The 288,358-nt window shown below is 42.4% G+C and overlaps 3 protein-coding genes and 1 non-coding gene across 4 annotated transcripts; 3 read left to right on the top strand and 1 right to left on the bottom strand.

Annotated features, from left to right (window-relative positions):
• The first annotated feature begins 47,656 nt into the window (after nt 1-47,656).
• Nucleotides 47,657-51,013, top strand: SRP14 (signal recognition particle 14). Its single transcript, XM_052646849.1, has 5 exons — nt 47,657-47,748; nt 47,897-47,969; nt 48,490-48,602; nt 49,789-49,821; nt 50,318-51,013. Exons 1-5 carry the CDS (start codon nt 47,725-47,727, stop codon nt 50,405-50,407), a joined length of 333 nt encoding a protein of 110 aa, XP_052502809.1. The 5' UTR covers nt 47,657-47,724; the 3' UTR covers nt 50,408-51,013.
• A 153-nt stretch (nt 51,014-51,166) lies between these two features.
• EIF2AK4 (eukaryotic translation initiation factor 2 alpha kinase 4) lies at nt 51,167-151,920 on the bottom strand. The gene is made up of 39 exons (XM_052646297.1): nt 151,777-151,920; nt 137,102-137,214; nt 133,949-134,051; nt 126,774-126,926; nt 124,698-124,778; nt 123,087-123,235; nt 117,310-117,425; nt 114,055-114,212; nt 112,626-113,161; nt 107,366-107,472; nt 106,623-106,780; nt 102,500-102,927; nt 101,892-101,961; nt 99,703-99,786; nt 97,773-97,895; nt 96,402-96,506; nt 94,289-94,346; nt 93,466-93,545; nt 89,391-89,492; nt 87,956-88,009; nt 84,985-85,221; nt 83,042-83,117; nt 82,373-82,494; nt 78,967-79,016; nt 77,871-78,039; nt 76,465-76,581; nt 74,679-74,744; nt 71,117-71,287; nt 70,559-70,693; nt 67,614-67,721; nt 66,915-67,043; nt 65,211-65,297; nt 59,292-59,404; nt 56,296-56,354; nt 55,310-55,407; nt 54,024-54,092; nt 53,314-53,358; nt 51,873-51,991; nt 51,167-51,390 (listed from the first exon to the last, which is right to left on the bottom strand). Exons 1-39 carry the CDS (start codon nt 151,918-151,920, stop codon nt 51,333-51,335), a joined length of 4,950 nt encoding a protein of 1,649 aa, XP_052502257.1. The 3' UTR covers nt 51,167-51,332.
• Nucleotides 131,333-131,434, top strand: LOC128054870 (U6 spliceosomal RNA). Its single transcript, XR_008200022.1, has one exon. It is a non-coding gene; the product is annotated as a U6 spliceosomal RNA (small nuclear RNA).
• A 14,780-nt stretch (nt 151,921-166,700) lies between the features above and the next one.
• On the top strand, nt 166,701-279,718 carry GPR176 (G protein-coupled receptor 176). Its single transcript, XM_052647237.1, has 3 exons — nt 166,701-166,872; nt 273,658-273,910; nt 278,596-279,718. Exons 1-3 carry the CDS (start codon nt 166,701-166,703, stop codon nt 279,716-279,718), a joined length of 1,548 nt encoding a protein of 515 aa, XP_052503197.1.
• Nucleotides 279,719-288,358: the final 8,640 nt, after the last annotated feature.

Below are 288,358 nucleotides of genomic sequence, written 5' to 3'. Positions count from 1 at the left end.
AACATTGCATCTGGGGCTGGGTAGAGGGTCGTCTGACTGTACTGTCTCCATATTCCATGAAGCCAGAAACTAATTCACTATCCTAAGCAAGCCAGGACCAAATGTGAAACACCCCTCCTTCCCTTCCCGCCAGAACTCAGCAGGTAGAATAGTCCCAGGAGGGAGAGGTTCCTCCTGGCTGGCTGTTTTTAATTGGTGTAGTGATCTATAGACTGGCCTCTTCCCCCTCTGCCTGGTGACTTGGTCTGAACATTCCTCAAGTTCAACCTCAGGAGACCCGTCCCTCCCCTGGGCTCCCTCTCCCCAGCTCCCACCCCCAGGAGCTTGGCTGTCTCCAGTTAGGGGGTGGAGAATCCACTGGAGGGAGAGTCTGACCTGGCTCCTGACCTGTAACCGACAGAAGACTTGTGGAGCTTTTGTGGTTTGCTGAGGGTGGGGTTCGGGAGAGGGACTGGAAACTCTTCCCTGGTAGGAATTGCCCTGGAGGGAAGGGAAGCCTGATGTTCAGGGTCGAAACAACTCTTTTCATTAAGAACCCCAGAGTAGGGGCTTCTGGAAAGTGGCAGGACTAGGGAGGGAACCCCCACAGGCCAGCTGTCTGACTCCCTCAGACAGTTCTAGGACTCAGCTGGGCCTCTCTATCTTTGGCTGCTTCAAAGCCTGGACTTGGTAGAAGGCTACCCCTGGGGCCTTTTCTTGCTCAGTCCAAGGATCACCTCCCTCAAGCCCCCAGAGCAAGGGGCTTATGTGACAGGCATGTCCTGAATGCTCAGAGGGGCCCAGCTGACGTGTCTCTCTGTCCCCAGTGGCCAAGCCTCATCCAAGGATGGGTTGGACATGGCAAGGAGGGACATAGTCCAGCCAGGGCCTCCTCCACTTGGGGGCCGAGGAGCCACTGTGATTGTCCTGGTTAGCATGCAGAGAGTTCTGATGAAGTGGGGTGGGGCAAGTGAGGGATAGCAGAAGCAGGCACATCGGCTCTGTGGGGGCTTCTGCACATTGGTCCTGCAGGGTCCCTCTGTGTGTGGGTGGGGACACCTTGGTGAGAGACTACTCAGGCTGACTCCTTAACTCATTAGCCTGTGAAGCCTCCTGGGGACACTGAACAGTGGGTGTCCAAGGCTGGTGGGCACTTTGAGCCTTGAGGGAACAGCAGAGCAAGCCATAGATGCGTCAGCCGCTCAGGCTAAAGGTGCTTGGAGCTCTGCAGGCTCCTAGTCCGTGCTGCCCTTCTCTCTGCACAGCAGACCAGCACCTCTCCCTGCTCCGTGAGCATCACCCAGCAGGTTGCTCCATCCCTGGGTCCACAAGGGCTGTGGGGGAGACCTAGTGAGAATGTAGCATTTTGTCCCTCCCAAGTTAGCTGTCCTGGGTTCACTGTGCTCTGCCTCTGGGAGAGAGACAAGAGAAGAGAGGGAGGGGATGGGAACTCATTGTTTCTAAACCTGTACAGAATATTTGGCTTTGTGTTCTTCACATGCATATATGTGTATATATCTTTGCCCTCATCAATTGGTACAGTTTTTAATAAAACCATTTAAAGCAAAGCTGGTCTTTTCCAAGGTGTAATAAAAATGCAAGGGGGTCTGTTAAGGGATTCAGTTCAGTTCAGTTCAGTTGCTCAGTTGTGTCCGACTCTTTGCGACCCCGTGAATCACAACACGCCAGGCCTCCCTGTCCATCACCAACTCCCGGAGTTCACTCAGACTCACATCCATCGAGTCAGTGATGCCATCCAGCCATCTTATCCTTTGTCGTCCCCTTCTCCTGCTGCCCCCAATCCCTCCCAGCATCAGAGTCTTTTCCAATGACTCAACTCTTGTCAGGAGGTGGCCAAAGTACTGGAGTTTCAGCTTTAGCATCATTCCTTCCAAAGAAATCCCAGGGCTGATCTCCTTCAGAATGGACTGGTTGGATCTCCTTGCAGTCCAAGGGACTCTCAAGAGTCTTCTCCAACACCACAGTTCAGAAGCATCAATTCTTCAGTGCTCAGCCTTCTTCACAGTCCAACTCTCACATCCATACATGACCACAGGAAAAACCATAGCTTTGACTAGACGGACCTTAGTCAGCAAAGTAATGTCTCTGCTTTTGAATATGCTATCTAGGTTGGTCATAACTTTTCTTCCAAGGAGTAAGCGTCTTTTAATTTCATGGCTGCAATCACCATCTGCAGTGATTTTGTTAAGGGATTAGAGATTCCCAATTTGCTTCTCCCAACTTCCTTCTCGCTGCCTTCATGAGTGACACCCCACCCCCACCACCCCACCCCCGCCCAGGACCCCAGCTTTTGTCAGGACTTCTTTTCCCTCTTGGGGCTAGTGAAGAGACATTCTGATCACACAAGAAGCACAGCAGAGGCCCCATGAAGTGGAAAAACACAAAACTTTGGATCCAGACCTGGATTTGGATTCGGTTCCAGCCTCCACCAGCTGAATGATCATAGGCAAGTCGAATAACCTCTCTGAGCCTTCAGTTTTTCTGTGTGTAAATTACTGGCATGCCTGCCCTGCAGGATTAAAGGGAATGTGGACAAAGGACCTGCCCTGGGGCCAGCCCTTGGCAATGGTAGCCTTAGTGACCAGAAGTGCCCTAGTGGCCCCTCCACGCAACTGCTCACCCCTGTCATCCTAGGCCTGGCTTTCCTTTTATCAAGGTAGCATCTCACAAGGTAGGCTAGTTGTAGGAGTACTTCCTGGCTTGTCTTTGAGTATTAACAATGTGTTTGACTCAAAGGGGTAGTTTAAAGCGCTTGACAGAGCTCTAAAAATCCTTGGGAAAAACCACTCACAGCAGTAAGCTGTGAACCGAAGGGCCAACTCACTTGGCCTGTGCTGGGCCCCCATGACCTGGGAAGCTGTTGGCTCTCTGAGGATCAGCCTTGGACTCGGGTTCCTAGCCTGGTAGAAAGTGAGTGCTTGAAGTGATGTCAGTTGTCTTGTCTAACCTCTTCATTTTAAGGAGGAGAAAACTGAGGCCCAGAAAAGGGATGCAGTTTTCTTTTGGGACTTTTTAAACAGCTGAGTCAGTCAGAGCGGGGCTCACCCCATCCATCTTGGTTTCCATTTGGAAATTGCAGTGCTCTTGCCCAGATCTGCAGGGAAGCCAAAACTCATCTATTTTTAATGCCAAATAACTGCCTCTTCTCCTGTAAAACATGGCACTTCTAACCACTCTATATTTGGACAGCAAGGTTTATTTTTACTGGAGTGTGGTAGAAGTGGGGCCTGGTGCCATATCCGGATGTTATTCTACATTTCACGTGCGGGGTTGCAGTTGAGCCCTTAAAGCAGCTCCTCTGAGATTCGTGGGGTATTAGGTGATTGTGACAGAAGTGACTTTCTTTCAAGTCATCTATGCCTGCTTCAGGCGAGGCTGCACTCGTGCCCAGCTAGAAACCTGATGGCTCACCTGTCCCAGCCAGGCCCTCCATTCTCTCTCCGATCCCTCCAGGAGTCCAGTGAGAAGTTAAAGGCTCAGCTGCCCAAGCTTGAACCCAGGCCCTGCTGTTTGTCAGCAGAGCCACACTGGGCAGGTCATATAGTCTCTCTGTGCCTCGGTTTCCTCATCTGTAAAATGAGATGATAATAATCTCATAAGTTTGTTGTGAGCATTAAATGTGTGACTCTGTGTAAGGGACTTAGAATAGTGCTTGTTACATGTTCATTTAAAAATATATATTAGCTGTTAATATTATTGCTTTTATTATTATGATTTGTAGGCAGATGGCCAATAAGCTCTGACCATTCTTATCTGGAAATAGCCCCTGCACCTGTCTTCTCTCTATCTCTGCTACACTGTTTCAGGGTCAGTTTTTTCCCTGGACAACTGCAAGCCCCTACCTGCTCTCTTTCCCTGCCTTGCCACACCCCCAGTGCCTTCTCTGCTGCCAGGGGACCTTTCTAAAAGACAGACTCCATTCCACCCCTCTCCACCGGAAAACTTCTTCTACTCTATCCAGTCCACATTCATTTCTTAGCCTGCCCCTCCAGTCCTCCTTGTATGAGTATTCTGACCCATAGAAACTAGGATCAGAATAGAATGAGTTGCCATTTCCTTCTCCACTGTATGTATATTCTTATATGTGTATTATACATGATAAATTACCCCTAAATGTAGCTGATTAAAGGGTTTCCCAGGTGGGTCAAATGGTAGAGTCCAGCTGCCAATGCAGGAGACGTGGGTTCAATCCTTAGGTCGGGAAGATCCCCTGGAAGAGGAAAGGGCACCCTACTCCAGTGTTCTTGCCTGGGAAATCCCATGGACAGAGGAGCCTGGTGGGCTACAGTCCATGGGGTCACAGAGAGTCAGATACAACTGAGCGATTGAGCATGCACGCACATAAACCTCTTAAAACCACCAGTCATCTCAGTTATTTATTATCACCTCACAGTTTCTCTGGGTCAGAAGTGGCAGCCCAAGGAGGCAGTATGTTGAGAGGCTAGTATAAAGGTGGAGATTCCTGGAGCACCCATTCAGTTTACACTATACAAGTTCAGTGAGACAGGGGGAACGGGGAGAGAGAGAAATGCATTCACTAAGGTAGTGCAGCAGACGGGTCTCTGGCCCTGCACTCAGGGAACATGTGGTACCTGGAGTGAGTGTAACATAGAACATAGTATGTGACAGGAGCATGCACGACCTCTTATCGCACCAGCATCTTATCCCTCAAAGATGCTTTTTTTCTGGTCCAGTCTGGCCCTACATGTCAGTGGTTTCCTCAGCTGCTCAACTGAGGCAAGAGGACCCTCTTCCAACCTGAAGGAAAGCTGGCTGGCTGGGGTTTCCTGAGCAGTGATCCTGTTGTACTTCATGGGTGTCTGACAGGATTTTCAAGGGCAATTTTCACTTCCTGTGATTTTGGTCTTACAGGAAGCCTTAGAAGCAGTCCCTGTGGAAACTGAGACTCCACTGGACCCTGAAACCAGTCATTCTGCCCTTAATCCCCTGCTTTCCTAGAGAAGTTTTTGCCCTAAGTGGGAAGGGTCTGAATGGAATTAGAATTGGAACTGCCCTGAAGGGAGGGTAGAGAGTACGTGATGTAAGTGGTATTCAGTCTGGCTGTGGCTTTGTTACCATCCAAAGATGCCCTGGCTCCATGCTACCCTGCAGGCAGATCTCTCTCTAGCGTTTGAACTAATGCCGAGCTCTGCCTGTGAGACAACAAGGTTCACTGAACAAGCTGACGGCCCTGGCTGAGCCCTTTGCCAGGAGCCCTTCAGCATGACGCCACTGTAAGTTCATGCATAGATTTCAAAGAAACACGGGATCCCTGTCCACAACATTAGGTCCCAAAGAAAAGCAGTTACTCTGAAGCAGTGGGAAGTTCACTTGGCTGGGATTAGGGAGACGGGTTTTTAAGCTGACTCTGTCGCTAACTAGCTGAATGACTTGGGGCAGGGAAGTGACGTCACCTCTCTGGTCCTTGGTGTCCTCATCTGGACATTAGGGTGGAACCAGACTGCCTATCTGTGACCTGCCCAGCATTTTCTTCTGCAATTTCTTTGTTGGGTTTTAAGCTCTTTTAAAAGAGATTCTGCTGGAACTATATACCAATCCTCTCCTCAAGAGAATGCACAGACTCAAGGATTTTTGTATCAGATCCCAGGCAGGTTATTTGGTCTCTTGGTTTCCAGATTTAAGGACTCTAAGGACAAAAGCAAAAGGAGGAGTAATGCAAAAACTCAGAAACCACAGCAAGCTCTTTCTTCATTCTTCCCCTGCCTTTGCTTATCCCACAGGAAGTGATCCTCTCTCCCAGACACTTCACCCTTGTGTCCACTGTGAGGGAGAGTGGCATCATCTCTGGAGGGCCTGAGTTTACTGCATTCTTGATTTCAGAGACACCCACTTCTCCATCAGTGCACAGGGGACTAAAGCTGTGACAGTGTTGTAGCTCTTTGAACTCATCCAGCTTGAAGCAGGGCAGTGAGATCTGGGCACCTTCCTATAAACTCAGGGAGGAAAGGGGCTTCTGATGAAGGTGTCTTGGAGGATCGTGCTGAAGGAGCTGGCAGGAAGCACCTGGATGCTGACGATGAAGGAGAGCATGGCCCGTGGCCATGGGAGACCCAGGAGCTGCCAAGGTGAAAGGCCTGGGAACTCTGGGCACCCTTGATAAAAGGTTCTTGCTTTACACCTGAGTGAGTTCAGGGTTCTGCCTGGTGATTCTGCCTTTGAAGTGGAGAGGGTTCAGTGCCTGGCAACAACCTCATTTCTAACACATCATTACATTTGCCCAGAGTGCCCTTGAACGACAGGTACAAACTTTACAGGGACTGTACATGTCCATACACACACACACACACACACACAATCAAGTGGGCTGAGTACTGGTTTAAACAGCGACAACAGTCTGATAGATCAGCCCAGGGTCTGGTAGATCAAACCTGCATTCAGTGAGCCTTCTGCTGGAGCACTAAGGCTGGATACTGCTCAATGTGCTGCTGCTGTTGCTGTAGACCTAACCTCAGTGATTCCCTTCTGAAATGTAGAGAAGAGCTGGTGATATTTCATCTACTGAGGAAACTGAAATTCACCTGTAAGAATGACTGTCATACCATCAGGACCGCCTCTCGCCACTGGCAGCCACCATTTACCCAGAATGAGAACCTGCGTTTCCTTGATTAGCATGTGAATGACTGTGTGTCTCTGCAGACAGACTTCTGGTGGCAGGAACTGGTCTGTCTCATTCGCCCCTCTATCCCCACTATCCAGCAAAGAACCTGACACTTGCACGATGCTCAGAAACCTCTGTGGAAGGAAGGAGTGATGAATAAGAATGGGAGGAATGGAATGAGTACCAATGTGATATTTAGCTAGATGGGCCATTCTCCGCCATATGTATTTCTGAACTCCTCTGGAGTCCCATGGGTACAGGCATTAAGTGGCAAAATGAATCTTGTTTCCTTTTCCTCGCCTGCCGAAGTCTAGAAGTCAAATTTTTGCAGACTTTCAGGAAACTTGACTTGCTCACTTTAGTAAGATTGGATGCAGTGATTTCTGGGCAGAGGTGGGGTCAGGGAAAGGGCATGCTGGCACTGGGGCAGACGGGCTATGAGCAGTATAGCATGGTGGGTCAGGCTCAGTACTGGCTGTGAGCAGAACCCAAGCTCACCAAAGCCCACCCAAGCCCATGGTGAATGATGCTGCCATGGGCTGCAAGTGCCTGAGGGTACAGCCAGGGTGGGCTGAATCAGCAACCTGCCAGCCTTCCTCTGGCAGTGCCAACTCTCCTCCCCCGGAGGGGGCCATTGAGGGGGAGATGTGGTCCAGGCTGCCCTGTTGTCTTCTCTGGTTCATCCCAGCCATCCACAACAAGGATGGGGAGGAGTTGGGGGAAGCACTGGCCCAGGAACAGCCTGCAGTGTTTAGATGTTAGGATTCCAAGGAAGTTCTGTTGCCTAATTTATCAAAAACTCTCCCCCTGGACATTGCTCTTGCTTTCAGTTGCTTTAGCTTGCCTCTTCCCCATACTGGCTATAGGAGTACTTGTGTCCCTTTGCAAGCCAAGGAAACTCTATTTATTTATTTTTGAGGTCCTCTGCTCTACCATGAGCCACAAATAGAAGCTCTCCCCACGGAAGCCTTGGAGCCTGACACAAAGAGTTAATCTCCCTCCAGTGGCATCCTGTCAGACCCCTGAAACCCGTGTCAGCTCTCTCTTTCCCGTTCCCCCTGTGTTTAGCCTCAGGACTGCCTATTGCTCGCTCCTTGCACACAAAGGCTTCTCTGTTTCTGGCCAGGCTGGAGTCACATGCTTTCACTCTTAACCCCAGAGCTTTAAAACTAAACACCCACCCTCTTTGGCCCCGGATGACCCTGTTTACGTCTGCTGAGCCAATTCCAAACAGCAACGGTAGTGAAACTTGGTTGGGAGAGACTTCTCGACTACTTGGTGTAAGAGAGCAAATCTTCACTTTGTACATGTGAGGACTTCAAGAAGTTTTGGGAAACAGCTTAGAGGGGGAAGAAACAAAACAAAACAAAACACAAGGAAGCCGGCAGCCTGCCCCAGCTTCTCTATTTTCTGAAGTGTCTCTTACCAGAGACCCCAGGGGCTCAGGATAAAGCTTGCAAGAAACAGAAAATGGTGAGCTGAGTTTTAATGGTTGAGGGGAAAGACATTCTGAATTTTCTTATTGTGATCCTGCTTTTTCTTAAAAAAAAAAAACTCTTAAGGAAAGGAATATTATTTTTATTTTTAAATTTATAATTTTTTTTTAAACAAAAGATGTTCTCTTCACTCCATGCTACTGAAAATAGAAAAGAAAAATTCCCTTTCTTGGTCTAAGGGAGTGACTTGTGGAACTTCAGAGGCTGTTGGAGAGGAGGTCTGGACCTATCCATTTCAAAGTTCTGGGTCAGAAGGACCTGAGTTTCTGTTTTTTCCCTAAAGATTTCTTTTCTTTCTGTCTTTGTGTTAGCCCATGTTAGCTGTGAAGGAAGTCAAATTTCCTTTGATTGTTTTTTACCCTGATCAAAGTGGTAGAAGTTGAAGAGAAAAATACCAGAGCCTGAGATCGCTGGTAACATAGGAGGCCGCATATTAGATATCTGTAAACAGTATAGAAATCAGAAATGAGTGTCTGTCGGTCTCATGTCCATCTCCAAAGAAAGTAGTGGGGGCGGAGCCAAGAAAACCAGTTCTGTGTTCAAGGGTTCAGTGAAATTCCATAGACAGGGAATGGCAAGTAAGTTTCATCTCAAGTGATAATACTGACAAACTTGCAGCCACCTGTCTAGGGAAGGATTCTGATGGTGTATCTAGACATAGCAGAAAAGAGTGCCTTGATTAATCAGTGCTGTCTGCTGGGCATGAGGAGGAAAGGATAGCACGTTTGCTGTCTCTGTCATAGTTCAATCTCAGAAAGTTAGGAGTATTGTACGCACATAAAGATGAGTAGAAAACAGGCAGTCCCAGAGAGGAAACGGCAGACGAGATGGGAGAAGACATAGTAATTATGGCAGAGACACTGGTGCTCACTAACACTGTATTTAGTCCTGCATTGTAGGCAGGCCATGTCACAATGTCTAAGCAGTGAAATAGAAGCAGGAATGCTGCGCGTCACCTCCAGGTTGGAGCAGAAAATATTTGTGAGCCATTTTTTAACTCTCTTCCCTTGTTCCAGTGACTGAGGAGTACTCTTACTCAGGTAGTGCCGCTACCACATGGTATAACCTATGTTATCCTAGGTGCCTGAGGACTATGTGGAGCAAAGCCCCTGGCCACATGGAATGAACACATAACATAGGAAAGAAAGAAGACTTGTTGTGTCCACTGTGTTCAGAGTTACTTTATTGCTGCAGCACACCCTAGCGTATCCTGCCTAACAGAGTTAACAAGGGGGAACAATTTTTTATTTATTTTTTTCATTCTCTGCCCATATTTGAAGTTACTATTTCAAAAACATGACATGATAGAACTTTGGATATCAACTCTGGTGTATATGAGTGTCACCAATCTGGAAGCTATTGTCTACAGTAGGGATTACAATTCTACAAAATAGTGAAAATGCATTTGAAAGTAACTTGAAAGTACTGGGTTGGCCAAGAAGTTCATCGGGGTTTTCCCATAAGATGTGACAGAGAAACCCAAATGATCTTTTTTTGGCCAACCCAATATAAGCAATATACAAATAAAGTATATTTTAGACATAACTTCCAGGACTAGTGCTTACTCTACCCGTACTACCATCACTGCCTGGGGCCAGAGAGGATGGTGAGAAGGATCACTTGTAGGAAGGAGAAGAAAAGATTTCAGATTCCTGAAAACACTAGTGTTGGGGTACTTGAGCTGGGAAATTTCTAGATATAAAAGATAAAAGATATAAAAGGTAATTTAATTATATGCCAAAGGATTTCTTAGGAAAAAATGCTGATTACTGCCCATCACAATTAACAAAGTATTCCCATGCCAAGATCTGTTCACCAACCTCTTCCAAAATGTTTGCACAGATGGTTCAGTTTATGTACTTGTTATTAATAACCACCAGCCTTGTTGATCAGTTTTCTTATTTTCTTATCAGCTGCTATTCTTCCTTCTTCCCACCAGAGCTATTAGGATTTGTACTACAGTGCAATTGCCCAAACTAATTTTTTCTCCTCAGGTGCCCACTTCTCATTCCCATATCTCCAAGTCCAATGCAGTGATCACTGAGATCATAACCATTTAAGGTTCTGCTCATTCTTCTTCGGCTCTCTAAATCTTTGCATCTCTGATGATTTCTATAAGTGTAATATCTAGGTCAGACATATTAGGAATGCTAACTGCTATATTATATAGCAACCCCCTGGCCAAATCTCCAGGGCTTAACACACAAAAGTTTATTTCTCATACACAGCTGTCTAATGTGGGTACTCAATGGGTGATTCAGGGATCCAGACTCCTTCTAGCTTGTCACTCATCGAGCTTTAGCATGTACCTTTAAAATCCCCTACTGATGGGTAAAGAGAGGGTGAAGAAGGCACGTCTGCTTCTTCACCACATCAGCTTGGCAATGATACACACCAGCTCCATTCATTTTCCATTAGTGAGCTCTAGTCACATGGTAGTGTACTTATGCCAGGAAAACTGAGGGATAGAGCTCCCAGCTGGGTGGGCACTTCCCAGCATCACCTGCATGCTATGGAAAGTGAAAGTGAAAGGGTTAGTTGCTCTGTTGTGTCCCACTCTTTGTGACCCTATGGACTGTAGCCTGCCAGGCTCTGCTGTCCCTGGAATTCTCCAGGCAAGAATACTGGAGTGGGTAGCCATTCCCTTCTCCAGAGGATCTTCCCAACCCAGGGATCGAACCCAGGTCTATGGCAATGCAGGCAGATTCTTTATGGTCTCAGCCTGCATGATATGGAAGGGGACATAATTTGTGCACAGCTAACCATTTCTGGCCACAAAGGGTATTCCAAGTCAATCTGCATTAATTCAGTGAGGAAAGTCCCCAGCACTGCTGGGTCACACGATTGACTAAAGTGGCTAAAATTCTCCCCTACCCTCTCCCCAATACTCTATTCCCCTCCTCTCCTCATTAGGCTCAGAGTGAATCACTTTGATTCCATGGTGTGATTTTCCTATCCTCTGGACCTCCTTCCCCTTCCTCTTTTACCCGGCAGCTTGACAGTCTCACTTAGAGGGAAGTTCCCACCTTACTCTTCTTCCCTTTCAGGCAAGTAACTTGCTGAATGCCCTGGTTTGCTCCTCTATCCTTCTCCTACCCTTGGTGCTGCCCTTCTTTCCCCGGAGCTCCAGCAGATATTCCTCTACCGTTTGAGTCTTCTCCATGAGGCTTCTTCTCCCTTGGAACCTCTCTGGAAACCAGTTCCCTCAACTCTTAGGATTTTGATTTTCAGAGAGTGTTCCTGCTGATGTGGGCCTACCGTTCACCTCATCTCCTGGCCTGCTTGCAGTCCTACTCATTTAGTCCTGTTCCTGTCTCCAGAGACAGCACAGTTTGCATCTGGCTGGCTTCAGTGCTGATCTGGAAGGGTAGACTTGAAGCCCTGGGCTCGTCCCTGGGCCTGGCAGGCTCTGCTTCGATGAGTGGTTATGGCTGGCATGGGAACAGCAGGCAAGGCACTTCTACCCCCAGGTCCTGCTGACCATCTTAATAGATAGAGGAGGAGGGAGGGAGAACAGGGAAGGAGGCACAGTGTTAACTGCACTTGTGCAGGTCCTGAGCACTGTGCTACGTCTTCTGAGTTAGATTGGCCAAGTTCGGTGCTGAGAAGCACATATGCCTTGAAAGAACCAGGGAACTCCCAATCTGGGCTGGGAGTGCCTGCCACGCATTCTGAGCCCAGAAGCCCCTTCCAAGACCCCTGGGATCCAAGGTTCTTCCCAGTGAATAACTTCTTTGCAAAGCTTCTCCCGCAGGAAGGAGGCAGGTGGGGCAAACTCCTGTTTGTCACTGGTCCCTACAAAGTGTGAACAGGAGAAGCAAGTTATAAACAATCTATTACCTCCTTTCAGAACTGGCGATGCAGGAGCTCTAGTGAGAGGAGCTAAGGCTCTCCTAGTCCCAGGAGCTCTCTCTTTCCCTCCTTTCTCTCCATGCCTCCAAGTGTCTAACTCTATAGGAGAGTATTGGCAAACAGACCCCTAAGCCAGGGTATTGACTGAACTCTGAGCTGCTTTGTGCTTCAGACCCCCCCGCCAACATACCTGCTTTCAGTATAACCCTTAGGAATGAACCTTTTGCGGGGGAGGGAAGGAGTGGGAAAGACATCAATTTCCTTGAGAGAGGTGGGGCAGGGGAGCTGCAGAGAGAAAGCGGCTCTGTCTGCAAAGGAAGTCAGAAAGGAAGACAGAGTCTCTTTGAACTTCTCCCCTCCAAGCTGACAGGAAAACTGCAAAAACACCATCAGACTGGATCAGGATGCAAAGGCAGCAACCAGGAAGACGTGGCTCCTTTGAAGGTTGCCCGCTCTGCGCGAGGCATGCTTCTGGAGGGGAATCCCAGCTGGTGCGGTAAGCAAGCCTGGCTGCTCAGACTGACCCCAGGCTGGAAACAGGCTCATGGGGCTGTCGGGTTCCTGGCATCACCAGAGCCAGAGGAAAGGGGGGTGTAAGATGTAGATGCCAAAGAGCTGGCCAGGGACAGCGGAGGATCTGGCAAGGAATGCTGGGGCCGGCACAGAAGAAGGAGAGTTAAGCAAGGGCAAGGTCATCCAGGCCCCGGGGGAGATACTGTGCTGATGAGGCCCAGCCGTGAGGGATTGGGACGGTCAGCACTGGCCTCAGGCTGGGGGACTGGCAGGATGTGAGCAGAACTTACTATGTGATTTGTGGGAGCCAGTGCAAAATGAAAATGCAGGCCCATTGTTAAAATGGGATGAAAAGGTTGAAGATGGCGACAGCAGACTATTAAACCAAGGGCAGGCCCTTCTAAGCACGCATGGGGCCCTGTGTGGCTGCTCATGTCACACATCTGTGAAACCGGCCCTGGATGTGGAGGTTATCCATTGTGAAAGGCCTGCAAGCTCCTGGGCCAAAAGGATGAGTCCAGACTGTAGAAGTGAAGGGCAGAGTGGGGGGGAAAAAAAAAAATCAGACTCCCTGAGGAGTCTTTTGGTTTTTAAAAAATACTGGGGAAAAATAAAGACTCTCCATTAACAACACGTTTTTAACTTTTTAACAGGCCTTCTCATCTCTAAAACCATATAACAAAGGTGACAATTTTACGAGCCAAGTTATACACAGCACATTTTATGTTCCTAAATGACCTAAGTGATTTTTGTAGGTCCTCATAGGACACTAAAAAAGTCAGTGCAGTGGTTGAGGGGGGGATGAATTGTATGTATTTCTACTTCTCCATCAAATATCCAAACTTGTTTTAAAGGAAAGTCATCTCTCCCACTACTCCTCCCTTTGTCCAAAATGCATGGACACTTATCCTGAGTGCAGACCAGCGTGTCTCTTACTTGTCACCGCATCTGTTTTTCACAGTCCAGGGGCTGCAAGTCCCCAGTGCTGTGAGAGTCACTGGGTGAATAGCAGATCCCCCTCCCAATCCCCCACCCCCCACCCCACCCCATCCCAACCTATCCACCCTCAGCTAGTCAGTCATTCCACTATCAGATCCCTCTGAGAACAGGTCACAGAAAAGTAGAGGATCCGGTCCCAGAGCTTGAAGAGCAAAGCGGGGGAAACTGAGGGTTAGAAAGAGATCTTAAGATGGCACGAGAGCTCGCTGTTCTTCCTCTGCTCTCGGAGGGCTGTTTCAAATGCCTCTCTCACTCCCTGTTTCAACCTCCCTCTCTGGGTCACAGTGGGGTTAGGGTGCCTATCACTGCCTCCTGGGCTGGGATGCACTCGTGCGCCTGCATCTCTGAGGATGTGGGACCATCACGCTGTTGCAGGACCTGGCCTCCCTGCGTTCCACCCCAGGCCTCAGGGAGCAGGGACTGTCACTCTGGGCACATAGTCAGGTGTTTTCTCTCCCCCAGGTTTATTTTTCTGAACATCTCAGGGGAGAGATGGACTGACCACTCCCTAAAATTTAGATACTCTGCCTGGCAGGATGATCTCCCTGATGTCAGACCCAATCAGCAAGACTGAGACCATAGATCTCCTCTGAACAGACTGAAGAGTCCGCTTGAGATGGAGACGTGTGGTGGTGAAGGGTTATACTATACTTCACTGCCCAGGGGAGAGCCTCCAGGGGAGTCTGGGAGCTAGAAGTAAACTTAAGAAAGCAAAGAATTTCCCTTCCACCCAGCCGAGCCCCCACTCATGAACTGCAATGCGAACAGCTTCACAGCAGCCAGGCTTGAGAGCGAGCCCTCAGGTCGGCTTCCCTGCCACCCCTCCCACTCCCTGTTCAGGGTGGGGGAGCTGAGGTGGAGCTGAGCCAAGTGGCCCTGCAGGGTTTTCGAGGGACAGGAAAAGCAAGCCTCAATCCGGAGAGCAGAAGGGGGGCTGCTTCACCTGCTCTTCCTGCTGACAGACACCAGCCAAGCTTAGAAACCTCCTGTGGTCCTCCTGCTCTCACCGTCCCATCCCCGACTCCCCACCCCACCCCCACCTCCACCCCCATCAGCCGGGCCACAGAGCAGCCTCGGAGGCAGCCAGGGACAGGAAGAGGCTCTATCAGGGCAGTCCCCTGGGGAGGACCAAAGGTCAGAGCCGGGGGTCTGGAGCCTCAACAGGCGGCCCTTCCCCACTGACGGTGACGCCTGCAGCTGGCTGGGGCCCGGCCAGCGGGTGGCAGCAGCCCCCGGGGCAGGCCTCATGCCCTCGTGGCCAGGGTGACTGAATCTGCCAGCTGTGGGGCCCGCCCGTGCCAAGTCTGCCCTGGCTCCGTCTAGTCGTAATCGATGCTGGCGCCAGGCCAGGCCCCCTGCCAGCTCCGGTCACACTCGGCTAACGCCAGAGGCCCAGCCCATTAACTCCTCGCCAAAGCCCATTGTCTGGGTCCCAGGCGGTGGTTTATTTACTCCGGGGCTGGACGGCGGGGGCGGGGAGGAGGTGGCCCGGGCTGGCGGGCCGGGCGGGGCTGAGGGGGAGAGTGGGGCTCGGTGGCTGCTCGCGGGGAGGGGCGGAGGGCTGGCTGAGCCCTGTTGGCCCGGCGTCCAGAGCCCCAGGGCAGGGCACGCGGGGGAGGGTTTGGTTTATTTTTTAGTCTTTTTTTTTTTTTGGCCACATCAAAGATTCCCTGTAAAAGCGGAGCAGTACAGATGCATTTCCAGAGGTTGATCGGTACCGTAGAGTGGGAGCAGGCGCTGTAGACACCGAATTCTTAACTCCAGACAGTGGCCTCCAAATCCTCTAAAAGAATTTTTAACATTACGTACCCTCTTGTATTTTTTAAGTTCACATTTAAAATTTTTCATCTCAAGTTTAAATAATTCCAAAGGATATCCTTTCTCACATCCTATGAACATTGATTTTTTTTCACTTAACATGTGCCTTTATTTGATTATATATTATAGTCATGAAAAGTCAAAGAGAAATGAATGTTGACACCTCAAAATAAAAATTTTAAAATCTATTTTAAATGTTCAATGGAATCTAAATATCATAGCAATTTGATATCCTCCATTATTCATTAAGAAAAATAGACAAATTTTTCAACAGTTGGAAATTTACGTTGTTTTTTGTCTCCATGAGCTTTTATTTCCATTCTACTCCTGTTATACATTTTATCCTAATATATTTTTTATGATTGAAAATCTTCTTTTGAGTAATAATATCAATAAAAGGTTTTAAGTTACAACTTCCTTAGCTAACAATTTTTGTTATGGTTTTAGTTGTCACAGTGATTAATACTAATTGATTGATCATAGCCATGTAAATAATTACACAATTTGATAAACTATTAAACATAAAAAGTAAATTTTTTTTGGAAATATATCTCTTAATGAGGTGGCAGGGGCAAGTTTTCTTCCCAATTAGTGCATCTATATGTAAATAACTATGATTTACTGCTAAACTGAAAGTTCAGCATCTATTTCATTCCATGTTTTATTTTTATGGATTTAAACATTGTTCACCTAAATAAGTAAATAAATGGAAACCAATGAGTTTTGTTACAGGAATGACATTCAATGCTTTGAACTTCTTCCAAGCTATATGCTTAATATCTGACTCTTCTGCTAGGAGCTCCAGACATGATTTAAACACACAGATACTTGTGGCCAAAGCTCTAGTTCATGTTACCGAGTCCAAGCGCCTACTGCTCACCTCACTATAGGCCACTCATTGAGAGATGAGGTGTTGGGGCAAGGAATAGCAGACTGAGAAGAAGGCAGACTTAGGTCCTGAAAAAGCATCTTCGCTGAAGTTAGAATTTAGGCTTCTTTTATACTAAAAGGGGAGGGAATAAAGTCCAGGTTCCCCATATTTGGTAGGGGATGTGTTAATTTCTTCCTTCCTGCAGCCATTCACAGGTGGGTCTGGTTAAGATGTTTCCTGTTAACAATGGTATTTTAGCTTAACACTCATTACCTAGGAGACAGGGTTCCCAGAAATGGGCCAGTCTGTACAATTTAAACTGATGGGTAACATACCCTTAGTAATTGACGCCTAATAGAATACAAAGATTCTTCCCTGTTATATTCACAGTCGTCAGTCTACCCTTAGCAGAGCTCATCTCCCTCTAGTCCAGCCTTCCTCAGGCTTCCACCTGAAACCTGCTATTTATCAGCATTATTTATCAAGGGTTCCCTGAACTGAGGGAATTAAGTGGCTGGAGGCTGAGAGAGACCTGGTTCATCAATTAGAAGCATCAGTCTATCTCAGGGTCCTAGAGAAGCGGTTTCCAGACAATCGGCAAAAGCTAAGAGGCAGCATTCTCAGATATACAAGTTATGTACATATATGGCTGTCAGTCCCTACATTATGTGGATTACATTTTATTTTAGAAATTAAAAACATGAAATTTGTTTTAGTCCCCATGCTTCTTTGTAACCCAGTGCTCTAGAGCTTTCACTCTGGGGTATCCTCAAAGCCCCAGGGAGCGTGTGGGGCTGAGCTAGGAGGTGGCACTGGAATTTCTGCTCTGGCTTCTCAAAAGCATGGTGTTTTTCAGTACTTCAGCCAGTGTTTCCTAAGAGTACATGCCAGGTGCTGTGCTGCTGTCTGAGAACACAAAGTGATACGCCCTTTTGTTGTACAATAGTGTGAGTATAGTAACTACTGCATTGTACACTTAAAAATGATGAAGATGGGACATTTTATGTTATATGGGTTTTTCTGTACACAAAAAAGGTGGTATCTACTCTTATAGAGATTATAGAATAGTGACAGGAAACAGAATTTGCTCATTAGTTTATGTGACAACCCTGCATTAAGGAATGCCAGTCACATTCCAGGCCCTGAGTAGGTGCTGGGGAGAAGCCTGTAAGTAAAACGGGGCACCTCTGTGTCTTATGGAGCTGACGGTCCATGACCAGGCAGCAACATACACTTGCATTGCCCAATACAGTAAATACTAGTCACATATGGCTGTTTAAATTAATTAAAATTAAATACATGTAAAATGCAGCTTCAGTGTTACTAGCTACATTTCAAGTGCTTGATAGCCACAGGTGACTGGTACTACCATATTGTAAGCACAGAGAGAGAACTTTCCCATCATTGCAGATGACTCTGAAGCATAAAGTATGGTCACTGCAATGAATGAGATGAGCCAGATTATCATCTAGGATCCTTATCAGCTGATCCAGTGCCTCAGGGGCAATTTGTAGGATTTTCTGTGTAGGGAGGTGCAGCTCTATGCTGGTTTATGGTTCTGGGCCCAAGAGAAGTCCACATCTCAAGAACAAGAAATGTAAATTACCATGTGGTAACCAGGTTCCCACTCGGGAGCTCTGAGTTATGGCCTTATCTCCTCTCACACGGTCCTCGTCCGTCAGTATACCACGTGACCTTGCTTGCGCTGTTTTGTCAGCGTTGGTCCTCTGCACTTTTCAAGGCCCAGGTGAAACACTACCTCCTTTCTCCCCACAGCCTTTCTTGAGCCCTGTATGAAGCTGATTAATATTTATTGAGCACATATTGTGTGTGTTATAGGTGGGCATGGATGGTGGAATGTGGTCCTGTGGCCACAAGATGAAACAGGAGCCCTCAGATTTTCAGTGTGAGTGGTAATGAAGAAGGAATTCATAGGGCCTGGACTCCCTTAGGCCTGTTCATGCTGATCATGCTCAGCCACCTTTCCAATGGGCTCTGAACTTTGTGTTTAGTGCCTATGAAAACAACAACAGAAGGATAAGACCCCCTCCAGACAGGGGAACCTTGAGGATCCTATCTAGGTTACTCATCGCCTAAGAGAAAACATACACTAGTATCCCTTCCTCCAGACAGGCCATACATTTTTCTGTATCAATCGGAGTGTAACCTCAGGTTTATTCATTATTGGCTAATTGTTTGACTGTTTGAGCACATGAGCACATAGCACGTGAATGATGGGGTTATTGGGATTGTATTTTCCTTGGTTTATGTAAGTCTCAAGGAATTTGGAGTGGTGGGTTCAGACACATACACATGGGGTATAAAAGATTTTCACAAATGCTGGTCAGGGTCCTTGGCTAAGAGGAGACTCTGCCTTGGGCCCGCCGGTGTAATAAACTGCACTCCACTATCTGCATTGTCCTTCTGAGTGAGTTTGTTTCCCGGAATGTGTGGCTACAACAAGTTTAAGGTCTCTGAACCACATGGCTGGCAATGGAGGCTTCGTCATCATCAGCACACGTTCCTCAGCAACAGATGCTGTAGATCCCCCTGGGTGGTTAGGCCACTCAAGATGGCTGTTCTCTTGCTTTCTGTACATCCCCTGCCTGACCAGTACCTGTTTTCCTCATGTGGCTATCCAATCTTCTTAATTATAGAGCTTAATTTGTCCCTGGTAACTGATGAGTTCATCTGATGTCAATTCCCTCTAGAAATGGTAGCTTCTTTCTCTCCCACAAAGAAGTCTCCTTCCATGTCCTGCCCGCTATCTGCGAAGGGGTGTTGCTCCAGGAAGCTTTGTGTAGGATCCCCCTATCCAATAATCCATTAATGCTTCTGTCACTGTCTCCAGACTCTTTCTTTGGTCTCAAAGCTGTGCAACTAGTCACTACAAGGCTTGCAGGCCTGTAGTGTACGGCCCAATAATCCCTCGTCCCACTCCTAACCTGTGGATTCTGAAGAGCAGCAGCAGCCTGACACATCCTGTCTCCACCTCCTGCCTCAGGTTACGTATAAAATACACCAGAAAAGGACTTGGTGAAGGAGTCTGCCCTTTCATGCCTCAATTATCCAACCTGAGAGATGGGGAGGTGAATCTTTACCAGCTGACCATGACTCCAAAGTCTCCAGAGATTCTCAAAGAAGTCTGCGGAGAAGACCGAGATAGGGGCCAGTCTGACTCTTCCTATGCATCAGAAAATCTACCTCCTCCTGGTGAGTTTCAAGAGGAATAAACATTGGACTTCCCTGGTGGTCCAGTAGCTAAGAATCGGCCTTTCAGTGCAGGGGATGTGGGTTCAATCCCTGGTCGGGGAACTGTGATCCCACATGCCTTGGAGCAACTAAGCCCACAGGCTACAACCACTGAGCCTGCACACTTGAGAGCCTGTGCTCCACAACAAGAGAAATCCTCCCAGCAACAAAGGAGACCCAGTGCAGCAAAAAAAAAAAAAAAAAAAAATTTGATCGGTATTGCTGCCTGAGTTCTGAAGTGACGGAGATTTTGTTGTTATTGTTTAGTCACTAAGTTGTGTCCAGCTCTTGGCGGCCCCATGGACTGTAGCCCACCAGGCTCCTTTGTTCATGGGACTTCCCAGGCAAGAGTAGTGGAGTGGGTTGCCATTTCCTTCTCTGAATGATGGAGATGTATCCTAGCAAAACGCTTCCTGCCAGCATCTGGCTAGCCACCTCCTCCACCCTGCAGAACCTGCCTGAGTGAGAGTACAGTTTCTGTGTTTGCACAGATGACGCCTTGGGCAGGGCAGCCTGAAGACCCCTGCCCCACATGCTAATGGTGGGGATGCTGTGTGGACCAGTGAGAAGAGGATGAGCTGTAGAGTCAGGCCTGGGTTCAAGTCCTGGTTCTGCCATCAGCAAGCCCAGTAGCCCTGGGCAAATAACTCAACCCCTCCAAGTCCATTTCCAGATTTGTAAAATGGACAATGATACCTGCTTCCCAGGGAACTAAACTGTGTGTTTCTCACTCTGCCACTTATTGGCTGTTGGAGTTCAGATGAGTAACATAGATATTCTGAGTCCCTGTCACTCCATCCCTAAAGGGGGAATCAGACAGGGCGCTGTGAGGAGTACTTAATGGCTGATGCATGGAGAGTGCTTCGTGCATGTTGGCCTTTCCTACAAGTGAAGTAAGCAAAGTGGATAGAACTCTCTCTGCCCGGTGGGTCAGGGAGGATCACACTTGCTTTGGGGGAAGCCTGGATGAGAATATGGCTCCCTCACATCCGAGCTTCAAATCAAGCCCCCTGGCTGAAGCCTTTTTCTGGCTATTTCCCTGGGCTGGGCCCCAGGTGCCCAGAGTTACTGAACAGTGACCAGCCCATCCTCGAGCCAGGGCTACTGGCTCCGCTCCTTTTCGGAGAGTCTGGGGAGCCTCTCCATGTCAGTCTGTGGCTTTGCCACTTGTCCCTGCTCGTCTTCCCCATGGCCTGTGGGAAGTTCTGGCTCCTCACTCATGCCTGAAGTTCCCTCCAGTGCCCAAGGGAAGGGATGCCTACTTTCTTGATTGCTCAGGATCAGAGTGGCATGGGATAGTGCATGCAAGGGGCATTTTAGAGCCAGGGAGGAGAAAGAGAGCTCTCCTGACAGTGGGAATGTGGTTAATATAAAGTAAGGGCCCCAAGGAAAATAAAGCCTGGGCCAAATGGTGGGGAGTCTGAGAAGGCAGGTGGTCAGGGAAAGGAGAAAGAGAGAGAGACCAAAACTCACAGAGCTGGGACTCACTTTGTCTCTTCTCCATTTTATAGGTAAGGAAAATGCTGTCCATTTTGTACAGTTACACAATTGTTTGTGAGAAAGGTTGGGGTGATATTGATATTCTAGCCTCTTGAGTGCCCACTCAGTTTCCCTTCCGGTACCAAAGCTGCCCTCATTTTCCATTCTGAGCAGTTGGTGTCTGGGAAGACTCCTCCCCCCCCCCCCCCAACCCCAACATTGCTGCCTCAGGGTCACATACCACCCAAGGGACCAGGCTGGGATGAGACCTCTTACACATCTCCCTCTGAAAGACCATCAGGACAATCCCATTCATGCCTTGCTCCCTTGCCTGTCACCTCCTGAAGTCTGAGAATCTTGGTCATCCTCTTCCCCCAGACTTTTACTTTCATAAAGCTCTGTAATCATCCTAATAAGATCAATCCCCCAAATACTTTAACTTTACTCTCTGGAACTCATGGTTTATCATCAGCAAAATCTCCCCATATACTCAACCTTCTCTTTGAGCATTTCTTCACCTTCCTGCTCTTAATGGAAACCTCCCTAATCCCCAAAACACAACTCCCTTGTAGCCACCTCTTGTGGTTGCTCTTTCTTCTACATCCCTCATACCAATGAGTCTGGAGGTGGGAAGTTGTCCTCCTTGCTCCTGTTGGGGATTTCTAGGATTCTTCTCCTTCCCTCTTACCCTAAAACTTCATCTCCTTTGAAGGCATCAGAAATGCTGTCTCCTTCAGGTGAATTTCAGGAGGGCAAGATAGTGCCATCAGACCAAATCAGCCACCTCCCCTTTGAGGAAGTTTACCATACTCTAGGCCATTCCACTCAATCCCGGAATATTTTAGTGCCTGGCTCATGATCTTCCCCTCCACCACCACTCCTTCATTATTTTTTGAGAACTTAACAATCATCCTTTCATTCAACAAATATTTTTGAGCATTTACTATGTGCCCAGGAAGCATTCTTAGAATTGAGGATATAGAAGTAAACTAGAGAGAAAATGTCCCAGCCTTCAAGGTTTTTACATTCCCATGGGAGTAAGGACAATTAACAAGTAAGTACTACATAAAAGAATCTCCCTGGTGGCTCAGTGGCAAAGAAACTACCTGCAATGCAGGAGCCGCAAGAGACGCCACGTTCACTCCCTGGGTTGGGAAGATCTCTTGGAGGAGAAAATGGCAACCCACTCCAATATTCTTGTCAGGAAAGTCCCATTGACAGAGGAGCCTGGTGGGCTGCAGTCCATGGGGTTGCAAAGAGCTGGACGTGACTGAGCAACTGAGCACGCAAAATAATGTTAGGCAGAGGTCCGATGAAAGGGAAAACGGCAGGTAGAAGGTTAATGCAGGTGATGAGGAGTTGTCTTGGACACAATGGACAGGGAAGGACTTCCACATAGATAACCGACCCAACACCTCGGCTTGATGGCCTTTGACGTCCTCTCTGCACCAGACTCCTTCCCACCTCTGCCACACACTCCCATGCCCATAACCTGAACTCTACACTTCTGAAGGCCCCACTTCCTGATCACCACTTCCTGTGTTTTTAGCTCATCTGGTCTATCACCTCTGTTCTATTCTTTGTCCCCTTTGGGACCACCATTCCACTGAACTCACCCTCTTTTGCTGTACGTTAGCCCCTTGATCTCCCATTAACCTCCTTTTCCAGCTTGAGTCTGTGGTCTGACAGTAATCACCTTTTTGCATAAGCCCTCCACTCTCTTGGCCCTTTCCCTTCAGTTGGACTCTCCTGACACTCCTTGACCCTACTTAACCCCAACACCCTACCTACTCTGCACCTGTGCTGAGTAGCTGAACAGCGTGGGGAAGAATTCACAGCCATGCCGACGAGCTCCACTCTACGTCTCTGACCACAAACCTCAAGTGGGCACTCAGCTTGCCCAGTAATCCTATCGTGTTTCTCTTTTAGATTCACTGCCCCACTTTCCAGATGAGTGTTTCACATCTCCCTTCTCCAGTCCTCAACACCTCCTGTTTGTTCCTAACAAACAACAGCCTTGGTAGCTAACAGCCTTGCTCCTTATTTTGCTAAGAAAATAGATGCAATCATATGAAAAGTATTTGTCTTCTCACCATCAGCTCTCCCAAGGTGCCTGCAACTATATTCTAGTCACTGCCTTCTTTTCTTCCAATGAATGGCCTCCTCTCTAATTCCCAGCCAGCCCCTCTTCTTGTTCACCAGATTCCAATCCCTTCGTTCCCTCCAGGACTTAGCCCCCAATCATCCTGCTCTTTCCTGCATATCCAACTGCCTTTCTCCACCAGATCGTTCCCTTCTGCAGATAAATGTGCTGTCATCACTCTCATCCTAAAAGCAAACCCTCCCTTGACCCTGTGATCGCTCCAGCTCTGCCCTGTCTCCTCCCACCCTGCATTCTCACCCCTATGCCCTCTTGGCCCACTCCAGCCAAGATTTGTCTCTACCACTCCACTGAAGCTGCACTTGTTCAAGCCACCAATGATTTCCTTTTTGGCATAGCCAACGATCAGTTTCCTGTCATTTTATCCCACCTCTCAACTGCATTTGCTTAGTAGACAAATTGCTCTGGTTTCCTCCTACCTGCATAGCAGCTCTTTCCCGAGTTCCTTCAATGGCTCTTACTCTTCTTGACCTTTAATTGTTAGCATGGTGTGGGGACTTCTCTCCTACTTATAGTGTCTCCTGCTCAGATCCCATCTTGGCCTGTGACTTTCAATGCCATCTAGAAGTTGGAGTCTTTAAGAAGCAATGATGGGGGAGGACTTCCCTGGGGGTCCGGTGGCTAAGACTCCGTTCTCCCAGTGTGGGGGGCCCTGGTTGGGAAACTCGATCCTACATGCCACAACAAAGATCGAAAATCCCATGTGCCGCAACTAAGACCAGGCGCAGCCAAAGAAATAAATCAATAATACTTAAAAAAAAAAAGAAGCAATGAGGAGCAGGGCAGAGGATGAAAGAGCAGCTCCTCCTGTCTAGATATGAGTCCTGCTCCACCCCGACGAACTGTGTGACCTTAATTTTCTGTGTCTTAATGGATGGTATCTTAAATGGGATCTCCCCAAACAGTCTGAGACAGAGGCTTCAGTGTATTTGGGAACATGACCCAGGGAACAGGAGTGAGGGAGAGGAAGAGAGAATCACAGATAGAGGGTTGCTGGTCTAGACATGAAATTAGTTGGCTGTCTCTATGTGTGACTGCTGCTCCATCCGGCAGGATCTTCTGAGAAGCATGAAATGTACTTCAGAACCTCCCAGAAGAAAGAGGGGTCACTTGTACATCAGCTCCTATGAAGTTACCCCAGGGATATTAACTACCTGCCCTGCTGGGTGGCTCATGGGTCAACACCAAATGGATTCCATAGATGTCCCCCACACCAGGGTGTCAGGAGGCTTTAAGATGAAAGCAGAAGGACGCTCTTGGTGCTTTTGTGCCCTGATGCTGGTCAAGGCCTGTGCAAAGCTGTTTACCACAGTGGGGTCAACTCTTCAGAAGGGAGGCCGAGGGAATCTGGAGTAGTGCACACAATGTGCCTAGCATGTGCTCAGTGTGTGCTTGGTTGCTCAGTCATGTCCAGCTCTTCGCAACCCCCTGGACTGCAGCCCACCAGACTCTTCTGTTCGTGGGATTATCCTAGCAAGAATATTGGAATGGCTTGTCATTTCCTCCTCCAGGGAATCTTCCTGACCCAGGGATCAAACCAACATCTCCAGTGTCTCCTGCATTGACAGGTAGATTCTTTCCCACTGAGCCACCTGGGAAGCCTTGTGTCCAGTACTGATGGGGTAACTGTAGAGCTCTCCTCACTGGACTGCTAACCCGCAGCTTGTGACCGTTGGCATGGTGGTGACTCTGATTCTGACATCTCCCTCACCTAGTGGACATCTCAGAGGCCTGTCATGTTCAAAACTGAGCTCTGAGCCCTGTCCCTCCCCCAACCCAACTCTTCCTCCAGTTTTCCCCATTGTAATTTAAGAGCCTGGATTCATCTCTCTTCCCCTCCCTTTGCATCCAATCCATTATCAAATTCTAGTTTCTAAATACCCCAGTCTGACCTCTTCATTAATTTCTATCACAAAGCGACCAGCCCAGGCCAAGTGACCATTCCCCCATGTACCCCTCACCCCTGAGCCTGGGCCAGGGCAGTAGCTGCTGCTGCTGCTGCTAAGTCGCTTCAGTTGTGTCCGACTCTGAGCGACCCTATAGACAGCAGCCTACCAGGCTCCTCTATCCCCGGGATTCTCCAGGCAAGAATACTGGAGTGGGTTGCCATTTCCTTCTCCAATGCATGAAAGTGAAAAGTGAAAGGGAAGTCGCTCAGTTGTGTCTGACTCTTCGCAACCCCACGGACTGCAGCCGACCAGGCTCCTCCGTCCATGGGATTTTCCAGGCAAGAGTACATTGCCTTCTCCATCAGGGCAGTAGCCTCCCAGCTATCTCCGCTTCTGTTTGTGCTCCCTTATAGTTTATCCTCCCGCAGCTCACTGCATGATAATGTTACTCCCTGATTAATGCAGGCCTCTAAAAACTTCCCATTATCATTTTTTATAACAGCTTTATTGTATAACAGCTTTATTGAGATATAATCCATATACCATGTAATTCACCCATTTAAAGTATACAATTTAGTGGGGTTTTATTTTTGGTATATTCACAGGATCATGTGAATGACCATGGCTGTAATCAGTATTAGAACATTTTCATCAACTGCCCCCTGAGTTGTATCCATTAGTAGTCACTGACCCATTTCCTCCCAACTCTCCCAGCCCTGGGTGAATCTACTTTAGAGACTAACCTACTTTTTCTCTCTATGGATTTGCCTATCTTAGATATTTCCCATAATGAGAACCATGTCTATATGTCTTTGTGACCAGTTTCTGTTTCCTGTTATTCTTAAAATAAGACCCAAACTTCTTGCCATGGTCCAGCACCCACCGGAGGCTCCCCAGCTTGCCGCCTGTCTCGTTGGCTGCCTCCTCCAGCCTTACTTGATGCCTCTGTGCTGTGAGCAGTCTCACTCCTTCACGCTCAGGACCCCGACCTTGCTCTCCCCTTCATCTGTCCTGGACTCTCTTTCTCGGATCTGTGAATGGGCCACTTCTCTGGACTTGTGTCTGTCCTAATGTCACTTCCTCAGAGAGGATTTCCCTCTTTTCCATCTCATCTGCAATCTCTAACAATCTGAAATATTTATTTGTTTACCTCTTTAGCCCCTGTAGACCTCTGTAGCACAGAGCTGTTTTTGGTTTTTAATTTCATCCTTTATTGAATTGTCCAACTCTGAGTGTTTTTTTGGACATACTGTGCAGCATGTGGGATCTTACGGCCCTGATTAGGGTCAAACCCGCACCCCCTGCAGTGGAAGTGTGGGATCTTAACCACTGGACTGCCTAGGTAGTGCCCTAGAGCGGAGGTTTTTGTCCTGTTAACGTTTGTATCTTCAGCACACAGGGCAGTTCTGGGTGCCAAGTTAGGGCTTGACATTTGCTGCACCAATGATTGGATGGTGCTTCCAGGAAGTCCCACTGAGGAATTTCCACAATTCCTTCCACCTCTTTAAACAGGATGCTGCTGCTGCTGCTGCTGCTAAGTCGCTTCAGTTGTGTCCGACTCTGTGTGACCCCATAGACGGCAGCCCACCAGGCTCCCCTGTCCCTGGGAGTCTCCGGGCAGAAACTCTGGAGTGGGTTGCCATTTCCTTCTCCAGTGCATGAAAGTGAAAAGTGAAAGTGAAGTCGCTCAGTCGTGTCCGACTCTTAGTGACCCCATGGACTGCAGCCCACCAGGCTTCTCCGTCCATGGGATTTTCCAGGCAAGAGTACAGGAGTGGGGTGCCATTGCCTTCTCCATAAACAGGATGAGACACCTTCAAAGTTACAAGCTCTTCCCTCAGTTCAGTTCAGTCGCTCGGTCATGTCTGACTCTTTGCGACCCCATGGACTGTAGCACTCCAGGCCTCCCTGTCCATCACCAACTCCCGGAGCTTACTTAAACTCATGTCCCTCGCGTTGGTGATTCCATCCCACCTTCGCATCCTCTGTCATCCCCTTCTCCTCCTGTCTTCAATCTTTCCCAGCATCAGGGCCTTTTCCAATGAATTGGTTCTTCGCATCAGGTGGCCAAAGTATTGGAGTTTCAGGTCAGCATCAGTCCTTCCAGTGAATATTCAGGACTGATTTCCTTTAGGATAGACTAGTTGGATCTTCTCGCAGTTGAAGGGACGCTCAAGAGTCTTCTCCAACACCACAGTTTAAAAGCATCAATTCTTCAGTGCTCAGCTTTCTTTATAGTCCAACTCTCTCACTTCCATACATGACTATTAGAAAATGAAAACCCACAATATTATAGTTGTCATTATTTTCTTTTTCTGCTGGGTCTCATGATCCTTGTTCATGTACCATGCACCCCATATACCAGCTGAGCTCTCTTCCCTTGGGCTTTCTTCACGGATTCTCTTTCTGGAGTCCCTTGCTCTTCTAGGGAATAGCACTCTGATTATCAGTCCTGAGGCTTAAACACAAATGAAACACCGTGGCCTGGACCACACAGCCCTCTGCTATCTGTGCACCTCATCTGCCAAGCTGAGTGCTCTGGGCTCCCGCTCTGAACTTGGCCTTCTTCTTCCCTTGCTTCTTTGGAGCCTAGACATTGCCTCCTTCTTTTCTCTTTCCAAATCTCAGTCTGGTGGGAAAACAGGCCTTTTCACATATTGCTGGTGGGAATGATTGTGGCACAATCTCTCGAAGACAGTTTGCAAGTCTCTCTAAGTTACAAGTGTCCCAACCCTTGGACCCTGTGTACCTGTGCGTATGGGAAAGGACAGATCCTGCTCTGTCTGGCAGCAAGACATTAGAGACTGACTATCTAGTGCTGTCAGTGGAGGACTGGCTTAGAACAAAGGACACTTTGTTAAGTGTAAGAGAAAACGGAGAACCTTCCGTGTGTGGATATGGAACAATCCCTAACACGTAGTGTCAAGAAAAACTATGATTGTAATAAACTACCTCTTGAATAATAATGAGGAAAACCAAGGAAATATATTTACACAAAGAAATACTAGAAGGAGAAGCATTTTTTTATATCAGGGGATGAGAACTGTTAGAAAAAAATTAGAAGGAAGACTTCCCACTGAGATTTTTAATGTTGTTTTTGTATTTGAACCATGTGACTGTAATTACATATTTAAAGATAAAGTAACAAAATATATTGAAAGATCACAGTCTTATTTGGGGGGTTCTTGTCTTCTAAGGACTCTAAGATTTTTCTTTCAAGAAATTGAAAGTGTTCAGCAGTCATGGCTGGGTGCAGAGAGAAACCCCCTGTGATGCTGGCTGTGACGTCTGGGGTGCAGCCTGTCAGCTCATCAAGGAAAGGCCTTGTTTTATTCATCACGTGTTCCCAACACCAGCACAGGGAATCATACAGAGCAGGCTCTCATTAAATATTCGTTGACTGAAATACAGATAAAAGCATGAATAGAAAGATTCCGAACTCAATAATGGAGAATTTCAGTCTTGGTTAACTGTCCATACTGATATAAAATTGTCAAAATGGGTGAATCTGAGCAAGAAGGAAAAGGGCAATGCTGTTTAAGTCAGAAATCAGAAGGTGGCATTCGGACATGGGTTGCAGCTCTCCCAGCCACAGATTTACTGGAATTTTCTTGACATATGGGGTCTGGACAACCACAATGAGTAAATGCCCATGATAGTGTAATAAGAGGAATAAAGCAAAAACACATAAATCAGTAGCCCAGTGAGGCAGGACCACCTCCTCGAGGGCCTCCTCATCAAGGTCCCTCATCTCAGGAGCTCAAAGTGCTTTTCACGGGGCTTTGCCTCCGTACCCGTGAGGGAACACCCAGCTCAGTGGTGACTCCCAGCCAGAGCTCCGTGCTTGTGGCCACGTGGCACTGCTGCAAACCAGCCAAGCACAAGTCTGGAGCTCACAGTGGACTCTTGGCACTGGCCTGGGTGGTTGGCACCAGCCCTACCCAATTAGGGGTGTCAGTTTACACAGGAGCCAAAACTGAAGCTTGCCCAGTACCCGCCCAGCACACACCCTCACCTCCTCCGGCCTGGCCGCCTCCCTGCAGCTGGCCCCGTCCTGAGGCAAGGGAGTGAGGACTGAACTTGCGGGTGGTGCCAGGCCTTCTGTCTTCCTCCTCCCCATTTCTGACTCAGGAGTTTCTGCAGATGGGTAGATCTGCTTTCTCTCAGGCCTTCTTTGCCAACTCGCCTGCCCCGCTGCTTATCCTGGGTGAGGGAGCTGTTTCTGAGGGGCAGCTGGGCTTTTTACTGCAGACTGGAGGCCACCATAGCCCTGAGCCCGAGGCCATAAGGCCTCAGAGGCAAAGTGTTGAGCTGAAGCAATTTGCCTGGAGCTGGATGTGAGATAAGCCAGAGCCCTGGGCCTTGTCACCACCTGTGCCTGTCAGACCCCAGCCTTCCCATCCCTCCATCTCCCAAGCCTCTGGACCCAAGTGAACGTTGCTCCGCTGGGACCTGGGCGGAGCACCAGCCACATGTCCCCCTGGGATGTGGGTGTATGCCCAGCAGCCGAGGGCAGGGCAGCGGGCAGGCTGTTAGCATGGGCTGAGCCTCTGGACCTCATTCACTCATCCCGGGAAGGTGGGGGGCGGGAATGTCTCGGCAGGGAAGCTTCCACATTTTTTGCTTCATTGCCTCAGAGTGAGTAGTGCTCTGAGATCCCTTGAGCACACTGGTCTGCCCCAGAGGGCAACTGGGGTAACCTGCCCTTTTCTAGGCAAGACAGAGAACAGCGCCTGCCAGAGTCTAGCACTGTGGGCTCATGGCTGCCTTGACCAGCAGAGGCCTGGCCCTGCCAAATCTCACTTCCTCCTCTTCCTTCCTGACCATCCCACTCACCTCTCACACTCAACTCACCCTCAGCTTCAGGAGCCCCCATCCCTCCCCTTCCCCTCCCCACCCAGGGGATGCCGAGCCAGCACTAAAGAGGCCACCAGCTTCTTCCAGAAGTCAGTGGTCTGGATCCAGGGAAGAGTTGAGAGGTCCTGTGGAAAGGGTCTGCGGTTGTCTCTGAAACGGGAGTCTCTGCCTTTGGCTTTAGGGAAGCCCGGCAGACCCCTCCCAGGTTTGGTCACTCAGCCAGAGTGCTCCCTGTGGCAGGTCCAGGTCAAAGGGCTACCAGACTGCTCTGCCACCCCCAGCAGCTGGACCAAGGCTGAGGCACCCCTCCCAGGGGCCTCAGGCCTGGGGCCTCTCAGGTTCCCTCAGAGGGAGGGAGGGGGCTGCCGCAGAGCCAGCTGCAGCTGTGGGAAACCACACACCGCAGCCTGCAGGTGCAAGGGGCCTGGGGGAAGGGGAGAGGATTCATTAACTATTTCTTGGAAGCAGGCCTTCTCCATTCCTTCCATTCCCAAACTGTGGCTTCCCTAAAATGCCAGGTACCATGCTCGGTGGTGTAGGGTGGATCCATGGTCAAAGAAAAATCAAAAGACCTCTGATACAGGGATGCAAGAGACAAGCCCCCACCCGAGACATCCAGAACCCTGCAGAGCTAGGCCAGGGGACCGTCACTGACTCTCAGCTAGCTTTGGGGGCCACTGAGAAACCTTGGTGTCAGGTCCCTTTTCCTGTGTGGTTCCTTGGAGCAATTCCATGTCATGGGACACTGCCTGGGGGGCTGGACTGGAGCCTCCTCCTCAGTGATGGCACTCACTGCCCCCCTCCCCACCAGCCTGCCCATTGAGGACCCCTCAGGGGGCTATCTAAGGGGGCAAAGGGCCTAGTCTCAGAGGAAGGATGGATGGCCAAGCAGGTCTGCTCACGCCCAGTCCAGGTCTTGGGGTGGGAACTATTACTACTGAGTAAACTGTGGCTTGGATGCTGGTTGGGGTTTCCAGGGGCTGGAAGCCATTCAAGGGGAAAGCTTTCACACAGTCCCCGGAAGGGCACCTTTCTGCTGGACCTGCCCCCAGGTGCTTAAAGCTGCCCATCTGCCTGCCTGCCTGCCCACGCCAGTCTGACTTCTCATCCTGCCCGTCCAACTGCCTGCCGTGGAGCACCCGTCAAGGGCAGTCTTCCTACAGGGGGCCCAGGAGGTGCAGGACCCTGTGGGAAAAGGAAGTCTTGCTCTTGTTTAAGCTCCACTCCCCCTCTCATTCTCTCCAGTATAAGTCATCACTCATCCCCCTACTCCCTTGATCATTCCTAAATGTGAGAAAGGTGACATTTTCTAGAAGCAACCAAGTTCATTCTGCACACCTGTCTGAGCACCCACTGCTTGGCAGGCTGTGCTAAATCTTGGAGTGTAGAGATACGTCTTTGCTCGGCAAGAGCTCACAGTCTGGCAGGATAAATGTTCACACTCTATTCAGAGAGAGAAGACTCTTCAAGGGAAGGCACCCCATTCTTCCAGGTCAGAGGAGGATCAGAGGAGAGGCTGATGTTGACAACAGATGTCTGCAGAGAGCTCACAACTGTTATACAAAATGTTGTCTCCACTACTTATCCTCTACCGTCACCTCTTTGGGAGGGAGGGGGTGATTGCCTTCAATTTCTGACTTTATCAATTTGCCCCATCCTACCTTTCTAACCTCAGCTTCCTCCTCTTTGCCCTATAGGGAACATCCGTTACAATTGCAATATAATAGAAAAATGTATTTGGTCTTGATCTTACCTGCAACAGAACTTTAAATAAAAGCATGCTATTTCCTCAGTGATGGGAATTATTTTTGGAGTTGACAACCTGTCCTTTTGGTCACAATTGAGTTTTTGCTAATGAGGTGACTGGTGGTGGGTCCTTGGATAGTCTAAAGTTGAGGGGGGGACTGGCCCTGCCAGAAAGAAGGTGGGAAATTTCATCCCCACCCCACTCCCAACCTCTGGAGAGACGAGGGCAACTGGAGATGGAGTTCAATCATGTGGTCAGTGGCTTAACTAACCGTGCCTGTGACATGAAACCCCACCTAAAAACTCTGGAGACTGAAATTCGGAGGAGCTTCCTGCCTGGTGAACACATCGATGTTCACCAGGTGAGGTGGCACCTGACCCGTGAGGACAGGGCGCGGAGACTCTGCCCCCAGACCTTCCCTGTATGTCGCTTCAGTCTGGCTCTTCTAGAATTAATTGTACTTTATAATAAAACTCTAAGTCTAGTACACTTGGTAAGTTCTATGAGTGATTCTAGCAAATTGTTGAAGCTGAAAGGAGGTAGTGGGAACTAGTATAGCCAAATCAGACAGAAGTGTGGGTGGCCTGGGGACCCCATTTGCATCTGTCAACAGAAGTAAGGGCAGTCTTCTTGGGGTCTCTGCCCTTTAGCTTATGGGATCTGAAGCTAAGCCTGAGTAGTTAGTGTCAGAATTGATCCTGAATTCAATTGCAGGTCTCCTGGTTGGTGTCAGAATGTACTACTAAAGAGGCCTGCTTATCGCCTTCCCTCTAAATCACATGCATCCCTAACCCACCCTCCTGTCTGAAATGTCTCTCTTGGCTCCCATGTTCACTAGTCCACTAGCCTCAGTTTTTCCAAATCATTCCCATCCTTCAAAGCCCGCCTCCTGCACAACTTTTTGGCAGTAGAGGTGCTGTCCTGAAGCCTTCCTTGTAGGCAGAAGTCTGGCTCTCCTGCCAGGTGGCATGTCTGGGGAGAGGGATCTGGTGCTGTGGAATACTTCAGGTCAAGGAGTGAGTGAAAGTCGCTCAGTCGTGTCCGACTCTTTGCGACCCCATGGACTATACAGTCCATGGAATTCTCCAGGCTAGAATACTGGAGTGGGTAGCCTTTCCCTTCCCCAGGGGATCTTCCCAACCCAGGAGGGATCATACCCAGGTCTCCTGCATTGCAGGTGGATTCTTTACCAGCTGAGTCACAAGGGAAGCCCAAGGAGCTGCTCTTTAAATGCTCCTGGTCAAATAGGAGGAGAGGGCTGAGTCAGAGTAAGGGGGGCTGCTGGCCTGGCTGAGCTCTCCTTGAAGATGTAGCCTCTATGCAGCCCTGTCCACCTCTCCCCTTCTTCTGATTCTGGGAGGAGCAGTGTCTTGGGGTAGGCAGGGGCTGGGAGTTCTGGCTCTGCAGCCCCCAGCACCACTAAGCCTGATGGTAAATACAGAGTTTTGTCACCTTCTCCATGGTGGCGCTAGTGGTAAAGAAACTGCCTGCTGATGCAGGAGATGTAAGAGACTCAGGTTCAATCCCTGGCTGGGGAAGATCCCCTGGAGAAGGGAATGGCTACACACCCCTGTATTCTTGACTGGAGAATCCCATGGACAGAGGAGCCTGGTGTGCTACAGTTCATAGGATCGCACAGAGTTGGACATGGCTAAAGCGACTTAGCATACACACACTATAGTGATGGGCAGCACTCACCCAGGTCAACAAACACACACCTTCTTGTGCATGTACACTTGGGTGTGTGTGCATACACACACACAAACATAGACACATAGAGGAGCATGCCGAGCCCGTGTCTGCACAGCTCTGGGCTACAGCTGGGAAGCGCCACATGTCAGCTTGGTCTGGCCCTGTTCCTCTCCCCTTTGCTTTTTTTGCCAACATTGGTCTTGGCAGAGCACGGCCCCACAGGCTAAAGGCCAGTGGAGACTAGCATACTCCCCTCCTCCCCACCCTCTAGCCTTCCTCCCATCTTACACACTCCACCCTGGGCTGAAGCTGCCTCCAAGAGCCTAGGGTTGTGGCTCCAAAACAGCGCAGACAGCACCGAAGCCACGTGGGTGATCTGGTGGGAGGCCAGAGAGCAGTGTCATTCGGTCTCCTGGCCCCCACACTGGATAAAGAACAGGGAGTAGATGGACGAGAGCTAAACTGGACTCTTCTCTTAGGGGTTGCTGAGGCCTGGGAAGCAAACGGGGAGGGTTTCAGAAAGTGACCCAGAACCCCAGGCCTTCTGCCTCATCACTGCCCACAGGAAACAGGTCTGAGCTACCAGACCTTGGTCTGGCTTCAGAGAAAGCAGGTCTCCTGTGATATCTGGACTGCCCCCTTCTCTCCCTTTTCTAGCCCCCACTCTGCTGGAAGTCTCTCCAGTGATACCTTGGGGTCCTAGAAAGGCAGAATCTTAGCCTTGACTATTTTTAGCTTGACTGTGGTCTGAAAGGCTCAGTCCCCAGTTGAAGGAATTTTAAGGAGCAGCTTCCATGAAGAAGAGCATTAGAAAGCCTGGGCTTTTTCCTTCTTCGTGTTACTGCACCCCTTGCCCTGCTCTCAGATGTGTTCCTCCTCCCAGCTCATTGTAAAGTGGGGGTGGAACGACCTTAAACTGTCTAGAAAGAGTCTTGCTCTTCACTAAGCGCTGGGGAGCCTTCTGTAAGATGAGCTTCTCTTGAGGTGTTCTCAGGCCAACAGATCCACTTCTCATTATCGTGGGGATCTGGGGGAAACAAAACTCTACCATCTCAGGTCCTAAATTAAATCCCATTCCTTTTCTTTTTAAAATTAATTTCCTTGGGCATGCCGTCTAGCATGTGGGGTCTTAGTTCCCGGACCAGGGATCAAATCCACCTTCTTCACATTGATCTCAACTACTGGACCTCCAGAGAAATCCCGAGTTCCATTCTATTTTATCTAGCCCTCAATCAGAGTCTCATCCTAATTTCTCTCCGTGACTCAAGCCCTAGTTTTCACAGCAGCCCCAAAGCGTCCTCTGAGCATGGGTCTCTCACATTTTAAACTGGAAGTCACCCAGACCTCACCCATCCCAACTCTTCGTGTTGCAAAGAAGGAGACTGAAGTCTGCCGAAGGGAAGTGACTTGTCCAAGGTCACACAGCTTTTCCCTGGCAGGATTAAGATAGAAAAATCCTGCATTTTGATTTTGTGCTTTTTCTGAAAAGCCACACCACTCAGCATCTCCACTCAGTTTGGAGTTTGGGACCTGGAGCTTAGGTCCTATTTTTAGAGACATCCTTAGAAATTCAAGGGTGAGGTCTTTATGAAGAGACAGTGCTTGTTTCCCTCCCCAAAGCTCTTGTTTTGAGTTACATTGCATCATGCGAGAGAGGGGGTGAGGGGGCTGCTGGGCCATGGCACGCCTCTGCTGACTTGTCCAAACCGACCTGGGGAGCAGGTGTGGGCCCTCTGTCCCCAGAGCTTCTCGAAGAACAGTTTGTTCTGCGGGGGCTGCTGCTGGGGGAGAAGGAGAGTGACAGACACTAGCACACAGCCCTGGAGCCTGCTGCAGCTGCTTCCTGTTGTCAGATGCTCCCCGGCTGAGGGGGTGAACTCCCTGGCACCCCTCGCCCCTGCCTAGCTCTCCACGTGGCTACCTACCTCCCTAGGCCACTGACACCCCATGGATTCAGAGGAAGACCAAGTTGAAGGAGTGAGAGCTCAGAGGAAGGAAGCGGCCTGGGGCCAGGCACACTTCCAGTCTCATTCTGTGCAAAGAGAATCTGTCCTGAGAATATGCATGTTCCCTCCTGCTTTGTCTCCCCTTCCCCAGTAGAAGACCTTTTTCGTCATTCCCGCTGAGCCAAATTCTTCCCAGGGGGGGTCCCCTGGGCCGGTCCACAGTGATTCCCCTGTCCCCTTCACCCCCCACTGGCTGTACTGGACCGTCCAGTATGCAGTACGAGTGTGTGGGCCCCAACCTCACACTGCTTTGTTTTGTGGTTTGACTTTTCACCTGGCTTTGTTTTATCTCCCCTTTAAGACTCAAAGACAGGAGAATTTGGGTCCCTGACCACTGCCTCCTACTTCAGACAAGATCCCGCACAGAGCTGAGCTCATGCTGACCCAATTGGAGGGACATAATGAATTCTCATTGAATGTCCCAATGTCTCTGCCCTGGTTCCCATGTGAACTGCAGTCACCCCAGCCTGGGGTGTGTGTGTGTATGTGTGTGTGTGTGTGAGGGGAGAGGACCATGATTGCAGCTTCCCTGCCCGGAATTTTCTGTCTGATCGTCACCATGCCTCATTACAGGAAGCTGCCCACGGCCTTGCCCCTCTCCAAGCTTGCTTCCAGATTCCCCTCTGACTCATAATGAGAGTACTACGGGGCTGATCGAGTGGACAATCTCCAGTCTACACAGGGTTCTCCCAGTGTGAACGCTGGCAGGTGGACAGCCAGGGAAAAGGGAGAATGGTTGCTGCCTGCAGGGCAGCCACTGCTCACCTCAGGGCACCACTCAGAACACTGCCAGGATGAGCTCTCTGCTTTATCTTGCTTCATCGCCTCAGGTAGGGCCTGGCTCGTTGTACCCAGGGGGTCTGAGAGGGGCTGGGGTGGAGGTGGAGGGAGCACTAAGCCCAGACTCTCAGCCTAGCGCTCTTCCCCACATTGTGAAATGGCCTTGGATGAGGGCCAAGCAGGAAGCCGTCTCCAATAGCCTTTAACCCAGTGCCTGGTGCTTGCGGTGTAAGGGTGGGCCTCAGGCTCTTCTGTCCCCAAGGGAGGGCTGAGCTTGGCATTGAGCCCACCTGCTAGGAGACAGCCTGATCTGCCCTTGGCTAAGCAAGAGGGCCCATGCCTCCCTACCACCTATATGGGACATTCAGAGGGGTGTGAAAGGCAATGGAAAGTGCATGGGCCTGGGGCTTCGGGTCTCCAGCCTCTACTCTGCCATGATGAGCTTCATGATCTTGGGCAAGTCACTTTCCCTATCTGGGCCTCACTCAGGTTTCTTATCTTTGAGCAACTAGAAGGGTAAGCGTTGGACTAGAACGATCTTGGAGGCCTCTTAACAGTTTCGTATTGTGACTCACTAAGTCAGTGGTTTAGTGATGTTATTAACCAGGACCTGGCTCTGATCTGGCAAGGGGTCAGTTCACCGTGTCTGTCTAGGTTTTGCCATATAAATCTGCATCTGCTGGTCTCTCAGAGCACTGGAGTCAGCTTCCCTGGACAATCAAGGATAAATGATGGCAGAAGACAAGAGATGAAGAGCATCTGTTACTTTGGGGAGTTGGGACACCTGGGTAATTTGCACAGAAACTCTGGCTACATAATTTCCTGTCCTTCACTTCCCAGCAGGAAATGTAAAAATTTAGCATTCCTAATCGTCATGAATAAAGGGGCTCCTTGTCCCACTCACTAAACTCTTAAAAGTAGGGGGAGGAGGAAGGCAGGAAGAACACAGGGTTCTTCATACCCCAGACCTCCAGCCTGCCTGGGATGACTTGAACTATAACCACACCTGCTTTTCTGGGTCTCAGTTTCCCCTCATACAACCTGGGGTGTGATGGCCTCTCCTTCCTGAGGTTCAGCAAGGAAGGAAAGCATCAACGAGGGGGGTAACCCTGTTAAAGCTCACATGTATTTCATGAGTGTCATTACCCAATTCTGCACACTTCTGACCTTCCAGGAGCGTGTGGCAAGGTGCCCATGGGGTGTCATCTGTGGGGTACTGGGAATTGCTTTGAATCTCCCCAAAGCCACAGCACCTGAAATCCTACCATTAGAGTCTTTTCTTTGTCTAATATTGCCCAAACTGCCTCCAAAAATGGAGTGTGTGTGTGATGTATCTAACCATCTGTCATGAACACGTTAGCATGAATTAGCTGCCAGATGGGTGGCCTGTGCACCACTAGCTGAGGTTAGTCAGAGACTGGGGTTTTGGTGGGTGGAGGGGAAGGTGTTTCGGAGGACTGAGGGCTTGTACTGGGGCACTGCTTGAGCAGGAGGGGAAAATATCTGAAACCTGGCTTTCCTGCCAGGCTTTCTCACGTCCTACTCCACCAAAGCAGTGTAAGCAGAATATTCCCATTTTACAGTCTGAGGAAACAGAGGTTCATATAGATGAAAGAAGTGACTTTTCTTCAGAAACACAGCCAGAAAGTGCTGAGTTGGACCTCGAGTCCAAAAATTGAGGACCCAGGAGGCAGGATTTTGTCTGTGCTGGGGGTGGAGCAGGGTGGGAAAGGTGATGGAGCATGGGAGGGTGGTGGGGAGAGACGACAGATGGAGAGCAGAGTCCTGGGTTTTACTACTGCGCCCAGAGCTGGCTGCTTTTCTGACTTCTCTTCCTTCTCACCATCTCCTACTCCTTTCCCACCACTGTCTCTGGTCTGGGCTGCCCTCAGGCTGCACCATTCACCCGTTCTTCACCCTGTCAGGGGCAGTGCAGCTAGGTGGCTGGCTCTGAAGTCAGTGAGCCCAGGTTCAAACCTCCACTCCACCTCTTACTAAGGGTGTGACCAAGTCACATCTTTCTACTCGCTGGTGCCTCAGTGTCTTCCAGAAGCTGGATGTCAAACAACACTCATTTCACAAGACTACTATGAGAGTTCAAGAGATAATACGTTGGGTTGGACAAAGTGGTAAAGAATCTGCCTGCAATGCAGGAATTGCAGGAGACCCAGGTTCGATCCCTGGGTTGGGAAGATCCCCTGGAGGAGCGCATGGCAACGCACTCCGGTATTCTTGCCTGAAAAATTCCATGGACAGAGGAGCCTGGTGGGCTACAGTTCATGGGGTCATAAAGAGTCGGACACGACTGAGTGACTGAGTACAAATGCAATATTTGAAGCAAGCAGCAATGAGCCTGGCACTAATAATTTCTTTTTTTTTTTGATTATAAATTGTGACTATATTTTTGTCTAAAGTACATAAGTAGAAAGTAAAACCTTATAGTTTCCAGATATTTAGCAGATCCTTCTTCATTCATAGACTAATTCTCATTTTACATTTATTGGGTTACTTTCATTTTTAAAAAAATTTTTTTAATTTTTACTTTATTTTACTTTACAATACTGTATTGGTTTGAGCCTGGCACTAACAACTTCTTAATAAATATAAGCCAGGTATTGTGTGAGAAAAAAGGAGTTCCTCCTCTCACAGAGAATTTGGTCCACATCCCCTGACCCCACCACCTAGAATGGTGCCTGGCATGAGTGGATGCTTGTTCAGTTCACATTCAATGACTGAATGAATGATATCCATTACAGAGAAACTCCTAGCCTCAGCAGAAGGCTGAGTTTTCATTATTTTGAAAAACAATGGGAACACTCTTGGATTTTTTTATGTTCTAAGGTCAAGCGACAATATCTGGGAAGGTTAGGGCTGCCTGTGGCCGCACTTGTCCGGTGAGGTTGGGGCGTCCCCTACCGGCCCAACGGAGCACTGCAGGCAGGGCCCAGGGAGGGCCACCACCACCCCTGAGACTCTTGCCTGGAGGGGGGCCCTGGTGGCAGCGCCTACTTCCCTTATCTTGCCACGTGCAAGGGGGAAGGCCAGTGCTAACCACAGGCACTCATGGACTCTGGAAACTTCCCTAGGGCTCTCAGGTGGGGCTGGGGGAGAGAAGCATAAGCTCATACGTTTGGCAATGGAAGTGACTTCAGCAATTTAGTCTAAGTCCTTAACGTAATGATGACAAAACAAATTATTAATAAATACATCTGTTGGACACTTACTGTGAGCTCTTTACATGGATTATCTTACTGAAACCTGAAACCAACCTTTGGAGGTATGTACTACACAGAAGTAACTATAGATAGGCACCTTGCTCAAGGTCCCACACAAAGAAGGACCAACGACAAACCCAGGTCCCCTGGCTCCCAGTCCAGTGCTCTCGTGCTGTCTTTCCAGGACACTAAATCCAGGACTACAGCCCGGGGGCACAGTCGGGCAGAAGTCTCTGGAGGCTTGAGTCTCCCGAGAAGACACACAGTGAATACTCGTTGGCTGACTGACAGAAGGAATAAAGGAAATGGCAGCTCCAGGTGTTTGGTTGGCTTCAGTCCAGGGCGTGGTGACCAGGAGGGCCTCCTCTCACTCTGGGGACCCAGACTTCTACAACACTTCTGGGGGAGGTTTGGCCATCTCCCTCTGGTCACATCTCTCTCAGATGCCCCCACGCCTTCTGTCAGATGCCCCCACCAGACCTGACCACCTCTCACAGACTCAAGAGAGCTCCCATCACCTCACCTAGGACCTCACTCAGGACCTTAGGACCTCACTCCCATCACCCTGAACCCAAACCTACCCAACTTCACTTCCTGTTGCGTTTTGGTGCTACCCTCCCTCCTTTCTTCTCTTAAGCTGATCTTAAAGTCAGTACATTGGGGTTAGAGTGAGGCAGGTCAAAATCCGAGGTGTGGTCTCCCTCAGAAACTGGAAATAGTCAAACTAGCACAGTATCTGTCAAGATGGACGCTGATTTACGCTTGTTGTCATGATCTGTTTCTGTAGAATGAACCTACCTTGACAAACAGGAAACGGGAACAGCCAACTCCCATCCAGATGAGTAGGATGTGATAGTGACCACCTTAGCTCATTTCCTCCTCCCCATGGCACTTGAACCTTGAACTTCATCTCCATTTTGCCAGTGAGGAAATTGAGGCATAGAGGATTTACATAAATTTGGAATAAGCAAAAAAAATTAGTGGGTGTCCACTGGAAAACTTTGCAGTGTTTAGAGCCCATCCTCTGGGCTGATTAGAGCCTTTCGTTGCTTCTGAGCTTGTTTGCTATTCTAAATTGCAGAGAAATGATGGCAGTGCAATGATTCCTCTCTTTGGTTACTCAGATTCTCTTTGTTTGAGGGACGATACTCTCCTCTTGTGGGAAAGTCAATTGGCTCCCATGTACACTGATTTCAGTATTCCTGTTCTATATGTGTGTTTGTTCCTTGGAGTCTCCTTTGAATGGATTGTGACACCTACCTGCTTTCCTCATTATAATGCTAACGTAAATAGCTCTTACATATGTGTATGAGTCATGATTTTACCTTTTAATTTTTTAAATTATCTCTTAATGGGGATAAAAGGTAATTTTTCTCAGTCATTTAGACAAGGAGAGAAAGACCTGGGGTTCAAAATCAGGCAGCTAGGATGCAGCATCTGTGTTTATAACCGTCACTCTATGTTCCAGGTACCTTGATTGCATTAGAGCGGCTGCAGCTATAAATTAATCAACCCTTGCCTAAATAAGACCCTTGATCCTAATTCAAACCCTAGCTCTAATTAAAAGCTAATAAAATAAATGGTGGACACATGTGACCCCAGCGTTTCTGAGAGATTACCTTAGGTGATATAAGCAGGACACTCTTGCAGGCCCTATGGCTGAGGAGCATGGGTCTTTCCTCCCAGGTTTTCTGGTAGTGGCCTTGCACTTGACCTCAAGTACTTGGTGGAGTTCCAGGGTGATCTGTCTTGCCCTTGGTGCTGTGCAGACCTTTTTTGAAGACCAGGATGTGGGAGGGGATTTGGAAACAAGTTTTCATTCCCCAGATCTCCTTGGGTGAGGGAGAAGGAGCCAGAAGCTGTCTGGGTTGTACAGCTGGGAGACAGTGACCCAGCTTCCTGCCACATATACTCCAAAAGCCAAAAGCCATCAACCTGATTGCAAGGTAGGATTTCAGGTGCTTGACAACATTAGAATTTAACCATGTCTTATTGACAGAGACTTTCAATATTTTTGTTCACTGAGCAATCTTTACTCCTAACTGGATCATAAACGATTCCATTTTTTCTCATTGGAGAATTTATTTTCAGGTGTTTGTTTTCATACATTGATTCATTTCCTTCTTGTTTTTATTCATTATTTTTACTTTTTAAATCTAAAGTTTTAAAATTTAGCCACATTATCTTGTTTCATAGTACTTGTTTTTATCATCTTTTATTTATGGCAAAAATACGGGTTTTCCATTTATGATAATGATTTTGTTTTTGCTTTTCTTTATTTATTTTTAATTGGAGGACCATTGCTTTACAATATTGTGTTGGTTTCTGCCATACATCAACATGGATCAGCCATAGGTATACATATGTCCCCTCCCTCTTGGACCCCCCTCCCACCTTCCATCCCATCCTACCCCTCTCGGTTGTCGCACAGCACCGAGTTGAGCTTCCTGAGTCATACATCAGATTCCCACTGGCTATCTGTTTTATATATGGTAATATATATGTTTCCACGCTGCTCTCAGTTCATCCAATCCTCTCCTTCCCCGACTGTGTCTGCAAGTCTGTTCTCTATGTCTGTGTCTCCATTGCTGCCCTGAAAATAGGTTCATCAGTATCATCTTTCTAGATTCCATATATATTCATTGATGTCCAATTTTGTTTTTCTCATTCTGACTTACTTCACTCTGTATAATAGGCTCTAGGTTCATCCACCCCTTTAGAACTGACTCAAATGCATCCCTTTTAGTGATGAGTAGTATTCCATCATATGTATGTACCACTGATTTTTTAATCCATTCATCTGTTGATGGGCATCTAGCTATTGCAAATAGTGCTGCAGTATACACTGTGGTACTTGTATCTTTTCAATTACGGTTCTCTCAGAGTATTTGCCCAGTAGAGGGATTGTTGGACCGCATGGTAGTTTTATGATAATAATATTAAATAAACTTTATGTATAAAATGAGTCATCTTAAAAGTGTTAACTACCAATGCAGGTGGTAATTGGGTAAGGGCAGAAATCGAGATGGTGGTGTCCAGATAATGGAAGGTGCCTGTGTGCGCACGCTCTTCATGACCCCATGGACTGCAGCCTGCCAGGCTCCCCTGTCCAAGGAATTTTCCAGGCAACAATCCTGGAGTGGGTTGCAATTTCCTCCTCCAGGGGATCTTCCCAACCCAGGGACTGAACCCTAGTCTCCTGTATCTCCTGCATTGGCAGGCATATCCTTTACCACTGCACCACCTAGGAAGCCTGGGTAGGAAGGTGGCTGGGCTATAAATCATAGCACTGCTTAGTACTCTTTGCTGAGCATTCATTGCATGCCAGCCTCGATGTTATCCACAGCAGTGGTGTCTGATAGAATCTGTGCTAATGGAAATGCTAATCTATACCGGCACTATCCAAGCTACATGGGGATATTGAGTCCTTGAAATGTGGCTAGAGAAACTAAAGAACTGAATTTTTTCGTTCTTTTTTTTTTTTTTGGCTGAAGCACATGAGCTTGTGGGATCTTAGATCCTTGACTAGGGATTGAACCTGGGCTCACAGCAGTGAAAGCACTGAGTCCTAACCATTGAACTGCCAATGCCTGATATTAATTTAAATGTAAGCATCCATGTTTACTATGTTAGAGCAAGCTGAAGGGTCAATGGACATGAGTTTGAGTAAACTCTGGGAGTTGGTGATGGACAGGGAGGCCTGGTGTGCTGCGGTCCATAGGGTCACAAAGAGTTGGGAAGTAGTCAGATGTGTCCACCTTGATGGCTAATTCCGACAAGGCCCTGGATGAATCATGGCCTCTTTGTTCTGTGCTCCTTGAGCACAACAGGACTCTTTCCTTCACCCTGGTGTCACCATCACGAAGCCTATACCTCTAAAAAACATTTCTCAATGTTCAATGAATAACAGAGGGTCAGAGCACAAAGCTCATCATTTAGGGCAACCTTTGGATCACACAAGTCTGTAACTAGTTTCACTTAAATTCATGACCATAAATATCAGGTGAGCCCTCACATTTCCTGGCAGTCTACAACACATCTTAAATATGTCCAGTCTCTGATGATTTCACAGTTTCTTCCAAATGTCCAGCACCCTGAAAACCTTGTGTAGCAGATATATGCTGGCTTTCAGTTCTCCAGGATCTGAACCTATTTGTAATCCTCCACTGTGGGTCTTGGTGAAAGGCAAGGAAGATTAAAGAGTCAGAACCTCATCCACCCCAGAACTAGGGCTCAAGCATTGTTGTTTAGTTGCTAGGTCATGTCCAACTCTCCAAGGACTGTAGTGTGCCAAGCTCTTGTGTCCATGGGATTTCCCAGGCAAATATACTTTGAGTAAGTTGCCATTTCCTTCTCTTGGGGATCTTCCAGACACAGGGGTTGAACCCAAGTCCCCTGCATTGGCAGGTGGGTTCTTTACCACTGAGCCAGCAGGGAAGCCTGGGCTCAAGCATATAATCTATAATTGGCCAATCTGGTGCTTACAAACCAGGACTCTGATTTCTGAGCTAGTGACAGCAAGACCCAGGGATCTTTAGAGGCTATTTATAGTGCTGGTCATTGCAGAGTGGTCTTGTGCTGACAGCTTTATAGGAGGGGTTTTCACCAAACTGTTCTAGTACCATGGGCCTATGAAGATGCCTTCCCAGTTTCAGTTATAACTTTTACCTTTTCACTGAACTCCAAACTTGTGTATGTAGCTGCTTACTTAATAGTTCCACTTGGATATGTAATAGGAATCTCAGATATTACAAGACCAAAATAACCCCTTTCTTCTTCTCACAAAACTTTTACCTCTCACATTTTTCCTATCTTAGTAAATGTCATCACCATCACCCATTTGCTCAAATCGAAAGCCTGTTTGTCATCCCTGATTCCTCTTTTCTTCTTAATGTTCACAGCCAATTGTGTACGAGTGCTATTGACTCTACTTTTGAAGTATACACTAATCTGATTGCAAATGTTGCAAGCACCTAGAGTTTTGCAATAACCTCTGGGGTCACCCCCATATCTCCCCCAAGTTATTTATGTCCCAATACCTGAACTTGTGAATATGTTATGTTACATGTTTAAAGGACTTTGTGATTAAATTAAAGATCTCTTGACATGGGGAGATTACCCTGGATTATCTAGGATGGCCTAATATAACCCCAGGGTTTTTATAAAAGGGAGGCAAAAGGATCAAAGTCAGTAGTAGGAGACATGGCAATGGAAACAAGGGGTTATAATGAAGTGAGAAAGGGATGCCATGGGCCAAGGAATGCAAGTGGCTTCTAGAAGGGCAAGGAAACAGATTTTTCCTCTGAAGCTTCCAGATGAAAAGTAGCCCTGCAGACACATTGATTTTAGACTTCTGACCTCCAGACCTGTAAAACACTAAGTTTGTGCAGATTTGTTATGCAGCAATAGGAAGCTAATGCAACTGTCTAATTGGTCTCCCTATTTCCTGCCTTGTCTCCACAGTAGCTTCTCTACACCACAGACCAAAGATCTTTAAAAAATGTAAAATAAATTATCACTGTTCTGTTTAAAACTTCCTTAACAAGAAGCTTTTCTTTGTATTTGGAACAAAATCCAAATTTGTCGTAACCACAGGTCCTATATGAGTCCTATATGAGTTGGTCAGTGGCTACCTCTCCCAGTTTTCCATATTCCTTCACCCCTCCTTCCACATCCACTCCACCCCCACACCCCAAGCCTTATGAACACATGGCAACTTGTTTCCCCTTTGGGGGTCTTTGCTCTAGCCATTCTCTGTGTCTGAAACACTCTATTCCTAGATTTTGAATGGCTGGTCCCTTTAGTTTTAAGCTCAAAGTTCTCCTCAGAGAGATTTCCCTGACACCAACCTGAATCATCGTGTTTAGTTGTCTTCATAGCCGTCATTATCTGAAGCTATACTTCTTCTTTATTATTTATTTCCTTCCTTCTCCTTTAACCCAAGTTTCAGGAAACCAGGAATTTGTCTTTTATCCTGCAGTAGCTCCAACTCCAACCATAGTGCCTGGCACAGGCTAAGAGACCCTCAGTGAAAACCCACTGCATGATTTCATACTTGACTGTATCAAGGCCTTAAGGTTCAAGTTGGCAACAGCAGGGCTGGACCTAGACCCCAGGTCTCCTGACTGAACTGAGGCAAAACTAAGACCTGACTCCAGGCCTTCCTGTTAGAGCTGGGGCCACCGAGCCTGGTCAGAGAAGAGGAATAGTTCAGAGGACCCCCTTGGGAATGTAATACAATGGCAATGATAAAAACGACAAGTTCAGTTCAGTTCAGTCGCTCAGTTGTGTCCAACTCTTTGCGACCTCATGAACTGCAGCATGCCAGGCCTCCCTGTCCATCACCAACTCCCAGAGTTCACTCAGACTCATGTCCATCAAGTCAGTGATGCCATCCAGCCACCTCATCCTCTGTCGTCCCCTTCTCCTCCTGCCCCCAATCCCTCCCAGCATCAGAGTCTTTTCCAATGAGTCAACTCTTCGCATGAGGTGGCCAAAGTACTGGAGTTTCAGCTTTAGCATCATTCCTTCCAAAGAAATCCCAGGGCTGATCTCCTTCAGAATGGACTGGTTGGATCTCCTTGCAGTCCAAGGGACTCTCAATCAAGAGTCTTCTTCAACACCACAGTTCAAAAGCATCATCTTCAGCGCTCAGCCTTCTTCACAGTCCAACTCTCACATCCATACATGACCACAGGAAAAACCATAGCCTTGACTAGATGGACCTTAGTCAGCAAAGTAATGTCTCTGCTTTTGAATATGCTATCTAGGTTGGTCATAACTTTTCTTCCAAGGAGTAAGCATCTTTTAATTTCATGGCTGCAGTCACCATCTGCAGTGATTTTGGAGCCCCCAAAAATAAATTCTGACACTGTTTCCACTGTTTCCCCATCTATTTCCCATGAAGTGATGGGACCTGATGCCATGATCTTCATTTTCTGAATGTTGAGCTTTAAGCCAACTTTTTCACTCTTCTCTTTCACTTTCATCAAGAGGCTTTTTAGTTCCTCTTCACTTTCTGCCATAAGGGTGGTGTCATCTGCATATCTGAGGTTATTGATATTTCTCCCAGCAATCTTGATTCCAGCTTGTGCTTCTTCCAGTCCAGCGTTTCTCATGATGTACTCTGCATAGAAGTTAAATAAGCAGGGTGAAAATATACAGCCTTGACGTACTCCTTTTCCTATTTGGAACCAGTCTGTTGTTCCATGTCCAGTTCTAACTGTTGCTTCCTGACCTGCATCCAGATTTCTCAAGAGGCCGGCCAGGTGGTCTGGTATTCCCATCTCTTTCAGAATTTTCCACAGTTTATTGTGATCCACACAGTCAAAGGCTTTGGCATAGTCAATAAAGCAGAAATAGATGTTTTTCTGGAACTCTCCTGCTTTTTCCATGATCCAGCAGATGTTGGCAATTTGATCTCTGGTTCCTCTGCCTTTTCTAAAACCAGCTTGAACATCAGGAAGTTCACGGTACACGTATTGCTGAAGCCTGGCTTGGAGAATTTTGAGCATTACTTTACTAGCGTGTGAGATGAGTGCAATTGTGCGGAAGTTTGAGCGTTCTTTGGCACTGCCTTTCTTTGGGATTGGAATGAAAACTGACCTTTTCCAGTCCTGTGGCCACTGCTGAGTTTTCCAAATTTGCTGGCATATTGAATGTAGCACTTTCACAGTGTCATCTTTCAGGATTTGAAATAGCTCAACTGGAATTCCATCACCTCCACTAGCTTTGTTCGTAGTGATGCTTCCTAAGGCCCACTTGACTTCACATTCCAGGATGTCTGGCTCTAGGTGAGTGATCACACCATCATGATTATCTGGGTCGTGAAGTGAAGAGCTAATGTTTATTGAGCAGGCTCTATGAGCCACGCACTGTTTTGTTTAATATTAGCTCATTTATTCTTCAAAGCCACACTGTGAAGTGTGGATACTATTAGTATACGTTGAGGAAACTGAAGCACCGAACTGTTAGGTAACTTGCCCAACACACAGCTGAATGTGCACAGCTATAAAGTGAAAGTTGCTCTGTAGTGTCCGACTCTTTGCGACCCCATGGACTTGCCCATGGAATTAACTGAAGTGGGTAGCTTTTTCCTTCGCCATGGGATCTTCCCAACCCAGGGATCGAACCCAGGTCTCACGCATTGTAGGCGGATTCTCTACCAGCTGATCCACAGCTACAGGTTTCCATCAAATCCTTCCGCGCTCTTACTCCCTTCCGCTGCTTGGATGAGGGCATTGCTTGTCCGTGAAATCAGACACACTCCAAAGGCCTTCGGGGTCGTCGCTCTCCCGGAACAGAAGGGGGCGTCACTGAGCGCGGGCGCGAGGTGGGTGGGGCGGAGAAACGGTGGAAGCAGGGATTGGGTGAAAGAGCCAAGAAACCTAATAGCGGAAGTCCCGCCCAGGCCGAGTGAAACTTCCGGCTCCAGAGGCTTGGGGCTTGTGCTGACGGAGCGGAGCCAGCAGCGCCGGGATGGTGCTGCTGGAGAGTGAACAGGTATAGCCAGAGATGGCCGGCTGAGGGACCGATGGTGTTTGGGGCTTAGCTCGGGACCTCTGTCTCTTTCTTCGGGAGGGACAGGGACTTGACGAGGCGGGAAGGGGGTTTGTGGTTGCCTAACGGGGCCGGGCTTGTTGTGTTCCAGTTCCTGACGGAGCTGACTAGGCTCTTCCAGAAGTGCCGGTTGTCGGGCAGCGTGTTCATCACCCTGAAGAAGTGTAAGCAGCTGTGGACGCGGCAAGGCCGGAAGCGGGCTGGGAGGCCGAGCGAGACCCCGGCCCGGGTGCCCAGTGACTGGGAGCCTCAGGCAGAATCTTTCTGCTGCGCATCCTCTGCTTCCCCTGCCTTCCTCCACCTTATCCTGGGCCCCTTCAGAGCTGAGGGGCCAGAGAGTATTAGGGATTGGGGCTGGTGCGGCCCCCAGCACTTAGCCACCTGAGTCAGCTCCGGTTCCAGTGGGCCCCAGTCATGTCAGGGCTGTCCTTGTCAAGGATTCCAGGTCGCACCATGATTAATGAGATTTAATGTGCTTTGATATTACAGTGTTCCCATCTTGGGAGTAGCAGGTAGGTTCCCAAGATGTGGCCAAGCCATCTGTGATAGCAGATAATGTGGTTAACAGAACTAGATCAGTGGAGGTGGATTAGGTATCCTCTTTGTATCCCTTCCCGACTTATTAGCTTTTTGTCTACCTGTTAAGTCTGTGGCTGTGATCAGCAGGATGTATTTTTCATGCAGATGATGGCCGAACTAAACCCATTCCAAGGAAGGGTTCTGTGGAGGGCTTTGAGCCCTCCGACAACAAATGTCTGTTAAGAGCTACTGATGGGAAAAAGAAGATCAGCACTGTGGTAAGTTGGACTCCTAATACTCCTGTTTTGGAATTTTAAAGACTTGAACTTAACTGAGGATGGGTTATATCTGTACCAGGTTTTGTGTTTTTTTTTTGTTTTTTTTTTTGTAAGTTACTAAATAAAGCCTAGTGTGTAGTTCCCCAGCTGTTAATAGAAAGCCCAAGAGCAAAATTAAAATGAAGGCGGTAGAAGTCAAACACTTGTTAGAAAAAAATATTAGCATATCGGTCCTTACTCAGAGTAGTACTGTAAGGAGCAGCTGGCATATTTGATTCCTAATTCCCTTACTGTGCTGGGGCTTCAGTGAACAGTTTCTTGGTACCAGATGCTTTTTACTTTTAAGCTGATTATTCCTTTATCGTTGTGGTTCAGGTACCAAACGTATTATATCAGGCTTTGAATTTGAGCATGTAGCCTGGCATGCTACAGTCCATGGGGTTGCAGAGAGTCAGACACTACTGAGCATATGGCACACTGAGTAAGAGTTCTAGCTTTCCCTTTCAAAGTGGAAGTTGATGGCAAAGCAAGAAGACTCCTTGGATCAAATGAATACTTCTTTATTCTACTGGGGCAGAACCAGGCTGCCCTCTAATCAGTATAGGATGTTCAGGAAAATGTGGGCTATAATTAGTTGTTTAATCTTCCATTACCAATTATCTTGAGAAAATTTTTACAGTAAAGCAAGCATTTATGTGGCTTAAAAAAAATAAAGTTGGGTATCACGAAGTACGGAAAACTAAGGAATCTTCAGACATAAAACTTCTCTTGTGGCAGCTTGCAGTTTGCTTACATGGGCCTGAATTAATGGAAAGTAGGTTTAAAATAAGGTGGGGAGGGTGTAATTTAAATGTATCTTGCACAAAAGGTTAAGTTCTTTGACACTGCTTAGACTCCTTAGAAAAAGTCAGTGCAATGTGTTTAAGAGATTTCAACAGAGGCGAGAAGCATAGCTTCTTAAGCAGCCCATGTTTCCCATCTTGGTACAATTCTCAAACTGCAGAGCTACTTTACTTGTTCCTCAGGCAGAGGAAAGTGGAGTAGAAAAATAGCTTTCCCATTCCTGCAGTGGGGAAGAAATATTTTTAAAGGTTAGGATGTCTTCATGAGGCTTTTGAGTTTTACTGGGTGAGGCAGATGATTTTTTTGTGGTAACAGGGGTGCTCTTTTCCCCCTTATTTTCCAGGTGAGCTCCAAAGAAGTGAATAAGTTTCAGATGGTGAGTTTCTGGTGTTCTCTGTGTCCCATTTCTTGAAGCAAGAGTCAGCCTAATGTTTAACACTGGGTTGGGTTAAGACTGTGATTTAAGTTCACTGCTCTCCTGTGATACTGTGTTTTACCAATAGTTTACAAGTAAAAGCTGCCAAGCTATGAATTTTACTTCAACACTGACATTGTCTTTTTAGCTAAATTTTGTTGTCTTAGGCTTCATATATGCTGTACTTACAGTACTATGTAAGTCGCCTGCAGTCTTCCATTTTTGCTTAAAAAAAAATAAAAAATGTGCAACTCAATAGTGGGTGTTGCAGAAGCTGCTATAACATGAGGGTGTTTGCCTTACACCATATTCCTTAGGATACAGGTGTCCCATAGTATTCTATACTTTATCAGTTAGGCTTCCTGATTTTGGCAACCTTAAATCCATTACGGAAGTAGGGCAGATGCTCCACCAATTTGCAACTCTTTGCACTAAGGTCACGCTCTGTGTCTTTTAGGCTTATTCAAACCTATTGCGAGCTAACATGGATGGGCTGAAGAAGAGGGACAAAAAGAGCAAGAGTAAGAAGAGCAAAGCAGCGCAGTGAAGGGCACCAGCTTTCCCGTTTTCACCAACTAACCACTGAATTGCTGTTTTTCCTTTGGTTTTTATTTTTGGCCACAAAGCTGAGTTTCTGATTCCCTTATAATGACTGTTTTCATGTGAGATTAGGGTCATTTTTGGATGGAAGAAGGGCTGCAGTGTTTACAGGCTAGTTACACGAAGCCAGTTTATCTTAGATCTGGCTAGTGGTTTGTGTTGGACGGTTGTATATTCCTGGATAATAGTTTACAGACGCTGTAGCCATCTGTAAAGAGCAGTGTATTATTTAACCTGTATTTATCAGCACTGACCAACTTTTATTCTTTTTCCTACCCCATGAAAAGTTTCTGGCCATAGCTTCTCGTTCTGGAATGATGTGATTATGTATAGGCTTGAGGCCCTGTCTTTTGGTTTACTGGAACTGAAACCTGACAATTTTATTAAAAGTTGTGTTATTTCATGGGTTTCCAAGCTGGCTGTATAATTTTATCATCTTAGTTCCTTAAGCAAATCTGAATGAGTTTCATAGCCAAATAAGAGTCTGCTTAACCAGACTAAGGATAAGCTTATTAGAGAATCATCAAGAATAAAGATTCCAAGTTAATGATGATATTTGATTTCTTTATGCCCTTTACTTTGGACATTTTCATGTGCTTGGTATATAGGGCTAAGAGAAGAACAAAGCTGTTTTCTTGTGTTCTAGCTCCATAAACCCTGTAGTGTTAATAGATTTGCAATTAAAAAGCAACAGATATATGAAAACATTTATTCAAAAGATAAATTTATAATATTACACATGAAAAACCTACAAAGCTCAGCTCTGTAGGACAGCTTAGAATGTAAAGCTAATTTAAAATTATAATGAATGTACAGTGTTTTGTAGTATAAGCTCCTGCCTGTTTGAACAGTGTAATGATAGTTCTTTAGGATTAAAATAAGATTCTGTAGTAGTCATCTCTGTAGCTGTACAGGAAGAGCACAGACACCCTGCAAGAGGAGGGAGAAGACGGGATCAGTATAATGGGTAAAGAACGGGGCTGATAATTTATTTTTAGAACACTTAACTGTAGGAGTTCTGTGTAATCAAAAACAAGATGGAAGGCTAGTCACTAAAAACATTTTAGTGTTTGAAAACATGAACAACTGGCATTCTGACAAGGGGACATAAAACATAGGAGTTACCTGGGTGATTAAAATGATAACTGGGATAGCTGCTACTGAGATCACCGTGTTGTTATTGATACGATCATGACTGTGATTCACAGTCCTGACATGTATTCACTGGTCACCAACTGCAGTTCTAACATAGCAATTTATTAGTCATCTAACCTCAACAAGACAATAACATATCTGTCACCCTAAAACCCCTTCTTGGGGAGAAACTCCTAAAAACAAACAACGCCCCCCACCCCTCCCCAGCTTGAGTTTTAACCTATATTGAAACCTGCAATGCCTAAGTGATAACTTACTTTTTTTCTACTTTGATGTTATAAATCTCATCACAGACTAATTTGAGGTATCTTTGCTTTGGCAGGCGCGACAGCAGCTGCTTCACAGTTGTGTTAAATGCCTGTTCATCAGCATCCCACTAGGAAAAAGTATAGATAAGACTTAACAGGTACTAAGGTTTATTAACTGACTTTTCCTGGGTCACTAATGAGGTGTCAGTGCCATCCCCCCTCTAAGTACACTGAAGAGATCAGTTACAGGGGGAAAGAACTAGTGGGGAGACTGCAAGGGTTCTTCTTTTGAAGAACTGAATTTCTTTATAAAACCAGCTTACTAGATCCTGCCTAAGAGTGCTGGAGCCCCAGTGTGTTAATGTGACTGCCAACTGTTATTTCTGCCAACTGTTGACTTTAGGTGAGATGGAGATGCCACCTCTGATGTGCACCTGTTTGAGTGGCTCATGAAGCAGTAAATTACCAGTATTGTGCTGTATGATTATTTACCAGACAGGAGAATACCAGTGGGGATAGAGGACAGCGGAGGGGGAAGTTAGCTTATAAGCTACAGGATATATTGTACAGTACAAGGAATATAATCAATATTTTATATAAATGGAGAATAACCTTAAAATATAGCATGAAATGTCAGTTCCGGGGGAAAGTTCATTTTTCATCTAACTTAATCTGACTAAACACTCTGGATAGACAAAAGTATTCTTTGGTTAGATATGCTGCAAAAATCACATGTAGTTATTCTTACAGTTAAATATTCTTATAGCAAAGGTAAATATTAAATTTTTTAAAATGTTCAGTTAGGCTATTTGATAATAAAGGTATGTACCTATTAAAAAAAAAGCATATAAAAAAAGACCTACATTCAGTTTTTACAGAAAGACCTTCCATATAGTTTTAGTTTTGCAAATGAGCTTCCCTAGTTGGAATGAAGGTTTGTTTGAAGCAGCACAGATAGTGGGTGAGAATGTAGATTCCACTAGTCTGCCTAGGTTCAAATCCTGGCTCTGCAACTCCCTAGTTGGGTGACTTTGAGTGAGATGTTTAACCTCTCTGTTTCCATTCTCCATAAAATGTAAAATAAGGATCTGTAAAAAGGTAACGGTATGTATCCCTTGGGGTTGTTATGATTAAATGAGTTAACATTCCTAGAGTGCTTAGAACAAGGCCTGCTAGAGCTCGAGACACAGTAAAAACCCTAGGTGTTTGTTAAAAAACATCTCTGAAATGTAAAAAAAAAAAACAACACTAGGAAAGTGTGATTCCCTCAAAATCTGATTTAGTAATTCATATCACATAAAAGAAACAATGCTCCTAGATTCCTGGGACTGCTAGAAAAATGCCTCATATCATAAAAGAAAATAATGCCACTTTCAACTTTCTTTCGGCAAATCAACAGCAAACTTTGGAATTTTAAAGACTATAGTGCAGAAGAGTTCATCTTGCTTACCTCTAAGGACAGAAACTGTAAGATTGTTTCTTTCGGTAGATCCACCTATTGATACACAAAAATGTATCACGTCAGGGATCCTAAGCAGCACATACTGACTTGTGACTGTGGTGTCACTTTGGATGGAGCAGCATGAATGGGATGCTTCCGTGCTGCTTATTGAATTTGGCAGTGATGTGATCTCAGCACTTAAAACTAACACATCACACCACAAAGCTTTGGCAGCACTACCTGCAAAGGCCTGGAAAGTCAAAGAGTGAGCCGCTCAGTCATGTCCGACTCTTTGCGACCCCATGGACTATACAGTCCATGGAATTCTCCAGACCAGAATACTGGAGTGGGTAGCCATTCCCTTCTCCAGGGGATCTTCCCAGCCCAAGGATCAAACCCAGGTCTCCCACATTGCGGGCGGATTCTTTACCAGCTGAGCCATGAGGGAACCCCAAGAATACTGGAGTGGGTAGCCTATCCCTTCTCCAGTGGATCTTCCCGACCCAGGAATCGAACATTGCAGGCAAAGTCTTTACCAACTGAACTATCAGGGAAGCCTGAAACATTTAGAAAAATGATTTTCGTTTTCAGTCCCCCTACTCCCAGTCTTTCAGAGGAAGAGATTAGGAGAAACAGGCCTGTATCCCAATTCTGTTGACAGCAAAAATTTGACAGTGTGGACAAAACCCATCCTCAGGAAGTTAAAGAAAGTGACTTACGGCCAAAATTTCAATTTCGCTGCTTTTCTGATGTAAGTTAGCAAGGGAGGTCTGAAGTCGGGTTTGTACCTAACAAGAAGGAAAGTGTGTTAGAATTCAGAACCTGTCCAGTCAAGCCATCTTTCTTACCATTTCAGTTCTTATTCTAGGAAACAATCACAGGTGACAAACCAAAGCCTAAAAGGGATCCCAAATACTATATAAGGACGTGCTCTTCATCCACCTCAGTAAGATGAGTGTCTAGTGTATTACGACCTCAGGGAAAATGAGATTTTATAGCCTACCTTGATCCTTTGTTTACTAATCCACTTATTTCTTTATAATTTTGAACTGACATGTAATAAAAGCTCAGTACTGTAAAACAGTGCATGCAGAAGCAGGGAGATTTTAGTATTAAGCTAAATTTAAGAAGGGGACAGTGACAGCATTGAGAACATGGAACTGAAATATGGTAGATATGAAAAGTGAGTTTCCACCCAACACTGAGAAATAGCCAGGAAAGCTAACAAAATGAGGTAATTTGATCTTTTGTGTTTCAGTCTAATTACACTCCTCAGTAATGGCTACCCTCTCACACCCTACTCTCAAATGAGGCCAGTGTCCTAACTCTGCTCATTAGCTTTTCTACGCTGTCCTTCCCTCTGTCCCTTCAGTTTGGAATGCCCTCATCTTCCCTCTCTGCCTGCTGAAATCCTTCAGGGATCACCTCCACGAAGCCTTTCTTGATCGTCTATACCAACACTGATCTTTCTCTCTCCCCCACGTCTGTAGCATACTCTTAACACTCATTCAGTATACTTAATTCAGCATCCTAGTACTGATTTTCTTCTATTCTCCAACTATATATATGCTTCTAAGGTTATAAAGTCTTTGAGGACTGTGGCCATGTCACGTGTTTTCCATTTTACCTGGCACTTAGCACAGAATCAGGCAAATAACAGATACCAAAAACATGTATGCAGTGAGGAACCTGCTACATGTCTTGGGGTAGATCTCTGCTTTGTTATGTACAACAAAACCAAACAGGATCAGAAACTTTTTGTTTGGACACAGTATTTCTGACAACAGCTGCTTCTGGGTGCCTACAGTGTACACTGAGGCCTCTTTGGAGGACAAACAGGGCAGAATCTTGGCACCTGAGATGCTTTGTGTTGGTGAAATTTTCAGAAGTCACCAAGTTCAGGAGTTGGGAAGAAAAACATTTCCAGGAAACTGTCCCTTCGTTCCCTTTCTCGTTTTCTTCCTCTGCGGCTCATGTTAGAAAGCTGAGGACTCTGACCATGTACCTGGGTCTCATACCGCCTTCTGGTGCTGGCTGACAGCTTTTCGGGGGCGACCACACTCACAATGGGAACAACCGTTGCTCCATGGATTTCAAACAAGCCTGAAACAGAGTTTAAGCAGTTATGGCCTTATCTGGTCCCACTTTCTATTACACACTGCAGAGCTGGCAGAGATGATTAGAATCCACTTGGGGGTGATTCTAGGGACTGGACCATGTCTAAGCCTTATTTTCTGTCTCTGCAGCTGTCTGCACTTGACCAGAACCCCAGAACCCCACTATCGCCTAGCAGTTCTGACACTTCTGTCAGGACCGCAGCCTTCCCTCCTTCAGTGGGAGGTGACAAAGGCGCAGGGAGGCACAATGAGTCAAACCTCATGAACCTAAGGAAAGAAAGGCGAGCTTAACATTTCCCAACTGTAATTCTTTAAATTCCTCTAAGTATTTGAAGTCTGATGGTGGCAGAAAGCCTGCTAACAGAAATGAACCCAAAAGACTTAATTCTCTTAAATGTCAAGTAGTGTCTTCTCGTGGACTTCACTGGGACATTTCCTTTTCACTTGGGATGACAAATGTAGTAAAACTAAAGGTGTAACTATCACCACTGTTTCCTCTTGGCTTTCATGAAAACAAATCTACATAGTGTCTCCAGGGCATCTCAGAATACTTTGCTTCAATCTTCTATATGGGGAAAATTTATCCACATTTGATCTACATAATAAACTGAATCAAAGGAAGATTAAACCACTTGTAAAAATAAGACAGACATATCAGGACCAGAAGAGTCACCAAACTCCCAGTGGTTTTTATCATTTTCTAGAATGTAAGTTTCATAGGGATTAATTCTTTTTGGTATAACTAATTGTACATATGTTACTTTAAGAGGATATTACTGATGCAGTGAGTTAGCCACAGTTCTAAGTATTTAGAGCAAACATGTACACACACACACAAGCATTATTATGTTTAAGTTACAATTAGTAATTATACCTGAAGCATTAGAAAATGATCCCTTCAGATTTTGTACTGTAAGATTATCGGAAGCTTCTCTAAAAACAAGCAAACAAAAACAATTAGAATAAACAGTCGCTAAGACAAAAGCAACACATAATTTATAGTGAGCTACACTTAGAGGCTTTCTATTAAATATACTGATTTAATAAATATTGGTCATTAGTGGAGGAAACAAAATTTGCACTTAATTATGTTTTTTATTAAGAGCAAATAAAAATTATAAAGGATGTCACTTCAAATTAACATTCTTAGAGACAACATTCTGATTTATTCAGATGGGTTTGGAATACTGGCTCAACAGAAGCAGCTAATTTCAATGAAATACAATGGGTGTTCTTTCTGCTCTCCTCACAATACAAGGAAACATTAGCAATGCCCCACCTTCATTATGGATGCAACCTTGGTGATCACCCACCAGAGAACATTTAGTAAATGAGATTCTTTCAGAAGCTGTGAATGGATGTTCTTTCAGACTGAATTAATTTATAGCCTTTGAGAGACATAATAGCACTCTATCTTGGGAAAACAGGGAAATAATCATTCACATGGAAGAAAGATTTTAAGCCCTTCCCTGCTAAAACTAAATCCATCTGGCCTGTTAAGTGTCTTAATAATGTTTGCCTGTACTACTACTAATAGTCGCTATTAATTAGCTGACTTTTTTGTTTTCTAAAGCTCTGCCTTTGATTTGGATTCTTAATTCTAATATCTAGAGACTTCAAGAACATGATACACACACACACACACCCCGCCCCCGCCCCCTCCCCCCAGAGCCTGACAGTGAATTTACTCAAGCTAGGTGGAGATGGGCAGGGCCGGGGCCAGGGAAGGCATGCAAGCAAGAACATTGATTTTATATAAGCCAGGATTTCTCAGCCTGACATGTGGGTCAGATAATTCTTTGTTGGGGTGCAGGTGGGGAGTCAGTCCTCTTCACTATAGTATGTTTAATAGCAGCCCTGGTGTTTACTGGGCTTCCCTGGTGGCTCAGTTGGTAAAGAATCCACCTGCAATGCAGGAGACTGGGTTCAGTCCCTGGGTTGGGAAGAGATCGCCTGGAGAAGAAAATGGCAACTCACTCCAATATTCTTGCCTGGCAAATCCCATGGACACAGGAGCCTGGCTACAGTCCATGGGGTCACACAAGTCAGATACGACCTAGTGACTAAACCACCACCACCCTGGTGTTTACTAGATAACAGTAGTAGACAACAACCAAAAATCTCTGCAAATATTGCCAAATGTCCCCTGTAGGGCAAAACTCTGGACTGAGAATTACTGATGTAAGTCAAAAAAAGTATTAAATTTTTTTAAAAATTTATGGCTGTGTTAGATCTTAGTTGCAGCACGCAGGCTCCAGAGCACGTGGGCTCTGCAGTTGTGGCACGTGGACTTGGTTGCCCTGTGGCATGTAGGCTCTTAGTTCCCTGACCAGGGATTGAACCAGTGTCCGTTGCACTGCAAGGAGGATTCTCAACCACTGGACCACCAGCGAAGTCCCCCAGTAGAGTACTCTTTTTCTAAGCATAAATAAAAAACTTACAAAAATATAGAAAAGCAAGGGAAATGATCCTTTGTAACCCCACTAATCAAAAATAACTACAATGAAAAATGTGGTTCATCATTCCAGACATTTTTCTGTGTATGAGCTATATATTTTGGTTGCAACAAAAATGGGATCATATCTTATTTGTGGACATCTTTCCTTATAATAAACTCAGCTTTATTAGAAAAATAATTTTTAAAGGCTACACAGTATTTCATTGTATTTACTGTAATTTGAGCAATCTTCTATCACTGAATTACCGTGATATTGTAAGTGAGGTTCCCAAAGTGTGGTTCAGAGACCCTGGAGGTCCCTGAGATCCTTTCACAGGTATTTGCAAGGTCAAAAGTATTTTCACAGTAATCCTAACAGGTTAATTATCCTTTTATTGGTATCCTTTCATTAATGTGTAATGGAATTTTCCAGAGACTACATGATGTATATCATAAGAGACTGACTGCAGAAACAGACAATATAAAACAATAATAGTAATAATAAGAATAAAACAATGTAGTTTTTTCTACTTAGCATTACAGATTATAAAAATTAAAGCAACAATATCTGTTAAACTGTAAAACAATGCTACCTTTCTTACTAAATTTATTTTGTTTTGGAAAATAGTTATTTCCATTAAAACTGTTATTTAGGTTTGCATGTAATGAGTTTATTATTGTTATTTTAGAATAAGTATTTTTTAAATGTTTACATTTTAGTTTCTAACATAGAAATATTGATCGATATAAACCACATAAATGAAGCTCTTAGGGGGTCCTCGAATAATTTTTAAGGGTATGAAGTGGTTCTGAGACCAAAATTTTTGAGAACTGCTGTTATAAACAATGTGTGTTGATAGACATCTCTGTACTATCCCTATGGAATAATTTTACTGTAAATTCCTGAAGTGGAATTGCTGGGTAATTTTTTTTTTTTTTTAGTTTTAAGGCTTTTAACTTTGTTAAATTCCTATGCAGACAGTTGAACCAATTTGCATTGCTGTGATGAGTGAGAACTTTTCCCAGAACATTATTATTTTCCAGAATATTAGATCTTTCAAAACCAGTGACAAAACACTACTGCAGTTCACTGACCAAATGAGATAAATGGCAGCTAGACTGTGGTTCCTCAGGCTTTTCAAAATGATAAAATAATCTTTGACGTGTTATGAAGGACAAATGCTGAGAGTAAGTTATGACTAGTTTTACACGGAGTTATATAATTAAACTACTGAGTTATTCAGAAGCTGTACTATGGTTCATTAAAAGTTACCTTTACTATGGTTCATTACAAGTTACACTGGGGGGAAAAAAAAGTTATTCTGACCTGTCTTTATCTCCCCAAAGGATCAAACTGACATTTAAAATAAATGTATGAAAATTTTATGTAGGCAGTTGCAGCTGGTTTTTTGGTCTTTTGTTTACTAAGTTACCTGGTAGTCCTCTCATCACTGACTTTAGTCCTCAGTTTCTGTACAACGTGGTCCACGAGATCAGATTCCAGCACACGTTTCTCTGTTTGCCTGTCCTTCTCAAAAGACTTAACCTTAAAAAGAATGAAACAGACCCATCATTTCTAAAGCCAGCAGGCTGAAGAGTACCATAGTAAGACTCTTCAGTCAACAGTTTAGGTTGGTGGCTCTCAACCAGGGGTGATTTTGCTCCCCGCAGGGCATCTGGCAGCAACTAGAGGCCTCTGTGGTTGTGACAGCTGTGGGGGTGCTACTGGCATCTGGTGGGTAGATGCTAGGGATGCAGCTCAACATCCTACAACGGACAGGACAACAGGCCCACAAAGCAGCATCTGGCCAAAAACGTCAAAATGTGGCTGCTGAGAAACCCTGTCCAGATTCAAGCAGCTTATTATAGATGACAGAATTAAAAAAAAAAAAAGGGCCAAGACAAACCAGCTCCTATTTCATCTGATTCTTTCACATGTTTTCCCCCTTAAACATCCTCGGGTCAGTCACCAAGATTTCTACAACTCCTCCCCTTCCTTTCCAAACCCGAGTCCTGTCATCCCACTTTTATGGCGCCCACCTGTTCATCTTCACTCCCATGGCCAGTGCCCTGCCTTGGCTTGGGACAGTCTGATATTCTGCCCTCAGCCGTCCCCAGCTTCAGGTATCCCTCACTCCCTTCCACGTTACATCTCCCTGCAGGTTAATGTTTCTTATATACTCTGATGTTCCCTACTGTCCAAAAACATCCACTGGCTCCCCACTAGCTGCTAAATCAAGTTTGGATTCCCTGGTTGGGCATTTTGGCGCTCTATGATCCAGCTAGAACCATATTCTCCTGCTCAAGTGCCCCTCTGCACAATTCTGCTTCACTCCAAATGGACTATTTGGGGTAATTCTGGAATAGTTCTCTGCTGGCCTGCCTCTATCTTTGGGACCACCTACTGAGAGAACTGCCATTACTGTTGTTATTCCTTTGCTTAAAAAGCCTTTTTAGTATGCTGCCCATCCATGGGGGTCCAGCATTAACTGCACCTCCACTCTGAAGACTTCCCTGCTACCTATGTAGTAATCTCTCAGGTTGAGGAATCCTCAAAGAATTTTCCTGTAGGACTCTCATGGCGTTGAGCATCTTCTAGCTCATAATCATGCATGAATGTCTTCTGTTCCCCACCAGATTATAGGATCCTTGACAGCAGGACCTGTGGCTTATATTACCCTGCATCCCTCATGGCCCTAAATTCAATCCCTTCCACACTGTGAATGCTTAATATGCACTTGCTGAATGGGTGAACATAGTGATGTCTTGCCCTTCAAATATAAAGATGCTGCTATTTTATATTTATAAATATACATGTATTTATATATCTGCTGCCACTACCAGAGGCAGAAGAGTCAAAAGAGCTGGATGAGCTGGAACAATGTACTGAAGTGAACAAGGTCACATTTAACAGAGACAAATATGAGGTCCTGTCATCAAGCCCTCACTGCAGAAGACTGGTCAGATATGGTGACAACTGTGGGAAGGCCAGTGGGTTTCAGCTGATGATGAATTCAGGAGGACCAAAAGAGCTACATGGTAGATAAAGTTAGTTTACTTATTTATAGGCTGTATTAGGAGAAATATGTTATCTGGATTGAGGGAGTTTACAGACCCTTCTTGTTTAGTCAGAATATGCTTAGAGCACTTGTAGAATTCTATGATCACATTTAAGGACAGACACTGACAAAGTTAAATGTGTCTAGAGGAGGTTAACTAGGAGGGTGAAGGATTTGGAAAATCACTTTATGAGGAATGGCTTAAGTAACTGGAATGTTTAAACCAGAAAAGAGGACACTTAACGTGGTCCACTGTATGGCAGTGGTCTCCTAAAATTCATGTGAAGGTAGTTAAGAGAAAGAGGAGGAATTAGACTTGTTATTTTGACCATTCTAGAGGCAGAGATAGGACCAATGAATGTAAATTTGGGGAAGCAGATTTTGATTCAAGATTTTAAAATTTGCTGATCATTATAGCAGTGGGTTATGATGCTATAATTATCTAGCAGAGGCTAGTTGGTCATGTCTTGGTAATATTACAGGAGCAGTTCTGCTCTGGAAGAGGTGTGATCAGTAGGACTAGGGTCATTTATGATTTTGTGACTTATCAAGCAGGCTAGCAGTGGAGACTTACAAACATTCCCATGAAGAACTAACTACTGTAAGAACTTCCTTCCTGCCTTAAATGACTAGAAAACCAGACAAAATATATAAATACTGTTTTTCAGACACTGGACAACAAGTAGTGGAGGACTGTTATTCTGAGAGGAGGGGAATGAGGTGAGCCTTTGAGTGCCCCAGATAACTGTGCTGAGAGTGCCCCCAGATAACTGGGGACTGCAGTGCAGGGAGAAGGAACCTAAGGCCAGGAGTCTTGCTGAGCTGGGAAGACAGACTAGAGGTTAGGTAGGCCAGGATGCCTAGAAACTGTGGGGCAGAGGACTGAAGAGGAGAGTTACACCCAGAGAAAGAAAGATTTCTGAAGCTCTGCAGAGAAGTCCACTCACATCTTTGGCAGAGAACTGATCTGTGCGTGGGAGAGAGGGAACTATCCAAGGCTGCGGAAACAACCAGCAGAAATAAGCAGGCATAATAATTCCTGAAATCCACAGGGATGGGAATAGTTCTTGTTCTTACAGAGTTGAGAGACCTCATAATATATGGAACCTAAGGCAGAATCCTCCAAAGGGCACTGCCTTAGGAGTGGGGCTAAATTAGATCTAGACTAAAGGCTGTCCTAACAAAACTTAAAGGCTGGAAAGGATGAAGCAAAAGTCAAGGATATTAACTACATCCCAGAACAAAGTCCAGCAGTATGTAAAGGAACATAAGGGTAATTACCTGGCTGTCTAGTGGTTAGGACTGGGAGCTTTCACTGCCGTGGCCCGGGGTTCAATCCCCATTCAGGAACTAAGATCCTGAAAGCTGTGCAGTGCAGCCAAAAAAACAAAAAAAAGCAGGGGGTGGGGGAGGGGACATAATAAAACACAGTACAGAAAAATGTAAACTTCATAGTGTCTGATAACTACTCACAAGTTAACAGGCATAAAAAGAAGGAAAATATGATTCATAACCAGGAGAAATTCAGACCAAAAATGTCAAGATGATGGAATTAAAAATGACTATTATAAAGAATGTAAAGGAAATAAGAACTATGATGAGGGAAGAAATGGAAGACATTTTTAAAAAACAACACAAGTGTAACTTACACAGATGAAAAAACTTCAATACCTGAAATAGGAAATGCACTGGACGGGATTAATAGCAGATAAGATATTGCAGAAAAGATCAGTGAATGATCCAGAATAAAGCACATACAGAGAGAAAAAGCAAAGAAAACCCACAAAAGAACAGCCTCAATGAGCTGTGCTGCTGCTGCTGCTGCTGCTGCTAAGTCACTTCAGTTGTGTCTGACTCTGTGCAACCCCATAGATGGCAGCCTACCAGGCTCCCCCGTCCCTGGGATTCTCCAGGCAAGAACACTGGAGTGGGTTGCCATTTCCTTCTCCAGTGCATGAAAGTGAAAAGTGAAAATGAAGTCGCTCAGTTTTGTCTGACTCTTAGCGACCCCATGGACTGCAGCCGACCAGGCTCCTCCGTCCATGGGATTTTCCAGGCAAGAGTACTGGAGTGGGGTGCCATTGCCTTCTCCAGTGAGCTGAGGGACAATATCAAATGATTAACCTTCTGTAATCAGAGCCCCAGAAGGAAAAGGGACAGAAAAGTCTGAATAATTTCCAAATTTTATGGAAACTGTAAGTCTGTAGTTCAAAGAAGCTCTGTGAATACCAACCATTAGAACATAAAGCATGACACCAAGGCACATCATATTCAAATTGCAGAAAACTAGTGACAGAAGAAAATCTTAAAAAGGTGTCAGAAGATAAAAAGATAAATTACAGACAGATGATCAAAGCAGACTTTTAAACAGAAACTATCAGGTCAGAAGACAATAAAACACAATGTTCAAAGTGCTAAAGGAAAAACATGTATCATGAATCATATATCCAGCAAAAATATCTCTCAAAAACGAAGGTGAAGTGAAGACTTTCTCAGACTAGTAACAGTGGAGAGAATTCATCACTTGCAGACCTGCACTAATCAGAAATAATAAGAAATTCTTCAGGCAGAAGGAAAATAAAATCAGAATGCTATCTGGCTGAACACAAAGGAATACACAGTTCCAGGAATGGTAAATATATGGGTAAATATATAGGATGTGTGTGTGTGTGCTCAGTCGTGTCCGATTCTTTGCGACCCATGCACTGTAGCCTGCCAGGCTCCTTGGTCCATGGATTTTCCAGGCAAGAGTACTGAAGTGGGCTGCTATTTCCTCCTCTAGGGAATCTTCTTGACCCAGGGATTGAACCCACATCTCCTGCATTGTAGGTGAATTTTTTTACTGCTTAGCTGTAGAGGAAGCCCTATAAAGGACATTCCCTCTTTATTTCAAAAACCTCTGTAAAAGGTAATTGATTAATAAAAACCAAAATACAATGTATTATGAAGTTAGTAACATATTTAGAAAACAGATTGGCAGCAATAGCACAAAAGATGGTGGGGGAAATGCAAGTATTTGGTTGTAAGGTTCTTATACTACATGTGAAGGCATACAGTAGTTTTTGAAGGCAGAATTTTCAAGTTGTATACTACAAACCCTAGAGAAGTCATTAAAAAATACCACTAAAAATAAGAGTTATGGTCAGTAAACCAGTGATAGAGATAAAATGGAATAAAAACTATTTGATCTAAAAACAAAGCATGAAAAGAGGAAAAAAGAGGGAGAAAAAAGAACAGATGGAACAAAACAAATAGTAAAATGGTAGATTTAAGCCCAACCATTTCAATAACTGCATAACATATAAATTATTTAACCATTTCAATAAAAGGCAAGGAATGTCAAAAAGTGGGTAAGAAAAGCAAACCTCAACTAGTGACTGTCTCTAAATCCAAATTTAGCAGAATGAAGAAAAAAAAGGAAATCAATAAAATAGAACACAAATGAACAAAAAATAGAGAAAAATAAATGACATAAAAAGCTGGTTTTCTGAAGACAAAATTGATAAACCTCTAGCTAGGGTGATCAGGAAAAAAAAAAGGGGGGGAGATATAAATTACCATATCAGGAATGAAAGGGAATATCACTACAGATCCTACAGATAGTAAGAGGAATATTTGAATACTTAGGTGAAATGGAATATAAACTACCAAAACTCAAGGAGAAAGAGGCAATCTGATAGCCCTGTATCTAGGTCCCAGTGTTTTTACTGGTGAATTTTAGCAAATATTTAAGAATGAAATAATACCAATTCTACAACAACATTATCCAGAGGACAGAGGATCCAACTCATTTATGAAGCTGAAATCACTCTGCTATCAAAACCAGACAAAGACATTAAAAGGAAAAAACAAAGGGAAAATATATTGATTTTTCTCCCTTTAAAAACAGAAATAAAGGTTATGAGGTAATCTATTTATGAACTTTTTGGGTTAACTACAACATAGTAAAAATGGTTAGGAAGTTAACTAGAGATATGTCTGCCAGGAGATATTAGCTATAGTTATTATTTTTATCTCCTTAAAGGGAGAAAAAAGTAGAGAAAAAACCTAGTCATAGCTTTTTAATTTTTTTTAAGTTCAAAGAAAAGTGTTCAGATTCAGATTCTCTCTTCCTTATTTCATACACTTTTTCCAAAAAACAGGCCTAGCAATTCAAAAGGAGAATGAAATAATGGGTTTCCACTCATGCCCAAGGCCAGGACAGGACCTCAGTGGGAAGGTTGGGCGTTCCATGGTTAATACAGTTTGGGAAATCTGATTGTTGAATTGTGAAAGATTTCCTCTGGTCTTTACCTTGACATGGCTTCCTTCTTTATCCGAGACAAGGGCCACATAGGTGATTTCATGATGTCTGCAGTACTCTTGTAATTCCTCTTGGGACTGAAACAAACACCAAGCACTTGGAACAGCTTCAAGTAGTTAAGGAGAATGAAAACACTATGCTCAGTGTGTTCTCAACGTGAATAACTAAACATGTTGATCTTATGGTTTATATAAATAAATATTAAGCAAGAAGAGTATAGAATTCAAAGGAGGAATAAGCTTTCTTTTGTTTTCTGTGCTTTCACTATTGTTCTAAGGGGCCATATCACTCAGTGTGGTCAGGACATAGTAAGAGGTTTTCAAAAGCTTCACATCTTGATGGTTGCTAAATATTAACACACACACACACACACACACACACTCAGTGTGGTCAGGACATAGTAAGAGGTTTTCAAAAGCTTCACATCTTGATGGTTGCTAAATATTAACACACACACACACACACACAGAGGGAAAAGGCCTTAGGGGAAAATAAAGGCAACAAAAGAAACAGTAGAAGGTGAAAAGCGGAACTGAAGCGTAAAGCAAAGAAGTATCAGAGCAGAGAAGCCTGTAGGGGACACCCCTGTGCTGGGCTGAAATCACCATCACTGAGCTTATAATTTTAATTTAAGACAGAACACTTCTGTAACAATTTATGAAACAAGTAAGTGGAATAGGATACTGCTCTGTTAAACGATTATAATTTATTGCTCAGCATACTTCTGACATGAATTTTTATATAACACACACAAAAATGGACAGCAGCAGCTGCTGGCAGGTAGTATGGAATAAACAGGTGGAAGGGTAGGGTTCTGTTCCCTAGGCGTCTCTTCATGCTCTGGGGCACCATGAGTGAGGGTGAATGTGTGTACAGCTTGGAGGACCACCTGGTAATGCAGCCCCTTTTGTGATCTGCTTGCAGAGAAGTCAGCCATCTGAAGGTCCCTGACTCTAAAGGGTAGGCCAGGTGCTTGGTGGTGCCATTCTTCTCATCTCCACCCCCAGGGCAGGAGTTAGGCCAGCTGTGAGAGGCCCGAGGAGACAAAGCTAAAAACACTAGACACAGAATGCCTCTAGGAAGTGTGCTGGGCTGGATAATGGCCCTGCAAAGATGTCCACATCCTCAGTCCTGGAAGCCTGTGACTACGGTATCTTATATGGTAAAAGGGATTTTGCAGATTGATTAAAGATCTTGAGATGGGGAGATTATCCTGGGTTATCAGGATGGGCCCAGTATAATCACAATGGTCCTGGTAAAAAGGGACAGGAGGGTCAATTTGAGATAGAAGGACAGAAACGTAGTGCAGAGGAAAGAAGGTGCTACCCTACTGAGTCTGAAGATGGAGGAAAGGGCCACAAGCAGGCCTGTAGGAGGCTTCTAGGTGCTGGAAAAGGCAAGGAAGTGGATTCTCCTACGAAAGTCTTCAGAAGGAACCAGCCTTACCAGACACCATGATTTTAGCCCAGTGAAAGTGATTTCAGGCTTCTGAATTCCAGAAGTGTAAGATAACAAATAAGTGTTGTTTTAAACCATTTAGTTTGGTAATTTGTTACTCCAACAATCAGAAACTCCTACAGGAAGCAATTGAAATCATAGAGATAGTTTGGCAGAAACTAAAGCCATAGACGCTGATTTGCTGTTGAAGCCATGACTAGGCGCCCTCTACTCACAGGCGCCTTTTGTCTCCTTACCTGTGACCAGTCATACATGATTTCTGCTGTGATTCCAGCTGACCAGAGTTTCTGGGTTAGGTTGATGGCCCTGGACATGGACATCTGACCAACACTTACAACCAGGAGGTCACAAGAGCTTACTGTAACCTGGATCAAAAACATTGATTACATTTAGAGGAGGGAGATTCCAGGCATGTATGTGAGACCACGGAGGCAGCACTCATATGGAAACAGGCACCTTAAAATCACATACAGCAACATAAATGCACAAGTCTTTGCTTCAAAATGACATGGTAAAAAAAAATGACACAGAAAATTTTTATATTAGTTTTTTAAGATAAAAGACTTGAAATTATTTCTAAATCATTAGGAAGATATTCTTTTTCTCTGGGAAAACTAATCTTGCCTGAAACATAGATGAAAAAACCATTTCTTTGTAGAATTATGACCAGAGGGCTTTGATATGAATCTGTTAACAAGGGTAATCTCTCACATTTATGTAGCATATTACAGATAAGGAGAGTCAGGCTACTGGACTAAGGTCCCCCAGCTAGAAAGCAGAGGCTAAGTATCGACACCAAGATTTAGGCTTGTCCCTCACAGCAAAGACAGTCTCCCTAAACCTCAGTCTATAGCTACTACATCTGGGGCTCCATGTGAATGACTACAAAAGGAGAGCCATCTCAGAGCATGCTGGAAAGCAGAGCTAGTACTTACAGGCTCTTCCATGTTGAGGACAGCAGTGGTTATCTTGTCTATGGCTATGCTGACCCCGATGGCAGCAGGAACTGGCCCCAGAGCCTGTGGTCCTCTAAACTGGGGAATCTGTGGAGAGACAGACGGCTCTGGTTATGAAATGGAGAAGAAAGTGTGATGATAGGAAAAGCGATGATTTGGGGGCATGCACTCTAACAGCAACTTATCAAAGGGTTCAACAAAATAAAGTGTGTCAGAGTGTGTGTGTGCATGTGTGTGTGTAGCAAAAGAGAGAAGCAAGCAAACCTGCAAATTCAGGAGATGTTAATGAATGCTGCACCGAGCTCCGCACTGTTCAGTTTGGCAGCCACTAGCCACATGGGACTTGAGTATGTGAAATGTCTAATCTGAACTGACGTTTGCTGTACATGTGAAACACACTGGTTGCAAAGACTCAGAATGGAAAAGAATATAAAATAGCTTCTTAATAATTTTTAGATATTTGATTACATGTTGAAATAGTATTTGGGTATACTGGGTTAAACAAATGCTAACTGTAAAGACTTAGAAAAAAATGTAAATAGCGCCTTAATAATTAAAACATTTTTGATTACATGCTTACATATTATTTTAGATATATTGGGTTAAATAAAATACATTATTAAAATTAATGCCACCTTTTTCTTTTTACTTACTTTATGTTACTAGATAATTTAAAGTTGGATACACAGGTTCTGGACCAAGATGGGTAGATACACTTCTCCCTGTTCCTCTAAGTACAGCTAAAACCCCTGGACACTACAGATAAAACAAACATTAGACGACTCTGAGAGTGGAGAGAAGATGGCAGGCTGACCAGGGACCATGGGGTCCGAGGAACCACATGTGGTGAGTTCCCTGGGTTTGGTTTTTGCCTCTTGTACCCAGGACTGAGTGCTGGAGAAACTGTCATCCCAGAAATGCCAAGGAGAACAAGCAAAAAAGCCCCAAGGAAAATCTGATCTCTCTGGTCAAAAAAATCAAGAAAGGGGCAACCCAGCAAGACAGAAAATCTGTAGACAATACTGGCCCTGGTTGGCCAAATGTCACAGAAGAAGCATAGACACTCCCACTCATGGCTGAGGGGGGTCAAGACATTCCCCCTTACCCAGAGAGGCCCCGCCAAGTCCCAGGAGGGTGGTATCTGAGAACACCGAGGGGAGCCGGGACTTTCCTATCTGTGGGAGTAATGCTTCCCCCAGTGGTGTCAGTGGAGACCAGGATCCCCAACTTCCACCCCACCCAAGTGGTAACAAGGTGCCCCTCCCCTCTTGGGTGGTGCCAGAGGACGCTGAATGGAAGCTGGAACTTTCACCACTTTCCAGCAGTAACAAGGCTGCCTGCCAACTCCCCCACCCGGATACAACTGAAAATCAGGCATCGTAACAAGAGCCAGGATCTCAAAGTGAATGAGAAAAGGCAAATCGACAGACACCAACAAAATGAAACAGATGTGAGAATTATCAGACAAGGATTTTAAAGCAACCAGCATAAAAATGCTACAATAGGAATCATAAATGGGCTTGAAACAAATAAAAAAAGCAAGGAAGTGGGAGACAAAAAACTCACTGGATGGGCCCAACAGCATAAATGGAGATAACAGGAAAAACAATCAGAAACTGAAGATAAAATCACTAAACAACAGAGAAAAGAGACTGTAAAGAAAGATGTCCCAGAACCATAGGAGCATAACAAAAGATGTAACATTTGTGTTATCAGAGTTCTAGAAAGAGAGAAAAAGTAAAGCTGAAAAAATTGTGGAAAAAATAATGCCGCATACTATGCTGGATAGTGGTCAAAGTTCCAGCTTCCCATTCAGCCTCCTCTGGCACACCCCAGAGGGGAGGAGGGCCTTGTTACCGCTTGGGTGAGGGTGGAAGTCAGGGATCCTGGCCTCCACTGACTCTGCTGGTGGGAGGCGCACTACCCTGAGGCAGATATGGAAGTCCTGACTCCCCACTGAACCCTCTCTGAGGCCTGCTGGTGCTTGGTAGGAGGCTCATTAGCAAAAGACAAACCTATAGATTCAAGAAGCTGGGAAAAATCAAATAACAGGACAAATCCCAAGAAAGTCCTGCCAAGACACATAATTGAACTTCAAACTAAAAGCAAAAAAACAAAAAAAATCTTAAAAGCATTAAGAGTCATCTTTCCTATAGGGGAAAAATAATTCAAATAACCCAGATTTCTCATCAGAATCCAGAAATTTTGGGTAAATACAGTAAACTTTCTTCTTTTCTTGAGTTTTTCAGAGTTCAACACTGGAAGCAAAAAGCACAACACTGTTTGATGTGGACCTCAATGTACACTGAGGAAATATTTAAGACAATCATATATAGGGGATGAGAAAAGGACATAAAGGAGTTAAGGTTCCATTAATATATTCCACTGTATCTCAACTGTGGTGGTAATTACAGGAATCTACACATGTGATAAAAATGGCCCAGAATTAGACATGTGCCGTATGTGGAGGTCCGTGTCCTGGGCTTGGTATTTTATTATGGTTATACCAGCTTTAACCATTGGAAGAAACGGGATAAAAAGTACACAAGACCTCTCTGTACTATCTCTGCAATATCCTGTAACCCTATTAGCTATTTACACGAAAGTTAAAAATAGTACAAATGCATTTTATAAGACATTTCTATTCCTAGTTGAAATATATATAGGTGTTCAGTAATACCAGTGATTCAATTTTTCTGTAGTTTCAAAACATTTCTTCCCTGGTGGTCCAGTGGCTAAGAGTCAATGCTCCCAAGGCACAGGGTCCGAGTTCGATCCCTGGTTTGGGAACTAGATTCCATATACCACAACTAAGAGTTTGCATGCCACAGCGAAGATCAAAGCTCCCACGTATGGCAACTAAGACCCGGTGCAGCCAAATAGGTAAATATTAAAACAACAAGCTGAGGAAGAAGTGCCCTCACCAGCAGGTCATATCTACCACCAGCTGCAAGGATTTCAGATATAGCCCTTTGCCTCCGTCTGATGAATGCCACAAACTGGAAGATGATTCCGCTATGCTGCTGCACCTTGTAAACCAAGCCCAAATTGATCAGGACCTGTCAAGGGAAAAGCCACACGGACGTGTCAAGGGCTTGAGACTTACAGAGTGTGCAACGCTGAAGCCCCCATTTTCTATCATGAGCATCAGAACAGTACATTTAGCATAGACAAAATATTCAGTACACAGTCTGTTGGACTACAGCCTACCAAGTACGAGGAGCTCTGTTCTTTTCAAGAATAACCACCTCTCTTGAGGCTGACATAGTAAGAATTACCACACAATAGGAATTGTGATGCTCACAAAGAAATTCTGATAGAAGTCAAAATTATCACTAGGTATCAAATGTTCCAAAATGTGGAAAGCAGTGTCCTTCTGGAAAAATAAAACACTTAACTAGCATTAAAATAAAACCCATTTCCTCCTTGTGCTATTATTAATGCTACAAATTCGCGCTGCCAGAATCAAACAACCGCCAAACCTGTAACTTTATGCCAAGTTTCTTCAACAGTCCAACGACCTCCTCCAGATCTTTTAAGCCGTACTTCACCAGCTGGGCAACACCTGTTTTCTGTTTTACTAATGAGTTTATGGTTGGGGTTAGATCTTGCAGCTCTCCCTTCTGCTCAATAAATTTGTAGAGTCGACACAGCTGGAAAGCAAGGAGGCACAGTTAGCTTCCGAAATCCATGGCAAGCAAGACTCACTTTGCTGCATGTTCCCTACACACGGGGGAGTGGCAGAGCTCTTGCATCTCTAAAAGGGTAGATTTTGTGGTCAAGGCTCATTTTAGTCTTTTCCACAGTCCCCACTAAGGATCATTGTTTTCCAACAACTCTAAGGCACCTCACAGAAGTGCTCTAGGTCCCTACTCACAGTTCATTTTCAGTCCCACACACAGAGAATGCTGACCCCAGCAGAGCAGACCCTGACACTAGCAGAGCCTCCATTATATATATTTTCAGGCCAGTATTGTTCCTCTTTGCCTTCTTCATGCTTGTGAAATTCCATGACTACAGGCATGTCAACGAGGGACAGGAAGGCAAAGTCTGACTCGTTCTAACACTACACTGAATTAGGATGGGAATTCCCTGTCCTCCCTTGAATAATTCCTACTTGTAGGTCTGAGATGCAGTTTGGATACCACCTCCTACAGGCAGCCCCCAATGCCTTCTCTTCCGGCTCAGACCTTATCCCAGATCCCAGCTCTCCGCAGCTGTACTCGTCGTCTTCGCCAGGAGGGGGCAGCAGCTAGCAATGATCCATCTGTGGACCGGGCACAGGCCCTGGCCCAGCGCAGTTGAAGAGGAATTAACTATGATCATAAAACCAGAAAAAAAGACTCCAGGGGCTAACGTGGAAACTAACAGGCAAAACTATAGCTACTTTGAGACTATAGGCAGACAGAACCTGGTTCATCTATAAACAGGTACATGGAATTAAAGAGCTGAATGAAGACTTATGAATGAAACTTAAGGTAGTTCCATAATCATAAATCACTTATATTTTTAAAAAATCCCAAAGTGTTAATAATTTCTTTAGTATCTTAAAGATAACATTTAAAAATTTTATGTCTTTGATTTTATTTTTTTCTTAATAAGATTTTTAAAAAAATTATATTATCCCATTAATCAGAGAAGGAAATGGCAACCCTCTCCAGTGTTCTTGCCTGGAGAATCCCATGAACAGATGAGCCTGGCAGGTCCCAGTCCATGGGGTCACAGGAGGCAGACACGACTCAGTGACTAAACCACCACCACCACCCCATTAATAAACTACCAGAAGCATCAGAATTTACACCCCCAGATTCTGGTACTCAACCTATCACCAAGTAACTCCATGTACCGTGGGATAAGTCACACATCTCTTTGGGCTTTAGGTGCCTCGTCTGTAAAATATGAAGACTGGGCCAGATATTTGAAACTTCCCTGCAGTATTTCTACTCCCTCTTCTAATACTCTTAGGGTTCCCTTTTAAAATAATGAGAGTACCAAACGCCTATGCATGCTAAGTCACTTCAGTTGTGTCCGACTTTTTGCGACGCTATAGCCCATCAGGCTCCTCTGTCCCTGAGAATTCTTTAGGCAGGAATACTGGAGTGGGTGACCATGCCGTCCTCCAGGGGATCTTCCTGACTTAGGGACTGAACCCAGGTCTCTTATGTCTCCTGTGTTGGCAAGCTGGTTCTTTACCACTGAGCCACCTGGAAAGCCCACCAATGCCTATATTAGATACTAATTTTTCCATTCTGAACTAATCAAACACACAACTTTGATTAACGCTTAATATCAAATGACTGGGCTTCCCAGGTGGCACTAGCAGTGAAGAGTCCACCTGCTAATGAAGGGACGTAAGAGACACAGGTTCGATCCCTGGGTTGGGAAGATCCCTAGGAGATGGGCACGGCAACCCACTCCAGTACTCTTGCCTGGAAGATCCCATGGACAGAGGAGCCTGGTGGGCTAGGGTCCATGGCCCTGCAGAGTCGGACACGACAAGCGGCTGAGCATACATGCACATCACATGACTAATGGATAGAAATTCAGCAAAAAGCAAAGCAGCTGACATTTTAGCAACCAATGTGGCTAGCTTGTGCAAGCGTGAATTATTTTCAAATGTGATATTAGTTCAGAGAACCTTTTAGGCTTGAACCATTTTAAAGAGTCACTGAACTGGGCAGTTTCTTGGACAGATTCTTGGGACTATTTCTGCACATGGCTATGTGCTGTGTACATATCTAGGGTATTGCATAAATACTGTCCTTTGTACTAGAATATTATGCCATTGAGTCACTTTGTAGTTATTAATACCTCCTATAATAGTTAACATTTAAAATGTAATCTGGTCTAATTTCCAGAGTTCCTAGCGCTTTGTATCTGGTTTACTTTCCCAACCTGCAAACTATTAATATTTGAGTGAGTTCTTTAAACTGTGACACCCCGTGAAAGTCGTGAGCTGAGGGTAGACACATACTGGATGGATCCCCTTATGGCTTTTAAAGGCCAATATGAAAGAAGTTGAAAGCAGTCCATGGATTCTTCCACTGACATCTCTCTACATCCCTAGCCCTGTGCCTGACACATGGTAGGCGCCCTAGAATCTGAATAACTCTGCCTGGCCTGCACACCATCATATTTTATTTTATCCCATAAGTGAAGTTTGCTCATCACCGTAGGGTTCCCAGGTGGCTCAGTGGTAAAGAATCTGCCTGCCAAGCAGGAGACATGGGTTCCATCCCTGGGTGGGGATGATCCCCTGGGGAAGGAAATGGCAACTCACTTCAGTATTCTTGCCTGGGAAATCCCATGGATAGAGGAGCCTGGCGGGACACAGTCCATGGGGTTGCAAGAGACTTAGTGGCTAAATGACAACGGGATTATGTAACTGAGTGTCAGACCAGGTCTAGAGGGGCTCTGGGAAAGTGAAAAAAAAAAAAAAAACAACAACAACTTCTCTTAAATAAATATTAAGGAAAATGTAAGAAATCCCTGTTGTCTTTTGCTTTTCAGGGTCTTAGTTAAGTCAGAGTGACTGGCAAAGATCTGGGCCCAACCTCATGCTCGAAGAGAGAAATGACAAACCTATTTACCCTGTGAGATTTTCCTCATTGCCAGTGAGATTTTAGGAGTAGGTAATGCCCCAGAAAAGCCAGAGCTATAATGCAGCTCTGAGGTGCTGGAAGACTAGGAGGTGGGGAGGCCTGTGAGGTGGAGCTCTGTGTCACAAACGATCCTGAAGAATCTACTTCAGCAGAGGCCGAGCAGCGTGAGGTATGCTCAGCAGGAGGCTCCACCGAACACAGCCTTGGCAAGGAGTGTGAAGAGAAGGATATGGTGTCAGGAAAACAGCATGGAGACGCATTCTTTGATCATGGCCCTGATTTCTCTTCCCCTAATTCCAGACGTTGCCATGGCAGCTACTTGAGGGAAAAACTGTCTGAGGTGGCGGGAAGCGCCGCTGCCTGACTGCAGTGAGAATTTGGCGTTTTCTGGAATCACAGTGTTACAGGGACAGCCGTAATCACACCATTGAAAGATACTTACACTATTTGACGACAAGGATAGATTACAAAATTTAGCTTCCACTTCTCTCCTCGTCAGCTTTTCTGTCTAATGGAGAAGAAGGAGGTAACAATGAGAGTCACATTTGGCCGTGAACAAGACAGTTTCCAGGCTAATTCTGACAGGTGTATCCTTCATTTTGGACAAATTGCTCCTCATCACGAAAGATGGATTAACTGATTAAAAGACTTTTTTTCCCTCCACAATTCACATAAGCTATATAACTAACATTGTTTTAAAATGTGGGAAAGATTGAGGGTGGGAGAAGGGGGCAAAGAGGATGAGATGGTTGGATGGCATCACTGACTCAATGGACATGAGTCTGAGCAAACTCTGGGAGATAGTGAAGGACAGGAAAGCGTGGTGTGTTGTAGTCCACGGGGTCGCAAAGAGTTGGACACGACTGAGTAACTGAACAACAATTCCTGACAAAAAAGAATTAACAAGGGGAAAGCTGTACTTGCTGAATGGTGAGGTGACCCACAGGAAGAGAGGCTTACCCAGGGGTGCTTATGCTAGAGTCAACTGATCCATATCCCCTAATGAAAGCCACGTGTGGACAGGCTCTGAGTGCCACCCCATGCTGCCAGGCAGCCTATAGAATATGAACAAGAGTGATGGGAAGCTCTCTGCACCATCCCTGGGCTTTCTGCCAGCCTCCCACTGACACTCTGTTCTATCTGTCCCTGCCAAACAGCAGCAGCACTTTGGGAGGAGAAAGGAAACATGAAGAAGCAAACACTAAAGTTAGGACCCTTGATGTGTCCCAGGAAGATAAAATAAAAGCTGGTTGAGCTTTTTAGTGTACAAAAAACAGTCAACCATTACGAACTTCCCCAGCTTATCCTGTCTTAATTATAGGCTGTCTGGCACTGCTAGTGACTGTATCTTCTTGATGTTATTATAAAAATAATATTTAACATGAAAAGAAATTAGAAAAGATAAGGAAGGATTCACCTCCACCCCAGCACCATAATATTTAAGATCTTCACTGTCCCTCCTTCAGGCTTTGCACAAATACCGGAGAGTAATAAATACAACGATGTGGCTAAATTCGGAAGGGCAATGGGAGGTGATGCTACCCCAGTCTCACATAAATGAGGTGATAAATGAGGCCCCAAGAAAAGTCTAAACCAGTCTCCCCCAGTCTATAAATGACTTCACTGATAAGCTCAGACAGGCTGGAAGAATTATGGGCAGGACATAAGTCTTTTACTATCAAAACTAATACTCCCTTTCTTGGCCTCTCTAAAGGACAATAACAGTGCTTGTGAGATTAACTTAGGCAAGTTAATCTTCATAAAGGGTTTAGAACAATGCTTGGCACATATATTCGGAGCACAGTGCATGCTTAGTAAGGGCTGACTATTTTTAAACTTATTACAGGCAAGTATCAGGACCAATTACTTAGTGGTTTTTTTTGCCTTAAGAAGCAAGTGAGTGAAGAAGTTTATTACCTTATAAATTAAATAAGATAATTCAATCTTCAGAAGTTACCCTTGCAAACAAACCATGGAGGTGTGCTACTAGGGACTAGTAGCACAAGGCTTAGTACAGGATAAAAGCTCAACCAATACTTGTTAACTATTGATAGAAAAACAAAAACAAAACTGTTGGTAGAATCAAAGCCATTGGTTCTTTTACCTCAGAGCAATGAGGGGAAGGAGATAAAATTCCCAACTCAGTTTTATGATTACATCACTAAGAAAATTCTCATCAGCTATTATTATTATCCTTCAATATCAACTCAAAGGAATTAAATGCTTACCACAGCATCATACAGAATAACATAGACTTGGCTGAGTTTATCTTCTGGGATCCCACAGTGTAAGAGTATTGCTTTCAGTAACATGGTATGGTTCAAATAAATACTGTAATTTCTTTCCTAGGATACAGAAATTATTATTTTCATTATAAAAGCAACACAGGCACCTGACAAAATCTAGAATCTTATCCCCCATTTACCAAACTGACACAATGGAAGGAATGAATTCTAGCATACTGCCTTCTAGTTTACTTTTTCATATATATTCTTACACTGTTGTGGTCAGAGTATAATATGTTAATAATTTAATCTTTATCATACACATCAGAAATACTTTCATCTCCACTACGTTCAAAAGCCTGAGCAAAGTGACACAGATTTCAAAGTGGGAGAAGACCTGGTTCAGTACTGACTGACCTATAAGCCCAGCTGGTGGAGTGTAAGCGCACAGTCAAGGGCATTCACAGGGTGGTGAGCTGTGCGCTGAGCCAGGTGCACTGGGCTGCACAGACAGTGGCCCTGAAAGAGCATCTCTGCCTGGAGGAAACAGCTGACAACTAGCATGTGGGTTCTCTCTCATGTGCTGTGAGAGCTGAGAAGAAAAGGCGGCTGGCCCATCAGGGAGGTTGCAGGCCGGCTCCCGGGCCCCCACTACAGCTGGGTAGAGAGTTCTATCTGGACAGGGGTGCACGGTGACTGATGGGAGGTTGCTGTGGAGAGAGTAAGAGGGGCGAGCAGCGGGGATGGGGAGGGAAGGCCGAGGAGAGCAACCACTGAGTGCGCAGGAGCCTCCGCTGGCTGGGGAGTCCACAGAGACCACACAAAGCGAGGCCAGTTGTTAAGCGCCTGGGCGGGAACGTCCCTGGCAGGCCAGTGGTTAAGACTCTGGGCTTCTAATGGTGGGGGCTTGGGTGTGACCCCTGGTTGGGGAACTAAGGTCCCATATGCCACGCAGTGTGGCTAAAAATTTTAAAAATTAAAACCTGTTGCAAATCAACTAAACTTTGATTAAAAAAAAAAAAGAGAGAAAATGCATTCCATGTAATCTAAAGCAATAAAATAATTAGTACCTATTTTTTTAAAAAGAGCCTGGGCGTAGGAGGGAGCTGAGGGTTCCCTACATACTCAAAGTATCCTAGGACTCTTAGCTGAATTCCTCAAATTTTGGAATGCATGGAGAAACTATAGCTTCCCCACAACCGAAGAAACAAAAACAAAATTCATTCCTTTCTAGGCGGAGCTAAGAGCATGAGACGTCCCAAAAGCGACATGAAGCCTTCCCAGGGGCTTGAGTGGCAGTGTGACTCCCGGCCAGCACCACCTGAGGAGCTGCTCTATGGCCCCACGGAACCTGCTGAAGGACTCTGTCTAGCAGGACAACCTTGGGATGTTAGGGTCTGGGAAGGAACCTGAAGTGCTGGGAACTCCTGGATGATTTCGTAGACGGTGTAGATGACTTCAGCGGTGGGCAGCGAGCTATTGGTAGTAGAGGTGACAATATCAAATGCACACTCCAGAAGTTCTTTGGGATGAAATTGGTCCAATTTTCGAGGTCTGAACACACGTTCTATGCAATATCTGCGGAGAGAAGCCCGCATTTCTAAGGTCATTGCTTGCTGGAATTACATATGTATAAGAGATTGTTGAATAAAAGAAATAATATGGAAAAATAATATGGAAAAATCAATCAGTATGATTAAGAGAACAACATAAAGATAGATTTGCCCAGAATAGTCACGCTTTGTATCTAGGTTCCAATTCCCAGTGTTGCCACTATTAAGCAATGGGGTTTATTTTTTTTAAGTCTGAAATAGACATGAAATAACACAGAAAAACAAGTTTATCGTAAGTGTTTGCTTTCTACACAGTGATGCCCACACTTTATGATTAGTAACTGTTTACTTGGAATTGAGAATAAAGGCATGTAAAAGAGCTTTGACTTTGTTTAGGAAAGGAGCTGCAAAGTCAGATGCCTCGCTGACATTGCTCCAATTTATGCAGATCTTGGTGTTTGCCCCTGTGGTATTTGAATGAAAACCTTTCCCCAGCGGTAAGTGCCTGGAGGTTCAGCACTCCTGCTGGGTTTCCTCCACTTCTCCACAAGCTGTTTTTATTCAGTTACCCGTGCAGGCAGTTTTCATACAGAGACCACCGGCCACTTGTCCTTTCAATTAAATTTTAAAAGGGGCCATCTGTGATCAAGAACAGCCAGATGTCTTTCGAAGCAACCATTTGTGACAGTACTTGGTCAAGTGGCTTGGGGACATTTACAAGGCAGAGAAAAGACTGGGAGTCTCAGGCTGCCACCCAAATGCAACATTCCTACAAACAGGAGGATGCCAGTCTTGATCACAGAAAGGGGTACTGGCGCTGGGCTTTGTGACCATTTTCCAAGCTCAGTACTTTAAACTCCAAACACTTGACTGTGTAATGATCACAGCAGATGAAATACTCTTTTTGGGTTTCTTTCCCACGTGCACCAAATGAACCCCCATTTTTTCTTACCGCTTTAAATTCAATATATTATTTCTCGCCACATATCTTGCAAAAGGAACCTGAAAAATAAAGTTTCAAAGGTCAGTATCAAGAGGTGCCGACCACTACTCCTTTTGTTTTTTTAACCTTTGAGTTGTAAGTCACATACCATAGAGTTCACCCTTTTAAAGTTTACAATTCAGTGGTTTTGAGAATGTTCACAGAGCTGTGCACTGCTCGCCACTCATACTCCTTGGAATGTTTTTGAGTTGGTCAGTCAGCAGCTGATCTCACTGCTGGATATAACACCAACCTTATTTGCTGTGGCATTTCTTAGGTTCTTAAGTTTGAGAAGAAAATCACTTTAGTGAAATATACTCTGCCAAATTTTATTCTGTGCAAGTTATGTGATGACCTGTGAATTTTTTTTAAGTGTCACATAATACTGCAGTCAAAATGGGTATTACCTCTTACAAACTTCCTGACTTTCTCATAGATCTTACAGAAGAAATTCTTAATAACCACCCACTAATAATCACCACAGTTTATAAAACCATTACCAGATTGCTTCAAGAGATCTGACGTGGTATCATTAACTAATAGGTCAAATTCTCAAAGGGCAATTATTTTTTATTTGGGGGGATTTAATATATTTGCTCCCAGAAAGAAAGCTAATGTTTAACAATCTGCATTTTAGTGTCCTAATGTCTAGACAATAAGGAGCCAGTTTTAAGTATAGTTATGTAAATATTTGCCCTTTTGTACTTTCTCTAACGGAGCCCAAATCTGATATGCTACCTACTCACCTCTCACTCAAAATAATCCCAAACCACCTGACTTACTGCAAAAGAAAAACTACATCCAAGGGCATACAAGGAATTTCCTCTTAAACCATAAAAGCAAAACATGTTCTTGCAATGCACTGCAAAACATAGATATGAAAAAAAGACAATGTCCTGATTCCAGACCTCCCTCCAGAAAAATACAGTCAAAAGTTCAAGTTTTTGACACTTCAGTCTGGGGATACAAACAAGCTGATATGTGTCATTATTCACACGCATGTGGGAGCACTATATATATCTCAAACATACCAGGTACATTCAAATACCCATCTTTGTGTACATGCTCAGCTGTTTTTTTTTTTAAGCTTTTTTCATTCTCTGTATAATAAAAATGGAATTCTTCAGCTCAGTAGCTCAGTTGTGTCCGACTCTGTGACCCCATGAACCGCAGTACACCAGGCCTCCCTGTCCATCACCAACTCCCGGAGTCCACCCAAACCCATGTTCATCGAGTCGGTGATACCACCCAACCATCTCCTCCTCTGTTGTCCCCTTCTCCTCCTGCCCTCAATCTTTCCCAGCATCAGGGTCTTTTCAAATGAGTCAGCTCTTTGCATCAGGTGGCCAAAGTATTGGAGTTTCAGCTTCAACATCAGTCCTTCCAATGAACACCCAGGACCGATCTTCTTTAGGATGGACTGGTTGGATCTCCTTGCAGTCCAAGGGACTCTCAAGAGTCTTCTCCAACACCACAGCTCAAAAGCATCAATTCTTCTATGCTCAGCTTTCTTTATAGTACAACTCTCATATCCATACATGACCACTGGAAAAACCATAGCCTTGACTAGACGGACCTTTGTTGGCAAAGTAATGTCTCTGCTTTTTAATATGCTGTCTAGGTTAGTCATAACTTTCCTTTCAAGGAGTAAGTGTCTTTTAATTTCATGGCTGCAATCACCATCTGCAGTGATTCTGGAGCCCAGAAAAATAAACTCAGCCACTGTTTCCCCATCTATTTGCCATGAAGTGATGGGACTGGATGCCATGATCTTAGTTTTCTGAATGGTGAGCTTTAAGCCAACTTTTTCACTCTCCTCTTTCACTTTCATCAGGAGGCCCTTTAGTTCTTCTTCACTTTCTGCCATAAGGAATTGTTAGGTAGTTAGATTAGGAAAAAGGAGTCCAGAATGAAGTGGCTAAAACACAAAGAAGGGAAAAGCCCGTGAAAATAGAACAAAGGAAGGTCTGAGGACTGGAGTGAGAACCTCAGGTGAAACAAACAGCCCTCCTGGCTAGACTAGTTTACACAGGGCAGGCTCAGGGGGAGGAGAAAAAACATATAAAAAAAGGAGCCAAAACTGAGCCTCTGGCTTCTCTTCTCTTTGTGTCTTTTGGGTCAGCCCGCCCTCATGCCTTGAGGGTGTATTTTCCTTTCCTTGCCAAATAAAACTGAGCTGTAACACCAAGCTATAACACTGGTCCGTCCATCACTTCAAATTTTTGCTGCGGCGAGACAGAACTGAGGAAATCACAACCTCTTCAAAAGAATCAGATTACAGTTCCTTTGAAACATACTTTTTTTTTCCAGCTAATAGGATACCATGGATATTCCTACGGATCAAATATAGATATGGATCTACCTAAATATATATGCATTTGACATTTTATCTCTTTAATATTCCATAATAAATTACTCAACCATTTTGCTGCTGATACAGTAGCAGTTTTCAGTTTTTGACCACCATGATAAATCGGAAATGGATGTCTTTTTAATATTTGTACACCAATGTGTTATTTCTTTAAATAAATCCCTCAAGGTGGGATTGCTAGCTCAAAGGGTGTAGTATATGCATTTACTTTATTAAATACATTCAGATTACTTTTCTAAAGGTTCAGCAACTTACATTCTCAGCAGCAATATATTAAAGCACCTATTTTCCTAAACTCTAGTCATCTGTGGGCATTAAAGATTTTTGCCAGTCTGAGAGGTGAAGTTCAGACACCTTTGCTTTGTGTTTCCTTATTAGTGAGGTTGAATATCTGTGAGAAAATTATTAGCCCTATGCATCTTCTCTTCAGAGAACTGCCTGGTTACAGCCTTTACTCATCTCTCTACTTGTAAGTGCTTTCTGTACAAGAGGAATATTAAACCTCTTGTCTGTCACATGCATGTACAGTACAGATGGGCTTGCTAGCAGCCAGCACCATGCGGGTGATCAACCAGTAAGCGTGCTGCTGTCAAAGGGAACCCTGGGGATAAGAAAGCAAGCATGAGCAGACTTCAGCACAGACACTTAGCAGTGACCCTTGCTGTTACAAGAATTCAACTGTTCTAGACATTAACGTATGGGAAATGTCTGGGTTGGCCAAGTTAGCCTGCTATGATCACCTGGAGGAGCTCAACACTGATGTGCAGAAGTGGTACCTGCTTCTACATAAGCACTAAGGTGGAGGCACACACCGTCAAAGGTTTACCATGATGCTCTAATGATGCTGTCACCCTGATAACTCTCTTAAGATTACGTTTCCTAGAGGTGACATTAAGAAAATAAGCCTGGGGGCAAGAATGATTGGTGGGGCTATTCCTTTAATATGATACCAGCCCTGGGACCAGGCATGGCACCCACACTGTCAGCAAAGTCTGCCAGCCTCACCCGCAGGTCGAAAGGCAGCATCACCAGCATCCCACTGTGGTCCATGAATAAGGCAGCTTCGTTGTGCTCATATATTTGTCTGTTTCGGGGAAGCAGCAGTGGGGTACACAACTGGACAGCTCCTATACCAAATGAGAAAAAATAACTGGTCACTGTTTCTCATGCTTTCCAGAGACATAAATTAAAACAAACACAAACGTGACAGTTAAGAATCTGCCACTGGGACTGTTGAAATCACTTTATCTTCAATTCCCTAAGTTTACTAATGGAAAGCTCATCTAAGGTTAAGTTTGTTAATTTAGTCACATTTCCTTTTTTTTTTTGGCTGCACCACACAGCTTGCGGAATCTTAGTTCCCTGACCAGGGATCGAACCCAGGCCCATGGCAGTGAAGGCACTCAGTCCTAATCACTGGACTGCCAGGAAATTCCTTAGTCATATTTCCGACTCCACAAACCAACTATGTTTTAGCAACAAGGTTATAATACTCAAATCTGTCTCCCCTCCACAAGCTGAATTATAAAAATAAGCTTAAACATCACGGGTGTCAAATGAGTGTAACTGAATTTAAAAGTTAAGCATGGCTGCACCCAAGTCCATTAACATGATTTTCTGAAGAGGAAACAAAATGTCTTTTGAGAAGGCCCATGTTTTTAAAAGAGGACATACCGTGTCTTTTGAAGATGCGGATGATGGTTTCACACACGTGCTGCTGTATCTTGGCTGTGCGGATGGAGAAGCTGCCCTAGAACATGACCAACTCAAGTGTCATTGAAGCCTGATCAAAGGGATCGCCCAAAATATCTTTCTGTGGCTTGTCGTATGCATTATACTACTTATTCCCAAGATCACAAAACAGATCTCAACGAGTCACTCCTCTTTTGAACATATTCAGGAAAGGAGAAAACCACATGTTTTGCAACATGGCCTATTTTGGGAAGGCTTCCTCAGTTCAAAGTCCACGCTCTCAGCAACGGTGATGTGTGCCTTTCAGAGACAGCTAGTCCTACACACAACTCTCCAAAAGGACTTTCGGAGATACTGTGGCAGTCAAACATCTAACAGCATCAAACCCCCTCCCACAGACTACAGTATTTCATAGTGGGCCTCTTGAAAGCTACATGGCATTTATATATTTTGTAAATAACTTTCTTTTTCATTTTTTCTTATAATAAAAGTAGCACTATTTCACTACAGAAAATTTATTAAAGACACTACAGAAGCAAAAAACCAACAATTAAAAAGTCAACTGTAATCTTGTAGATATCTAATATACCAGTGAAGAAAAACCACTTAGCCCCTGAAATCTATACTGATCTTCCACAAACCTTACCAGGACTTTCTGCTACTCTTCAAATTCTATTTTAAGCATATGGAAATGTATACAGAATATAACAAATATCTATTATTAACTCACCCAACTTTATAAAATTTTAACATTTTGCTATACTGTTTCAGACTGTTTTTGCTTTTAAGAAAGAAAATGTTGAAGTCTCCCAAACCTGCTTGTGCTTCATTCAGAAGCCACCTGATGAGCTTTTAAACTGAGATTCTTTTTGTTTATGTATTTATTTGGCTGCAGTGGGTGTTAGTTGCAGGTCTCAGGATCTTAGTTCCCTGACCAGGGACTGAACCTGGACCCCCTGCATTGGGACCATGGAGTCTTAAACACTGACCGCCAGGCAAGTCCCTGAACAGAGATTCTTGAAGTGCTTCACACTTAGACTCCAAGTCACTGTACTGGATGTAGGGCCTGAGCCTCTGTGTTGTCAAAGGGCCTCACAGGTGACTTTCATGTGCAGTCAGTACTGGGAGCTGGCTATTTAACCCGGATCTGAACTGGTTTTCTCAGCACTGGCATCTGGGCCAGGGCTTGGTCTCTGAAAGCACCACTTCTTACCCTCTTTGGTTAGGGGGTGGATCAGGAACTCCTACAAGTAAGTGGTTAAAAGTGTGGCTCTTCCTAGAATAATGCCCACGCACACATTTTGCATATACAGACCTCAAACTAAGAGCTTATGCTGGACCAGGACCTATGGTATAGCACAGAGAACTATAGTCAATATCTTATAATTGTCGTCAGTGGTTAAGTTCTGTGTGACTCTTTGTGACCCCATGGACTGTAGCACACCCGGCTCCTTTGTCCGGTGCCATCTCCTGGAGTTTACTCAAATTCATGTTCATTGAGTTGGCGATGCTATTTAACCATCTCATCCTCTGCCATCCCCTTCTTCTTTTCCTTTCAATCCTTCCCAGCATCAGGGTCTTTCCCAATGAGTCGGCTCTGCATATCAGGTGGCCAAGGAACTGGAGCTTCAGCTTCAGCAACAGTCCTTCCAGTGAATATTCAGGGTTGATTTCCTTTAGGAAACAACCTATAATAAAACCTATAATAACCTATAATAGAAAAGAATCTGAAAAAGAATAGATAGATATAGCTGAATCACTTTGTTGTATACCTGAAACTATTACAATACTGTAAATCAACTATGCTTCAATTAAAAAAAAGAGAATTTATGTTGGAGGCATTAAAGGAACCCAGGAAAATTCAGGAATGGACTCGATCCTTTCGTAGAGCAGGTAAAGCTCTTTCAAGCCATGGCTCACCCCACCTTCAGTATGTCACTGTCGTAGGTGTAGTCGATGGCAGGGGAGACGCGCTGGGCGAAGATCTGGCCCATCATGGTGCGGTAGGCCTTCCCGTCCACGTTGGCCAGGGTGTGGTGCAGCACCTCGTGCAGCTCGGATTCCTCCATCTGGGGCGGGGGCAGCAGCTCACTCTTGAGCAGTTCTGTGGCCGTGGGCCGCTTTGCCGGATCGTGGTTCAACAGCCAGGAGATGACAGATTTCTACAATGCAATACTGGGGATGGGATGCGATGGATGGTGCTCGGGAATTCTCCCAGCAAGCTGGTGGTTAGTTCAGGTCCTAAAGGACACACTTCTTCCCCTTAGAGTATCCATTTTAGTTGGTATTTCTGAAATTTCTGAATTTGTCATTTCCCCCCAATAGTTCATTATGGTCATAGGATTGTGCAACAAGGTAATGTTAATATAATATCTTTCCTAAAAGGTAGAGGCCCTTTTCGTACTTCACTGTTATAAAGGACCAAAAAACCTTCAACAAAGACATAGAAGCAAAAGTTAGGCCTTCTACACACACTGTATCTAAAATACAGCTTTTTTGGTACGGTTCTTGAACCAGACAAGATACAAGAACACAAAACAAGTTATTTTTAGGTGCCTAATTTTAGTAGAAAATATAATGCTTAAGAGCTGCTGGAATCCCTAAATCAGTAGAAAACATCTTGTTTTTATGTTATCTGTATTCATACCATTCCCTTGAATTCTCTTCTGTTACTCATTTATTATACTTTCATAGCTACTACCTAATTAAGCAGGGAACTATTTGAAGATACTATAGTTCCCTGCTTAAACCTCTGAAAGGCCCCAGAATGATTCTGTAATTCTCTTGTTCATAAGGAGTTAGAGGAATACTTGAGATCAGAAAACCTCAATATAGATGAATCTCATTAAGCATCTTTAATTACATATCTTTAAAATACCCTCCCCCATAATCCTTAACCCTGGTTGAGGCTAGAATTAAAAACACAGGTAATTATTTTTCATATAAAGAAAGGAACTGATGTGATACAACTTTATGAATATATATGTTAAATTAAACTGGTAAAAATAATATCCTATTCAGCAAAATCAACAGTAATACTTAATTTCTGTATGTGGCAATAACTGTTATACTCAGTCAATAAGCATTTTCTATGCTGCCTTCTTGCAGACAAAAAGCAACAATGTGGCATGGGAGGCAGCAGTGGCAGTGGCTGCCGTGGTTAAGTTTATACGTTTTATGAGGTTAAGTTTATATATGGTTATATATGGATAAGTTTATACATCCCCAGTGCAAATGCTCCAGGGTGCCCAGTAAGTCCTTGTGCTAGGAGGACAATCACTGTCTTGAGAAATGGTATGTATAGCTGTGCTTATGCCTGCAGTTTAACTACACCACCACAGAAGCCACCATGTGGGAATACTGAATAAGACTGACCTCATTACAGGGAAATGCTATGATCTGAGTGTTTACTTATGATACCCTAAAAAACACAGGGAACAACTCAGTTCAGGTCAGTGATAATAGCTAGTAAAAGAAGGAGAAACATGACTCAATGTATTTTTTCATGTATGCTCAGTCACTCAGTCATGTCCGATTCTTTGCAGCCCCATGGACTATAGCCTACCAGGCTCCTCTGTCCATGGGACCTCTCAGGCAAGAAAGCTAGAGTGGGTGGCTGCTTCCTCCTCCAGGGGATCTTCCTGATGCAGGAATCAAAACTTGTGTCTTCTTCATCGGCAGGAAGTTTCTTTACCACTGAGATACCTGGGAAACCACTTTCTAATGGTTCTAATTCAACATTTGAGGCAGAATGGGTCCCTCGAACCATAAACAAATGTCATATGTTAAATGCTACCAAATTATAGGATGTTTGTGTCAATATAAAATAAAGGATATTTAATATCTCTATTTTACAGGGGAGGAAAATCAGTCTAAAAAAGTTAGGTCCATCTAGATACAAAACCAATAATCAAAAAATAGCAAATTAATGCAATATTCTAGCTAGGTTTCTGTTCTCAACATTAAAATTTAAATAAGGGATTCTGCCTTGATTATAATTGTTAAGAAATCAGTTTAAGGAGTAAACTTCTACATGATGAGAGTATTAACCATGGAAGGTTCCTCTAAGACAAACAGCCAGCACTAAGAAGAAAGGCACACCAGAAGCACTATAAAAAATTCACTAACAATTATTCCTTCATATTAGCCAGATGCTAATAATTCACTATGACATACATATACTACAGGGGCTTCCCAGGTTGCGCTAGTGGTAAATAGCCCACCTGCCAATGCAAGAGATGTAAGAGATACGGGTTCGATCCCTGGGTCGGGAATATTCCTTGGAGGAGGGCATGGCAATTCACTCTAGTGTTCTTGTCTGGAAAACCCACAGAGAAGTCTGGCAGGCTACGTTCTATAGGGTAGCAAAGAGTCAGACACAACTGAAGCCAACTTAGCAGGCACGTGCGTGTACACACACACATGTATTTATAGTATGGAGGAAAAATTATTTTGTTTAAATTACTGTATCATCTAACTGTCTAGTCTTCCCCTTTACAATATAAGCTACTTTAACCAATATAAGACAGGACAAAATTATAGTTTTAAAATGTATTTTCTTTTTCTTAAAGTTTCAAGCTTAATCTCAAACAATGAGCTGTAAGAGCGTTCTCTTTTTTCAATAGCTAAGCCAAAGGTCCAAACAGTATTTCAAAAGCATGATGAATCACAAAAAAAGAACCCTGTAGTTTGTTAATTTTCTATGCCAGCCCTTGGCATTTTTACAGTGTTTTTCAAGTCTAAACACATTTTAAGTACTCCATCTTTTGATATTTTCCCCCCACGTTGTTCCCACGACACAAGAGAATGAGTGGCAGAAGATTACTAATTGAAGAAGAAAAATAGTAATTAAAACTCCAGAGTGAGAACACAGTAATTAAAGTATCAGAAAATTACCTGCTTTGTATGCTCTCCATCATCAAAGTCTTCTGGAAACTTAGGAGAAGTGGGCTAAAAAAATATTGTATTCAAATCAGCTAGTGCTTGGCAGACTGCCACATTTTCACAATAAAATGTGAAAGCATTTTATTCACCAGAGGTAAGAAAATCAAATAGAGAAATGAAAGTTTGCTAACAAGGGGAGATGGACAAGAAACTCATCTTGAAACCCAATGTCCATCCTTCCAAAGAGATACGTTTTAACACTAACTTCACCCAAATGACAGCCTAGGTGACAGAAAGCACCTCATTTGAGAACAAAGTATTTTACCATCTAAGGGCTTCAGAGAAAGACAAGAGCAACCTTATTAAACGAACAAGGGTAAAAGTACAGAACGGTCAACACAGAGGAAGAGAAAACCAACATGACAATCTCTACCCACCCCCTTAAATTTCTCACCTTTCTGGAAAATAAGACCTCAGTCATAACATTAACCTGGCAGTTGAGATATTCTTTTTTTTTTTTGAGATATTCTTGAAATGAGGCAACAAACATGAATTTTACACTAAAGAAAGGCACTTCACCAACGACATAATCCTCGAAGAGCACTCCAAGTCAAGGTAAGGACATAGTAATCACTTTGTTTCCCCTGATACATGATGAACATAGCTGCCCACGCTGTCCTGGCAGTTGAACTATCAAACTCCTTCCTGAGATACCTCACAGGGTATTCTTAGTCATGCTGAATGTGATTAATACCAACAGACATGCATACTTGGTTCTGCTCTAGGAAGGAGGAGGAAGATTCTCCATTTCTCTTACAAAGGAATATGTGAACCTAAATCTCCCTCACTCTAACCTTGTTCTCCCCTCATCTTAATGCTGATGCCCATGGGCACCCTTGACCTCACACACACCAACATTAGTCCCTTTTAGTTTGGGAAGAGGCAGGAATCAAACCCAAGAAGACTGAGGGAGATCTCATTGTGAAAAAAATTCAAGTGGCTGATTTTTACTCCAGACCCCACTTACCTTCTGGTCATAGTGGTATTTTTTAGGCATTACTATATCCAGTACCTTCAGCTGGAACCTTCTAATTTCTAGATCTAAATATCTGCTATCCTTATAACTCCTTCCCATTGCTGTAACTATATTGATATTACGCAAAATTTTAAAATCCCTCTGTTTTAAAATCAAGAGGAAATCTCAAAATATTTTTAAAAGGATAACCTAGCAATATCTCCAAAAATAAATCAATTTGGGGTAAGTTTTTTATCATTGTAAGTGCATAAGCTGAGATGAATTTCCATTTACTAGAAAACATAGAAAATTACAGCAGGACCACCCCTTTCTATATTATAAATAACAGATAAACACCCAACACTGAATTCTAATGTCCATGCTAAGATTCAGGTTACTGGAAATGGAGGCGCTAAAACATCTGATACATACATCTCTGAGCTGGTTGAGAACAAAGATTCTTTCTGAGGCTGTGACCATGGGGTGATAGGACATCTCAAAGAAGATAATCCCCAGGCTGAAGAGATCCACTTTCTGAGGAGGAAAAAGAATTACATTTAGAACCTAGATATGAAAGCATAATCCAACAGGGAATTAGAGTATGAGCACTGTTAGATGGGATAACGTTCACCTAAGTGAAAAATAAGCCATACGAGAAAAAATTCACTCTGTCCTAAAAAAAAAAGAAAATCTGTAAGTATAAAATATAGATGAGATTTTTATATTTAGACGATAAAATATTTGGGACGACTTCAACATTTTTCTTAAAAATTAGTTGTAACTGGTTCAGCCCTACCCACAGACATAGATAACCCCTGGCCACACATTGAGAATAATTATTACAGAGCAAGGACAACCGACATCTTTAAAAGAGTCAGCTTTGTATCTTTACAGGGCTTCTGCAGTGGTTCAGTGATAAAGAATCCACCTGCAATGATGCAGATATGGAGACACAGATGCGCTCCCTGGGTCGGGAAGATTCCCTGGAGTAGGAAATGGCAACCCACTGCAGTATTCTTGCCTGTAAAATCCCATGGACAGAGAAGCCTAGTGGGCTGCAATCTATGAGGACCCAAAGAGTTACGACTGAGCAGCTAAACAACACAACAAAACTGCATTTTTATTGATCATCTCAAAAGGGAAACACAGCACAATCTGCATCTGATAGCAAGTATCAGCTATTGATTGCAAAGCCATACTGATGAGGACAGCAGCACAGCACAACAGAAAGATCGCTTGACAAATCCCCACAAAATAGGGAAGTACAAGTAAAGAAGGCAAAAGGCAAGTTAGTGCACAGTCTCAGGTAGGCAGCTGCCAAGGGGAAGAGGATGTTTAGAAGGTCCTGTGCCTGTGGCAGCCGAGCACAAACAGGCCGAGACTGCTCATGGTACACTGCACACAGGCACAGAAGCTGTTTCCAAGGAAAACTTGAATGCAGTTGGACTCAAGAATTAGCAGGAGAGCCTCTCCAACCGGTGACCTCCAAAGTCTTAAAAACAAACATTCACCCTGTCATTTCCTACACATTAGCTGTAGAAAAATGTGGAATATACAGAAAAGCACCAAGAATAAAATAGCAACCATCCGTAACTCCATTGCCTAAAGAAATTTACTACTGATGGCTAAGATATGCCCACTTTATGCCTTTTAAAAAAATATCTACACACACACACACGCATTAAAACTAGAACCACAGTGTCATCTGTAACTTTTACTCTCCTAACACAAACGAATATTTTAATACTATAATGTCATTTTTCTAAAACGTGATTTCAATGACATATTCAATTACACGGAAGCCCCATAATTTAACCAGTTCCCTACTTTTAAACACTTACGATTCCGCCCTGTTATAAACAACACTGTGACAAACGTCTTTCACACTAATCTTTTTGGATGTCCCTGGTTGTTTCCTTAGGATACATTTCAAAAGGTGGAAGAGTGCTAGGCCAAAATCCTTTCAAGGATTCCATTACCCTCTTGCAGGCTAAACTGGAGTGGTGACACTGTAGGTGCCTCCCTCCCTCAGGGTGGGCATGTCCACCTCTACACACCCTCATCCTCGCCTGGTATCTGGAGGTCTCCTTCAACTCACTGCCTGGTGCTCTCGTCAGAATCAAAACCCACACTAGAGTTGCCACCGCAAGCTTGAAAACACGCTTTGATGCAGACTGCCTGCTTCGTGTGTTTTAAAAATTTACCTCTGTGGGTCTTGCCCTAAGTGATTTCAGCCAGGCTCAAGCTTTCAAATCCCATCTGTGTGCTGGTGACTCTCAAATTTATACCCCTGACTTTGACCTTTCTTCTGAACTTGAGTCTTTTTTTTAAAAAAATATTTATTTATTTGACTGTGCAGGGTCTTTAGTTGCAGCATGTGGGCTTTTTTAGTTACAGCATGTGAACTTTCACTTGCAGCAACCAGGATCTACTTCCCCGGCCAGGGATCGAACCTGGGCCCTCTGCATTGGGAGCCCCGAGTCTTCGCCACTGGACTATCAGGGAAGTCCCTGAACTTGAGTCATGAGTCTTCAGCAGCAGACTGGACCTCACCAATAGGATTTCTCATCTGGCATTTCCTTCTTAACGTGCCCCAGGCAGTTTTCTTTGCCATTCTCTCCTCCACCTCCCATGTCGCTCTTCAGGGTTCCTAGGCTCAGTCAACTACCCTTCCCCTAGCCGCTCCAGGCAGAAAGCTGAGTATTGTCCTGTTTCCCTTCCTTTTCCTCACCCAACACCCACTCCATTAAAAAAACCTGTCACTTCCCCTCCAACGTGCATCTCATATCTGCATACTTCAGAGATATCACTTTGGTGACAAAGGTCCATATAGTCAAAGCTATGGTTTTTCCTGTAGTCATGTACAGATGTGAGAGTTGGACCAGAAAGAAGGCTGAGTGCCAAAGAATTGATGCTTTCAAACTGTGGTGCTCGAATAGACTTTTGAGAGTCCCTTGGACAGCAAGGAGATCAAACCAGTCAATCCTAAAGGAAATCAATCCTGAATAATCACTGGAATGCCTGATGGTGAAGCTGAAGTTGTAATACTTTGGCCACCTGATGCGAAGAGCTGATTCATTGGAAAAGATAATGATGCTGAGAAAGACTGAGGGCAGGAGGAAAAGCGGGTGACAGAGGATGAGAGTGTTAGATGGCATCACTGACTTGACTGACTTGAGTTTGAGCAAACTCTGGAGATAGTGAAGGACAGGGAAGCCTGGCGTGCTGCAGTCCATGGGGTTGCAAAAAGTCGGACATGACAGAGCGACTAAAACAGCAAGCCCAGTGTCTACTGCCACCGCTCGTCCTAGCTCAGCCGCCCCATCTGGATTTCTGCAAGGCGTCCGGCAGCAGGTGGAATGAACTCTCTCACTCGAGATCCTTCAGGGGCTGCCTGTGCTCACTCCTTATCATGTCCACGCTGGCCCTGCATCACCTGACCCTGGCGTTCCCCCCAGCTTTGCTTCGTGCCTCTTGCCCCCATGGCTCACCTTGCTGTAGCCAGTCTGACCTTCTTTGTGACTGTCCTAAGTGCACCACGCCATGCCAGCTCTCACCCATGCTAACAGACTTCTCTCTGAGGTGCTATTTTCTCTGCTTATCCCTCTCCCCTCCGAGCCAAGCTCCAGGCCCCAACTCTTGTGACTTCTCCCTCTTTTCCTCTTTTATCAGGACAGCTGTCCTCTCGGAGAGGCTTTCTGTAATCAGTCAACCTAAGGACGATGCTCCTTATTGTCCTCTGGTCATTGGATCCCATTTCTTTTCTTCTTAGCTCTTACATAGTTTGTGATTTAAGAATTTTTACTTGTTTGGTTCATCCATCAGTGGACAAGCCCCCTGAAGGCTGGAAAAAGATGTCTTATTAGTTGATTGCGTTGTTCCCTGTGTTCCCAGGGCCTGGCCCAGGGCCAGTTAGTTTAAATCTTTAGATGGACAGAAGGCCTGTAAGCTTCTTGGCAGCAAGAGTGCCAGCTTCAGTCACTGTCTTTGGGCATCACATGTCCTACCTGGAACAGTCACTCAACAGATACAAGATACAGACTTGGACCGCAAGGAGATCCAGCCAGTCCATCCTAAAGGAAACCAGTCCTGGGTGTTCACTGGAAGGACTGATGCTGAAGCTGAAGCTCCAATACTTTGGCCACCTGATGCGAAGAACTGACTCACTGGAAAAGACCCTGATGCTGGGAAAGATCAAAGGCAGGAGAAGAAGGGGACAACAGAGGATGAGATGGTTGGGTTGCATCACCGACTCGACAGACATGAGTTTGAGCAAGCTCCAGGAGTTGGTGATAGACAGGGAAGCCTGGCATGCTGCAGTCCATGGGATTGCAAAGAGTCGGACACGACTGAGTGACTGAACTGAACTGACAGACTGAATGAACGAATGTTTCCCACTTTCTCAGCTGGTAACTGAACCCCGAGCGCTGTGATCTTCATACTCTTTCTTTTCTCTCTCTCTCTCTCTCTCAATCTTTCCTTTTCCCCACAAAGTTTCTTTTTTTACCTGGTTGTATGCAGATTTGGTGCTTCCTTGGACCTCAGGGCTTACATATAAAGCAGTGCCAACCATCCCAGTCAAATGACCTGCAGGGAAGAAGGCAGGGAAAAGGTGTCTAATAACAGGACTTAGAGATAAGGTAAACTTTTATTTAAAAAAAGTTTCTTAAGAGAGAGACACAGTCTGTTGACACTATTCACAGGAAGAAGCAGCATACATTTCACCAAGCTGCTAACCCTGAATCGTGGCCGGCCAGCCACATACCTTGGCTCTGCTGTGGTAAAGGGGCAGTGTCAGGCAGGAAGATCTCAGACAGGCCAGGTCATGAGGTAATCTCCCATTACCACCTGGGGTCAAAGTATAACTGCTTGCCCACAGAACCAAATTATTGTAATTGAAGCTCTAGTTTCTTAAGAGTCCTCAAGAACAATCAATATAGTGAAGAGGGGAAAAAAATTAAAGAATGTTCATAATTTTGTTAACTTAATGAATAATTATAATTTGCTTTAGAATAAAATCTTTACAAATGAAAAACAGGTTTCAAATTGAGAAATTTTATACTGTATTGCATATTTAAAATTGTCCTGTTAAGTATTCTTATCACAAAATTGGTAATGATAATAATAATAAGTAAGAAGGCAGGAAGAAACTTGGAGGTGATGGATATGATTATGGTGATGTTTTCTAAGTGCGTATGTACCTCGAAAGGCCGCAAGTTGTATACATTACATATGTACAGCTTTTTGTATGTTAAAAAAAAAGGAAAAAAAGGAAATTTTGTGGACTGCTTATTAATACATGCATTAAATACACAGTCTTCTGGATTTACCTGAAGGGTCTGATTTAATCAAGTGATCTCCTGATGTATCATCTTGTTTGCCGTCAGCCTAAAAATATAAGTAAGCCAAATATCAAATTAAAATATTATTCCACAGGAATGGATTATCACTTCTAAATGAAGACTGAATAAAAAATACTACAAAGAATCCAGGACAACTGTAATAATGCTTTTCTGAGCTATGTAGTTTTTTTAGTTCAGTTAGCCTACTAACATAGGGCTCACTAGAAACCCAATGAGGTCAAGGAGAGGGGCAACTCACCCAGACCTCCTTCATGGCAGAACCCCTTAAAGTTTACCAAAACTAATTTATTTTCATATTTCAAAACAGAATCTATTTACTGGAAAGAGTTAAAGAAGACTAATAACAACAAACTCACTTTCTAACTTTCCCACTGCTATTACTTTATCTGGATCAATTTTCACTCTTCTCTCCCAGTGGCTGGTCACCAAATGTATCCCTCCAGAGCTGTGAATACCTCTTAGGGAGCCTCACCTCCTCCACTACATCTGTGACAGTGCTGTCTTGCATTAACCCGAATCACTATTTTTCTCTCATCACTCCATGGATTCCTGTTATAAGCACTACCACGGATAACAACAGCTGTAACATTTTCAGCGCAGGGCACTGCTCCAGGGCTCACCTAAATTCTTATTTTATTGTGGTGACAACTCTGAATTCAGTACTTACCTTAGGCACATGTTTTAGAAAAGATGCTAGGAAGCTAAATAACTTACCCATGGCTTCTGGCCCAGGCAGCGGGCATCCAGAGCCTGAGCTCTCATCTACTTCACGTGCATGTGGTCAGTCGCTCAGCTGTGTGGGCTCTTTGCGACCCCACGGACTGTAGCCTGCCAGGCTCCTTGGTCCATGGAATTGCCCAGGCAAGATACTGGGGTGAATTGCCATTTCCTTCTCCAGGGGATCTTCCCGACCCAGGGATCGAAATTGCGTCTCCCATTTTCTGCATTGGCAGGCACGTGGGAAGGCCCCCTTATAGGGGAGGCCCTTATATACTAAAGGCCGACAGACATAGACTAAATGTCTGTCTATAGACTAAAGCTGACAGACATAGACCGTCTATAGACTAAAGCCAAGACATCAAATTAAATTCGTTCGTTTGGTCTTAGCACTCTTTGAATTTGCCGCCATGCTGGTCAGGACCACGTCCTTACTGTCCCCCTTCCACTTCCTCCCTCTCTGTTCCTTCTAACGTCACCTTCTAATTTAGCCCTTTGGTCCTTCTCACTATTAATTTCTTCCTCTGACCACCCTTAGAATTAACTTTGTTTACCAGACTTTGGTGCCTTAAGCTCTGGCTCGTGATAAGTAAAATTCTTCCCCTAGTATTCAGTCACCTGCAAGAATCCCCAACCTTAAGCCATCTTCTTTCATGGCTCCCCTACACCCTCACAGTTTCAACCAACCAGACAACAGGCTGGCCTTTGACAGTCATGTCTGGTTACCCCAGGGCCTTTGCTTATGCAGTTCTTTTTCTCTGGAACCCCGACTCTGGTGTCATCAGGCCCTGCCCTCGATCCCAGCCTACTGGACTTTCAGGCCCATATGAAATGTTCTTTTCTCTGTGCAGTGTTTCTTTATCCTCATAACCATATGTAAATTTTCACTGTCTTTTAATCTTATATGACTATTTCACTTACATTGTTTTAGCTTTGTTAAACTACAATGTTGTGAATAACATTAATACTTTCTGACTTTTGCTGTCTAGAACTCATTCTCCTGATGTTTCATGGTTTTTAAGTCTTATTTCCTTAAGTTAAAAGTCCCTGGAGTGTAAAACATCTTGCTCAGTGTCTGGCATGGTAGACCAAAACACCAAATCATTTCATAAAGTATTATATGCCTTTGCCCTAAACATCACCCACTAACTAATAATTGTATGTCTCTCAAGAGGAATGCACTCACTAAAACATATTCACAATCTCAAAGTCTGCAAGATAATTTACAGCCACTCCTTCAGACTTGTATACTTCCTGGGGATCACACAGCAGAGTTCAGGGAACTCATGAGAATGTTAGAAGACAGGATAATCGAGGCACATGCATTTGTTTTTAGGCACACTTGAATAAAAAAAATACTCACAGCAAAGGCTAGATGGTCGGTGGCCAAACCAAAATCACCTATTTTGACGTGGTCATCAGAATCCAAAAAAATGTTGACAGGCTTCAAATCTCGGTGAATCATTCCCTGATAGAAGAGAGCAAAGAAACCAACAATACTTTTTCCTAAGAACAGCTTATATTATTCCTGTTTCCTCGTTTAAAAGGACGACCTAGTGATAAAAACCAGGTGAGACCGTCTCCTGCAGACCATGCTAGTCTAGGCTGGCTGGCCTCTGCCACCCTCTCCCGGTCAGCCTGCTGCTGGTCCTGATCAGGTCTGATCCCAACGGTTCCCTTCGGCATCCCTCTATCAGACTTTCAATGATCCTTCTCTCTGCTGCATCTTGTCTCCCTGTTCTGGTCAGGGAGACAAACATCACTTTCATTTCTTCCTCTATTTATGAACTGGACATCTGGAAATTAGAGTCCTGGTCTTTTAGTATAAATATAGTACAGTATAAACATTTTAAGGTTAAAGAAACTTGAGGCACAGGGGGTAAAAAAACATATTTATGCTAATGCATTAGAGAATCTCATGTTTAAAATGTAAGCTGCGTTTCATCCTGAAGCTAGGTCCATTAGCATTTACGTCATGATGACAATTCCTAGTTTTAAAGTGACATTTTATACACCTGGCAAGCTATGTTCTCAGTCTCATCTCTGCTCTTGCTAGATGACTTTCTGGTTTTCCATGTTCCTAGGAAGGGCAGCACTGAGTCAGAATCACACACCTTGGCATGAATCAATCATGCTCTCACTTTCTCTAAACCACTCGGGGAAGCATGCTCCCCTTCCCTACTTGTTCAAGTATTGCTACCTAGCCCAGAGGCTGGCAAACTTTGTCTGTAAAGGGTCAGACAGCAAGTCTTCCAGGTTTCACGGGCCACACAGGCTCTGACACACCTACTGGACTGTGCAGCAGCAGCGCAGGCCCAGCCACAGGCGCCACATAAACCGTCACGGCCACGGTCCAGCAAAACGTGACTAAGGGACACACATCTGAATTTCACGGAATTGTCAGGTGTCATGAGATATTACCCTTCTTTCAATCTTTTTTACAACCGCTTAAAAATGGAAAAGCCATCCTGAGCCCACAGAATGAACAGAAGTGACTAGGGATCCTGTGGGCGCCATAGTTTGCTGACCCCTGTCCTATCCTTCAATGTTTTCTTTGAACTGTGAGGTTTTATGCTATTTTCTTATCTTTTGATATGTTCTACTTCCTTTAAAAATAGATTATTTCAAAATATCCATAATTTCCCCTCTATTTCAGTTTTTCTCAAGTCTCATATTTACTTTTGTTATAAATTTTATGTGAAATATGTCAGATGTGAAATGTTGCCAAGCTTACTTTCTCATGGATGTAAGCCAATCCATCCAGAATCTCTCGGAAAAGCCTCCAGAGCCTGACAGTGTCTCGATACAGCCCCTGGTCAATGGTGTCTCGTAAAGTGCTCTTCTCACAGTACTCCATCTACAGATAAGAACGAACCAGGCAGGATTTGATGACAGATTTCAGTCAAGGAGAACAATGGCAATTACTGTAATCCTGTATTTTAAAACATGGACCACAGATTTTAAGTACTTACAGGAAAGGCTTGTCTTTTTTTAATTAAAAAAAGAAACCAACAGTATTTAAAAAAAACCCAAAAACTGGGGGAAGAAGCATACTCTTAGCACTCCAACAAAATCATTCTTTATTTTTCATATTATTGTTCATTAAAAAATAAGACTTTAAAAGCCTTGTCAAAAGTAATACGAAAACAGAATTAAATAAAATTTTATTTAGTTTTACAAGATTGTTTCCAAACCCACATTTTCAAGAAGGGCCAATTAGTAACTCAATGATGTCACTAGTTTCTCTCATCTGTACATTAAATTAATGACAACGGCCTTCAAGTCTGGAGAGAAACACTGTAAATATCCAAATATTCAAGAAAGGGCTCTATCTCATCCTGCTTGACTGTATTAATCTATCAGAAAACAAGGCAATGTCATTTAAGTCTTAGATCAACATATAGCATTTAATTTATGAAACCAGACTGTATGTTTCAAACGAGCATCAAAGTTGAGATTCCTCATGGATTTTTTTGTTGTTGCTTTTAAAGAGAGGAACATGTCACTTAAAAAGAGAGAAATACCCTCTCAGGCTCAGAATGACATCTACAAATTCTGGCTTGTCTTCCAGAGGGCCTCTGCCTCCCACATGGTGCTGGTACCTGCACTTCACACACCTCCCTTACATACTTTTGCCTCACTGTAACTGTTCAGAGAGTACTAGAATGGAGAAGCTACTCAATAGTTAGCAGTTTGGGGGACAAACACTTTACCATGAGTGTGAGTGATTTTTGTTAGGAAAAACCTAAAACCAGCTGCAGCTTCTGTAAAGTAACCACCTAACTAACCTCTTTTGAAACATTACACTTGTCTGAGGGTTCCTTCTTTGGCATCGTACTGATTCTCACATTTAAAGATCTGCCTCCTTGCAGATGTGATTGAAAATACTAATAATGACCACAGTCCTGTTCTCTTGGGCCAGAGGCACATTTTCCTCTTTGGTTTGTGGCTGTCCCTCTGCTGGCAGGCTCCCACTGTCCAGAACGTGCCCCTTGAGAGAGGGAGCAGGACAAAGCCTATAGGCTTCCCTTTAGCAATGCCTCATTGGAGCTGGTTCTCCTATCCCTCAGGGGTTCCAGGACAAGCTACTTTCCTAAAACCAGGCTGGTGTGTCTTCTGTGCACACGAGGATGTTATATGCCTTGTAACTTACTTGTCCAGATTTAACTTGTTAGACAAAACAGAATTTCTGTATGTGTACAGTCTAGCGCCTGTGGCCTTGGGTATGGTTCTAATTACTTTACACACATATCTGTGTTTATTTCTCACAAGTCATTAAGGTACCTGCTATTGTTTAATTTACAGGTGATTAAATTAAATTACAGGTGATTAAATGTCCCAGCATCCTGGGACACAGGACACTGAAGAACTTTGCCTGAGCTCACACAGCTGTGACTGGTGGATCCAGAATGTGAACTTCCACGAGCCAGGTGAGCTTAGAACTGGAGACCACTGCCTTATGCTATCTGTCAGTCTGGTACCAGAGAGCTCGGGTTCAAGGCTGAGGGAAAGGGCCTCCATTCTGCAATCCTCTCTGGCCAATTCATCCCTGGCAGCGCTGCTGAGCCCTCTTCTGCTCGTTCTGTTACTCTCATCTCCCAAAACCTACTCACCAGCAACTGCTGGGAGTTGCTGAGTCACTGAGCTGTGTGTCAGGGCCTCACCTGGATGTAGAGGTAATGCACAGCCTCGGTGGTTGCTGGTGGCTCACTTTCATGACAACTGTTCTCTCCATTGCAATCTTCATCCTAACACAAGAGGAGCACAAGAGAGCTCAAAACGAGGCTGAAAGGACAAAAAGTCATTACTGTCACCAAGTTGTTTATGCCCGCCCTACCACATACACGGCCATCATGCTGTCTTGGAGGGTAGGTCAGTGAGCAGAACAACCACTGTCCTTTTTGATGCTCACTGCACTTAAAAGCCAACTTTGCCAATACCAGAGTCTAACACATAGTTTAGAGGTCTATTACTGTAAAGAACAATGAAAGGGACAACAGGAAATAGGTATTAAAGGTGCACAATCCACAGAAAGATTCAAAGTCAATTCCTTCTTACCACTGACATCTTCCTATAGGTAAGAAGGGGTAGAATGTATACAGGTTTATGTTTTAAGGCTGCAGTTTTACTGGAATGTCACCTTTGATGGTAGGCTTACTTTGGAAACAGAAGATGAGAAATCCATCTTTAGCTAAAACAATTTAAATATGCTCATGTTACCAAATGGCACACTGCCCTTGGCTATAGCACTATAGAACCACCACCCAGCTGCCACTTAGGGTGACCAATCCCCCACACCACTTTTCCACACGGTTGTCCCCTACAGCTATTTTTCTAACTCATGTCCCTTCAAAAAAAATTCTTTCTTCTTCTAAAAGACATATTACTCTTTCCAACCCCCAAGTATGAAAAAATATTAGGTAGTATTTGACTGTTTCTGATCTGCATTTTTTTGTGTGGAAACATTTTTCAATGTTTTATTTATTAAAGGAAAAATAACCTGTTATGGAATCAATCAAGTTCTACTCTTTTTTTTGTGGGGGGAGTGGATGGAGGTGGATCTTAGTTTCCTGACCAGGGATCGAACACGCCCTCAGCAGTGAAAGCTCAGAGTCCTAACCACTGAGTCACTAGGGAATTCTCCAAATTCTACTCTTGAATTATTTATTTATTCTAGGGATTATCCGTAGAAAATTGTTAATCTCTTAGAGGCTTCTACCCATCAATTAGAGTGCCCCATGGGATATCTCACTTACTTGAGCAAAGCCAGAATTGTAAATTTGGTGCCCCCATAATAATTAAATGCATAACTAATACTAAAACCAAAGCAGTTAGCTTAGACTACTTATGCTATTATTCCTTAAACTTCCTCAAGGGTTTAAGGGGGATTTTAATAGAAAAGAGAAGTACTTACAAAAAATGCTGGCTAATGCATTCAAACCTCATTCAAACCAATTTAACTGCTTATCTAAGAGAGTCTATGTGTAGACTTACCTTTATCTACTGTGAATGCACCCTGCTTGTAACTCTATTTTTATTTTTGGTAATAAAGTCACCGTATCCAGTCCCCAGCTACAGAAGATTTCTCTAGCAACTACAGACAGCCCTAGAGATCACAAAGCCTCACCCTGAACTCCACGTCATCAGCACTGAGGGGCTCTGCTGGCCTGGGTGGAGGAAGACACAGAACTGAGTGGGGTCCAAGGCTTAAAGCAGTGTTTTCAGATCTTTCAGACCATGTTGTATTTTACAATACCATAAGAGACAAGTTCTGTGAACAGTTTACCTTTAGTAGTGTTATGCATTTTGCATTCTATACTCCTCTCTATAGCACTGAAAATAAAATGAAGCTGGTTGTAACCCTTGAAACTGATTTTATAACCTGTTACAGGATCATGACCTACAGTGTTAAAACACTGTTCTAGGGGATGGTTTATGAGAGTAAGTCATCAAGATTAACTGATGTGAGAGAGACCCACATAACTCCACAATTAGGGTATTCATTTCCCCAAATAATTTGCATTCAACCCTCATTCCCAACCACATAATGTTTCCCCAAGTCCTCTAGGAAATGGTTTTCACTAAAAGCGAAGCAAAACAAAAAACCTAGCATGTCAATTTATTCCTTTCTTCTAATAAAGCAGGCCTGTTTTATTTTGTGGATAAATTAAGACATATAAGTAATCATATAGATAGCGTATTTTAAATAATCATGCTTTTTAAATTGACAGTTTCTATATTTGCATGTCAGATTAAGGCTTTATTATTTTACTTGAGGTGTATAACATCAAACATTTGCTATGTCCCCATCCCATGAAGAATAAAATGGTATCACTTCCATTTATATATTTACCTGATTCTGGCTTTTACTGTTCTCATCTTCATTGTCAAAGATGATATCACTGTCAGAATCTGAAGCAGGTCTTAAAAAGAGAATTAGAGAAAGACTAAAGAAACCGAATTCCCTCTTATATATAATTCAATAGCTAGGGGTCATAATAAACTGCATCCAATCAGATACAATGAAATAAAACAACAAATGTAAATAACTAGGATGGATTCTCAGATGAATTAAACTTTATTTTAGGACCATTAATTATTGGTTCTGTAACCCTTTTTAGAGCTGCAGTAGGCCCCATATCAAGACTCCAAATTAGTTCCTTTATTTACAGAGTTAGAAGCCTTTATCTAAAAAGAATACTCTTTTAAAAATCCTATTAAATGTATTAACAAGAAGAATTGGAAGAAGTTTCTACTTTTCCTTCTTCCAGGACTTGAATTTTGGAGACCTCTTGAAGATAGCAGGTGGTAAAAAAAATCTTTGTACTGAATTTGTTTCCTCTCTAAAATAAGTTCCATGTACATGTATTCCCACATGGTCTACAGGACTGGATTTCCAACCTAGTCCCCCTTCCCCTCCCTGGGCCTGGCAGGGAGGCAGGACGCGCCGGAAGCTCTTACAGGAAGGACTGTGAGAAGACGCCCTGCTCCTCGTCGTCGTCCTCGTCGCTGCTGGAGTCTGGGCCGGCGGCGGGGAAGCGGGTGCTGGTCGAGCGCTCGCCGGACGTGCTCCACTCCACCGAGCTGCTGAGGATGGGCGGCGGCGCGGCCGCCTCCACGCTGCCCGGGCCGTCCGGGTCGCTGTCGCCCGCTGGCTGGGCTAAGGCTTGCCCGTCCTGGGCCTGGGGCCCCGAGTTCGGGGGCGGGGTTTCCGGGCCTGCCGGCCGCTCATGTCTCTCGATCCAGGCATTGTAGTAACGCACGATGTTCTCATGATGGAGGCGCGACAGCAATGTCACCTCGCCCTTGATCCTGCGGAAGTGCCTGCTGGCCGGGTTGATGGGGATGCGCTTCACCGCATAGCAGCAGCCGTCCAGCTTGTTCTGCACCTGCCGCGCGGAAGGGAAGGAAGAGGGGTCCAGCAGGTCAGCCACTCGGAACCGCACAAGGATTGGCATTCCTACTGAACCAGCCCGCCCCTCCCAAGGGGAACCCCTTAGCCAGAATCCACAGCTACAGTCGAGGACCACACATCTGAAACTCTTAGGCTGAACAAAGCTGTGACTGCCAAAAACTTAGAAAACATCTCACCCCAAGCTAGATATATTTAGCTTGCTAGGAGACTCTGAGGAAAAACATAATATCCATTTTACCTTATTAGCCTTTTTGGTGGCGGGGGGGTGGGGTGGGGGTGGGGGTAGGGGGGGGGGGCGCTGGCGCACACCATTTCAGGCAGGATTCATGGCACCGAGGATGGAACACATACCCCCTGCAGTAGAAGCATGGAGTCCTAACCACTGGACCACTCGGGAATTCATAATCTCCATTTTAATTTATTCACAATTACATCCCTGCCTTGCCAGTATCACATCTGCTATCTAAATTTCCAAGTAAGCCTTGTTGCTTTTCCAACTTTGTTTTTAAAAAGTTATTTTATAAACTCAGTATAAAGTTTTAGAAGGTGATTTTAGTTTCTTTCCAATTTTTTTTTAACACTTAAAATCACTAACACAAACTAAACTCCAATAGTTTTAATAGACCTGCATGCAAATTCTAAACATCAGCTTATAAAGAATTTGGGCAAATAACAATTGCCTTGAAACTCATTTTTTTAAACTGTAAAATGGAACTTATACCACTGTCCTTACCTCAAAGGTGACTGAAGATTAAATGAAGTGATGTGAGTGAGGCACCTGTATCAAGGCCTCACAGAGAAAAGTGCTCAGTAAATATTAATAAAAGTAACTGGCAATAACACATTTACTGCCCATTGATTTTTATTATGAGATTGAAGATTTACAATTGATGTTATGTAGGGACTAGAACAATACAATTAAGAATAAAAGAAAAATACAAGAAAACATTTCAAAGGCAAATCTCCATATATTACATAGAGGCATCCTTACCCTGGGCAGTTTCACTATGCAATTGAATTGGCTGAAAAATTTTATTCAAAATTTTGTTTTCTGAACATTCCAATCAACCATGCAGGTCAACTGAAGTGATAAAAACTAACAACTTGCCCATAGCAGAGGGAGAAACTAGTTGGTTACAAAAGATAGCATCATTCTCTTGCTTGGCTCATGGGCTTCAATTTCTATACCAAAACTACTTTTAGGAATGAGAAAGGAACACTGTAAAAATGAGTTTCAGATTATCTTTTTTGGGGGTATGAAAACAGTGGTACAAAAGATGTTTTTGAGTCAAACAGGTCAGTCTGAATGCTGGTTGATATGTCTTATTGATGCATGTAACCTCAGGCAAATGAAATAACTTCTCTGAGCCTCAGTTCGCTCATCTGGAAAATGGTGTAATACCTATTCTATAAGAATATCACAAGATTAAAAGACAAGGTTAGTGAGCCACCTACCACAAGCCTCAAATAGGGAATGTACACTCCAAAAATGACAGCCCTTTTACTGCCATGTTAATAGAGGGGAGGATGGTGGGAAGTTTTGGCACTGTCTTTCAACCTTATGTCTCAGTATATATCACACATATCACAAATGTAAGCAAGCAGGGCTCCATAGGGCCTTCCCGGGATAAATCAGCCATGATGTCCCCAGCCTGCCTCTTTAGTCTCCCAGGCCTCTCCTGAGTCAGAAAAGGCTGCTCAATAATGACTGAAAGAATGTGAACACAGAGTGACCAAAAAATAGTAGTTGGGCCAGGAGAACTGGAACGATTTAAAAAGTGAATCAGCCATAGAGCAGTCACAGGATCTTTAGTTCTTTCCTGAAGCACAGAGATAACGGTGTCTGAAGCATATTCTTGAATTGTTTTACAGATACTAAAACCCCCACCAGATGGAAGAAACTCATGATGAGCACGAGCATGTAGCCCCCCAGACCAGGTGGAGTCCAAGGACTTAAGATGTTAAGTCCTGTGACACCACCCTGTTACATACACATCATCAACCAGTCAAGAGAACTGTCATGAGCTGATCACTCACCCTACTGTTCTCTCACCTTGCCATTAGAAAACTGCTTCCCTGGAATCCATTGAGGAGTTTGGGTCTCTTGGGCATTAGCTACCCTTACTCTTTGCTTGGCGCCTGCACTTTCCCTCACTAAATCCTGGTGTCAGTAGATTGGCTCTACTGAGAGTGAGCTGGGTGAGCTGACCCAAGTTTGGTCTGGTAACACTGTGAGTCACTGGCTGTGGTGTGGGGCCTGGTACACGGGAACTCTTAGGAATTCATTTATTAAAATGCAGAGGTGCATGAACAGTAACAGCTCCAACTGCTAATGAAATGCCAGACTTCTGTGCACAAAGCCCTACCTTAACCTGAAAATAGAGATGGGGTGTAAGGGCTGTGAGGTTCTCATAGTGAGAAACCACAGGAAAAACACGGGGCTTAAATTGCTAAAATGTTTTTGTTATATGAGTTTACTAATCACTCCAGAAGGTAGTGAAGGATAGGAAAGCCTGGTGTGCTACAGTCCATGGGGTTGCAAAGAGTCGGACACAATTTACCAACTGAACAACAACAACAATAATCATTTTTAAATACTTATAAGGAAATGAAATTTGATCATGTTTTGCATTCTAAGTATCTAAATATAAAGAAGTTAAAGAAGTAGATCAAAATTATGATGTGAGTTAAAGGGGTAATATATATTTCAATCACCCATTCCTCTTAAAAATAACTGTGATTACCTGATCAGAATATACCTGCCCAAGCAGATTTATTTAGTCATCTAATGTCTATACTTTCAAGAAAAAAGTTGAAAATTTTCCATGATATTATGACTTTGTTTTTTGGAAAACTTGCTGAAGTTTGTCTTTCTGTCCCTGATTACTACAGAAAAACTCATTTGCTTCTTTTTTCAGTGTAAAAGGCCTTCTACAGTGAGACAGGCAAAGCTTCTTAATAATACTCTCAGAATCCTAAACAGAAATCTGCTCTATTGATGGTGAGCTACCTTCTTACGGGTAAGATGATATATTTCTCATATGGATTTGGTAACGGTAAATCTGGGTCTGTTAAATTCTAACAAAGTAGCTAAATTACACAAAAAAGAATTGAAATCTCTCTCTCAGGGGGAAGCTGATAATAAAAGTTGCCCAAATAGCCTGGAATGAGGAAAGCAAGACCTAACAGCAGCATACCTTAATAACGAATCACTAGTTTTCCATCTCAGTAAGAGCTGGAAAATAAAAGCCATCAAGACCATCTGGGCCATTTCCCAGTTTGAATTCCATCTCAGTTCTAACCTTGTAACTCTCTTAGCTACAGTGACTCTAAAAGCAAATGGGAGAAAAAGAGGACAATCTTCTTTCTGAAGCGAAGCACACAAAAACATTCTTCATGCAGAGGCCTTGACGCCACTTGAAGGGCTGTTACAATCATGTAGTTATCATGTTAATGCCCTGCATCAGCAAGGGAAGCGGAATGATGCATTCTTAATGTGTCTGGTGTAACTTTAAAAAAAGCCTTTAACTACATTAAGGGGAAGATGATCTTTGTTTCAAATAGTTGTGTTCACTTTCCTCCCTACCCTCAAAATAGAAATCCTTACCTCTACAGAGATGGAACAGGGAAAGGGCTCTAAAAGGGGTTGGGGACAACTCTATATCACACCTTGATGACGGCTCCAAAAGCTCCTTTGCCAAGAAGCTGTAATTCTTCAAACTCAATGAAATAGCGGGAAAACTGTCTCTGGGTCTCACTGAAGAATGCAGCACTGGGTAGCTGGTTGCTAGGAATGACAGTCTCCACATAATCTTGTCCTCCAGAATCTGAGATAAAACAAGAGAGGCAACTGAGGCATTGAAAACAGAGCTGCAACATCCAACCGCGATGTAGGCATGGGAGGAAGGGGCCCCAGCCGGGGGAGCTTTAAAAAGTACCTCTTACCTGGCTGACCCTTTAATACTTTCCTCACCTCGTATTCCTTAAAGTAGGTAGAAATATTTAATTAGCCCAAGTCTACAGGGAGGGGTAACGGAGGGTAAAGAAATGACCGAGCAACACAGCCAGGAGCCAAACCCAGGTCTCTTGATCATCCCAGTCTCTACTGAGGCTCCTTCATCCGCTACTCGAGTAACAGCAGGGAATCTAGTTCTAAGGCAGTGAGGGTGACTTGATGAGGGCGAATCCACATGAACAGGCTGCACTGCCTGACATTCCATCAGAGGGGATATGAAAAACCAGGATGGCCAAACACCTCCATGTACACAAGACACAACCAACGAATGGATTCATGTATAGCTCAGCATAAAATAGATAAATGACCCATGCAGTCCTTTCCAGTCTTAGGTTTACAGCCTTTCAAAATAATTTATGTTAAATAGGCTATCAGAAAAGAATGGTAACAGACTCACCTTCGGGACTTTGTTCCAGTAACGGTATTTTAGACTGAGGATTTATAAAGCTGTGTTTTAACAACTGCTGAGGACTCCATCTTTCCTTGTCATCTAAGCAGACACACCTCAATAAGAGGGAAAAAAGAATCTCAGCAATGCACAAAATAAATGCTAAATAAAAGTAATCCAAGGCTTTTAATTATGGGTTTATCTTTCAAAGATACACATTAGAGAAATCACGTTACTTGCGGACCAAAATGTGTCCCTAAGTGAATTTAATTTAATAAACATTCTTGCAGGATTTATATGCTAAGCACCAGGTTCCATAAGTGGGAGAAAAAAAAAGTATAGTCTCTAGAGGCCAGAAGACTGACTCATTTTTTAATATTTTTAAAAGTCTAGGATAAGATAGCACAAGTAGGTTATGAACTTTCGCTCCCACTAATAGCTTAATGATCTGCATGCTACACTAAGTTTTTCTGGGGACCAGTCATAAGAGTTTCCAAAGGAAAAGCAAATCAGACAGCTAGCTGATGCAGGGTTGGGGCCCAATACGACAAACTTTAGATGCAGCCTGTTCATCACAGTTTGAAGTATGCTGGTAACAATTAAGAACAACTTTTCAAAAGTCCCACATTTTATCACCTGCGTATGTGCCCAGTCACTTCAGTTGTGTCTGACTCTTTTCGACCCTATTGACTATAGCCCGCCAGGCTCCCGTTTTCCATGGGATTCTCCAGGCAAGAATGCTGGAGTGAGTTGCCCTCCTCCAGTGGATCTTCCCTACACCGTGTCTCCTGTGTCTCCTATGTTGCAGGCAGATTCTTTACCTACTGAGCTGCCTGGGAAGCCCATATTACCACCTGGTTTCTTTTAATTATCATTCCTTGAGCCTTTCTGTTTAATGTTCTAACAAACAATTTGTTTAATAATGAAAACAAGCCATACCTTTAAGCTAGTGTTTTTCAAAGTGAGGCCCCTCGAACAGCAGCATCAGTATCACCTGGGAAATTTGTTAGAAATACATATTTTCTACCCCAGTCCTAGTAAATCAGCAACTATGGGGGGTTGGGCTGTAATCTGTGCGTTAACAAGCTCTCCAGGTGGATTCAATCCAAGAGAAAGTCTGAGAATCACTGTTCTAACTAATCCAATAAGCTGCTTGGCTTTCATAACAATGACCCAAGTAGCACTGCTTGGTAGCTCGTTGCCCTAATTATAAAAAGGTATTTAAAACAATCAATCATCATTGTGAATTATGGACTTAAATCTACACGTATGAAGTGGTGACAGCAACTACCATAAAAGGTAATATTTAATTTTCTCATGGCACAGTACTGAAAAGTAAAGCACCCCTAATTTCACACCTTGAGAGGGAAGAAAAGATTGCAATAAAAGCATGTAAAAGATACTGTATTGTCTCCTAAATTAAAAATAAACTTTTAATTACATCATTAACATGTGAATACTTTCTCCTTGCAAATATTAAAACATTACTGATAAGGATAAAGTCTTGGACAACCATTCAAATAAAAGATACAGTTTTAATTTGTGAACACAGAGTTTAAAAAGATGACACCATCCTGAACATATTTTCATCAACTGCTTTCTTCATTTGACTACATAAAAGGTTTTGCACCCAGTTTTACTGAGGCGAGGGTGTATCCCCACACCAAGAAGCAATTTCCCAATACCAGTTGGGTGTCATACAACTCAACTCAATTCTGACACTGGAGAGAGCATCAGATCCCAGAGGTTAGGGGCTCAGTCTGAGACTTCCCTCCCTACCCTGACTTGAGACACCGATAAAAGTCCATGTTGTCACCTGTGCTTCTGACCAATGGGCTACCGATGGAATGGAGATTCCAATGACCTCCTCCTGGGTTCAATTAACTTGCTAGAGCAGCTCACAGAACTCAGAAACATTTTACTTACTAGTTTATCAGCTTAATGTAAAAGGCCGTATAACTTAGGAACAGTCGGCTGGGAGAGATGCAGAGGGCAAGGTATGTGGGAAGGGGCTTGGAACTTCCTTGCCCTCTCCGGGCCACCACCCACCCATCACCTCCATGTGTTCACCAGCCTGGAAGCTCTCTGAATCCTGTCTTTTTGGTTTTTAATGAAGGCACCACTATGTAGCCATGAACAATTAAATCACTGGCCATTGGTGATCCATTCAACTTCTAGCCCCTCCCCTCTCCACGGAGGTTGGCGGTAGGACTGAAACTTTCAAACCCTAAATCAAGTGGTTGGTTCTCCTGGCAACCAGTCCCCATCCTTAGATGCTTTCCATCCTTAGGTGTCTTGTTATGTTATTTGCTATTATCCCTGTCTTTTGGAGGAAAAGACTCAGAGTAGGGAGTTTAAGTCACTCAACCAGTGAGGGATAAAGGTAGAATATGAACCGAGCTGTCTGGCTTCGACTCTGGGCTCTATTCTATCACAGAGACTGATGTGAAACAAAACCTTTCTTCCAAAGATGTTCACCAATAAGTAAAAATGTAACTACACATGAAATGCTGCTACGCTTGTCTGGGAATGATTTTTTGTTGTTGTTAACTGGGGTTAGACAGCAAACGTAGTAAAACAATACTGTACATCTGCTTCTTAAAAAAGTGGTCTATCAAACCACTCTAGGAAGACAGAGAAATATATGACTCAGTCTAAAGGACAACCATATTATTAACAGAATAAGAAATGGTGCTGATCTCAAGTTCAAAACTGACAGCATAGAACTGTTCTCTAAGAGGAGAACTATGAAAGTTTTGGCAACTGAGTCCTTCATTTTACTATTAAATATGAAAGATATGTTCTACTTAAACTTCCCAGTGTTGTTTGTTTATATTACTAACCTTTACTAAATTATTCTTGACCAAGGAGGAAGGGCAGAAAGCTAAAGGTGACATTCTGAAGGAGGAAATGAATCTTTCCATCAGTGGTTCTATCTCTATTTTCCCTCTGATGTCATTTTAGCCAACTTCATCATCAGGGTGCTTTTATAAATAGTTTTAAAAAGTTCTACTGCATTAAAGAGAAATCATAAAAGATTTCTTTAGAAATTTTAGATGTTTATATACTTTGAGAGGACACAGCATCAAGAATCGTTAGCCCCTTTCTACAATTTTGCGTATTGTATCTCTTCTATTTATTTCTTAATTAAATTATAGGTGATTTACAATGTTGTGCCAATCTCTGCTATACAGCAAAGTAATTCAGTTTCACACACACATACATCTTTTTAAAAAATATTCTTTTCCACTATGGTTTATCCTATGAGATTAGATATTGTTCCCTGTGCTATACTGTACCTTGGTTTTATCCATTCTATACATAATAGTTTGCTTCTACCAACCCCAAACTCCCACTCCATCCCTGACCCTGACTATCACTGTCTGATCTCTATGTCTGTGAGGCACATTTACTTCTATTTAACAGTATACACGGGAGAAGGCAATGGCACCCCACTCCAGCACTCTTGCCTGGAGAATCCCATGGATGGAGGCGCCTGGTAGGCTGCAGTCCATGGGGTCGCGAAGAGTCGGACACGACTGAGCGACTTCCCTTTCACTTTTCACTTTCATGCATTGGAGAAGGAAATGGCAACCCACTCCAGTGTTCTTGCCTGGAGAATCCCAAGGACGGGGGAGCCTGGTGGGCTGCCGTTTATGGGGTCACAGAGTTGGACACGAATTAAATGACTTAGCAACAGTATACACAAACTATCTATTTAAATATGAGTGCAGCTACTTTCGCTTCTGTAATGGGTAAGAACAACTGAGTGACAGGAAATAGTAATATTGTAGATCAGGCCAAATGGCAGCTGGAATAGATGGGAACAGAAGAAACGTAAAGGGTAAAAGAAATGTAGAGAGTGATGAAGTGAGTAAAAGTGAATGGTTGGGGGAAAAAAAAAGGTGGGAAATATGACAGTGTCAGAAAGGGAAGAAGCCAGGTTCACTTCTGCAGAACCAGGGGAATGTCTAAAAAACGCAGACTAAGGGATCTTATTTTGTAGAGAAACTGAGAGAACCAAGGTGTAGCTTAGACAGAGGCAGGGCAAAATAAGGAAACACTGAATTGAAGGACCTGGGCAAAGACTTTTGGCCAGAGGAAAACCTCAGTAAGGACTATCTCAAAGTAGATAAAACAGACAAATTAGAGGTATGGTTTTAAAAGATACAAACTACTATATACAAAACAGATAAGCAACAGATTTGCAACAGATAACAAAACAGATAAGCAACAAGGACTAACTGTACTGTGTATCACAGGGAATTATAGCTGTTATCTTAGAATAACCTACCATGGAGTATAATCTGCAAACATCCTGAATTACTCTGCTGTAGACCTGAAACTGGGCTTCCCTTGTTGCTCAGTTGGTCAAGATTCCACCTGCAATGTTGAAGATCTGGGTTCGATCCCTGGGTCGGGAAGATCTGCTGGAGAAGGGATAGGCTACCCACTCCAGTATTCTTGAGCTTCCCTGGTGGCTCAGCTGGTAAAGAATCTGCCTGCAATGTAGGAGACCTGGGCTCGATCCCTGGGTTTGGAATATCCCCTGGAAAAGGGAAAGGCTACCCACTCCAGTATTCTGGCCTGGAGAATTCCATGGACTGTATAGTCCATGGGGTCACAAACAGTCAGACACAACTGAGTGACTTTCACTCACCATACCTGAAATTAACACAACATTGTAAATCAACTATATCTTAATTAAAAAAAACAACACTTGGCTCTGTAATTAAATCTGTAACTGTAATTTACAGATGTTGAGACTCCTCTGACTAGGGCAAGGAAGTCATTTGCTTTCTATAACTTGGCTGAATGAGACATTGTTAATGAAGAAGAATGGTTAAGAAAAACCAGGGGCAGAATCGTACTCCTAAAGCTGTTTTCTAAATGGGAGGTGTCATCTTTGACCCCTTAGGAACCAGCAGTAAAAGTGGCCTTTACCATTTGGAATACCTGGGGCATTTCTCCCCCTAGCAGCAGTCCCTACTGATTTCTTAGCGTATACCAGGCAGTCCCCAAAAAGTAGTTTGAAAGTCTATTATTAAGCCCAAGTGAATTTAGAAGAATGTAGGAGTTATGAGAACAATAAACCTAAGTGAAAAAATAGAACATATGTGGCTGGGAAAGGACTGGGAGAACAAAGAAGTAAGTCGAAACCTGTTCTTCACTTTTCAGATTATACACGACTTAGATGTTAAGCACATTCAAGCACAATCAAAAGTAAAGGAGTAAAATGCAGTTAGAGAAAAATCTCAATGACACTCACTTCTTTAGAAAATCTTGAAAATCAGCTGGTAAGTCACTAGGGATGGTCACGGGATACTCTTCACACTCCTGTCCTTGGCTGAGGGAGAGCAGCAGAAGGCCGAGACGCCAAATATCCCCTTTCTTCCCAGTTTTATAAGGGAGGGCACTGTCACTGAAACGAACCCGGGTCTGCTCAAACACGTCCTCCTTGCAAATGTCTGCCAGGCGCTTAGAAATGCTGTAGTCCGTAATCTTGACGGTGCCCTCTGCATCCACGAGGATATTTGATGCACTCAGAACCTTGTGCACTACGGAATTGCTGTGCAAGTAATCGAGGCCTGACAAGAGCTGAGCTGTGTACTTGCGAAGCTGATGTACCGGGACGGGGCCCGAGTGGCCCAGGTGGGCTGCGAGGGAGATCCCATTAGTGTGCTCCACCAAAATATCCACCACGATGGAATCGTCGTGCTCTTTGAGGTTCATCGCAAAGTAGCGTACTATGTTTGGATGGCTCAGTTTCACCAGTGAGCTGAATTCCGTTTCTGCCCCTTGAATCTGGAATGGAAAAAAAAAAAACAACAACAATAAGATGATGACAGCTGGGTTGGTCAGCATTTACTAGTGTTTCACTGTAAAAGTGAAATATTTGAATAGAAAATGTACTTTCAACAGCAAGGAGAAGGAACATGCCCTGAACTGAGTCCTCCCCTAAACCACATGGTCATCTTACTAGTTCTTAAAGATGGACAAGTTTTAAAAGCAGCTTCTTTTGCAATATGGCCACCAGAAAACAGAAACATTAATTTAAAAATAAGTTTTTCTGATTATAAAGATTCACTCTCAAAATTTTAATAGGTACTAATACAAAAGAAAAATCCCACAATTTATCTTTATGGTCACTACTCAAAGACAACTGTTATGACTTTAGTGTATTTACTTTCAGTTTTTCTTTCTGTAATAAATACACATACATTTCCAAACACGATGCTTCACCTACTGTTTTATAACCTCTTTATTTATTATGTACCACTGCAATATTAAATGTTCTCCTTAAGCTAAGTATTATGAATCAATTATACAATTCTCCAGTCCCCTAAAATGTAGTTGTGAATATTTCAAGAGACTGAGAAAATGCTAATGATTGCAAATAGCACCGTTATGAAGTACTCTTTAGTCCTTGTTGGAGAGAGAGCTATTAATGGAATAATAAGAGCTAAGAAAGGAGGTTGAGAAGCAGCTGCAAGAGTATGGACCACGCTCTGGAAGTTCTGAAAGAGGCAGCAGGTCTGGAAACACTTATGATCCTCCACCATCCCCTCTGGTTGAACAGATCTCATCGCATTCTGGGTCTTTTTTGCTGGCCAGTCAAATGCTGAGTTACTTTGTTTTGTCATTGCCTTAAACTCCAGGTTAGTCCTTTCGCTCAGTGAGCCATCGTGGATGCCTACCTGCTTTTTGCACTTATCAATCTTCTCTTTTTCTTGACTGGTAAGGAATGGGCCCATTTTTTTGTGCCATTGAAGGACCCACTCATGCAACAAGACAAAGCTGCCAGTAGCTGTTTCCAAAGCATTGTAAACTAATTTTCCAAGCTGCTCGTCACTGCCTGCACATTGAAAGGAAATATAATTAAGTATCACTGGTATATTTTCTGTGGGCATAAAAAAAAACACAGGGAATAGTCATTTGCTCAACAATGGATACCATGTACTATGAAAAATGTGATTTCATGTAATACATGCTCTTTTGTAACCAATTTTTGGTGTTTTAACAATATACTCAACTTTAAAATATTTAATTTTACAAAGGGACAATATTCAACAGTGAGATCTTAGTATCAGATCAATGTTTTCTTCCATTTACTGGTATTCATAATGTTATTTTCATAACCACCTCTGACAACTGTGCCTGCTGGTGTGGTAGTATAACCTTCATATGCTAAATATCAACTAACATTGATAGGAGTTTGGAACCAGGAACGCTCCATCAATGAAGATTAGTATGCATAGTGAAAACAGGTTTTAGTAACTCAGAAATTTGAACACATCAATGATCTTCTAAACACAAAATCTGAATATGCTCAGTAAATACAAAGTGGCCAATGGCTTTGAGGGAAGGAACAGGTCATGACAGTTTAAATTTGAAGTGCTTGAGAGAGACACATTTATTTAGTGATAGGCATATGGTGTCCACCTATGCCTGGGGGCACTAAATTTTTGTAATGCCCCCAAATTTTTTACAAACATCTAAAATTTTATTAAAGACTGTAATAGAAAATCACCAAAAAATTGGAAGTAGAGAAAAATATCACCCACAATATCACCAATTTGTCTTTCTCTTCTAGAACCGTCTACCCTTTTTTCCCCTAATTTACCAAATTGTAGCATATGTAACAGGGTTTCTCACCCTCGACACTACTGACATTTGGGACCAGAAAATCTTTTGTTGAAGGGGGTTTTGTCTTGTGTACTGTTAAGATGTTCAGCAGCAGCCCTCCCCTCTATCCATCAGATGCCAGTAGCACCTCCACCCTAGTGTTAATCATCAAAATATCCAAACGTCAACTAATGTCCCCTAGGGAACAAAATCACCCCAAATGAAAACTATTGATCTATTCTTTTTCTCTTACTATATAAACAATAGTTTTCAATGATGCTACATTATCTTCATAATGAAAAGTAAAGTATTTAACCTGTATACATAAGACAAAGTAGTTTTTGCAAAAATAGTCTAGAGAAATGTGGCTGAACTAACTCACTGAGAGAGGCAGTGTTCCTTCACAGATATGCTGACAATTTTAAGAGATTTTTAATTTTAATTGAAATGATCTGTTATACTAGTTATAAATAATTCTGGACATTCTTAGCTAAGGGAAAATAAAAATAAAAACCTCTAGTGTTTGAAAATCTGTCAACCAAAGTAAGCAACCTGTGGAATGTAGGATCTATGCAGCACATGTTGGAGATACAGGATAGTAAATATTAATGGGATGGAATGTGATGTAATATACATAAAGCCTAATTAAATTTGTGAATTATATGGCACAATGTCTTGCAATATATATATCCCCAGCAGGGATTAAGTGGTTATTTCGTAATTGCTGGCTGCATTTTTTTTTTTTGTATTATAATTCTATTATTGCCACCCACCTTTTGTCACTTCTGTGTTGTGGGGATAATAAAAAGAAAAAAAGAACACACTGAAACAAGGCTGAAGGAAAATGTTACCATAAGAACTCAGACTGATACTCCACTGTGTGTCATTTATATAGAAGCCTCTTCAGTGCTTTAATATTAATATATAGGGAATAGTATCTGGGGAAACTCTTGATTCCCTCTAGTTTCAACAGCTTTAAATTGAAAAGCAAATGTTAATTAGTTGATCTTTCACAAAAACATTTCTTAAAAAATTAGGACCCATTTAAAAAATTAAACCCATTGTGAGAAAAGAAAATAAATAATTTACTTGGTGGTTTTACATTAAAAAAAAGTTTAGATTGCAAATGTGTCTCCTAATGAGAGTATTAACAAAGGTGAATTTGTCTAATGAGTACCAAGGAGACTAGGAGGCTGGGGTAAGGTAATACACAGTTGGATTGATTTGCCTTCCTGATTTCCCCAGATCATTAAAAGTAGTGAGTTTTATGTTGCCAATTCATGAGTCAGAAATGCCTTAGAGTCAAGGACAGCCTCAAGACCAAAGCAAATCATCTCTACCAAGGTCTTAAACCTTCCCAAATGGTGGCTGTGTCTGAAGAGGGCAGGCTCTGTGTACACGCAGAATCCTGCATGGTCCACGCCGCCTCCATCAGCCAAGGTTACGTGTTCAGATCATGGACTCTCCAGATGCTTGGTTTCTTTTCCCTCTACCTGTTGCCCTCTCCCTGGCAACTTCCCTTTCTGTGTACATCTCCTCAAAGAGGAAGGGAAAAAAGATCCCTTTACAAGAAAGCAAACTTGATTTAGGTAATTTAGCTGTCTACTAGCTCTGCTAAGAATACTCATGGGATTGGAAATGAAACTCAATTGTCAAATTCACCATATGCAAGTGATCCCTACACCAATTAGTGGCTGTATCTGTATGACTGATAAAAGATGACGTACATTTAGAGCAAAGGAAGTAGACACGGAAAACTTGATTTTAATACAAACAATTCAAATAAAAATTTGAACAAGATTTACTACAAATAGCCATCTGCTAAATAAGATGGCTAAACTGCTAAATAAAACACATAGAAGATAAAGTGAATTTCCTGGTCTGGTACAGGATGTGAAGCAAGAAAATGCTAAGCAGGTGGACAGCAAATTAAGAAAATGAGACTTAACCCTCAAAGATCACAGGCATTAGAACTCATTTTGCTATACATATTTCTTCAGTAACAGATATACATGAGGTAAAATTCCAGATTCATAATATTTCAACCAATTTGGTTTTGAAAATTTTGGCAAATTCTAATGACAAATTTTGTCTTTCTGCTAACAATATTTCCTACAGCCTGGGGCTTTATTTCCATCTTACAGAAGTGGAAAGCTGAGTGACTTCTCCTTTTGATCATCAGGAACGGGAGCTAGAATGACTGTCAGCTTACAGAGTTTCCCTGCAACCACGCTTGTCTAGACGACGTAGTGTCTATTCTCCCCTGTTCCTTCATGATTAACTTGCGTAATTAGAATAATTTAAACGAGTTTAGCTAGTTTACTCACCAATACATTTCCCTTTGTGCACCATGAGCTGATCCGGACTACCCACAGAGAAATACAGGATTTCACAAGAGCCAGGAGAATCTTCGCTACTACACATAGAATACTGACGTTCTCGCCTTAAAAATAAATTTGGATAATGATTTTTTTTCTTTAAGATTAACACAGGAAATTTGTGCCCCTCCATTTTTTCCTGCTTACTAGTCAATTCACTGTCCAACAGCAGTCTCTGCTGGGAACTGAGCTGAAGGTGCTAATGGGAAAGCTGTCCAATCCCCAACTCGCCATGAAGTCTTCCCCATGTGAACTCTACAAACCCTGTTTCAGATGGGCGCTGCCCTGTATGGTAGCCACATGTGGCTACTTAAATTCAACTACAACTAAACTAAATTAAAAATTCAGTTCTTCAACTTGAGTAGGCACAAGTACAGGGATTCCTCATTGTATTGTGCTCCACTTTACTGAACTTCACAGATACCACGGCTGCTTTTTTTTTTTTAAACAAATTGAAGGTTTGTGTCAACCTTGTGTTAATAAGCAAGTCTATCAGCGCCATTTTTCCAATAGCATTTGCTCACTTCATGTGTCTGTGTCACACTTTTGTTGTAATTCTTGCAACAGTTAAAACTTTTTCATTATTATTATGTATTTGTTGTGGTGATCTGTGCTCAGTTACTACTATAACTCACTGAAGACTCAGATGTTTAGCGTTTTTTTAGTAATATTTTTAAATTAAGGTATGTAAACTGTTGTTGTTGTTGTTTTTTAAGATACAATGCTATCACATAGTTACCAGACTCCAGCATAGTGTAAGCATGACTTTTACATGCACTGGGAATCCAAGCGTGCAAGTGACTCACTATACAGTGATACTCATTTCACTGTGGTGGTCTGCTCCCGCAACATCTCTGAGGTATGTCAGTACTCAACAGCCCCAAGTGACTAATGGCTACCATAGTGGGCAGCACTGATCGAGAACATTTCCATCAGCACAGAAGTTCTATGGAAGTGATTTAGCTCAAGTCCATGTTGACCTCACATCCTGTGTACACGCACATCTGGAGAAAGCTGCAAAATCGGGGCTTAAGAGCACTACAAATTCCTAGTCACTAACTGGGCCCCACACTACAGAATGCCCAACCCCCACACTCAAAGCCTAACCCTTCTTTCTCTCTTTCCCTTTTTTTCTGAGTGGAAAGCCAGATTACAATGCAAAAATTACAACTAACTTGCGAGAGCTCTGCACGGACGAGGCCAGGAAGAGTGCCCTTGATGGTCAGGACTGGACACTTGTTAGAAATACTAAGATCAGGCACAGATCTCTAGGAAGCAGTCCTCTCACTGTGAGTGTGATCCTGACCTCCACTTTCACCAAGAACATGAAGCAATGAGCAGTGAAGCCCACACTTTCTGCGGGTCCACCTAGAAAGTTACTTGGCACCTGAGCCATTTTTTCTTTTTCTCAGACTCAGAGCAAGGACAGCTACCCTGGCCTCAGTTCCACCCCCAAAGTCTCCTCTGGGACCCTGGTCCATCAGTTAGTCCCCCTCTTCTTTATGTTCAATCTGTCCCTCTCCATTGGCTTCTTATCTTCAGCCCATAAATCTCTCCCATGTCCATTCTCCTCTCCCTCAATCTCTTGCACCATCTTGTTTTTCATTTTCAAACTTCTAAACTTGCTGTCTGCATGACTGTCCCTTCCATTCACTCTTCATGCTACTGCAAAGTCAGTGAAACTGCCACCTACCCCTACTCATTCTCAATTGGATTTTCTCCTGGGCTCTTTTTTTGGTTGGTGGCATAGTCATCCATTCTGTCTCACTAGTCAAAATGTTCACGTCTCCCTGAGGTCCTAGATCTCCTGCAACTAACTGATTCCTAAGTATGAGCCTCTCTTCCCCAATTTCCCTGCCTTGTTCAGGTCATCACCAAATTTCTCCTGAACACAAAAGATAACCCATTATTAACTGGTCTTGCCACTTTCAATTCCTTCCCCTAACACCCTGCCACACTGCTGAGAAAACCTATTATGATTTGAGTCTCTTGTACTACATGTGTGTTCATAAATTCTTAAGGCCAGGGAATGATTAAGGACATAGAAAGTGAAGTTGCTCAACAAAGGCAAAAGTGCATCCATGAAAAGCTGGGCCAAGAGGCCAGGTACTTGAGAATCAAGGCTTTAAGCTCTTTCCACTAGAACGGTCAGGGGTTTTCTGTTCTCTTTCTCTTGTTTTACACAGTGGAAACCTTTCATGACATAAAGCCTTACTGGTTTTTGATGTATCCCACACAAAAAAGAAAAGCTGAGTTGCCCTGGTTAAAGAGACTGCAGACCTTACCAGGGACAAAAAGACAGTCCGTCCCTTTCTATCGTCCTTCCTGCCTCCCTCCCTCCCTTCATCAGATGTTTACTGAGCACCTATCCTGTCCCTGCCAGACGCTGTGCCAGGCCCTGAAGAAAACACAGAGGCAAGAACCCCATACTTTCACAAAAGGAGAAGACAATTAAAAAGCAAACAAATGAATATGAAGTTTAGCTAGCAGTAACTGCTATGGAGAAATTTAATAAAGCAGGAAATTGGAGAACAAATAGCTAAGGTGTGGGGTGCTGAGGGAAGGCACTGGAGATCACGTGTGAGGGGGGAACTGAGTGATGAGGAGTCGGCCATGCAGTGGAGCATCGCAGGTAGAGTAACTGACAGAGGCCATGAGATGGGAAGGAGCTCGGTGTGCGTGGAGGATGGGATGGTGAGTGTGGCCCCGTGCAGAGGGTGAGGGCGAGGGAGAGTGGTATGACACGAGGTGCATGAGCTGTTCCTCCGCTGTTCGCCCCCACTCTCCGTTCTCCACTAGCAGCCAGGAAGGACTTCACTCAGCATGGGTCAGATGATACCGTATTCCTTTTTAAAACCTCAAACGGCTTCTCAGTACACCTGAACTCCTGATTCAACCAACAAAGACCTCACTTGTGATCTGCCCCTGCTGCCCCCTTGAGCTACTGTCTCCACAACTGGTCATTCTAGCCATGCTGCCCTGGTTGATGAGCTCTGGGCAGGACCAGCCTAGGCCAGCCTGGGGTCTTCTATACCAGCTGTTCTTTCTAGCTGAGCAGCTGGCTCATTCCCTTCATCCAGATCCAGTATATGTGCCCCTCAGTTCAAAGCCACTGTCCCTTAGTCACTCAGGATCCAATCCTTGGACTCTTTCCTCCGAACACCCAATCTAAAGTAACAATTCAGTCTTTCTTCAAGGCAGCCAATTAAATTCTCTGCAGAGCACTAGTCATTATCTGACAACTTCTGGTTTGCTTGTGGACAGTGTCTTCCAACTAGAATACAAGCTCCGTGAAACCAGAGTCCATCTTGATCTTATTTACTGAATCCCTAGGACTCAGAATAGTGTCTGGCCTTTAGCAAGTAAGTCCTCATCAAGTATCTCGTTCTAGATTGTATTCCTTTTAGTCACAGCCAATTCGAATACTGACTGCTGACAATGTTCATGACAAGGTCATGTCCACTAACTCTACTGAATGTATCTTCTAGTTGAAAGAATAAAATGGAACACTCTGCTCATTTCCTTTGGCTTTCCAACTTAAAGACTAGTGAATAGCAAGGAAGAAAAAGAATAAAGAGTATGTATGAGATACTTCAGTATATCAAGGACTTTTTATTTCTTAACCAAAGAAGCATGTAAACTATAACAAAGATCCATTCTTTTCTAGTCTGTAGGTGACATAGTGCCAGAGTTCCATACAGGTTTGTACAACAATCTTGGCAAACAATACATGAAAATGACTTCTTGGATGCTCGTGGAAATGTCATTCTATCCAAGACATACTAATGTCCCTTTATAAGCGCTACATAAAAATCTGTTCTACCTGTGTCAAGGAAACAGAGAATTTCCCACCCTTCCTTGAATAAACTTTCTAATAATTACCGATCTCAAAAGCAAGTCTAATCTTGGACCCACTGTTTACAGTTAGCCACAAAAATGGAAAAAATTAAACTAAAAAAATTGCTTTTTATACAGCCTTATTCACAGCATTGATTTATTTCCACCATTTCTAACACAGTAGGAATTTGTTAGATATTTCCTAGTGGAATACTCTGACAGCTTCAAACTATGTTGCCTAATGGAAGCCCAGTTGCAAAAATAATCCAAATTGGTATAAGGAGTTATAATCTTAAAAAGAAATCATTACCAGAAACTACATTCAAGAAAACATTTAGTTCACCTTAATGGTAGGTGGTTAAATGTTAATATCAAAATGTTTTCTGAGCTGATTTTTTTTTCAAAGTAGATAATTAGGGAAAGAAGTGAAATGACTCCTTCTTATAAACAAACTGTAACCCCAAAGATTATATAAGCTTTTAGTTTGGTACCTAAAATGCTGGTTTTAAGTGGTGCTTAGATTATCACAAAAGATAGCTTAAATACATACAGAAGCTGAATGATAATACCTGTGCTATTTAATCACCCACCTAATCACAGAAAGGAATTCTGTACTAAAATTCCTTTCTGGTCTACAGTGGCAGTCACAGCAAACACAGAAAGTCCCCTTCATACAAACAAGTTCCATTCTGACAGAGTGTTCATAAGTCCAATTTGTTCATAAGTCCTACAAAATGAGCCTGGGTATCCAACTAACAAAACTGGCTATATAGTGCTGTACTATAATAGGTTTGTAATACCTTTCACACAAGTAATATATAAAAAACAAATACCAAAAAACCCACATTTTTAATCTTATAGTACAGTACCTTGGAAAGCAAGAAGTACAGTACAACAGCTGGCATACAGGGGCTGGCACTGAATGAACAGTCAAGAAGCGTTACTGACTGGAGGAAGGGGTAGAGATGGGAGGTGGGAGAGCTGAAGGATCGTCAGCACTAGGCGAGGGAGGGCAAGCTGCAATTTCGCTCATGCCTGACACTGATGGAATGCACGTCTGCATCTTTTAAAGTTCGAAACTTGTAGGTCTGTATGTAGGGGACTTACTTTGCAGGGAAGTTTCAGTTCTTTAGTGGAAAAGGATACGGAGAAGAGAGTATCTTTCATGTGACCTTGGGTGACATGTAACCCAGGAGCCCACCTGCCGTGACAGGGAAGCCCAGTGTTCTCAGTAGCAAGGGGAGGGGAGCCCTGGCGTCAAACTGGGGCTCCCATCCTCACGTAAAGATCCCCTGCACCTGTGCCCACTGCGGCGCTCTCCCCACATCTGTGGTGAGACCTACGGCGTTACAGACTGAAAACAGTGTGGATCTGACTGGATGATGATTCTGATGGAAGAAAAGTTTTTAAATCACTTACTGAATAATTGGGCTTCCCTGATGGCTCAGATGGTAAAAAATCTGCCTGCAATGCTGGAGACCCAGGTTCAATCCCTGGGTTGGGAAGATCCCCTGGAGAAGGAAATGGCAACCCACTCTAGTATTCTTGCCTGCAGGATTCCATGGACTAAGAAGCCTGGTGGGCTACAGTTCATGGGGTCACAAAGGGTTGGACACGACTGACCAACTAACGTTGCATAGTTAGATCATCAAAAGTCAGATCAAACTGCACTGGAGGCAACACTGTTTAGGTTAATAACTGTTATATAAAGGGAAATAAAACTAGCTTTGTGAAAGATACTTGGAAAGTATTAAAACAAATGAAAAATTTTATATTACTAATATATTAAGATACACAGGCTTTGAAAAAGTTATTAAAACTGTCATGTGACAACTCAACCAAATTTCACTACAAGTTGTTTTAAGGGACTGGAAATCTCAGGGACTTACTTAGACCTTCCAGAGGAGCTGGTCCGATGTTTACCATTTCCTACAAAGTCAGGAGAGCCTCCATGTAGAATGGCAGCTGTTCTGTGTCCTCCTGGGTCTTTTCTAGAGGTATGATCTTGATTTGACAAACTAGCTATTTCTAAACGTTCCTTAAAAAAAGAAAAATAAAACCTACTTTAGACCTAAAGTCATAATGGAAGACAATCATGGTAAGTAATCATAAATATGTAAAGCATGCAAATTTCATTTAAGCTGAAGATTTTCAAGCGTAATAAAGTTGAACTCAACTTTTTAAAATTTAGTGTCCAAATATGTACTGTTTCAAGAACTGAAGGTCAAGGTTACTGTTTTAAGAGAATGTGAATTTTATAAATACTTAGAAATGTGGACTATGCGTGAAAAGTCAGGGAGAAGAGCAAGAGATAAACAGGAGGAGGCATTCAAACATAGCATACTCGATATCCTATAATAAACCATAATGAGAAAGAAAAAAAATATTCTAGTACCATTTGCAAAAAGGGCTATACTTTCTCCAGAATTATCTTTGTACCTTGCTCAAAAAATCAGTTATATATAAATATATGGGGTGGGGGTCTATATTTAGATTATCTCTTCTATTGACAGAACTAGTATTGTTTTATTATCTATCTTGACTCCAATATTAAACTATTTTGAACACGTTTAAAAAAGAAAAAAACAGAGAGCAGAGTGGCTGTCAGGAAGGCAGATTAGAAGTAAGACAGGCGAACAGTCGTATCACCTTAAATTTGTATACAGCTTTGTACATTCACAAAGGGCGGTACATTTTTCTGTAGGAATGGTTACATAAGACAGCCAGGAAAGCATTATCTGTGCCACATTAAGGGGTGAAGAAAATAAGTGCAGAGTGTCACCTGTCAAGGTCACCAAGCCAAGGCAGTAAAAAAGCTGAAGCTTCCAGCCAGGTTCTGTTTACTTGTATGTTAGTACTTCCTCCCACTGCACCTCACTGTTTCCCTTAGGTGAAATGCCATTTCTTTAAAGGAGAATGAGCAAAATTTGCTCTGGATTTCTCCATGTGTAACTGGTTTTCTGATTGAGTTGGACTCAGGAAAAATACAGGACAAAGGAGTATATCCTTTTTCCACCACTGCTTTTTAAATCTATTTTCCATCACTGAATGAAATCTCAGGCAGATCCATCTGGTTTCTGTTCACTCTTCAGTATGAACAAATAGTTTTGTTTTCCAAGCATTAGGAATTCAAGTCTGAGTTGATTATCAAAGCTTCAATCTCCCCTCTCCTTCAACTCTGTTGATAAACTATTCTAGTTACATAAGCCTAAGTCTTCTACAGATAATATACAACTCAAAAGTTTGGTAACTATCTGGAGAATATAAAATACACAATGAATGATATTTGGGAGACTTTTAAGTGGCTCATTTTAAACTTTACTACTGATAGCAACAAAGGAGGGAAAAAGGAATAATGAAGAATGAAGGACAGAGGTCCTGACTTCTGAGATATTCAAACATTATGAAGATACAGTAATTAAATTACCATCAATGGAAAGAAAAAGATTGTATATTTAGCAAAATGTAAACTATTTGACTATGACAGAATTCTAGAGTACCTGTTTAGCCATTTCTTTCCTTTTTTTCTCCTCTTTTATCTCTTCTTTCCTTTTCTGAATCTCATGAAGGATTTCACGTTGCTGAAATAAATCATACCGCCATCAGATGCTGATCTCTGAAACCCATACAACACACAAATTCTGAAATCACAAAAAATCTTTTGAATTTCAGGCCTAAGAGTATGCAGAACCTTAGTGAATACTATAGTTTCATCAGTTTATCAGAGTTCTCATGCAGCAGACCTCCCACTTAAACGCAGTAGACTGTGGGGGAGGGACACTTCCTCCCCACCTTTACGTGGAGGGACTTGTTGTGGAAGCTCAGAGTCCTAACTATTGGACCACCAGGAGATTCCCAAAGTGGAGGGACTTTCACTGTGGCAACACCACTGGCCTCCTACTTCTCCCCACTCTTGACTGAGCCCCTCTTTCTTCTTGGTATCTGCCTGTCTGCAGAAAACATGCACTTGCACCTACTCTTTGCCCAGGAGGAGGTGGACTGAGCCGGCACCACACCCGTAACACAGACCTTCAGCTGCACTCCCCAGCCAGCTTTCTCACTGTTAAAAGGGGCATTTGGATCTATTCATTTGAACCATGTACCTATTACTCAAATGATTCTGAGTTTACGGAAAGTAGCATTTTTATGAGCCTCCTAAAATTCCAGGTTGTAAGTATCAAAACCATTGAGAGACTAACCAAAAACAATTAAGCAATAATAGAAAATGTAAAAACAAACCCCAAACTTACAGCAGTACATTGAAACAAGACTGTTAATTAAATATCTTTATCTTCTAATTAAAATGTGTCTGCCTAAGAGCTAAGGAACTTTAAACTTTAAATGATAACTAGGCTATGCAATTAAATAGGAGATAAACAGTAACAAAATGAATGGAACTCACAAAGACAATGCTAACACAGGCAAAGGATGAACAAAAAGAAGTAGGAAAAAAAGAGCAAGGAATAAGAACCTAAGAAAAGTAGGAATAACAAAATCCTAGAAGTAACTGTAACATCTAAGGGGAGAAAACTAAAACGCCTCACTAAGAGATAAAAATATATGGAAAAACTATTCCTGGATAGGAAGTCTGAACTTTGTCATGATGTAAATTCTGCCCAAATGGATATATAAGTACAATTTTACTCAAAATTCCAGAGGCTTTGTTTTGATTTGGAGAAAGCAATCCTATAATTTCTCTGTAAGAATAAATGTGTAAGGATAGCTGAGAGAAAAAAAAGAACAATGAAAGAGGAAGGGACAGGGGTCCTGACTCCTCAGATAGTCAAATGTTACAAAGACACAATAATTCAAAGATTGTGGTATAGACCTGAGAAAAAAACAGATGAATTGAACCAAAGAGATAATTTACAAATAGAACTTAGTACAAATAAGTAGGTAAAATACCCTTTAAATGAAGTATTACAAATCACCTAAGAATGAATATTTAATAAATGTGTTAGGAAAATGGCGGGGGGAGGACTCAGACCCTCATTTTAACAACCTATACCAAAGTAAGTTCTAGGTAAGTAAGTTTATTAAAAGACTAAAGAGAAGAAAAAGAACAAAAATCAAGAAGGAAATTTAGATATATGTATTATGTTTGATTAAAGGATTTTTAAAGTAACACAGGAGTGTACATTCTTATGCAGACTAAGACTAAAGAAAAAATACAAATGGTGAATGAACAAAAAAATACGTTCAGCCTCTGGCTTTGGCTACTCGTTTGGGCATGAGATACTTGTCCCACAGAGGGAAGATGGTAATAGCCTCTGAACTCCTGCACAGCTTTGCAAGCACACAAAAAAGTTTGCTTAAACTGACTTTTTCTTTCATTTAAAGACCAGGACTAAGGAAGGGTTCTAGGGGCAGCACTGATACTTGTTGGGAGGGAATCATTCATAGTATTTATTTCTTGGTTACTCCTAGGGTCTCCTTTCACATGAATTCATGGTTCTTGGATCAAATCCAGAGCAAAACTTAATAACTATGGATAAGTGTGTAGGCAGAGACAGAGATTAAAAACCTATAGGGGCTCTCAGTCCTCTGGCTGGCCACCGTGGTGACATGAGTCTCACCTCCTCTTCCTCTTTCCGCTTGGCCTCTAACTGCCTCCGCTGCTCCTCCTGAGCTCGCCTTTCCAGCATTTCTTCATGAAAAGACTTGGGAGGGGGCTTGTTGTGCTCGCAGAGAAATGACTGCACATAGTAAGCCAGTTCAAATATCATCACCTAAACACATGGATGGAAATCAACCACAAATGGTCAAGTGATGGGAAGACAGGGTCCAACGGCAAGACTACAGAGAAACATGCAGACCATCCGAGACCATTCACAACGATGATATTCATTTTGATGCGACACATTCTAAAGCAGTTATGGGAGGTGACCACAGCAGGAGAAAGCTTTTCAGCACTCATCTCACTGTGTTGCTATCAAGACAGAACACTATCTAAATAAATAAAAAGCATCACTTTTATAGTCCTATTCAATTTATTGGGATTTTCTATATAATAAATCTTCTAAAATATTTTCCCATATAAATAAATCTGATAATATAGTTAAGATTTTTAAGACTGCATAAAAGTAAAAACTACATTCCTGACTGGAAAACCTGCCTATATAATGACAGTTGAGCAGAGAATAATCATTGCTAACACGAGTGCTTTCACCTATTCATGAACCCTACTGAAAACATCCTAGTTGGGTACACATGCAAATATTTAAAGGCCTCACTCTCTTCCTGCTAGCAATGGGCCAGCAGAAGGTGGATCAATAGTTGGAAAGCATTTCATTTCCACTTAGGGAAGCATTCACAGTATCAGAAGGAGAAAGCCTCCCCTCTCAGACATCAGATGTGAATGTAGGAAGCCACTTTTCCCCAGCCCCTTGGAGTCATAAATTGTAGCTTGGTTGGTAAATCAACAGAACACATGTTTCTGGGACCCACACTGACCAACTACCCCAACTTCAAAGAGGTTAAAACAGCCAAGTGCCTTCTGCAGACGAAGACCACCACTCTGAAATTTCTTTTTCCTCAATGACAAAGCAGCAGATGGAAAGTTCTTGTTTCTAAAAGGACTTAACAGGGTGGTAGAAAGTAATAGATGTCACTGTACACAAAAATATACAGTTCTCCTGCTGTTCACCTTTCTCTTTTTGAGAGAAATCACAGAGATCGTTGGCAGCACATATATACAGCAATGATTGGAGGAAGCTGTATTTTTTTTATTGTACTAGAAGCTGTGGCTTTCATTGGATATATTTCTGTTTACAGTTGAGAAACACTAGTCTAGAATCTAAGAGGCAAGCTACTGTATGAAAAGCTCTCTTACAGGAAGCTGATGAAAGAAGGCAGTCTCTATTACAAAACCATTTCTACACCAGAAAGAAGCCAGGAGTCAGGTAGTGGAGGACTTTTCTTTTGCTAATCTATATAATTCACTAGCATTTTCTATACAAATCTGATAAATCATATAAGACTGGATGTAAATAAGAGCTACTCTCCACATTGACTCTTGTCCTCCTCATCCCCACATCTACACTGTTCACTGGCTTGCATCTCTCAGGCCTCTGCTCAAATGTCACCTTATCAGGAACCCCTCCCCCCGCCCCCCGACCTCCTTATTTATAGCAGCAACACTGCTTCACGGCATAGTACACATCTCTATTAGTCAGGGTTCTCCAGAGAAACAGAACCAAATAGAAGGGGGCCGTGTGCGTGTTTGTGTGTGTGTGTGTGTATGTGTATATGCACACACAAAGTCATCCCTTGGTATCCACAGATGCTCAAGTCCCTTATATAAAATGATGTAGTATCTGCATATCCCCTATGCCCATCCTCCCATATACTTCAAATCATCTCTACATTACTTACAATACCTTCTAGGATGAAAACACTATGTAAATGCTATGTAAATAGTTGTTGGCATGCAGTAAACTCAAGTTTTGCTTTTAGAACTTCCTGGATTTTTTTTTCATGAATATTTTCCATCTGCGGTTGCCTGACTCCAACTGCTGATGGGTGCTGATGGAGTACCCACAGATACAGGGAGCTGACTGTATGTTGTAGAGAGAAGAAGAGAAGACAGAGGGAGAAGGGAAAGGGAAGAATGGATTGAGATTTAGGAATTGGTTCATATGATTATAGAAGCTGCTAAGTCCAAATTCTGCAGGATAGGCCAGCAGGCTGGTGAGGCAGGGCTGAGCTGATGTTGCAATTCAACTCCAAAGGCCATCTCCTGGCAATGCCCTCTTCTTCCAAGGAGGCCAGTATTTTTCTTTTAAAGCCCTCAGTTGATTGGGTGAGGCCCACCCACATTATGTAAACTGCTTAACTAAAAGTCTACTGATTTAAACGTTAATTTCATCTAAAAAATACCTTCACAGAAACATATGGAGTGTTTGGTCAAATATCTGGGTACCATGGCCTAGCCAACTGACACATAAAATTAACCATCACAACTTCTATTAGAAGAGCTAAAATAAAAAAGTCACATTAAATGCTGGCAAGAATGTGGAGAAACTGAATCACTCACATATTGCTGGTAGAAATGGAAAATGGTCAATCTGGAAAATCTTGGCAGTTTCTTAAAAAAATGAACACATAGTACCATACACCCACAAGTGCACACCTGAGCATTTATTCCAGAGAAATGAAAACATGTTCACACAAAACTCTAACATAAATGTTTGGAGCAGCTTTATTTTTAACACACCCAAACTGGAAACAATTCAGATGTCTTTCAATGGTGTATAGCAAAACAAACATCTTATATAGACATAAGATGGAATACTACTCAGCAATAAAAAGTCACAACTATAGACACATGTGACAATCTGGATGAGCTTCCAGAGAATGAAGATGAGAGGGAGGTAGCCAATCCCAAAGGTTACATACTAAGACGCTACTTATATAATATCCTTGAAATGAGAAAGTTATAGAAATGGAGAACAGATTAATGGTTGCTGGGTATCAGGGAGGGCGTGGGGATATAAGGAAAGAAAGTGAAAGTTGCTCAGTTGTGTCTGACTCTTTGCACCCATGGACTATATATATAGTCCATGGAATTCTCCAGGCCAGAACACTGGAGTGGGTAGCCTTTCCCTTCTCCAGAGGATCTTCCCAACCCAGGGATAGAAATGAGGTTTTCCACATTACAGGTGGATTGTTTACCAGCTGAGGCACAAGGGAAGCTCAAGAATACTGGAGCAAATAGCCTATCCCTTCTTCAGTAGATCTTCCCAACCCAGGAGTCGAACTGGAGTCTCCTGCATTGCAGGCAGATTCTTTACCAACTTACCTATCAGGGAAGTGGGGATATAAGGAGGTGGCAACAAAAGGGATCTTGTGGTGATGAAACTATCCTGTATCTTGACTATATCAATGTCAATATCCTGTTTATGATATTATAATACAGTTTTGCAAAAATGTTACCATTGGGGCAACCTGAGTAAAGAATACATGGCTTCTCTTAGTATTATTTCTTACAAGTGCATGTGAATCTACAATTATCTCAATATAAAAAGTATATTTTAGGAGAAGGAGGCGAAGGGAGGAGAAGGGGACAATAGGGGATGAGATGGTTGGATGGCATCACCGACTCAAAGGACATGAGTTTGAGTAAACTCTGGGAGTTGGTGATGGACAGGGAGGCCTGGTGTGCTGTAGTCCATGGCGTTGCAAAGAGTTGGACATGACTGAACTGACTGAAAAAGTATAATTTATTTATTTTTATTGGAGTATAGTTCCTTTACAATGTTGTGTTAAATTTCTGCTGTACAGTAAAGTGAATTAGCTATCTGTATCCATTATCCCCTCTTTTTGGGACTTCCTTCCCGTTTAGGTCACCAGAGAACACTGAATAGAGTTCCCCATGCTATACAGTAGGTTCTCATTCGTTATCCATTTATCCACAGTAGTGTATATGCCAGCTCCAATCTCACAATTCATCCCACCACTCCCCTTCCCCTCCTGGTATCCATGTTTATTCTCTGCATCTGTGTCTCTATTTTTGCTTTGCAACTGAGTTCATCTGTAACATTTTTCTAGATTTCATATATATGCATTCATCTACTATATCTGTTTTTCTCTTTCTGACTTACTTAACTCTATGACATTCCCTAGGTCCATCCACATCTCTGCAAATGGCACAATTTACTCCTTTGACGGCTGAGTAATAGTCCATTGTATACACGTACCATATCTTCTTTATCCATTCCTCAGTTGATGGACATTTAGGTTGCTTCCATGTGAAGGCTATTGTAAATAGCTCTACAATGAACACTGGGATGCATGTACCTTTTGAAATTTTGGTTTTCTCCGTATATGCCCAGGAGTGGGACTGTTGTGTCATATGGTAGCTCTATTTTTAGTTTTTTAAGGAACTTCCATACTGGTCTCCATAGTGGCTGTACCAATTTACAGTCCCACCAATAGTATAGGAGGGTTCCCTTTTCTCCACACCCTCTCCCAGCATTTATTGTTCATAGATTTTTTGATGATGGCCCTTCTGACCTGTATGAGATGATACCCCACTGTAGTTTTGATTTGCACTTCACTAATAATTAGTGATGTTGAGCATCTTTTCGTGTGTTTGTTGGCCATTAAAAAGTATAATCTAAAATAAAGACAATGTGCTCTCTCCAGCAGAACATATGCTAAAACTGGAGAGATACAGAGATTAGTATGGCCCCTGTGCAAGGATGACGTGTAAATCCGTGAAGCATTCCATGTTTTTTTGGTTACCAAGGGAGAGAGAAGGGGGAAGGAGGGATAAATTGAGAGATTGAGATTGACATGCACACACTATTACATATAACATAGATAACCAGTAAGGACTAACTGTATAGCACAGGGAACTCTTCTCAAAAGTCAGTAATGACCTACAGGGAAAATGAATCCAAAAAACAGTGGATACTGTATATGTAGCCATACAATGGAAGTCAGTACAACATTGTAAATCAAATCAACTATACTGTAATAAAAATTTGAATAAATAAATAAAATAAAGTCAAAAAAAGGTGGAGCTGGGGTGAGTGGGACAACAAAAGCAGAAATAAACAAGTGGGACTAAATCAAACATTTCTGCACAGCAAAAAAAAAAAAAAAGATTCTGCACAGCAAAGGAAACCATCAAGAAAATGAAAAGGCAAACTACAGAATGGGAGAAGATATCTACAAATCATATATCTGATAAGAGGTCAATATTTAAATATATAAAGAATACAATTCAGCAGCAAAAATAAAAAGAAAACCCCAACGATCCAATTAAAAAATGGACAGAGGAACACAACAGACATTTTTCCAAAGAAGACATACAAATGGCCAACAGGCACATTAAAAGATATATAACATCACTGATCATCAGGGAAGCACAAATCAAAACCACAATGAGCTATCACCTCACACATCAAAAAGACAGCGAACAACAAGTATTGGTGAGGGTGTGGAGAAAAGGGAACCCTGGTACACTTTTGGTGAGAATGTAAATTGTTGCAGCCAGTCTGCAAAACAGTATGGAGGTTCCTCAAAAAATTAAAAACAGAACTACATATGATCTAGCAATCCAACTTCTGAGTACATATTCAAAGGGAATGAAAACAAAGGATCTTGAAGAGATATCTATACTCCCACGTTATTGCAGCATTATTCACAATAGCTAAGCTAAGTGTTGATGAAAAAGTGAATAAAGATGTGATATAAATATACATACACAATGAAATATTCAACCATGAAAAAGAACATCCTCCTGCTTGCAGGAACACAAATGGAACTTGAGGCATTATATTAAGTGAAATAAATCAAAAACAAATACTGCATGATATCATTTACATGTAGAATCTAAGAAAACTGAAACAGGGACTAGAATGGTGGTTACCTAGGGACTGGTGGGTGAGAGTAAAGGGGAGATATGTAGGTCTGAGTATACATACTTTCAGTTATAAAATAAGTAAGTTCTGGGGATCTAACGTATAGCATGATGATTATATCGCTGTTGTCCAGTCGCTAAGTCATGTCCAACTCTTTACAACCCCATGGACTGTAGCACGCCAGGCTTCCCTGTCCTTCACTATCTCCTGGAGTTTGCATGACGATTATGTAACAGTTATATTATATAATACTGCACTATAAAAGTCAAATCAAGCACAGCAAAGAACTTTACAAAAAAATGACAAATCATGAATCCAAAAAACCAGAGGATTCTGTAGCTGAATTTTCAATATAACTCCATATTATTTTTCAGTTAGACATTAGACTACATTAGAAAGAACTTAAACTAGAAAGAACTCTGTAGTAATTCCCAAGGCCTATTTTTTTGTCCAAGCTGTTCTATAATCACTTTATGTACCACAACAATCGCTGAGGTTCTTGGAAACACAACTTAGGTGGGCAAAGATTTCAGGGTCAAAAAACACCCCAGAGGGCACACTGTAACTCACTGTGTTACGGAATGCAAGTGAAATTTTGTCCAGTCACTTTCCTAGTGACATAGAGCCCCAGGGCTAGTTCTTACTTAACTCTTCTCAGTTTTTATAGGATAGGATAAGGTAAAAGTGATGTGCACAGGCAAAAACACTGCATAATCTTACACAAAAGTGAGGAGAAGATGGATTATACCTAGGATACTCAGTAGGCTTAAGGAACAGACCGTAATACTCGCCCTAAGAGGTCACCCAGCCTGGCCCTCCAGAGAGAGTTCTCACCCAAAGAGGAGCTCATGCAGACCCTGATGTCAGAGGATTAAAAAAGGATCAGTACTGATGTAGGTGTAAATGCACAGGTATAAAAGGGACATTGATGGAGGACAGTGAGTCCCTAATTATTGAGAAGTAAACAATTAGTTCTTCTGATATGAAAAGGGGAGATGTGGCAAAGTTTGGTCAGTAATCACTTGTTTGCAAACATGTTCCAACGTAAATGTTCAAGTCAAGATGAGGTCATGATGCCAGGCTCAAAGTGTGCAAAAAGTCTGGTCAGTTTCATACGGAGTGTTTCCAAAAGAATTAAATATCAACAGTACTATTTATACACACTCTAAAATTTGTAATTCATAAGTACTGTTAATTAAAGCAATCCAAACAGCAATATTCCCCTTTGTAGATACCAATAAAAACCAGAACATTTTAGTGAAAGTTAGATCTGAGGTGCAATGGGAAAGCCTTTAAGCCAAAGAAAAGGCTGGAAGGCAAACACTAGTGAACATGATGAGATTTTTATCATTCTGTCATAATTTCAGTTTTACAAATCATACCTCACCACAGTGTTTTTTGGCCACTTCTTCTAGGCGGGACTTTAACAAATTAACACTTTCATTTGACAGACCTTTGGCATTCTTTAATTCTATTTCAGGGACTCTGGAAAAGAAAGAAAAAAGAGTTACTCTAAAAAGTACAGACTGTTTGCATTAATATTTGCTAATTTTCAAGCTTGGAGCCTGGGGTTTCCATAAGGGCCTCACTTGTGAACTTCTCGGTACCCCTAGAACATTTCCTTTCATCTCAAAAGGATTTCAACTTTACTCCAGCAACTCTGTTGACACAGCACTCAACATGGAGTTGCCTGCAGCCTGTAGGGCAGAAATGGGCTGGCCAGGTGTCAGCGTGGGCTTTCGAGTGCCCTGCACCCCAAGAGGACCAGACTTACTGGGGCTCAATCAGGTGTCTCTCCAACTTCTGTCTCTGATTTCAGCTTTACAATCTGATTCAAATTTCTAACATCAACTACTATTTACTGCCTTTTAAAAAGTCACTCCAGCTCTGTGTGTGATTCTAGCCTAGTAACTTCACCATGCACTCCCTTTTATGGTAATGCTCGATCCTGGCTTGCCCCCTAACATCAGCAAACTCTGACAGCTCAGCCACAAAGGTCTAAGCACTCTGTGATCTTCTGTCTGCTCCCAGCATAAAGCAGGATAAGGATAACTATGTGTGAGATGGAGGCACAGTGTTCTATCTAGTACTCCTACAACAGGCTGTGGCCCAGGAACTCATTCTGCTAGAAATGAGCTCACTCACTCATGTCATGCACACTCTGCAAACTCTGCTATTCCAAAGATGCCTACCTTACTCTTCTTCATCTCTACAGGGCACAACTAACAGTCAACACCTTCAACCCAAGGAAAATACAATCAGCCCTCCCTGGGGTTCCTCTTATTTCCAACCACAACACATCCAATAACAACTCTTGAGATAAAGCAGGCTTTATTTAATTTTACAGATGAGAAAATGATTCCTCACTTCCCACCAAGCATTTCTGAGTAATTCATGGCATTTCACCTTGGTGAAGCCTTTACTATTCACTTATCTATGCATTCTCTCAGTGCTTCATTATGATAGATTACTACAGTCATCATCTACCTGGATAGATGGAAATCTTAGTGAAAGTCTACGTAAGGTCCATTTAATCCAGGATTCTCTTTCTCACAGTGGTATAAAGGACTATTTTGCAGAAAAGGAAAGTTTTCCTGCATGATATTATCTCAAAAGATAGGAATGTTTCCCCAAGTCAAGACTTACATAATTAAAAAAAAAAAAAATCAAGCAGTCATTATAGAGCAATATTAACAGATTAGCGAAAAATTCATCTGCAACACTAATTAAGCACTGTAAAATTTCCAATGTTTTCTTCATGTCCTTGGTATATAATTCATAAGTTTATGTAGGTGATATTACAATGTTTACTTTTTAACTTTTTTAAACACTTGCATGCTGTTTCTTAAATGATATGGACACATTGAGATTTACCTGATGAGTTCTCTAACATAGTGGTTCTCAACCAGGGGTAATTATGTTCCCCCTCCAAGGTGACATCAATGTCAAGAAGGCAAAGAAGCTCTGTGCCCCTCTACATATTTCTTGCCTAAGCATCTCTTCCATCTGGCCAGTCCTGAGTTGTATCTTTGATAACAAACCAGTAAGAGCCTTCCTGAGTTCTGTAAACTGTTCTAGCAAATTATCAAACCTGGGGTGGGGGGAGGGGGTCACAGGAACATGCAAATTTATAGCCAGTTGATCAGAAGTACTGGGACTTGCAACTGGCATCCACGTCTCGTCATGGGACTAAGCCCCCAACTCCACTATCAACAACTATGGACAGTTAGTGTCATAACTGAACTGAATTGTTCAGACACCCAGTTGGTATCAGAAAAGATACCACCTATTTGCTGTCAGGAAAGATAAGACCTAGAGAGGCACTGTCTTGTTTTTCTTTCATAAAATTAATTACCCTTCAATTAATGCATAAATTAACTTTCTGAATGTCTACTATATTCTACTCTGGGCACAGAGGTTGGGCTAAAATTGGGTTACTAACTTCAGGGAGCTCATCTTGACCTACCTGTATTTTCATAAACTCCATCACCTCTTAAGGTAACAAATTCCATACATTTACCACCCACCAGGTAAGGCAGTACATCTTTTACTTGTCATTTTCCTTCACTGGCTTCCTGCACAACAAGCTCAATTAAAAAAACATCATCCAGGCCAAATCTGCTTTTATACATGGAATGTCTGGGAAAATTTACATGGAATATGCATGGTACTTGAAATGAAGATTACTTGAGCCTTGACAGCTAATGCTTTTGTTTTACTGCTGGATCTGAACCCAAGGGGTTATTACCTTCAGGGGGAGTTTAGAAATACATGAGGCTTTTGGCTGTCTCACTGACTGGAAAACTCTTAGGCATTTAATGGGTAGAGGCCAGTGATGTTACACACCCTGCCATCTTCCCGACCCTGAAAGAGGGCGACTAAATCCTTTTCTACTTGGAAGTCAAGGTCTCACTAGGCTCGGAAGGCTACTCTAAGTCCTAATGTAAACTGTACTTTAAAACTAAGTACACAAGGCTTTTATAGTCACTGCACCTTTATCTTTTTTTCCCCTAAATTGTTCCTCTTCCTAGTTTGTGAAAAATTAAACAAACAAAAGTTAACAGAAGAAGCAAACATTAGTCATGGAGCAAACACTACCACCCATAGAGACGATTAACTAGAAGCCAACCTAACAGGAGACGGGCTTCATGAAAACATCTATTGCTGACGTAGTTCTGATGAATTGCAGGTGATAGGAAACGAAATTTTAAATGGAATGGGGGCCAGAAGGGAAAAATACCATTAACTTTAACCTGTTCCTCTGTTTTCAAAACAGAGAACTGAAATCACATCAAAGCTATTTATAAACAGACTTCCCTGGTGATTCAGACGGTAAAGAATCTGCCGGCAATGCAGGAGACCTGGGTTTGATCCCTGGGTCGGGAAGATCCCCTAGAGAAGGGAATGGCAACCCACTCCAGTATTCTTGCCTCGGGAATTCCATGGACAGAAGAGCCTGGTGGGCTACAGTCCATGGGGCTGCAAGAGTCGGATATGACTGAGAGGCTAACACACACACTTATAAATGAACTCACACATCAGGATAGGTGGGTGGGCATTTCACTCTCAAATCCACTTTTACGTACACTTCTTCACCAGTCAGGCCTTGAGGGTACAGAACTAAATTGATTTCAGGAGGCCCTTTGACCTAAAAGAGAAAAAGAAAATATTTTTTTTTTCTCTAGACAGCCAGTCATTAACGATTAAGATAATAATTATTTCAGCTCAAAAGTTCTACTTTTAAAATATTATACACAGTTTTACTTTATAAAGGTGCTTTGGTCACATTTTCCTAAAGCATGGTTTAAAAACAAAACTTGTGCCAGAGAGAGTACATTTTCCTTTTCAGGTTTCTAAGGAGTGACCTGAAATGTCCCATGCACCCTCCATTTATTCAAGTAAGCGGGTGCTGCCCTAGAGACTGAGAGTGCAGGGGCAAAATCTTGACAGACAGGAAGCCAACTAGCTGATACAAAATAGAGGACATACAGATATTTTCAAATAGTGACCAGTGTTGTAAAGAAAGCAAAGCTGAGTCATGGAACAGAGTGGTGGAGGAGGAGAAGGTATTCAGACAGGCGGGTCAGAGAAGGCCTACTGACGCTTCAAATACTGAGACAACACGTGAAACTCTTGACAAGGAGAAATCTGATAGCTCTTCTAAAACTGTGTATGCTTTCAACCAACTGTTCTTCCCCAACTAACTAAACATTCCATTATCCTTTATTTATATATGCTCTTCCCAAAAAGGATTTGAGGCAGTTTCTATAATTTATAAATATAAACCTACCAACTCTGTGAGGTAGGTGTCATCTCCACTTTACAGACAAGGCGGTTCAGGCTCAAAGTTTCTTCCTCACAAACACACAGTGGCAAGGCTGGACTTCAAGTCCAACTAAGACACCCAAACCTGTGTCTTTCCCATCAGCCCTCCCTTGTTAATGCCAATCCTGAGTTGTTGCATTGCTAGAGTAAGGAGTTCAAAGGAGTTGAAGCTTGCCTTTGCATGGGAATGTCAAGGCAGCCAGGGCAAAAAGAGAAGTGTGGCATTATCAGAAAAGAGAAAGCATAAAAATTCTTCCAAGGGCGACGAAGTATTGAGGAACATTAAATTCTGACAAAACACGAACCTTACATGTGGCACTCTGAAGTATACAATCAGCTGTGTATATAAAATACATAAGCTCAGTTTTCATTTATAATAATCCTTGATTTTTTTAAAAAAGCTCCTGTAAAAATTCAGTCTGTGTTGGTGGCAAAGGACAGAGAAGAAGGTGGATTTGAGATAAAGCTGACAGAGAGACTGGGCTCTGAGAGAGGAAACCAGAAGGCTAGTGTCTTGTAGATCTCTAGCTCCCTGATGTAGAGTAGGATGAGGAAAAAGGACGTCCGCTGAGAGGAAACACGAGGACTGCAGGTGGCCTTGCCAAGAGCAGACCCTGGTGTGAGAGGAGTGGGTGCTGGGTGAGGATGAGGCCACAGCAAGTCTACGGCAACTCTTTCAAGGAGGTGTGGGTTCGGGTTAAATTAAAGGAGACAGAGAGTGGGGCCACAGACTGGGGCTGGGGGGTGAAATCAAGGGATAATTTTATTTTGTTCTGTTTTAAAGACGGGAGATACTACAGAGTGTGAGGATGTTGATGGAAATATTATGGAAGAGCGGGAAGGAGACCAAATTAGGATCTGAAGTTGATGGATCCTGGGCAGAACAGAAACAGGCTAGACTGACTGGAGGAGGGGTTTTCCTTCTAGACAGGCAGATGTGAGGGGGAAAAAAAAAAGCAAGTAGAGGAGGCTTTCCTCTGAGGATCCTCACAGGAGTGAGAATGAAACAACCTGTTAGATTCCCAGTTTCCTGTTTCCTCTTCAATTAAGACACGCTGGCTGTTATCTGGTGTAAAGCAGATACAGATCATATCAGACAGAATTTAACAGGGCAACCATTTATTTACTAAAAGCAGCAAAAATACCAGTTCTCACTTGCTAAGAAGGAAAGGACAAACTATTACCTTGACCAGTCTCCTAAACAGCCTCACTTCTGGAAAAGCTTTTCAGTATGGAAATCTTCAAACAAAGCTGATAATGATATAATGAACTCCATGTACTGAGCAGCCAGTTTCAATAATGACCCATTTAGGGCCAATCTTGGGTATCTATATGTGCCCTATCCCCAAGTGCCACGCTGGATCATTTTGAAGTAGATCCTATCAACCAGTCTTTGCCTGTGTTACTATTACTCACTTCCCAACATCAATCCAGTGAAGTAGAAAAAGGTATATATCTCCATTTTAGAGATGTAAAAACTAAAGAGAAAGGCTAATTAGACAGACTCAAAATTTTACCAATGCTTTCTCCACCAGGTCGAATCTTTAGAAATTTCTCATCTCATAGGCCACAAATTTTAGAGAGACACTACAGTCGCCAACTTACACTTTTGTCAAGAAAATACTTTTTTGCTCCCTCTCTACCGTAGATATCACTTTAGAAAATAGAGAATATTTTAGTACCAAAAGTAGGAGAAAAGTACAAAAACAGAATAAAGTGTGGTCAATTTAGCTTATATTACTATATCTTCACATATACATTATTCTGCCTTTCATTTTCTAATTTGGCTGAAGACCAACAAAAACTATATTTTAGAATGCAGATGGGGATACTGCTGTAAATCCATACTGACCCACTTACCTTAAAGAGTCAAAATAAATATGAAAGTAAGAATATATATATATATACACACACACACATATATACATATCTGTAACTGAGTCACTTTGCTGTAAGGCAGAAGTTAACACAACATTGCTAATCAACTATACTTTAATAAATTAAAAAAAAAATGGAAAATGCCATACAGATAATCTTCTTAAAGTAAAATATCCAAGACGCTGCAGGCCCAAGGAAAAGAAGTGGAAGCCAAGGTGTTAAAACACAAGCACAGTATCTAGGAGCAATAGCAGATTTTCTGTTTTGAAGCAACAACATTGCAGTAGTCTTCTATAAAAGAAAGGAGCAAGAGTCACCTGACTACTAATAGATAAGCAAGTTGTGTAAGTAGAAACTACCAATGCAAAGCACGGGATGAACTTTCCTGGGCTCAGTATAGAGATAAACTTGCAACAGACAGACAACATATGCCACATGAAGGGGGTTATCTCCACACACATATGATAACAAATTTGGTTTAGCATTCCCTTTTCTCTTTATGCAGGAAGTGTGTATCTGAACGTAACTGACCTTCTCAGGAAGTGGTCCAGGGAAGCCCACATTTCATGTCTGGAGTCACTAGAACAGAAGCCAGCTTCAGAAAAGAGAGGCCATTGGGAGACTACACATTTTGAAGATATTCTTTAAGAAGTGAAAGTAAAAGTCGCTCAGTCGTGTCTGACTCTTTGTGATCCCATGGACTATACAGTCTGCGGAATTCTCCAGGCCAGAATACTAGAGTGGGTAGCCTTTCCCTTTTCCAGGGGATCTTCCCAACTCAGGTCTCCCACATTGTGGGTGGATTCTTTACAAGCTGAGCCACAAGGGAAGCCCAAGAATACTGGAGAGGGTAGCCTATCCCTTTCCATTGGATCTTCCCGATCCAGGAATCGAACCAGGGTCTCTTGCGTTGCAGGTGGATTCTTTACCAACTGAGCTATCAGGGAAGCCCATACCATTCTTTACTAAAGGGGATGCTTAAGAAGGAACAATGAATCAAGGTAAAGACTCCTGGCAACAATCAGGAAACGAGGTCTCTCTCAGTCACAAGGGGACCACCAGGCAGAACATCAGTATATAAAACAATGGCCCAAAAAAGTGGTTAGGATACTGCAAACATTCCTGGGCTGACCCAGCCTTAGGACAAATGCAGGTCTAGTGTTCTAGTTACTTCCATTGCACAGCAACACTAGCAGGATAATGGTGATAATAGTGGTGAGCCCAGATAATGCCAAGGCAAACTTAATGCCAAAGCAAACTCTGAGGAAAGAGTTCGGATACAAAGTGAAGACACTCCTGGATGCATAAAGGTTTCAGTTTTAGGAAATGCATGAGTCCAGTTATGGTGGTTTGGATGAAGGAACAGACCCATGGATGCTGATGAACGACATATGTTGGACAAAAATCTAACAACTTGTCCGGTTCTGAGTACCAAGTGAGACTAACCCAAAGAGCAGGACATTGAAGCTACCAGGTGACTAGATACTTATAAAGCTTTCGTCTTTGGCTGACAGCCTGACTGGGCCAGAATGATATTCTCTTTATGAAGCACAGACTGTGGAGTACTGTTTCCCCAATATCCACTCTCCTTTTATTTCTTTGTAATAGAATCCTCAATTTTTTTTTAGCTGAATACATTTCCCCAACTCGTCTGCAGCTCAGTGTAGCTACTGGATTAATTTAAAGCCAGTAATATGAAAGACTCATTTGAAAAGACCCTGATGCTGGGAAAGATTGAAGGCGGGAGGAGAAGGGGACGACAGAGGATGAGATGGTTGGATGGCATCACGGACTCAATGGACATGAGTTTGGGTAAACTCCTGGAGTTGGTGATAGACAGGGAGGCCTAGCTGCTGCAGTCCATGGGGTCACAAAGAGTCGAATGCGACTGAGTGACTGAACTAAACTGAATATGAAAGAACTGTAAGATGCAATTTCCAGGAAGTGACCTTTATTAAAAGAAAGGGATGAAGCTTTTTCATCCCTTTCTCCTTCCAGCTGGCTGGAATGCAGACATGATGACTGGAGGCCAGGCAGTCATTTCAGACCACATAGGGGGCAGTAAGGTTGGTAGAAGAGTAATTCAGAAAAAGCCCTCAGCTCCAGACTTTTACATATAAAAACACAGACTTTGTTATTTAAAGTTTTCTGTCATATGTAGCTAAACTTAATTTTAACCAGCATAGGCTCACTGGGGGTAAAAAAAATAACAGTCAGGGAACAGTGCTTTCAGAGGTAAGAACAGAAAATTCACCAGGCTTTTCTCAAGCAAACTGAGAGGCTCGCCTACACGTAAAGAGGCTCTTATGCAAAACATGTTTAGGATACCAAGCATTAGCTCATATTAGGATATTCAAGGATTCCTGGAACTGAACAGGATTTCATTAAAAAGTTCAACAACCAAGATATATTAAAGATTAAGACTGGGTAGGGCATCTTCCATGCCTTTAGAAGATAAACTGTCATTAGAATTTAATGTTGATAAAATCTTTGATTTAACCTCCACAAGGAAATAATGAATTCCTGGAAAAAATATTTGTAGACAGAAAAATACATAGTAAGGGGTAAAAAAAATTCTTTGAGAGCATGTAATGAGAGGAAAGCAATGCAGAACATATTGCTACAAAATATACAAAATTCTACATGAGGAAAAAGATTTGTTTTGAAGACTGAAAATATAAGTGACAGGAAGCAGTCATGGAAAGAAGGCCACACTATAATAAAATATGAGTAAATGCTTTCAATGAGATCATGAAGTTGGATACTCGTCTGAAGTATAATACTATACATGTACTCAGATGCTCAGCTGTCTGACTCTCTGCAACTCCCGGTGCTATATAGTCCACCAGGCTCTTCTGTTGATGGAATTCTCCACGCAAGAATACTTGAGTGGGTTGCCATTTCCTTCTCCAGGGGTTCTTCTTGACCTAGGGATTGAACACACATCTCCTGCACTGGCCGGCAGATTCTTTACCACTGGGCCACATGGGAAGCCCTTTAATACTACAAAACAGTCAAAAAAATCCTCAAGGTATAAAATGTGAATGAGTAATACAAACTCAGTCCTAAAATATGAAAGGTAATACTCTAGACTAATTACCACCAGAGTTAAAAAAAAAAGGACATTAGCTCCTCAAGAAATAAACCCCAAGTATATCACTTCATCCACAGGACTAGCAACACTGACCTGGGGGGCCCTCTTTTCAGCACTGTGCACACCACCTGGAGAAGTGCCCAGCCAATGCCAGCAGAAACCCCAGTTTCTCAGTCTCACTATGCTTTTCGTGGGTACCTCCTCTCACACTCACCCCAAAATAAACTGGTATAAGAATGTGTCTATTTCTGCTAAAAGTACCAAAAGGAAGGATGTGTGTGTGCTCAGTCATGTCCGACTCCTGGTGACCCCATGGACTATAGCCCACCAGGCTCCTCTGTCCATGGGACTTTTTGAGCAAGAATACTGGAGTGGGTTGCCATTTCTTCCTCTAGGGGATCTTCTCGACCCGGGGATCAAACCCTCGTCTTCTGGGTCTCCTACATTGCTGGTAGATTCTTTACCTGCTGAGCCACAAGACTATTAAAAAGAATTTTTTCGACCATTCCACATAGGAGCACAACTTTTGGTTCCAAGGCATGAGGGTTAATGACAGCCTATGATTAAAATTCACTGGTTTACAAGATGAGCAGCAGAGTGAGGACAAGGTTTGAGAAATTAATTAAAAATACTAACACAAGAGGGAGAAGGATGGACTGGGAATTTGGGGTTAGTAGATACAAACTATTACATAAACAACAAGGTCCTACTGTCTAGCACAATGAACTATATCTAATTTCCTAGGATAAACCATAATGGAAAAGAATATTGAAAAAGACTGTATCTACGTGTAAAACTGAGTCACTCTGGTGCACAGCAGAGACTGGCACAACATTATAAATCAACTATACTTAAAAAAAGAAAAACTAACACAATTTTCAATTAACCACATAAATACACTGAACCATACACTTAAAAATTAAGTTAGTATACTTTATGTTATATATTTTTATCCACAAGCATTTAAAACAAGCTATACAATTCAAACCACTTTCAGGTGTTCGGTCTAGAATTGTTATCTAGACTCTGGTAGTCACATCCCCCTTAAATTCTGATGACAAGACTTGGTTCAGCATGGCCCCATGTTTATTACTTGCTTCTGTTCTCATTTCCTGTAATGTGGGAAAGAAATTAGTTTGCATAAAAAAACAACAAATCTAGAAATAAAGTAACACGTGAAAGCTAGATAATCTGGGCAAGTCTTTAGTTTTAAGTCTATAAAGATGCCAAAAACAAAATAATAATGAGAGTAAAAGCTCTCAGTCATTTTCTGTAACCGACCTTATAAAAATCACCAAGCTCATTCATTCACCTTCTGTTCTCAAGCATTTGCCTATCTGTCAAATGACCAAGAACAAAAAAACAACAAACTGCTAGATTCCTTAAAATTTAATAACTATGACTCCATTTTAAACAAACATTTAAATATTCAAATCTGAGTTCCCCCCAAATTAAATACAGGTAATATAAGTGGAGGTGACGAATAGATTCAAGGGACTAGATCTGGTAGACAGAATGCCTGAAGAACTATGGACAGAGGTTTGTAAAGTTGTACAGGAGATGATGACCAAAACCATCTCCAAGATAAAGAAATGCAAGAAGGCAAAGTGGTTGTCTGAGAAGGCCTTACAAGTTGCTGAGAAAATAAGAGAAGTGAAAGGCAAAGAAGAAAGGGAAAGATATGCCCAACTGAAGCAGAGTTCCAGAGAACAGCAAGGAGAGAGAGATAAGAAAGCCTTCTTAACTGACTAATGCAAACAAATAGAGGAAAACAATAGAATGGGAAAGACTAGAGATCTATGAGAAAATTGGAGATACCAAGGGAACATTTCACACAAAGACAGGCACAGTTTCAGTTTAGTCGCTCAGTCGTGTCGGACTCTTTGCGACCCCATGAATCACAGCACGCCAGGCCTCCCTGTCCATCACCAACTCCCAGAGTTCACTCAGACTCATGTCCATCGAGTCAGTGATGCCATCCAGCCATCTCATCCTCTGTCGTCCCCTTCTCCTCCTGCCCACAATCCCTCCCAGCATCAGAGTCTTTCCCAATGGGTCAACTCTTCGCAGGAGGTGGCCAAGGTACTGGAGTTTCAGCTTTAGCATCATTCCTTCCAAAGAACACCCAGGGCTGATCTCCTTCAGAATGGACTGGTTGGATCTCCTTGCAGTCCAAAGGACTCTCAAGAGTGTTCTCCAACACCACAGTTCAAAACCATCAATTCTTTGGCGCTCAGCTTTCTTCACAGTCCAACTCTCACATCCATACATGACTACTGGAAAAACCATAGCCTTGACTAGATGGACCTTTGTTGGCAAAGTAATGTCTCTGCTTTTGAATATGCTATCTAGGTTGGTCATAACTTTTCTTCCAAGGAGTAACCATCTTTTAATTTCATGGCTGCAATCACCATCTGCAGTGATTTTTGAGCACAAAAAAATAAAGTCTTACACTGTTTCCACTGTTTCCCCATCTATTTCTCATGAAGTGATGGGACCAGATGCCATGATCTTCGTTTTCTGAATGTTGAGTTTTAAGCCAACTTTTCCACTCTCCCCTTTCACTTTCATCAAGAGGCTTTTTAGTTCCTCTTCACTTTCTGCCATAAGGGTGGTGTCATCTGCATATCTGACGTTATTGATATTTCTCCTGGAAATCTTGATTTCGGCTTGTGCGTCCTCCAGCCAAGCGTTTCTCATGATGTACTCTGCATAGAAGTTAAACAAGCAGGGTGACAATATACAGCCTTGACGTACTCCTTTTCCTATTTGGAACCAGTCTGTTGTTCCATGTCCAGTTCTAACTGTTGCTTCCTGACCTGCATACAGGTTTCTCAAGAGGCAGGTCAGGTGGTCTGTTATTCCTATCTCTTTCAGAATTTTCCACAGTTTATTGTGATCCACACAGTCAAAGGCTTTGGCATAGTCAATAAAGCAGAAATAGATGTTTTTCTGGAACTCTCTTGCTTTTTCAATGATCTAGCGGATGTTGGCAATTTGATTTCTGGTTCCTCTGCCTTTTCTAAAACCAGCTTGAACATCAGGAAGTTCACGGTTCACGTATTGCTGAAGCCTGGCTTGGAGAATTTTGAGCATTACTTTACTAGCATGTGAGATGAGTGCAAATGTGCAGTAGTCTGAGCATTCTTTGGCATTGCCTTTCTTTGGGGTTGGAATGAAAACTGACCTTTCCCAGTTCTGTGGCCACTGCTGAGTTTTCCAAATTTGCTGGTATATTGAGTGCAGCACTTTCACAGCATCATCTTTCAGGATTTGAAATAGGCACAAGAAAGGACAAAAATGGCAAGAACATAACAGAAGCAGAAGAGATTAAGAAAAGGTGGCAAGAATACACAGAACTATACAAAAAAGGTCTTAATGACCCAGATAACCATGATGGTGTGTTCACTCACCTAGAGCCAGACATCCTGGAGTGTGAAGGCAAGTGGGCCTTACGAAGCATTACTAAACAAAGCTAGTGGAAGTAACAGAATTCCAGCTGAGCTATTTCAAATCCTAAAAGATGATGTTGTTAAAGTGCTGCACTCATTATGCCAGCAAACTTGGGAAATTCAGCAGTGGCCACAGGACTGGCAAAGGTCAGTTTTCATCCCAATTCCAAAGAAAGGTGCCGGAGTCCAGCTCCATCAGCCAGGGAATCAGCCTGAAGGGATAAGCAGCGTCGGCAGGAAATGATGTAGCCTCTGACTCCAGGTAAGTAAGGGACTACATGTTTATTTCAAGCATCAGGTTCTCTCTTATATTTTTTCAAAAGCATTATGTGAAAGGTTTGAGACTGTCAGTTTCCCCTCACTCAGATTATTGTCTCATTGTTGCCCTTCAAACAGCCTTCCTGCTTCAGCGATTCATTTACTTGTGATTACATTGTAACTCATGCTGATGTCTGGGCTGCATTCCACATTCCTCAGTTTATTTCTTAAATTTCTAAATCCTGCTTGCCCCTGGTATCCTAAGCTCACTATCTCCTTAGAAAGGCTTCTAACTATTTTTAATTATTCCCCAACCCTAAGCTCAGCAAACTTCCTTTGCCATAAACATTTCCCTCACAAATAGGTCTCAGATAACAATCCTTCCCATGGCCTCAAGCTGCAGCCTACCTGCTCATCCTGGGACATTCTTGTAAAAATCTTTGAACAAATGTCAATGGTTACTTTATAGATTATTTTCTGGGCACAACTGCAGAAGGCTTTGTGCTTTCTCACGCTTCTCTCAAGAACAATAAGCACCTTAACATTCTTTCCAGCCAACTCAGCCGAAGAAAGGAAAGAACAAGTCAGAATCACAAAACTTAACTCTTTCATCCCGGGTCCGTGACTGTGGAATGAGGAGAGGGGGCTAGGGCTATGCCTCCATTTTGTCAGTAATGCCTAAAACGGCTCCCGACAGAAAGGGACTGCTGAAGAATGTTCAAATTACCATACAACTGCACTCATTTCACATCCCAGCAAGATCATGCTCAAAATCCTTCAAGCTAGGCTTCAGCAGTACATGAACCGGGAACTTCCAGATGTACAAGTGAATTTGGAAAAGGCAGAAGAACCAGAGATCAAATTGCCAACATATGCTGGACATAGAAGAAGCAAGAGAATTTCAAATAAACATCTACTTCTGCTTCATTGACTATGTTAAAGCCTTTGACTGTGTGGATCACAACAAACTGTAGAATATTCTTAATGAGATGGGAACATCCCTGAGAAACCTGTCTGTTAGGACAAAAAGCAATAGTTAGAACTGGACATGGAACAATGGACTGGTTCAAAATTGGGAAAGAAAAACATCAAGGCTTCTATATTGTTACCCTGCTTATTTAACTTACATGTAGAGTACATCATGCAAAATGCCAGGCTGGATGAAGCACAAGCTGGAATCAAGACTGCCGGCAGAGACAGAAATACCAACAACCTCAGATAAGCAGATGATGTCACTTTAATGGCAGAAAGTGAAGAGGAACTACAGAGCCTCTTAGATGAAGGTGAAAAAGGAGACTGAAAAATCTGGCTTAAAACTCAACATCCACAAAACTAAGATCATGCCATTTGGTCAGATCTCTTCACGGCAAATAGATGAGGAAAATGTGGAAACAGTGTCAGATTTCATTTTCTTGGGCTCCAAAATCACTGCAGATGGTGATTGCAGCCATGAAATTAAAAGACGCTTGCTCCCTGGAAGAATAGCTATGACAAACCTAGACAGTGTATTAAAAAGCAGAGACCTCACTTTGCCAACAAAGTTCCATCTAGTCAAAACTATGGTTTTTCCAGCAGTCACGTATGGATGTGAGTGCTAGACAATAAAAAAGGCTGATCACCTAAGAATTGTTGCTTTCTAACTGTGGTGCTGGAGAAGACTCTTGAGAGTCCCTTGAACCACAAGATTAAACCAGTCAATCCTTAAGGAAATCAATCCTGAATATTCATTGAAAGGACTGATGCTGAAGCTGAAGCTCCAATACTTTGGCCACCTGATGCAAAGAACTGACTCACTGGAAAAGACCCTGATGCTGGGAAAGAATGAAGGCGGGAGGAGAAGGGGGCAACAGAGGATGGGATAGTTGGATGACATCACTGACTCAATGGACATGAGTTTGAGCAAACTCAGGGAAAAAATGAAGGGCAGCGAAGCCTGGCATGCTGCAGTTCATGGAGTCACAAAGAGTTGGACAGGACTTAGTGACTGCACAACAATAACAACATTATTATAGTAAAAATGCCAGTGTAATTTTTTAACCAGCCAAGTTGACTCTAAAGTTCATAATGAAAAACCAAAGTAAAATTAGTCAGGAATATTCTGTAAATGATGACTACATTAAATACTAAACCTGGTTATAAATCTACAGTAATGAAAGCAATATGGTCATAGAACCTAAATAGATTTCTGGGATAGAGTGTCAAGAAATATACCCATATACAGTTGGGAATGGAAGCAGGGTTCCCTGCATTGCAGGCAGATTTTTTACCAGCTGAGCAAGTATATTAAGTGTATATTAAGCAAACAACCAAATAAAAATTGAGAGCTGTTTACCAGGCAGTAGGCATGTAGGTGTGAACAACAGTGAGAGACTTTATTTTTGGGGGCTCTAAAATTACTGCAGATGGTGACTGTAGCCATGAAATTAAAAGATGCTTGCTCCTTGGAAGAAAAACTATGACCAAACTAGACAGCATGTTAAAAAGCAGAGACATTACTTTGCCAACACAGGTCTATCTAGTCAAAGCTATGGTATTTCCAGTGGTCATGTATGGATGTGAGAGCTGGACTATAAAGAAAGCTAAGTGTTGAAGAATTGATGCTTTTGAACTGTGGTGTTGGAGAAGACTCTTGAGAATCCCTTGGACTGAAAGAATATCCAACCAGTCAATCCTAAAGGAAATCAGTCCTGAATATTCACTGGAAGGACTAACGCTGAAGCTGAAACTCCAAATCTGTGGCCAACTGATGCAAAGAACCAACTCATTGGAAAAGACCCTGATGGTGGGAAAGACTGAAAGCAGGAGGAGAAGGGGATGGACAGAGGATGAGATGGTTGGATGGCATCACCGACGTGATGGACATGAGTTTGAGTAGGCTCCAGGAGTTGGTGATGGACAGGGAAGCCTGGCATGCTGCAGTCCACGGGGTCACAAAGAGTCGGACACAACTGAGTGACTGAACCGAACTGATCCTTATGAAGCCAGTCTACCCTTATGCAATGCAAAGGTGGCATTTCACATTAGTGGAAAGGATTCATATTCAGAGGTAAGAACTTAACAAAAAAAGTTGAAGGAAGCCTTTAAAAAAGTCATGAAAGATTTAAAAGAAAGCCTTAAAGAATTCATTTTTGGTAACACTGGAGCAGGGAAAAAACAAACCACAGGGACCGTGTAACAATAAAGAAAAAAAGATCATTTTGACTATATTGACTATAAGTTTTTAAAAACTGTATAAATTACCTAAATATCAAAATGCATAATCATCAGGGAAAAACACTTTCAATATAATAATCTAAAATGCTAATTTTCTTAACACATAAATTAACATATAAATGGTATGCCTCAAGATATAAATAGCTCTGACAAATGAATGAGAAAATAGACAACAGAGTATAAAAATAAACTAAACAACATCAAAAAGTTCACAGAAAAAAAAAACATGGCTTACAGACAAAGGTGGTCCTAATAACTTATAACTAAAGAAGTAAACATGTTTCATCTATTTATTGGCAAAGATGAAAAAGTCGGAGGTCTACAATGTTGGTGAAGATGTAGGTAAAGAAGTACTTATACACTATTGGTGGGCCCAGAAACAGAAGCAAGGTTTTAGGAGGGAGGTAATAGCTATCAAATTATAAATGAGCAGGCCTTTGGCTGACAAAAAAGTAGCCAAGATAATTAAGTTAACAATACATTTATAACTTCAGAGGAAATTCTATTTTAAACTAGCAATGAGTGTCCAAAATTTAGTATGTAAGACAATTTTTAGCATGTATTCCCAAAATGTTTCTTTATTAATGATATATATATGCTACTAAACGAAACTATACCTTATAATACATCTCCCAAAAAGAGTTTAAAAAACTTCAGATGTTTAAGAAATTAAAGTTTACTCAGGTCAGTAATCTTGAGCTGAATTTACTGGCAGCAAATTTGGCCTGAACTGACATGAGGCTATTAATAGTCTTTATACATCCCATTGAGGGTGAACACAAATATTCACGTTTCACTGTGCTTGATTCTGGATGCTGCTCCAGACATTGAGGGAAAGAAAGTGAAGCTGCTCAGTCGTGTCCCACTCTTTGCAAGCCCATGGACTGTAGCCTACCCTGCTCCTCCGTCCATGGAATTTTCCAGGCAAGAGTACTGGAGTGGGTTGCCATTTCCTTCTCCTAAGTATGTATCAGGGGAATATTAACATTTCTACTATTTCAGTCTTAATTCTTGAAATTAAGTACTAGGAAAGTAAGCTCCCTGAAGGATGAGGGTTTGGTTTGGTTTGTGCTGGACTATATTCTGAATACCTAGAACAATAAATAGTTAAGGAAGGAACACATTGGGTGAGAGGGAGAATGTTTTGCTCTGACAGCTCCAGAAGATCCTAGATATTGAGCAAATCCTGCATGTGCTGATAAAGTGCATGTTGTAAAAAGCCAAGACTTAAAGGCAGATGAAGAAAGGTACTACTTTAAAAAAAATACTATAGATAACAATAGTTTGGTAGATAATGCTTCAAGGATGAGGGAAAAAAACTGGATCAGCAGCTTAAAATGTGCCTTATTTCCAGACAAAAAGGAAACTATTTTAGCCAAATGCCATTTAAAAGGTTTGGACTCAGCACACTCCCTCTTCATTACAGCTAAGAAGAATACATTCCATACTCTTGAAGGACAGGCACAGAGGAAAGTTCCTCCACGCCGCACAACACAGTGAGGACGCCCGAGGGGTACAGAGTAATTACAAGGCTAACAGTCCTGAACACATACCGGAGGGTGAGACTTCTGATTAAGGACATCAATAAGATCTGTGCAAGGGCCCTCAAAGCGTTCCCAAAGTTGCAATGGGTCCCCATGAATGCGCTGTCGTATCAAACCCAAGGAGACAAGACAGTAAGGAGGCAGGTATGTTATGGAACGTCAGGGGGAATAAGAAGCAAGGCCAGGTAAGACGGGAGCCGATTTAGGAGAAACGCTGTAAGAGAACTTGTCCCAGGCAGGGGTTCTGAAGACCCGCCGTGCGGCTGCGGGTGCAAGGACAAGAAGTGAGCGCGGGTGGATCGTAAGGGATGAAAGGGCTCCAGAATCCGAAGTGGGTGTCGGGTGTTCGCTTCCGGCAAGGCCGGGCGGGCCTAGCCGGGGTAGATCGCGCCAAGGGAGGCTGGGCCGCAGCACGCCAGCCCCGACCAGACATGCCAAGTTCCTACCCGTCCGCGCGCGTCCGGCCGCAGGTCCTGGAAGTCGGCGCCATAGATGGCCTCCAGGGCCTGCAGCTCGTGGTCCTGTCGTTGCGGGTAGCTCTCCGGCGGTTCGTCCCGGCCACGCCCGGGGGCCCCGCGGCCCCCGGCCATAGCAGTCCTGTGAGCCTGGAAGAACTGCCTGGCGCTAGCTGGTGGGCCTCAGGCTCCACTCCGGGGGCGGGATCGTGGGCGGGGCTTCCAGCCGGGGCGGGCCTTCTAGCCGGGGCGGGCCTGGGGCGAGTCTCCGAACCGGAGGCGGGGTCAGGGATGAGGTTAGGGGCTCTACGCTAGCGAGAAAGATCCGAGCTGGAGCTCCACGCCCGCAGTGGGCGTGTGGGCAGGGCGCTGAGTCCTGGGCCGGTCAGAGTTGGGGTGGGTCCCTCCGGCACGAAGACTAGTATTGCTGTGTGCTCAGTCGTGTCCGACTCTTTGCGACCCCATGGACTGTAGCCCACCAGGCTCCTCTGTCCGTGGGATTCTCCAGACAAGAATACTGGAGTGGGTTGCCATTTCCCTCTCCAGGCTAGTCCTGTTAGCGCGCTAACAGCAGTGGTGTGTGAGCGAACCTGCGGGAGTTTGGCCTACATTTTTCCGGGGGAACCTGAGCGGAGGAACTTGCAGGAACAAGAGAGATCAGATTAATCAGAATGGAATGATAATGCCAAAGGGTATGGTTTTCACGAAATAAGTCTCTAACAGAAGTGGCTGTTGGAACTCCTTTACTCTTGCAAGGGTAAGAGACGAAACAAGAGTCAGACTTTGATGGATTTCCCAGCCGCTTTGACTCACCTTAAACTTTCCCAGAAGACGACCAGGAGTAAAAATTGTGACCAATACTCCTTCGCCCCTGCTTTATACCCTCACACTCGTCCCCTTAATCATAGATTCAACATCGTGGTGCATGTTCTTTGTCCCTATCTGCCCACCCTGTACCACCATGCAGTTTCAACTGAAATATGTTGTTCTACTCAGACATGAGCAACGTTCCCAGGAAGAGAATTATATTGCTTGTCCAGTTTGCTTGATGCAAATTTAAGAGGTCTCTCTGTTGTGTGCTGTCGCCAATCATATTTTTTCAAGTTTATAAAACAACCTATCTACCTGGACCTTGTCATTGCGTTTCATCTTCAGTTGGCTACTAACGCTGCATATTGATTTAGAATAATCATATCATATTACCTCAAGTTAGATGTAAGTGACATTTCCTTCTGTCTACCTTGCTTACCCATATGTGTGTTGTGTTAAGTCGCTTCGGTCGTGTCCGACTCTGTGACCCTACGGACTGTAGCGCACCAGGCTCCTCTGTCCATGGGAATCTCCAGGCAAGAATATTGAAGTGGGTTGCCATTTACTCCTCCAGGGAATCTTCCCTACCCAGGGATTGCATCCACGTCCATCTCTTATGTCTCTTGGATTGGCAGGCAGGTTTTTTAACGGGAGCTATACCTGGGCTTACCCCTATGTTGCTGTTGTTGTTGTTAAGTCATTCAGTCCTGCCCGACCCTTTGTGACCCCATGGACTGAAGCCCACTAGGCTCCTCTGTCGACGGGATTTTCCAAGCAAGGATACTGGAGTGGGTTGCCATTTCCTTCTCCATATACTGTTTGCTAAATAATGATGATTTAATTTTCTTGCTGTCATCTATATACTCAATTTTGGCCAGATAATACAAGGCACTAGTCTGACCGAAGGCCCCTTCAAATCTTCCCTCCCTGGGGGATCTGTTTGTTTTTCTTCCAGTGATGCTTGTCTAGGTAAATAGCACCATCGCCTTCCCAACCCAACCCAAGTAAGAGTAATCCTGGACATCGAGAGAGTTACCATTTCTTTCATTCATCCACTTCACTCTATCCTAATGACACTAACTTGGTTCAGTCACCATAATCTCTTCCCTGGATGACTTCAGCAGTTGGGAAACTAGTCAGTGCTTTCATTCTTGCCCCACTTTAAGCCATTCTTCCTATTGCAGCCAAAGTAATGTTTCTAAGTAAAAAATATGGTCATATCACTCCAATCCCTAAAATCCTTCCATTTCTCCATTTTAAAAAATTACAATACTCTAATTATGGAAATTTTCACACATACATTAAAAGCAGAGGAAATATTACCACCTGCCCATATTCATCACCCAGTTTCAACAAATTTAGATATCTTGCCAATCTTACTTAATTTCTCCCCTCTCCTCAGCCCCCAACACACACACACACACACACACACACACACACACACACCTCCCTAGGAATGAATCTCAAAGAAAATTTCAGATATCATATCATTCTTTCTATAAACACTTAGGTACATATGTCTAACAGATAAGGATATTTTACAAAGATAACATAATACTATCCTTATACCCTAAAAAATAAAAATTGCTTAGCATAATTTAATATCCAATTTATGTTCAAAATTCTCCATCTATCTAAAATTAGAATCTGTACTGGATGCTGGATCTATAAAGATATTATCAGAACAATCATCAAAATTTGAAGAGGGTCTTGTGGATTAGACAGCAGTATTATATCAGTGTTAATTTCCTGACATTAATGGTTGTCCTGTGGTCAAATATAAAATGTCCTTGTTATTAGGAAATTTCCACTCAAACCTTAAGGGGTAATAGGTTATTACATTTCCAATTATCTCCCAAGTGATAGAAAATAGAGGTATGATAAAGCAAGCGTAGATATTGACCACTGGAGGATTTAGGTGGAGGATATGTGAGAATTCTTTGAATAATTTTTATCTTTTATGTAAGTTTGGAATTATTTCAAAGTCAAAATTTCACAAGAACAGCAATAACAAAAAACTTGGCAAGCTGTTTTCCAAAGTGGGCATTCCCACCAGTTTATGAGAATTCTTGTTAGTCTACATCTTTGCCAATAATTGTTAAATTTAAAAAATTGTAATTGGTGTGCAGTAGTATCTCATTGGAGAAGGCAATGGCACCCCACTCCAGTACTCTTGCCTGGAAAATCCCATGGATGGAAGAGCCTGGTAGGCTGCAGTCCATGCTAAGCGTCGGACACGACTGAGTGACTTCCCTTTCACTTTTCACTTTCATGCATTGGAGAAGGAAATGGCAACCCACTCCAGTGTTCTTGCCTGGAGAATCCCAGGGACGGGGGAGCCTGGTGGGCTGCCGTCTCTGGGGTCGCACAGAGTCGGACACGACTGAAGTGACTTAGTAGTAGCAGTAGCAGTATCTCATTGTGCCTTAATTTACATTTTCCTGATGATATATAATGTTCGTCAGCTTTTCATGTGCTTATTTGTCATTCATATATCTTGTCTGTTCATACCTTTTGCTCATTTTACAAATTAGGTTGTTTGTTTTCTCATTATTCAGTTTTGAGAATCCTTATATTCTGAAGTAAGTCCATTATCAGATATGTAATTTACAAAGATTTTCTCCTAGTCTGTGGCTTGCCTTTTTATTATTTTAACAATGTTTTACAAAGAGAATAGTTCTTACTTTTGAGGGAGTTCAGTTTATCAGTTTTTATCTTTCATGAATCATGTTTTATCATCCTATCCAAGACATTTTTGCCTAACTCAAAGTCACAAAGATTTTCCTCCATGTATTCATCTAGAACTTTTGTCGTTTTTGGTTTTACATTTAGGCCTATCATGAGTTTTAGTTAAAGTGTTAAACATATACTGATCATATGACTAGGTATTTATTTATCAAAGAGAAATGAGAGCATATGTCGATATAAAGACTTGTAATTGAATGTTCATAGCCCTTAATTACCAAACTGAAAACAAAAAGTAATGGACAAATTGAGGTAAAAACAAACTGAGATGTATTAGTAAAATCAACAGAACACTATTCAGCAATGAAAAGAAATTTGCTATGTATAGTAATAACATGGATGAATCTCAAAATAATTTTGCTGAGAGAATCCAGACAAAAGAGTACATACTGTATGATTCCTCTTATACAAAATTCTAAGAACAAACAAACTTAGTGATAGGAAGAAGGTAAGCGATTGCCCGGGGTTAGATGACAAATGTGAGCCACAGGAAGGGATTCTAGAAGAATGGAGTGATTGATATATTCATTATCTTAATTATGATGATAGTTTCACAGATATTTGCATATATCAAAACTGACCAAACTGTACAATATATGCAATTTATTATTATGTCAGTTATACCCTTCCCAGGAGTGTTAGTGGTAAAGAACCCACCTGCCAGTTCAGATGATGCAAGAGACTTGGGTTTGATCCCTGGGTTGGGAAGATCCCCTGGAGACGGGCATGGCAACGCACTCCAGTATTCATGCCTGGAGACTCCCATGGACAGAGGAACCTGGTGGGGTACAGTCCACGGAGTCACAAAGAGTCAGACACAACTGAGCAACTAACACTATTGTATGTCAGTTATACCCTAATAGTCTGTTAAAAGAGAGATATTTGTTTTGTTTTGTTTTACAGTGCTTTGTATTAGGATCCAAACAAGGCCCACGCATTGTATTTGGTAGCCTTGCTGATCATTCGAAAGTAAAGACTGCCTCTTTGCCTGGCTTCCAGTAAATAACCTCTAAACTCTCGGAGCATTCAGACTGCTAAAAGTGTTTATAAATGGGCTTCACATACAATTTTCAGGACACCCAAGATTTCCTTATTCTCTAACCCTTCCTTAAATCCTTAGATCAGTTCTCCAAGGAAGAGTCTCTATTTACCTGTGCCCTTCTTGTTTCTCCAGAGTATCAATACATCTCCTGGACTTGCTGTTTATCCTCAATTTTCCAAGGGAAAACTCCCAGATTGTTGGTCATTGTCCCCAAATTTTAAAATTATAATCTCATTCATTCCTAAAGGATATTTTCACTGGATATATATATAGAATTTGGGGTCAGTGGTTCTTTTGTTTCAGCACTTGAAAATGTTATGCTATTTCTTTCTGGCCTATGTAGTTTGAATTCAGTTCAGTTCAGTCACTCAGTACCAACTCCTGGAATCCACCCAAACCCATGTCCATTGAGTCAGTGATGCCATCCAATCATCTCTTCCTCTGTCGTCCCCTTCTCCTCCTGCCCTCAATCTTTCCCAGCATCAGGGTCTCTTCCAATGAGTCAGCTCTTCTCATCAGGTGGCCAAAGTATTGGAGTTTCAGTTTCAACATCGGTCCTTTCAATGAATATTCAGGACTGATTTCCTTTAGGCTGGACTGGTTGGATCTCCTTGCAGTCCAAGGGACTCTCAAGAGTCTCCTCCAACACTACAGTTCAAAAGCATCAATTCTTCAGCACTCAGCCTTCTTCACAGTCCAACTCTCACATCCATACATGACCACTGGAAAAACCATAGCCTTGACCAGATGGACCTTTGTTGACAAAGTAATGTCTCTGCTTTCTAATATGCTGTCTAGGTTGGTCATCACCTTTCTTCCAAGGGTTAAGTGTCTTTTAATTTCATGGCTGCAATCACCATCTGCAGTGATTTTGGAGCCCAGAAAAATAAAGTCAGCCTCTCTACTATCATTCACATTGCTTTTCCCTATAGATAAAGTGGCATTTCACTATGGCTACTTTTAAAGACTTTTTTCTTTGTTTTAGTGTCCAGAAGTGTGATTATAATGTGCCTTGGTATAGATTTCTTTGAGTTTATCCTGCTTAGAACTCACTTAGCTTCTTGAATCTGTAGCCATATGATTTTTGCCAAATATGGGAAATCTTCATATTCAAATCACCTCTTTGAATACTTTTTCTGCCCTGCTCTGTTTAAGTTCTCCTTATAGGAAGTAAAAACATTTACCTGTTCTTATAGCTCTTTAACAAGCGGTCCAAGGAGCGGTGGCTGCGTGGGCGCAGGAGGGCCTCGAGGAGCTATCCCACATTGAAGGTCAGAAAGGGCGGCAGTGAGGAGATACCCCTCGTCCAAGGTAAGGAGCAGTGGCTGTGCTTTGCTGGAGCAGCTGTGAAGAGATACCCCACGCCCAAGGTAAGAGAAACCCAAGTAAGATGGTAGGTGTTGCAAGAGGGCATCAGAGGGCAGACACACTGAAACCATACTCAGAGAAAACTAGTCAATCTAATCACACTAGGACCACGGCCTTCTCTAACTCAATGAAACTAAGCCATGCCTGCGGGGCAACCCAAGACGGGCGGGCCATGGTGGAGAGGTCTGACAGACTGTGGTCCACTGGAGAAGGGAATGGCAAACCACTTCAGTATTCTTGCCTTGAGAACCCCATGAACAGTATGAAAAGGCAAAATGATGGGATACTGAAAGAGGAACTCCCCAGGTCAGTAGGTGCCCAATATGCTACCGGAGATCAGTGGAGAAATAACTCCAGAAAGAATGAAGAGATGAAGCCAAAGCAAAAACAATACCCAGCCGTGGATGTGACTGGTGATAGAAGCAAAGTCCGATGCTGTAAAGAGCAATATTGCATAGGAACCTGGAATATCAGGTCCATGAATCAAGGCAAATTGGAAGTGGTCAAACAAGAGATGGCAAGAGTGAACGTCAACATTCTAGGAATCAGCGAACTAAAATGGACTGGAATGGGTGAATTTAACTCAGATGATAATTATATCTACTACTGCAGGCAGGAATCCCTCAGAAGAAATGCAGTAGCCACCATGGTCAGCAAAAGAGTCCTAAATGCAGTACTTGGATGCAGTCTCAAAAATGACAGAATGATCTCTGCTTGTTTCCAAGGCAAACCATTCAGTATGACAGTAATCCAAGTCTATGCCCCAACCAGTAACACTGAAGAAGCTGAAGTTGAACGGTTCTATGAAGACCTACAAGACCTTTTAGAACTAATACCCAAAAAGGATGTCCTTTTCATTATAGGGGACTGGAATGCAAAAGTAGGAAGTCAAGAAACACCTGGAGTAACAGGCAAATTTGGCCTTGGAATACGGAATGAAGCAGGGCAAAGACAAATAAGAGTTTTGCCAAGAAAATGCACTGGTCATAACAAACACTCTCTTCCAACAACACAAGAGAAGACTCTACACATGGACATCACCAGATGGTCAACACTGAAATCAGATTGATTATATTCTTTGCAGCCAAAGATGGAGAAGCTCTATACAGTCAACAAAAACAAGACCAGAAGCTGACTGTGGCTCAGATCATGAACTCCTTATTACCAAATTCAGACTTAAATTGAAGAAAGTAGGGAAAACCGCTAGACCATCCAGGTATGACCTAAATCAAATCCCTTATGATTATACAGTGGAAGTGAGAAATAGATTGGAGGGCCTAGATCTGAGAGATAGAGTGCCTGATGAACTATGGAATGAGGTTTGAGACATTGTACAGGAGACAGGGATCAAGACCATCCCCATGGAAAAGAAAAGCAAAAAAGGAAAATGGCTGTCTGGGGAGGCCTTACAAATAGCTGTGAAAAGAAGAGAAGGGAAAAGCAAAGGAGAAAAGAAAAGATATAAGCATCTGAATGCAGAGTTCCAAAGAATAGCAAGAAGAGATAAGAAAGCCTTCTTCAGCGATCAATGCAAAGAAATAGAGGAAAAGAACAGAATGGGAAAGACTAGAGATCTCTTCAAGAAAATTAGAGATACCAAAGGAACATGCAAAGATGGGCTCGATAAAGGACAGAAATGGTATGGACCTAACAGAAGCAGAAGATATTAAGAAGAGGTGGCAAGAATACACAGAAGAACTGTACAAAAAAGATCTTCACAACCCAGATAATCACGATGGTGTGATCACTCATCTAGAGCCAGACATCCTGGAATGTGAAGTCAGGTGGGCCTTAGAAAGCATCACTACGAACAAAGCTAGTGGAGGTGATGGGATTCCTGTTGAGCTATTTCAAATCCTGAAAGATGATGCTTTGAAAGTGCTGCACTCAATATGCCAGCAAATTTGGAAAACTCAGCAGTGGCCACAGAACTGGGAAAGGTCAGTTTTCATTCCAATCCCAAAGAATGGTGATGCCAAAGAATGCTCAAACTACCGCACAATTGCACTCATCTCACATGCTAGTAAAGTAATGCTCAAAATTCTCCAAGCCAGGCTTCAGCAATACATGAACCATGAACTTCCTGATGTTCAAGCTGGTTTTAGAAAAGGCAGAGGAACCAGAGATCAAATTGCCAACATCTGCTGGATCATGGAAAAAGCAAGAGAGTTCCAGAAAAACATCTATTTCTGCTTTATTGACTATGCCAAAGCCTTTGACTGTGTGGATCACAATAAACTGTGGAAAATTCTGAAAGAGATGGGAATACCAGACCACCTGACCGGCCTCTTGAGAAACCTCTATGCAGGTCAGGGAGCAACAGTTAGAACTGGACATGGAACAACAGACTGGTTCCAAATCGGAAAAGCAGTATGTCAAGGCTGTATATTGTCACCCTGCTTATTTAACTTCCTTGCAGAGTACATCATGAGAAACGCTGGACTGGAAGAAACAGAAGCTGGAATCAAGATTGCCGGGGGAAATATCAATAACCTCAGATATGCAGATGACACCACCCTTATGGCAGAAAGTGAAGAGGAACTAAAAAGCCTCTTGATGAAAGTGAAAGAAGAGAGTGGAAAAGTTGGCTTAAAGCTCAACATTCAGAAAACGAAGATCATGGCATCCGGTCCCATCACTTCATGGGAAATAGATGGGGAAACAGTGGAAAACAGTGTCAGACTTTATTTTTGGGGGCTCCAAAATCACTGCAGATGGTGATTGCAGCCATGAAATTAAAAGATGCTTACTCCTTGGAAGAAAAGTTATGACCAACCTAGATAGCATAGTCAAAAGCAGAGACATTACTTTGCTGACTAAAGTCCGTCCAGTCAAGGCTATGGTTTTTCCTGTGGTCATGTATGGATGTGAGAGTTGGACTGTGAAGAAGGCTGAGCGCTGAAGAATTGATGCTTTTGAACTGTGGTGTTGGAGAAGACTCTTGAGAGTCTCTTGGACTGCAAGGAGATCCAACCAGTCCATTCTGAAGGAGATCGGCCCTGGGACTTCTTTAGAAGGAATGATGCTAAAGCTTAAACTCCAGTACTTAGGCCACCTCATGCGAAGGGTTGACTCATTGGAAAAGACTCTGATGCTGGGAGGGATTGGGGGCAGGAGGAGAAGGGGATGACAGAGGATGAGATGGCTAGATGGCATCACTGACTCGATGGACATGAGTCTGAGTGAACTTCGGGAGTTGGTGATGGACAGGGAGGCCTGGTGTGCTGCGATTCATGGGGTCGCAAAGAGTCAGACACGATTGAGTGACTGAACTGAACTGAACTGAAAGCTCTCTCTGGCCTGGAAGGAGCAGGAGAGGCAATGTGGCTCCTGCTGCTCAAGAAAGTGTGAAATAAAAACTGCCCTTTTTGGGCATCACTTTGTGGGTATTTGTATGTAGCTACATATTTATATACCCAAATGAATCTTGTCCTCTATGGAATAAGTTAAGTAAATATTTTTAATCCAAAACTGTGCCACTACTTCCCAGTCATACTATTTTATAATCATATGTCCTCTTTTAGCAAAGAAGATACTGTCTTGACCTTTTATTCACCCAAATCGATCTTTGATAATTTTTGGCTCTTTCAAGAAATTCCAAATTTATTCTTAGAGAACATATTTATCACCGTCAGTGAAACAATGTTTCCTTTTATGATACAGGAAAGAATAGTCCAGCTTCTGAAGTTAATTATAAAAGTTCAGTCAGTTCAGTTCAGTTGCTCAGTCATGTCCAACTCTTTGTGAACCTATGAACTGCAGCATGCCAGGCCTCCCTGTCCATCACCAATTCCTGGAGTCCACCCAACCCCATGTCCATTGAGTCGGTGATGCCATCCAACTATCTCATCCTCTGTTGTCCCCTTCTCCTCCTGCCCTCAATCTTTCCCTGCATCAGGGGCTTTTCCAATGAGTCAATTCTTTCCATCAGGTGGCCAAAGTATTGGAGTTTCAGCTTCAACATCAGTCCTTCCAATGAACACCCAGGACTGATCGCCTTTAGGATGGACTGGTTGGATCTTCTTGCAGTCCAAGGGACTCTCAAGAGTCTTCTCCAATACGACAGCTCAAAAGCATCAATTCGTCTGCATTCAGCTTTCTGTATAGTCCAACTCTCACATCCATACATGACCACTGGAAAAACCATAGCCTTGACTAGACAGACCTTTGTGGACAAAGTAATGTCTCTGCTTCCTAATATGCTGTCTAGGTTGGTCATAACTTTCCTTCCAAGGAGTAAGCATCTTTTAATTTCATGGCTGCAGTCACCATATGCAGTGATTTTGGAGCCCAGAAAAATAAAGTCAGTCACTGTTTCCACTGTTTCTCCATTTACTTGCCATGAAGTGATGGCAATTATAAAAATAAAGTATAAAAGAGAGTCCCCCAAAGTATTGAGAAATCATACTGCTCTTCAACAGTTAAACATTTTCCCAAGGTGACTTTTTTAAAGGTGATAGATAATATTTATGGATATTTTATTTTTGGCATAGTTGCTATTAAAAAATTAGTCAGGTTGCTTTATAATCACTAAGTATATATGTGTGTGTGAAATTACTGAGGCTTTCTGGGGGAAGAGGTATTCAGTCTTTCACCTTAGGTATTCTGGATGAATTTAATAGCAATCTATAGGTACAATGACTATTACAGATTGAGAAACTGCATTAGGAATTATAGATGCGTATCAGTAGAAAACTATTTCTTAGTCCACATATTGAGATAATTTGGAATATGAAAAGGACTGTCTTAGGGTCTTTTAAATAAATAATTGCTTTGATGATAATTTAACTTACACCAGACTAAAACCTATAAAGTAAATGTATTTAACCCAATAGTGTAAAAGCTAAATCCCGGACTTCTAAATCTTCAAACAAAATTTCTCTGAAAGCCAATTGTGTCCTTTGTTAGTGGCAAAATAAGTGGTTCTTCCATTTTTTTAAAATATAGGACTTGTTCAGCAGTTTTTTATTCATATTTACAAAGAGATAATTGTTTAAAATGTTGACAGATAATGCCTTTTTTTGATATTTGTCATCTTTAAACATCAATAAACAGGATTCACTCTTACGTAGTTATGCTTTATTGATTTCCTGTGATGTGCCAGGTACTGTTAGAGATTTTCATTAATTTAGTATTTTATTGTCCTCTAAACAGCCTTGCAAAATAGGCATTTTTTATACCTATTTGATGGAGGAGGAAACTGAGCTTAGAGAGGTCATGTAACTGCCCAGTGTCACAAGTAGAAATGGGGCAATAGGCATTAGAACCCAGGTCCAACTGACACCATCATGTCCTTCCTCCCTACCCCATATTATACTCTTTCCCTTGAGGGAGCTGGTTTGTCTGTGTAAAGAGAAAATCTGAGTATGCTAAGCTTAAATACTCCCCAAAGAAGCTATAAATGACAAATTTATCAGAGACCAATAGGTTTTTGGACATGAAAAATCCAATAGTTTAATTCAGAGATGCCCAGGGGCTTTATTATGAGCTACCACTTTCATTTTATAAGTACCTAGGATATCCTTATTGCTACCAATATACACAGATTTTTTTTTTTTTAAGTCCTGACTCACCTTCTATTCTCCAGAAATAAAGTCTATGCTCTCTTAAATATGCAGGCCCCAGTTTTCAGGATTCTATCTGCCAGGATAGCCTGGTTTATGCCCTGATAATGAGCAGCTCCAAAAATCTTGGTTGTTTAGTATAACAAATATTTATTTCTTGCTTATATAAAATTTTATGTTATATCGGGGTGGATCTTGAGGGCATCTGCAATACCCGCCCTCCAATATGGTGACTCAGCAGTACAGTTTCAGTATTTCAGCTCTTCCAGTTCAACACAAGTCCCCTTCCACAATCACAATGGAAGGCAGCAGAGAGACTTGAGAATCACAACTGGCTTTTCACTACCACTGCCCAGAAATGATTTGTCACTTCTGCTTACATATCATTAGTTATTGTAGTCACATGACCTTGCCCATTTGCAGGGGCAGATAAGAAAAATAGTTTTCTGTATGCCGATAAGGCTTAGACAGTCTGGAATCTTCCTGCAATGCAGGAGACCTGGGTTCTATCCTTGAGTCAGGAAGATCCCCTGGAGCAGGAAATGGCAACCTGCTCCAGTATTCTTGCCTGGGAAATTCCATGGACAGAGGAACCTGGTGGGCTGCAGTCCACGGGGTCACAAAAGAGTTGGACGTGACTTAGTGTAAACAACTACAAATGCCGAAAAGAAGAGGAGAATGAGATATCACTGAACACTAATGATGCTTGCATAATAACCTGCAATTGTCTATGTTGTATAGGTATAGAAATAGCCATTTGGAAATAGAACTACTTAGTCCAGATGAGTAGCCAGCAGCCATAAGGATACCTCTTTTCTTAGCAAACTGTTGCTTGGGTTTACTGATGCAAAACACTCCCGGCTTTTTCCTTCTTTCCACCTTTAGTGAGAGGCCATGCAGGGACATATGACAGTGTAGTGTTGGGGACACGAGGGAGGAGGAAGAGACAGTCAATGATGAAAGGGAAGAAGGGGGCAATAAAACTCATAGACCCCTCCTCACTTCCCCCAACCTTCCCCTTGGTCTTTGCAGTTATCTCCAGTCCTATTCCATCTCTTGTTTCCCCTACCCAAGTCCCTTCCTGCTCTTTGATACATAGCCAAGAAAGTTGGAATCCAGGAATTCCTTTGAAGATAAATGGATCCTATATCTTTCCATAGGCATGGAAATACTTATCAGCACCCATATGCTAACACTGGGAAGACTGAAGAAGGTAGGTCTTCGGAGAGCCCTTTCAAGAAAAGTAATTAGATGCAGAGGGAGGTGGGAAGGGGATTCAAGAGGGAGCGGACACATGTATGCCTGAGGCTGATTCATGCTGATGTATGGCAAAACCCATCACAATATTGTAAAGTAATTATCCTCTGATTTAAATAAGAAAAAAAAGAAAAGTAATTAGGGTTACCAGGGAAAGAAAAGTAGCCTTATAGTGGCATGATTAGTCTTGAGACAACCAAGAAATAACTGTAATTTTAATCAATTCGTAAGTTATTGTCCTGGGACCTAGTCCTACCCAGCACTATGTCAAAGCCCTCTACTGTGTCCTTCACTTATTAAAACAATACAAAACAAAAAAAGGTCAAACAGGCAAATATTTAGTTGTCTTCTCATCTGTCATTTTCTCCTTTCCCCCAATCCTCTGTTTGGATGCCATACCTGTTCCTTTTCCCCTTAGGCTTCTCTGTGCCATTTTTTTCGTTTACTTGGTCATCCCAGCTTCCCAGTTGTTTGCATCAGCGGGCAGAAAGTTGCTCACTCAATCCCAGAATCCACCCTGTTGGGGTTGGGGTGTATGGGGTGTGTGTGTGTATGTCCCTACGGACTGCATCCTATCTGTGAGTGTGTGTGTATGTCCCTATGGGTTGTACCCTATGCGTGTGTGACCCATGGACTGTAGACCTCCAGGCTCCTCTGCCCATGGAATTTTCCAGGCAAGAATACTGGAGCGGGTTGCCATTTCCAACTACACAGGATCTCCCCCACCCAGAGGTGAAACTGTAGTCTCTTTTGCCTCTTGCATTGGCAAACGGATTCTTTACCACTGCACCACGAAATGGGACTAAGTGAAAAGGCCCAGGAAACTAGTGCACTGGATTTCTAAATCCCATCTTTCTTAAATAACTTCAGCTACACCCAAAGCCTGATGAACGAGACTGGGCTCCCTGCCCAGGTGGCAACGACGACGTGGAATTATCAGCCTCAGGCAGCCCCAGCTGAAGAGATAAGGAGTACTTAACGACAGCATTAAAAGATGCGAAGCACCGGAGGAGCACAGGGCTTGTCCACTGGAGCCAGACCCGGCTCCTCAGTGCCTGCCATTCCCCGCCTAGGCTGTCAGGCTCGTTGGTGGGGAGGGGGGGGCAAGATGGCGGCGTCCTTCCCCTCTTCTAGGCTGAGCGTGAGGGCGGGGCCGCGCGTGTCACGTGGCCGCGCTCGCGGGCCGCGCGCTCGCGGGCCGCGCGCTCCCCATTGCCCCAGGCGCACGGCAGGAGTCCGGTGCCCTCGCAGACGGTGGCTCTGCACTCCTAGGGGTTGTCTTCTCGTGTCCCCGCAAAGTCTGGAGGCTCTCTCGCTGCAACTGAGAGCCGGAGCAGGTCCAGGAAACGGGGCACTGGGCCGTGCAGAAGCAAAGGGGCTGCAGAACAAGATCCCTGCAGCCCACGCTGAGGCAGGAGGTCTGAGCACTCAGCAAGGGGCTGGGCAGGAGACCTCGCGGGCATTCTGAGGGACAGCCGGGCCGGGCGTTGAGGGCGAGGCTACTGGAGAGGTTCAGAGCTTTCCACCCTGACCATGAGCGCTGTGAGGGGCTCCAGGGTCCCCTTGGGACTCCAAGCATTTGACTTGGCCATTTTCCGGGTTTCCCATGGCCATCTATCCTCGAAGCCAGCAGAACTGAGAAAGGGCTTCAGCTAAATGTTTTCTTCCCTCTGAGGAGAGGGCCTGAGTCTGCCAGTCTGAGGAGACTCGAGAGGACCTTCGGTGGTAGGAGCTGAGGTTGAAGAGGGCGGCGGGAGCAAAGAGCGCCCTCCTTGACTATCAGAAACCTCCTGTGTTTCCCTCTCTGCTAAGTGGTCTTGGCGGAGCTGACCACCCAAGAGGGACGGACGACGCTTGGCGGGCTCTGACCGTGCCGCCTTCATGTGGCTGCTGACGGGGGCCCGGGAGGGAGCGGGCATGGGGCGAAGCCTCGCCCTCTCAGCTCCCCGCCTCCCAGGAGCCGGGGCTGGCGATGTGGAGACCTGAGGGGACCCGCGGCTGCCCGGGGTTCTCCAGGACTCCACCAGGCACCCGCGCGTTCCTCCGCGCCCGGGGCTGGAGAAGGTGGCGCCGGGGTCCAAGACGAGCGCACGGGCGGGCGACGACTGAGCGGGAGCCCCAGCCTTGCCATGGGGCATAACGGTAGCTGGATTTCCCGAAATGCCAGCGAGCCGCGCAACGCGTCCAGCGCCGAGGCGGCGGGCGCCAACCGCAGCGCGCTCGGGGAGTTTGGCGAGGCGCAGCTGTACCGCCAGTTCACCACCACCGTGCAGGTCGTCATCTTCATAGGCTCGCTGCTCGGTAAGCCGCCCGCTGGGGCGCCTCCCGGGTGGGCTTCCCCGAGAGCTCAGGCACGGAGAGCCGGGATCGGGCGTCGCTGGAGCCTCCTTGGGTTTCTGGGTGCCTGGAAAAAGTGCAGTTAGTTGAAGGAGGTTTAAGAATGCCAGGGTAACTGAAGGGAAGTTAAGCAGGGATGGTCGACTGCAGCGCCCAAGCTGGAAACGGGAGTTCCGGTAGGGTTTGGTCCCGAGTGGAGGAGCAATTGCCTGGCCCCGGCGGAGGTCAACCTCTCCAGGCGGCTCTTTCAGGACCGCTTTGGGATGGTCACTGGGTTGTGCCCATCGTACTTACCATCCTGAGTACCATGGCGGGGCGCTGGCCCCGACCTCTTGTTGACAAATACAGAACCACAAAGCTTCAGTTTTGTTGCTGATGACTGATGTGTTTTGCGCTCCTATCTATTCTTTGTATACATTTTTGTATTTCCCCCCAAGAACCCTATTTTGCGCGCTTTTGAAAAAATGGGTTGCTTCTTCGGAACACCAACCTCTGGTAAACAACCTTGTGGAGTTAAGCTCTGTGTTGCCTTCAGATATTTTTAAACCCCGAAACGAAATAAATCCCAATATGCTTTTCTCCCTAGGTTTTTTTGTTGTTTGTTTGTTTTTAAAGTACAGGATAAAGACAGGAGAAAAAACACAAAACACTACACACAACAAATTTAGGAATACTTGTTGGGGGAGGAAAAGACCAACGAAATAAAATGAGTGGTTAGTAAAAATATTAGTGCACTAATGTGAGAATTACCTGAACTTCTGGTAGCTACTCTGAATGATAAATGATACAATGAATATTCATTTTTGTTGAGATTTGTTGTTCATGTTGCGTATTACTTGTAAATATGTGGCTTCCTTTCAAATATAAATTCTCTGATAATGGCATTTAAAGGTTGTGAAAAGATTGTTTGTAATTATGTGTGATATTATGGCCAAGAGCAGTCTTAAAGTTTCAAAGTAGGAATAGATTACTTTTTTGTAGACACTTGTGAATTTCCATGGAAACCAAGATAATTGACATCAAAAAGACCATGAAACATCAACTATATCCCAATTTAAAAGAAAAAGAAAGAATAACACACTATAGTAAATAAAAAAACAGACTATGGCAGAATTGTTTATAATCTCCTTATGTAACTTCTGTAATTGTCATCATCCTGTCCCATTCTAGCATATTTATCTTTCACTTTTTGTCATGAGGACATTTTCAGGAGGTGACACTAATGGGCTATATGTAGATTTATGTGTGTATGTTATGTGTTTTTATGAGTGGAATATATATGCACAATAACAAAGCAAAAGCTTGTGTCCCAAATATTTTTAGTATTCACTTAGCAAACAGTAAACACTGAACACCAACTGGGTATCAAGCACAATGCACTACAGATTTTTGAGAGTTAAATTCTAATATTGCCACTCTTACTTAAAGAGTAGATTATTATTGGGGAGGCAGTAGAAGTGGCTGCATTTTTATTTCTGCATTTATTCTGCATATATCTGCATATATATATATAAAAGAGAGAGAGAGGAGGGAATGTTTTGCTTTTTTCATTGGTAGCTTTAACCCTGAAGAAAGATGGTGCCTAGAGAAATTTTCTCATAGGTTGAATCTGAAAACTTCAATATTATTGAAATAGGAAACAGCATGTCTATAAAGGACAAAACAAACAATGCACATTTAACTAATGCTTTGCTTCCCATGTACTTTCAGTTCTGGTAACTTGCATTGGATTCAGGAGTTCCTAGGTAAATATGCCCTTAATTGAACTTTTTCCACACAGCGCTTTAATTGACATGCAAAAACTGCTTTTATGGATATCTTCAAAGAGAAGACTGATTTTGCTCCTGATCTTTGGTTATACTTGACTTGACCTAGTCAGGATTCCCCCTTACACATGACTTAAGCCCTTCTAGGAGAGAATTCCATTTTCTCCTTTTTATTTTTTATAAGAAGTATAAATATGGTTAAATTTCTAGAAATCAAAAGTCAGAGAACTTATGCAAACATGAAAGGCATTTCTGGTTTTCATAAAAGATTAGCTACATAGCATTGCCTTGTGCACTTGTTACTGGTATTATTGGTTCATTGTTCTCTGAGGATTTGACCCATACAAACATGTCTATGTCATTAAATCCTGGTAAATGCCAGTTGAGGCTCTCAGAGCTTAAGTTCCAGAGCCATGTGTAGTCAGTTGCATGGCAAGTAAACTTGGGAAGCTTAGTTTCATGAAGCCCCAAAAGAGAGAAAAATTATCCCAGAAGAATCTAGGATAAAAAGTAAAGCAGAAGGGTGAATAGTATCTGGAATAGCATATGACACTGATTTAATCTGCTTGTTTCCCCTGTCTCTAAACATGGGAGAATGAATTTTTCCCTTTGAGTAAATTCCCATATTGTCAACATAGATTTTTTGTTGGGATTTCCAGATACCTGCTATATGTGAAAATTTCTTTGTACTGTTGACATCTTACAGCTTCTTTTGAAAACTGTTTTAGTGCCTTGTATGAGGGAAAAATAACATCAAGGAATAGCTATAATATTTCAACTCTGCTGCTGCTGCTGCTGCTAAGTTGCTTCAGTCGTGTCCAACTCTGTGCGACCCCATAGACGGCAGCCCACCAGGCTCCCCCGTCCCTGGGATTCTCCAGGCAAGAACACTGGAGTGGGTTGCCATTTCCTTCTCCAGTGCATGAAAGTGAAAAGTAAAAGTGAAGTCGCTCAGAGAACATTATTTGCTGTGTTGAAAATGAACTTGAGAATTGTATATAATATTATTCAAATAATGCCTTTTGAAGGTTTATGTGAGTTAGTGTCTGTCAGCCTTTTTGTGCAACATCTTGGGATATCTTCAGATATACTGTAGATGTTGAAAGACAGTCAAATAGTTTAGATTGCCCTTTGATAAATATATAGCATTAGTAGTGAACAATGTGAAATCAAAGACTAAAAAAGAACTGAAACCATCATTTCCAATAAATGTCTTGGATCTAACTCCTCAGAGTTGATCTTTTTCTTTTCCCTTATTCTCTTTGGATTCACAGTCCAAGGACCTGGAGAGCTGGACCCATTCTTGTGCTTTGACTTGAAAAAGGTCAGTGGCTGTGACCTAGTGTATTACCTCTCAGCTGCTTCTGGACAGATTGCCTCTTACCTGTTATTATCATCATTGGAGGCATTTAGATTTTTATAAATGAATTTGCTCTTATTTAAAGAAAATTAGCACTGTAGACAATAGCCAAAAAGTGTGTATCCTACCCTGAAATTTATTTTAAAATAGAGAAATCAGCCTGCTGTCCTCTTGCCAGAACACCATATGTACTCTTCTTAATTTTAACCTATCTCCCTTTTCCTTAGCAATAGTCTACTGTAAACAGACTATACCTATGTGAAGTTGATGACCTCAAATAAAGGTTCAAGTTGTCTGTTGCGTGATTTCTTGAGATGGTCATTGAAGTAATAATTTCAAAGGAAAGGGGGAGGGAAATTATATGTTGAATTGATTTGACAGATGATATGGAGGAACACTATTTTTGTTCATGATTGTCTGTAATCATTCAACAAAATTATATTGAGTACCAGCAGTGTTCATGGCACTCGTTTGACAGAGAAATATATTTGTGCTTTTGATACTAGTGGAAATTAACCAGTTAATAGCTGGATAGTTCTTGGAGCTCCTTAGTTAAATTTTTGAGGGAAACAATGTTACTGCTAGTTTGTGTTCATAAGGCATACATACAAGGATGGTTTTTCGTAATTATATACAATATAGTATATTGGCCATGATTCTAGCCAATAACAATGTAATATTAACAGTCTGTATATATATGTACATACATACATATATATATATACATATATGGCTTCCCTGGTGACTCAGTGGTAAAGAGTTTGCTTGCCAGTGCTGGAGATGCAAGAGACATGGGTTCAATCCCTAGGTCAGGAAGGTCTCTTGGAGTAGGAAATGGCAACCTACTCTAGTATTCTTGCTTGGAAAATTCCCTGGATGGAGGAACCTGGCGATCCACAGTCCATGAGGCCACCGAGTCAGACACAACTGAGCATGCACACACACACACACGCTATATATGATAGTAAATATGGTAATATATATGATACTATGATATAATAAATATATTATTGTTGTTCAGTTGCTCAGTTGTGTCCAGCTCTTGGCAACTCCATGAACTGCACCATGCCAGGCTTCCCTGTCCTTCACCAGCTCCAGAGCTTGCTCAAACTCATTTCCATTTAGTCGATGGTGCCATCCAATCATCTTGTTTTCTGTCATCCCCTTCTCTTCCTGCCTTCAATCTTTCTCAGCATCAGGGTGTTTTCTAATGAGTCAGTTTTTTGCATCAGGTGGCCAAAGTATTGGAGCTTCAGCTTCAGCATCAGTCCTTCCAATTTATATTCAGGACTGATTTCCTTTAGGATTGACTGGTTTGATTTCCTTGTAGTCCAAGGGACTTTCAAGAGTCTTCTCCAACCCCACAGTTCAAAAGCATCAATCCTTCAGCACTTAGCCTTCTTTATGGTCCAATTCTCACATCCATACATGACTGCTGGAAAAGCTATAGCTTTGACTAGATGGACCTTTGTTGGCAAAGTAATGTCTCTGCTTTTTAATATGCTGTCTAGGTTGGTCATAGCTTTTTTTTCGAAGGAGCCATCTTTTAATTTCATGGCTGCAGTCACTGTCTGAAGTGGTTTTGGAGGCCCCGCAAAATAAAGTTTGTCACTGTTTTCATTGTTTCCCCATCTATTTGCCATGGAGTGATGGGACTGGGTGCCATGATTAAGTTATTTGAATGTTGAGTTTTAAGCCAACTTTTTCACTCTCTTCTTTCACTTTCATCAAGAGGCTCTTTAGTTACTCTTCATTTTCTGCTATTAAGGTGGTGTCATCTGCATATCTGAGGTTATTGATATTTCTCCCAGCAGTCTTGATTCCAGTCTGAGCTTCATCCAGACTGGCATTTCTCATGATGTACTCAGCATGTAAGTTAAATAAGCACAGTGACAGTATATATCCTTGATGTACTCCTTTTGCGGTTTGGAACCAGTCCATTATTCTATGTCTGGTTCTAACTGTTGCTTCTTGATCTGCATACAGATTTCTCAGGAGGCAGGTAAAGTGGTCTGGAATTCCCATCTCTTGAAGAATTTTCCACAGTTTGTTGTGATCCACACTGTCAAAGTCTTTGGCATAGTCAATAAGGCAGAAGTAGATGTTTTTCTGAAACTCTCTTGCTTTTTCTATGATCCAGTGGATGTTGGCAATTTGATCTCTGGTTCTTCTCCTTTTTCTGAATCCATCTTGAACATCTGGAAGTTCTTGATTCATATACTGTTGAAGCCTTGGCTGGAGAATTTTGAGCATTACTTTGCTAGTGCATGAAATAAGTGCAATTGCGTGGTAGTTTGAACATTCCTTCCCATTACCTTTCTTTGGGATTGGAATGAAAACTGACCTTTTCCAGTCCTGTGGGCACTGCTGAGATTTCCAGATTTGCTAGCATATTGAGTGCGGCACTTTCACAGCATCATCTTTTAGGATTTGAAATAGCTCAGCTGGAATTCCATCACTTCCACTAGCTTTGTTTGTAGTGATGCTCCCTAAGGCCCACTTGACTTCGCACTCCAAGATGTCTTATTCTAGGTGAGTGACCACATCATCGTGGTTATCTGAGTCATTAAGATCTTTTCTGTATAGTTCTGCCTATTCTTGCCACCTCTTCTTAATATCTTCTGCTTCTGTTAGGTCCATACCGTTTCTGTCCTTTATTCTGCCCATCTTTGCATAAAATGTTCTTTCCATGATATAAATATATATATCATGATAAATATCTTTACCATAATTATAGCCAGTAATAATATGATATCATCAGCCTTATTATACCTGCTTTTTTTCTGTTTTTGGTATATCTAGAAACCTAGTAGACTACTTCAAGAATAAGGTGTCCTGAATTGACCTAAGGAGTTTGAAGTGGTGAGGTCAATAGTTATCAGCCTGGGTAGATGAACTCATAATATACTGACTCAAGCTGCATCATGTTGCCTTTGATTTCCATATGCTATATGCGTTTCACCACCCCATTCTTTTATAATGTTATCTATAATATACAGGAAAGCAGTCTGGCTTCCATCTGAATGAAATGCTTTTGATAATCCTTTTTTCCCCCTTTCTAGGCCTTGAATTTACCAATTCTTCTGGAAATTCTACTGTGAAAATGTAAAAAAACTTTATTAAAATTAAAATTCATGTACTACACATTTCACCCAATTATAGTATACAGTTCAGTGGTTTTTAGTATATTCATGGAATTATGCAGCCATCACCACTGTTGAATTTCAGGAAACCTTTTAATACCCCCCGCAAAGAAATCACATATCCATAGTAGTTGCTTCTCATTTCCTCTAAATACCCTGAGCCCTAGCTATCTACTGTACTGCATAACCATTCCTGTTTCCTTCTTCTTTCATCTTTGTATTCTCTGAGACACAATAGTATTGAAATTAAGCCAGTTAATAATCCTGCACTGGCCTCTAAGTGTTCAAGTGAAAGAAAGAATTGCATGTATCTCACTTTACATCGGAGAAGGCAGTGGCACCCCACTCCAGTACTCTTGCCTGGAAAATCCTATGGGTGGAGGAGCCTGGTAGGCTGCAGTCCATGGGGCGCTAAGAGTCGGACACGACTGAGCGACTTCACTTTCACTTTTCCTTTCAGGCATTGGAGAAGGAAATGGCAACCCACTCCAGGGTTCTTGACTGGAGAATCCCAGGGACAGGGGAGCCTGGTGGGCTGCCGTCCGTGGGGTCACACACAGTCGGACAAGACTAAAGCAACTTAGCAGCAGCAGCAGCACTTTACATCAAAAGCTAGAATGATTAAGGTTAGTGAGGAAGGCATGCTGATAGCTAAAATAGGGTGAAAGTAAGGCTTCTTGTGCTAAACAGTTAGCCAAGTTGTAAATGCAAAGAAAAATTTTTGAAGGAAATTAAAAATGTTACTCCAGTGAATACATAAATAGTAAGAAAGTAAAACAGCCTTATTGCTGATATGGATAAAGTTTAGTGGTTTGGGTAGGAGATCAAACCAGCCACAACATTCTCTTAAGCCAAAGCCTAATCCAGGGCAAAGCCCTAACTTTATTCAATTTTGTAAAGGCTGAGAGAGGTAAGGTAGTTTCAGAAGAAAAGTTTGAAGCTAGCAGGGGTTGATTCATGAGGTTTAAGGAAAGAAGCTGTCTCCATAACATAAAAGTGCAAGGTGCACCAACAAGTGCTAATATAGAAACTGCAGTAAGTTATCCAGAAGATCTAGCTAAGATAATGAATAAAAGTGGCTACACTAAACTATAGATTTTCAGTGTAGACAAAACAACTTTGTATTGGAAGAAGATGCCATCTAGGACTTTCATAACTAGAAAGGAGAAGTCAGTGCCGGGCTTCAAGCTTCAAATAGGCGGACTCTTATTAGGGTTTAATGTAGCTGGTGACTTGAAGTTGAAGCTGATACCATTGTGAAAATCCTAGAGAATTATTCCAGATCTACTCTGCCTGTGCTCTGTAAATGGAACCCAAAGCCTAAATCACTGCACATCTATTTACATGGTTTACTGAATATTTTAAGCTTACTGTTGAGAGCTACTGCTCAGAGGAAAAGATTCCTTTTAAAATATTATTGCTCATTAACAATGAGCTCTTGGGCACCTAGTCACCCAAGAGCTCTGATGAAGATGTGCAATGAGATTCATGTTGTTTTCATGCTTGCTAACACAATACCCCTTCTGCAGCCCGTATATCAAGATGTACTTTAGACTTTCAGGTCGTAGTCTTTAAGAAATATATTTTGTAAGGTTATAGCTGTCAGGATAATGATTCCTTTGATAGATCTGGGTGAAGTAAATTGAAGACCTTCTGGAAAGGATACACCATTCTAGACACCATTAAGAACACTTGTGATTCATGAGACAAGGTCAAATATCAACATCAACAGAGGTTTAGAAGGAGTTGATTCCAAGCCTCATGGATGACTTTGAAGCGGTCAAGACTTCAGTGGAGGAAGTAATTGCAGATGTGGTAGAAACAGCTAGAGAGCTAAGAATTAGAAATGGAGCCTGAAGATGTGACTGAATTGCTGCAATCTTATGATAAAACTTGAACAGATGAGAACTTACATCTTACGAATGAGCAGGGAAAGTAGTTTTCTTGAGATGAAATCTACTCCTGGTAAAGATGCTGTGAAGACTGCGAAATGATAGTAAAGGAGTTAGAACATGACATAAATATAGTTGATAAAGCAGTGGCACGGTTTGAGAGGATTGACTGCAACTTCTAAAGAAGTTCTCCTATGGGTAAAATCCTATCAAACAGTATTGCATGCTACAGAGAAGTCATTCGTGAAAGGAAAAGTCAATCAATGAGGCAAACTTCATTGTCTTATTTTTAGAAATTGCCAAAGCCACCTCAACCTTCAGCAGCCACCACCCTGATCAGTCAGCAGCCATCAACATGGAGGCAAGAGCCCTCCAGCAAAAATATGGCTTGTTGAAGATTCAGATGATGGTTAGCATTTTTTAACAATAAAGTTTTTTTTTTTTTGGTATATCTGAACATCTATTAAATAGATTTTCTCTTGTAGACACTTTATTTTATAAATAACAGTAGGTATAAGTAGTAGTATTAAAGTAGTGTGACCTATAAAGTTTGTAGACATTTTTAAAAAAGTTCAGAGTAAATTATATAGATTAAAAAATTTGAAATATGGCAATAAAGTATTTTTTAATTGAAGTATGTACATTGTGCTTTTATACATGCTATTGCACATTTAATAGACTTACAGTATAGTATAAAGATAACTTCCACATCCACTAGGAAACTAAAAATTCATGTGATTCGCTTTACTGCAGTATTGCCTTGTTTGCATTGGTCTAGAACTGAACCCACGGTGTTTTGGGGGTATGCCTGTGTATGTTGAGAGTTAAGCTATAGTAGGGCTTCCTAGGTGGTGGTAGTTGTAAAAGAACCTGCCTGCCAATGCAGGAGACATAAGAGACGTGGGTTTGATCGCTGGGTTTGGAAGATCCCCTGGAGAAGGGCATGACAACCCACACGAGTATTCTGGCCTGGAAAAATCCCATGGACAGAGGAGACTGGCGGGCCACAGTTCATAGGGTTGCACAGAGTCAGACATGACTTAAGTGACTTAGCACAGCACAGCACAGAATGTTTTAATGCTGGTAGACAAAGCAACTAACTAATTTATTGTCTGAAAATTTCACCTTTAATTATTATTATTTTTGATCCTAGTGTCTCAACTCCAAATATTCATGGTTCTGCAAGAAATATCCTTTTACTTTATTGCAATTTTGTAGAAAGGGAGAAAATTTGTCTCAAAATAAGAACAAACAGATATGGCTTTGTTTTTCTCTGGGGTGTCCCAAGTCTCTGGAATTATCTCTTCCATCGAGTTTGCTCAAGAGTTTCTCTACATGTCATTATTCTGAATAAGTCATTTAGATTGGTTGTGACTGGAAGCTGTTGTGAAAACTGTTTTATTGTCAAGGAACTTCCAGATTGGCTGGGTGGAAAATCTTTGTTAACAATAAAGTATAAAATCTGAGAGGAGTTTCTGACTAGGCTGAAAGGCATGAGTAACTCTAGGTGAAACCTAAAAAGTAAGGATTTACCCTAGGCAAAAGTGAAAAGAAAACTGTCTTTGAAAAATCAACACCTGTTTTCAGAGTTTTTATGTTCTCATATTCACTCCATCTCTTTCAGACACCTCTTGTTTTCTTCTTTTCCTTTTGGATGCCCAGTGACCTTGTTCTGAATTGCTTACTTGTCTTCCTTCTTTCAAACTTAAAGGGAACTGAATTCCATTCCCTCATGGTGGCGTGCTAAATAAACCACTTAAGACGTCGATGTTTACAGATATTATTACATTACTATATTGACCTTAAGAGTACTTTTAAAAAAATCACTATCTTAAGCAAAAAGGATGACTACATTGAGTATTTCATGTAGTGACATATGTTGAGAAGAAATGGATGGAGTGGATCTTTTTGGAACTTCTAGTGACATCATCATATAGGCAAGACTGTGATTGCATGTAGGGCATTTAGAAAAGTTGAGGGTATAAGCACATACCTGGCGTGTAAAGGAGCAGGAAGGTATCAGTTTATACTAGTGTCTTGCTCTCTTTTTCTTGGTTTTATTTCCCTCTTGTATGATTTCAGATGTATTGTTTCAGATTGTTATCTTGGGATGTTTATTGTGTCTGCTGATTCTTTCTTGTGGTGGATCACTTCCTTGAATGCTTGTAAGTTTTTAATTGTGAGTCCATCTCCTTTTTCTGAAGGATTCTGTGAGGTCTTGGCTGTACAAGTGACCTTCATTTTCACATTTGTTTCTGCCAGGTATCATAGGGCCATCACTAGCCCAAGACCTCAACTGCAGGAAAAGGTTCATTTCTTTGTCATCTCTTTGAGGTAGAGGACACAGTTTTTCACTCTCTCTCTCACTGAGGTGGCCACTCTTGGAGGATTCTGGCTTCATGTACGGATTTCATTCCAACTACCTGCTTCAAGGAGTATCCAGCCTCATTCAGTTTGTGTGTAGCTGTAGAAACCCAAACTTAACTGTTAGAGCCTATTTCCTGATCTGAAAACTGCCCCTCAGTGCAAGCCCTTTTGTCTCTGTTTTAGGCAACTGGGGATTTCCCTTTTATTTCTTCTAAGGTTTGCAATGAATTTAAAGATCTCTTCTGTTTTATCCAACACTTCTAGGTGTTTGTAGCAGTGTTCTAAGTTCTGCCATGGAGCCAGAATTGGAAGTTGGAGAATTGTTGTATTGTTCAGTCACTCAAGTCATGTCTGACTCTTTGTGAATCCATGGGCTGCAGCACGCCAGGCTTCCCTGTCCTTCACCATCTCCAGAGCTTGCTTAAACTCATATCCATTGAGTCAGTGATGCCATCCAACCATCTCATCCTCTGTTGTCCCCTTTTCTTCCTGCCTCCAGTCTTTCTCAGCATCAGGGTGTTTTCCAATGAGTCAGCTCTTCGGATCAGGTGGCCAAAATATTGGAGCTTCAGCCTCAGCGTCAGTCCCTCCAATGAATGTTCAGGATTGATTTCCTTTAGGATTGACTGATTTGATCTTGCAGTCCAAGGGACTCTCAAGGGTCTTCTCCAACACCATAGTTCAAAAGCATCAATTCTTCAGTGCTCAGTGTTCTTTATGGTCTACCTCTCACATCCATACATGACTGCTGAAAAAACCATAGAGTTCTTTGTTGGCAAAGTAATGTCTCTGCTTTTTAATATGCTGTCTACATTTGTCATAGCTTTTCTTCCAAGGAGCAAGTGTCTTAGTTGGAGAATAGGCAAAACATATTAAAATAGAAGGTGGAATGATTGCTAGATTTGATTTTAGGAGATATGCTACCATAAAATGGGGTGATGGCATTAGCTCAGAATAGGGAAAATAAAAAAGTGGATGAGGAAATAGAGCTTAAGAAGGTTTAGGAATCTAGTCTAAAGAACATTAAGAGTATATATGTTGTGTGTTTAGTTGCTAAGTCATGTCTGACTCCTCTGTGACCCCATGGACTGTAGTCACCAGGCTCCTCTGTCCATGGGATTTCCCAGGCAAGAGTACTGGAGTGGGTTACCATTTCCTTCTACAGGGGATCTTCTTGACCTGGGGATGGAATTCGTGTCTCTTGCATTGCAAGCAGATTATTTGCCACTGAGCCATTGGGACTTCAATAAGTTTTTATTGAATGGATGAATGAGTAAAAGTTGTGTTCTAGTTACTTTACACTCATAAAACATTAAAATTTCTCTTTCCTTCTAATCCCATAGTTCCTGGGTATCTGAGAATGTAGCTCCTAGGTCAGATGCAGAACCTACAACTTTGAGGGTTGATAGGATGGAGGTTGGGGGCACACTTGGGATTTTTAGCCAAAATAGTTTTAAACCCAACTTTAGCCATTATACTGTAACTAGCACTATACCTAGTATAGCTTCTCTTGTTGCTCAGTTGGTAAAGAAACTGCCTGCAGTGCAGGAGACTGGGGTCCAATCCCTGGGTCAGGAAGATCCTCTGGAGAAGGAAATGGCAACCCACTCCAGTATTCTTGCCCGGGGAACCCCTTGGACAGAGGAGCCTGATGGGTTACAGTCCATGGGGTCACAAAAGTTGGACACGGCTTAGTGACTAAACTACCACCACCAGTGCTATACCTATTGTATAACTGACTATCTCCTAGCCAACTCCTTTTCCCAGACTTAGGTCAATTAATGTATTACAGGACTTAATTATGCGGTCTTGATTTGTGTTAGCTTAATTCTCCTAAAATTCTACCAGGAAGCTAGGGTATTATAAAGCATTACTGACAAAAGGAAAATAAGTGTAAATAAAGCTTCCTTTAACACACTGTAAGGCATGGCCAAGATTCAGTAAGCCAAAAGTGTAGCCCTGAACCCTGTCAATTAACATCTCCTTCCCCACAGTATGTACACACATTCACACTCACACGCACACAAGGGATTTCTTTCAGGAGGCCTTTAGAAACAAAAACACTCAGGAATTTTGTTGTTTTCTTTTGCTTTTGCATTTACAAGCAATTTCCAGGGAAATGCCTTCAAATGGCCTTAAGCAATATTTCAGTTGGTGGCCACACTTGATTCTGAAGAATGTTGGGAAACATTTTTTTTTTTGGCCTGCACTGCATATTTGCTTCACCAAATCTGAGACACTCTGAAAAACTTCCAGTTTAATCTTAACCACTGATTTCTAGGCACCTTCCCACTTAAAATAAATTTCTAACAATGGTTTAACATCAATTGCAGAATTCAGTATTTTTTTTTAAATTAATATTTTTTCTGATGAAAGTTTCTCCTGAGGAGCAAAATTACAGAGATAGAGGCAAAGAATGAAACGTATATACCCTTTCTCTTTCTGACTGCCTCACTTTTTTCTCCTTTGAGAAGTTTTAAAAATACAGAAAAGTATTAACAAATTATAAGCCCACTATTCAGAAATAACAAATGGTAACATTTTGTCATACTTGTTTTCTGTTGATTAAAATGTTACAGATAACATGAATCTCCGCTTGTGCCTCTTCCTAGCCCACTACCCTGGCTTACCCATAGCGCTAATGGACACATTGAATCAGGTGTCCAGAGTAACCTTCCTCCCTGTCTGTGTCCTGCTGGTGCTGCTTGATGCTGGCCTGTGATCATGTTTTTGTCAGTTGACGCTTAGTCGATATCTATTAATGGATAGATGACTCCGTGTGCAATGTTAATTGCCATGGGATGGTCACATTATACATGGGCAGTTTAGGAACTTCTTAAAGGGTCTTCAAAAGACAAGCAGGGTTTAGCTAATGGGAGATGGATGCTACCCATACAATGTAGGTGCCCCTGACTTACCTGCCAAATGGTAACTGGCAATCAAGAATACTGCTTTAGCCTTATGTGTACACTGGATTTTGTAGTTTACAACAATACCACATTATTCCAATCATAATATGAATTATGAAACAATGTAGGGACAATTTTCTGTTTTCATTGTCTCAACTCATCCTCTCCCTCTAACAGTACTGCTCTCCCTTAACAACGCATGAGCACCCACTGGTGAACTTCCCTTCCAGTATTTATGAGGGCTCTTAACTGCAAATAACAGAGGTTATTGTCAAAAGAAGACACAGCCATAAAGGCATTCTAGAAGGAAAAACATTTTATTTACAAAGGTGGATTGCAAGGGAGTTCAGGTTTTTGAAGGACTGGGTTCCCAAATGAAATACACAGCAAACCGTTATTTTTAAAAAAACAACCACAAGATTGGGCTTCCCTGGTGGCTCAGTGGTAAAGAATCTACCCACCAATGCAGGAGATGCAGGTTCGATCCCTGGGTCAGGAAGATCCCTGGAGAAGGAAATGGCAACCCACTCCAGTATTCTTGCCTGGGAAATCCCGTGGAGAGGAGCTTGGCGAGGTACGGTCCATGGGGTCGCAGGAACATCAGACACGACTTAGCGACTAAACCACCACCACAAGATTACCGTGTTTACAGTTACTCTGCTCACAGTTAACCCACATGAGTGTTGTAACCTCAAAGATTATGTCATATCTTCAGATATGTCATATGTGTGTCATGTCTTCCTGGGATCCGATTTCCCTGTCTTCAGTGATTAGTCCAGGAATGGGCCATGGGATCTAAGCTTGGTCAATGCCACTGGTGTAGAGAACCCCTCTTTTCCAAAGGGACTGCTGAACAGAGATAAAGCAAGCTGATCCATAGAGAATGAGGGTAGAGGTGAGGGTGAAAGGAAAAGAGGCCACTGTAAAAGTCAATAAAGTTGCAAAACAATAAAGTTGTTGTTTAGTTGGTAATTTACAGGAAAGATTCACAATTTCAGTTATTTTGGGGACCAGAGCTAGACAGTGTGATCCTGGATCTTTTTATTGTCTTTATTTTGGAGGAGTGGTGGGACTCAGAGAGCAGACATTTATTTATTTACTCCTGACCAAGTAATATAATATGCACATTTTTGCATAAAGCAACAGCACAAGGTGTTAGTTTTTCTTCTACATGAAACTAGCCTGTTGATGATGAGGAAAGGAATTTCCTTCAGGATATTAAGTTGCTTACAAAATTTATGGGATTCAGGGAACCAAGCCTGAATGGTACAGGGCTGGGACCTCATCAGGAAATATGCATAGCATACCACTAGTTCTAGCAGAAATGAAGCTGTCGTTGTATACCATCAGTGATGTAGAGATTAGACTCTAGAACCCTACGACATAGCTGGCCGTGAAGGACCAAAGGCATCTGTCATTCTCCTGTACTTACGAGAAAATCTGATGACTGCACCAGTCACCACCTCACGTTAATCATGTCTGCTTTTCTTGGGAACATCTGCTGGCCAGAACTTGGATATAAGCCTGTGCTCTAACTGCAAGGCTGTCTGAAAAAGTAGTATTTTTAGCTTTCCAGCCTTTGTTGCAGAGGGTAGCAGATGGTTGGAAGATTATGAAATGAATATTTAGTGAACCAAACTGTAGTATCTACCACTTTCTACTTTGTGCGGTTCCTTATATGATAGCCCCTCACAGTACTCCGCTTGACTCCATGCAATCTGGGGGACAGTAGAGGGCACGTGACCCAGGCCTTACTGGTCCTGGGATCCTATTTCCCTGTCTTCAGTGATTAGTCCAGGAATGGGTCATGGGATCTAAGCTTGGTCAATGCCATAGGTGTAGAGAACTCCTCTTTTCCAAAGGGAATGCTGAGCAGAGATAAAGCAAGCTGATCCGTAGAGAATGAGGGTAGAGGTAAGGGTGAAAGGAAGGAGAAGGGTGACATAAAAGCTATCCTGGTGATACTGTATGAGTCCCTAGAGAAATTGTGTTCTCCAACTACATGAACCCCAAACACCCAGCATCTCCCTTTTTTGCATCAGCGTCTCAGTTGGCTTCTTGTCATGCATGACAGAAACATCCTGCTTGATTTATATAGTATTGCCATCACCATTAATATCCTGCATTTGTGTAAACAAATTCAGAGGGGGAGTGACATGCATGTGAGCATATTCGCACAGCCAGGTAGGGCCTGATGCCATGAACATCTGATGCCCAGGAAAGAAGAGCAGCTGAGACCCAGAGCCCTGAGTTGCATAAGAGCCAGAGACGGGCTGGCAGCTGGAGAGATGCTCACATACACTGAGGGTGACTCTAAGTCTAGCAGTGTCAGAGGTCAGGAGTGGAAAATAAGCCCAGGAATGTAAAAGAGGCTGAAAGCTGCCTGTGCGTGTACAGGCGCAGAAGCCCAGAGGAGATTCTACTGGACCAGGAAATACAGTGATGTTGGTTCTGAATCAGCACAGAGCTTCTGTTGCTTTTTCTCTCTCAGTTAAACATTGTTTTAAAAAATCAAGTTACTTACACATAAACAGCTGTTAATAGTTAATTAACATAAAAATTTAATTCCTAATATAAAAATTTAGAAGCTAGGAAAAAAAATCTGTGTTAGAAGAGGGAAAAATTGCCATTGTTAGATGGAACCTCCCAGGAGATGATGAGCTCACCAGGTTCTGGGTCATAAACTGGCTTCTGCTTCCTGAGTGTTTACAGAGCTTCTGGGGAGGTCAGAGGGCAAGGCCATGGCTGAGTCCTGGGAAACACCACTCTCACCACAGTTAGCTGTGGCGTGTAGTTGGGGTCCTGGACACTTGACAGGTATATGGTTGGGGAAATGAGCTGCTCCAGGTTTTCTGCTTTAAATTTCACCGTGGCCAGTGTCCAGCTCTCACGACTGTTGAAGCAGATCACGTCTGTAAGGGGTGAAATGAATGCCCTCCATTGATCCAAGCCCAGGGCATGGGTGGGACAGTGGGAGGTTTGTCAGCACAAAGTCCAGGCATTTAAGTGCAGGGAAGAACCTGGGCCAGATCCATGTGGGCATTGTCAAGCTAAACAGATAATACATAAGTTCATTTTCTAAGTCTGTGAGTCTGTTTCTGTTTTGTAAATAAACTCATTTGTACCATTTTTTAAGACTCTCTATATAAACTATATTATATATTTGTCTTTCTCTGTCTTACTTCATTTAGTATGATAATTTCCAGGTCCACCCATGTTGCCACAAATGGCATTATCTCATTCTTTTTAATGGCTGAGTAAAAGAAATGCAAAAAAGCGAAATGGCTGTCTGAGGAGGCCTTACAAATAGCTCTGAAAAGAAGAAAAGCGAAAAGCAAAAGAGAAAAGGAAAGATATACCCATTTGAATGCAGAGTTCCAAAGAATAGCAAGGAGAGAGAAGAAAGCCTCCCTCAGCAATCAGTGCAAAGAAATAGAGGAAAACAATAGAATGGGGAAGACTTAGAGATCTCTTCAAGAAAATTAGAGATACCAAGTGAATATTTCATGCAAAGATGGGCTCAATAAAGGACAGAAATGGTATGGACCTAACAGAAGCAGAAGATATTAAGAAAAGTGGCAAGAATACACAGAAGAACTGTACAAAAAAGATCTTCACGACCCAGATAATCGTGATGGTGTGATCACTCACACTCACCTAGAGCCAGACATCCTGGAATGTGAAGTCAAGTGGGCCTTAGGAAGCTTCACTATGAACAAAGCTAGTGGAGGTGATGGAATTCCACTTGAGCTATTTCAAATCCTGAAGATGATGCTTTGAAAGTGCTGCACTCACTGTGTCAGCAAATTTGGAAAACTCAGCAGTGGCCACAGGACTGGAAAAGGTCAGTTTTCATTCCAATCCCAAAGAAAGGCAATGCCAAAGAATGCTCAAACTACCGCACAATTGCACTCATCTCACACGCTGGTTAAAGTAATGCTCAAAAGTCTCCAAGCCAGGCTTCAGCTATACATGAACCGTGAACTTCCTGATGTTCAAGCTGGTTTTAGAAAAGGCAGAGGAACCAGAGATCAAATTGCCAACATCCACTGGATCATGGAAAAAGCAAGAGAGTTCCAGAAAAATATCAATTTCTGCTTTATTGACTATGCCAAAGCCTTTGACTGTGTGGATCACAATAAACTGTGGAAAATTCTGAAAGAGATGGGAATACCAGACCACCTGACCTGCCTCTTGAGAAACCTGTATGCAAGTCAGGAAGCAACAGTTAGAACTGGACATGGAACAACAGACTGGTTCCAAATAGGAAAAGGAGTACGTCAAGGCTGTATATTGTCACCCTGCTTATTTAACTTGTATGCAGAATACACCATGAGAAATGCTGGGCTGGCTGAAGCAAAGCTGGAATCAAGTTGCCAGGAGAAATATCAATAACCTCAGATATGCAGATGACACCACCCCTATGGCAGAAAGTGAAGAAGAACTAAAGAGCCTCTTGATGAAAGTGAAAGAGGAGAGTGAAAAAATTGGCTTAAAGCTCAACATTCAGAAAACTAAGATCATGGCATCCAGTCCCATCACTTCATGGGAAATAGATAGGGAAACAGTGGAAACAGTGCCAGACTTTATTTTTCTAGGCTCAAAATCACTGCAGATGGTGATTGCAGCCATGAAATTAAAAGATGCTTGCTCCTTGGAAGGAAAGTTATGACCAACCTAGATAGCATATTTAAAAGCAGAGACTTTACTTTGCCAACGTCTAGTCAAGGCTGTGGTTTTTCCAGTGGTCATGTATGGATATGAGAGTTGGACTGTGAAGAAAGCTGAGCACTGAAGAATTGATGCTTTTGAACTGTGGTGTTGGAGAAGACTCTTGAGAGTCTCTTGGACTGCAAGGAGATCCAGCTAGTCCATCCTAAAGGAGATCAGTCCTGGGTGTTCATTGGAAGGACTGATGTTAAAGCTGAAACTCCACTAGTTTGGCCATCTGATGGGAAGAGCTGACTCACTGGAAAAGACCCTGATGGTGGGAAGGATTGAGGGCAGGAGGAGAAGGGGAAGACAGAAGATGAGATAGTTGGATGGCATCACCGACTCAGTGGACTTGGGTTTGGGTGAACTCCGGGAATTGGTGATGGACAGGGAGGCCTGGTGTGCTGCGGTTCATGGGGCTGCAGAGTCGGACATGACTGAGCGACTGAACTGAACTGAATACTCCTTTGCTTATATGTACCACATCTTCTTTATCGATTCATCTGTCGATGGACATTTAAGTTGCTTCTATGTCTTGGCTACTGTAAATAGAACTGCAGTGAACGTTGGGGTGCATGCATCCTTTCAAACTATGTTTTTCTCCAACTATGTGCCCAGGACTGGGATTGCAGGATCACATGGTAGCTCTATTTTTAGTTTTTTAAGGAACTCCATCCTGTTCTCTGTAGTAGCTGTACCAATTTACATTCCTGCCAACAGTGTAGGAGGGTTTCCTTTTGTCCATGCTCTTTCCAGCATTTATTGTTTGCAGATTTTTTGATGATGGCCATTCTGACAGATGTGAAGCGATATCACTTTGTAGTTTTGGTTTGCATTTTTCTAATAATTAGGGATGTTGAGTATCTTTTCATAGTTGAGGGGGAAGGATGTGGGAGATATACACTGGGTATTTGGGATTGACATATACACACTACTATATTTAAAATACATAACTAACAAGGACCTACTGTATATCACAAGGAACTCCACTCAATATTCTGTAAAAAGCTAAATGGGAAAATAATTTGAAAAAGAATATATACGTGTATATGTATAACCGAATCACTTTGCTGAAACTAACACAGCATTGTTAATCAACTATGCTTCAATACAGAATAAAAATTTTTAAAAAGGCCATACAGAGGCAGAAGGTATGCAGCAAGTGGCAGAAAGGAGCAAAGCATAGATGTCCCACATAAGTTTCTGAACCACCTGTCAATTTAACATGTCAAGTTCAATACTTGTAAAGGCCATTGTCCTTGCTGTTCTCTTTGCTTTGGAATGTTCTTCCCTAGACACATCCTGTGGCTGACTTGTGTTCATCCTTTAAATTGCAGCTCAAATGTCCCCTCTCCACTTCTATTACATCATCCTGTTTACTTCCTCTATAGCAGTTACAATCCCTGAAATTGTCTTGTTTGTGTAGCATTCTGTCTCTCTCCACTGGGATGCAGAATCGCATGGACAGAGAGTTTGTTTAATGTACCACTGTGTCCCCAGCATCTGGAACAGTGTCTGGCATATAGTTGATGCTCAGTAAGTATTTATTGAATGAGATGCTTGGGGGCAACTAAACAGAACAATTAATTAAATAGCCACTATCCTGATTTGCATGAGGCTTAGGAGCATTCTGACCGTGAATTTTGCCCACAGCCAGGACTCAGATACAGTCATATCCAGTAGCCTGGAGTGGTGCTCATAAAAACCAGATATCATGAGGCACAGCAGGTCCCTTGATAGGAGATCCACAAGGACAGAAATTATAGCCTGATTTAATTTAGAGGGAGCCTGAGAAGTAAGACAGGCAGCATTTTGAACCTGGCAGCATAATGTGTAAGAGGATGTCACTATAGCTTTTACAGGCTTTTAGATCCTAGACAAAATAAAAGGGATTGCTGAAACAGCCTAGGGACAGGATGCTCCCTGTGGGAGAGTGGCTAAGAGGCGGTGTTGTCATCATGGAGCTACAGGTGGTCTATACTGAGACAGGTGGCTCCTAGCTATGTGAGATCAGAGTGGTGCCCTGGAGTTTCTGTCAATTTTTAGGGAACCACTATCTGTTCATCCTTCTCCCTGTCTTATCTGGGAAGCTCTGTGGTGGGAATGGGGATGTGAATAAGATATGAAAAAACCCCCAATATTTTTACCTTAGCCAAGTATTACAGGTTGTGTATCCCTACTCCCCGCCCCGCCCCCCCCCCCCCCCCCCCAGATATGTAGAAGTCCTGACCCCTAGTACCTCAGGATGTGGCCTTATGTGGCAGTGAGGTTATTGTAGATGTAATTACTTTCAGTGAGGTCATACTGGAGTCGGGTGGGCCTTTGATCCAACATTAAAGGACATGTCCTCATAAGGACATGTCTTTATAAGAAGTCTAAGTGAAGACAGAACCCAGGGGAACAGAGAAAGAAGTAAAGACAGAGATTGAGCTATGCAACTGTAAGCCAAGGAACACCAAAGATTTCTGGCAAGCCACCAGAAGCTAGGAATAGACAAGGAAGGATCCCCCTACAGGTTTCAGAGGGAACATGGCCCTGCCAACACCTTGATATCAGACCTCTAGCTTCCATAACTGGGAGACAATAAATTTCTGTTGTTTTAAGCCTCTTGTTGCCCCTTTGTAACCACATCCACTTTCCTCTTGCTCCTACCCTTTCCTACTCTGCAACCACTAATATGACCTCAGTTTCTATAATTTTGTCATTTCAAGATGATTATATAAATAGGATAACATTGTGTGGAACCTTTTGGGAATGGTTTCTTCACTTAATATAATTCCCCAAAGATTCATCCTAATTGTGTATTTCAGTGTTTTGTTCCTTTTAATTTCAATTCCATTTCTATGACTTCTTAAATGAAAGCATGAGTGACTCTGCAACTTTTCTGGTTATTCTTAAGTCTTAAAACACTCCCAGTTTAGTACATAGTGTGTGCAAGTCTGATGAAAGAGGCAAAACACCAAACTTGATTGGAAATGAAAACTTCTCCCTTCCCCACAACCCCCAGTCCAGGTCTGTTGCCTGGGAGAAGCTTGAAGTTGGGTAAAGGTGTGTGGTTGGCTTCCTTCCCTATCTTGAGCTCTGGCCAACGTTTCTTGACTTTTTGGATTGAAGCTGAAGTTGTGCCTGATAGTATAGGGGTGGAGGGAGGAAATGTGGGAGGGACAGAAAAGACCAGAAAGACTCATCCTGTTGTAATTCACGTCATGCTTTCTGGACTATCACCTATCCCTTGATGGTGGTGATGTCTTCTCATATTCTTGTTTGGTAGCCCACTCTGTCCTCAGCTTCTGTGAATTCTGCTGGGGCTCCAGCTTCTTATTGCTGAGGACTGTTTGTCCCTCCAGGTGACCCTCTTGGAGAAGTCATGACCTGACCCCATGCAATTGCTTTTAAACCATAGCCCAGATCTCATCCAAGGGAACACACATGAATTCTTGGCCCCCAAAATTCTGGGAGTGCAGCCTGCCCACTTTATCCTCTTCTTTAAGCAGCCCGTCAACCCATGTCTTGCCCTGTAGGTTTCTCAGATGGGAACCAGTCACTATTCATTGTGAACTTCAGTTGTAAGGGTTCACACACCAAGCTGTCTGCATGGGCTTGTTGAAGCTTCTTTCTAGGCTTGAGGGGAGAGATGGGCAGCCCCTCCCTTCTCATCTGGGTGGGTGGGACTCAGTGGTGGGCACAGCTCTCCATCTATTCTTCCAGGTGGGTGAGGAATCAAGTGTTAAGACCATTTGGACATGACTTTGAAAAATGTGTTTCTTGATCTGAGTTCCTTACTTTGATATACTGTAATGTGTCTTGATGCCTTGGTAAGTTAGTCAGTTCAGTTGTGTCTGACTCCTTGTGACCCCATGGACTGCAGCATGCTAGGCTTCCCTGCCCATCATCAACTGAGCTTGCTCAAACTCATGTGCATCGAGTCAGTGATGCCATCCAACCATCTCATCTTCTGTAGTTCCCTTCTCCTCCTGCCTTCAATCTTTCCCAGCATCAGGGTCCTTTCAAATGAGTCAGTTTTTTGCATCAGGTGGCCAAAGTATTGGAGCTTCAGCTTCAGCATCAGTCCTTCCAACGAATATCCAGGATTGATTTCCTTTAGGATTGACTGGTTCCAAATAGGGACAGGAGTACATCAAGGCTGTATATGGTCATCCTGCTTATTTAACTTATATGCAGCGTACATCATGTGAAATACTGGGCTGGATGAAGCACAAGCTGGAATCAAGATTGCTGGGAGAAACATCAATAACCTCAGATATGCAGATGACACCACCCTTATGGCAGAAAGTGAAGAAGAACTAAAGAGCCTCTTGTTGAAAGTGAAAGAGGAGAGTGAAAAAAATTGGCTTAAAGTTCAACATTCAGAAAACTAAGAGATCATGGCATCTGGTCTCATCACTTCATGGGAATAGATGGGGAAACATTGGAAACAGTGACAGACTGTTTTTGGGGGGGCTTCAAAATCACTGCTGATGGTGCCTGTGGCCATGAAATTAAAAAACTCTTACTCCTCGGAAGAAAAGTTATGACCAACCTAGATAGCATATTAAAAAGCAGATACATTACTTTGCCAACAAAATCCGTCTAGTCAAAGCTATGGTTTTTCCAGTAGTCATGTATGGATGTGAGAGCTGGCCTATAATGAAAGATGAGTGCTGAAGAATTAATGCTTTTGAGCTGTGGTATTGGAGAAGACCAGTCCATCCTAAAGGAAATCAGTCTTGAATACTCATTGGAAGGACTGATGCTGAAGCTGAAGCTCCAATACTTTGGCCACTTGATGTGAAGTACTGACTCATTTGAAAAGACCCTGATGCTGGGAACTATTGAGGGTGGGAGCAGAAGGGGACGGCAGAGGATGAGATGGTTGTATGGCATCACTGACTCAATGGACATGAGTTTGAGTAAACTCCGGGAGTTGGTGACGGACAGGGAGGCCTGGCATCCTGCAGTCCGTGGGGTCGCAAAGTGTCGGACATGACTGAGTGACTGAACTGAACTGAACTGATGGGACCAGATGCCATGATCTTCATTTTTTGAATGCCGAGTTTTAAGCTAGCTTTTTCACTCTCCCCTTTCACTTTCATCAAGAGGCTCGTTAGTTCCTCCCTGCTTTCTGCCATTTGGGTGGTATCATCTGCATATCTGAGGTTATTGATATTTCTCCCAGAAATCTTGATTCCTGCTTGTGCTTCATCCAGCCTTTTTTTCCTATTTAAAATTGATGAAGCGATTTTGTTTAAATTTTATACATATCTCTTTCATATCAGCAACTGCTTTTGAAGAAAGCATTTTGGGGCCACTTATAGAGTTTTTCTTTGGTTTCCCTGGTGGCTCAGACAGTAAAGAATCTGCCTGCAATGTGGGAGACCTGGGTTCAATCCCTGGGTTGGGAAGATCCTCTGGAGAAGGGAATGGAAATCCACTCCAGTATTCTTGCCTGGAGAAGTCTGTGGATAGAGGAGCCTGGCAGGCTACAGTTCATGGGGTTTCAAAGAGTTGGACAAGACCGCGCGACTACACTTTCATGTTTTATACAGTTTTTAGGGCCCATCATCACTTCCAAGCTGGGTAAGAGAGACACTGCTTTTATTTTATTTTTTTAAAACTTACACTGAAATTTCAACCTAAGCCACAAGTAAGCATTCTGATTCCTTTAGGACATTTTTTGGTCTCCATATTTGTCTGGTTGCCATTCACAAACTCTATGACATTATCATGTGTGGCTTTTTAATGAGAGCTGATAAAACTTGCAGTCGTGAGTTCACATGTCCATGAAACATGAATGATACTGTTACCTCCTATTAAAATAACTAACTGATATTTCATCAGATGACCTTTATAAGAAGGCTAAAATAATATTGAATGTGATAATTTAAGGTCATTATGCCTTCTGCAGACAAAATTTCAAATTAAGTAATTTATTACTTGTTCTGAATAAAGTAGTTGAGAGTGTCTTATATTAAGAATGACTTTGTATTTTCTGAGTAAGAATGTATGAGGATACCTCTGCCTCATGGTAGAGGGTTTGTGATGTTTATTCCCTGGCTCCCTGAGCATCCCTGTGTGTGCTCATTTACACGTTTAATTATAGCTTCTTTTTGTGGGGGCTTCCTGTGCAGTGTCTTAGGACAAAAAGCACTTCCAAATGCTGCTAAATGGAAAAGAAAGAATAACTCTCTGAAGTCAACCTGGGTGTGAATGTAATTTCCAGGAACATAAAGTTCAAGTGAGACTCAAGCTGAGACAAAATAATCAAATTTCGGTTTCCAGACCCTCTCACTGATTGATGAAAATAGCACCTTTTGTGTTTGTCCTGTTGTTTCCATGGCCTTCTCCCAAGGCTGTGAATCTTTAGCCGTGGCAATTCTACAAATTATCAGAAGCCCTAAAATGAAGCTTTCTGCCTCTGCCACGTGAAAGGCAGGATTAAGGACTAGATGGCTGTTTCTCTGTGGGATGCCATTATTGTTAAGATTGGATGGGACTTTTCTCTGTAGAGCGCCAAATCATTTTTTCTATTTGGTACCAAGCCCTTGGGCTCTAGCTGGTGAAGTTCACACCAGGTGCTGAGGAATGGTGGATTCTAGCCTGGCCCTACTGTTGAATGATGGGTTGACATGGTAAATCAATTCGTCTCTCCTTGTGACTGTCATTGAGAGGCAGAGATTCTTAAACGTAGTGTGCATAAAAATAGCTCGTTAAAAAGTGCAGGTTCCTGAGTTCCACTATCAGAAATTCTATTTTGTGGGTTTGGCCTGGGGTCTTTTTTTAATATAACTTTATTTATTTATTTATTTTTGACTGTGGTGGGTCTTTGTTGCTTCACATGAGCTTTCTCTAGTTGTGGCAAGCAGGGGCTACTCTTCATGGGGTAGGTGGGCTTCTCATTGGCTCTAGAGCATGTGGGCTTTGGTAGTTGTGGCATAGGCTCAGTAGTTGTGGTGCATGGGCTTAGTTGCCACATGGCATGTGGGATCTTCCTGGACCTGGGATCAAACCCGTGTCTCCTGCATTGGCAGGCAGATCATTGGCAGGCAGGTTCTTTACTACTGAGCCACCATAGGCTCCAAGACCCCTGGCCTGGGATCTTGCAGCCCATATTTTTAATGAATGCTCTATGTGATTTTGATGCAGGTGCTTCACACTTTAACATTCATCTGAGGGATGCCCAGCCAACTTCTTAGTGTCTTCCTAGGTGGGCATCATGCAGGCTAACTCCCAAGTTATAGCCCCAGGAGCCAAGCAGTGAGGGTAGATGTTAGGGGAGTGAAAGGAAAGACTGGTTACTTAAGTGTCTGGGTCATTGGAAGATGTGTTTTTTTCCTCCTATAAGAGTAGTAGCATTAAGTTAAAGAAAGTGAAGTCGCTTAGTCATGTCCAACTCTTTGCGACCCCATGGACTCTCCCACCAGGCTCCTCCATCCATGGGATTTTCCAGGCAAGCATACTGGAGTGGGTTGCCATTTCCTTCTCCCAGAGATCTTCTTGACCCAGGGATTGAACCCAGATCTCCCACATTGTAGGCAGATGCTTTACTGTCTGAGCCACCTGGGAAATCGCTTTTAGTCAACTCATTCTTGCAAAGAGTGATTGGGATGGGGAGGAAGTAGGAATTTAAGTTTGGGGTTATTGGCACCAGTTCTACCCCTCTTTTAATAGCTAGTGTTACTTAATATCTGAAGGTAATATGGAAAAGATAGATACTCACGGTTTCAATAAGCAGGACCCCTTCTCAAATCTGACTTAGATAATGAAACTTACCTCAAAATTTTATGAGTGAGATTAATTTCCTAATTCTGCGTCTGCTAACCATCTCCATCTCAGCCCATATCCTATAAATTATAACTAAATTATTTGTTCAAAAGATAGGAGGTTGGTTGCCTTTTGAGGTATATCCTTTATAAAAGTAGTGGTAGGGTAATGTGAGTACTTCATCTTATTTTCAGGTGTTCCTTCTCTGTCTTGCAACCTCATATCTCCATATGGAATTTCAGCTGGAATAGTTAGCAGTTAGAAACATGATAGAACTGTCTGAAGTTACCTAAATTGGAAAACACGAAATCATCCTTCCATTTGTACTATGCAGAATTTATTTTTTACTCACAAAACTGAGATTGAAATAAAATTTTAGACAATACGCATCATCTTATGAGTACATGTCACATGCCATCCCTAGTATTTTTGGCTTCTTTTGCCTTCATTCCTTTCATTCATGCTGGGCTCCACCTTCTTCTGGGGCTTCTTAATACTTCAGTAATTAAAGCCTTGAAGTTCCACCCATCTGTCACTAGTCTGGATTTCCCAGGCCAACAGTATCCCTAAGATGCTTTAAGCCTAAATGTGCCCTCTAAATATCCAATATGTATGCGGCAACGATCCCAGACTGGGAAATTAAGTCTTTATAAAAAAGCCACAAGCAGTGTAGTTAGGGGAACACACATAATATAGTCAAGGGTCATGTTAAGTTTGGCACAAAGGAGAACAGAGAGGGCAAGTAGGTGATCAGAAGGACCAATTAAGGGCTATTTGAGTTTGGGGAGAATTATGACTGAATTAGCATGCCAATCTCTTGTTAGAATATGAACAACAAGGGAGTGTGTGGGCATCTCTAAAGCACGCTTCAATTGGGTCTCCTTATTAAGACTTCTTATTGTTAATATCAGGCATCTTTAATTTTTATTATGGGATCCTTGTGTACTCTCTCAAGTTACAGAATGCAAAAGCTAATTTAAATCTCTGCTGCTTTCTTTTATTTTTATTTATTTATTTATTTTTTTGCTGCCCTCTTTTAATCTTACATGAGTCTTGTATAGGGAGTTTGGCAGGTGGGTTGAACTGAACTCACATCCTGTTGACTTCATGTTAATGTCTCATATTGAATTTAGCATCCCTCAAACTCCCAAGCCTTTATTCCGCTGCTGTTATGCTTCTTTTTCATTATCCTGTCTTTATTGTTTAGGAGCCCAGGTTAGTTTCATCATTGTTTAAATTCATCTAAATATAACTAAGATGTTTTAATTCTTTGTATCAACCTGTTAATTTTGTGGGGAAGGGGAGTGGATCTTGATGATGCCAAGTAACATTTTTGCTTTAAGTGATAACCAGCTAGCTGTGTATCTTTGGTTGTTGTTGTTGAGTTGCTGAGTTGTGTTCGACTCTTCATGAGCCCATGGACTGTAGCCTGCCAGGCCCCTCTGTCCTTGGGATTTCCCAGGAAAGAATGCTGGAATGGGTTGCCATTTCCTTCTCCAGGGGATCTTCCTGACCTAGGGATCAATCCTGCATCTCCTGCATTGCAGGTGGATTCTTTACCACTGAGCTACCAGGGAAGTGTATCTTTGGTGTCTCCTAAATTATCAAAATTTTAAAAAGCGTTGAATGGTTAGGGAGAGAAGGTTGGAAGTCTTGTCATTAGAGATCTGGTAAAATCTAGTCTACTTTTAATTTACTAGTTAAAACCCTTTTGAAATAATTATTAAACCAATTATGAATGGATTGAATAGAACTATTACCCAATCCATATGTATAAGTCCAAAACAAACGAGGCTATGACCAGATAAAATTTTTTAATAAAATTTTAAAATGTTTTCCATAACTATGGTCATGGTCTCGCAGGCAACAAATGCAATGTATTTTGAGACATTTTATCAGATGCTTTGTTGAAAACCAGATATGTCTGTTTTATCTCCTGGGCTTGCTGATAGAAAATAAAGAGAAACTGGCATGATTTATTCTTTTTTCAAATTGAAGTAATAGTTGATTCACAATTCTGTGTTAATTTCTGCTTTATAGCAGTGACTCAGTTTTATATATTCTTGTTTTTTTTTTCCATCATGGTAGTTTATCACAGGATATTGAGTAGAGTTCCCTGTGATACACAGTAGGACCTTGTTGTTTGTCCATTCCATATATAATAGCTTACATCTGCTAACCCCAACCTCCCACTCCATCACTCCCCCCAACCCACCCACTTTTGGCTACCATAGATCTGTTCTCTGGGGCAGGATTTACACTTAGTGTATCCATGCTGGCCCTTAGTGATTACTTCTGGTCATCCTGTCACTAATTCATATTAGTGTCAGGTTGACCAGTATGAATTTTGCTGTATTTTTTTCTCCTCTTTTTCCTGTCTCTAGTCTTCTGGTTCCTTTCCTATTCTTCATAATTCCTTAAAGGTCTCCAGAGTTAGTCTATAGTTGTGCTTCTCAAACTTCAGTGTGTAAGTGAATCTACCAGTGATCTTGTTACAATAGAGGTTTTGATTCTGGAGGTCTGGGGTGGAGCCTGAGATTCTGCATTTCTAACAAGCTTCTAGATGCTGTTGATGCTCTTGGTCCTCAGACTACACTCTGTGTAGCTCAAAACCAGAAGACTTGGCATTCTGGATGAGAAATCTAGATTTGAATGTTCCATTAGAACAGGAAGGAGGTCTCTGCTGAGTAAAGCTTTCAAGTTCATATTTCAGTACTTACAAGCTCATTAGTATCTATATCCTCCAACAGTCATCTGTCTCATTCCTTTACCTTTAATGTCTCTTACTCCACCTGGCTCTTTTGCCAACCCCTTTGCGTTTCTCCCCCTTCAGTGTCTTTCCTCTTCTGCTCACGGTTAGGCTTCTTGGGAGAACATGTCTTACACTTCCATTTTCACCTGTCGTGAGTATCCTTCAGTTACCGACTCTGATCCTGTCACTCTCCTATCTGGAAACTTTCTCTGGCCTCCTATTCCCTCTGTTTCCTTGTAGTGACATTCGGCAACCTGGCCCCTGTTTCCCCCTCCAGCTCACCTCTTCCACTCCAGGAATTCCAAACCACACATGGTTCCCAGGGCACATTATCTTCTTCCCAGTCTCCTCACCTAATCTGCTGCTGCTGCTGCTGCTAAGTCGCTTCAGTCGTGTCCGACTCTGTGCGACCCCAGAGATGGCAGCCCACTGGCTCCCCCATCCCTGGGATTCTCCAGGCAAGAATACTGGAGTGGGTTGCCATTTCTTTCTCCAATATTGTTCCTTTATCCATAAAAGCTCTTCCTTGGCTAACTGCTCTCATTCCTCAGATATTCCTTTCACTCTCTGTCTCCTCTTAGAAACATAACCTCACATCTCTGTTTATAGTTATTGTTTACATAATTCAAGAATGATTGAAAAGAGAGGTACTTGTATGTTTCCATTCTGACCTGCAACTGTGGAACTGGTGTAAGGAGGTGTTATCTTGCCATGATGGTTATCATTCTTACTGAAAGATTTTAAGGATAGCAAGTCACTTGGTAAAATCACAATAATCTTTTTTAAAAAGGAAGACTTAACTATAAATGAAGAGGAAAAAGAATATTTTAAATTAGTTTTCATTGTGTGAATTAGTCTACCTGACCTATGTAATATTTATTGACGTTATAACGTCAAATAGTTCACATATTTTATATTTGCTCCACACACATTTACAGAATACCTATTGTGTACAAAGGATTAAGATTTATCTCTGAAACACACACATTAAGACCATTAAGACCATATTGACATTATAACTTTATAGGAATGAAGCAATAGAATAGAAATATTTTATCAGATTAAAATATTGTCACTAATGTGGTCCACAGAGACAGTGATGAATGGTAAGGTTTTCAGATGATAATTCAGAACTTTGACAACATCTTACAATGGCCACCCTTGGGAGCAGAGTGACAGAGTCTCTTGCTGGCTTAGAGTAGCCTCATGCAAATCATGGAATGAATTGGGGTTTCTTGACAATAACAGGGAATAGAGATGGAAAGCTGCCTGAAAAGATGCAGACACTGAGAATGGATTATTAGCTGATTATTCAAGCTCTAGATGCTCTGAACTTGAAATAAATTAAATTAAGTCCAAAACAAACGAGGCTATGACCAGATACAATTTTTTAATAAAATTTTAAAATGTTTTCCATAACTATGGTCATGGTCTCGCAGGCAACAAATGCAATTTGCTATCAGATGCATTATTGCCATGGCACTTGCAGATATGAGAAGGGATGGGGAAAGGTGGAAGTTGAAGGGCGAATAGACTTAAAACCTTATTTGCAAAATGGTCTTAATGTGTGTGTTTCAGAGATAAATATTAATCCTTTGTACACAATGTGTATTCTATAAATGTGTGTGGAGCGAATATAAAATATGTGAACTATTTGAAATTAAATGAAGGGTTTTTATTAAGGAACTGTTTGTGGTAGTGTATTCGGCTTCTCTGGTGGTTCAGATGGTAAAGAATCTGCCTGCAATGCAGGAGACCAAGGTTCGATTCCTGGGTTGGGAAGATCCCCTGGAGAAGGAAATGGCAACCGACTCCAGTACTCTTGCCTGGAGGATTCTATGGGCAGAGGAGCCTGACAGGTTGCAGTTGATGGGGTCGCAGAGTCAGACACAGCTGAGCGACTAACACACTAACACACTTGGTGGTGTAGTTTTCTGCCTGCTGGATCATGTTCTGTCCTAGAGTCCTAAAGAATCCTAGAGGAAGACGTGCAAGAGAGAATAGGGATGGTCAGCTTCATTAAGGACAGAGCATCTGCTGGTATAATTTCCTTTTCACCAGGGATATGGAACTGTTGATGAATTACTTTCCAGCCAAAATGCCTGGAGTGGGAACTCTGGTCTACATTCTTTGCACTGGTTTCCTAGCCAGTCTATCTCTGGGCAAATGACTCACTTGGTTTATGTTGCCTTTTGGTATAATAACATTTATTCACACTGAACTCTGCCTCTGGTATGTTGTATCAGAAAACTAAGGAAAAAAACAACCAGAACTAGAAGCAATATTTTGAATTATGAAAGCTCAGTCATAATCGTCTATTTTGTGAAAAAGTAGGTCATGCCAAACTTACTCCTTTTTTGAGGATAATGTTCTTGGGATAAAAATAGGACTTGTGGCTAAGGTGGTAAAGAATCTGCCTGCAATGCAGGAGACCTGGGTTCGATTCCTGGGTCAGGAAGATGCCCTGGAGAAGGAAATGGCTACCCACTCCAGTATTCTTGCCTGGAGAATTCCATGGACAAAGGAACTCAGCAGGGTACAGTCCATGAGTCTGCAAAGAGTCAGATGTGACTGAGTGACTAACACTTTAGATAGGATCAGTGTTGGGTAATGGGCCAAAGGGCTCTAGAATTAGATAGTTCTGGGTGTTCTGGTTCTGGCATTTGTTAGCATTTTGTCCTTGTGCTAACTGTTATTATTTTTAAGGTAATGTTCGTCTCATTGTAAAATAGTAGAGAATTTAGAAAACACAAAAATTTGTGAAGAAGAGAAGAGTAAATATTCATGAGCATTTTCTTATATCATTAAACATTTGTTAAAAGCAGCATTTCATACATTTGTGTGGTATTCAGGTATTTAATCATTTAACCATGCTTATATTTTTGGACATGGAAGATGTTTCTTTTTTTAAACCATGAAGAGTAGTGCTGTGATGAGTATCTTTTAATTAAAAAAAGGTATTTGTCCAAGTTTTTTTCTCAGTGGGGTGATTTCCTAGAAAGGGTGTTACGGAGTTTTATTTGTACATTTTTAATATTTGCTTTTGAAGTTCTTGATAACTGAAAGCAGAGTAAAGGATAAACAATTATGCGGAGCACCAGTTTTCTTATTTATCTGTATCATAATGCTGGGAGGCTATATGCTAATATCTGCAGAGCACTAGCGAGATGACAAGCAAATACGCAAATATTGTCAGTGTTTCTAGTCCTTGCTTTCAGATCAGCTCAGTTCAGTCGCTCAGTCGTGTCCGACTCTTTGCGACCCCATGAATTGCAGCACGCCAGGCCTCCTTGTCCATCACCAGCTCCCACAGTTCACTCAGACTCATGTCCATCGAGTTGGTGATGCCATCCAGCCATCTCATCCTTGGTCGTCCCCTTTTCCTCCTGCCCCCAATCCCTCCCAGCATCAGAGTCTTTTCCAATGAGTCAACTCTTCGCATGAGGTGGCCAAAGTACTGGAGTTTCAGCTTTAGCATCATTCCCTCCAAAGAACACCCAGGGCTGATCTCCTTCAGAATGGACTGGTTGGATCTCCTTGCAGTCCAAGGGACTCTCAAGAGTCTTCTCCAACACCACAGTTCAAAAGCATCAATTCTTCAGCGCTCAGCCTTCTTCACAGTCCCACTCTCACATCCATACATGACCACAGGAAAAACCATAGCCTTGACTAGATGGACCTTAGTCAGCAAAGTAATGTCTCTGCTTTTGAATATACTATCTAGGTTGGTTTAATATCACTATTGTCCATACTGTCAGTTTCTGTAATATAACAGCCAGATATTCTACCAGTAAAAGCAAGCTTATTTAAGAACAGCCAGAGGAATTGCAACTTAGGGTATGTGAACTATGGAATACTATAGGCAAATCCAGAGACAAGGCAGGGGAACTTGCTATTATAGGGAAGAGGAGGGAACAGGGCAGGGGCTGTAATAGCCAAAGAGTCCACTGGAGGAAGCTGTGAGTCCAAAGTATGGAGAGTCTCCCCATAGAAGAATCAACCAGTTCGTTGGTTGGATTGCCACCATCTCCAATCAGAGTGTATGTGTGTGTGGGAGGTGGGAGGTAGGATTTTCTTCGTCCTCAGTTCAGTTCAGTTCAGTCGCTTAGTTGTGTCCGACTCTGTGACCCCATGAACCGCAGCACGCCAGGCCTCCCTGTCCATCACCAACTCCCGGAGTTCACGCAGACTCACATCCATCGAGTCAGTGATGCCATCCAGCCATCTCATCCTCAGTCGTCCCCTTCTCCTCCTGCCCCCAATCCCTCCCAGCATCAGAGTCTTTTCCAATGAGTCAACTCTTCGCATGAGGTGGCCAAAGTACTGGAGTTTCAGCTTTAGCATCATTCCCTCCAAAGAAATCCCAGGGCTGATCTCCTTCAGAATGGACTGGTTGGATCTCCTTGCAGTCCAAGGGACTCTCAAGAGTGTTCTCCAACACCACAGTTCAAAAGCATCAATTCTTCTGTGCTCGGCTTTCTTCACAGTCCCACTCTCACATCCATACATGTCCACTGGGAAAACCATAGCCTTGACTAGACAGACCTTTGTTGGCAAAGTAATGTCTCTGCTTTTGAATATGGTATCTAGGTTGGTCATAACTTTCCTTCTAAGGAGTAAGCGTCTTTTAATTTCATGGCTGCAGTCACCATCTGCAGTGATTTTGGAGCCCAAAAAAATAAAGTCTGACACTGTTTCCCCATCTATTTCTCATGAAGTGATGGGACCAGATGCCATGATCTTCGTTTTCTGAATGTTGAGCTTTAAACCAACTTTTTCACTCTCCACTTTCACTTTCATCAAGAGGCTTTTTAGTTCCTCTTTCTGCCATAAGGGTGGTGTCATCTACTTATCTGAGGTTATTGATATTTCTCCCAGCAATCTTGATTCCAGCTTGTGTTTCTTCCTGCTGGATAGTAAAGTTATTGTTGTTTAGACTCTAAGTTGAGTTGGATTCTTTTCAACCCCGTATACTGAAGCCCACTTGGCTTCTCTGCCAGTGGGATTTCCCAGGCAGGAATACTGGAGTGGGTTGCCAGTTTCTTTCTCCAGATCTTCCTGACCCAGGAATTGAACCGGTGTCTCCTGCATTGGCACGCAGGTGTTTTTTTTTTATTTTTTATTTTTTACCGCTGAGCCACCTGGGAAGGGAAGTAGGGTAGTAGGGAAGCCTGGATAGTAAAGTAGGCATCACCTTTCTGTTACAGATGTAGGTGTACATCTCCTTTTCTGAGCAGTTGACTATCTCCGTGAGGCGTGAGAGCTCCCCCTACAGGCCTATCCTCACTCCAGTTTTAGTTGAGATTTCTTTAATTCCACCATACCAAATCAGTAAGTGCTTAACCACCACAATTATCTGTTGTTTAAAAAAGAAAATAAACTCTAACTGAATTGTATGTCTTTGTTGTGATAGAGAATTTGTTGTGTGAAAGTCTATCCCAGTGCTCTTTTTTGGAAACTGCCTTTGAAAATGTGTGTGAAGGTGGAAGGTTGAGGGGAAAGACAGTACTGGGTATATTTGAAATATTTCTTTTGAGTTAAAAAACAAACAGAAAATTGTTGCAGTCCATTGAAAGATTGGCACAACTGGCTTCTATATCTATCTTGGTTTTAATATAATGTCAAAGCTTGTAGTTCACAACTATGTGAATTTAATATGCATTTCAGTTATGTGTGTTGGCTAGTGGGAAAAGCAAGAGAGGGGAATCAATGTTCTTGAAACCCCAAGTTGTCAGTGTAAGTTAATATAATTTGAGAGCCGTGAGTCACTTTAAAAGATGTCAAAAAATGGTAATTATAATAAATGATTGTCGACACCGAAATCAGATTGATTATATTCTTTGCAGCCAAAGATGGAGAAACTCTATACAGTCAGCAAAAACAAGACCAGGACCTGACTGTGGCTTGGATCATGAATTCCTTATTGCCAAATTCAGACTGAAATTGAAGAAAGTGGAGAAAACCACTAGACCATTCAGGTATGACCTAAATCAAATCCCTTATGATTATACAGTGGAAGTGAGAAATAGATTTAAGGGACTAGATCTGATAGACAGAGTGCCTGATGAACTATGGATGGAGGTTCATGACATTGTACAGGAGACAGGAATCAAGACCATCCCCAAGAAAAAGAAATGCAAAAAAGCAAAATGGCTGTCTGAGGAGGCCTTACAAATAGCTGTGAAAAGAAGGGAAGCAAAAAGCAAAGGAGAAAAGGAAAGATATACCCATCTGAATGCAGAGTTCCAAAGAATAGCAAGGAGAGAGAAGAAAGTCTTCCTCAATGATCAATACAAAGAAATAGAGGAAAACAATAGAATGGGAAAGACTAGAGATCTCTTCAAGAAAATTAGAGATACCAAGGGAACATTTCATGCAAAGATGGGCTTGATAAAGGACAGAAATGATATGAACCTAACAGAAGCAGAAGATATTAAGAAGAGGTGGCAAAAATACACAGAAGAACTACAAAAAAGATCCTCATGACCCAGATAATCATGATGGTGTGATCACTCACCTAGAGCCAGACATCCTGGAATGTGAAGTCAAGTGGGCCTTAAGAAGCATCACTACGAACAAAGCTAGTGGAGGTGATGGAATTCCACTTGAGCTATTTGAAATCCTGCAAGATGATGCTGTGAAAGTGCTGCACTCAATATGCCAGCAAATTTGGAAAACTCAGCAGTGGCCACAGGACTGGGAAAGGTCAATTTTCGTTCCAATCCCAAAGAAAGGCAATGCCAAAGAATGCTCAAACAACCACACAATTGCACTCATCTCACACGCTAAAGTAATGCTTAAAATTCTCCAAGCCAGGCTTTAGCAGTACGTGAACCATGAACTTCCAGATGTTCAAGCTGGTTTTAGAATAGGCAGAGGAACCAGAGATCAAATTTGCCAACATCTGCTGGATCATGGAAAAAGCAAGAGTTCCAGAAAAACATCAATTTCTGCTTTATTGACTATGCCAAAGCCTTTGACTGTGTGGATCACAATAAACTGTGGAAAATTCTGAAAGAGATGGGAATACCAGACCACCTGACCTGCCTCTTGAGAAACCTGTATGCAGGTCAGGAAGCAACAGTTAGAACTGGACATGGAACAACACACTGATTCCAAATAGGAAAAGGAGTACATCAAGGCTGTATATTGTCACCCTGCTTATTTAACTTCTATGCAGAGTACATCATGAGAAACACTGAGCTAGAGGAAGCACAAGCTGGAATCAAGATTGCCAGGAGAAATATCAATAGCCTCAGTTATGCAGATGACACCACCCTTATGGCAGAAAGTGAAGAGGAACTAAAAAGCCTCTTGATGAAAGTGAAAGAGGAGAGTGAAAAAGTTGGCTTGAAGCTCAACATTCAGAAAACGAAGATCATGGCATCCGGTCCCATCACTTCATGGCAAATAGATGGGGAAACAGCGGAAATGGTGGCTGACTTTATTTTTGGGGGCTCCAAAATCACTGCAGATGTTGATTGCAGCCATGAAATTAAAAGATGCTTACTCCTTGGAAGGAAAGTTATGACCAACCTAGACAGCATATTAAAAAGCAGAGACATTACTTTGCCAACAAAGGTCCATAAGGCTATGGTTTTTCCAGTGGTCATGTATGGATGTGAGAGTTGGACTGTGAAGAAGGCTGAGCGCCGAAGAATTGATGCTTTTGAACTGTGGTGTTGGAGAAGACTCTTGAGAGTCCCTTGGACTGCAAGGAGATCCAACCAGTCCATCCTAAAGGAGATCAGTCCTGGGTGTTCATTGGAAGGACTGATGTTGAAGCTGAAACTCCAATACTCTGGCCACCTTATGCAAAGAGCTGACTCATTGGAAAAGACCCTGATGGTGGGAAAGATTGAGGGCAGGAGGAGAAGGGGACGACAGAGGATGAGATAGTTGGATGGCATCACCGACTCAATGGACATGGGTTTGGGTGGATTCCAGAAATCGTTTATGGACAGGGAGGCCTGACGTGCTGCAGTTCGTGGGGTCGCAAAGAGTCGGGCATGACTGAGCGGCTGAACTGAACTGAAAATAAATGAATCAGGAAATAATGAATCCTCATATCTGATTTCCAAAATTCTAGTTGTTTGAGAATGGGTCCATCTTGATAGCTTAAATTATTCAGGTAGACTGTTGTTTTCTCTTTGATTTAAAATTTCTATTTAGAGTATCAGTATTATATTTTAGTCTCATTCTGGGGTTCTAGTCCATTTAGGCTCAAAAATAGCATAAGCAGATTCTCCTGGCATATCATTTACTCTTTAAGGAGATTTTGTTATTGTCAATACTATTCTGGGTCTGAGAGATGATTTCATATTGCGGTGTAATATCTGAACAGGCAAATAGGACCAGCTTTATAGTTTGTCTTTATTATCATCATTGTTACACAGCTGGAAAAGATTTAAAAGGCTTCCTAATCTAGTCTTCTACCTTTTCAAAAAGGAGAAGGCCTCTGGCAACACTGACTGGTTCCTTCTCCTTGGCTTCTGTCTTTTTCCACTAAACTCCACAGAAGACATATACCATGGTGCTACGTTTAGTCTGTGTCCCCTAAGCAGATCTAGTCAAGTCCAGCTCATCCATAGTCAGGTGGACCTCAGCTTCAGTTTTCTCACCAAGTCCAGAGTCATTAAGTGGGTGATGAGCAGATTTGTGTTTCTGCTTTTTTGTGAGCCAAAGGGTAAAAGGTTTCTTTAGTTTGGACACTTGTATGGTACTTGCAGCTAAAATAATGAGTAAACATCTGCTAAGCAAATTGACTATTGCTTGTCACATAGTAAATGCTATAAACATGTTTGAAAATACAATAGAAAGTGTAATTTATAGTTAAAATCATTGTCTATGATTCCATACTGCCCAGCTCAGAAGAGCTTTACATTTGGCGGCTCCCTAGGCTCTTAGTGGCCCGGGTCTGAGGCTCATCTCCCCAGGCTCTCCTTCATCCTTGTTATCAGGTTTTTGTCTTTGCTCAGTTACCTCTTATTAACTATAACCTGCAGATGGGAAACATCCTCACAGTGGAGCCCATTCAGATTTCATTTCAGTTTCTTGTATAGAGTTGTGCAGGGAACCCGAATCATGGACTGGGGTGAATTGATTCTTTTAAAAAGTAAATAAGAGATTCTTTTACATAATACTGCTTTGTTTTCTAGATTGGAGCTGCCAAAAACTGAACTTCATTTTTTCCAGCCTTTGTATTCACCGAAAAGAGATGTGTAGGTCTTAAGGACAGTGGTATGTTGGTAAATGGTATGTTGGTAAATGTTAAACAATTAGCTTTCTCTTGGAAAAAAGCCTTGATTTGATGTGTTTGCCAGTTTTGATGGTGTAGATATTCCCACCGTGAATTTCAAGCTACCGATGTGACCTCGCTAAAGTGGAGCTGGGAAGAGATATGTATGTTTAGCTCTCTTGAGCTGGGAGCAGGTTCCTGCTTGCCACTGTAAATACAGGACTAAGGGGATGTGCCTTAGGTCCAGCCATGGAAGGTCTGTGGCGATGCTGAGTGTGGCCCTTCCTAGTGTTATTTGTCCACCTGCTGTATGTCGTGCACTGCTCTAGGTACTAGGGGTGTAAGAATGAACAAACTGAAGTCACTGCCTTTGTGGCATTTATATCCCAGCAAGAGGTTTCAGAAATTTCCAATTTCAAGTTTTTGAGACGCTAGCATTCTCATATTTGGGGACAATTTGAGTCAAGGTCCCATAACACTTTATTCAGTGAGGAAAATAGAATGGGCTCATTTAATTGTTCCTGGGCTTAAAGCAGGGATTGTGAGGGAGAAGGTAGCATTGCTTTCTGAATTGTCCCTACCTTGAAGTGGCAGAGATCCCAAACCTTGCAACATGTGAAGCATTAGCAGTTGCCACAAGGGGTGGGAATGGCAGAGAAGATAAGGGTCTTGCTTGGAGTTTTAGTTCCCTAACTAATCCAGAGGAGGTGACTTAATTGCAAGCCATTAGTCTTCCTCATTAAAAGTTAATGAGCTGGAAGCTTATAAAGTGGACAAGATTCTGGCAACTGAAATCTTATCAAAGAATTGCAAAGGTCTACATCTTCAAGAAGGGTAAGAAAGGCATTGGAGAAGCTACTGGCAGAGCTCAGGGAGAAGGATAACAATACATGCTTCTTTGGAAGAGAAGTTAGGATTCTTGGTGAAGAACCTCAAATCAAGTGAAATTTTTGTCTAGGAAGGTAGGTCGTTAGGAAACTCAAAAGCTATAGATAAGCAAAAGCAGAAACAGTTAATTTCCAGCAACAAACTTTGCTGGAAATTAACTGTCTGATGCTTTGTAAGTCCTGCTTGGGTTGCAGGGCTCTCCAGGACCTCTGCCCATGCTGCTTTTCACCTGTCAAATGAATGATTCATTCATACATAGTGTCTAATGATACTGCTGCCTTACTCAGTGTCATCATTCCAGCGAATGTAGATTGTAGACGGTTCATTTCTGTTCATCTGGAATATGCATTGCTCACTCATGCCTAGGCCATCTCCATCTTCTTTAGAAGCAAGGTTCTTCATGCTGGCTTGGAATGTAATGCTTGACTATGAGATTTTTAGCCAAACAAAGGAAACTCAGGCCCTTTTCTAGTACAAGGGCCCCTTTCAACTATTTTGGAAGGACCGATGTGTCTTCCTGGATGACTCAGCAGTAAAAGAATCTGCCTGGAAAGCAAGAGACTCAGGAGATGAGGGTTCGATCCCTGGGTCAGGAATATCCCCTGGAGGAGGAAATGGCAACCCACTCCAGTATTCTTACCTGGGAAATCCCATGGACAGAGGAGCCTGGTGGGATACAGTGCATGAGGTCACAAAGTTGGACTTGACTGAGTACCCATGTAGAGTGTGTGTCTTCAGCTATGGGTTTTGGATTACCTATATCACAGTTGCCTTCTGGTACATCTCTAAAATACCCATTCCTGTGGTGATGTGCCCCAAACCTACTGAACCAGCGTCTCTAGAGTGGGGTTTAGAAATCTGCATTTTTATCTCAGGTGATTCATGGGTACACTAAAATTTGACAACCACTGGTTTAGACTCAGAGACTGTTAGGAAATAGCCTCAGAGTTTCCCTGGGGGTCCAACCTGAATCCCATTGGAACAAAAGCTGCCTACCTGTCCCTGCAGGTAAGCCTGGGAAAGGGTTGGAGCCTTATTTTTCTGTTTAAACTAGAATACCCACACCATTTGTTAGGCCAGTAGGGACAAGTCCCCTTCCCAAAGATCACTATTATGTGACACACTGATGCTAACAGGCCCAGGTCAATTAACCATTACAGCTGAAGGTGAACATAATCAATTATTTTGTTTTTAGCTGCTAAAATTTAATTCTGCTATTATCATATTATGCACATTTGCATGATGGTTGACAAAAAGGAAATCAGTGTGAGTAAATACATTTTGTGCCCTTTACCTGTTCTCTGACATTCTAGTATTCATGTACCAAGTGTTGCTTCTTTCAAATCAGTAATATTTTAAAAATCATTCAGTCCCACACTTTGATGCCTCTGACCCTTTGGCCTGCTGCTGAGGCGAAACAGCACAGATATCTTTAGTTGTGTCTGACGCCATCATTTTATAGATGTGAAAATCAAGGTTGGGGGAGAGGAGGTGACTTATCTGGGTGTGCAGGGGTGCAGTAGGCCCAGGTCTCGCCTCTTCTAGGTGAGTGTTCTTCCCTTCCTTGGGCTGCTTCCCAGCAAGAGGGAAGTGTTCCTGACAAGTTCTCTGCTGAGTCTGACAGTTCTTGGCAGACACATCCAAGATTCCCATTTCTAAAGACACATTATTTAGCATTCCCCTGTGAAAGCAGGGACATTGTGTTGAATTATAGATTTATTCTAAGATTTGGACAAATTGTGTCTTTCTCTCCGTGTCTTGTTCTGCATCACTGAGCACTGGCTTTCTGGAAGGGAGGAACAGTGCTTGGCTGATTATATGGGCCAGGGGACTGTCTTCAGTGCCTAGGAGGGCAAGTATGTTGTGATTACCAAGTCTGCTGATAGTTGTGCCATAGTTAATGAATTGGAAGCCTTGTCTCTAATTTACTTTGGAGACTGATGGGTGATTCGGAAAATGGGCAGGAGAGGCTACTTGGAGCACGAAAGTGGGGGAAGCTTCCTTTTGTTTTGTATTTCACATTCCTCCTTCTTTACCTGACTTACTTTGGAGACCATTCTGGCTTTACAGAGGGGCACAGACACATCTGAAGGTGGAATCAGCAAGAATAAACATTCAACAAGCAAAGCAAAGCTAGAGAGTTTGGCTTAGTTCCCTCAGGTAGTGCTGATGAGCCAGTGAATCTTGGTTACTAACATGATGTTTTCTAGAGTCTGGTCAATCTTTTTCGGAGAGCAGGGTAACATAAATCAGTCATGCACGGTAAGTTTGATAGAAAATGATCAAGAACTATTTCTTAGGGGGAAAATCCTCTGTAGTTAGTAAAGGTCTGAGTCAATGACTTTTGACCTGTTAAACTTGCAAAACCCAGTGTTCTTTATCATGTGGCTGTCACAGCTTTTTCCCCATTCAGTGTCTATCCTCTTATTTATTCCTTTCTTAAAAGATTCTGATTTTGTTTAGGGTAACAGAGTGCCTAGATAGAAGCACCTTCCAGATTCCTTTGCAGATAGGGGTGCGTCTGGCCAGTTAGTAAGTGGAAGTTTACTGGATGGAGCTCTGGAAATATCTTTTTTTTTTTTTTTTTTTTATGGTGATAAGGGACAAGTCAAGCTGGGACATGCCTTTGTCTTTAGCCTAGGCCTTTTCTGCTTTCTACCTAGCATATAAGTCCCCTTGACCATTAAAAAATGATCAGAAGACCTGAAGAGACATTTTCTAAAGAGGACATTCAGATGACCAACAGGTACATAACAAAAGAGAAACAGGCTCACAGATTTAAAGAACAAACTAGAGGTTGGCAGTGGGGAGAGCAAAGGGAGGAGGGGCAAGGCAGAGTAGGGGATTAAAAAGTACAAACTGTCCTGTAGAAAACAGATATGCTATGGGGGTATATTGTACAACACAGGGAATATAAACAATATTTTATAATAACTATAACAGTATAATCTTTAAAAATTGTGAATCACTATTTTATACACCTGTAACATATAATATTGTACATCAACTGTATTTCAATTAAAAAAAAAAGAAATCCCTTTCAAATAAAAAAAAGAAAAAAGAGCAACAATTAAAAAATCCCATGTTTATCAGCTGATTGGTAATAAATGTCTATTAAGTTGGCAGAAAAGCTTGAAAAATTAATAGTAAATGCTTCCCTTATACAAGTGAAAGCTATTATTTGCAATTTAATACCTAATGTTTAGCAAGATGATTGATTTCATACCCAGTGATTTTTTTCTTTCTCCTTATTTTACTAAAATAGAAAATACTTCATAATTTTTGTCAGGAGTGGCAGCAAGCATATGATAACTCTGTCAGTTTAAGAAATTGGATGATTCAAATTGAACTTGTGTCCAGAAATGATAGTGTTATTTTTCACATGAAGAGTAGTCAGTGTTTCATCAGATGATAAATCTGTAAGTCTGCAAGAACATCTTCCTCAAACTTGCCCTTCAGTCTTCTCAAAGAACCTTTATAGTTTGTTCTCAATATTCAAAATAAACATGTTGTATTCCTGAATGAGAGGATCGGGAAAATCAAAAGACCAACTGTACTGCTGACATTTGCCACCTGAAACCACGGAGCTGCTTCTTCCTGATGCTATCTGTGTAGAACAGGAATGCTTTAGCCTCATCCCTTGGTTCAAAAGGTGGCATCAGTGCTCTGGACAGAGCACTTCTGGCAGGAACAACCAATCTAGGACTCTCTGTCCATTTTCTTGCAGAGCATGCTGAGAAGACAAATGCACAGTGGCTGTCATTTGATTATACTCATGTTTTAAACTATTTCCTACACCCCCAGGTTAAGATCAGGAGGCATATTGTTGTGTGTTATCCATTGTAGTGAATAAAGTGGTGGGTATTTTGCATAAAGATAAAGCTTATTTTATTTGTGTAGCACTTTCCTCTCTCCCTGGAAACATAGCTGGGTTATTCCATCACTGTTGATCCTAAGGTACCTTTTCCAATGAAAAATGTCTTTTATTGATGAGTTTTTTTGGTGAGAGACAGAAGCAAGAGTTTTAAAGTGCTTCTTCCTCAAATATGTACTGTTGTTGTTCAGTTGCCCAGTTGTGCCAGACTCTTTGTGACGCCATGGACTGCAGCACACCAGGCCTCCCTGTCCCTCACCATCTCCCGAAGTTTGCCCAAGTTCATTTCCATTGCATTGGTGATGCCATCCAGCCATCTCATCTTCTGATGCCCTCTTCTCCTTCTTCCCTCAGTCTTTCCTAGCATCTGTGTGGTACTGGCACAAAGACAGAAATATAGATCAATAGAACAAAATAGAAAGCCCAGAGATAAATCCACGCACCTATGAACACCTTTTCTTTGACAAAGAAGGCAAAAATATACAATGGAGAAAAGACTATATTTTTAACAAGTGGTGCTGGGAAAACTGGTCAACCATCTGCCAAAGAATAAAACTAGAACACTTTCTAACACCATACACAAAAATAAACTCAAAATAGATTAAAGATCTAAATATAAGACCAGAAACTATTAAACTCTTAGAGGGAAACATAGGCAGGACACTCTGACTTAAATCACAGCAAGATCCTCTATGACCCACTCCCAGAGTAATGGAGATACAAACAAAAATAAACAAATGGGACCTAACTAAGCTTAAGAGCTTTTGCGTAACAAAGGACGCTGTAAGCAAGGTGAAAAGGCAGCCTTCAGAATGGGAGAAAATAATAGCAAATGAAACAACAGACAAAGAATTAATCTCCAAAGTAAACAAGCAGCTCATGCAGTTCAATGCCAGAAAAATAACCAACACGATCAAAAAGTGGGCCAAAGAACTAAACAGACATTTTTCCAAAGAAGACATACAGATGGCTAATAAACACATGCAAAGATGCTCAACATCACTCATTATCAGAGAAATGCAATCCCATCTCACACCGGTCAGAATGGCTGCCATCAAAAAGTCTACAAAAAACAAATGCTGGAGAGGATGTGGAGAAAAGGGAACTCTGTTACACTGTTGGTGGAAATGAAAACTAGTACAGCCACTATGGAGAACAGTGTGGAGATTCCTTAAAAAACTGGAAATAGAACTGCCGTATGACCCAGCAATCCCATGTGTCTCTTTCAATTCCTCAGTGTGTATGCCCAGCAGTGGGATTGCTGGATCATATAGCAGTTCTATTTCCAGTTTTTTAAGGAATCTCCACACTGTTCTCCATATCAAGATTGCTGGGAGAAATATCAATAACCTCAGATATGCAGATGACACCACCCTTATGGCAAAAGTGAAGAACTAAAGAGCCTCTTGATGAAAGGAAAAGAGGAGAGTGAAAAAATTGGCTTAAAACTCTACATTCAGAAAACTAAGATCATAGCAAATAGATGGGGAAACAGTGTAAACAGTGACAAACTTTATTTTTGGGGATTCCAAAATCACTGCATATGGTGACTGCAGCCATGAAATTAAAAGATGCTTGCTCCTTGGAAGAAGAGTTATGACCAACCTAGACAGCATATTAAAAAGCAGAGACATAACTTTGTCAACAAAAGTCCGTCTAGTCAAAGCTATGGGTTTTCCAGTAGTCATGTATGGATGTGAGAGTTGGACTATAAAGAAAGCTGAGCACCAAAGAATTGATGCTTTTGAACTGTGGTGTTGGAGAAGACTGTTGAGAGTTCCTTGGACTGCAAGGAGATCCAACCAGTCCATCCTAAAGGAATTCAGTCCTGAATATTCATTGGAAGGACTGATACTGAAACTCTAATACTTTGGCCACCTGATGTAAAGAACTGACTCATTTGAAAAGACCCTGATGCTGGAAAAATTGAAGGCAGGAGGAAAAGGGGACGACAGAGGATGAGATGGTTGGATGGTATCACCGACTCAATGGACGTGAGTTTGAGTAAACTCAGGGAGTTGGTGATGGACAGGGAGGCCTGGCGTGCTGCAGTCCATGGGGTCTCAAAGAGTCAGACATGACTGAGTGACTGAATTGACCTGAACTGAATGGGGCTTGATGCCATGATCTTAGTTTTTTTTAATATTCAGTTTTAAGTTGGCTCCTTCACTCTCCTCTTTCACCCTCATCAAGAGGTTCTTTAGTTCTTCCCTTTCTGCCATTAGAGTGGTACCATCTGCATATCTGAAGTTGTTGATGTTTCTCTTGCCTATGTTGATTCCAGCTTGTGACTCATCCAGCCTGGCATTTCTCATTATGTGCTCATTATAAGTTAAACAAACAGGATGACAGTAGACAGCCTTGTTATACTCCTTTCTCAGTCTTGAACCAATCAGTTGTTCCATTCTGAGTTCTAACTGTTGCTTCTTGACCCACATACAGATTTCCCAGGAGACAGGTAAGATGGGTTGGTATTCCCATCTCTTTAAGAGCTTTCCACAGTTTGTTATGATTCACAGAGTCAAAGGCTTTAGCATAGTTGATGAAATGGAGGTAGATGTTTTTCTGGAATTACCTTGATTTCTCTATGATCCAGTGAATGTTGGCAATTTTATCTTTGGTTCCTCTTCCTTTTTCTAAACCCAGCTTGGACATCTGGAAGTTCTTGGTTTGCATAATGTTGAAGCCTAGCATGCAAGATTTTAAGTATGACCTTACTAACATTGGAGATGAGTGCAATTGTCTGATGTTTAAAACATTTTTAGTACTACCTTTCTTCGAAATTGGGATGAGGATTGACCTTTTCAGTCCTGTGTCCACTGCTGGATCTTCTAGATATGCTGATATATTGAATGGAACACCTTGATGGCATCATCCTTTAGGGTTTTGAATAGCTCTACTGGAATTCCATCAGCTTAGAAATTATTCTTTGAGCCTCAGGAAGCCTGAGTTCAGTTGCTTAGTCATGTCCAACTCTTTGCGACCCCATGGACTGCAGCATGCCAGACTTCCCTGTCCATCACCAACTCCCAGAGCTTGCTCAAACTCATGTCCATCGAGTCAGTGATGCCATCCAACCATCTCATATTCTGTCATCCCCTTCTCCTCCTGCCTTCAATCTTTCCCAGCATCATGGTGTTTTCCAGGGAGCCGCAGTGTGGTTTTCAATAGGGCAGGACAAGGCCAGGTTTATATTTTAGTCAGATTACTCTGTTAGTTGTATTAAGGATAGATTTGATGGAGACAGGTTTAGAAGCAGTAAAACCAGTTAGAGGATGTTGTTGAATTCTGGGTAAGATATGATGAGGACTTAGACCAAGGCATGGCAATAGGGATGAAGAACTGGTGATATATTAAGAAACATAGGATACCCTTGTCTTGTTCCTGATCTTAGGGGAAATGCTTTCAGTTTTTCACCAGTGAGAATAATGTTTATTGTAGGCTTATCATATATGGATTTTACTATGTTGAGGTAGGTTCCTGATATGCCCATTTTTGGAAGAGTTTTAATCATAAATGGGTGCTGAATTTTGTCAGGCATTTTCTGCATCTATTGAGATTATAATATGGTTTTTATCTTTCAGTTTGTTAATATGGTATATCACATTGATTGATTTGCATATATTGAAGAATCCTTGCATCCCTGGAATAAATCCAACTTGATCATGGTGTCTGAGCTCTTTGATGGGTTGCTGAATTCTGTTTGCTAAAATTTTGTTGTGGATTTTTGGGTCTATGCTCATCAGTGATATTGGTGTGTAGTTTTCTTTTTTGTGTGTTGTCTTTGTCTGGTTTTGGTATCAGGGTGATGGTGGCCTCATAGAATGAGTTTGGAAGTATTCCTTCCTCTGCAATTTTTTGAAAGAGTTTTACAAGGAAAGGCATTAGCTCTTCTCTAAATGTTTGATAGAATTCTCCTGTGAAGCCATCTGGTCTTGGGTTTTTGTTTTTTGGGAGATTTTTGATGACAGCTTCAATTTCAGTTCTTGTAATTGGGTTATTCATAATTTCTATTTCTTCCTGGTTCAGTCTTGGAAGATTGAACTTTTTAAAGAATCTGTCCATTTCTTCCAGGTTATCCATTTTATTGCCATGTAGTTGTTCAAAATAGTCTTTCTATTTCTTCATTGTCTGTTGTAACCTCTTTTTCATTTCTAATTTTGTTGATTTGATTCTTCTCTCTTTTTCTCTTGATGAATCTGGCCAAAGTCCCCACTATTATTCAACATAATTCTGGAAGTCTTAGTTACAACAATCAGAGAAGAAAAAGAAAGAAAAGGAATCCAGATCAGAAAAAAAGAAGTAAAGTTCTCACTGTTTGCAGATGACATGATACTGTACATAGAAAACTCAAAAGATAGTATCAGAAAATTGCTAGAGCTAATCAGTGAATCTTTGTATGAAATGTTCCCTTGGTATCTCTAATTTTCTTGAAGAGATCTCTAGTCTTTCCCATTCTATTGTTTTCCTCTGTATCTTTGCATTGATCTTTGAGGAAGACTTTCTTCTCTCTCCTTGCTATTCTTTGGAACTCTGCATTCAGATGGGTATAACTTTCCTTTTCTCCTTTGCTTTTTGCTTCCCTTCTTTTCACAGCTATTTGTAAGGCCTCCTCAGACAGCCATTTTGCTTTTTTGCATTTATTTTTCTTGGGGATGGTCTTGACTCCTGTCTCCTGTACAATGTCCTGAACCTCGATCCATAGTTCATCAGGCGCTCTGTCTATCAGATCTATCTAGTCCCTTAAATCTATTTCTCACTTCCACTGTATAATCATAAGGGATTTTATTTAGGTCACACCTGAATGGTCTAGTGGTTTTCTCCATTTTCTTCAATTTCAGTCTGAATTTGGCAATAAGGAGTTCATGATCCAAGCCACAGTCAGGTCCCAGTCTTGTTTTTGCTGACTGTATAGAGCTTCTCCATCTTTGGCTGCAAAGAATATAATCAATCTGGTTTCGGTGTCAACCATCTGGTGATCTCCACATGCAGAGTCTTCTCTTGGTAAGTAAAGAACTAAAGAGCTTCTTGATGAATGTGAAAGAGGAGAGTGAAAAAATTGGCTTAAAGCTCAACATTCAGAAAATGAAGATCATGGCATCCAGTCCTATCACTTCATGACAAATAGATGGAGAAACAGTGGAAACAGTGGCTGACTTTATTTTTGTGGGTTCCAAAATCACTGCAGATGGTGACTGCAGCCATGAAATTAAAAGATGCTTACTCCTTGGAAAGAAAGTTATGACCAACTTAAGACAGTATGTTAAAAAGCAGAGTCATTACTTTGCCAACAAAGGTCCGTTTAGTCAAAGCTATGGTTTTTCCAGTGGTCATGTATGGATGTGAGAGTTGGACTAAAAAGAAAGCTGAGCACTGAAGAACTGATGCTTTTGAACTGTGGTGTTGGAGGAGACTCTTGAGAGTCCCGTGGACTGCAGGGAGATCCAACCAGTCAATCCTAAAGGAGATCAGTCCTAGGTGTTCATTGGAGGGACTGATGTTGAAGCTAAAATTCCAATACTTTTGTCACCTGATGCGAAGAGCTGAATCATTGGAAAAGACTCTGATGCTGGGAAAGATTGAGGGCAGGAGGAGAAGGGAATGACAGAGGATGAGATGGTTGGATGGCATCACCAACTCGATGGACATGGGTTTGGGTGGACTCTGGGAGTTGGTGATGGACCGGGAGGCCTGGCATGCTGTGGTTCATGGGATTGCAAAGAGTCAGACATGACTGAGTGACTGAACTGAACTGAACTGAACTGAATCAGTGAATTTAGCAAAGCTGCAGGATACAAAATCAATACACAGAAATCACTTGCATTTCTATGTAGTAACAATGAAAAATCAGAAAGAGAAATTAAGGAATCAATCCCATTCACCATTGCAGCAAAACAATATCTAGGAATAAACTTACCTAAGGAGACAAAAGACCTGTACAGAGAAAATTATAAGACACTAATGAAAGAAATCAAAGATGACATAAACAGATGGGAAGACATTCCATATTCCTGGGTAGGAAGAATCAATACTGTGAAAATAACTATACTACCAAATGTAATCTACAGATTCAGTGCAATCCCTATCCAATTACCAATGACATTTTTCACAGAACTAGAACAAAAAATTTCATAATTTATATGGAAATGCAAAAGACCCCAAATAGCCAAAGCTGTCTTGAGAAAGAAGAATGGAGCTGGAGGAATCAACCTTCCTGACTTCAGATTATACTACAAAGCTACAGTCATCAAGACACTATGGTACTGGCACAAAAACATAAACATAAACCAATGGAAAAAGAAAGCCCAGAAATAAACCCATGCACCTATGGGTACCTTATATTTGACAAAGGAGGTAAGAATATACAATGGGGCAAACACAGCCTCTTCAATAGATGGTGCTGAAAAAACTGGACAGCTACATGTAAAAGAATGAAATTAGAACACTTCCTAACACCATACACAAAGATAAACTCAAAATGGATTAAAGACCTAACTGTAAGACCAGAAACTATAAAACTCCTAGAGGAAAACATAGGCAGAACACTCAATGACATAAATCAAAGCAAGATCCTCTATGACCCACCTCCTAGAGTAATGGAAATAAAAACAAAAGTAAACAAGTGGGACCTGATTAAACTTAAAAGCTTCTGCACAGCAAAGAAAAATATAAACAAGGTGAAAAGGCAGCCTTCAGAATGGGAGAAAATAATAGCAAGTGAAACAACTGACAAAGGATTAATTTCCAAAATAAACAAGCAGTTCATACAACTCAATACCAGAAAAACAAGCAACCCAATCAAAAAGTGGGAAAAAGACCTAAACAGACATTTCTCCAAAGAAGACCTACAGATGGCTAACAAACAACATGAAAAGCTGCTCAATATCGCTCATTATTTGAGAAATGCAAATCAAAATGGCAGTTAGATACCACCTCACGCTGGTCAGAATGGTCATCATCAAAAAGTCTACAAACAATAAATGCTGGAGAGGGTGTGGAGAAAAGGGAACGCTCTTGCACTGTTGGTGGGAATGTAAATTGTTACAGCCACTATGGAAGATGGTATGGAGATTCCTTAAAAAACTAGGAATAAAACCAGCATATGACCCAGAAATCCCACTCATAGGCATATACCCTGAGGAAAATTGAAAAAGACACATGTATCCCATTATTCATTGCAGCACTATTTACAATAGCTAGAACATGGAAGCACCCTAGATGTCCATTGACAGATGAAAGGATAAAGAAGTTGTGGTACATATACACAATGGAATATTACTCAGCAATAAAAAGGAACACCTTTGAGTCAGTTCTAATGAGGTGGATGAACCTAGAATCTATTATACAGAGTGAAGTGAGTCAGAAAGAGAAAGATAAATATCGTATTCTAACACATGTATACAGAATCTAGAAAAATGGTACTGAAGAATTTACTTCCAGGGCAGCAGTGGAGAAACAGGCATAGAGAATAGACTTGTGGCCATGGGGAGAGGGGAGGAGAGGGTGAGATGTATGGAGAGAGTAACTTAGAAACTTACATTACCTTATCTTTTACATTATCTATGTAAAATAGATAGCCAATGGGAATTTGCTGTGTGGCTAAGAAAGTCAAACAGGGGTTCTGTATCAACCTAAAGGGGTGGGATGGGGAGGGAACTGGGAGGGAAGTTCAAAAGAGAGGGAATATATGTATACCTATGACTGATTCAGGGTGAGGTTTGACAGAAAACAACAAAATTCTGTAAAGCAATTATCCTTCAATAAAAAAAAATTATAGGAGATAAGATTGTCAAGTCTTGATGATTGAGTAGATGTGGGGGTGAAGGTTGGGTTAAGGCAGAGTTGAAGGTGTTGATTAGTTTTCTAGATAGGATATTTGTGGTGGTGTCATTAATAAAGAGAGAGATTGAGTTCAAGGGGAGAAGCAGGTGGGATAAAGTAGGGTGTGAAGGAAAAGGTTTCAAATTTGGTACAAGCTGAGTTTGAGGTCCCTGTGGAATACCTAGTGAGTTATAAGAATCTAAAGCTTGAGGGTAAAAATGTAGAAGTCATCATAGTAGATGACCAAACCATGAGAGTGTGGATGAGTTCACCTAATGAGAGGATGTCGGGGAGGCATTTTAAAAAGCAAGTTAAAAGGAATCCTTTGAAGGAGACAGTGAAGGGATGGTCACAGAGGTGGGAGGAGGACCATGGTTGTGAAGTGTCCCAGAAATGAAGGGAGCAGAGAGTTTCCAGAGAAGAATGACAAATGGCATCAAACCCAGTTGAGAAAGACTAGGCGATGTCTATTTGATTGACAAGGAGGAACGCATGATGACCTTGAGACAGAATAGTTTCTAAAGAGTGGTGGGCATAGATTACTGTGGTTCAAGGAATAAGTGAAAGTGGGAAAAGTGGAGGGAGAGTAAGCTTCTCCCTTAAGCCACCTGGGCTCAGGTGGTAAAATGTCTGCCTGCAATGAGGGGACCTGGGTTTGATCCCTGGGTCAGGAAGATCCACTAGAGAAGGAAATGGTAACCCACTCCAGGAATCTTGACTGGAAAATTCCATGGACAGAGGAGCCTGGTAGGCTACAGTCCATGAGGTCGCAAAGAGTCGGACATGACTGAGCAACTTCACTTTCATTTTAATCCATTGTGGTCAATGTTAGTTTTCCTAGCCAGAGAAGTTCAGCAATAACAAGGTTTTGAGGATATTCACTATGTGAGTGAGTGAAGGAAAGAGAAGTTCACTGGAGTTGACAGGTACAGAAATTGTGGGTCTGGTCACTTACATGGGACTTTGAAATTATTCTAGATAATGGTAAGGCCTGGAGAGGACAGAGGCTATGAGTTAGGCACTAAAATCTTCAGCAAGTAATGAACAACCTAGAACTTTGAAGATTACAGAAATGAAGAGGAAGCAGAGGGAAATATAGTCAGAGGACATGAGCCATAAAGGACCCATGGTTTACAAGAATATGGAAGGACAGTGTTCTAGATGTGGAATGGGGAGTGAGGAATCTGATGATCCAATGCCCAGCCCTGAGGTGGAGTGCATAGTGGAGTCAATAGTAGTACCCAGTGGGGAAGCAGGGCGCTTGGATTTCAGTTAAGGCCCAAGGCTACAGGGAATAGTCTGTGAAGCAGGCACTTGATCATGTCAAGTGTTGGTCTTAATCTTGGAATAGAAGATCCAGAGGATACAGTGAGAGGTAAGAGAAGGAGCGGAGGAGAGCCAGGGTAGAGAGGCACCCCTGAGCAATGTGGTGATGCGAGTACAAAACGGAGTACAATTTTGGATATATGACAAGGATGTCCAGTGTGGAAGAATTCACTGGCCTTAACATTTCAGTAGATCTTTGGGATAAAGTTGCTTTTAAAAGTCAACTGATGACAATTGACTAGTTCTAGTCAGGAATGTTTAGCTCCTGTTACCACATTCTTCCAACATCACAGAATGAGGTTAGCTGGGCTTTTCCATGGAGCAACCCCATACTTGGTCGACATTGAGCACTGGACAGATAAAAACTGGGTTTTAGTCCGAGCTCTTCCTCTGACCTTGTTTATGGTCTTGGGCAAATTACTTACCCTTTTAGTGTCTTCATATTTAAAGTGAAGGGGTAAACCAGATAATCTATGGAATGGTATGTTGATCCCATTTGTCCTTTGATGTTCTTCTACTAGATGTGGTGTTTTTGATACCATTATAGCACTCATTGACCTTTCACTGTAATCTCCACCAGGATGGACCACCTTCCAGGCATAGACATACACATGCAAGTCAGGTACTGCTTACTCTCATTTTACTTTGCCTGTGACATTCAGGAAGGACTGTGTCCTCAGAGCCTAAACACGTAGGGGTTTCTTGAGTGTTCCATTCACCTGATTGCAAAGGATAGACCTTCAGCCAGCCAGCCCTCCCTCACCTTCATTCTGTTCTTTTTTCTTTTTTTTTGTCTCTTTTTCTTCTTTGGTATAACGATGAGCTTTATTTTCCAAAGAGCTTTAAATTGGTTTCATAACGAATGGCAAGAAATATTTGTGGTGAAGGAAAATGCACAGTCCTTCCTGAATGTCACAGGCATATGCCTCAGTTTTTAGAACACTCCTATCAGGAAATACTGCATGTATAGTAAAAAAAGCAGGGGGTCAGGAACCAGGAGACCTGGGTTTAATATACCTGTTACTAGTTCAGAAGTGGATGCTGTTTTATTTTTGGCTGCACAGCATGTGCAGTCTTAGTTCCCCAACCAGGGATCAATCCTGTGACCCCTGCAGTGGAAGCTTGAAGTCTTAACCACTGAGCTGCCAGGGAAGTCCCAGAAGTGGATACTAGCTGGATAAAGGACAATGATGTCTAGAACAGCATTTGCTCGGATTTGATGGGGCATCTGTTGTGTTTACAGCCTACATTTGGATGTGGATGGGTCTGAGTGAATGTGATTGTAGAGGGTTATGTGTTCAGGGGTGTTTACTTGAACATATCCGTGTGGATTCTGAGGGGAGATGAACGTATTCTGCTCTTACTTAGCTTTTGTTCTCCATCTTGTTCTTATGTTTCCTGGCAACAGTAACTTTGTTAAAAAAGATCTCCCCAAGGCTAATGAGACAACAACCCAAAGACTGAAAGAAGAGAGAATATAAAAAACACTGGGGACCAACATGGATTTCTGTTAGATGTTTTCAGAGCTGCTAGACTCAGTAATTGGTTGGGTTTGTGTGTGTGTGTGTGTGTGTGAGAGAGAGAGAGAGAGACTTTTAATTGAATTATTAAGAAAAATAGGATAAAATAGATAAAGCAGCCAAGCTCTGGAAATGGAGAGGTGACACTATTTGTAAGTTGAATAAGCAACCATTTTTTCCCCTTTGATTCCAAGACCACTTTGAAGGAACAAAAGATATTGTAGACCATGTATTCTTGGATCACCTACTTGGCCTTCATGAAAATTTCCCACCAGAATATAAGCTAAGAAAAATGTTAGTTTCCATGAGGTATTGAATAGGGCATCCCCTAATAACAGCAATAGTAATTAAAGTATAAAAATCTTTAATATAAACATAAAATTGTTAATGAGCTTCCCTGGTGGCTCAGTGATAAAGAATCTTCCTCCCAATTCAGGAGACATGGCTTCAATCCCTGGGTTGAGAAGCTCCCATGGAGAAGGAAATGGCAATGCACTCCAGTATTCTTGCCTGGGAAATCCCATGGACACAGGAGCCTGACTGGCTACAGTGCATGGGGCTGCAAAAGAGTCCAACACAACTTAGCAACTAAACAACAACAACAAAAACCGTTAATATTGTATGTCCTGTATTGGAATATGCAAATTGGTAGGAGACCAGTTTGAGAATTGCAGCCTATACAGATCTAGGATTCTAGAGGATGAGAGAGAAGGTATGGGAAATCCAGTCTTATTGGGCCTGAATTCCCTGTGTACACTTGGATGCTAGCAATGAGATTTCCCAAGTGCAAAGGAAAAGAGATTCCTGAAATTTCCCCTTAATGGGTATTACATCTGTTACTTATTTCATTTGTTTAACATCAAATTTAAGTGCATGTTACTAGGACCTTGAACAGAGAAGGCAATGGCACCCCACTCCAGTACTCTTGCCTGGAAAATCCCATGGACGGAGGAGCCTGGAATGCTGCAGTCCATGGGGTCAGGAAGAGTTGGACACGACTGAGCGACTTCACTTTCACTTCTCACTTTCATGCATTGGAGAAGGAAATGGCAACCCACTCCAGTATTCTTGCCTGGAGGATCCCAGGGACGGGGGAGCCTGGTAGGCTGCCGTCTATGGGGTCGCACAGAGTTGGACACGACTGAAGCGACTTAGCAGCAGCAGCAGTACCTTGAAAGGGGTTACAGGTGTATGAATGCTGAAGCAGTTTTAAAAATAATACTGCCCAATATTATTATTCTTTTAAAAACAGTAAATTTAGGGAGGAATTTAGAATAGATTCATATATCTGCAAAAAGTACACACCAGATAAATCAGTTGATGACAGCTGATGAGCATATGTGTGCATATGAGAAACTTCTTTGAGTTAAGCAAAATGATAATGAGGCTATTTTAAATGTTTATCATACTTTGCAGTTTTCAAAACATTTTCACATATTTTATTTTATTTTTTGACAGACCCATTAGGTAAAGAGGATTGGCATTATAATCCCCATTTTATATGTGAAGAAAAAAAGGATTTGAGCAACCTCCTAAAACCAATCTCAAAGATTTGACCAAGCTCCTAGACTGGCAGATTGGATGGGTGTCTGGTTCTTAACTGTCAGTCTAGTGATCTTTCTAATACTCTTGTACTATCTTGGGGCTTCCCTGGTAGTACTGTTGGTAATGAATCCACCTGCAATACAGGAGACAGCATGCAATGCAGGGGACCTGTGTTGGGAAGATTCCCTGGAGTAGGAAATGGCAATCCACTCTAGTATTCTTGCCTGGGAAATCCCGTGGACAGAGGAGCCTGGCAGGCTACAGTCCATGGAGTCAAAAAGTTGGACACAACTTAGCAACTAAACCATTATCACCATCTACAAACATAGCATTGAAAATCTCAGTATTTATGAATGAGTCAACTCTTCTTGTATACAAACATATGCATTTATCCAGGGGTGCCTTTTAAGTGTCACTGTTTGTGCAACTAGTGTGAATTCTGCAAAGACAAATATTCCTCTGAAACCAAATCTTACCAAATTATGATACCTTTGTAGTTAAATAAACAAATAGACATTGACATGCTTATTGTCATAATAATCTAAGATGTTTTCAGAAATGGTTGCTTTTACTTTTACTGTGCTCAAAAAATAAGATAGCACCTCTCATATTTAGTAATTTAAAAAAAACCCAACAACTTGGACAGTTAGAAAGAAAGCAACCTTCCCTAACAAAAGGGAATCAACTATGCCTGCCACCAACAGATGTGGTGTTGGGTTTGGAATAACAAAACAACAGCAACTTTAGCATGTACTGGGTTCAGTTTAGTTGAGTTGGTCAGTCGTGTCTGACTCTTTGCGACCCCATGAACCGCAGCACGCCAGGCCTCCCTGTCCATCACCAACTCCTGGAGTCCACCCAGACCCATGTCCATTGAGTCACTGATGCCACCCAACTATCTCATCCTCTGTTGTCCCCTTCTCCTCCTGACCTCAATCATTCCCAGCATCAGGGGCTTTTCCAATGAGTCAGCTCTTTGCATCAGGGGGCCAAAGTATTGGAGTTTCAGCTTCAACATCAGTCCTTCCAATGAACACCCAGGACTGATCTCTTTTAGGCTGGACTGGTTGGATCTCCCTGCAGTCCAAGGGACTTTCAAGAGTCTTCTCCAACACCACAGTTCAAAAGCATCAATTCTTCGGCGCTCAGCTTTCTTCACAGTCCAACTCTCACATCCATACATGACCACTGGAAAAACCATAGCCTTGACTAGATGGATCTTTGTGGACAAAGTAATGTCTCTGCTTTTTAATATGCTGTCTAGGTTGGTCATAACTTTCCTTCCAAGGAGTAAACATCTTTTAATTTCATGGCTGCAGTCACCATCTGCAGTGATTTTGGAGCCCAGAAAAATACAGTCAGCCACTGTTTCCACTGTTTCCCCATCTATTTGCCGGTCCCATCACTTCATGGGAAGTGAGTCTGAGTGAACTCCAGGAGTTGGTGATGGACAGGGAGGCCTGGCGTGCTGCGATTTGTGGGGTTGCAGAGAGTCAGACACGACTGAGCGACTGAACTGAACTGAACTGAACTGATGGAACCAGATGCCATGATTTTAGTTTTCTGAATGTTGAGTTTTAAGGCAACTTTTTCACTCTACTGGGTACTGCTAGGTACTTTAAAGCCCATGAGACCTGCCTTGAGGGAGGGAGATTATACATGTCTTTCTACAGAAATACTTTGTAATGAAATATACTCCTGCGTCTCCACTCTCCACTTTCATTTTGTGTGGTAAGAGATGGAAGGATATTAACAAAGAATGGTTTATTAGTCTCCACTTTTTCTTTATAGAATCTCTCTACTCTCTGATACATGCCGGATGGAGATCTCAAAAGAAATATCTCAAAAAAGTATTTTTTGACTGCTCCACTTGATCCGTAATTTACTGTTCTGCATTTGTATGGGTCACTGGTTTGTTGAGAATCTAATGGAAGTTGTGGATCCATTCCTTAAATACACATGTGTATGAACCCTCTAAAATTTTAATGTGATTTCAGATAGCTCGTTGACCCACCCAAAGTCTATCCATGTAACTCCCTGTTCAAATTTCATATTTGCCAACTGTATTAATTTTCCATTACTACGTAACAGATAGCCACAAACTTAGCGGCTTGTGTGTATGTTCAATCACTCAGTCATGTCCAACTCTTTGTGACCCCATGGACTGTAACCCTCCAGGCACCTCTGTCCATGGGATTTTTCAGGCAAGAATACTGGAGTGAGTTGCTGTTTCCTCCTCCAGAGGATCTTCTTGACCCAAGGATTGAACCTGCATCTCCTGTATTGCCAGGCAAATAGTGGCTTAAAACAGCACAATTATTTTATCTCAGTTTTTCTCTGAGTCAGGAGTCTGGGCACAGGTTATTAGGGTCCTCCGCTCAGAGTCTCACAGGCTGAAATCAAGATGTTCAACTGCAGCTGTGATCTCCTCTGAAGTGGCAGTCCTCATCCAAACCCATTCAGGTTATTGGAAAATTTTATCTTCTTGCAGTTCTAGGACAGTGCTCAGAGCCATTTTCTTGTTGGTATTACTGGGGGTCACTCTCAGGTCATAGTGACTTGGCCCTTTCAAAACAGCAAGTTGCTTCTTCAAGGTTGTCTGGAGAATCTCAATCTAGTTAGCTGTGATGAAGTCTCATGTATCATATAATGCAATCAAGGGACTGACATTTCATCATTCACAGGTGCCACCCATACTCAAGGGCAGAAGATAATATAGGGTGCATATACCAAGGTGGGGAGTGGGGGTCATTTTAGAATTCTTCCTACCACACCAATTCTCCATTTTATTAGTTTTCTAATGATGGTGTTAGGACACATGATAAGTTGTAAGATGTTACAGATTATACGCTATTGATAAAGTACTAGAATTTACCATTTTCTCCCAAAGAGAGCAGATTCATGGTTATCCCCGAATGAGGTCACTCCCTTTCACTGGCTCGCTTGTAAGGAACAAAAATGGATGGAGTTTCTTAAGTCCTCTGTGCTACGCTGAATAATGACCTCTCAAAATATCCACCTCCTAATCCCTGGAGCCTATGACTACTGCCTAATATAATAGAAGGGATTTTCCAGATGTGAAATTTTTTTCTTTTTGAATTATTTTTTGGGGGGAGTATAGTTGAAGATCCCCTGGAGGAGGAAATGGCAAGCCACTCTGATACTCCTGCCTGAAAAAATCCTGTGGAAAGAGCAGCCTGATGGGCTATAGTTATAGTCCACGGGGTTGAAAAGTGTTGGGCATGAGTGAGCAACTGAGCAGACATAGTTGCTTTATAGTGTTGTGTTAGGCAGATTAAGTTTAGGATTTTAAGATGAGATTATCTGAGATCACCTGAGTGGGATTTAAGTGTGTAATCACAATGTAGGAAGGCAGAGGGAGGTTTAACGACAGAGGAGATGTGACAAGCAGGAGGTTGGAGGGATCAGAGGTACGGGTCATGAGCCATGGAACAAAGGCAGCCTCCAGAAGCTGGAAAGGCAGGGCCCCAGATCCTCACCTCAAGTTTCTGCAGGACCCATCCCCTTAACTCTAGCCCAGGGAAACTGATTTTGGACCTCTGACCTCCAAACTGTGAGAAAATAATTCATATTGTTGTAAGCCACTCAATTTGTGGTGATTTGTTATAGCAGTCCTAAGATACCAACACACCCGCTATTAATTCCATAAAATTCTAGATACGTCAACACCCCACATATTTGTTAATGAGACAGCTATGATGTCTACATTTCTTTTTCATTGAATGTAGTGAGATTAATTGGAGACAAAGCTGGAAGAGTTGATGGGGCATATCTCTAAGAATAAAATGTGATTGGGGTGAAGGATTAATATTGTGCTATTGCTGGGAGGCAGTTAGCCTTTGAACAAGAACTCGTCGAGAGAGTAACATGGAAACATGCATTACCATAGCCAGTGGGAATTTGCTCTATGACTCAGGGAACTCAAACCTGGGTTCTGTAACAACCTAGAGGGGTAGGATGGGGTAGGAGGTGAGAGGGAGGTTCAGGAGGGAGGGGACATGTGTATACCTATGGCTGATTCATGTTGATGTTTGGCAGAAATCAACACAGTACTGTAAAGCAATTATCCTTCAATTAAAAATAAATAAATTAGAAATTTCAATTTTTTCCCTAGGTCAGGTAACTAGGTCCTACATCTGCAACTAAGAGATCCTGCATGCTGCAACTAAGACCTGGCACAGCCAAATAAACAAACAAATAAATATTTTTTAAAAAGAAAATGAAAGCAAGGAGGGCTTATAGGGGAAGAGAGAAGAGAGGAAAGAAGCCACTGAGAAGTACAGTTTGGCTGTGCAGACTTGCTCTGTAAATAGCTTGTGATAAGTAGCCTCCATCTGGAGGGTTGGTGGCTCAAGGTTGGACCTCTGGGAGCCAAGAGACCTGCCAGAGGTGAGCACAACAGAGCCCTTGCTTCTCCACAGCTCAGAGGGGATGTCACAAGAGCAGCTTGCTACAGCCTCCCATGGCTTCTCCTGCTGAGTGTCTGGGGCTCCAGATCTAAGAATCTCTACTTTCCCTTTAAACAGATATATGGAGGAAAAGGTATTGAGTACTTTTATTTAATTTCATCAAGCCTAAGAATTTTTGAAATACCTGTAACAGAATCCTAAGTAAATTAAAATTATAGGCCCTAAAAATGCATAACAGAAAGCTCACCAAAGAGTTCTCTACCCTTTAACTTGCAAAAACAAACAGATGTATGACGTGAAGGGGAGTGCCGCTACTTGAATGAAATGAAGAGTGGAGTGTATGAACAGTGTTTTTGGAATCTTAAATGTCTCAGAGAACATTCTATAGGGCTAAGGTGCTGACTTGAGAAACACTTATTTCAGTAGCAAGCCCATTCCTTCTTCTCTGTAGTCAGACCCTGTTATGAAACTGAACCTGCTACCTTGCTGAAGACAGGTCACTCAGGTGAAGGTCAAGTGTCCAAAGAGGGAGAGACTCTGGGCTGGCCCCTTTGCTCCTTCCTGTAGGCACAAACATTGTTCAGGAAGTGAATGATCAAACTCGTTACTGAAGTTTTGGTCTAGTCCCACCTGTAATTGTAATCACATGATTAATGGACTCATATCAGCACTTAATTAAAGATATGTGTCCTAATAAAGCCTCTGTCTTGAGAGCCCATAAAGGCACAGCAAGCATTTTGGAAAAGTAGTTTTTAAAATTGACTGTAAGCATAAAGCATTACTCTGTCTCGGGGTGACCTCTTTGACTGCTCTACATAAGATGCTTACTTTGTCACCTTTTGTTTGTAATAACAAAATGCCACATACTGGGTGTCTTAAACAACAAATACTTTCCAGTTATGGAGACTGAGAATTCCAAGATCAAGGTGCCTGCCAGCAGTTCTCTGTGAAGACCTTCTTCCTGGCTTGCAGACGGCCACTTTCCTGCTGTGTGCTCACATGGCCTTTCCTCAGTGTGTGCACATGCAAACAGACCTCTTTCTCTGCTTCTTATAAGAGCACTAATCCCATCATGAGGGTCCTACCCGTGTGTGTGTGTGTGTGTGTGTGTGTGTGTGTGTGTGTGCTGAGTAGTGTTCAACTTTTTGAGATCCAATGGACTGTAGCCCTCCAGGCTCCTCTGTTCATGGTATTTTCCATGAACAATACTGCAGTGGGCTGCCATTTCTTTCTTCAGGGGATCTTCCCAACCCAAGGATTGAACCCATGTTCTCCTGTGTCTCCTGTATTGGCAGGTGGATTCTTAAGCACTACACCACCTGGGAAGCCACCCTCATGATCATAATTCCTCCCAAAGGCCCCACCTCTTAATAGCACCACATAGCCATTAGAAGTTCAACACATGAATTTGGGGGGGACACAAACATTCAGTCCATGGCACTTTCAGTTGAGTTCAGTTCAGTCATTCAGTCACGTCCAGCTCTCTGTGACCACATGGACTGCAGGACGCCAGGCTTCCCTGTCCATCACCAACTCCCGAAGCTTACTCAAACCCGTGTACATTGAGTCGGTGATGCCATCCAACCATCTCATCCTCTGTCGTCTCCTTCTCCTTCCACCTTCAAAATTTCCCAGCATCAGGGGCTTTTCCAATGAGTCAATTCTTTGCCTCAGGTGGCCAAAGTATTGAAGTTTCAGCTTCAGCAGTAGTCCTTCCAATGAATATTCAGGACTGATTTCCTTTAGGATGGACTGGTTGGATCTCCTTGCAGTCCAAGGGACTCTCAAGAGACTTCTCCAACACCACAGTTCAAAAGCATCAATTCTTCTGTGCTCAGCTTTCTTTATAGTCCAACTCTCACATCCGTACATGACTACTGGAAAAACCATAGCTTTGACTAGACAGACCTTTGTTGGCAAAGTAATGTTTCTGCTTTTTAATATGCTGTTGCATTAGTCATAACTTTTCTTCCAATGAGCAAGCTTCTTTTAATTTCATGGCTGCAATCACCATCTGCAGTGATTTTGGAGTGCCCCAAAATAAAGTCTGTCACTGTTTCCATTGTTTCTCCATCAATTTGCCACGAAGAGATAGGACCAGATGCCATTATCTTAGTTTTCTGAATGTTGAGTTTTAAGCCATCTTTGTCACTCTCCTCTTTCACTTTCATCATGAGGTTCTTTAGTTCTTTTTCACTTTCTGCCATAAGTGTGGTATCATCTGCATATCTAAGGTTATTGATATTTCTCCTGGCAATCTTGATTCCAGCTTGTGCTTCATCCAGACCAGCATTTCTCATGGTGTACTCTGCATATAAGGTGAATAAGCAAGGTGACAATATACAGCCTTGATGTACTCCTTTCCTGATTTGGAACCAGTCTGTTGTTCCATGTCCAATTCTAACTATTGCTTCTTGACCTGCATACAGATTTCTCAGGAGGGAGGTAAGGTGGTCTGGTATTCCCATCTCTTTCAGAATTTTTCACAGTTTATTGTGATCCACATGGTCAAAGGCTTTGGTATAGTCAATAAAGCAGAAGTAGATGTTTTTCTGGAACTCTCTTGCTTTTTTGATGATCCATGGGATGTTGGCAATTTGATCTCTGGTTCCTCTGCCTTTTTTAAAACCAGCTTGAACATCTGGAAGTTCATGGTTCATGTACTGCTGAAGCCTGGCTTGAAGAATTTTGAGCATTACTTTGCTAGCGTGTGAGATGAGTGCAATTGCACAGTTGTTTAAGCATTCTTTGGCATTGCCTTTCTTCGGGATTGGAATGAAAACTGACCTTTTCAAGTCCTGTGGCCACTGCTGAGTTTTCCAAATTCGCTGGCATATTGAGTGCAGCACTTTCACAGCATCATCTTTCAGGATTTCAAATAGGTCAACTGAAATTCTATCACCTCCTCTAGCTTTGTTCGTAGTGATGCTTCCTAAGGCCCACTTGACTTCACATTCCAGGATGTCTGGCTCTAGGTGAGTGATCACACCATTGTGATTATCTGGGTCATGAAGATCTTTTTTGTACAGTTCTTCAATATATTCTTGCCATCTCTTTTTAATATCTTTTTTTTCTTTTAGGTCCCTACCATTTCTGTCCTTTATTGTGCCTATCTTTGCATGAAATGTTCCCTTGGTTTCTCTAATTTTCTTGAAGAGATTTCTAGCCTTTCCCATTCTATTGTTTTCCTCTATTTCTTTGCACTGATCACTGAGGAAAGCTTTCTTATCTCGCCTTGCTTTTCTTTGGAACTCTGCATTCAGATGGGTATATCTTTCCTTTTCTCCTTTGCCTTTCACTTCTCTTCTTTTCACAGTTATTTGTAAGGCCTCTTCAGAGAACCATTTTGCCTTTTTGCGTTTTTTTTTTTCTTGGGGATGGTCTTGATCCCTGCCTCCTGTACAACGTCACAAACATCTGTCCATAGTTCTTCAGGCACTCTGTCTATCAGATCTATCCCTTGAATCTATTTGTCACTTCCACTGTATAATCGAAAGGGATTTGATTTAGGTGATACTTAAATGTGCATGTCCTGGTGAAGGAGTGCTCAAGTTGTTAGTTCCTATTTTGTGTCTCACTGTATGTTTTGTTAAAATCCTCTGACTCTGCCTGCTGCATTGCTTTCATTTAGAAGCTCCTCTAAACCCACAGTTGGCACTGGGGCCTATTCTTAGCCAGATTTACAGGTTGGTTTTGCTGAGTAAATCCTGTGTTTTCCTGCAGACTGTGCTCTGATCACCTTACCGATTACTTACTCTGAACCAACTGCCAGGTTTGTCAAAAAAGTAATAAAGACTCCAAGAGTCTGAAGAAATCAGTTGGTGGATGGCTGCTCATGCTCCTAGACTTATTTTCTGTTTGTATCTTCCGACTTCTGCTTTCTTCTTGGGCCAGCATAAACCTTAATTAATTCATGTTTGCTTCCCTTCTCCCCTAGCAGTTTCTAGGTGATGGTGAAAGGTCCTTACAGCCCCAACCCACTTTTCTAGTGAGATGTCATTTATTGATGCTGAGGGTGGCATCGTGACCTCCATCTTGGTTGGATCAGCCTGAGCAAATAGCTAGAATCCAGTTAAGACTGGAAGAGACTTCAAAGCTTATATAAAGTCTTGTTTCCCAGGTACCCAGGTTGTCTCTTGTTCCAGAACTACTTGAGCAAAGATGCTACAGTTCTCATCACTCATTGTAAAGGGTGGTCAGGACACTTCAGGCTTCTCCCTCCGCCTCAGCCCTGCTTCCACTCTCTATCCTGACCCTCTGTCTGTCTGACTCATGCTTACTCCTCTATAATCTTATCTTCCTCTGCTGGCAACTATGTTTCTGTGCCTCCTGTCTGTCTCACTCTCCTCTGCTGCTGCTGCTGCTAAGTCGCTTCAGTCATGTCCGACTCTGTGTGACCCCAGAGACGGCAGCCCACCAGGCTCCCCTGTCCCTGGGGTTCTCCAGGCAAGAACACTGGAGTGGGTTGCCATTTCCTTCTCCAATGCATGAAAGTGGAAAGTGAAGTCGCTCAGTCGCTCAGTCGTGTCCGACTCTTAGCAACCCCATGGACTGCAGCCGACCAGGCTCCTCCATCCATGGGGTTTTCCAGGCAAGAGTACTGGAGTGGGGTGCCATCGTCTTCTCCTCTGATTGTTCTAAAATCTATATCTGCTTATTTCACTAAGCTGTATGAAATCCTTCCATGGCCTTCCATAGCCTCAGAGTGAAGTTCAAACTCCTCAGCTCCTTTCACATATGGCCCACCCCCTTGCCACGCTCATTATCAGCAGTTTCCTGAAGTTCATGCATTTCCATACCTCCATGTCTGGGCACGTGCTGTCTTTGAGGTATCTTTCTCTGCCTCATTCTCATCCTCAAAATCTGGAGCCTGAACCCCAGCTTGAGCCTGCTGCCCTGTTTCCTACTTCTAGATTATAAAAGAACTCACTATCTTTTCTTCTAGTACTTGCATGCTTTCACTTTTTACATTTAAATCTGATCCATTTAGAATTATTCTAGTGTATGTTATGAAGTGTGGAACTAAAATGTTTTTTTTTTCTAAATGTTATCTAATTGACACAGCCCTATTATTATAAACTCTCTTCTTTTTTTGCTCAGTGAGTTGTGTTGCCATCTTTATCATAATCCAAATTTCCAAATGTAATTTGTGTATTTTTTCTATTCTGTTCTGTTTTTTTCCCCATCTGTTCTACTTTAATCAAAGAAGCTTCTTGGGTTGTTTTTAATAGCAATAGAACTATTTCCTCCCAATTTATCTTCTTTTTCAGTTTTCCTAATTTTTTTGGATTGATCATTTTTTTCATATGAAATTTAAAATCGATTTATCAAATTCCAGAGTAAAATAAACTTACTGGTTTTCATTACTGGATTCATGTTAAAATTATATGTTAATGTGAGGTAGTTGATATCTTTATAATGTTGAACAGTGTTAGGTAAGATCAAGTAGTATCTCTTCATTTGATCAAGTTTTGGCTTAAATTTTTCAGGGATTGTTGGAAATTTAAACATAGTGGCAACATTTTCAATGGTTAAAAATACATTTTGGCAGTTGAGACTTTATTCATATTATTTCAAGAGCAGACATAGATATCAGAAATCTTATTAAAATATGGCAAGACATCATTTCTCATTTGATGACCACTAAATGATTTCAGATCCTTCATTTGAATTGAATAAACATAAACAAGTGTGAATGATTTTCTAACATGAGCTGCTACATCTAGTTGAGCATCAGATATGTTATTTATAGAATATTGTTGCAGATATGTGACTTGCAACTAATTGTAGTGAGCCACTGACTTTTGGAAAGAATTTTAAAATGTGTATGAATTTCAGCTCTGTTTTTTTAAAAATTTATTTATATGAACCAGATCACATGCCAGCAAACTCATCAGTGAGGCTGCTTTTCTTATTTCATCAGGTAGAATATCATGTTTAAAAGTTCTTACCTTTTGTTTCTATAGGAAAGCTTTTTACATTTTAGTGAAATGACTCATAAAACATGACATTTTGACCATTTCTGAATTTTTATTTTTATTATTTTGAGCTCTAGTTTTAGATTGTGCTGATGAAAATTTATGTTCAAACAATTTGGAACAAAACTTCCTAACCAAACAGAAAAAACAGTATGGAAATTTGGAAATCGGTTTAGTTTCAAATTGTATGTGTGTGTTTGGAGTAGGTTAGCTACTCTGCTTCTAAGAATGAGGATGTATTAGCCAAAGAACTAGGGACAACATATGCTGGAGCCTGGGGACAAGGACAGTGCAGACACTGAAGGTCAAACCAGGAGAAATAAATTCTCACTCCAAGGGCAGACTAACCAAAAGGATCAGAAGTCAAGCAAATAGCCTCTTTTAGTCTGTTTAGGTGGGCTGCAGTGCATGGGGTTTCAAAGAGTCGGACACGACTGAGCGACTTCACTTTCACGCATTGGAAAAGGAAATGGCAACCCACTCCAGTGTTCTTGCCTGGATAATCCCAGGGATGGGGGAGCCTGGTGGGCTGCTGTCTATGGGGTCACACAGAGTTGGACACTACTGAAGCGACTTAGCAGCAGCAGCAGCAGGCCACTATAACAGAATACCATAGATGTGAAAAAAGTGAAAGTGTTAGTTGCTCAATCGTGTTTGACTCTTTGTGATTCCATGGACTATAGCCTGCTAGGCTCCTCTATCCATGGAATTCTCCAGGCAAGAATACTGGAGTGGGCTGCCATTCCTTTCTCCAGGGTATCTTCCTGACCCAGGGATCAAAGCCAGGTCTCCTGCACTGCAGGCAGATGCTTTACCACTGAATTTCTAAACAACAGAAATGTATTTCTTACAGTTCTGGAGGCTAGGAAGGACTGGCAGATGTGGTGTCTGCTCAGAGCCCACTTCCTGGTTCACAGAAGGGCATCTTCTTCCTGTGTTCGCACAGGGTTGAAAGGCCCAGGTAGCTCTCCTAGTCTCTTCTATAAGGGCCCTAATCCCGTTCACGTGGGCCTCCCTGGTGACTCAGATGGTAAAAATCTGCCTGCAATTCGGGAGACCTGGGTTGGGAAGATCCCCTGGAGAAGGGATCAGAGGAGCTTGGCGGGCTACAGTCCAAGGTTGCAAAGATTCGGACATGATGGAGCGACTTTCACTTCACTTCATCCTATTAACCTAATCATCCTCCAAACTGCCCTACCTTCAGTTACCATCATAATAGGGATTAGGTTTCAACATGTCAGTTTTGGTGGGGTCACAAACATTCATTCCATAGAACTGCCACTGGAATGGAAGTTCCTAAAGGGCCCCAAGGGAGAAGAGTCCTAAACAATTGCTTGGAACAGAGGGAGCATGCCCAAGGGCCCCATCTCAAACCCCCAAGGGTACTTGAGTAAACATGGTAAAATGCACAGGGTTTGGGTTGATAGTTCAACACTGAGTATGAAGGTCTGGAACAGTCATCTTGTTAAGATTTGACATCAAGTCACTGCTTCTTTCGTGAAACACGACTCAACATTTTATATGAAAAAAATTTGAATTGAAATACTAAAAGCTCTCCAGCTGACTGATAACTGATGTTTCTGTGATGGGAACTGATGTCGGGTTTCCTGCTGTGGCACGGTTTATCCCACTCATAAAGGGTGTAGAATGTTAAATGGGGATTGTCACATCTTTAAAACATGATTTCTTTTTCAAAGCCTTGATAAAGGTACAGTTTCTTAGTCATGTTGATACTAAAATACAGTTTTATAATTATTCAAACACTTTTCATACTATAGGTAAAATAACTTATACTATATATTAATAATTCCTGAAAATATTTGCTGCCATGACTAATATATCAATCCTAAAGGAAATGAACCCTGAATATTCATTGGAAGGACTGCTACTAAAGCTGAAACTCCAATAGTTTGACCACCTGATGAGAAGAGCCGACTCATTGGAAAAGACCCTGATGCTGGGAAAGATTGAAGGCAGGAGGAGAAGGGGACGACAGAGGATGAGATGGTTGGATGCCATCACCGACTCGATGGACATGAGTTTCAGCAAGCTCCAGGAGACGGTGAAGGACAGGGAAGCCTGCGGTCCATGGGGTCTCAATGAGTCAGACATGACTGAGCAACTGAAGTGAACTACATTACATCATAGTTGATAAGCTTTGCAAGCTCTTACAATTGTGTGAATTTTTTTTTTTCTTACATAAGGAGAATATTTGGAGGCTTTCCATCTAGAGGTTATTGACTTCAGTCTGTCATAGTTCACTGAAACATTGAAATTCTGGGACATTTCAGAGATTTATTGAGGCCATGATGAACAGAATGTTCACAATCAGGACTATCTCAGAGGTTCTCTTCTTCAGTTAATTCACTGATGCTAATTCCTTAGTTGGTCCACCTGGTTCCTGCTTTCTAAATGGAGCCAGTTTCTGGACATTCCAAAGCATTGTAATAATTAAGAACAGAATTTATGTTTCATTTTCAGGTGGGCCTTTAGCATTGGGTAATGTAAATACATGAGGAGGGCATGGCAACGCCCTCCAGTATTCTTCCCTGGAGAATCCCATGGACAGAGGAAGCTGGCAGGCTACAGTCCATAGGGTCGCAGAGTTGGCCACGACTGAAGCAACTTAGCATGCATGCATGCAATGTAAATATATACAAAAGAGCAGAGTCAGTGGGGGTTCTCCTGATACGGTGGACCATCATCCTAAAATCCCTGTGAGCATGCAGGTTGAAATTGGCTTTGCTCATCCATGCTAGGGCCAGCCTGCATTCTGAGCCCTCAGATCTTTATGATCTTTCTTCTTTATTGCCCAGCTTTAACCAACTACAGGAGGTGTAGCCAATGACTAGAAAATGATGGCAAATTAAGTCATTTCCTAACAGACATTCCACAATTACAGATCACAAAGAGGATGAAATCTGTAGGAAAACACACCACATTGGGAGTACTTGACCCTGTGTGTGTGTTTCAAAGAGGTGATCTAACTCTCCTGTTATGTACTTACTTGTAGCATAGCTACTTAGAGTTAAGGACACAATCTCTGGGCAACAGGAAAAGCTAACAGGCTCTGTGGGATTCCCCTATGACCTTGTTTGCATTAGCTAACACATTTCTAAATAACCCATAGGGCAAAGATGGGAGTCTCAAGATAAATCAAAGAATATGTTTGATAGTTGACAACTGACTGACTTTGCAAGTGAGTGACCCAGCAAGTAACAGACTAGTTTTAAGCTTGTTTTAAAAAATTTTAGGATTATTTTTTGACTGCTATAGTCAAACAGTGTGCTGTACTTGATTTTTGAAACATTGGGTAAGATTCTAGTCCCAGATAGCAAATAGGTTTCAGCATTCCTACATCTCCAGTTGATTGGTAGCAGCTGCATGTAGTGCAGTGTTGAGAAAGATTCTGAGGTCTTGTACTGGGCTCTGAGGCAAAGAGAACTGTGGCAGTTTTTCAGTGTTGCTATGTTGAAAGTTGGGGTTGTTTAGTTGCTAAGTCTTGTGTGACTCTTTGCAACCCTGTGGACTGTAGCCCCCAGGCTCCTCTATTCATGGGATTCCCCAGGCAAGAAAACTGGAGTAGGTTGCCGTTTCCTTCTCTAGTTGGGAGTGGTAGTATTAATACGTGTGCTTTTTATGTGCTCTGGGGCCACTGGGAAACTGTTCTTGAACAAGAAACCATTGCCTTCAGAATTCTTTTCCCTATTTCCCATAATATTAAAGTTGAGCCAGTGCATCATTCTTTTTTCTTTTTCGGGCTAGCAGGAAATAATAGACCAAAAGAGTACAGACAGCATGATATAAAGGAATAAGTAGGTCCTTTCTTTCAGAATGTATCAGTAGATTATGGTGGCCTGGTGGGCTGAATCTGATTATGTGGCCTTATGTTACCTTGGAACCACAATACCAAAAGGAGATTGTTCAAGGGTAGATAGCAACCAAGGGAGCAATTACAGTCAAAAGTCTAATTAAGAGAGAAATCTGGCAATCCTTTTTTGGTCTTAGTCTTCAGTCACTGTCGCATTTTAGAAAAGAATATATTTGAGATGGAAGAAATGACTGAAAATGGCACAAAATCCTTCATGTGCTAAAATAAAATACATGCTCAAAAAAAAAAAAGTGCTACGCTAAGTCTATGTTCTGAGCAAAACATTTCATGTGTGAAATTTCAGTTGCTATGACAACCAGAGGCTGCAGCCCACTGACTTGTGTTCCTAAGGAGAATAAGAGTTGATGTTTATGGTTGAGAATCCAGCACCGCCTTAGAGGAGGAGTGAACCTGGGCCTTCAACTTGTACCTCAGAGGAGATAAGTTCTGTGATGCTGTATGGTCATCTGTTTTTTGGGTTAGGCGCCCCCAATTATCTTTATTTGCATCAGGAAGAAAACCCCTCAACTAGAACATCAGTTTGAATGGGAAAATTTTTTCAGTAGCAAACTCACCTGAAATAGTTGATTTACAAATTCAGAGTAAGCAACAAAGTCCTGCTTTCTCTTACTCTTGATATTCCAATTCTTGAAGAAATGGTGGAAACGGGTTTCTGACTCAGCAGTACTTCCTTGCTTCTGGTCGTTTCAGGCTTATGTTTTCTTTATTGCTTTTCTTGAAAGCAACGTCACCTGTGTAGAACTTTGGCATCTCTAAATGTGCAGGGCAACAACTGACATCCAAATTGTGACTGTTGTTCAAGAAGAGGATAAGCTAACTGAACAATAACCTTAAATCCCAAATATTTGTGGAGAACAGACTGTTCCTCACTTCAGTTAATGGCATCATTATCTAGTTAGTTGTTCAGGTAAGAAACCTCGGAGTCACTTTTCACTTTTCTCTTTCTTTCACTCTCTGCAGATAACCTGTCAGCAAATGCTGTTGCTTATACCTGCACAGTGCATCCCCAATCTACCCACTTCTCTGCTTCACTTCCCACTGTGGTAGTTGTAGGACAGTCATCTCTTACCTGGATGATTTCATGTTCTCCTAACTGGTCTCTCCCTCACTACCCCTGTTTTTTACCGTTCATCCTCCCCACAGTTGACAGGATGATTTTATATACATATATATCATCAGTTCAGTCCAGTCACTTGGTTGTGTACGACTCTTTGTGACCCCATGGACTGCAGCATGCCAGGCCTCCCTGTCCATCAAAAGCTCCCAGAGCTTGCTCAAACTCATATCCTTGGAGTCGGTGATGCCATCCAACCACCTCATCCTCTGCCATCCCCTACTCCTCCTGCCTTTGCTTTAAAATGCTTGTTAAATAATTGTAACATATGTCATTTTGGTATTAGCATCTGTTGATTATCTTTTTTCATTTAGTTTGAGATTTTCATGGTTCTTGATATGATGATTGATTTTTCAGTTGAAACCTGGGCATTTTTGGAATTATGTCATGAGGTTGAGGATCTTATTTATCCTCCTATTTTAGTTGGTGCTCTCTGATTCCACTATGACGGGGGAAGTAAGAGTACTGCTTTGTTAGTGTAAAATGAGGATAGAGGCCCAGGTTCCCCTTTCTGTCCCACTGATGCACAACAAGGAAGCTGAGTAGGTTTTTAGCTCTGGCTCCCTACTGGGCACCTGCCGATTCCTCCCTGGGTGTGAGGGCAGAAGCATCACATCACTGTCCTCTTTAATGGCCTTCACAGACCTTATTGGCCTCATCACCACTGCTCAGTGGTGAAAGCTCCTACTCTCTCCTCTGCTTTCTCTGACACCATTCTAGTGGGGGTGATGGGGTCCCCTTACAACCTGGCAAGACTGGAAGTCTGGGCTCCTCACTTGGCCTCTCTTGGCACATATGGCTGGAGTGACAGTGTTTTCTGTGCTATTTGGCTGGAAAGTGAAAGTGTTAGTCACTCAGTTGTGTCTGACTCTCTGCAACCCCATGGACTGGAGCCCACCGGGCTCCTCGGTCCATAGAATTCACCAAACAGGAATACTGGAGTGGGTTGCCATGCCCTTCTCCAGAGGATCCTCCCAACCCAGGGATGGAACCTGGATCTTCCACATTGTAGGCAGATTATTTACCTTTTGAGCCACCAGGATAGTAATTGTCTAAAAGTTTTCCATCTTGTTAGGCTGCCCCTTTTCTAGTCTTTTGCTAGAATGGAGCAGGCTTTTTGATTGTTTTGTTTTTATCTTGGTGCATTGGTGTTTCCAGTTTACTGACACGTTCAGCTCTGAGAAACAGAAGGCACAATGAAAACCCAGAGAATTCATCACCTTATTGGTTCCTGGGTCCCAAGCTTCTGACTTCTCTCCCATAGTCGTCTTCTCTTTTTTTCCATATCATGTCCAAGGTTTTAAATTGTACTCGGTGGGAAGAATAAGGAAAAGTACATCTGTTTCATCTTCCTAGAAGTAGAAGTCCAGAATGATCTTTAAAAAAAAAAGTAATCCACATCACTTTCCTGTTTAAATCCTCCATTGTCTTCCACTGTACACACAATAGCAGCTCCCCTATGACCCTCAGAAGGACACAATCCTGCTGTGCCTGCTTTTCCTTCCTCTGCCATATGCCTCCCTCCACTTTGGTCACTTCACTTCAGGCATTTTGGCCTTTTTAAAATTAATTTTCTCAACAAATATACGTGAAGCCTTTTTTTTTTTATATTCCAGGCACTGGGTGGGCATAGTGTCTAGGCACAAAGCTCCTGCCTCCTAGGACTTGCATTGTTTCTATCATTCCTGCTCAAAAGCCTTGCACTTTCTCAAGTGTTCTTTCCTCAGCTCCCTCCTGTTCATTAAGGTCTCCATGCGCAGGTCTCTTTCTCAGATAGACCCTCCATTTCAACTTTAAGCAGGGGTTTTCTGTTTTGGCTGCATGTTGGAAACAGCAGGGTAATGTTAAAGAACATCTCTAAGCCCAGGTGAATTCATCACAGACTGATTAAATCCAGACCTCTGAGGGTGGCCCAGGTGTCAGTTTCCAGAGCATTCAGGGGGTTCCTGGTTGTAGCCAAGGTTGAAGTCACTGAAGATTATCTAGTAAGTACCTCCCTTCTTTACTTTATCACTACTAGGTACTGTCTGAAATTTATCTTTTGTTAACTTGTTAGTTTTTCTCTAACTTAGGTCTTATCTAGTAGGAAAAGTAAATTTAAAGTCTGGTGAATGGGAAACTTTCTTACTTGTAATTACTGGGTTTCTGCTGAAGATTCTGGATGCTGAGACTCCATGCAGATTCTGGATATGAGAGCAAGGACTAAATATGACTTAATCTCTCTGAGTGCTCTGGTAAGACTTCAGAGTTATGAGGTTTCTACTTTTGAACCAGAACTTTTGGGTGTTGTTGTTTAGTTCCTCAGTTGTATCCAACTCTTTGTGACCCCATGAACTGCAGCATGCCAGACTTCCCTTTGCTATACTATTTCCTGGAGCTTGCTGAAACTCATATCCATTGAGTCAGTGATGCCATCCAACCATCTCATCTTCTGATGCCCTCTTCTCCTTCTGCCACAATTTTTCCCAGCATCAGGGTCTTTTCCAATGAGTTGGCTCTTTGCATCAGGTGGCCAAATTATTGGCACTTCATCTTCAGCCTCAGTCCTTCCAGTGAATATTCAGGGTTGGTTTTCTTTAGGATTGACTGATTTGATCGCCTTGTTATCCAAGGGACTCTCAACAGTCTTCACCAGCACCACAATTTGGAAGTATCAGTTCTTTGGTGCTCAGCCTTCTTTATGGTCCAACTCTCACATCTGTACATGACTACTGGAAAAATCATAGGCCTAGTCTAGAAATGGCCTCTCAAGTAGAATTCTACCGGACCCTGCCTCCTTCTGTCTGAGATCCTGGTGGAGTTGCTCCCTGGTGCTGGTGACTCACATGGTTTGAGGACTAGACCTTGGGGAATGTTTAAAGTAGTTCCAAACCAGGTGAGGATGGAGAGGTTATCTGTGTCTAGTAGGAGCCAGTCAGCATGACTGGTGACAAGTTGTGACCCCTGTTTATTACTGAAGTCAGATAGTTCATCTCAGTTTGCCCTGAATTCTCTTAGTTTCATCAGTGGAAGTCCTGCATCTCACAAAATCCCTTTGTTCTGAGAAAACTAGGATGGGCCGTCACCCTAAGAGAGTGAGAGTTATCTCAGCACGTTTTATGGTTGGATCTGCGGAGGGAACAGGTTGAGAGGGCATTGGAGTGGTTTGAGATCATTGCTGGGCTGTCCAGTTCAATTTTTCAAAGCCTTGTACAGTTTAGGGCTAGAGATACCAAGGGAACATTTCATGCAAAGATGGGCTTGATAAAGGACAGAAATGGTCTGGACCTAACAGAAGCAGAAGATATTAAGAAGAGGTGGCAAGAATACACAGAAGAACTGTACAAAAAAGATCTTCATGACCCAGATAATCACGATGGTGTGATCACTCATCTAGAGCCAGACATCTTGGAATGTGAAGTCAAGTGGGCCTTAGAAAGCATCACTACGAACAAAGCTAGTGGAGGTGATGGAATTCCAGTGGAGCTATTTCAAATCCTGAAAGATGACACTGTGAAAGTGCTGCTGCACTCAATATGCCAGCAAATTTGGAAAACTCAGCGGTGGCCACAGGACTGGGAAAGGTCAGTTTTCATTCCAACCCCAAAGAAAGGCAATGCCAAAGAATGCTCAAACTACTGCACAATTGCACTCATCTCACATGCTAGTAAAGTAATGCTCAAAATTCTCCAAGCCAGGCTTCGACAGTATGTGAACCGTGAACTTCCTGATGTTCAAGCTGGTTTTAAAAAAGGCAGAGGAACCAGAGATCAAATTGCCAGCATCTGCTGGATCATGGAAAAAGCAAGAGAGTTCCAGAAAAACATCAATTTCTGCTTTATTGACTATGCCAAAGCCTTTGACTGTGTGGATCACAATAAACTGTGGAAAATTCTGAAAGAGATGGGCATACCAGACCACCTGACCTGCCTCTTGAGAAACCTGTATGCAGGTCAGGAAGCAACAGTTAGAACTGGACATGGAACAACAGACTGATTTCAAATAGGAAAAGGAGGACGTCAAGGCTGTATATTGTCACCCTGCTTATTTAACTTCTATGCAGAGTACATCATGAGAAACGCTGGACTGGAAGAAACACAAGCTGGAATCAAGATTGCTGGGGGAGATATCAATAACGTCAGATATGCAGATGACACCACCCTTACGGCAGAAAGTTAAGAAGGACTAAAAAGCCTCTTGATGAAAGTGAAAGAGGAGAGTGGAAAAGTTGGCTTAAAGCTCAACATTCAGGAAACGAAGATCATGGCATCAGGTCCCATCACTTCATGGGAAATAGATAGGGAAACAGTGGAAACAGTGTCAGACTTTGTTTTTTTGGGCTCCAAAATCACTGCAGATGGTGATTGCAGCCATGAAATTAAAAGATGGTTACTCCTTGGAAGAAAAGTTATGACCAACCTAGATAGCATATTCAAAAGCAGAGACATTACTTTGCTGACTAAGGTCCGTCTAGTCAAGGCTATGGTTTTTCCTGTGGTCATGTATGGATGTGAGAGTTGGACTGTGAAGAAGGCTGAGCGCTGAAGAATTGATGCTTTTGAACTGTGGTGTTGGAGAAGACTCTTGAGAGTCCCTTGGACTGCAAGGAGATCCAACCAGTCCATTCTGAAGGAGATCAGCCCTGGGATTTCTTTGGAAGGAATGATGCTAAAGCTGAAACTCCAGTACTTTGGCCACCTCATGCGAAAAGTTGATTCATTGGAAAAGACTCTGATGCTGGGAGGGATTGGGGGCAGGAGGAGAAGGGGACGACAGAGGATGAGATGGCTAGATGGCATCACTGACTCGATGGACGTGAGTCTGAGTGAACTCCGGGAGTTGGTGATGGACAGGGAGGCCTGGTGTGCTGCGAAGAGTCGGACATGACTCAGCGACTGAACTGAAGTGACCTGAATGTATGTTCTCCTTAAGGCAGCAAACCAAGGGAAAAGATGGGTACTTCCTGGGCCAAGATCTATGTGTCCTATTGGTTCTTGCTCCAAATTCTCACCTAATCTTTTATTTTCCATCAGTCAGAGGTTGGTGATGTGGAGGGGCTCCTATTGGGCGACTAAGACCAGTTTCAAAGAAGATTTCTTGATCTCTGTTCATTACTCACCATTCTCCCTCCCCCCACTTCCATCTGACCTGTGTCTCTGGTAGAACCATTAACACTGTCTAGTTGTGATTTGGATACTGGGATAGGTGAAAAGCTAAATTGCCAGGCATGTAATGTGGGTTGAGGTGGAATATACTTTCTATAGCAGTGTTTTCCAAAGTGTGATATGAAATTACCTTTTCAAGATCACGTAGGGGCTTATTAAATACAGATTCCTTGACCCAATGCCATAGACTGTGAATCAGCAGGTTTGGGGAAAGCAGCAGAAAACTACATTTTTATAAGCACCCCATGTCATATTCACGAGTCCTGACATTAGAGGACCACTCTTCTGTTGTTCTGTACTATTTAGATTATGTCCAGAGGATATTGGGGAAATCTGCCCTTGATTTTACTCCTTGTTGGAAGGGCCATGAAAAAAATACTGGGGATTTTGCAGGGCTTTATTATATATTATCATTCTGTTAATTGTGTGGCATTAAGGTTCGGGTAAAACTTGATGAGCAATGGTAGTAATCCCTCTGACACTTTATTAACTATTCTTTCTACTTTCAGCAGTGGAAAGAGAACTTGAGTGGAAAGTGACCGAGTAATATCTTCATAGCAGTTTAATAGCTTTTGCTCTCAGCTTTACAGGCCTTCCCTAGAGCTGAAGGGAAAATTAAATGAGGGAAGTGAGTCAAAATCACATAGAAAAGAGTACTTGCTACCCTGTGTTCTGAAACTGGGCTAAATTCCCAGATCTTTAAACTATCTTTTTGTTGTTGTTGAAGTCAGCATTTTCTTCCTTGTTAACTGCATCTGCTGCCATCGGATGTCTGGTATTTTAAAAATCATACCTACTCTAGAAAGAGATTTATTGCATTTTGAATCCTGATGACATCTTAGCTGGGAATTTGGCTTTTTTCCCCTCCTCCAGCAGAGCTATGCTTATATAATAATCTTTTGCACAAGCAGAGTGTGTTATTGCTTTGTCAATCAACTGGTAAGTTCAAACACCATATGTAGGCTAACTTGCAAAATATATTTCTGAGAGTGGCTGTTTGATTCACTGTCACTGGGGCTGACCTGGAGTTCTGCTTCAGTTGATGGCAACTATCATGGTGGCGGTGGTATGTGGGGTGGGAGTGGCTAGATAGTAAATCTCTTAAAAAAATTTTTTTTTATTGTGGTAAAAGTCACATAATATAGAACATACTATTTTAACCATATTTAACTATACAGTTCAGTGACACTAAATACATTCACATTGTTGTACGACTCTCACCATCATCCATCTCCTCAATTTTTTACCTTCCTAAACTGAAACTCTGTCCCCATTAAACACTAACTCTTTATTCCCCTCCACCACCACTCCTTGGCCCCTGACATCTACCAATGTACTTTCTGACTATACGAATTTGACTATTCTAGGTACCTCGTATAAGTGGAATCAAGCAGTATTTGTCTGTACCTAATATATATTGGAATCTGTTTTTAAGGTTAACTTATATATGTCTTACAAACAGACTGTATCTTCTTTTTTCTCCTCCTGTGCTATATAGTAGGTTCTTGTTAGTTATCCACCTTATATATAAGTAGTATATATATGTCAGGGCTTACCTGGTGGCTCAGCAGTAAAGAATCTGCCTGCCGTGCAGGAGCCATAGGAGATGTGAGTTCAATCCTTGGGTTGGGAAGATCCCCTGGAGGAGGGCATAACAAACCACTCCAGTATTCTTGCTTGGAGAATTCCATGAACAGAGGAGTCTGGCGGGCTATAGTCCAGAGGGTTTAAAGAGTCAGATACGCTGAAGCGAACTAGGCCTACATGCATGCACATACGTATGTCAATCCCAATCTCCCAATTTATCCCAACCCTCTTCCCCTCTTAGTGTCCATACATGTGTTCTCTGTGTCTGTGTCTCCTATTTGCTTTGCAAACAGGTTCGTCTGTACCATATTCTAGATTCTACATATATGTGTTAATATACGAAATTTATTTTTCTCTTTCTGACTTACTTCACTCTGTATGAAAGTCTCCAGGTCCAGGCGTATCTCTGCAGATGGCACAATTTTGTCCAGTTTTATGGTTGAGTAATAGTCCACCTGGGAAGCACTAGTGGTAAAGAATCTTCCTCCCAATGCAGGAGACACAAGAGACATGGGTTCAGTTCCTGAGTTGGGAATATCCCCTGGAGTAGGAAATGGCAATACACCCTAGTGTTCTTGTCTGGTAAATATCATGAGCAGAGGAGCCTGGTGGGCTATAGTCCATAGGGTAGCAAAGAGTCAGACACAACTGAGCAACTGAATACACACAATATTCCGTTGCATATACATACCATATCTTCTTTATCCATTCCTCTGTTGATGGACGTTTAGGTTGTTTCCATGTCCTGGATATTGTAAATAATGCTGAAAGGAACATTGGAGTGCATGTATCTTTTGGAATTACATTTTTCTATGGGCAAATAGATGGGAAAACAGTGGAAACAGTGGCAGACTTTATTTTTGGGGGCTCCAAAATCACTGCAGATGGTGATTGCAGCCATGAAATTAAAAGATGCTTACTCCTTGGAAGGAAAGTTATGACCAACTTAGCATATTAAAAACCAGAGACATTACTTTGCCAACAAAGGTCTGTCTAGACAAGGCTATGGTTTGACTGGACCATAGTCAAATCCATACAGTAGTCATGTATGGATTTGAGAGCTGGACTAGAAAGAAAGCTGGGTGCCCAATAATTGATGCTTTTGAACTGTGGTGTTGGAGAAGACTCTTGAGAGTCCCTTGGACTGCAAGGAGATCCAACCAGTCCAGCCTAAAGGAGATCAGTTCTGGGTGTTCATTGGAAGGACTGATGTTGAAGCTGAAACTCCGATAGTTTGGCCACCTGATGCGAAAAGCTGACTCATTGGAAAAGCCCCTGATGCTGGGAAAGATTGAGGGCAGGAGGAGAAGGGGACGACAGAGGATGAGATAGTTGGGTGGTATCATCTGAAGGAGAAAACAGAACAGGCTCTACCTTGAAAGCAGGACTCCATCTTGGGCCAGACTGTGGACTTTGAGCTATATGCCCAGTATCGATGGAAACTACATACCAACTGGAAAACGAGCCCCTGGAAGGAAGATCCCCTCCATTGCCTAAAAGAATACCCTGCTGGGAGCCAGCGTGGGGAACTCCGCCGTGGCAAAGGTCATGAGGAAGGAGGCTCGGCATTACGCAAAGGCGAGATCAAGTCTCAGGAGACCCCCTGTTCCCGAGCATCTACCCCCAAACCAGAGTGCCTACTTTACTGTTTTATGCTCTCACCTATACCTCTGACTTTACGGGGGGCTGACTCCCCACCACCTCTTTTGGAGAAGGAGTTAACTTACAGCTCCAAGTTAATAAAAATTCCTGGGTGTGACAAGAGTGTTTCAACTTACAAACTCCTCTGAGGTTCTCTAGCCTGCCTGAGCAGGTTCGTCCAGCCGCATGTGATTGTTTACAGCCTCCCAACCGTGAGAGGCACGAGATGCTTTAAACTTTCTATATACAGATTCTTTTGAGAAGTTACAAAATTATTAGTATAGTATTAGTGGGTTGATTAAAAATTATATTGGTGAAGGGTTTTTCATTTGTTGAGCCAATATTTGCTGCTAAATCTCCATATTCCCTGCCCTTATAATGAATATAACTAGCATATAGGAAAAATAAGTATTAACCTTTAAGATTAATCATGTTAAACCTTAGGCTAAGTAAATTCCTTTCTTGATTGTAACCCACTACACCCTCACCCTATAGGAATGCAACTTTATTTGGAGGGTGGCACCTACTTTAAGAAAAAATCACCTCTGGAAAAAATAAGTTTTCTGGTTGACTGACCGTTATCAGAAAGGGCCATAAAACATCAGGAGGCCCCATGGCCAGAAGATGATGTAAAACCCCTAAGACCTTGGTATAATTTTATATGAAGCACCTGATTTTGACAAGGGTCAGGTCTGCTTACCCCACGTGACTCTGAATTCATCCCTATGTATAACAAAAAATATATAAGCAAACCTAAAAATAAAGAAAACGGATCAGTTTCTAGAAAGACTGATTCCCCCGTGTCGTTTCATTTTTGTTTTCCGTTTCTCTGGCTGAATTCCCATCTGGAGCATGGGTGCTTGCCAAGCCTGCTAATTTTGCCCTGGCTTTTAAGATCCACGTGAGAGGGAGCCCAAGGAGGGACACCCTCTGCTATTCAAGTGGGCGTTGATGGCCTACGTAGGTGGTGCAAGCTTCTTGTCTCGAAGCTTTATTGGTATCCCACGTAAACCAAGTTATTCAGCCTCTTTTTCTCCACTAATTTTCTTACTACACTATTCCTTTCTAATCTCTCTTTGTATTTCTAATTAAATAGATTTTTCCCAGGACGCCGATTCCGTCTCCCCTTCAAATTACCCTGGATCCACCAGGGCTGGACCCTGGCAATACCCTAATTATCTGTGTAACCAAATAGAATCATACATTCTATTATGCTTATTGGGGTATGACCACAGGCCTATTGATAATTGTCCACTGTTAACTACCTAGGCTTAAGGCATATGAATCACGGGTTAACTTTGATTGTATCTTTCTTTTCCTTTGTTCAGACTAGTTTCGGGGAATTTGGGGAGGTGGTTTGGGCACGTCCACTTAAGATATATAAAGTTTCCACAAAAACTGGTTGGGGTCCTAGGCTAAGAGGAGACTCTGCCTTGGGCCCGCCAGTGTAATAAACTGCACTCCACTATCTGCATTGTCCGTCTGAGTGAGTTTGTTTCCCGGAACGTGTGCCTGCAACACACCGACTAAATGGACACGAGTTTGAGTAAACTCCGGGAGTTGGTGAAGGACAGGGAAGCCTGGTGTGCTGCAGTGCATGGGGTCGCAAAGTCAGACATGGCTGAGGGACTGAACTGAACTGAACTGGATAAATCTCCAGGAGTGGGATTGTTGGGTCACATGATAGTTCTATTTTTAGTTTTTTTGAAGCAACCTTCTATTGTTCTCCATTGTGACTGTATCAATTTACATTCCCACCAACAGTGTAAGAGGGTTCCCTTTTCTCTACACCCTCTCTAGCATTTATTGTTTGTAGATTTTTTGAAGATGGACATTCTGGCTGGTGTGAAGTAGTACCTCACTGTAGTTTTCATTTGTATTTAATGCCTAGGTTATTCTAATGATGGACTAAACTAAGGATAATAAGAATAATGATTTAGAAGTATAATTTTTTTTGTTTATAATTTCCCTTATACATATATACAAGTGAGGCCATTTTGTACTGGTTTGTGCTACTTCCAGGGCACCAACCCTCTTCAGATTCAAATGGCACATTTCACACATGTTCTTCAAAGTCTGAATGCCCTGTGACATCAGGGTATCAGTCACACTTATTTCCTTTTCCATTTCAACCATCAGGTTCTGATTCTACATTGTCTTCTTCGTTTAAATTGCATCTTCTCTATTCTTTCTGCTAAGCTGAGATTATCTCCTTCTCCCAAACTCCCAGAAATTTGTCTCTTTTTATATCCCTGTGTTCAAAGCACTGGCTAAAGTTTCTTATAAAGTCTCTGAACTTTTCTTTCTTGTACAAAGGGGGTTGGGAAAGGGCTATGGGACTAGAGTCTCCTGATACAGAGTGGTTCAAGATCCTATATTACATGGTGAGTCAGGAATACCACATTTCATTCAGATGATGACAGTGCAGATTTACACATAGCAAAGAAAGAGATAACATGGAGAGCTTAAAATGTTGTGGAGGCATTGTAATCTGTGGGGAACTGATGGCTGTGATTATCACCTTTTCAGCACAGAATGACAGACATGTATACATTGTCATGGGCTTCCCAGGTGGTTCAGTGGGTAAAGGGTCCACCTGTAGTTCAGGAGACCGAGGAGACACAGGCAGATGCCTGCCTGATTGATCTGGCAATCAGGAAGATCCCCTGGAGGAGGGCATGGCAACCCACTCCAGTATTCTTGAGAATCCCATGGACAGAGGAGCCTGGCAGGCCCAGTCCATAGGGTGGCAAAGAGTCAGACACAACTAAAGTGGCTGAGTATGCACACATGCATACATTGTCATAATTAGCCTAGGCAATTAGGATAACTCCACAGATATTTGTTTTAATTGACTTTAGTAGGAAACGAAATGACAGTCTTCTTATATAAAAATAATTCCACAATGACTGTCTAGGTATCATGTTCAGTTCAGTTCAGTTCAGTCGCTCAGTCGTGTCTGACTCTTTGCCACCTCATGAACCGCAGCACGCCAGCCCTCCTTGTCGATCACCAACTCCCAGAGTCCACCCAAACCCATGTCCATTGAGCCAGTGATGCCATCCAACCATCTCATCCTCTGTCGTCCCCTCTGCTCCTGCCCTCAATCTTTCCCAGCATCAGGGGCTTTTCCAATGAGTCAATTCTTTCCATCAGGGGGCCAAAGTATTGGAGTTTCAGCTTCAACATCAGTCCTTCCAATGAACACCCAGGACTGATCTCCTTTAGGCTGGACTGGTTGGATCTCCTTGCAGTCCAAGGGACTCTCAAGAGTCTTCTCCAACACCACAGTTTAAAAGCATCAATTCTTCAGCGCTCAGCCCTCTTCACAGTCCAACTCACATCGATACATCACCACTGGAAAAACCATAGCCTTGACTAGACGGTATATCATTGTTTAAAGTAATTTTTAAATTACTTTTGTCAACTTAATTGTATACTTCTGTTATTGTATACTTTTTTTTGTATACGATTTTTTGTATACATAAATCGTTATGTATATACTTTTTTTGTGTGTGTGTATACAAAAAATTATACACACACACAGAAAAAATTGTGTACTTTTGTCAACTTAAAATGTGTTGTTGTTATTCAGTTGCTCAGTTATGTCTGACTCTGCAACCCCATGAACTGGAGCACATCAGGTTTCCCTGTCCTTCACCTGTCTTTCACTTAAAAAATAGTCACAACTTGAAAGTTCAGAATCATATTTTATTCAGTGGTAATTTTTAGGACTTCAAGCCCTGGAGACAGCATGTCAAGTAACCCCGAGAGAACTGCTGTAAGGAGGTGAGGGGAGGAGCCAGGTAATAAAGAAGTTTTGCAATAAGGGCAGGTAGTCTGAACATCAAAAGATTATTGTTAATTAAAGAGAACCAGATATCTCAAGCTAATGAATTTAGTGCTTTTTTATGTATAGGAGGATGCAATAGTCTGGGCTCACTGAAATCATTCCTTGCATATGCGTCTCAGCTATCCTAAATCAGCTTTCTGTGTTTTTTCACATCTTGAGCTCCCCTGGGGCTTCCAATAGGGAGTAGCTGCAGTCCTGATGGCTGTTAGATAGCAGTTTTTGACCCCTTCCTAAGTGCCCTTGAGTGTATGCTCAGCCACTTCAGTAGTGTCTGACTCTTTGTAACCCTCTGGACTGTAGCCCTCCAGGCTTCTCTGTCCCTGGGATTCTTCAGACAAGAATATTGGAGTGGGTTGCCGTGCCCTGCTCCAGGGGATCTTCCTGACTGGGATCGAAGCAGCCTCTGCCTGTATTTCCTGCACTGTAGGCACATTCTTTACCCACTGAGCCACCTGGGAAGCCCATTGAGTGCCCTTTGGCTCAGGAACTCACATTGGAGGGCTGGAATCCTTGATGACTGTCATTCTTGTTTATTGATACGGCAAGAAATATTCCAATTCTCACTTTTCAAAAAGAAAATCTGTATTTGTCTCTAGGATCAAGTATTTATTACATCCTTATTATTGTTATTAGTAATTTTATTAATAAAATCTGAAAATAATTATATATCTGTATTTATGATTATTTATTATATATAAAAAGCACTTTATACATTATTTAAAGCAGCATAATTTAAACCAGAGTTTATTCATCTGAAATCTATGGTCATGAACTGTCCACTGTTCTCCACTGTACTGGAGTCTGATAGTTTGGACTATATGAGTTACTGCAGGTAAAAATATCCTCTCCAAGAGCTGGTTCTGCTGTAGGAGTTTAGGCGGAATCTACCAGATTCAGCAGTGTAGCCCATTTAAGTGATTGTTTGATGTCACATGTGGACTGCCTCAGGTGATGCGTTAAGTGCAAGAGCTTGACAATAAGGATATTTTTTTTTTTTGGCTTATTCATCTTTTTGCTTATTTATTTAATTTTATAGTTTTATTTATTGATTATCCTGTACTTGATAATACTCTGGCTATTTGGGGTTAGGATAATTGCATCCTTTCTCAAACCTAAAGCAGAACAAAGGTAAAAATTTGTCCCAAATTGTGGATAATAGGGAGGTACTCAAATATCTCTGAGTACCCAAAGTGTGAAAAATTCCTTTCTCTTTGTCTTTCAGCTTCTGTGCACTTTTTGTAAAAAGAAACGCCTTTGAAGTGTCTGTCCAAGTAAAAGAAATGAGTATTGAAGACAGTGGCAGAGACTGTGGGATGGTCTCCAGTAGCTTTTCCTGCTCTTTCCATCATAATAGAAACCCTGATTTTTAGGTGGGCACATGGCTGCTTAGGGGCTTCCCAGGTTGCTCAGTGGGTAAAGAATTCGCCTGTAATACAGGAGAGGTAGGTTCAATCCTAGGGTCTGGAAGATCTCTTGGAGCAGGGACTGGCAACCCACTCCAGTATTCTTGCCTCGAGAATCCCATGGACAGAGGAGTCTGGCGGGTTATAGCCCATCGGGTCACAAAGAGTCAGACATGACTGAAGCCAGTGAGCGTGGACACATGGCTGCTTAGATAAAGACAGGTTCCATGGCAACCAGTGTGGTCCTGTAACCAATGCAAAACATCACATGATAGATTCCTGGAATTTTTCTTAAGGACAGTTGACACATGCTGCCCTTCTCCCAGCTCATCCCTTCTCTCACCCTGCTGCCTGAAGTACTGCTGTGTTTCATGAGCTTTAGTTGTCCCCTTGTACTATGAGGATGGGGGTTCCATATTTGGGATGATGGAATGGTGAGCTGGAAAGATGTTGAGAATTTTGTTGAGCAGAGCCACTGTAAGCAGCCCTGAACAGTCGCCAGATTCTTAGATGAGACAAACACTTTTTTTTTTTTTGCCTTGCTTAAGCTACTATTTCATGTTTAGCCAAATGTGATCTCAAGTGATAACAATGATACGACCCTTAAGGGAAGGAGATTTCATAGCCTTTCCAGGAAGTTTACTAAAGGGCTTAATCATCCTTAAGGACAAAATATTCCTTTTTTATTTTTATAAAAGTTTCTCTGATGCAATCAATTCCTGTTTTCTCTTGTTCAAATCTCTAAAAAAGCAGAATGATTGATTGACTTCTTTCTTGTAATAAATCTTTGTGGAATGTAAGATTTTTGTTTTTACCTTAATTGTATAGCTTTTTGCCCATCAGTGGATTTAGAACTCTTAAGCAGTTATTCTTTAATTTTATGAAAAATATTCATAACCAGACTTTTTTACTAAGAGAATTAGCTATGCTAGGCTTGTGGTTCTAATTATGCCTGTGATTTATTATTAGTGGGTTGCAACAAACTTGCTCTTATGAAATGAGTAAGCTGTTTGCTGAACTATGAAAGGAGAAAACAGAGAGACAGAGGAGGTACTGTAACACTGGGGAGAAGTATTAGAAAATGGGTTTTTGGTGTGTGCATGTGAGTGGGTGAGTCAGAGAAAAAGAGAGAGAATGTCTTCAAAGCAAAACATTGTATGTCTATTTGCTGCCCTATTCTGTGGCTTCCTGGGGAGCAGGAGGCTCACCCCACTGGGGGAGCAAGGCCAAATTCCTCTGGTGCATGAAATGGGGGACCCTATGTGAGATGCTAGACATGCTTCTGTACCAGCTGTCTTTATATTCTGTCTGATTCAGGAGACCACATTCCCTGTAATAGTCACTAAAAGCAATGTCTAAGGGAAATGTAATTAAATGCCTATTAAGGCTTCTCTCTTTTCTGTGCCCCAAACCCTCAGGCACTCACTGAAACTTTTTAAAATCTTTTTCAATAGCAGCCTTATTGAGATAAACTTCACTTAACTGGATAATTCACCTTTTTAGAGTGTACAAGTCAATGGTTTTTTAGCATATTCACAGAGTTGTACGACCAGCACCACGATCAGTTTTTGAACATTTTCTTCACTCCAAAAGTGAACCCATTAGCAGTCAGTCCCCATTTCCTCCCTACCCCCCAGCCCTGAGCGTGCCTGTGTGCTAAGTTGCTTCAGTCGTGTCTGACTCTGTGACTCTATGGACTGTAGCCCGCCAGGCTCCTCTGTCCATGGGATTCTCCAGGCAAGAATACAGGAGTGGGTTCCCATGCCCTCCTCCAGGCCCCCCAGCCCTAGGCAACTGCTAATCTACTCTCTGTCCCTAAGAACTTGCCTATTCTGGTGTATCATACAAATGAACTCATATAATATGTCATATTTTGTGAGTGGCTTTTTCACTTAGTATATGTTTTTGAGTTCATGCATGTTATAGCATGTATCAGAACCTCATTCCTATTTATGACTGAATAATACTCCTATGTGCATATAATATATTATCTTTATCAGTTGATTAATATCTGGGTTGTTTTAACTTTTTGGCTATTATGAATGGTAATGCTATGAATACTTGTTTACAAGTTCTTCTGTGGACCTGTGTTTTCATTTCTCTTGGCTTAGAATTAGAGTTGTTTGATATAGTGGGCAGCAGAGTGGTTCCTGTTCAAAGAGAAGAGAGGGGGACTTCTCTCTGGGCCAACTTTGTTCGAGGGAGATGTTTAAACTCTCTGTAAAGCCAGGTGGCCAAGTTTTCAGGTGAGGTAGGAACAGTGATGATAAATTCAAAGCAATAAGTGAATACATACAACAGGGAAAGTAGTCTAACAAATTCCACTATATAGGTTTGGCTTAAGTAGCTTTTCTTATTTTAATTTTTGACCAGAGGCTGTCAAGCGGTTATATTCTCAAGTCCTCTGAGTGTGTCCTAAGCTCACCCTGCCGCCCCAGAGTGAGTTACCTTTCCCTGCGGGCACCTGCAACCTCACTCTACAGGGCTTTGATAGATTCTGCTCCAGAGTATTGGTTATGCTGTAAACTTCTTGTTTCCTATATCTACACCTCACCTGGAACTTTGGCATTGTTTCTCATCTCATGGCTTCCATATTCAAGCCAAGGTTTTTCAAAGATCCATCCCACCAGAGTTAAGATCATTTCCAGAACACATTTTTGGTCCTCGTTCTCAGTATCCAGGGTTGCATTCAGGTGTTGTTTCATCCTACAAAGGCAATGTGATGTGGTGGTTTTCTCCTAGACTTTGCAATCTGACTGCTTGGGATTGAATTCCAGCTCCCCTACTTCCTATTTCTATAAACTTGAACCATGACTTAACTGCTAGTGCCTTAGTTTCTTCATCTGTGAAAATGAAAGTGAAGGTCGCTCAGATGTGTCCGAATCTTTGTGACCCCATGGACTGTAGCCTGCCAGGCTCCTCTGTCCATGGGATTCTCCAGGCCAGAATACTGGAGTGGGTAGCCGTTCCCTTCTCCAGGGGATCTTCCAAACCCAGGGATCGAACCCAGGTCTCCTGCATTGCAGGCGGATTCTTTACCCTCTGAGCCACCAAGCAAGCCCAAGAATACAGGAGTGGGTTAAATAGAACCAATCTCAAAGGGTACTTATAAAGTGCACATGACCTTTGTAAAGCCTTAGGCAGTAAGTGCTTGCTGAAGTTGGTGAGCAGTCATTCTTTCCAACATTTGCACTTCTGCCTCCATTCTGGTTACTCCAGCCTGAAGCAACAGGCCCACAGGCAATGTGGGAGGAGGGCATTTTTGTCTGTACTTGTCCAGGCTGAAGAGCCTCAGCCCTCAGGTTCACATCAGCGTGAAAGCAGTGGTTTATATGCCCATAGGACATGTTGATGTCTCCTCAAACTCCTTATTGATTCTTCTGATTCTCTATAACAAGGACAGGCATTTTCATTTTATTGGAGCTGAGGAAAATCACACTTTTGTGATTACTTGTCCTGTTTCCCAGGACAAGAAACCATGATTACAAGAAACCATGTCTGGCACCTTTGATCACTGCTGTTGTCTCAGCCAGTGCTAAGTCTGTGGCTCCCTTGAGGTCCCTGTGGACTGCCCTTTTAGCTGGCAGGGGCCAACTCCGTACTGATGCTCACCCCCAGTGAACCAGGAAGGGAGCCTGAGCAGCATCATACTGGCCTCAAGCAAAAGTGGGAAACACCAGGCTTATCAACCTCTCCATTCAACGTCTCTCCCTCAGGGTCAGCAAGATGTGGGCCCATCAGCCAGGAGCTGTGGGGCACCTTCGCCCCTTTCTTCCCCACGCAGGCTCCTACCTGTCCTAGGTAAGGAAGTTCCCCCAGCCTGCTGTCACTGCTGGAAAGTGAGCAAAACATCATCTTTCCAGGTGGTAAGGGCCAACAAACAACTTGAGAAATATCTGTATTTCAACAATGGACTTTTGGAAATAAAAAGATTAATCTCTAAAGCTGACATTTTCAGCATCATACTAAAGCTGGCTAGAAATAAAAGTTGTGTGTGTGTATTTAAACATATTTCACTTTTTTTTTTTAGTTTAGAAACAAATTGTTACACCCATGTATTATGTGTGTATGCTTGCTAAGTCACTTCAGTTGTGTCCAACTCTTTGTAATCCTATGGACTGCAACCTGCCAGGCTCCTTTTTTCATGCAATTCTCCAGGCAAAAATATTGGAGTGGGTTGCCATCCCCTTCTCCAGGGGGTCTTCCCAACCCAGGGATCAAACTTGTGTCTCTTGCATCTCCTGCATTGGCAGGCAGTTTCTTTACCAGTTTTTTTTTTTATTATGTCATCCCCGCATACCACTTTGCTTGAAGTAATCACTGTTGACAGCCTGAGATGTATCTTTCTATATATTTCTGTATCTTCCTATAGGGACATGCCACAGTTTATCCTAATGATGGGCATTCAGATTGTTTTCAAATTTGGGGATCATGGTTAACAATCCTTCAGCAAATATATCTGAATAAAATATAGCTGAAAGAATCAATAAATATTGATTGTTTTGTTTGTACAATAGTTTCACAAAAGTAGGACTGCTGAAGATACATGCACTTAGTAGATACTGTTAGGTTACTTTCCATCACTATAGCAATCTACTTGTCTGCCAAAAACATATAAAGATGTTCATATCCCCATACTTTTTTATACTTGCTCTCATAAATTTTTATTTTTGCTAATTAATGGTGAGAAATGTTTTCTCCTTTTTATTTGAATTCTCATGTTTGCTATTCCCTGGGGGTACACTGTTTCAGTAAATCAAGGTTCTTTCTTGGAGATGACCTTTCTGGCACATTTGCAGCTGCTTTTAGACCTCCATTGGCTTCAGTTTCTCCAAAAAGAGCTTTGAAGAAGCAGCTTTTACGAGAATGATGGATTTTGATCATAGATGCTGATGTGTTCTGTATGATTTAAAAACCATTGACAAGATGAATTTTGTGTAAATGCCATTTGGAAAGGTTATAGGAACAAAAAGGAAACAGGTCATGTGTGTGCACTGATGTTATGGGTGTTCTGGCTTTGCCCCAGCTCTGCAGTGGTCATGCCTTGCTCTACCCTGCTCTCTGCAGAACCTGGAGGAGCCCCTTGCACTATGGGAGGACCTTCCAGTGGCTAGCATGTTGGGCTTAGAGAGAGGAGAACATGAAGAGGTAAGGACTCCCAGAGCCCATCAGCTTCTGAGCCTTTCTCCCACATTCCCTGCTAAAACTAGGTCCATCTTCCTGTGTGGTCCCCCTTTCTGGAAATTTTTTTTAGCTCTCAAGCATCCCTGGGTCCTGTCTTTATTTCTGCTGTAGATACTTTTCAGAAGTGTATGCCCTCTCAATGTCCTTTGCTGAATAGTAAATTTTTCAAGGTTTTTGATCATCTTTACTATCACTATTCTGAATTCTTTTTCAATTAGTTTGCCTATTTCCTCTTCATTCATTTGGACTTCTGTGTTTCCAATTTGTTCCTTCATTTGTGTAGTATTTCTCTGCCTTTTCATTATTTTTTTTTTTAGCTGATTGTGTTTGAGGTCTCCTTTTCCCAGGCTTCAAGGTTGAATTCTTTCTTCCTTTTGGTTTCTGCCCTCCTAAGGTTGGTCCAGTGGTTTGTGTAAACTTCATATAGGGTGAGATTTGTGCTGAGTTTTTGTTTGTGTGTTTCTCCTCTGATGGGCAAGGCTGAGTGAGGTGGTAATCCTGTCTGCTAATGACTGGGTTTGTATTTTTGTTTTGTTTGTTGTTTAGATGAGGCGTCCTGCACTCATCTAAGGGTGCTTACTGGTGGTTTGGTGATGCTGGGTCTTGTAGTCAAGTGATTTCCTTTGTGTGAGTTCTCAATATTTGATACTCCCTAGGGTTAGTTCGAGGTGTCAGGACTTCCTGAAAACACTGATTGGCTGGAAGGAAAGCCTTTATGATGGCAACTGAGCTAGCTTCCTGGTCTGCCCACCAGGTCCATCTGGAATGATGCTCCCGGTGGCTCAGTCATGGGCTCTTCTGCCTCTAGATCAGTCTTCAAGCTCAGAGGATGCTTACTGGAGTCCGAGATCCTCAGCTGATCATAAAATGATATAACTCAGGCACAGCCAGATGAAAGGGAAGCTGAGGGCAAGGCCTGGGTAATGGAAGCAGAATTTCCATGACTTCTTCAGGCACACCCGTCCCCCCCGCCCCACCTCCCAGTAAAATTTTGTAGAAGTGATTTTCCATTTCTGCTTCTAGCTGGCACCCCCAATTCCCTAATTTCTCATCCTACTCTGACTTTCTCAGAATGAATGTTTTTTGGATTGGAGTTATACTACAATTCTGGGGACTGGCTTGTTGCGGATTGTAGCTTTCCTCTGGTGCACACGATTTCTTTCTGTTTTCCTCTCCTGACACTCTGTCTTCCTCATCTGGCATGCAGTGGAGTAGGCAGCCAAGTGTAATGCATGCTAACATTCTTGTGGGTGCTAACCCCCACAGAAGCAGTGTATATGATCTGGGAGACAGAGCATGATGTAGGAGGGCTTGCTTGACTCAAGTAGATCTGTTACTGAGCTTACGGTGGATTAGAGCAGTGTTCAATCCCAAACTGGCTGGATGGGTTTCCAGAAATGTTACAGTGATCCATTCTGAAAAGTATATGCCCTACAAAGATGTCTTATCCACAAAGCCTAGGGCACTGCTCTTAGGGACTACCCCTTCTGAGTCTTTATATAACTTCTCAGCCATTGATTAGTAAAGATCAATGAGAATTGATAGTACCTGCCACAGGCAAAAATTTTGGAGGAAAAGTTTCTATACACATTGCTGGTGGAAATGAGAAATCAAAGTCACAGAAAAAAAAACACCAGAAAATAGCATATATGTTCAATATTTATTGTGATATTATTTATAATGGCCAAGACCTATAAACCAAGTGAATGCCCATTTGGAGCACAAAGGGTAAATAATAAATTGTGATATAGTCATATATGTCTGTAAATACAGTGTATATATTTATTTATGATTATATAGTGAGAAAATCATGCTGGTATCCATAAAGAAGGACAGCACGTACAAGTGATATACCATTTACTTAAAACTACGTTTATATAGTTTACATAAAGAGAGATATTAAGAGATGATGACCAGAATATTAATCATGTTTATAAGGTGGTGGGATTCCAGGTAATTTTTCTTTCTTCTTATACTTTTCTGAACCATTTGAATTTATTTTTTTTTATTTATTTATTTATTTATTTATTTATTTTTTTTTATTTTTTTTTAATTTTAAAATCTTTAATTCTTACATGTGTTCCCAAACATGAACCCCCCTCCCACCTCCCTCCCCATAACATCTCTGTGGGTCATCCCCATGCACCAGCCCCAAGCATGCTGTATCCTGCGTCAGACATAGACTAGCGATTCAATTTTACATGATAGTATACATGATAGAATGCCATTCTCCCATATCATCCCACCCTCTCCCTCTCCCTCTGAGTCCAAAAGTCCGTTATAGACAGCTGCGTCTTTTTTCCTGTCTTGCATACAGGGTCGTCATTGCCATCTTTCTAAATTCCATATATATGTGTTAGTATACTGTATTGGTGTTTTTCTTTCTGGCTTACTTCACTCTGTATAATCGGCTCCAGTTTCGTCCATCTCATCAGAACTGATTCAAATGAATTCTTTTTAACGGCTGAGTAATACTCCATTGTGTATATGTACCACAGCTTTCTTATCCATTCATCTGCTGAGGGACATCTAGGTTGTTTCCATGTCCTGGCTATTATAATCAGTGCTGCGATGAACATTGGGGTACATGTGTCTCTTTCAATTCTGGTTTCCTCGGTGTATATGCCCAGCAGTGGGATTGCTGGGTCATAAGGGAGTTCTATTTGCAATTTTTTAAGGAATCTCCACACTCATTTGAATTTATAATAGTGACCATGTACTAGTTTTAAAAAAAAAACACTCAGAAATAAACTGAAGCTGTTTTCATTGTGAAAAAGCTGAGGGGTAGAGGAAGGAATGAAGAAGGCAATGGCAACCCACTCCAGTACTTTTGCCTGCTAAATCCCATGGACAGAGGAGCCTGGTAGGCTGCAGTCCCTGGGGTTGCTAAGAGTCTGGCACGACTGAGTGACTTCACTTTCACATCTCACTTTCATTCATTGGAGAAGGAAATGGTAACCCACTCCAGTATTCTTGCCTGGAGAATCTCAGGGACAGAGAAGCCTAGTGGGCTGCTGTCAATGGGGTCGCACAGAGTCGGACACGACTGAAGCGACTTAGCAGCAGCAGCAGAGGAAGGAAATGCCAAACCTGTGATGCGTGGCCAGACTCTTCTGGTTTTTCCCAAGGCACATGATTCAAGAGATTAAGACAAGAGTGATGATGTCTTTTATGACCTAACCTTGGGAGTCTCACTGTTATTTTGCTGTATCCCATTATTTACCTATTCAGTTGTAGGAGAAGCCTACAGAGGGCTGTGAAAACCAGGAGGTGGGGATCACTGGCCATCTTGGAAGCTGATTACCACAGGGAGTCTGAAGGTGTTGCTTTTTCCAGAAGTCTTAACAGTTGGCAAAAATAGCTTTTCTCTGCATAAGACTTACACAGTCTTGTGTGGAAGCAAAGAAGTGTAGATGACTTTTCCAGGTTCCTTCCATTCATGTGAGTATATAAAGTCAGTTTAGTGTTGTGGATTACCTTCTTATTCCTGCTGAAGAATTATAGAGTTTCTAATTGGAAAACTGACAATTAAAAAATGTAGAAATTTCCCTGGCAGTCCAGTGGTTAAGACTCTGTGCTCCCAGTGCAGGCAGCACGGGTTTGATCCCTGGTAGAGGAACTAAGATCTTGCATGCTACGTGGTGAGGTAAAAAAAATTAAATAAACAAATGTAGCGAGCTTTCGAATCCAGCGAGCGGCGTCCCGGTTGCGGCAGAGCTAGACCGCAGGTCTTCGCGTCGGACTGTGCAGTCTACAGTTCTGATGACTAAGAAGGGACCCAAACAGACTTCTCTCCTTTGCCTGAACTTGATGAGGACCTGGAGCTTGGTGCCAGCAGAGGCCTCTTGGGCCCATCCACCTCTTCAGAGACTCCAGAGGCATCTGGCATTGGCCCATTTCCATGGTGTAAGTATTTAAGCCACGACTGATCTCAGCCTACCAGCATGGTGTCCCGCTGCATTGGGGTTTGGCGAGAGATGTACTGTGCCACACGGCAGTATTTCCTTAGGTAATATCTCCACCATAAAGGCAGTCAAGAGAACATCCTGGACTATCAATAAAGGGTTTGCAAAGGATGCTTGACTTACCCTCCCACAGCTGAAGACTCTGTGGAGCAACAGAGGGCCAGATGACAAGGTTGTTGGCTTCAAAGAGAGGGTTGGTGAACTTACTCAGTTCACTGGGCCGGTTGACCCAGCACCACAGAGACATCGTTTTCTGCTGCAGCTTCAACTTACATCTGATCAAGAAAGAAAACTGCTGTTAAACCAATTAATTTATGATAACCACTATTAAATGCTGCTTCTATTAGGACCATTTCTTTTCTCTGTACATTGGAAGGCAGAACACAAGACTTTGTAGCAGAGGAACAAAATGCTGTCAAATTGAAATATTTCTCAGCATTTTTAACTGTCAACAATTAGCTAAACTGAAGAAACAGAAAATCTCAACAGACCTATAACGAGTAAATAAATCTGGCTCCGTATTGGAAAAAAAAAAAAAAGTAGCATGTCACTGTTTCCCTGGACATTGTATATATGCTCACTTTTATTTCCTTACTTGGGGTAATATTAAATTTTGTTGGCTAATACTTACTAGCCAGTGTTTTGCCTTCATCCATGGTGTTTGCATGCTTAAACCTTTATAAGAAAAATGTTAGGAGCAAGACTAATGGAAACTGGGGATTATTGAAAGTGAACAGATTTTATATTTTATCTTATTTACTTCAATCACATTGAATCGGTGACACTGACTGCACTCTGAAAGCCAGTAATTTACTAACCCAGAAAGTGGAAAATCAGTGTCTCACAAGATGAAAAATTCTTCCCCCTGCCTTTTGTTTTAGAGTGGGAAAATAAGAGGTCACATCTCTTCATTGATTTTAGTGCTTTAAACAAGGTAATAGTATTTCATGCTGATTTTATTTTGAACCAGCAGGAAAATTACATGGTAAATAACTCAGTATTATTCAAATCAACTAATATGAGAGGAGAAAACAGGAACTGGAAGCTAGCTGATTATTCATGAAATGCTAAAATATTAGAATTCTCCTTCTCTGTTTATCTGTACCACTGTGATTACCATAATCATGAATCCTGGAGTCTTAGAACATGATACAGAGAAAAGAATCCTTTTGCCAGTTTTCAGCAATGAGACTAATGAACATTCAGGAAGAGAAGGCCTGCTGCTAAGTCGCTTCAGTCGTGTCCGACTCTGTGCGACCTCAGAGACTGCAGCCCACCAGGCTCCCCCGTCCCGGGGATTCTCCAGGCAAGAACACTGGAGTGGGTTACCATTTCCTTCTCCAATGAATGAAAGTGAAATGTGAAAGTGAAGTCGCTCAGTCGTGTCCGACTCTTCGCGACCCCATGGACTGCAGCCCACCAGGCTCCTCCATCCATGGGATTTTTCAGGCAAGATACTGGAGTGGGGTGCCATCGCCTTCTCTGAAGAGAAGGTCTAGGTTGCTTTAAATAGTTACTGGGAAATGCACATATAAAAACAGGACTTGGCATGGAGATATATAGAATTGAAATCATTCTCCTTATTATTTTGCTGTCAGATTTTGTCCTCTTCTCCTCTTTCTCCATCTTCTGATACTACTTGAAGGAGACAAAAGAGGAAAAGAGACAAAGAAAAGTCTTAAGAATATGCTTTCGGAAAGGTTTTATTCCTGCATATTCATTAGAAGTATTTCCAAAATCATATTACACCTGCACTGCACCTAAATACATCTTGTTGGTTCAGTTCTTGTCTCACAAGGAGTCGTATCCAAGTTCAGAGTCCAGGTTGAGGCTGTCTCAACTATTAAGTTCCTCCTTTGTTACCCACATGCCACTTCCCCGCTTCCTACAGAGCTCTTGATTCCTAGTATTTTATCTGACCATTTATCCCATTTTCTCATGTTGGTTGGCCTTGATGGGCTGGGTGCTGTAACTCATCTTTTCATTGTCTCTTGTGTGTGTTCTATTCTCCACCTTGCTCTGACTTTCAGATCCACCACTTCCTTCCAGAACCTTCCCTACCTTGACCATGTTTCTCTGGCCCTGGACTGGATCTGGCTGCCTGCACCTTTTGTAGCATCTGCTGCTCTGGCTCTCCCAGTCCCAGCTCCTCATTCTACAAACACCCCTCTGCTGCTGGCCTCCTCCTTTCCTGAAGGAACTGGAGAAAGTGGTGAAGGAGAGTCTACTCTAGAGCAAAAGGAACCTCCTCAGCAGTGAGGAAGTGGTCTGAAATCTGTTATGCGAATTTTAGAATGTCATTTCTTGCTCCTCATCTTCCAGGCTTTCCCCTTCTCCTGCCTCTCCTTCCAAACTTAGCTAAAGAAAAAAGGATGGAATTTTCAACTCTGCATTAGTGCCATAGATTGTGCCAGTTCATGAGGAGTAAGAGACTCGTTTCCAGAATCTCACTCCTGTACTTCTTATCCGTCATGCTGGGTCCCCGTGGACTAAAGCAGGATTTGGCTCACTTTCCTTTCTTAGCACTCTAATTATCTTACTCTTGTGTTCTTTGGAAATATTTCCAACATAATTTTCCCTTTCAGACCGCACAATTGTAGTTCCTGGAGGAGAGGGAGTAGGAGAATAGAATGCATGAGTATTCTGTGTACGTTTGCTAGACTAATTACCGTATCGCGTGATGTATCCTTGAATGCGTCTCCCTCAAACTGCTCTGACACTGTGTGCTTGGGGAGATAGTAAGCATTCAGCTTGTTGATTAAAGGCAGTTGCCATCAATAGATGTACCTACAAAACTGAGTACACAGAAAAAAATTCTGATAGAGACATATAGAACTTCAAGCTTTTATTCATTCATTTATCTGGGTATTTATCTAGGTATAAAACCATTGTTGGTGCTCATGAGGGTTAATAAAATTTCCAGATAAAGTTCCTCTCAGGCTTCATAATCTTGCATTGTTTTATTGGAGAAATAATCCCTCTAGGCTAATGTTTCCTAAGACCCACTTGACTTCTCATTCCAGGACATCTGAGTCTAGGTGAGTGATCACAACATCATGGTTATCCGAGTCATGAAGATCCTTTTTGTATAGTTCTTCTGTGTATTCTTACCACCTCTTCTTACTATCTTCTGCTTCTTTTAGGTCCATACCATTTTTGTCCTTTCTTGTGCCCATCTTTGCATGAAATGTTCCCTTGGTATCTCTAATTTCCTTGAAGAGATCTCTGGTCTCTCTCATTCTATTGTTTTCCTCTATTTCTTTGCATTGATCACTGAGGAAGAATTTCTTATCTCTCCTTGCTATTCTTTGGAACTCTGCATTCAAATGGGTATATCTTTCCTTTTTTTCTTTGCCTTTTGCTTCTCTTCTTTTCTCAACTATTTCTAAGGCCTCATCAGGACCATTTTGCCTTTTTGCATTTCCTTTTCTTGGGGATGGTCTTGATCCCTGCCTCCTATACAATGTCACGAACCTCTGTCCATAGTTCTTCAGGCACTCTGTCTATCAGTCTAATCCCTTGAATCTATTTCTTACTTCCACTGTATAATCATGAGGGATTTGATTTAGGTCATACCTCAATGGTCTAGTGGTTTTCCCTACTTTCTTCAATTTAAGTCTGAATTTGGCAATAAGGATCTGAGCCACAGTCAGGTCCCGGTCTTGTTTTTGCTGACTGTATAGAGTTTCTAGGAAGCATCACTACAAACAAAGCTAGTGGAGGTGATGAAATTCCAATTGAGCTGTTTCAAATCCTGAAAGATGATGTTGTGAAAGTGCTGCACTCAATATGCCAGCAAATCTGGAACACTCAGCAGTGACCACAGGACTGGAAAAGGTCAGTTTTCATTCCAATCCCAAAGAAAGGCAATGCCAAAGAATATTCAAACTATTGCACAATTGCACTCATCTCACATGCTAGCAAAGTAATGCTCAAAATTTTCCAAGCCAGGCTTCAACCATACATGAACCATGAACCTCCAGATATTCAAGCTGGATTTAGAAAAGGCAGAGGAACCAGAGATCAAATTGCCAACATCCCCTGGGTCATAGAAAAAGCAAGAGAGTTCCAGAAAAACATCTAATTCTAATGGACATCTAATGGACATGAGTTTGTGTAAACTCTGGGAGTTGGTGATGTACAGGGAAGCCTGGCATGCTGCAGTCCGTGGGGTTGCAAAGAGTCAGACATGACTGAGGGACTGAACAGAACTGAACTGAAGAGCCTTTTCATTCAAAGCAATTATTTAAAATTCACCATGAATTCTAATAAACTAATTTCATAGCTTCTTCCTGCTAATCCAATTTCTGCTTAATTTGAACCTTCTGTATCATTTTAGAGCAACTTCTGAAATCAAATTAATGATAATTAAAGTAACAGTTTTCTCATGCTAATAATAATCAGTTTAAAGAGTTGGGCAGATACCAGAGAGTTTAATCACAAGTTATAGCAAATTGACACTTCATTAGTGAGGGAGAGGCTCAAACTTTTAGACTCAGAAGAAGAGCAAATTGTATTGAAAACCACCAGTTACAGAGCTCTGGCTACAAGCTTGTTTCTTCCACGTTCTTGCTGCAGCCATAATTCTTAAAAATACCAGTAGCTACTTATCACCTTGCCAGTGCTGGAAAATTTACCCATGTAGGTTAAATGGAGAAATATTTTAAAAATCAGAATAAATTAGAATCCTTTTCGTGAACTATTTAAGCTTTCCTTTGGAAGTGTGAACATTGTAACTCAATTTTAATGTTTGTGTTTCCAGGTTCACAGAGCTTAACAGTGTCTTTCTTTTTTTTTTTAACTTTCCAGGTACCATTTGCCTTCTTTATTCTGAGGAATTGTTTATTCCTATCTTGTCTTACCGTCACTCTCTCTCACTCTTTCTAATGAAAAGGAGGTCCCTTTGAGGGTTTTGGTTGGACAGCAGGTTAAAGGGTTGAGAGAAAAACATGGATTTGCCCTTTAGATATCTAGGCTAATTTCATTCTATCATGATGCTGCAACTTTGAATAGTAATTCTGGGAGCAGCCAGGGGTCTTAAAGGGTTATATGATGTTGAGAAGTTTGCATCCCTCCCCTCACCAGATGGTACATTCTTTTAAAACTAACTCATTGCAAAAATCAGTTTCATAATGAAACTACATCTGAATCATACCTAAATAAAATGTAGCAATGCCCTTAGATATTCAGAGACACCTTTACTTTCTAATAAAGTGGTAAGAAACTGAATACAGTTGACCCTTGAACAACATGGGTTTCAACTGCATGGGTCCACTTAAATGTGGATATTTTTCAGTGGTAATTACTAGAGGGCTACATAATCTGCAGTTGGTTGAATCCACGGATGTGGAGGAACTGTGGGTATGGAGGGCTGACTATAAGTTACGTGCAGATCAACCTCTGCCTTATTCAACAGCCAACTGTATTTTTTTTTTTTCCCAAATAATTTTGAATAAAATTTTTCCAAAATTTAAATTCTGATAAAATTCTTAATTGCTCAACCTGTGTGTCTAAATGCACATGAGTAGTGTCCACTTAATTGGGAAGATGGTAGGTAATTATTGTTTTTAAAAGTTTTTAAACAAATAATGAAGTATAGTTATAATCATTGTTTTATTACTTGTACCATCATTATTGGCCAGATAGCATTTAAAAAACTTTCCCCATAATGATACAAATACTCTCTTGATGGTTTTCCACTGTTTACATAGTTGAATTGAAAGCATGATGAGGAAGTCATCATTACGTTGAGATTTTTCATTTTTCTTTATGAAACCATGTCAAGATCATTGATTCTGTTTTCAGTTTCGTTGACCCTTTATGATTTTTAATTTACTGTGGGGCTTTCTTAAGATATATCACGTCTGTGTGCTCCTGCAAGATTTCTGTAGGCTGTTTGAAATGTCTTATAATAGACTTGATGGATTCTAGGAGCAAGACTGCATCTGGAGAAGAGATGTCCTTGATCTGAGACCTGTCATTTGTGATTCAAATGGAGGCTGGACAGCCTAGGAGGGAGCAGGTCTTGCAGTGGCCCCTGCCCGCCCTGCCAGGGAGACAGGGGCTTAGTGAAGTCACTGAATCCAGAAGACAGTAAAGAGGAGAGACAGGCAGTGTGTGTCCCACACACCTGAGAACAAAGCTCTAAAGTTGACACAAATACCCAAACACATAGTCCCAGGAAGTATTGTGAACCCACGAGATGTCTGCTGTGATTTTGCCAGCACCATCCAAGGATTTTTTTTCTTTGGTGGACCCTAGTGTTCCATTTGAAATCTGCAGGCCAGTCAGTCCTATCTTGTCTCCCATATCTGATTGCTTATTAGTCCCTCCAGGGTGCTGTGCTCTTCTATTGTCTCTCTATACCGCTCCAGGTTTCTTTCCTCTGGCCCAGCCTCTCTTTCTCTCTCTGTCAGACCTTTCTTGGGAACCGCTGTGCAACTAAGTAACAGTGACGCATCTCCTTACATAGCACGTTATTAGGCATAAGAAGCTGTTCTAAGTGCTGTACATATGTTACTTGTATGGGCTCATTTAATCCTTGTAATGGCTCTGAGACATAGGCATTGTTATCATGTCCACTTTACAGACAGTGAAATTGAGGCACAGGGAAGTTGATTCACCCATGATCACATAGTAAAAGGTAGAACTGGGATGTGAATACGAGAGGAAGTCTTCAGGGTTTGTGTTCTTAGTCATTAAAGTATCCTGCATCTTCCTAGGGTTAAAAATTCCCCCCGACACTAAACTTTTCTCAGAATGGTCCTTCAACTGCCTTTTCTTTGATTTGCACATGAAAGTGCAGCAACATACTAATGTGTGCTTGGCTAGCCACTTGAAATGTTTCCATGACCAGGTCTATAGCCTGCCCCAGAAAAGCAACCCCCATATACTATGAGCTCATAACTGAATATTAAAAACCATGTGAGGAAAGCCATAAAAAGAGAGCCAATATAGCAAACAAATGGCAAAATGAACATGTTGGGAACTAAAAACAATATAATAATCTAAAAGAAAATTATAAGCACTTTAAAAGCATGGTTATAGACTAAAGGAACAGAGCCATAGTAAGATGACTAGACACTAGAAATAAAGAGTAGGCCGTTTGCAGTAGACCCAAATATAAATTTCAAAAAGTTTAATGCCCAATAAGCTACAAGAAAGATAGTTTTACTACTTCTAGATGAAATGAGAATTGATAAAATGGAAATACCTGAGAAATAGCTTTCAGTTTGTAGATGACAATAAATTGATGGAAAGTGGAGAACATGAAAGAGAGGTTAAGAGACTAGAATGAAGTTTAATGTAAGTCTGTTAATTTCAGAAGAAGATAATAGGGAGGAAACGGGTAGGGCAAAAATTCAAAGAGGCCATGGATGAAAATTTTCTAGAAGTAAGGAAAACATGAATCTTAGGATTGAGGAAGCATGCAAAATTCCAAATATTTCAGTGAGACCACAGAATTTTTATGAGCATGTGGTAGAAACAATGCTCTCATATGCCTTTTGTGGAGGGTCATTTTGCTATATATATATATATATATATAAAATGTGCAAATTCTTTGACCCGGAAATTGTTTCTAGAAATTTATCTTCAGTAAATAATCAGTCAAATTCCTCCAAATTTAAATATATAAGGATGTTGAACTCAACATTGTATACTAGAGATGTATTGAAAGCAGCTTTAAAAAGCTCATCAGTATGCAATAGACAAAATACATTAGTGTTAGTGTATAATGACAGAAGCATTGTTGCTTTTATGGAGTTGTTAAAATGATGATATCAATCTATTTTTATTTATTGTCATAGAAAGATGGTTGATATGGAAAAAGATCTAAAAAGCCATGTGAATAGTTGGTCCAACTGGCATAATAAAAATATCTGTATATCTAAACAGGAGTTTGGAAAGATAAATACTTTAAAGTTTACAGATAGTTATCACTGCGTCGATAATTTTTACTTTCTTTTTTGTCATTTTACGCATTGTCTGATATCAAGTTACGCTTTGTAAAGGGAAATCTTGATTTGTAATTTAGATGAGGAGGAATGATAGAGTAATAGCAGTCCCAGGGAGAGTAGATTTGAACCAATGCCATCATGTTCTACCTCTCATTTCCCTTTTGGTTATGTGTGTTATGAGTGTGTACTAACTGGTGCTGTGCCCACAACCCTGGCACTGAATGTTGTCATGGACTCCAGCATTAGAAAATATAATGTGAATGTGTAGGGAGAAAGAATGGATACAGAAACTTGAGTCATCTCTAAAAGGGATTGGGTGATTTAAAACACAAGATGTCTAAAATAAAAAAATATCTCAAGGTTGAATATTCTGTTTAAAATATATACTGAATTATCCCTTGGTGTACCTTGTAATGGAGAAGGCAATGGCACCCCACTCCAGTACTCTTGCCTGGAAAATCCCATGGATGGAGGAGCCTGGTAGGCTGCAGTCCATGGGGTTGCTGAGGGTCAGACATGACTGAGCGACTTCACTTTCACTTTTCACTTTCATGCATTGGAGAAGGAAATGGCAACCCACTCCAGTGTTCTTGCCTGGAGAATCCCAGAGACGGGGGAGCCTGGTGTGCTGCCGTCTATGGGGTTTTACAGAGTTGGACACGACTGAAGCGACATAGCAGCAGCAGCAGTACCTTGTAAAGCTAAGAGGAATCTAAAGTGCCTAGGAGATTAAATGATGAAATATGTAATTTTCTTGCTTTGTTGTTGTGTATGTATTTGTGTGCATGTATGTGTGTACTCATGTGCACACACACACTTTTTTATAAAATGTGTGCCCGATCAAACTTGAGTATGGGTGTCCCTCACCTGATCCTTTCTTCTAATTCAGGTTCTTAGAGCCAAATGCATCAGTTTTTAAGTGAGGAGAGAGAGAAGTAGTTTAGAGAAGGAACAAAACATAGAGGTTTAGCTGTAGTTCTTAATAGGAAAAGGGGTTAGATTTCAGATGCCACTTGCTGCTGCTGCTGCTAAGTCGCTTCAGTCGTGTCCGACTCTGTGCGACCCCAGAGACGGCAGCCCACCAGGCTCCCCCGTCCCTGGGATTCTCCAGGCAAGAACACTGGAATGGCCCTAAAGTTTTGTAAAAAAGTGAAGATAAAATGTGACTACAGCCATCTCAGGTTTTTCAATAGTAACTTAATGAAAACAAGTTTTCTCATTCATAAGTGTAGACATACTAATAAGATGTGTGATTAAAAAAAAACAATAAAAAGTGTGCCCTTCATAATTGGGAGAGAGAAAGATAAGAGAGTTAGAAAATGAAGGAAATGATATCTGAGATTAGTTTCAGTTAAGTTGCAAAACAGTTTACTGTGTACATGAGAGACGTTGGCACACACCCTCTTCTCTCCTTTACAATGAATTTTCTTGTTTGTTACATAAAATATTTTATTCAGCGTAGCCTCAGTTCAGTTCAGTTCAGTCACTCAGTCATGTCCGACTCTTTGCGACCCCATAGACTGCAGTATGCTAGGCTTCCCTGTCCATCACCAATTCCCAGAGCTTGCTCAGACTCATGTCCATTAAGTCAGTGATGCCATCCAACCATCTCATCATCTGTCGTCCCCTTCTCCTCCTGCCTCAATCCTTCCCAGCATCAGGGGCTTTTTCAAAGAGTCAATTCTTTGCATCAGGTGGCCAAAGTATTGGAGTTTCAGCTTTAGCATCAGTCCTTCCAATGAATACCCAGGACTAATCTCCTTTAGGATGGACTGGTTGGATCTCCTTGCAGTCCAAGGGACTCTCAAGAGTCTTCTCTAACACCACAGTTCAAAAGCATCAATTCTTCAGCTTTCAGCTTTCTTTATGGTCCAACTCTCACATGCATACATGAACACTGGAAAAACCATACCTTTGACTAGACAGACGTTTGTTAGCAAAGTAATGTTTCTGCTTTTTAATATGTTGTCTAGGTTGGTCATAGCTTTTCTTCCCAGGAGCAAGTGTCTTATAATTTCATGGCTGCAGTCACCATCTGCAGTGATTTTGGAGCCCAAGAAAATGAAGTCTCTCACTGTTTCCATTGTTTCCCCATCTATTGGCCATGAAGTGATGGGACCAGATGCCATGATCTTAGTTTTCTAAATGTTGAGTTTTAAGCCAACTTTTTCACTCACCTCTTTCACTTTCATCAAGAGGCTCTTTAGTTCTTCTTCACTTTCTGCCATAAGGGTGGCTTCATCTGCATATCTGAGGTTATTGATATTTCTCCCAGCAATCTTGATTTTAGTGCTTCAGCCAGCCCAGCATTTTGCATGATGTATTCTGCACATAAGTTAAATAAGCAGGGTGACAATATACAGCCTTGATGTACTTCTTTCCCAATTTGGAACCAGTCCATAGTTCCATGTCCCATTCTCACAGTTGCTTCTTGATCTGCATACAGATTTCTCAGGAGGCAGGTAAGGTGGTCTGGTATTCCCATCTCTTTAAGAATTTTCCATAGTTTGTTGTGATCCACACAGTCAAAGGCTTTGGTGTAGTTAATAAAGCAAAAGTAGATGTTTTTCTGGAACTTTCTGGCTTTTTCGATGATCCAGTGGATGTTGGCAATTTGACCTCTGGTTCCTTTGCCTTTCCTAAGTCCAGCTTGAACATCTGGAAGTTCTTGGTTCACATATGGTTGAAGCCTCACTTGGAGAATTTTGAGCGCTACTTTGCTCGCATGTGAAATGAGTGCAATTGTGCAGTAGTTTGAATATTTTTTGGCATTGCCTTTCTTTGGGGTTGGAATGAAAACTGACCTTTTCCTATGAAAAGGCTTTCCAGTGTAACCTACGAAGTGACAAAGATTAATAGTGATAGAAAAAAAGAGAATGCTAAGGGTCTTCATTTATGTCTTTATAGAAAGTCCCCCGGTGGACTGGAGACAGCCTCAGTATTGACAACTGATGATATTATGACACTCTCTTCATGTCAGATTTCTTTAAGTGGGCAGTTTTGTTATTAGATTGTTAGCAGATTTTAAGTCCTGTCTGTAAAACTTAAGTGAGGAAAGATGTTTCAGCAAGATCCTATTCTGTGTTTCAGTGGGAAAAGGCCAGGAAAAAAACCTCCATGTAGATGGAGCTTCAAATAAATCATTATTGCTCAGCTTATAATCTTGGTGACAGAGCTTGATGGGCCTGAGGTAGTGGTATTAGTATAAACAGCTCTTGTATTGAACACGTGTGTATATATTCCCACTGCAAATTTCATCTCACTGAGGCAGCATACTTATGTAACCAAAGTTTGTTAGAGAATTTCCTGGAAGCATCTGGCCTACTTACCTAAACACAGTGCCTTTTTTTTTTTTTTTTTTTTCTTGCAAATAAGAAGTAGCTGTAGAATATTGTATTTGAAGAGAGACTCTTGACAGAAAGTTATGTCAACATCTGAGGCACTGAGGCATCTCCTGGGGTGACTTTAGCTGCAGCCCTGAACTCTGCTATCCCCTCCCCTGGCACCATGGCTCTCCTGTGTGAGGCTGAGCTGCCAGCTCAGGTCATTAGAGGGCATTCTCTGTGGCTGTACTCAAGAGGCAGCAGTATTCTTGGGTCATGACTGATTGGCCATGTGGACCGGGCTCTCTCACCAGGTGAAAGCCTCCCTAGTAGAATAGGCTGCCTGGTATACCTGAGCACGTGGGCCCTTTGAGGCCCTGGGGATAAGGGCTAGACATGGCAGTTAGTTCTGAAGCTTCAGTCTGGGGCCAGCTTGTTACAAATGCAAGTTTCCAATTCTATACCTGTAACTGTGAGACAGGATGTCTGATATAGTAATCCTTATGCATAGTAAGGTTTGGGAACTACTGACTTAGAACAGCCTCTTGTGATATTCCAAATACGGAAGGGTTATTTTATTGCAGGGACTTTTAGTTGTTATTTGTCCTTTTACAAATTCATTCATCTAAATATTTGTTGAACGCCTATTCTGTGCTAGGTATTGAACTAGGCAGTGGAATTATAATAGTGAACAAGATTGACATTTTTTTCTGTCCTCATGAAATCAAGGGAAAATGAATAAACAAATTAATAATTACGAAAGCTAAGAAGGCCACAGTGTTATAACAGAGTATAGTGGAGGGAGGAACAGTGAATGTTTAAAATAAAAATATGGTTAGAGAAGGCTTCTCTGAGGAGGCAGCAATTGTACTAAGACCTGGATTAAAAGGAATCAATCAGACATACAAGAACCTTGCTGGGCAGTATAAAAACTTGTACCCAGGTACTGAGACTGAATCAGCCTCGATGTGCTTCAAGAACAGAAAAAAAGAGCCGTGTGACTGTGCCCAGCAAGCCAGAGGCAGCATGGTGTGAGATTAGGCAGGTTGGTCCCAGATTGTGTAGGCTCTGGAGGACAGTGGCTAGGCAGAACAGACTGAGAGGAGAGGTCTAGTCTGGGGCGTGAATGTGAGGGTCATTAGTGTTTCAAAAGCAAGACATCTCAATGGATAATTTAACCTAGTAAGAGGCTGCAGAGAGAAGATGGGAAAGGGCCTGGTGAAGAAGACTAGGAGCCTCTAGGAACTGGGAGAGGTGGGAGGGTGGGAGAAACACAGGAGACTGTGGGCCTGTGGAAGCCACAGGAGGAGAATGCTTAGAGAGAGGCAAGTATGTTATAGATGCTAAAGACCTAGAGCAGTGCAGGCCTCTTCAGTGGCCACCAGCTGCATGTGGCTATGGAGCATTTGAAATGTGACTAATGTGAACTGAAAATATGTTTAAGTGTAAAATAAAATGTACAGCATGCACACCTAAAATGAATATAATGTTATGTATTAATTATATTTCAATTTAAAAATGCATGCCAAATTTCAAAGATGTGATACAAAAATAAGAATGGAAATATTTCATTAGTACTTTTTAAAGTAGCAATGACATGTTGAAATGATATTGTTTAGCATAGATTGGGGTCAATACAATACTCTACTAGAATTTTGCCTGCTTCTTTTTAGTTTTAAAAAACATGGCTAATAGAAAATTGTAAGCCACGTGTGTGTGTCTTTTGACCTGTTTCTGTGGCAGAGTTTGGTAACTGGAGGTCATTTGCAAGCTTTAACAGAGTAGACTGGCTGAGATTTAGCAATACCTAGCCAATTGTTTTGGAGAAGGCAATGGCGACCCACTCGAGTACTCTTGCCTGGAAAATCCCATGGGTGGAGAAGCCTGGTAGGCTGCAGTCCATGGGGTTGCTAAGAGTTGGACACAACTGAGCGACTTCATTTTCACTCTTCACTTTCATGCATTGGAGAAGGACATGGCAACCCACTCTGGTGTTCTTGCCTGGAGAATCCCAGGGATGGGGGAGCCTGGTGGGCTGCCGTCCATGGGGTCACACAGAGTCAGACACGACTGAAGCGACTTAGCAGCAGCAGCAGCAGCAGCAACCAATTGTTTATACTCAGGTGAGACAGGATCATCATGATGATACTTATTATGCCTGAAATTAAATCACAAAACTCACCACTAAAAATTCTTCTAGACTTTTTGATATGTCTGAAAGTGATTTAATAATTTCACATAAATTGATAATATAATTTGGCCTTTAAGTTCTTTGAAATGAACTCCCAAATGTGGTTTTTCAATCTTTTTTTTTTTTTAACCTGCATTCTCCTTCTTTCCTTTCTGTCTTCTTTCTTTTTATCTAAAAATTCTTTTGTTTTTATTTTTGCCTATCTGGCCAGGAAACTTCATGGTGTTATGGTCGACTTGCCGCACAACCGTGTTCAAATCTGTCACCAACAGGTTCATTAAAAACCTGGCCTGCTCAGGGATTTGTGCCAGCCTGGTCTGCGTGCCCTTCGACATCATCCTCAGCACCAGTCCTCACTGTTGCTGGTGGATCTACACCATGCTCTTCTGCAGGGTCGTCAAGTTTTTGCACAAAGTCTTCTGCTCTGTGACTATCCTCAGCTTCCCTGCCATTGCCTTGGACAGGTAAGATTAAAGAGCCGGGGGCGTAGCTTTTTTGTAAGTGTACTGAAAAATTAGCATTGTGAAGCAAATGGTGAATAGCTGATGTTCCAAATATTGCTTGTGGTCAAGAGAAAGAGAATCAATTGCTGAAACAGATGCCTCACAAAAGCCAGCAGCCCCGAAAAATGGGGCTGTTGAGAAAAGATGTGGTGTTGAGGAGGCTACATCATGAGGGTGCTGGGGCAGAGCTGGGGCATGATATAGTTTCAGTCTGGTTGGAATTGGCCATATTTGCTTTGCAATTTGCAGTAGATTGCTCATCAGATTGCTAACTCTGCAATTAGGGCCTTTTGATGATGGATGAAAACATTTCTGGAAGAACAAGAGAACAAACAATTCAGTAGTTATTTAACAAGTGATTAGACAGTCCAGTTGGACCTGTCCAGATAGCACCAGAAATTCCTTTGGAGGATTTATTTCCAAGGTTTTGTACTGTGATGGTGATTGCTTTCTCTTCCCATCACTTTTTAATGGATGTCCATTTGAAATAAATCTTACATCTTACATCCTAGCTATTGCTATTATACATAATTTGATCAAATTTATCACAGTGAAGTGTAAAGATCTCAGTAATCAACAACTTCCTGCCTTTGTTGTTGTTGTTGTTGCTGCTAGCACTTCATGAATACAGTTGAGATGATAATACATTTTAGAGAACAGAATTAAATAAGCACACAAGAATTGAAAAATATTTTGTGTCCACAAGAATGTTTGATTTCAGGATTTACAAAAAGGAGAAGTTGCTATGTGAAATGTGCTGATTCTTCTGACTTTATATCCTGTGATAAATTTAACTATGTTTTAGGTGAATTTAGAATTTTAATACTCTTTGTCTATTTTAAACATGCTTAAACCTTAATGACCTATTGAGGGTATAGACTGCAAAATCCATCTCTGGAGTCACTTCACTCTATCTGACTTGGAAACCAGATTTCATTAGCTGCCCAATGTCAGCTGCATGACAGGACACAAAGTCATACAAAGCCTGCTGCATACTAGCAGAAATCATTGACTTTGTACTTAAAAGAGGCATGTTGGAGCCAGAAGTCTGATTTTAAGTCCTACCTGTGCTGTTTCCTTGCTGGTGGCTTTGGGCAAACCTCTCTGAGCCTCAGTTTCCTCAGGGGTAAAAAGAACTAAATGAACTATTTGAGGCCTGTGTTTAGATAGGCTGCACCGATATATATATATATATTTTTTTTTTTTCCTAGTCTTCTCTTCTGTTTGGCACATTCTTTCTCAGATAAATTGTCTGCAATCCTTTTACCACTAGAGAGCCACTGCAGCTCTTCGACAGTTTCTCCTTAGAAACTCACCATCCACAGGAGCAGACGAGGCAGGTGACAAAACCAAGTGACATGGACCGGTTTGGAGTTGTGTGTCTGCCTTCTTTTACATGGGGGTCATCACTCAACAGGCTCTTTACTACAGCACTGTATAAATTTAGGGTATATGGCATAATGGATTTTCTTACACATATAGTGAAATGGCTTACTAAAAATTTAGCTGGAGACTTCTCTGACAGGTCAAGGGTTAAGACTTCACCTTCCAATGTAGGGGGTGTGGGTCCTGATCCCTAATCAGGGGGCTAAGATCCCACATGCCTCATGGCTGAAAAGTCAAAACATAAAACAGAGGTGGTACTGTAACAAACTCAATAAAGACTTTAAAAATGGTCCACATAAAAAAAATTCTAAAAGAATGAGATAACATCCATCATCTCATATAGAAACATATCATTTTCCTGATGATGAGAACTGTTACAATCTACTGTTGTCTCTTAAAAACAGTTTTCTTTACCTTTGGCTGTGTTGGGTCTTCATTGCCATTCAGGCTTTTCTCTAGCTGCGGAGCACAGGGACTGCTCGCCACTTGCCGCGTGTGGGCTCCTCATGGCTGTGGCTTCTCTCGTTGCAGTTCCCGGTCTCTAGAGCATAGGCTCAGTAGCTGTGGCACACAAGCTTGGTTGCTCCACAGCCTGTGGGATCTTTCCGGATCAGGGATTGAACCCATGTCTTCTGCACTGGCAGGCAGATTTTTACCACTGAGCAACAAGGGAAGCCCCTTGACCTACTCTTCTAACGACTTACTTCATTCCTTTTTATTGCTGAATAATTTTCCATTGTATGCATATACCACAGTTTATTTATCTGTTTACTAGTTAAGGGACATTTGGGTTGTTGCCACTTTTTGGATCTTGTGAATAATGCTGCTATGAATCGTGAAGGTTTTTTAAGAATAGGATGCAACAAGAGTGGAAACACATCATTCAGGACAGATTGCTATTCCACCTAGAACAATAATCCCTGTGGGTTATTTTTGAGCCTCTGGTTTTAGGCAAGAAAATACATAAATAATAAGAAATCCATATTATCTTTCCAGCAGAAAATTTACTGTATTTTTGCCATCATTTTAAAGTTTTTTTCCAGTGTATCTTTTACTTTATTTTTTTATTGAACTATAGTTGATTTACAATGTTTCAGGTGTACAACAAAGTGATTCATATATATATGTATAAATATATATATAATCTTGCCAGATTCTTTTCCATTTTCAGTTATTACAAAATATTGAATATAGTTCCCTGTGCTGTATAGTAGGTCTTATTTGTATTGTTTATCTATTTTATATATAGTATTGTGCATCTATTAGTGGGCTTCCCAGGTAGTGCTAGTAGTAAAGAACCTGCCTGCCATTGCAGGGGACATACAAGACTTGGGTTTGATCCCTTGGGCAGGAAGATCCCCTGAAATGGCAACCAACTCTAGTATTCTTGCCTGGAGAATCCCATGGACAGAGGAGCCTGGGCAGGCTACAGTCCATAGGGTCGCAAAAAATTAGGCATGACTGAAATGGCTTAGCACATCTGTTAATATCAAATTCCTATTTTTTTAGAAAGGTAAGCAAGTTCTTTTAGTAGAAAAGCATTTTAGTGATTACTCAAAAGCATAAGTGTGGTGTACATGAAGACAGAGGGAGAACAGTCCTTTCCCTCACTTCTTTCTCAGATATTGGTTTCATGGCACCAAGTCAGCAAGTTAATTGGGAGGCCATGTGCACTTCTGCATCATTCTCTAGACACATACACTCCAACAAAATGATGTATAGTGAACCTGTGCGCTCATGTTGCATCTATTTCCTGACATATAATGGAATCAGAGATGATGGGAAACTGGGGTTCATTACATGTCTTTTAGCAAATGGGAATCAGAGAGAGTGGACATGTATTCATGTGTGGGTGTGGGACCATCATGTTGGATTTGTTAAATGATGAATAGAAAAGTTTATCTATATTCAGAGAGAAAAAATTGAGAATGTGCGTAACTTACACATTTCTTTCTCTTCTCTTCCCCTCCCAGAAAGCGGTCTAGAATACATTTTACCACGCTCCATCCATCTCTGGTCATCCATGGTCATGTGTGTTTGCATCGTCTCTTCCCCAGCTTGTCCCCTGCCAGACTCCACCACAGCACCACTTTCTCTTGACATTTTCCCAGGTGCTCCCCTTCCCCTGCCTCCTCTATGCATGCCTCCAGTAGGGCCATCTTTTCCTCAGTTACAATTGTTTGCTTACATGCCATTTTTCCCCATGTAGTTTAGAAAAATTCTTGTGTACCCTTTCATCTTTGCAGCCCAGTGCCTGGCACAATATGTAGCACAAGGGTGGTGCTCAGAAATCCTAGTGGCAGGAAAGCACACATGCTCAGGTGGCCCCGTGAGGGAAGACATGTTAATAGGGTTGGAAGGCCGACTCCAGCGTAAGCTGACTGCACAGACGTGGGCTAAGGGTGAAAAAACTTGCTGTATCTCTGAGGACTGGGCTACTGACTGCCCATTCAAGACAGATGTGGTTCTAGGGGTTTAACAAATTACTCAAAAAAAAAAAAACCCCAAACAAAACAAATTACTCAGTTTCCCCAAGTCATAGGTGATATTGAAACAAGGTGCTTTGGGAATTCTGATTAGGTGGGAATTCTGATTTGAATAATTCTGATCTATTATTTTGATAGAATAATCAAGTCAAGCTTGAAGGAAAAAAATCTCTGATTTTTACAAAGATATAACTGTGCAGGTGTTTTAGACCTACTGATTGCTCTTAGGGGTCCTGAGCGATTATCATGTAAAAAATGGCTACTGAGTCGTGGAATTGATTTTGAAGGACTTTGTCAGAGTCTGTCCCTCACATTGGGTTCTTCTGCCCCAGCAGCTGTAAATGCTAATGATACCCATGCATATATACTGCAGCATGAGTTTGCTTTGGATTTGTGTGCAAATTTCTCTCTCTTCATGGCTTTGAAAATTGCCCTTAAGCTCCTCTAGCCCATGTAAAATTATTTACAAACTACCCTTTACCCTTAAATTGAAAAAGAGTGCCTTCACAGCAGATGGAGATATCCTTTATATCGAGGGCACTCTTTGGGATTTAGTGCTGGTGGCAATAATTGTAAAGCAAATAATGAATTGTATGGCAAAGTCCTCAAAACTTAGGGTCTAGCTTCCAAATTCCCCTAATGATCTCCTCTGTCTTAGGCAGAATGAAGGAACTCGACCCTTTCTTTCCTCTCTCCTACTTTTAGTAATATAAATTCCCCTAATTTAAAGTGTATCTTCTTCTGTGAAATCAATTTTGCTTGTGCATTTGGCAGGTACTACTCAGTCCTCTATCCGCTGGAGAGAAAAATATCTGATGCCAAGTCCCGAGAACTAGTGATATACATTTGGGCCCATGCAGTGGTGGCCAGTGTCCCTGTGTTTGCAGTGACCAATGTGGCCGACATCTACGCCATGTCAACCTGCACGGAAGTCTGGAGCAACTCTTTGGGCCACCTGGTTTACGTTCTGGTCTACAACATCACCACGGTCATCGTGCCTGTGGCTGTGGTGTTCTTCTTCTTAATACTGATACGCCGGGCCCTGAGTGCCAGCCAGAAGAAGAAGGTCATCATAGCAGCACTGCGGACCCCACAGAACACCATCTCTATCCCCTATGCCTCCCAGCGGGAGGCTGAGCTGCATGCCATGCTGCTGTCCATGGTGATGGTCTTCATCTTATGCAGCGTGCCCTACGCCACACTGGTCATCTACCAGACAGTGCTTAATGTCCCCGACACTTCCGTCTTCTTGCTGCTCACGGCCATTTGGCTGCCCAAAGTCTCTCTGCTGGCGAACCCTGTGCTTTTTCTTACTGTGAACAAATCTGTCCGCAAGTGCTTGGTAGGGACCTTGGTCCAACTGCACCACCGCTACAGCCGCCGAAACGTGGTGGGCACAGGGAGTGGGATGGCTGATGCCAGCCTGGAGCCCAGCATGCGCTCAGGCAGCCAACTCCTGGAGATGTTCCACATTGGGCAGCAGCAGATCTTCAAGCCCACGGAGGATGAGGAAGAGAGCGAAGCCAAGTACCCAGGCTCAGGGGCTCTCCAGGCCAAGGAGCTACTTCCCACCTGCCTGGAGGCAGAGCTGGGGCCACAGTTTGCAGCTCCCGCACCACCCCCGGGCACTGTGGACTCTATCTCCCAGGTAGCACCAGCAGTGTCTGTGGAATCTGAGACATTTCCCGACAAGTATTCCCTGCAGTTTGGCTTTGGGCCTTTTGAGTTGCCTCCCCAGTGGCTCTCAGAGACCCGAAACAGCAAGAAGAGACTGCTTCCTCCCTTGGGTAATACCCCAGAAGAGCTGATCCAGACAAAGATGCCCAAGGTAGGCAGGGTAGAGCGGAAGATGAGCAGAAACAATAAAGTGAGCATCTTCCCAAAGGTGGATTCCTAGCATGGCTTGTGAATCCTTGGAAGCCACAGGTCTTTCCACATTCCTGCTCTTCTTTCACTGGGCCTGTGATTTGTATGATCTCATTGCAACTCAGCATGGGTTGACTCCTGCTCTGTGGGCCAAGTGCTTATGAATGAGAGGGAAATCTATATATAAAATCGAATGTCCTCTTTATTGAGGATGTGTATATCTATCTATCTATATATATGTTTATCTCAGTGATCCAAGTCCTTAGTAAAGTCCATGTTCCTCACTGTGGAGACAAAAGCCGGGTAGTGGGGAATGGGTCTTGGGTGGGAACTTCGTGTGCATTTTCTGAGGATATCTCAGTTTTGGGGCCTTGCAGAGGGTACACATAGAGGAGAGTGTCTATGGAGTGCCAAAGGGAGCAAGTACTCTAAGAGAAGCCCAAGATAATTATGGAGCCATATGACCATAAAGAAAATGCCTATTAGACTGATTTTAAAATGTGAAAGAAGTGGAGAAGAAAGACTGAGAAGTACCCACACTCTGTAGGCTTTAATCTTCCGAGATGATCTCGTGAGAAAGATTCTATGGAGCAATCAGCAGGGGTAAAGGATATTGAAAATTATGATCTTGTGCCAACTTCTGGAATTAAAAATCATTTCAAAAGGCAAAGTTAGTATACATGGGGGCCTCTGGAAATGTCAAACTAAAAATACCTGATTAGGAGAGGTGATTCTGCCCAAAAGAGTGGGGACAGTTTGGTTCTCTTCTAGGGAAGACTCCAGATCCCAGGTGTTGCCAGTTTCATTTTCAGTCTGTTTGTATGACTCCCTTCATTTTGGGCATAAAGGAGGAACAAAACAGAAGGAATTCATCATTGTGAAATGCCAAGGCAACACCTAGCCCAGCTAAGCTCTTGGCTTCCAGTTTCCCAACGAAGTTATAGCAGGACCCAGACAGGGTAGGAGAGGGAGGACAATGTCCTCAACTGACCAGTCGCCTTGGGGCTCTCACAAGTGATTTGAGACCACTGAATTCAAAGTACAGGTGACTTCACTCTTAATGAGAGCAAATCAAGCACCAGCTCTGCTCTTTTCTGGTGGGTGTTTGTTCTTGTTCATTGTACCTAAGGGAGCCAATCCAGTGCCTTGAGCAAGGTTGAAGGGAGGGGACATACTCGGTGGCAGGCAGCACATCCCAAAGGCAGTGGTCCTCGCAGATCTTGAACCACACTGGCCCTTGTCCCTTGGAGGAAGGTCAGACTGTGTGCAGGGAATTTCTTTTTCCTGTCCTTTCCTGGGTGTGCTGTCTTGTGATTCCTGACTATGAACCCAAGACCCTTCTCCCGAGGAGGGAGTGCCTTCCTCTTTGTGTTTGTCTCTTCTGTACATTGTGTGCTCACAGTGGAAACAGGGGCCTGCCTGCCACCCCCTCTCTCAGGGCCCTGCATGCCCTCTGTAACTCCTCACGTCCTGATGCTTCACCGTGTGGCGCTTCAAGCTTATCTTTCAAACATTCACGACTGTAACAGCTTTCATCAAGAAGGAACAGAATCTGTCAGAAAACTGTGTCCACTTGAGAAGAATCTGTCAAATGTAGCCACATTGATGTTCTGATAATGTATATGTACAACTTAGTAAGTTCTGGTGAGCCAGACTTTGGTAGATATTTCTTATGTATGTTTGAAGCGGTTGGTTGACATCTAACAGATCATGGCCAGGTGTATTTCTATACTCTTTGAAGAATTATGTTTTAATAAAAAAATCAAAAAACAGTTTCTAAACTCAAAAAAAGCTGTATGAGTGATTTTTTCCCCCCTCTTTCAAGTGGTGTACTATCTGAACCTCTTTCTTCCTGCATGATCTCAAGTCAGAGGTATTTATTTTTTTCCCAAAATGTAGATACAGCATTCTAGTAGCATTTTCGTATGGTGTTGCAACTTGAAAAATGAATTCCCAAAGAAGAAAGTGCAGTGTTTGAATAATGTCCCCAACCTGGTTTCCAAATAGAGTTGGTGGGTGGACTACTTAAACCTGTAGGTGGAGCTACACTGGGAAGAGTATAGTGCAGCTGTCATTACCCGCTATGGTTGGGACCATGGCCTTGAAGTCTGATGGTCAGTATTTGAATGCTGACTCTACCATTGACCCACCTTGTGATCTTCAGCAGGTGAGGTAATCTCCATGTATCTTGGTTTCCCCTCTGTAAAATGGGGAGGTAATAACTGTGTAGAAGCTGCTGTTGCCCTGACTCACATATTTCACCTCTAATTTTAGCCATGTCTGCAGTGGGCCATTGTTGGCTGCATCCATTTACCTTCCTGAGAGCCATCAAGGCCTTGCTCCTCTCCTTTCTGCCCTGGGAGAGCTCCCTAGCTCTGGGGGTTAACCCTTGACCCATGGGTCATGGGCGTCAGTGGATAAATGCCCCTGCTTCCTGTCTTTCTTCTGTACAACTGTGGGAGGCATCTTTCTACTTCTCAAGAGGTCAAGCAGCTTGAGTCCCTGTTGCCCACCATGGTGTCTGGTTAATGCAGCCTTTTGTTGACTCCTCTTCTTTCTCTGTGTGGCTTTCTCTATCCTCATTCATGCCCTCAAGGATTACCTCCCCCAAACCAACCACCCAAAGCCCTTATCTCAAGCTCTGTTTTCAGGGGAATCCAATAGTATACTTCACAGGGTAGCCCTGAGGACTAAATGGCATGGTCTGTTCAACACAGAGCCTGAAACAGAGTAAAACTGTATTAATAGTAGTGCTTCAGTTCAGTTCAGTCACTCAGTTGTGTCCAATTCTTTGCGACCCCATGAATCGCAGCACGCCAGGCCTCCCTGTCCATCACCAACTCCCGGAGTTCACTCAGACTCACGTCCATTGAGTCAGTGATGCCATCCAGCCATCTCATCCTCTGTTGTCCTGTTCTCCTCCTGCCCCCAGTCGCTCCCAGCATCAGAGTCTTTTCCAATGAGTCAACTCTTCACATTAGGTGGCCAAAGTACTGGATTTTCAGCTTTAGCATCATTCCTTCCAAAGAACACCTAGGACTGATCTTTAGAATGGACTGGTTGGATCTCCTTGCAGTCCAAGTGACTCTCAAGAGTCTTCTCCAACACCACAGTTCAAAAGCATCAATTCTTTGGCGCTCAGCTTTCTTTACAGTCCAACTCTCACATCCATACGTGACCACTGGAAAAACCATAGCCGTTGATTAGACGGACCTTTGTTGGCAAAGTAACGTCTCTGCTTTTTAACATGCTGTCTAGGTTGGTCATAACTTTCCTTCCAAGGAGCAAGCGTCTTTTAATTTCATGGCCGCAATCACCATCTGCAGTGATTTACCTGGCTACGTTAAAAACAGTGGTTGAGGTTTTTTTGCAGTGTTATTCAGAAAATAATACTAAACTGATGTTTTCACCAGTTACCCAACAATTATTTGTATTCATAATGATGATACTTGGAGGCAGTTGTGCATAGTCACTCAACCATGTCTGACTCTTTGCAGCCCCTGGACTGTAGCCTGCATGAGGTTTTAGAAGCTAAAATATCTTCCCTGTTAGCTTCTGGCTTAACCAGTGTTTATTCCCATTTATGCCAAGGCAATAAGTTAGTTAATAGGCAGAATAAAGGCCTAGTGGCCTTCATAGAAGTCAAACTGTAATCTCCAGCATGGTGTTATGTGAATCTGTAATGGCTAATTATCTCCTGGGTTTGTAGGAGCCACTTAATTCCAAACTTAAATGAGTGAATGATATAATAAATGGATAAATAAGAGATACAGCACTTGGAGAAGTGGCTAAATCTCTCTGGGCAATGAGCTGAAGTAAGATTTTCTGTCAGAGTTATTGCTGGTTTTCATCGATTTCCTTGAAATGACTCATACAAGGGTTAAAGGCGTTGAATGCAAGGCTTTTGATCTACTTGTCTCTTCAAGACCTAACCCTCTCTGTATATTCACTAGAGTGAGTGTAAATTCTAAATTTGGAAGGAAGTTCAATATTGAGAAATACAGCTCTAGGTATGTGTGTTGGGCATAAACAGTAATCCCTTTGTCCTCTGTATTGATCAGAACTTAGTGGTTAAATCCCTTTTTGCTCCCTTTTAAATTTCTTTCTATATGTGTATTCACTGCAATCTACAGACAGAAGGAAGGTAATATCCACACAAAGGAGGCGCTAGAATGACCAGTGGAGTACCTTTTAAGCCAACAGGTGAGGAAGAATATCACAGATGGGTTAATACTTGAATATTAACCATATCACAGCAGTGCATCTAATTCCTCTACCCTTCTTACCTTGCTCAGCTCCTTCACATGTATTGCCTCAGGGAAGATTGGGTGAAGGCATTCATTACCTCAAAGGAAAGCAAATAGCCTGTGAGTCCCTTTCTAGTTTTTGTGTATCAAAGCCAAGGTCTTAGAAAAGCAGAGGGAACTCTTGGGATTAGCCTAATGGATATTTGGTCATGATTTTCAAGAGTTGGTGGGTGATCCTGGCATCTAGTGAGTAAAGGCCAGGGATGCTGCTAAACACCCTGTGATGCACAGGACAGCCCACCACTGCAAAGACTTATCTGGTCCAAAATATTAATAACACTGTGATTGAGGAACTTTCGGTTAGCCAAACACTGAGAAGCCTTGAATGAGCCAAACATCAGGAAATCTTGGATTAGCCAAAGGTTTGAGATAGTTTGACGAGGGAAAACCATCTCCCCTCAGTAGAAAAAAGCTTCCCTGGAATTGAGGATAGTAGAGAAGAGAAGTCTGGGGTAAGTGATAAGATACAGACATCTGTACCTTCTGGATAAAGGGGTCCTTTTGCTGCCTCCCAGACAACGCCCCAAGAATATAGCAAAACAAAGAAAGATTTGCACAGTTGCAAGGGGACCTGTGTGTGCCTTGCTCTCCAGGTCCTGCATCCCTGTGGAGAGTTTGGTAGTGAGTCCAGGAGCCAGGGCTTCACTCAGGTATTTACATACAAGTCTGAAAGAGAAAGCTGGAAGCCCAAAGTTCAGAGGGATGGAAGGGATGGACTGCTGCCTCAAATGGGAATGACCACATAGGCAATGGCACAGAGGACAGAGGCTGTCTGCACTCGCATGCCCCACAGCACCCACGGTGTCATGTGAGAGGGAAGGAAACCTCGCATGTCAGAGTCTACTATCCCAGGGTCTCAAGAGGAAAGTAAGCTGTAGCAAAATAATAAAGCAAACTATATATTTTCTCACACTTTGGGGGCGGGGGTGGGGGACTGAAGCAATTTGTATTTAAATCCTGAAGACAGAATGAGGTTTTAAGTTTCTTTTCAACTCTGAGATTTTATGCTTCTGTAGTATATTATTTGACATAGAAATACATGGTTATAAAAATCTTTTCTAGTTTATTTTGACTTCCCTCTAACAAAATTGTCATTCTTGTTTGCATTTTCTTCGTGGTGGTTTTTATGGAGGAAATTTGGTGTAAACAGGTTTTATTTATATACTACTCCCCTAAAGTCCATGAAGAATTGGACTCCAGCCTTCTGCCTCTGGGCTGTTTCTCTGTAAGAAACATTTAATTTAAGTTCATGATCATTTAAAAGGCAAATGATACAAGGGATAATTTTCTTCTCAAACCCAGCTTTTGAAAGATAATATTAGGACTTTACCTGATTTTAAATATAGATGAAATAATGACTACAGGTCTAGAGAAATGAGAAAATTAGAATTGAATTGAAAAAGAAAATGTACCTGAAACTTTGTACAAGTTTTTCAGTGGTTAACCGGAAGTTGACTTCGAGAAAGACTAATACATTCTGTCCTTGTGAAGACTGAACATATAAGAGTGCATTTACGTGAACACATCATAAGTTGGAGCAGATGCCTTCATCCATTTCCTAAATATCCACTTCCCTTCCTTCTTCATAATGTCTGCTCTATCCCATCTCCAGGGGAGATCATGATTAGAGGAAACTTCTTGCTATATTTAAGACTAATACATGTATAAATATAAAAATACAAATTAACTTTACAAAGTGAGACCTACAAAAGTCTATTTAAAAAGCCTCTGAATTTTGCAATGCACCATCAGACTGAACAAAACAAAGAAACAAGAAATCATATGCATCCTTAAAGAGAATTGAGAAAATAAGGAGATTTAGGCCTTCAGGGTCAGAGTGACCGATGGCTTTTTGCTGATAGGTCAAATGATGTCAATTTACTCAGATAATTCCTTTGGTTTGGCTGTATGAGCTAGGCAAATGTAGGCTGTTCTGAATTACATTTTCCCCCATATCTTCTCAATAACAAAGAAGAAATATTTCTTTTTCAAAACAATTTTTATTGGAGTATAGTTGATTTACAATGTTGTGTTAAGTTCTGCTGTACGTCAAAGAGAATTACTTATACATATATCCACTCTTTCTAAGATTCTTTTCCTGTATGGGTCATTACAAAGTATTGAGAAGAGTTCCCTGGCTTTTAGGGGCTTCCCTGGTGGCTCAGACAGTAAAGAATATGCATGCATATTCATGCAATGCAGGAGACACTGGTTTGATCCCTGGGTTGGGAAGATCCCCTGGAGTAGGAAATGGCAACCCACTCCAGAGGAGCCTGGACTACGGTCCATAGGATTGCAAAGAGCTGGACACGACTAAGCAACACTTTCACTTTCCCTAGCTTTTAGTTTTTATTGGAGTATAGTTGAAGGTGTATTTATTAAAGCACTTTTAAGAATTACCGCTTTTTAAGAGTAAGTTTGCTTCAGAATAATGCTAGTTTGCTTCAGAAATTAATTTAAAACCCCCATGATATTATAGATAAATATGTATAAAATATAGAATGTAATAGATTAAACTATTCTGGAATTGTATTTATCATTAACCATATACTTTAAAAAGCTAAAGTGAAGGTAATATAAATTTCTTTGCAATAACTACTTCAGATCATTAGAATATTAGAAGATCTTAATTTTAACTTATAATTTTCTCTGCCTCAAAGTTTATTCTTGTGGTAGCATTTGGCTTCTCTTTGCCTGCTTGTATTTATATATGGTTCACTGTAGGATATTAAAGCACAGTCCACAGACTTCTGTAGGAAATGATATGATCTCTATTTTGCAGATGGGAAAACTAGACGCACAGATGGCCCTAAGAGATGAAGCAAATTAGAGACAGAGCTAAAAACAGTACAGAAGGTATTAAGAACCAGCTTTTCCACTGCATCCTCCAAAGCACGGGTGATCGTTATCATCTCTCATTATTATGACTATTTTTTGAATACCCACTTGGCACATGTTATTAAACTATGCTGGAGACTGTATTAAAAGTCTTAATGCCTGACAGCTGTTTTTCTCAACGTTATTTCCGAAAGTTCCTTCTGCTTCGTGATTTCCTGTTTCGTGATAGTCATTCAGTTCAAATAAATGTTAAGAAACTTACTGGAATGCCAAAACTGAGATCACTCAGCTGAGAGTACTCAGAGTCGTCATCTTCTGCCTCAGGTCCTCCTTGTTAATTCTGAGTCTGAAAGTGAAAGTGAAAGTCACTCAGCCATGTCTGACTCTTTGAGGCTCCATGGGCTATACAGTCCACGGAATTCTGCAGGCCAGAATACTGGAGTGGGTAGCTGTTCCCTTCTCCAGGGGCTCTTCCCAACCCAGGGACTGAACAGGGGTCTTCTGCATTGCAGGCGGATTCTTTACCAACTGAGCTATCAGGGAAGCTCTGAGTCTACCTTTAGTCTCTACCCTTAGTTTAATTTGAGAGTCATTGCCTTCACATCACTCTCACCCGATGCTTAACCATACTCTTCCATGCAGGCATACAAAATGTTAACAAGATTCTTTCATTCATAACAGTAAGTATTATTGCATTTAACACACATTATTGTGATGGAATATGTGTTTGAGACATGGTCCCTGCCCTCTGGACAGTTTAAGGGAGGAAAAAACCCACAAGGGACAGAGAGCAATAAATGATCAAATGCTGACAAAAGTGCTGAGGGAGGGACAATAAAAATTATCCTTCACTAAGAGTGTGCGTCTTCCCCAGGGTTCTTGTTTTCATGGATGGCAAATTTTTCTTTAAATCCAGGAAATTTCTTCCTCCATAAAATGCCCATTTACTTCATATATTCATAGCACTTACAATTTGGAAGATCTTAGCCTAGTTATATACCACCTCTGTAATTTAATATGAAGAAATGGAAGCCCAGGAGATTAAGCAATTGTTTTCAAGGCCATGGATCAGAACTCCTGAGTTTCATAAATGCCTAATCCATAAGCAAGATGTGTGGAGGGGAAACCAGTGCTTTAAAGTGTCTTTTCCATGACACTGAGAAGATGAAATATTTCTCTAACTAATGCCTTCCATTTTCTTCCTGCTTTTATCATGAATAGATAGGTAACTACTACATATTGGCACTCAGAAATTCCCCTTAACTTCTGATGCTTACTGTCTAAAATGAGTGGTGGTGAGGAGTTGGAGGGGATTAATATGACCATCTAGTACGTGCCTCTGACAGGCTCTCCAAGCAACTAGGTATGACTAGAGAAAGGCTGAAAAGCTCACTTGCTCAGAAATAGCTTGCTAGAGGATTTGACTCAGGGTAAGTGACCAACATAAAGGTAGACGAATGCAGGAATGCAAATGTGCCACCTGAATACAAAATTCCCATAAATTTGGGCCAAGTTAATGAGCGCCA

The sequence above is a fragment of the Budorcas taxicolor genome, chromosome 10 (assembly GCF_023091745.1).
Source record: "Budorcas taxicolor isolate Tak-1 chromosome 10, Takin1.1, whole genome shotgun sequence".
Taxonomy (NCBI): Eukaryota; Metazoa; Chordata; class Mammalia; order Artiodactyla; family Bovidae; genus Budorcas; species Budorcas taxicolor.
This window is presented reverse-complemented; position numbering and strand designations above follow the sequence as displayed.

What these genes read in the sequence shown, in the direction of transcription:
- SRP14 (XM_052646849.1), top strand. Translation starts at nt 47,725, where the DNA reads ATGGTGCTGCTGGAGAGTGAACAG. An exon ending in TGCTGCTGGAGAGTGAACAG is followed by an intron (nt 47,749 to 47,896) that starts GTATAGCCAGAG and finishes GTTGTGTTCCAG; the next exon opens with TTCCTGACGGAGCTGACTAG. An exon ending in GTTCATCACCCTGAAGAAGT is followed by an intron (nt 47,970 to 48,489) that starts GTAAGCAGCTGT and finishes TTTTTCATGCAG; the next exon opens with ATGATGGCCGAACTAAACCC.
- EIF2AK4 (XM_052646297.1), bottom strand. Translation starts at nt 151,920, where the DNA reads ATGGCCGGGGGCCGCGGGGCCCCCGGGCGTGGCCGGGACGAACCGCCG. An exon ending in GGAAAGAAATGGCTAAACAG is followed by an intron (nt 123,236 to 124,697) that starts GTACTCTAGAAT and finishes TCTTTTTTTAAG; the next exon opens with GAACGTTTAGAAATAGCTAG. An exon ending in GATTAAATCAGACCCTTCAG is followed by an intron (nt 93,546 to 94,288) that starts GTAAATCCAGAA and finishes TCTTCCCTGCAG; the next exon opens with GTCATTTGACTGGGATGGTT.
- GPR176 (XM_052647237.1), top strand. Translation starts at nt 166,701, where the DNA reads ATGGGGCATAACGGTAGCTGGATTTCCCGAAATGCCAGCGAGCCGCGC. An exon ending in CTTCATAGGCTCGCTGCTCG is followed by an intron (nt 166,873 to 273,657) that starts GTAAGCCGCCCG and finishes CTATCTGGCCAG; the next exon opens with GAAACTTCATGGTGTTATGG. An exon ending in CCTGCCATTGCCTTGGACAG is followed by an intron (nt 273,911 to 278,595) that starts GTAAGATTAAAG and finishes TGCATTTGGCAG; the next exon opens with GTACTACTCAGTCCTCTATC.